This window comes from Zalophus californianus, chromosome 6 (assembly GCF_009762305.2).
Source record: "Zalophus californianus isolate mZalCal1 chromosome 6, mZalCal1.pri.v2, whole genome shotgun sequence".
NCBI classification, from domain to species: Eukaryota; Metazoa; Chordata; class Mammalia; order Carnivora; family Otariidae; genus Zalophus; species Zalophus californianus.
This window is the reverse complement of record NC_045600.1, coordinates 136,347,074-136,635,431: the sequence shown is the minus strand read 5'-3', so window position 1 is coordinate 136,635,431 and position 288,358 is coordinate 136,347,074. Positions and strand designations below refer to the sequence as shown.

Sequence of the window (288,358 nt, the reverse complement as noted above, 5' to 3'; positions counted from 1 at the left end):
GAGAATTCAGGGAGGTATCTGACTTTAGATTTGGATAGCTTCCCTGAGGGGTAGTATTAGTTTCCCAGGGTCAATGCAAAAAGTGACCACACATTGTCGTGGAGGCCAGAAGTTTAAAACCCATTACCCTGGGCTGAAATCAAGGTGTTGGCAGGGCCACACTCCCTCTGGAGGCTCTAGGGGAGACTTGCTCTTTGTCCCTTCCAGCATCTGGTGGCGGCTCTGTGACATATAACCATTGGTGTTTTTGCACCATTGGTAAGCATCACATGCTTTCCTTGACTTGCGACAACATCGTTCCAATCTCTGCTTCCATCTTGGCATTGTCCACCAGGACAATCAAGATCTTTCGTTTAATCACATCTGCACCAACTTTTCCCGGTAAGGTAACATTCACACTTTCCAGGAATTAGGGCCTGATATCTTTGGGGCCGCCCTTCAGCCCCCTCTACAGGCAGAGTGGGGGGGGTCACTGTGGTATGCATCTGAAGAAGTCACACGATGACTTTTTATTCCGTTTCTTACTGAAATTGCATGTCAAGAGGAAAGATTTTTTTAAAATTTGATCCATCATATTTTGTGGGCCATGATGTCGACTCAATGAGGGTTTTTGGAAAAAATATCGATGGGGACCCAGCGGATTTACAGCGAGAAAGAGCTTTGTCAACTGAACAAAAGAGGTGGCTCTTGAGTGTCAAACCACAAAATGCTTTCTCACAATGATTGGCACTTAACTGTATGCCTCCTAATCTTCACTTAGCATTGAAGGAAATACTGACAATTGTGAATAAGAACAAATCATGACCTCTAGTGCACATCTTCTCATGCCGGCCAGAGAAACACTGCTTTCCCCCCCGTGCATATGCTGTTTTGGGTGGGGGAATGATACATTTTTGTCTTTGAAATAAGGGAAGATGTTAAAACAGTTTTCATAATGCTGTTTATGTCCGAATTCATAAACCTCGGTATCTTGAATAGCATAAATTAGAGGTCCACACTATCCTATTAGAGGCAAAATACCTCTATGATGAATACTCAGGACAAGATGGCAGGATTTCTTCAGGAGGCTGAACTGGTGCAGAGTTGGCTTTCGAGAGTTTGACTGTTTACCAATAGTTAATGGTTTTCTTCTCTTGTTAGATGAAGAAACGAAGAAAAGCAAGATAGTGTGTTTGATATGAAAAAAAATCCATATCCACGTTCAAGTACTGAAATGGGACATGAAAGAATACTTTCTAGAGCCATAGTCCATGAAAGGGTGAAAGCGGTCTGTCTTCAGCGCCATCTCCCCCAGAAGCAATTACCCTCTGAATTTCAGATGTGATTGATGGTCCGTGTAGTGTCCAATGGGGCAGGGAGAATATCGTGAGAAACCGCTTCATGTTGTTTTAAAAATGGAATTTGATTTGCTATTAAAAAAACCATTTTATTGAGGTCTGACTAACATGTAAAAAGCTGTGTATGTTTAGTGTATATAGCTTGGTGAGTTTGGGGATAAGTACACACCTGTGAAACCATCAATACCATTAAAGCCATAAACATATCTGTCACCTCCTAAAGTGGAAACCACTTCCTTTCCTATTTGACTTCCAAGATTTATATAAAAGAGGCATCAAACATCTACTAAACATCAAACATTTACTAAAGCCAATGGTCCACATTTGTGCTGAGCAAGCTTTAAGGTCTCTGCCCCTGGACACACTTGAGAAACATTCCCCCAGCTAAGCCTATTCCAAGTGAGGCGCTGGGGAAAAAAGATGAACAAAACATTCTATTTATCAAGGATTTGAAATCTGACTGTGAGATGAACATATGTACAGAGTCCTGGAATAATAAGGCAGTGTATGGTTTGCAATTATACAAAGGAATTGGTATTTGCCTAGCAGCACTCAGGTTAAGTAGCAGAACTAAAGCCAAGAGAGGGTTTTTAGACTGTATCACTGTATCAGTAGTTTTTAAAAATTTTAAAGTTTAGCATGGAAAATGTTAAAGATATACAGAAAAGAAGAGTATTGTATGTTGAGCCATCATTTACCCATTTCACAAATTCAATAATGATAAAGAATGACCATTCTAACTTCAGCCAACTGCTTCCTCCTGCCCTACTCCCTGGATTATTTTTGAAGCAAATCTCAGACATGTTATTTCATTTGGAAATATTATTAATCTGTCTTTAAAAAATATGTGATTTGAAAAAAAACCCCTGCAATATCATTCAATGACATGAATTTACTACTTTCCAATCTTGCATATTTGATCAGTGTCCCAAATTTTTCTGATTGTCTTGTAACAAGGTACATGTGCACAAGTACATGTGTATATGTGTATATCTGCACCCATGCACATGTGTATGCATGTGTGTACGTATGTGTACGTGCATGGGTGTATATGTGCACCCATGTACATGTGTATGCATGTGCATGTGTATGTGTGTATGTGTGTGTGCGTGTGTATGTGTGTGTATATGTGCACCCGTGTACATGTGTCTGCATGTGTATGTATGTGTGCGTGCATGTGTATGTGTGTATATGTGTACGTGTGTGCGTGTATGCGTATGTGTATGTATGTGTGTATGTGTGCGTGCATGTGTATGAGCGTGTATATGTGCTGCCATGTACATGTGTATGCGTGTGTGTATGTGCATGTGTATGTATGTGTGTATGTGTGCGTGTATGTGTATCTGTGTGTATATGTGCACCCATGTACATGTGTATGCATGTGCGTGTATGCGTGCATGTGCATGTGTGTATATGTGCACCCGTGCACATGTGTATGCGTGTGCATGCACGTGCATGTGTATGTATGCGTGTATGTGTGCATGTATGTGTATGTGTGTATGTGAACCCGTATACATGTGTAAGCATGTGCATGCATGTGCATGTGTATGTATGTGTGCATGTGCGTGTGCATGTGTATGTGTGTATATGTGCACCGTGTACATGTGTATGCATGTGCATGCATATGCATGTGTATATATGTGTGTATATGTGCATCTCTGTGTATGTGCGTGCGTGTACACATACATCTGTGTGCATGCACATATGTATGTGTGCATGTGCATGCGTGCATGTATGTATGTATGCATGTATGTGCAACGTGTGTGTGCATGTGCATGTGTGTATGTGTGTATGCACGTGTTTATACTTGGTTTATTGGGATCAGGAGGCAAACAAGGACCATTTATTGTATTTTTTTTAGTATTCATGCATTTTATTCATAATTTAGATACTAATACACTCTACTTTACATTTTTTAAAATTTTATTATGCTAATCCCATACATTACATCATTAGTTTTTGATGTAGTGTTCCATTTTCATTGTACATAACACCCAGTGCTCCATTCAGTACGTGACCTCTTTAATACCCATCACCAGGCCAACCCATCCCCCCACCCACCCTCCCCTCTAGAACCCTCAGTTTGTTTCTCAGAGTCCATAGTCTCTCATGGTTCGTGTCCCCCTCTGACATCTCCCCCTTCATTTTTCCCTTCCTACTATCTTCTTTTATTTTTTTTTAACATATAATGTATTATTTGTTTCAGAGTTACAGGGCTGTGATTCAACAGTCTTATACAATTCACAGTGCTCACCATAGCACATACTCTCCCCAATGTCTATCACCCAGCCACCCCATCCCTCCAACCCCCCACCACTCCAGCAACCCTCAGTTTGTTTCTGAGATTAAGAATTCCTCATATCAGTGAGGTCGTATGATACATGTATTTCTCTGATTGACTTATTTCACTCAGCATAATACCCACCAGTTCCATCCATGTCATTGCAAATGGCAAGATCTCATTCCTTTTGATGGCTGCATAATATTCCATTGTATATATATACCACTTCTTCTTTATCCATTATCTGTCGATGGACCATCTTGCTCTTTCCACAGTTTGGCTATTGTGGACATTGCTGCTATAAACATCGGGGTGCATGTACCCCTTCAGATCCCTACATTTGTATCTTTGGGGTAAATACACAGTAGTGCAATTGCTGGATCATATGGTAGCTCTATTTTCAACTTTTTGAGGAACCTCCATACTGTTTTCCAGAGGGGTTGCACCAGCTTGCATTCCCACCAACAGTGTAGGAGGGTTCCCCTTTCTCCGCATCCCCTCCAACATCTGTACTTTCCTGACTTGTTAATTTTAGCCATTCTGACTGGTGTGAGGTGGTATCTCATTGAGGTTTTTGATTTGGATTTCCCTGATGCCGAGCGATGTTGAGCACTTTTTTATGTGTCTGTGGCCATTTGGATGTCTTCTTTGGAAAAATGTCTGTTCATGTCTTCTGCCCATTTCTTGATTGGATCATTTGTTCTTTGGGTGTTGAGTTGGATAAGTTCTTTATAGATTTTGGAAACAAGCCCTTTATCTGATATGTCATTTGCAAATAATTCTCCCATTCTGTTGGTTTTCTTTGGTTTTGTGGACTGTTTCCTTTGCTGTGCAAAAGCTTTTTATCTTGATGAAGTTCCAATAGTTCATTTTTTCCCTTTCTTCCCTTGCCTTTGACGATGTTCCTAGGAAGAAGTTGCTGCGGCTGAGGTTGAAGAGGTTGCTGCCTGAGTTCTCCTTTAGGATTTTGATGGACTCCTGTCTCACATTTAGGTCTTTCAACTATTTGGAGTCTATTTTTATGTGTGGTGTAAGGAAATGGTCCAGTTTCATTCTTCTGCATGTGGCTGTCCAATTTTCCCAACACCATTTGTTGAAGAGACTGTCTTTTCCATTGGACATTCTTTCCTGCTTTGTCAAAGATGAGTTGACCATAGAGTTGAGGGTCCATTTCTGGCCTTTCTGTTCAGTTACACTGTTCTATGTGTCTGTTTTTGTGCCAGTATCATACTGTCTTGATGATGACAGCTTTGTAATAGAGATTGAAGTGCGGAATTGTGATGCTGCCAGCTTTGTTTTTCTTTTTCAACATTCCTCTGGCTATTCGGGGTCTTTTCTTATTCCATACAAATTTTAGGATTATTTGTTCCATTTCTTTGAAAAAAGTGGACGGTATTTTGATGGGGATTGCATTGAGTGTGTATATTGCTCTAGGTAGTATTGACATCTTCACAATATTTTTTCTTCCAATGCATGAGCATGGAACGTTTTTCCATTTCTTTGTGTCTTCCTCAATTTCTTTCATGAGTATTTTATAGTTTTCTGAGTACAGATCCTTTGCCTCTTTGGTTAGATTTATTCCTAGGTATCTTATGGTTTTGGGTACAATTGTAAATGGGATCGACTCCTTAGTTTCTCTTTCTTCTGTCTTGTTGTTGGTGTATAGGAATGCCACTGATTTCTGTGCATTGATTTTATATCCAGCTACTTGACTGAATTCCTGTATGAGTTCTAGCAGTTTTGGGGTGGAGTCTTTTGGGTTTTCCACATACAGTATCATATCATCTGCAAAGAGGGAGAGTTTGACTTCTTCTTTGCTGATTCGGATGCCTTTTCTTTCTTTTTCTTGTCTGATTGCTGTGGCTAGGACTTCTAGTATTATGTTGAATAGCAGTGGTGATAGTCGACATCCCTGCCGCGTTCCTGACCTTAGGGGGAAAGCTCTCAGTTTTTCCCCATTGAGAATATTTGCTGTGGATTTTTCATAGATGGCTTTTATGATATTGAGGTATGTACCCTCTATCCCTATACTCTGAAGAGTTTTGATCAAGAAAGGATGCTGTACTTTGTCAAATGCTTTTTCTGCATCTATTGAGAGGATCATATGATTCTTGTTCTTTCTTTTATTAATGTTTTTTTACTACATTGGTTGATTTGTGGATGTTGAACCAACCTTGCAGCCCAGGGATAAATCCCACTTGGTCGTGGTGAATGAACCTTTTAATGTACTGTTGGATCCTATTGGCTAGTATTTTGGTGAGAATGTTTGCATCCATGTTCATCAAGGATATTGGTCTGTAATTCTCCTTTTTGATGGGGTCTTTGTCTGGTTTTGGGATCAAGGTAATGGTGGCTTCATAAAACGAGTTTGGAAGTTTTCCTTCCATTTCTATTTTTTGGAATAGTTTCAGGAGAATAGGTATTAATTCTTTAAGTGTTTGGTAGAATTCCCCTGGGAAGCCATCTGGCCCTGGGCTCTTGTTTGTTGGGAGATTTTTGATGACTGCTTCAATTTCTTTAGTTGTTACAGGTCTGTTCAGGTTTTCTATTTCTTCCTGGTTCTGTTTTGGTAGTTGATACATCTCTAGGAATGCATCCATTTCTTCCAGATTATCTAATTTGCTGGCATAGAGTTGCTCATAATATGTTCTTATAATTGTTTGTATTTCTTTGGTGTTGGTTGTGATATCTCCTCTTTATTGATTTTATTTATTTGGGTCATTTCTCTTTTCTTTTTGATAAGTCTGGCCAGGGGTTTATCAATCTTAATTCTTTCAAAGAACCAGCTCCTAGTTTCGTTGATCTGTTCTACTGATCTTTTGGTTTCTATTTCATTGATTTCTGCTCTGATCTTTATTATTTCTCTTCTCCTGCTGGGTTTAGGCTTTATATGCTGTTCTTTTTCCAGCTCCTTTAAGTGTAGGGTTGGGTTGTGTATTTGAGACCGTTCTTGTTTCTTGAGAAAGGCTTGTATGCTATATACTTTCCTCTTAGACTACCTTTGCTGCATCTGAAAGATTTTGAACGGTTTTGTGTTTTCATTTTCTTTTGTTTCCATGAATTTTTTTAATTCTTCTTTAATTTCCTGATTGACCCGTTCATTCTTTATCAGGATGTTCTTTGTCCTCCGTGTATTTGAGTTCTTTCCAACTCTTCTCTTGTGATTGAGTTCTAGTTTCGAAGCATTGTGGTCTGAAAATATGCAGGGAATGATCCCAATCTTTTGGTACCGGTTGAGACCTGATTTGTGACCTAGGATGTGATCTATTCTGGAGAAGTGTTCCATGGGCAGTAGAGAGGAACGTGTATTCTGTTGCTTTGGGATGGAATATTCTGAATATGTCTGTGAAGTCCATTTGGTCCAGTGTTTCATTTAAAGCCTTTATTTCCTTGTTGATCTTTTGCTTAGATGATCTGTCCATTTCAGTCGGGGGGGGGTGTTAAAGTCCCCTACTATTATTGTATTGTTGTCAATGTGTTTCTTTGCTTTTGTTATTAATTGGCTTATATAATTGCTGTTCCCATGTTAGGGGCATAGATATTTGCAACTGTTAGATCTTCTTGTTGGTTAGACCCTTTAAGTAGGATATAGTGTCCTTCCTCATCTCTTATTATAGTCTTTGGTTTAACATCTAATTTGTCTGATATAAAGATTGCCACCCCAGCTTTCTTTTGGTGTCCATTAGCATGGTAAATGGTTTTCCACCCCCTCACTTTCAATCTGGGGGTGTCTTTGGGTCTAAAATGAGTCTCTTGCAGACAGCATATTGATGGGTCTTGTTTTTTTGTGCAATCTGATAGCCTGTGTCTTTTGATTGGGGCATTTAGCCTATTTACATTCAGGGTATCTATTGAAAGATATGAATTTAGTGCCACTGTATTGCCTGTAAGATGACTGTTACTGTATATTGTCTGTGTTCCTTTCTGGTCTATGTTACTTTTAGGATCTCTCTTTGCTTAGAGGACCCCTTTCAATATTTCTTTTTTTTTAAGATTTTATTTATTTATTCATGAGAGAGAGAGAGAAAGAGAGACAGATAGAGAGAGAGAGAGAGGCAGAGGAAGAAGCAGGCCCCCCACTGAGCAGGGAGCCCAATGCAGGACTCAATCCCAGGACTCTGGGATCATGACCTGAGCTGAAGGCAGACGCTTAACCATCTGAGCCACCCAGCCACCCTCCTTTCAATATTTCTTGTAGGACTGGTTTTGTGTTTGCAAATTCCTTTAGCTTTTATTTGTCCTGGAAGCTTTTTATCTCTCCTTCTATTTTCAATGACAGCCTAGCTGGAGATAGTATTCTTGGCTGCATATTTTTCTCATTTAGTGCTCTGAATATATCATGCCAGTCCTTTCTGGCCTGCCAGGTCTCTGTGCATAGGTCTCTTGCCAATCTAATGTTTCTACCATTGTAGTTTACAGATCTCTGGTCCCGAGCTGCTTTCAGGATTTTCTCTTTGTCTCTGAGACTCATAAGTTTTTACTAATCGATGTCGGGGTTTTGAGTATTTTTATTGATTTTGAGGGGGGTTCTCTGTGTTTTCTGTATTTTAATGCCTGTTTCCTTGCCTACATTAGGGAAGTTCTCTGCTATGATTTGCTCCAAAATACCTTCTGCCCCTCTCTCTTTCTTCTTCTTCTGGGATCCCAATTATTCTAATATTGTTTCATCTTATGGTATCACTTATCTTTGAATTCTGCCCTCGTGATCCTGTAGTTGTTTATGTCTCTTTTTCTCAGCTTCTTTATTTTCCATCATTTGGTCTTCTATATCACTAATTCTCTCTTCTGCCTCATTTATCCTAGCAGTTAGAGCCTCCATTTTTGATTGCACCTCATTAATAGCCTTTTTGATTTCGACTTGGTTAGATTTTAGTTCTTTTATTTCTCCAGAAAGGGTTTCTCTAATATCGTCCATGCTTTTTTCAAGCCCAGTTAGTATCTTTATAATCGTCATTCTGAACTCTAGTTCTGACATCTTAGTAATATCCATATTGATTAGGTCCCTGGCAGTCAGTATTGCCTCTTGTTCTTTTTTTGAGGTGATTTTTTCCATCTTGCCATTTTGTCCAGAGGAGAATAGATGAATGAGAGAATAAAATGCTAAGAGGGTAACAACGACCCCAGCAAAATATACACTAAACAAATCAGAAGAGACCTGAAACCGGCGGAAAAGAAAGGGAAAGAAAGAAAAAAGAAAAAAAAAGGAGAAAGAAAAAGATTAAAAAAAATATGATCAAATATGATCAGGCTGGTGCATAGATCAGTGCCACACACTGGATTTTGGGCGTATTTTGGTCTGTTAGAAGAAAGTGCTCCCAATATTTTAAAAAAGAAAAACTTATATATGTATAACAATAAGGGTAAATATGATGAAGGGATGGAAGATGACTGTAAAGATGAAAATTATAAAAGATTTTATAAAAGGAATTGATAAGAAGTTGGTTGAAAAAAGAAAGAAGAGAAATTAAAAAAAAATGTGAGAGAATGTGATCAGGCAGGAGACTAGAACAAAACCATACACTAGAGATTTAGGGTATATTTTGGTCTGTCAGAAGAAACTGAATCCCTACATTTTAAAAAGAGAACAACATATATATATATATATATATATATATATATATATATATATATATATATATATATACCAAAAAAGATTAACTACTATGAAGGTATAGAATATGACTCTAAAAATGAAAATAAAAAAGATTTTTTAAAAAGGGATTGATAAGATGTTGGTTGAAAAAGCGAAAAAGAAAAATTAAAAAAAAAAAGAAAATTAAAAAAATTAACTTTGAAAGACCTAAGAATCAGGGGGGAAAAAAGCCATGAAATCTACATGCAGTATTTCCCTAGCGCTGGAGTTCTGCCATTCTCATTGATTGGTAAACTTGGTCTTGGCTGGCTGTTCTTGCTGATCTTCTGGGGGAGGGGTGGGTTACCGTGGTTTCCAAATGTCTTTGCTGAGGGGGAATTGCCCCGCCCTTGCCGGTCTGGCAAGTAATCTGCTCCGGTTTGCTCTCGGGAGCTTTTGTTCCCTGCAAGTTCTCGGTACAGCTTTGGAGGACCAGGGTGAAAATGGTGGCCTCCCAATCTCCGACCCGGAGGAGCCGAGAACTCGGGGCCCTGATCCTCAGTGCGCTCCCAGAGATAAGCAATTACTGCCATCTCCCCGGTCTCCGGCTGCACTTCGTGCTCACTTGGCCTGTGACCAAGCATTTCTATCTCTGGCACCCAACTTGGTGTGGTCTCCAAACCCAGCAGATTCCTGAAGGAAGGAAGGAAGGGGAGTCTCCCCGATCTGCCGCTTGTTGGGTCCCTCCTGGAGGAGCAGTGGCCCGACTGGGCCGCGGATCACAGTTTATGACCACCCAGAGCTGAGAGCCCGCGCCTCGGCTCCGTCTCTGCAGCCGGCTTCCCCGCTCCGATACCTGGGAGCTCTGCTGTGCTCAGGCACCCCCGGTCTTTCTGTGACCCCAAGGGTCCTGAGACCACACTGTCCCACGAGGGTTCCACCCCCCGCTTAGCCACTGCAGCGACGTCCCTCCGCGGAGCCGGCTTCTAAAAGTTCCGATTTGTGCTCCGCGGCTCTATCACTTGCCAGAAGCGGCCAGCGGAGGCCCCCTCCCCCGCCGTCTATCGTCCGGAATGTCGCCCCAGATTCACTTCTCCGCACGTCCTACCTTCCAGAAAGTGGTCACTTTTCCATTCAGAGAGTTGTTGCTATTCTTTTCTTTTTTTTTTTTTTAAAGATTTTATTTATTTATTTGAGAGAGAGAGTGCACACGAAAGTGGGGAGGGTCAGAGGGAGAAGCAGACTCCCCGTTGAGCAGGGAGCCCGACGCGGGACTAGATCTCGGGACTCCAGGATCATGACCTGAGCCGAAGGCAGTCGCTCAACCAACTGAGCCACCCAGGCGCCCCTTTGCTATTCTTTTCTTTGATCTCCTGTTCAGTTCGTAGGTGTTCAGAATGGTTTGATCCGTATCCAGCTGAATTCCTGGGACCAGATGAAATTTAGGTCTCCTACTCCTCTGCCATCTTGCTCCTCCCCCCCATTTATTGTATTTTGTCAATTTATCTCTTTAGTGCCTTTTTAATGTATAAGGCTCCCCTTCCCTGTTTTCTTCCTTTATGGCCTGACGTTAGGAAAAAAAAATTATGTGGTCAAATTGGTCCATTTTTGTCTTACTGCTCCTGGATTCTCTGTCATGATTAGGGATTTCCCCACTCCCAGGTTAGATCCATTCACCCCTGTTTTCTTCTGTCTTGATTTAATATTTTACTTTTAAATCTCTGATCTGTTTGAAATTTATTCTAATGTATGGTATGACGAATCGATCTCATTTTCTATTTTCCCAAATGACTCTCCAAATTTGCTAGTGTCATTTATAAATGTTCATCCCCACAATGATTTTTTTTAAATTTCTTTACCCTGTTCTTCAAGGGAGAACCTTAGTGTGAGGGAGATGAAACAATATTATTCAAACATTATAACAAATAAGGCAATCCATATGTACTGACATAGATAAATGTCCCTCATATATTGAAGTAAAAAAAAAAGATATAGAAGAGGATGCATTATAAATCAACTTTTGTTTAAAACTACTTGTTTATATATAAGTATATGTAAGTAATATATTTATGTTACATATAAAATACAAAAATAGTGCATATTTATATAATATATATTTATATCATGGATATAATTTATACATATAAAATAATATATTTTATATATATATGAAATATCTGGAAGGATATTCTTCAAACTGTTTTTTTATTTTATTTTATTTATTTATTTGACAGAGAGAGACACAGCGTGAGAGGGAACACAAGCAGGGGGAGTGGGAGAGGGAGAAGCAGGCTTCCCGCTGAGCAGGGAGCCTGATGCGGGGCTGGATCCCAGGACCCTGGGACCATGACCTGAGCTGAAGGCAGATGCTTAACGACTGAGCCACCCAGGCGCCCTTAAACTGTTAATAATGGCTGATAATGGTTTGCTCTAGTGGTGGGATGGGGGGTAGAATTTTAATTTTTTTCTCTGTAATATTTCAGTATTTAGTTTTTCTATGAGCATGTGTTTGCTTGAAAAATTCAAATCTGAGAAAAATAGGCCATTAGCATATGCTGGACTTCATTTAACAAATGTTTCTTTTTTTAAAAAGATTTATTTATTTGTTTTAGAGGGAGAAAGTGCACGGATGAGAGTTGGGGGAGGGGTAGAGGAAGACTCTTCAAGCGGACTCCCCACTGAGAACTGAGCAGGACATGGGGCTCGATCTCACAACCCGTGAGACCATGACCTGAGCTGAAACTGAGTCAGATGCAGATGCTTAACCGACTGAGCCACCCAGGCGCCGCTGACAGATGTTTCTTGAGTTCTGTGTACTAGGTTTGCTTGTATGCTCTTTGTCTATAGTTCTCCCACCCCATATTTTAAAATTATCTACCTGTTCTGTTTCTCAGTTTCCTCCTCTCTGAAAAAGAAAGAAAGAAAGAAAGAAAGAAAGAAAGAAAGAAAGAAAGAAAGAAAGAAAGAAAGAAAGAAAGAAAGAAAGGAAGGAAGGAAGGAAGAAAGAAAGAAAAAAGAAAGAAAGAAAAAGAAAGAAAGCAAGCTTCAGAATATACTCAGGAGGGATAATTAGGAGACCTGAGGTCTTATCTCCACTTTTCCAGGCTAGCTGGTGAACTTGGGCTGGTGCACAACTTCTCTGACCCTCTGGGTCTGTACCTATTAAATGGGGGCTTGGGTCCAGATCCTCTCTGTATTGTGGCACCCTTCTCTTGAATTCCATGCCCTGAAAATATCTACATGCACTCTGTACGTGTCATCTGACCAGTCCATTCCAGCTGGCTGGACAGTCCCCGTACGTTCCTGTCCATCCAGCCTGGCTGGGATACAATATGAAAGAACTTTTACTCTGTTGGTTTATGTCCATTCTGCAGACCAGGATAGTAATTTATTTAATTTATATTTAGTAAGTATCATAGTTGGAAAATGCAGGGCAATTTTTTGGAAGGGAATTAAAAAGGGATTATATAAGCTCCTTGAGTCATAAGTTCGTATTTATTTTTAGGATTTTGAAGTTATTCTATTTCCTTCAATAACTTTTTTTGAGTAATAAGTTTTTAATACAGCCTTTTTTGATTGTCTGAGGACAGTGTGATCGCACTATAAATGCATTAACTTAAGCAAATTCGCTATATGTATGTGATTCTAGTGCTTATTTTTCATACAGTATGGAGCTTACATGCAAGCTGACTTCCTCATCTGTGCTTAGCTGAAAAAATAGCTTTGTTCCAATGCCACAGAGATTATTGGTTGGATTGATCAATGTATGTCTGAGTACTGTGTTTAGCAGACAATTAAAGAATCAATTTTGACTATGATTTTTTCACATACAAGCTGCCATTGGAAGCTAATACTAACATAAAGTACATTTCTCTTATAATATATGTTTATTGCAGGGGTGCCTGGGTGGCTCAGTCGTTAAGCGTCTGCCTTCGGCTCAGGTCATGATCCCGGGGTCCTGGGATTGAGCCCTCCATCAGGCTCCCTGCTCCATGGGAGGCCTGCTTCTCCCTCTCCCACTCCCCCTGCTTGTGTTCCCTCTCTCGCTGTGTCTCTCTCTGTCAAATAAATAGAATCTTTAAAAAAATAATATATGTTCATTGCAGAAAATTTGAAAAAAATATAACAGCAGGAAAAGCTGAAAGTCATCTCTCAGCCTTCTACATGGAGGTAACAATTGTGATGGTTGTTAAGGGTGTATTAATCTCCAATATTTATTCTATGCATATATTTGTGTGATAGGATATAAATTTGAGATATTAGTCTAGGGATCTTCCCCCACTGCATTCCCTTGTACTCCACCCTGGGGTCATCCTTCACTCCTCCCTCTATTCCATCACTTCCTTAAAGCTTGTCAATTGCTTTGTGAAACTCATGCCAGAATTAAAAGCCTTGAATCTTTAGCTCTGGGATGTGAATATTTTGAAGGTTCACGTCCTGATGAGTTCAATGCATACAAGTGACTGGGGTAAACAGCTAGAAGAGAAGGAATGCCAGGCTCCTTCCATCTCACAGGAGATGAGGAATCCCCAGCCTGGGGGAAGGCCTTGTAGGGACACAGAATCCTTGCCAAGATCGATGTGGGTGGGGCTGGCCCTCAGGGAGACCCAGCACTGAGCTGCTGCCCCAGCCTCGGCCTGAGCAAACACCATCTGTTGCTGGCCATGGGGGGCCCTGAGGGAGCTGTCAGGGCCTGTTGGCCGTGGTGTCCCATATGAGTAAGTATTTGTATTACCAGCATCAAGGAACTAAGTTGGTGCTCCCTCCCTGCCATTGGGCTAGAAACGCCCACAGAGATCAGCCAGTGGGTTTTTGGCATACGATCAGTTGCATGAGTGTTGTCCATCTGTTCCCTGAGACACTGCTAGTGTGCCTCCGAATTGCCTCGTGTGGCCAGTGCCTGCTTCCTGGGTCAGCAACACTTTTGAGCCCAGCTGGAGCCTGTACCCTGGACACCTGGAGGGGCAGCAGTGAGGCCATATGGAGAGACGCAGCCATGGTCTCTTCGTGGAACTGTGTTAAATCCGCTCTCTGGAGGCACCTACCCCATCTCTTAAATACCCCAAATCAGATCCCTACCGTATGGCCTCTTTGGAGACCCTGCCTTTCCACTTTATAATCTGATCAAACACTTTCCTCCTGCAATGCAAGATCCCCAGAATGTGATTTTAATGGTTTCAGAGCATGGACAGTCACCATGATTGGCTTTGAAAATCCCCTCTCGTTGGACACTAAGGTGATTTCCAGTGCTTTGCTGGCTGCAAATAACATAACAGTGACTTTCCTTGTGAAATCTTTGTGAACGTCTCTGAATTGAAAACAGACTCTTAACAAATGGCAAGCAATCATGAGATAAATACTGCGAACATTATTGTCTGGGTTTTGGCCTAACTTTCAGGATTATTAGTGGCCCATAAAGCAGCTGAGGCCCCAGCTGCCTTGCAGATGGGCAGTGCTCGCCAAGACTCCATACAGGCTTAACACACCAGTGGGGGAAGAAAGGCAGACACAGGAATATAAGATTGCCATGGAAACATGCATCCTGGCTAAATATACATCTTGGTATCTCAGAGTCTGGGATGACCTGTGTGTGTGAAATGAGTCCCACTTGGGGCTCAACAGTTTCTGATGAGACTCTAGGCTTCAGCAGCCCTTGCCTTCCTCCTTATGACTCAGAAGTCCAGTTGGAGTTGTCCCCACACATGAACGGAAAAGCCGTGAAATATTAACGATCTGTTACTGACTCTGCGGCACTTAGAGAATCAGTCCCTTCCGAATCAATGTGCTTTGCATTATGCATAAGAGCGCCACAGTCACACTTCTCATTGTCCTTTGGGTTTACTGGGTGCGAGGACTCGGAGCACAGATGCAGGGAAGGTGCCGTCCAGGAGGGTTGAAATCCTTTTCTCGACGTTTTTCCTACAGAACAATCTCAATCAGGGTCAGAGAACAGAAGTGTGTTTCTCATCAAATAACTCAAGACTTGGAAGCATGAGGTTTGATGAAACCCAATGCATCAGTTTGATTTTTTCCTCTCTTCGATAGTAAGGAAAGGAGAATGACAGAATTTTAACATATTTTATCTCTGTTTATCTGTAAGGAACATATACTCCTTATGGGAATCAGGAGAATACAGAAAGAAATAAAATCTTAAAAATTTTTTTTCCATTTACATAGACTATTTTTAAAACAGTTTTAAGTTCACAGCAAAATTCAGTGGAAAGTTCACAGTATTCCAATATACCCTCTGCCTCCACCCGTGCATAGTGTCCCCTATCATCAACATCCCCACCCCCCAGAGTGGTGTGCTTGTTACAGTCAATGAACCGACATTGACTCATCATCCCACAGAGTCCAGAGTTGACATTAGAGTTCACTCTTGGTGTTGGACATTCTATGGGTTTAGACAAGTGCATAATGACATGCATTTACCACATCTTACCACGCAGATTAGTTTAACTAAAAATCCTTTGTGCTTTGCCTATTCATCCTTTTACTTTTTTAAAGAGTGTGGGTCTTTACATTTCAAGTAGGTTTCTTTCTTGCTAACAATGTATAGTTGAGTCTTGTTTTTTGATCCACTCTATCAAACTTTATCTTTTAATTGGTGTACTTAACCGTTGAATTTTTTTAAAATAATTTTTTACTGTTATGTTAATCACCATACATTACATCTTTAGTTTTGATGTAGTGTTTCCATGACTCACTGTTTGTGCATAACACCCAGTGCTCCAGGCAGAACGTGCCCTCTTTAATACCCATCACCAGGCTAACCCATCCCCCCAACCCCTCCCCTCTAGAAACCTCAGTTTGTTTCTCAGAGTCCATCCTCTCTAATGGTTCGTCTCCCCCTCTGACTTACTCCCCTTCATTCTTCCCCTCCTGCTATCTTCTTCTTCTTTTTTTTTTCTTAACATATATTGCATTATTTGTTTCAGAAGTACAGATCTGTGATTCATCAGTCTTGTACAATTCAGAGCGCTCACCATAGCACATACCCTCCCCCATGTCTATCACCCAGCCACCCCATCCCTCCCCACCCCCCCACCACTCCAGCAACCCTCAGTTTGTTTCCTGAGATGAAGAATTCCTCATATCAGTGAGGTCATATGATACATGTCTTTCTCTGAGTGACTTATTACACTCAGCATAACACCATCCAGTTCCATCCACGTCGTTGCAAATGACAAGATCTCATTTCTTTTGATGGCTGCATAATATTCCATGTGTATATATACCACTTCTTCTTTATCCATTCATCTGTCGACGGACATCTTGGCTCTTTCCACAGTTTGGCTATTGTGGACATTGCTGCTATAAACATTGGGGTACACGTACCCCTTCGGATCCCTACATTTGTATCTTTGGGGTAAATACCCAGTAGAGCAATTGCTGGATCATAAGGTAGCTTTATTTTCAACTGTTTAAGGAACCTCCATACTGTTTTCCAGAGGGGTTGCACCAGCTTGCATTCCCACCAACAGTGTAGGAGAGTTCCTCTTTCTCCACATCCCCGCCAACATCTGTCGTTTCCTGACTGGTTAATTTTCGCCATTCTGACTGGTGTGAGGTGGTATCTCATTGAGGTTTTGATTTGGATTTCCCTGATGCCGAGCGATGTTGAGCACTTTTTCATGTGTCTGTTGGCCATTTGGATGTCTTCTTTGGAAAAATGTCTGTTCATGTCTTCTGCCCATTTCATGATTGGATTATCTGTTCTTTGGGTGTTGAGTTGGATAAGTTCTTTATAGATTTTTGGATACTACCCCTTTATCTGATATATCATTTGCAAATATCTTCTCCCATTCTGTCAGTTGTCTTTTGCTTTTGTGGACTGTTTCTTTTGCTGTGCAAAAACTTTTTATCTTGATGAGATCCCAACAGTTCATTTCTGCCCTTGCTTCCCTTGCATTTGGCGATGTTTCTAGGAAGAAGTTGCTGCGGCTGAGGTCGAAGAGGTTGCTGCTTGTGTTCTCCTTTAGGATTTTGATGGACTCCTGTCTCACGTTTAGGTCTTTCAACCATTTGGAGTCTATTTTTGTGTGTGGTGTAAGGAAGTGGTCCAGTTTCATTCTTCTGCATGTGACTGTCCAATTTTCCCAACACCATTTGTTGAAGAGACTATCTTTTTTCCATTGGACAGTCTTTCCTGCTTTGTCAAAGATGAGTTGACCATAGAGTTGAGGGTCCATTTCTGGGCTCTCGATTCTGTTCCATTGATCTATGTGTCTGTTTTTGTGCCAGTACCATACTGTCTTGATGATGACAGCTTTGTAATAGAGCTGGAAGTCCGGAATTGTGATGCCACAAGCTTTGATGTTCTTTTTCAAGATTTCTCTGGCTATTTGGGATCTCTTCTGGTTCCATACAAATTTTAGGATTATTTGTTCCATTTCTGTGAAAAAAGTGGATGGTATTTTGATGGGGGTTGCATTGAATGTGTAGATTGCTCTAGGCAGCATTGACATCTTCACAAGGTTTGTTCTTCCAATGCATGAGCATGGAAAGTTTTTCCATTACTTTGTGTCTTCTTCAATTTCTTTCATGAGTATTTTATATTTTTCTGAGTACAGATCCTTTGCCTCTTTGGTTGAATTTATTGCTAGGTATCTTATGGTTTTGGGTGCAATTGTAAATGGGATCGACTCCTTGATTTGTCTCTCTTCTGTCTTGTTGTTGGTGTATAGGAATGCCACTGATTTCTGTGCATTGATTTTATATCCTGCTACTTGACTGAATTCCTGTATGAGTTCTAGCAGTTTTGGGGTGGAATCTTTTGGGTTTTCCACATACAGTATCATATCATCTGCAAAGAGGGAGAGTTTGACTTCCTCTTTGCTGATTTGGATGCCATTGATTTCCTTTTGTTGTCTGATTGCTGTGGCTAGGACTTCTAATACTATGTTGAATAGCAGTGGTGAGAGTGGACATCCCTGCCGTGTTCCTGACCTTAGGGGAAAAGCTCTCAGCTTTTCTCCATTGAGAATGATATTCACTGTAGGCTTTTCATAGATGGCTTTTATGTTATTGAGGTATGTACCCTCTATCCCTATACTCTGAAGAGTTTTGATCAAGAAAGGATGCTGTACTTTGTCAAATACTTTTTCTGCATCTATTGAGAGGATCATATGATTCTTGTTCTTTCTTTTGTTAATGTATTGTATCACGTTGATTGATTTGCGGATGTTGAACCAACCTTGTAGCCCAGGGATAAATCCCACTAGGTCATGGTGAATAATCCTTTGAATGTACTGTTGGATCCTATTGGCTAGAATTTTGGTGAGAATTTTTGCATCCATATTCATCAAGGATATTGGTCTGTAATTCTCCTTTTTGATGGGGTCTTTGTCTGGTTTTGGGATCAAGGTATGGTGGCCTCCTAAAATGAGTTTAGAAGTTTTCTTTCCATTTCTATTTTTTGGAACAGTTTCAGGAAAATAGGTATTAATTCTTTTTTTTTTAATTTTTTATTGTTATGTTAATCACCATATATTACATCATTAGTTTTTGGTGCAGTGTTCCATGATTCATTGTTTGTTCATAACACCCAGTGCTCCATGCAGAACGTGCCCTCCTCAATACCCATCACCAGGCTAACCCATCCCACCACCCCCCTCCCCTCTAGAACCCTCAGTTTGTTTTTCAGAGTCCATCATCTCTCATGGTTCATCTCCCCCTCTGACATACTCCCCTTTTCTTCCTCTCCTGTTATCTTCTTTTTCTTTTTTTCTTAAAATATGTTGCGTTATTTGTTTCAGAAGTACAGATCTGTGATTCAACAGTCTTGCACAATTCACAGCGCTCACCGTAGCACATACCCTCCCCAATGTCTATCACCCAGCCACCCCAACCCACCCACCCCCACCACACCAGTAACACTCAGTTCTATTTCCTGAGATTAAGATTCCTCATATCAGTGAGGTCATGTGATACATGTCTTTCTCTGATTGACTTATTTCACTCAGCATAACACCCTCCAGTTCCATCCACGTCGTTGCAAATGGCAAGATCTCATTCCTTTTGATGGCTGCATAATATTCCATTGTGTATATATACCACTTCTTCTTTATCCATTCATCTGTCGATGGGCATCTTGGCCTCTTTCCACAGTTTGGTTATGGTGGACATTGCTGCTATAAACATTGGGGTACACGTACCCCTTCGGGGTCCCTACATTTGTATCTTTTGTGGTAAATACCCAGTAGTGCAATTGCTGGATCGAACGGTAGCTCTAATTTCAACTGTTTGAGGAACCTCATACTGTTTTCCAGAGGGGTTGCACCAGCTTGCATTCCCACCAACAGTGTAGGAGGGTTCCCCTTTCTCCACATCCCCGCCAACATCTGTCGTTCCCTGACTTGTTAATTTTAGCCATTCTGACGGGTGTGAGGTGGTATCTCATGGAGGTTTTGATTTGGATTTCCCTGATGCCAAGCGATGTTGAGCACTTTTTCATGTGCCTGTTGGCCATTTGGATGTCTTCTTTGGAGAAATGTCTGTTCATGTCTTCTGCCCATTTCTTGATTGGATTATTTGTTCTTTGGGTGTTGAGTTTGATAAGTTCTTTATAGATTTTGGATATTAGCCCTTTATCTGATATGTCATTTGCAAATATTTTCTCCCATTCTGTCGGTTGTCTTTTGGTTTTGTGGACTGTTTCTTTTGCTGTGCAGAAGCTTTTTATCTTGATGAAATCCCAATAGTTCATTTTTGCCCTGGCTTCCCGTGCCTTTGGCGATGTTTCTAGGAAGAAGTTGCTGCAGCTAAGGTCGAAAAGGTTGCTACCTGTGTTCTCCTTTAGGATTTGGATGGACTCCTGTCTCACGTTTAGGTCTTTCAACCATTTTGAGTCTATTTTTGTGTGTGGTGTAAGGAAATGGTCCAGTTTCATTCTTCTGCATGTGGCTGTCCAATTTTCCCAACACCATTTGTTGAAGAGACTGTCTTTTTGCCATTGGACATTCTTTCCTGCTTTGTCAAAAATAAGTTGACCATAGAGTTGAGGGTCCATTTCTGGGCTCTCGATTCTGTTCCATTGATCTATGTGTCTGTTTTTGTGCCAGTACCATACTGTCTTGATGATGACAGCTTTGTAATAGAGCTGGAAGTCCGGAATTGTGATGCCGCCAGCTTTGCTTTTCTTTTTCAGTATTCCTCTGGCTATTCTGGGTCTCTTCTGGTTCCATACAAATTTTAGGATTATTTGTTCCATTTCTTTGAAAAAAGTGGATGGTATTTTGATGGGGATTGCATTGAATGTGTAGATTGCTCTAGGTAGCATTGACATCTTCACAATGTTGATTCTCCCAATCCATGAGCATGGAACGTTTTTCCATTTCTTTGTGTCTTCTTCAATTGCTTTCCTGAGTATTTTATAGTTTTCTGAGTACAGATCCTTTGCCTCTTTGGTTAGATTTATTCCTAGGTATCTAATGGTTTTGAGTGCAATTGTAAATGGGATCGACTCCTTGATTTGTCTCTCTTCTGTCTTGTTGTTGGTGTATAGGAATGCCACTGATTTCTGTGCATTGATTTTATATCCTGCTACTTTACTGAATTCCTGTATGAGTTCGAGCAGTTTTGGGGTGGAGTCTTTTGGGTTTTCCACATACAGTATCATATCATCTGCAAAGAGTGAGAGTTTGACTTCCTCTTTGCCGATTTGGATGCCTTTGATTTCTTTTTGTTGTCTGATTGCTGTGGCTAGGACTTCTAATACTATGTTGAATAGCAGTGGTGAGAGTGGACATCCCCTGCCGCGTTCCTGACCTTAGGGGAAAAGCTCTCAGCCTTTCCCCATTGAGAATGATATTCGCTGTAGGTTTTTCATAGATGGCTTTTATGATATTGAGGTATGTACCCTCTATCCCTATACTCTGAAGAGTTTTGATCAAGAAAGGATGTTGTACTTTGTCAAATGCTTTTTCTGCATCTATTGAGAGGATCATATGATTCTTGTTCTTTCTTTTGTTAATGTATTGTATCACGTTGATTGATTTGCGGATATTGAACCAGCCTTGCAGCCCAGGAATAAATCCCACTTGGTCGTGGTGAATAATCCTTTTAATGTACTGTTGGATCCTATTGGCTAGTATTTTGGTGAGAATTTTTGCATCCATGTTCATCAAGGATATTGGTCTGTAATTCTCTTTTTTGATGGGGTCTTTGTCTGGTTTTGGGATCAAGGTAATGCTGGCCTCATAAAATGAGTTTGGAAGTTTCCCTTCCATTTCCATTTTTTGGAACAGTTTCAGGAGAATAGGTATTAATTCTTCTTTAAATGTTTGGTAGAATTCCCCTGGGAAGCCATCTGGCCTGGGCTTTTGTTTCTTGGGAGATTTTGATGACTGTTTCAATTTCCTTAGTGGTTATAGGTCTGTTCAGGTTTTTCTATTTCTTCCTGGTTCAATTTTGGTAGTTGATACATCTCTAGGAATGCATCCATTTCTTCCAGGTTATCTAATTTGCTGGCATAGAGTTGCTCATAATATGTTCTTATAATTGTTTGTATTTCTTTGGTGTTGCTTGTGATCTCTCCTCTTTCATTCATGATTTTGTTGATTTGGGTCATTTCTCTTTTCTTTTTGATCAGTCTGGCCAGGGGTTTATCAATCTTGTTAATCTTTCAAAGAACCAGCTCCTAGTTTCGTTGATCTGTTCTACTGTTCTTTTGGTTTCTAGTTCATTGATTTCTGCTCTGATCTTTATGATTTCTCTTCTCCTGCTGGGTTTAGGCTTTCTTTGCTGTTCTTTCTCCAGCTCCTTTAGGTGTAGGGTTAGGTTGTGTATTTGAGACCTTTCTTGTTTCTTGAGAAAGGCTTGTATTGCTATATACTTTCCTCTCAGGACTGCCTTTGCTGTATCCCAAAGATTTTGAACAGTTGTGTTTTCATTTTCATTGGTTTCCATGAATTTTTTTAATTCTTCTTTAATTTCTTGGTTGACCCATTCATTCTTTAGTAGGATGCTCTTTAGCCTCCATGTATTTGAGTTCTTTCCGACTTTCCTCTTGTGGTTGAGTTCTAGTTTCAAAGCATTGTGGTCTGAAAATATGCAGGGAATGATCCCAATCTTTTGGTACCGATTGAGACTGATTTGTGACCTAGGATGTGATCAATTCTGGAGAATGTTCCATGGGCACTAGAGAAGAATGTGTATTCCGTTGCTTTGGGATGGAATGTTCTGAATATGTCTGTGAAGTCCATTTGGTTCAGTGTGTCATTTAAAGTCTTTATTTCCTTGTTGATCTTTTGCTTAGATGATCTGTCCATTTCAGTCAGGGGGGTGTTAAAGTCCCCCACTATTATTGTATTGTTGTCAATGTGTTTCTTTGCTTTTGTTATTAATTGCCTTATATAATTGGCTGCTCCCATGTTCGGGGCATAGATATTTACAATGTTAGATCTTCTTGTTGGATAGACCCTTTAAGTAGGATATAGTGTCCTTCCTCATCTCTTATTACAGTCTTTGTTTTAAAATCTAGTTTGTCTGATATAAGGATTGCCACCCCAGCTTTCTTTTGGTGTCCATTAGCATGGTAAATGGTCTTCCACCCCCCTCACTTTCAATCTGGGGGTGTCTTTGGGTGAAAAATGAGTCTCTTGCAGACAGCATATTGATGGGTCTTGTTTTTTAATCCAATCTGATAGCCTGTGTCTTTTGATTGGGGCATTTAGCCCATTTACATTCAGGGTAACTATTGAAAGGTATGAATTTAGTGCCATTGTATTGCCTGTAAGGTGACTGTTAACTGTCTGTTGTCTGTGTTCGTTTCTGCTCTTTGCTGCTTTTAGGTTCTCTCTTTGCTTAGAGGACCCCTCTCAATATTTCTTGGAGGGCTCGTTTCGTGTTTGCAAATTCCTTTAGTTTTTGTTTGTTCTGGAAGCTTTTTATCTCTCCTTCTATTTTCAATGATAGCCTAGCTGGATATAGTATTCTTGGCTGCATATTTTTCTCGTTTAGTGCTCTGAAGATATCTTGCCAGTCCTTTCTGGCCTGCCAGGTCTCTGTGGAAAGGTCTGTTGCCAATCTAATGTTTCTACCATTGTAGGTTACATATCTCTTCTCCCGAGCTGCTTTCAGGATTTTCTCTTTGTCTCTGAGACCTCGTAAGTTTTACTATTAGATGTCGGGGTGTTGACCTATTTTTATTGATTTTGAGAGGGGTTCTCTGTGCCTCCTGGATTTTAATGCCTGTTTCCTTCCTCACATTAGGGAAGTTCTCTGCTATAATTTGCTCCAATATACCTTCTGCCCCTCTCTCTCTCTCTTCTTCTTCTGGGATCCCAATTATTCTAATGTTGTTTCGTCTTATCGTATCACTTATCTCTCGAATTCTGCCCTCGTGATCCTGTAGTTGTTTCTCTCTCTTTTTCTCAGCCTCTTTATTTTCCATCATTTGGTCTTCTATATCGCTGATTCTCTCTTCTGCCTCATGTATCCTAGCATTTAGTGCCCCCATTTTTGATTGCACCTCATCAATAGCCTTTTTGATTTCGATTTGGTTAGATTTTAGTTCTTTTATTTCTCCAGAAAGGGTTTCTCTAATAACTCCCACGCTTTTTTCAAGCCCAGCTAGTATCTTTAAAGTCATGATTCTGAACTCTAGGTCCGACATCGTACTAATGTCCGTATTGAGTAGGTCCCTGGCTGACGGTACTACCTCTTGTTCTTTTTGCTGAGGTGATTTCTTTCGTCTTGTCATTTTGTCCAGAGGAGAATAGATGAATGAGAGAACAAAAGGCTAACAGGTTTACAACGTCCCCCAGCAAATATACTGTATAGAAATCAGAAAAGACCTGAAACCAGGGGAAAAGAAAGGGAAAGAAAGAAAAAAGAAAGAGAAAAAGAAAAAAAAAAGAAAAAAAAGATAAAAACAAAAACAAAACAATTCAAAAAAGGCAGAATATGATCAAATATGATCAGGCTAGTGCATAGATCAGTGCCACACACTAGATTTTGGGCGTATTTTGGTCTGTTAGAAAAAGTGCCTCCTAAAATTTTAATAGGTATTAATTCTTCTTTAAATGTCTGATAGAATTCCCCTGGGAAGCCATCTGGCCCTGGGCTTTTGTTTGTTGGGAGATTTTAATGATTGCTTCAATTTCCTTAGTGGTTATCACTCTGTCAGGTTTTCTATTTCTTCCTGGTTCAATTTTGGTAGTTGATACATCCCTAGGAAAGCACCCATTTCTTCCAGGTTATCTAATTTGCTGGCATAGAGTTGCTCATAATATGTTCTTATAATTGTTTGTATTTCTTTGGTGTTGCTTGTGATCTCTCCTCTTCCATTCATGATTTTGTTGATTTGGGTGATTTCTCTTTTCTTTTGGATAAGTCTGGCCAGGGGTTTATCAATCTTGTTAATTCTTTCAAAGAACCAGCTCCTAGTTTCCTTGATTTGTTCTACTGTTCCGTTGGTTTCTATTTCATTGATTTCTGCTCTGATCTTTATTATTTCTCTTCTCCTGCTGGGTTTAGGCTTTATTTGCTGTTTTTTCTCCAGTTCCTTTAGGTGTAGGGTTAGGTTGTGTATTTGAGACCTTTTTTGTTTCTTGAGAAAGGCTTGTATTGCTATGTACTTTCCTCTCAGGACTGCCTTTGCTGTATCCCAAAGATTTTGAACAGTTGTGTTTTCATTTTCATTGGTTTCCATGAATTTTTTTAATTCTTCTTTAATTTCCTGGTTGACCCATTCATTCTTTAGTAGGATGCTCTTTAGCCTACATGTATTTGAGTTCTTTCTGACTTTCCTCTTATGATTGAGTTCTAGTTTCAAAGCATTGTAGTCTGAAAATATGCAGGGAATGATCCCAATATTTGGTAGCGGTTGAGACCTGATTTGTGACCTAGGATGTGATCAATTCTGGAGAGTGTTCCATGGGCACTAGAGAAGAATGTGTATTCCGTTGCTTTGGGATGGAATGTTCTGAATATGTCTGTACAGTCCATTTGGTCCAGTGTTTCATTCAAAGCCTTTATTTCCTTGTTGATCTTTTGCTTAGATGATCTGTCCATTTCAGTCAGTGGGGTGTTAAAGTCCCCCACTATTATTGTATTGTTGTCAATGTGTTTCTTTGCTTTTGTTATTAATTGCCTTATATAATTGGCTGCTCTCATGTTAGGGGCGTACATGTTTACAATGTTAGATCTTTTGTTTGATAGACCCTTTAAGTAGGATATAGTGTCCTTCTTCATCTCTTATTACAGTCTTAGTGTTAAAATCTAATTTGTCTGATATAAGGATTGCTACCCCAGCTTTCTGTTGGTGTCCATTAGCATCATAAATGGTTTTCCACCCCCTCACTTTCAATCTGGGGGTGTCTTTGGGTCTAAAATGTGTCTCTTGCAGACAGCATATGGATGGGTCTTGTTTTTTAATCCAATCTGATAGCCTGTATCTTGTGATTGGGGCATTTAGCCCATTTACATTCAGGGTAACTATTGAAAGGTATGAATTTAGTGCCATTGTATTGCCTGTAAGGTGACTGTGACTGTATATTGTCTGTGTTCCTTTCTGATCTATGTTGCTTTTAGGCTCTCTCTTTGCTTAGAGGACCTCTTTCAATATTTCTTGTAGGGCTGGTTTCTTGTTTGCAAATTCTTTTAGTTTCTGTTTGTCCTGGAAGCTTTTATCTCTCCTTCTATTTTCAAGGACAGCCTAGCTGGATATATTATTCTTCGCTGCATAATTTTCTCATTTAGTGCTCTGAAGATATCATGCCAGTCCTTTCTGGCCTGCCAGGTCTCTGTGGATAGGTTTGTTGCCAATCTAATGTTTCTACCATTGTAGGTTACATATCTCTTCTCCCAAGCTGCTTTCAGGATTTTCTCTTTGTCTCTGAGACTTGTAAGTTTTACTATTAGATGTTGGGGTGTTGACCTATTTTTATTGATTTTGAGAGGGGTTCTCTGTGCCTCCTGGATTTTGATGCCCATTTCCTTCCCCACATTAGGGAAGTTTTCTGCTATGATTTGCTCCAATATACCTTCTGCCCCTCTCTCTTTCTTTTTCTTCTGGGATCCCAATTATTCTAATGTTGTTTCATCTTATCGTATCGCTTATCTCTCGAATTCTGCCCTCGTGATCCAGTAGTTGTTTATCTCTCTTTTTCTCAGCCTCGTTATTTTCCATCATTTGGTCTTCTATATCACTGATTTTCTCTTCTGCCTCATTTATCCTAGCAGTTAATGCCCCCATTTTTGATTGCACCTCATTAATAGCCTTTTGGATTTCAACTTGGTTAGATTTTAGTTCTTTTATTTCTCCTGAAAGGATAACTTCCACACTTTTTTCAAGCCCAGCTAGTATCTATAAAGTCATGATTCTGAACTCTAGGTCCGACATCATACTAATGTCAGTATTGAGTAGGTCCCTGGCAGACGGTACTAGAGGATCTCTTGTTCTTTTTGCTGAGGTGATTTTTTTCGTCTTGTCATTTTGTCCAGAGGAGAATAGAGGAATGAGAGAACAGAATGCTAACAGGTTAACAATGTCTCCAGCAAATATACTCTATACAAATCAGAAAACACCTGAAACCAGGGGACAAGAAAGGGACAGAAAGAAGGAAGGAAAAAAAAGGAAAAAGAAAAAGATAAAAACAAACAAAAACAGAACAAATCAAAATAAAAAAACAGAATATTATCAAATATGATCAGGCTAGTGCATAAATCAGTGCCACACACTAGCTTTTGGGCATATTTTGGTCTGTTAGAAGAAAGTGCCTGCTAAAATTTTAAAGACAGAAAGACTTATATACGTACAAAATAAGGGTTGATACAATGAAGGAATGGAAGATGACTGTAAAGATGAAAATTATAAAAGATTTTATAAAAGGAATTGATAAGATAAGAAGTTGTTTTTAAAAAGAAAGAAGATTTAAAAAAATGAAAAAAGAGAAAAAGGGAGAGAATGTGATCAGGCAGGAGACTAGAACAAAGCCATACACTAGTGATTTAGGGTATATTTTGATCTGTTAGAAGAAACTGAATCTCAAAATTTTAAAGAGAGAACAACTTATATATATATGCCAAAAATATGGGTAACTACTATGAAGGGATAAAAATATGAGTCTAAAAATGAAAAATATAAAATGTTTGTTTAAAAAAGGGATTGATAAGATGTTGGTTGAAAGAGGGAAAAAGAAAAATTCAGAAAAACATTTAAAAAATTAACTTTGAAAAACTAATGAATTATGGTAAAAAAGCCATGAATTCTATATGCAGTATTCCCCTAGCGCTGGAGATCTCCCGTTCTCCTTGATCGGTAAACTTGGTCTTGGGTTGCTGGCTGTTCGTGCTGATCTTCTGGGGGAGGGGCCTGTTGCCGTGGTTCCCGAATGTCTTTGCCAGAGGCAGAATTGCCCTGCCCTTGTCGGTCCAGGCTAAGCAAGCTGCTCGGGTTTGCTCTCAGGAGCTTTTGTTTCCTGCAAGCTCTTGGTACAGCTTTGGAGGACAACAGTGAAAATGGTGGCCTCCCAATCTCCGCCCGGAGGAGCTGAGAACTTGGGGCCCCGCTCCTCAGTGTGCTCCCAGAGAAAAACAGTCACTCCCGTCTTCCCGGTCTCCGGCCGCACTCGGTTGCTCATCCGGCCTGTGACCGAGTGTTTGTATCTCTGGCACCCGACCCCGTGTGGAGTCTCCAAACCCAGCAGATCCCTGTGGTGCGCTCCCGCTCTGCTCCTCCCGGGGGAGGAAGGGGAGTCTCCCTGTATCTGCCGCTTGTTGGGTCCCTGCTGGAGGAGCAGTGGCCCGAGTGGGCCGCGGATCACAGTTTATGGCAACCCCGAGCCGAGAGCCCACGCCTCGGCTCCGTCTCTGCAGCCGGCTTCCCTGCTCTGCTACCTGGGAGCTCTGCCGCACTCAGGCACCCCGGTCTTTCTGTGACCCCGAGGGTCCTGAGACCACACTGTCCCACGAGGGTTCCACCCCCCACTTAGCCACTGGACTGATGTCCCTCAGCGGAGCTGACTTCTAAAAGTTCCGATTTTGTGCTCTGCGGCTCTAGCACTTGCCAGAAGTGGCCGACGGAGGCCCCCTTCCCCGCCATCTATCCTCCTGAATATCGCATCGGATTCACTTCTCTGCACGTCCTACCTTCCAGAAAGTGGTCGCTTCTCTGTTCAGAGAGTTGTTGCTACTCTCCTCTTCGATCTCCTGTTGAGTTCGTAGGTGTTCAGAATGGTCTGATCCCTATTCAGCTGAATTCCTGAGACCAGATGAAATCCAGGTCACCTACTCCTCCGCCATCTTGCTCCACCCCAACTGTTGACTTTTAAAGTGATTATTGATATAGTTGCATTAATATCTCACATATTTGTTTTGTTTCTATTCATGGTCCTTGTTCTTTGTTCCTATTTTTGTCTTCCACCCTTTTTCCATCATTTGTGGTTTTAACTGAGCATTTTATATTGCTCCATTTTCTCTCCTTCCTTAGCATATCAATTAGACTTTTCTTAAACTTTTTTATGTGGTTGCCCTAGATAAAGTTTGTAATATACATTTATAGAGGATCCAAGTCCACTTTCAAATAACACTATATTTCTTCGTAAGTTGTGCAAATACCTCATAATAACAAGATATTCCTAATTCCTTCCTCCTGGCCCTTGCTCCTCATATCATTGCTGTCATTCATCTCACTGATACAAAGACATACAGAGATGTATGTATATATACACACACACTTATATTTCCATATGGAATTGCATATACTTGTGTATTTACATATAATCATAAACATACATAATCAAGCACATTGTTGCCACTTGTTATTTTTTAACACAGTTTATCTGTCAGAGCAGTTAAGAGTAAGAAAAAAAGGGGGGGCGGAGCAAGATGGTGGAGGAGTAGGGGACCTAAATTTCATCTGGTCTCAGGAATTCAGCTGAATAGGGATCAAACTATTCTGAACACCTGCAAACTCAACAGGAGATCGAAGAAAAGAATAGCAGCAACTCTGAACAGAAAAGCGACCACGTTCTGGAAGGTAGGACGTGCGGAGAAGTGAATCCGAGGCGATATTCGGGAGGATAGACGGTGGGGGAGGGGGCCTCTGTCGGCCGCTTCTGGCAAGTGCTAGAGCCGCGGAGCGCAAAATTGGAAATTTAGAAGTCGGTTCCGCGGAGGGACGTCGCTCCAGTGGCTAAGTGGGGGGTGGAACCCTCGCGGGACAGTGTGGTCTCAGGACTCTCGGGGTCACAGAAAGACCGGGGGTGCCTGAGTGCGGCAGAGCTCCCAGGTATCGGAGCAGGGAAGCCGGCTGCAGAGACGGAGCTGAGGCGCAGGCTCTCAGCTCGGGGTGGCCATAAACTGTGATCCGCGGCCCACTCGGGCCACTGCTCCTCCAGGAGGGACCCAACAAGCGGCAGATCCGGGGAGACTCCCCTTTCTCCCCTGGGAGGAGCGGTGTGGAAGTGCACCGTAGGGATCTGCTGGGTTTGGAGACTCCACACGGGGTCGGGTGCCAGAGATAGAAACGCACGGTCACAGGCTGGGTGAGCACGGAGTGCCGCTGGAGACTGGGGGAGACGGGAGTGACTGCTTTTCTCTGGGGGCGCACTGAGGAGCGGGGCCCTGAGTTCTCAGCTCCTCTGGATGGAGATTGAGAGGCCACCATTTTCACCCTGGTCCTCCAAAGCTGTACCGAGAGCTCATAGGAAACAAAAGCTCCTGAGAGCAAACCGGAGCAGCTTGCTTAGCCCGGACTCACAAGGGCGGGGCAATTCCGCCTCTGGCAAAGACATTCGGGAACCACGGCAACAGGCCCCTCCCCCAGAAGATCAGGACGAACAGCCAGCAAGCCAAGACCAAGTTTACCGATCAAGGAGAACGGGAGATCTCCAGCGCTAGGGGAATACTGCACATAGAATTCATGGCTTTTTTACCATAATTCATTAGTTTTTCAAAGGTAATTTTTTTAACTTTTTTTTTTGAATTTTTCTTTTTCCCTTTTTCAACCAACATCTTATCAATCCCTTTTTTTAAAAAAACATTTTTTATTTTTCATTTTTAGAGTCATATTTTTATCCATTCATAGTACTTACCCTTATTTTTGGCATATATGCATATAAGTTGTTCTCTCTTTAAAATTTTGAGATACAATTTCTTCTAACAGATCAAAATATACCCTAAATCACTAGTGTATGGCTTTGTTCTATTCTCCTGCCTTATCACATTCTCTACCTTTTTTTCTTTTTTTCTTTTTTCTTTTTCTTTTTAAATCTTCTTTCTTTTTGAAAAACAACTTCTTATCTTATCAATTCCTTTTATAAAATCTTTTATAATTTTCATCTTTACAGTCATCTTCCATCCCTTCATTGTATCAGCCCTTATTTTGTACATATATAAGTCTTCCTTTAAAATGTTAGCAGGCATTTTCTTCTAACAGACCAAAATATGTCCAAATGCTAGTGTGTGACACTGATCTATGCACTCGCCTGATCATATTTGATCATATTCTGTTTTTTTTTGTTTTGTTATGTTTTTGTTTGTTTTTATCTTTTTCTTTCTTTTTTTCTCTCTCTTCTTTCTTTCCCTTTCTTGTCCCCTGGTTTCAGGTGTTTTCTGATTTGTATAGAGTATATTTCCTGGAGACATTGTTAACCTGTTAGCATTCTGATCTCTCATTCTTCTATTCTCCTCTGGACAAAATGAGAAGACAAAAAAATCACCTCAGCAAAAAGAAAAAGAGGTAGTACCGTCTGCCAGGGACCTACTCAATATTGACATTAGTACGATGTCGGACCTAGAGTTCAGAATCATGACTTTAAAGATACTAGCTGGCTTGAAAAAAGTGTGGAAGTTATTAGAGAAACCCTTTCTGGAGAAATAAAAGAACTAAAATCTAACCAAGTCGAAATCCAAAAGGCTATTAATGAGATGCAATCAAAAATGGGGGCACTAACTGCTAGGATAAATGTGGCAGAAGAAAGAATCAGCGATAAAGAAGACCAAATGATGGAAAATAAAGAGGCTGAGTAAAAGAGAGAGAAAGAACTACTGGATCACGAGGGCAGAATTCGAGAGATAAGCGTTACGATAAGATGAAACAACATTAGAATAATTGGGATCCCAGAAGAAGAAGAAAGAGAGAGAGGGGCAGAAGGTATATTGGAGCAAATAATAGCAGAAAACTTCCCTACTGCGGGGAAGGAAACAGGCATCAAAATCCAGGAGGCACAGAGAACCCCTCTCAAAATCAATAAAAATAGGTCAACACCCTGACATCTGATAGTAAAACTTACGAGTCTCAGAGACAAAGAGAAAATCCTGAAAGCAGCTCGGGAGAAGAGATATGTAACCTACAATGGTAGAAACATTAGACTGGCAACAGACTTATCCACAGAGACCTGAGAGGCCAGAAAGGACTAGCAAGATATCTTCAGAGCACTAAACGAGAAAAATATGCAGCCAAGAATACTACATCCAGCTAGGCTATCATTGAAAATAGAAGGAGAGATAAAAGCTTCCAGGACAAACAGAAACTAAAAGAATTTGCAAACAAGAAACCAGCCCTACAAGAAATATTGAAAGAGGTCCTCTAAGCAAAGAGAGAGCCTAAAAGCAACATAGATCAGAAAGGAACACAGACAATATACAGTCACAGTCACCTTACAGGCAATACAATGGCACTACATTCATACCTTTCAATAGTTACCCTGAATGTAAATGGGCTAAATGCCCCAATACAAGATACAGGCTATCAGATTGGATTAAAAAACAAGACCCATCCATATGCTGTCTGCAAGAGACTCATTTTAGACCCAAAGACACCCCCAGATTGAAAGTGAGGGGGTGGAAAACCATTTACCATGCTAATGGACACCAACAGAAAGCTGGGGTAGCAATCCTTATATCAGACAAATTAGATTTTAACACTAAGACTGTAATAAGAGATGAAGAAGGAGATTATATCCTACTTAAAGGGTCTATCCAACAAGAAGATCTAACAATTGTAAATATCAATGCCCCTAATGTGGGAGCAGCCAATTATATAAGGCAATTAATAACAAAAGCAAAGAAACACATTGACAGCAACACAATAATAGTGGGGGACTTTAACACCCCTCTGACTGAAATGGACAGATCATCTAAGCAAAAGATCATCAAGGAAATAAAGACTTTAAATGAACCCTGGACCAAATGGACTTTATAGACATATTCAGAACATTCCATCCCAAAGCAACAGAATACACATTCTTCTCTAGTGCCCATGGAACATTCTCCAGAACTGATCACATCCTAGGTCACAAATCAGGTCTCAACCGGTACCAAAACACTGGGATTATTCCCTGCATATTTTTAGAGCAGAATGCTTTGAAACTGGAACTCAATCACAAGAGGAAAGTCAGAAAGAACTCAAATACATGTAGGCTAAAGAGCATCCTACTAAAGAATGAATGGGTCAACCAGGAAATTAAAGAAGAATTAAAAAAATTCATGGAAACCAATGAAAATGAAAACACAACTGTTCAAAATCTTTGGGATACAGCAAAGGCAGTCCTAACAGGAAAGTACATAGCAATACAAGCCTTTCTCAAGAAATAAGAAAGGTCTCAAATACACAACCTAACCCTACACCTAAAGGAGCTGGAGAAAGAACAGCAAATAAAGCCTAAACCCAGTAGGAGAAGAGAAATGATAAAGATCAGAGCAGAAATCAATGAACTAGAAACCAAAAGAACAGTAGAACAGATCAAGGAAACTAGGAGCTGGTTCTTTGAAAGAATTAACAAGATTGATAAATCCCTGGCCAGACTTATCCAAAAGAAAAGAGAAATCACCCAAATCAACAAAATCATGAATGAAAGAGGAGAGATCACAAGCAACACCAAAGAAATACAAACAATTATAAGAACATATTATGAGCAACTCTATGCCAGCAAATTAGATAACCTGGAAGAAATGGGTGCTTTCCTAGGGATGTATCAACTACCAAAATTGAACCAGGAAGAAATAGAAAACCTGAACAGACCTATACCCGCTAAGGAAATTGAAGCAGTCATCAAAAATCTCCCAACAAACAAAAGCCCAGGGCCAGATGGCTTCCCAGGGGAATTCTATCAGACATTTAAAGAAGAATTAATACCTATTTTCCTGAAACTGTTCCAAAAAATAGAAATGGAAAGAAAACTTCCAAACTCGTTTCAGGAGGCCACCATTACCTTGATCCCAAAACCAGACAAAGACCCCATCAAAAAGGAGAATTACAGACCAATATCCTTGATGAACATGGATGCAAAATTCTCACCAAAATTCTAGCCAATAGGATCTAACAGTACATTCAACGGATTATTCCCTGGGCTGCAAGGCTGGTTCAACATCTGCAAATCAATCAACGTGATACAATATATTAACAAAAGAAAGAACAAGAATCATATGATCATCTCAATAGATGCAGAAAAAGTATTTGACAAAGTACAGCATCCTTTCTTGTTCAAAACTCTTCAGAGTATAGGGACAGAGGGTACATACCTCAATATCTTAAAAGCCATCTATGAAAAACCTACAGCAAATATCATTCTCAATGGAGAAAAGCTGAGAGCTTTTCCCCTAAGGTCAGGAACGTGTCAGGGATGTCCATTCTCACCACTGCTATTCAACATATTATTAGAAGTCCTAGCCACAGCAATCAGACAACAAAAATAAATCAAAGGCATCCAAATCGGCAAAGAGGAAGTCAAACTCTCCCTCTTTGCAGATGATATGATACTGTATGTGGAAAACCCGAAAGACTCTACCCCAAAACTGCTAGAACTCATACAGGAATTTAGTCAAGTAGCTGGATATAAAATCAATGCACTGAAATCAGTGGCATTCCTATACACCAACAACAAGACAGAAGAGAGACAAATCAAGGAGTCAATCCCATTTACAATTGCACCCAAAACCATAAGATACCTAGGAATAAATTTAACCAAAGAGGCAAAGGATCTGTACTCAGAAAACCATAAAATACTCATGAAAGAAATTGAAGAAGACACAAAGTAATGGAAAAACGTTCCATGCTCATGCATTGGAAGAACAAACATTGTGAAGATGTCAGTGCTACCTAGAGCAATCTACACATTCAATGTAATCCCTATCAAAATACCATCCACTTTTTTCAAAGAAATGGAACAAATAATCCTAAAATTTGTATGGAACCAGAAGAGACCCCAAATAGCCAGAGGAATATTGAAAAAGAAGCAAAGCTGACGGCATCACAATTCCGGACTTCCAGCTGTATTACAAAGCTGTCATCATCAAGACAGTATGGTACTGGCACAAAAACAGACACATAGATCAATGGAACAGAATCGAGAGCCCAGAAATGGACCCTCAACTCTATGGTCAACTCATCTTTGACAAAGCAGGAAAGAATGTCCAGTGGAAAAAAGACAGTCTCTTCAACAAATGGTGTTGGGGAAAAGCCACATGCAGAAGGATGAAACTGGACCATTTCCTTACGCCACAGAGAAAGTAGACTCCAAATGGTTGAAAGACCTAAACGTGAGACAGGAGTCCATCAAAATCCTAAAGGAGAACACAGGCAGCAACCTCTTCGACCTCAGCCGCAGCAACTTCTTCCTAGAAACATCGCCAAAGGCAAGGGAAGCCAGGGCAAAAATGAACTGTTGGGATTTCATCAAGATAAAAAGTTTTTGCACAGCAAAGGAAACAGTCCACAAAACCAAAAGACAACCGACAGAATGGGAGAAAATATTTGCAAATGACATATCAGATAAAGGGCTAGTATCAAAATCCATAAAGAATTTCTCAAACTCAACACCCAAAGAACAAATAATCCAATCAAGAAATGGGCAGAAGACATGAACAGACATTTTTCCAAAGAAGACATCCAAATGGCCAACAGACACATGAAAAACTGCTCAACATAGCTCGGCATCAGGGAAATCCAAATCGAAACCTCAATGAGATACCACCTCACACCAGTGAGAATGGCGAAAATTAACAAGTCAGGAAACGACAGATGTTGGCAGGGATGTCAAGAAAGGGGAACCCTCCTACACTGTTGGTGGGAATGCAATCTGGTGCAACCCCTCTGGAAAACAGTATGGAGGTTCCTCAAACAGTTGAAAATAGAGCTACCCTATGACCCAGCAATTGCACTACTGGTTATTTACCATACAGATACAAATGTAGGGATCTGAAGGGGTACATGCACCCTAATGTTTATAGTAGCAATGTCCACAATAGCCAAAGTGTGGAAAGAGCCAAGATGTCCATCGACAGATGAATGGATAAAGAAGAGGTGGTATATATACACAATGGAATATTATGCAGCCATCAAAAGGAATGAGATCTTGCCATTTGCAACGACGTGGATGTAACTGGAGGGTGTTAAGCTGAGTGAAATAAGTCAGAGAAAGACATGTGTCATATGACCTCACTGATATGAGGAATTCTTCATCTCAGGAAACAAACTGAGGGTTGCTGGAGTGGTGGGGGGTGGGAGGGATGGGGTGGCTGGGTGATAGATATTGGGGAGGGTATGTGCTATGGTGAGCACTGCGAATTGTACAAGACTGATGAGTCACGGATCTGTACCTCTGAAACAAATAATGCAATATATGTTAAAAAAAAAAAAAGAAGAAGAAAGTAGCAGGACGGGAAGAATGAAGTGGAGTAAGTCGGAGGGTGAGAGGAACCATTAGAGACGATGGACTCTGAAAAGGAAACTGAGGGTTCTAGAGGGGAGGGGGGTGGGGGGATGGGTTAGCCTGGTGATGGGTATTAAGGAGGGCACGTTCTGCGTGGAGCCTTGGGTGTTATGCACAAACAATGAATCATGGAACACTACATCAAAAACTAATGATGTAATGTATGGTTATTTTTTTTTTTTTAATTTTTATTGTTATGTTAATCACCATATATTACATCATTAGTTTTTGGTGCAGTGTTCCATGATTCATTGTTTGTTCATAACACCCAGTGCTCCATGCAGAACGTGCCCTCCTCAATACCCATCACCAGGCTAACCCATCCCCCTACCCCCCTCCCCTCTAGAACCCTCAGTTTCTTTTTCAGAGTCCATCATCTCTCATGGTTCGTCTCCCCCTCTGACATACTCCCCTTTTCTTCCTCTTCTGTTATCTTCTTCTTTTTCTTTTTTCTTAAAATATGTTGCGTTATTTGTTTCAGAAGTACAGAACTGTGATTCAACAGTCTTGCACAATTCACAGCGCTCACCGTAGCACATACCCTCCCCAATATCTATCACCCAGCCACCCCATCCCTCCCACCCCCGACCACTCCAGTAACACTCAGTTTGTTTCCTGAGATTAAGAATTCCTCATATCAGTGAGGTCATGTGATACATGTCTTTCTCTGATTGACTTATTTCACTCAGCATAACACCCTCCAGTTCCATCCACGTCGTTGCAAATGGCAAGATCTCATTCCTTTTGATGGCTGCATAATATTCCATTGTGTATATATACCACTTCTTCTTTATCCATTCATCTGTCGATGGGCATCTTGGCTCTTTCCACAGTTTGGCTATGGTGGACATTGCTGCTATAAACATTGGGGTACACGTACCCCTTCGGGTCCCTACATTTGTATCTTTGTGGTAAATACCCAGTAGTGCTATTGCTGGATCGAACGGTAGCTCTAATTTCAACTGTTTGAGGAACCTCCATACTGTTTTCCAGAGGGGTTGCACCAGCTTGCATTCCCACCAACAGTGTAGGAGGGTTCCCCTTTCTCCACATCCCCGCCAACATCTGTCGTTCCCTGACTTGTTAATTTTAGCCATTCTGACGGGTGTGAGGTGTATCTCATGGAGGTTTTGATTTGGATTTCCCTGATGCCAAGCGATGTTGAGCACTTTTTCATGTGCCTGTTGGCCATTTGGATGTCTTCTTTGGAGAAATGTCTGTTCATGTCTTCTGCCCATTTCTTGATTGGATTATTTGTTCTTTGGGTGTTGAGTTTGATAAGTTCTTTATAGATTTTGGATACTAGCCCTTTATCTGATATGTCATTTGCAAATATTTTCTTCCCATTCTGTCGGTTGTCTTTTGGTTTTGTGGACTGTTTTCTTTTGCTGTGCAGAAGCTTTTTATCTTGATGAAATCCCAATAGTTCATTTTTGCCCTGGCTTCCCGTGCCTTTGGCGATGTTTCTAGGAAGAAGTTGCTGCGGCTAAGGTCGAAAAGGTTGCTACCTGTGTTCTCCTTTAGGATTTGATGGACTCCTGTCTCACGTTTAGGTCTTTCAACCATTTTGAGTCTATTTTTGTGTGTGGTGTAAGGAAATGGTCCAGTTTCATTCTTCTGCATGTGGCTGTCCAATTTTCCCAACACCATTTGTTGAAGAGACTGTCTTTTTGCCATTGGACATTCTTTCCTGCTTTGTCAAAAATAAGTTGACCATAGAGTTGAGGGTCCATTTCTGGGCTCTCGATTCTGTTCCATTGATCTATGTGTCTGTTTTTGTGCCAGTACCATACTGTCTTGATGATGACAGCTTTGTAATAGAGCTGGAAGTCCGGAATTGTGATGCCGCCAGCTTTGCTTTTCTTTTTCAGTATTCCTCTGGCTATTCTGGGTCTCTTCTGGTTCCATACAAATTTTAGGATTATTTGTTCCATTTCTTTGAAAAAAGTGGATGGTATTTTGATGGGGATTGCATTGAATGTGTAGATTGCTCTAGGTAGCATTGACATCTTCACAATGTTGATTCTCCCAATCCATGAGCATGGAACGTTTTTCCATTTCTTTGTGTCTTCTTCAATTTCTTTCCTGAGTATTTTATAGTTTTCTGAGTACAGATCCTTTGCCTCTTTGGTTAGATTTATTCCTAGGTATCTAATGGTTTTGGGTGCAATTGTAAATGGGATCGACTCCTTGATTTGTCTCTCTTCTGTCTTGTTGTTGGTGTATAGGAATGCCACTGATTTCTGTGCATTGATTTTATATCCTGCTACTTTACTGAATTCCTGTATGAGTTCTAGCAGTTTTGGGGTGGAGTCTTTTGGGTTTTCCACATACAGTATCATATCATCTGCAAAGAGTGAGAGTTTGACTTCCTCTTTGCCGATTTGGATGCCTTTGATTTCTTTTTGTTGTCTGATTGCTGTGGCTAGGACTTCTAATACTATGTTGAATAGCAGTGGTGAGAGTGGACATCCCTGCCGCGTTCCTGACCTTAGGGGAAAAGCTCTCAGCCTTTCCCCATTGAGAATGATATTCGCTGTAGGTTTTTCGTAGATGGCTTTTATGATATTGAGGTATGTACCCTCTATCCCTATACTCTGAAGAGTTTTGATCAAGAAAGGATGTTGTACTTTGTCAAATGCTTTTTCTGCATCTATTGAGAGGATCATATGATTCTTGTTCTTTCTTTTGTTAATGTATTGTATCACGTTGATTGATTTGCGGATGTTGAACCAGCCTTGCAGCCCAGGGATAAATCCCACTTGGTCGTGGTGAATAATCCTTTTAATGTACTGTTGGATCCTATTGGCTAGTATTTTGGTGAGAATTTTTGCATCCATGTTTATCAAGGATATTGGTCTGTAATTCTCTTTTTTGATGGGGTCTTTGTCTGGTTTTGGGATCAAGGTAATGCTGGCCTCATAAAATGAGTTTGGAAGTTTCCCTTCCATTTCTATTTTTTGGAACAGTTTCAGGAGAATAGGTATTAATTCTTCTTGAAATGTCTGATAGAATTCCCCTGGGAAGCCATCTGGCCCTGGGCTTTTGTTTCTTGGGAGATTTTTTATGACTGTTTCAATTTCCTTAGTGGTTATAGGTCTGTTCAGGTTTTCTATTTCTTCCTGGTTCAATTTTGGTAGTTGATACTTCTCTAGGAATGCACCCATTTCTTCCAGGTTATCTAATTTGCTGGCATAGAGTTGCTCATAATATGTTCTTATAATTGTTTGTATTTCTTTGGTGTTGCTTGTGATCTCTCCTCTTTCATTCATGATTTTGTTGATTTGGGTCATTTCTCTTTTCTTTTTGATCAGTCTGGCCAGGGGTTTATCAATCTTGTTAATTCTTTCAAAGAACCAGCTCCTAGTTTCGTTGATCTGTTCTACTGTTCTTTTGGTTTCTAGTTCATTGATTTCTGCTCTGATCTTTATGATTTCTCTTCTCCTGCTGGGTTTAGGCTTTCTTTGTTGTTCTTTCTCCAGCTCCTTTAGGTGTAGGGTTAGGTTGTGTATTTGAGACCTTTCTTGTTTCTTGAGAAAGGCTTGTATTGCTACATACTTTCCTCTCAGGACTGCCTTTGCTGTATCCCAAAGATTTTGAACAGTTGTGTTTTCATTTTCATTGGTTTCCATGAATTTTTTTAATTCTTCTTTAATTTCTTGGTTGACCCATTCATTCTTTAGTAGGATGCTCTTTAGCCTCCATGTATTTGAGTTCTTTCCGACTTTCCTCTTGTGGTTGAGTTCTAGTTTCAAAGTATTGTGGTCTGAAAATATGCAGGGAATGATCCCAATCTTTTGGTACCGATTGAGACCTGATTTGTGACCTAGGATGTGATCAATTCTGGAGAATGTTCCATGGGCACTAGAGAAGAATGTGTATTCCGTTGCTTTGGGATGGAATGTTCTGAATATGTCTGTGAAGTCCATTTGGTCCAGTGTGTCATTTAAAGTCTTTATTTCCTTGTTGATCTTTTGCTTAGATGATCTGTCCATTTCAGTCAGTGGGGTGTTAAAGTCCCCCACTATTATTGTATTGTTGTCAATGTGTTTCTTTGCTTTTGTTATTAATTGCCTTATATAATTGGCTGCTCCCATGTTAGGGGCATAGATATTTACAATTGTTAGATCTTCTTGTTGGATAGACCCTTTAAGTAGGATATAGTGTCCTTCCTCATCTCTTATTACAGTCTTTGTTTTAAAATCTAGTTTGTCTGATATAAGGATTGCCACCCCAGCTTTCTTTTGGTGTCCATTAGCATGGTAAATGGTTTTCCACCCCCTCACTTTCAATCTGGGGGTGTCTTTGGGTCTAAAATGAGTCTCTTGCAGACAGCATATGGATGGGTCTTGTTTTTTAATCCAATCTGATAGCCTGTGTCTTTTGATTGGGGCATTGAGCCCATTTACATTCAGGGTAACTATTGAAAGGTATGAATTTAGTGCCATTGTATTACCTGTAAGGTGACTGTTAACTGTCTGTTGTCTGTGTTCGTTTCTGCTCTTTGCTGCTTTTAGGCTCTCTCTTTGCTTAGAGGACCCCTCTCAGTATTTCTTGGAGGGCTGGTTTCGTGTTTGCAAATTCCTTTAGTTTTTGTTTGTTCTGGAAGCTTTTTATCTCTCCTTCTATTTTCAATGATAGCCTAGCTGGATATAGTATTCTTGGCTGCATATTTTTCTCGTTTAGTGCTCTGAAGATATCTTGCCAGTCCTTTCTGGCCTGCCAGGTCTCTGTGGATAGGTCTGTTGCCAATCTAATGTTTCTACCATTGTAGGTTACATATCTCTTCTCCCGAGCTGCTTTCAGGATTTTCTCTTTGTCTCTGAGACTCGTAAGTTTTACTATTAGATGTCGGGGTGTTGACCTATTTTTATTGATTTTGAGAGGGGTTCTCTGTGCCTCCTGGATTTTAATGCCTGTTTCCTTCCTCACATTAGGGAAGTTCTCTGCTATAATTTGCTCCAATATACCTTCTGCCCCTCTCTCTCTCTCTTCTTCTTCTGGGATCCCAATTATTCTAATGTTGTTTCGTCTTATCGTATCACTTATCTCTCGAATTCTGCCCTCGTGATCCTGTAGTTGTTTCTCTCTCTTTTTCTCAGCCTCTTTATTTTCCATCATTTGGTCTTCTATATCGCTGATTCTCTCTTCTGCCTCATTTATCCTAGCATTCAGTGCCCCCATTTTTGATTGCACCTCATCAATAGCCTTTTTGATTTCGATTTGGTTAGATTTTAGTTCTTTTATTTCTCCAGAAAGGGTTTCTCTAATAACTTCCACGCTTTTTTCAAGCCCAGCTAGTATCTTTAAAGTCATGATTCTGAACTCTAGGTCTGACATCGTACTAATGTCCGTATTGAGTAGGTCCCTGGCAGACGGTACTACCTCTTGTTCTTTTTGCTGAGGTGATTTCTTTCGTCTTGTCATTTTGTCCAGAGGAGAATAGATGAATGAGAGAACAAAAGGCTAACAGGTTTACAACGTCCCCAGCAAATATACTGTATACAAATCAGAAAAGACCTGAAACCAGGGGAAAGGAAAGGGAAAGAAAGAAAAAAGAAAGAGAAAAAGAAAAAAAAAAGAAAAAAAGATAAAAACAAAAACAAAACAATTCAAAAAAGGCAGAATATGATCAAATATGATCAGGCTAGTGCATAGATCAGTGCCACACACTAGATTTTGGGCGTATTTTGGTCTGTTAGAAAAAAGTGCCTCCTAAAATTTTAAAGGAAGAAAGACATATATGTACAAAATAAGGGTTGATACAATGAAGGGATGGAAGATGACTGTAAAGATGAAAATTATAAAAGATTTTATAAAAGGACTTGGTAAGATAAGTTGTTTGAAAAAAGAAAGAAGATTTAAGGAAAAAAAAAAAAAAAGGAAAAAGGGAGAGAATGTGATCAGGCAGGAGACTAGAACAAAGCCATACACTAGTGGTTTAGGGTATATTTTGATCTGTTAGAAGAAACTGTACCTCAAAATTTTAAAGAGAGAACAACTTATATATATATGCCAAAAACAAGGATAACTACTATGAAGGGATAAAATATGACTCTAAAAATGAAAAAAAAATAAAAAATGTTTTTTTTTTTAAAAGAAAGGGATTTATAAGATGTTGGTTGAAAAAGGGAAAAAGAAAAATAAAAAAAGTCAACAAAAATTAACTTTGATGAAATAATGAATCATGGTAAAAAAAAAAAAAAAAAAGAAGCCATGAATCTATGTGCAGTATTCCCCTAGCGCTGGAGTTCTCCTATTCTCCTTGATCGATCAACTTGGTCTTGGCTTGCTGGCTGTTTGTGCTGATCTTCTGGGGGAGGGGCCTGTTGCTGTGGTTTCCAAATGTCTTTGCCAGAGGCGGAATTGCCCCGCCCTTGTCGGTCCGGGCTAAGGAAGCTGCTCCAGTTTGCTCTCCGGAGCTTTTGTTCCCTGCAAGCTCTCGGTACAGCTTTGGAGGACCAGGGCGAAAATGGCGGCCTCCCAGTCTCCGCCCGGAGGAGCCGAGAACTCGGGGCCCCACTCCTCAGTGCGCCCCCAGAGAAAAGCAGTCACTCCCGTGTCCCCGGTCTCTGGCCGCACTCCGTGCTCACCCGGCCTGTGATCAAGCGTTGCTATCTCTGGCACCCGACCCCGCTCGGAGTCTCCAAACCCAGCAGATCCCTGCAGTGCGTTCCCGCACCGCTCCTCCCCAGGAAGGAAGGGGAGTCTCCCCGGATCTGCTGCTTGTTGGGTCCCTGCTGGGGGAGCCGTGCCCCGACTGGGCCGCAGATCACAGTTTGTGGCAACCCAGAGCTGAGAGCCCGCGACTCTGCTCCGTCTCTGCAGCCGGCTTCCCTGCTCTGATACCTGGGAGCTCTGCCGCACTCAGGCACCCCCGGTCTCTCTGTGACCCCAAGGGTCCTGAGACCACACTGTCCCGGGAGGATTCCACCCCCCGCTTAGCCACTGCAGCGACGTCCCTCCGCCGAGCCAACTTTTAAAAGGTCCGATTTTGTGCTCCGCGGCTCTAGCACTTGCCAGAAGCGGCCGGTGGAGGCCCCTCCCCCGCCGTCTATCTTCCCGAATATCGCCTCGGATTCACTTCTCCGCACGCCCTACCTTCCAGTAAGTGGTCGCTTCTCTGTTCAGAGAGTTGTTGCTACTCTCCTGTTCGATCTCCTGTTGAGTTCGTAGATGTTCAGAATGGTTTGATCCCTATTCAGCTGAATTCCTGAGACCAGACAAAATCTAGGTCTCCTACTCCTCCGCCATCTTGCTCCGCCCCCCGTAATGTATGGTTATTAACATAACAATAAAAATTATTAAGAAAAAGAGTAAGAAAAAAGAGTTACTTACTTTCATGTACACCTTCTCTACTGGTCTTTCTTTATGTAGACCTGAGTTTCTGACCCATATCAATTTCCTTCTGTTGGAGGAGGTCACCAAGAGGACGTGAGTGCTGGTTGACCCTTGAGCCACCCTGGGCAATCAGAGGCTCCTCACCCTCTCCCTGTCCTTGGAATGTCTGCCCTGCCCACCATTCCACCACGGGAGCCATTTTCAAGGATGCAGCCTTGAGAGAGTAAGGTGCTGTTGAGATCAACTGGATGGTGTACTACTGAATGCAGGACCAGAAATTTGATCACACCCACGGCGGGGCGTGGAGATCCACTGGTCTTGTTGCTAGCCAAGACGAACCTCATAGGTAAGTGCCCTTGCTCATTAAACTTTCCACCGTCCAACCTGGAGTGCTTACTTATTTCTCAGGTCTCTCCTTCCACTGTGTGCAGGGGGGCAGTTTTGCATTTCCCCTGGGATGCTTCCAAGGTTTCCATCCAACACTTTCTCTGATTTTATTTATTTATTTGAGAGACAGAGAGAGTCTGAGCAGGGGGTAGGGAGAGGCAAAGGGAGAAGCAGACTCCCAATGAGCAGGAAGCCCACCTTGGGCTCAAACCCAGGACTCTGGGATCATGACCTGAGTGGAAGGCGGAGGCTTAACCCTCAACTGACTGAGCTGCCCAGGTGCTTCTGAAAAGCTTCTCTTAATCTGTATCTTGTAAAGCAAGTATACTGGTGACAAATTCCCTCAATTTTTGTTTGTGAAAGTATTTATTCTTCACTTTTGAAGGCTAATGTCTCAGAATACAGAATTCCTGGTTGGTGGTTTTTTTTTTTTTTTCTTTTTTCTCTCAACACTCTCTCTAAGTATTTCACCTCTTGCTTGCATGATTCCCAAAGAGAAACTGGATGCTGTTGTTACTTTTGGGCCCTGATACGTGAGGGTTTTTTTCCCCTCCAACTTCTCTCAAGGTTTTTTCCTTCATCTTTGATTTTCTGCAGTTTGAATGTGATATGACTAGATATAGTTTTTTCCTTCATTTATCCTGACTGTTCTCTGGATCTGTGGTTTGGTGTCTGACATTAATTTGGGGGGAATTCTCAGTCATATTGCTTCAAATATTTTTTCTGTTCCTTTCTTTCTTCTCCTCTTGATATCCCCATTACTTATATGTTATACGGTTTGTTTTTTTTTTAATTCTTGTTTCAATTGCATGGTAAATTTTTTTTTTTAAGGATTTTCTTTATTTGACAGAGAGACGCAGCAAGAGAGGGAACACAAGCAGGGGGAGTGGGAGAGGGAGAAGCAGGCTTCCCGCTGAGCAGGGAGCCCGATGTGGGGCTCGATCCCAGGACCCTGGGACCATGACCTGAGCCGAAGGCAGATGCTTAACGACTGAGCCACCCAGGAGCCCTGAGAAATTTTTTTTAATTGAAGTATAGTTGACACACAGTGTTAACATTAGTTTCAGGTTGTATATTATACCTTTTGTGGTTGTCCCACAGTTCTTGGATATTTTGTTCCACTTTTTTCAGTTTCATTTTTTGTTTTTCAGTTTCTATTGACGTATCTTCAAGCTTGGAGATTCTTTGCTCGGCCATGTCCAGTCTGCAAATGAGCCCATCAAAGGTACTCTTCATTTCTATGACAGTGTTTATGATTTCCAGCATTTTTTTGATTCTTTCTTAGAATTTCCATCTCTCTACTAACATTATCCTCCTGTTCTCGCATGTTGTGTGATTTTTCTTTTAGAGCCCTTAGCATAGGAATCATAGTTGTTTTAAAATTCACGTTCTGATAATTCCAACATCTCTGCCATATATGAGTGTGGTTTTGATGTTTGCTATCTCTTCAAACTACTTTTTGTTTTTTGGTATGCCTTATGGTTTTTTTTTTTTGTTGAAAGCTGGACATGATGTGTTGGGTAAAGGAACTGCAGCAAAGAGGTTTTTTCGTAATATGATGGTAAGAAACGGGGTGGGGAAGCATTCTGCAGTCCTATGATTGGGTCTCAGTCTATTGTCAAGCCTGTACCCATTGGCTGTGAACTTCACAGATGACTCTCAGTCTCCCTCTTCCTGGCTTAGGTGGGATAGGATGATTGAAGTTGAGTATTTCCCTTCCCCAAGGTCAGTTAGGCTCTGACAAAACCCCAGTAAGTTAGGCTGTAGTGAAACAGTTTCTCTTGAGGGTAGGTCTTGTGAAGAACAGAATGCTCTGGCATATTTCAAAATGGCCACATTTCTCCCTCCCCTTACCAGAAGCATGAGGGGATGTCTCCTCCCATCTTCACTGTGAGAACGTGGTCCAACCCCTGGAGGTAAAACTCACAAAAGTGAGGGGTTCCCCCCATGACTGGGTCCCCCCTGGCGTTTTTATCTCATAGACTTTCCCATGCTGAACCTGCAGGAAATCATCAGTTACAGTTTAGGGTTTCTTACCTGGGTGCTTGTTTCCTTCCTTCCTTCCTTCCTTCCTTCTTTTCTTTTAAAGATTTTATTTATTTGAGAGAGAGAGAGTGTGTGTGTGTACAAGCAAGGGGAGGGGCAGAGAGAGAGAGAGGGGGAAAGGGAGAAACAGACTCCCCACTGAGCACAGAGCCTGATGTGGGACTCAATCCCAAGACCCTGAGATAATGACCTGAGCTGATGTCAGACGCTTAACTGACTGAGCCACCCAGGTGCCCCTGGGTGCTGGTTTCTGCAGAGGTTTCTACTTGGGGGTGTCTGCTCCTATAAGTTGTGAGTCTCTGTATCTGCCTGCTGCCTGATGGTCTCTCCAGTTTTGGGAGCAGTGGTTTGCTCTGTGACCTCACTTCTCGTACAGATCTAAGAAGGGTTGTTGATTTTTTCAGTTTGCTTAGCTTTTCACTTGGTGTTAGGACAGAGTGGTGATTTCTGAGCTCCTTATATTTCATACTGAAAACTGAAAGTCTCAGAAATGTATTTTGTAAAATGTCTATAGATATCCCCATGAAATATGAACACTTTTAACTCTCTTGATGCATTTTCATATATAAGAGCATATATATAGTGTGTATGCATGTGATTTGTTCCTATACATTCCTATATAATATGTGTAACTGCTTGCACAAAATGTTGATTGAAGTTTGCACATCTTTGTATTTAGACTTTTAATTTACATTTGTATTTTTCTATATCACTAATCTTTTTTTAAAATTCACATATAGTGTATTATTAGTTTCAGAGGTAGTGTTTAGTGATTCACCAGTTGCATATAACACCCAGTGCTCATCACATCATGTGCCCTCCTTAATGCCCATCACCCAGTTACCCCATCCCCCCGCCCCCTCCCCTCCAGCAACCCTCAGTTTGTTTCCCATGATCAAGAGTCTCTTAATGGTTTGTCTCTCTTTCTGATTTTGTCTTGTTTTATTTTTTCCTCTCCTCCCCATGATCCTCCGTCTTGTTTCTTAAATTCCACATGTGAGTGAGATCATGTGATAATTGTCCTTCTCTGACTGACTTATTTCACTTAGCATAATACCCGCTAGTTCCATTCCCGTCATTGCAAATGGCAGGATTTCATTTTTTTTTTTTGATGGCTGAATAATATTCCATTGTATATATACACCACATCTTTGTCCGTTCATCTTATGATGGACATCTGGGCTCTTTCTATAGTTCGGCTATTGTATATCACTAAATAATCTTGTTAATAGGAGTTAAAGTTTAATTATCATGTAACTAAAAGATGAAGCATGGTAGAAAATGCACCCATGAATCAAGGAAAGTTGGCTAGAAAACAAAGGTCAATTATATGTGAATCTTGACATAAAATTATTTTAGCTCAGTTAAAAGATGCATATTAAGTACTCTGCACTGAGGATACAGATAAACAGAACATAGACTTTGGCTTGAGGAGTGTCTATCTAACTAAGGAGAAGATGAACAGTCAATGAAAGTAAAACACGGTAAGTGCCATGGGGTACATGTGCACATACGATGTAAATATATGACAATGTTTGGGGTTGAGAGGAGAAGCACTTTACCCAGTTTGGGTGGCTTCTTTAAGCGGTAGCAAATGAGCTGAGTTTTTAACAATGAAAAGAATTCACCTGGATGAATAGTAGGCTGAGGAAACCAGGTAAGTGAATTTTTTAAATGAGTGAAATTTACCTCCTTCAAGTCACAAAACTTTTGTTTTACATTCCAACTATGTTTGATAAAAGTCCTATAAAAGCTAACTTTTGTCCCATTCCTCGTAAAATAGGATTCTTTGACCATAGTCGTATTGGGAAGGTGTGGTTTCCATAATGATTGACATATGGTGGGCTCTGCTCTACTTAGAATTATACCCGTGAGTTTCTGTTCTCTTTTCAAGAAAAATACAAGACTTTGAGACCAAAATGAAAATAATAATTAAGGAGGAACTTGGTACCTCCTACTAACCAGTTCTTATTTTTTTATTTGCCCTCCAGTACCGTGCCTGGTTCCACACCTTCGCTGGTCTGGGGCTTCTCTTTCAGACACATAGCTGGCTTCCTGAGAAATACAGCTTTCAATTTTTTTTTTAGATTTTATTTATTTATTTGAGAGAGAGAATGAAAGAGAGAGAGCACAAGAAGGGGGAGGGTCAGAGGGAGAAGCAGACCCCCTGCTGAGCAGGAAGCCCGATGTGGGACTCGATCCAGGGACTCCAGGATCATGACCTGAGCCGAAGGCAGTCGTTTAACCAATTGAGCCATCCAGGCGCCCTACAGCTTTCAGTTTTTTTAAATTAGGAGAGTATTTTTAAAAAATAAATATTGAACATAACTACAGTATTTAAAAAGTGAGCATTTCTGCTTGAAGCAAGGTGTGTGTGTGCGCGCGTGTGCATGTGTGCACATTTATGCATTGAAGCAGCCAGAGCACAAACCACTTTACATGCCCTTCCCCTGGAGGACCTGAATACAATTTACACACTACTGACTCAGAACAGAGAGCTATGAGAGATGAAGGGACTTGCAGGTGATTGAACTAAATGTATAAACCCCTCATTTTAGAAATGAACTCTAAGAGTTGTCAAGGTAATGGAATGATCTTGGGCTTTCACTCAAGAAAATGTAGTGAGATAATAACAGGAATGCAGTTTATTATGATTGGAGTACTTTCTGTGTATTCCACACTGTGAAAGCATTTTTTTAAACTGAAGTTTTCATTTTATTTTTTTGTGAATAAAAGAGCAGCCATGGTTTTATCCAGTTTACTAAAGGTATCACCTTCAGAAGAAGTTACCTGCCCAATCTGCAAAACAAGAATAGTTATCTTCTGTTGAAAAGCTGGAAGCTTTTCAAACTTAGTTCTCTTCCATTTGTGTCATAATTTCCAAATAAATCAATGGCTCCAGCTAATGTGGGCCAGTCAAGTTCCCTACATGATCATCTCTTCCATGCAATCATCAAATAGCCACCTACAAGATTCTTTGGAACACTCTATAGTTTCAAAAAGCTGTTTAAAGTCTTGAAGGTATAGATCTGTTATTTTCATGTCTCCATGTTTCTCTATTTGCTTCAGTATAGCCATTGCATTAACTGGACTCAATAACTGTAAATGGTCCATTAGCTTGAAATTATGCTTCATAAAACACTGCTTTAACATGTGAAAAAATACATCACAGTTAACAGATGTTAAATTTTCTGTAGATAAATTCCGAAGAGGAGTCAGTTGAATTAAACACATGTTTTGTCCTACTTGTTTATTTATTTGTCCTAATGGTTTCTTATTCTTCAGCTTTCTGTCTCCCACTTTGGCCATATGGGCCAAATGAGGACCAAGGCTCCACATGCAGAAGTTTATCTTACAAGCTACTTGCCAGAGCACACAATGCTTGATATAAGCGTGGATTTGGGGGACTTGCCACCAGTTTCTTGTATTCCCTTTCAGTAATAAACATATTTAGTTCTACTTGTCCATAACTATATACAGACGTAGAAGAATATAGGTCATATAAAAGCTTCCAAAGTATCTTTTTCTCATTTTTTGCTGGGAAGAGTCCTACTTTTAATAGGGTATCTTCTGACCAAGGAACCGCTTCTATTCCCAAATGCTGAAAAAGCGTTTCTGAAATCATAACGGGAGGTTTCACTAATCCAAAATTTCTAGGATCCATTTTAAAGAAGTCACAGTAGACCACTTCTAGTTTTCCATTCACCTTTTTGCGCAGGGACTCCAAATGTGGAAGAAAAGTTCTGTTACTTTCAAGGGCTATCACTTTGGCCTTGCTTTCAAGTAATGCTTGAGTCAGGATTCCAGGACCTGGATTGCACTCCAGGATGAGCTGGTCAGGGTTTTTCCCTTCTTTCTTCAGGATCTGCACCAAGGTTGTGACCAGTTTCGGACTGGTTATGCAACTCTTGGGCTCTGAGCGGTACTTGGGCAACCACGAGGGCGAGTCTCTGAAACCCTGACTAGGCACCAGCTGCGGGTGGAGGTCAGACAAGCCCGTGGCGGTACCCGGCGCGGACGCCCCTCCACCTCGCTGCTTCTGACCCCAACACGCAAAAGCGACCAGCGCCGGCAAAGGCTGAGAGCGCTAGCCACGGCAGGGAGCCCCGCCCCTGGGACGGGACCGACATCTTCAGCCTCCGTGAAAGCATTTTCTATTCATTAACTTAGAAAAGTTTTTAAAAGATTTATTTATTTATTTGAGAGAGAGAGAACACATGGAAGTGAGGGGAAGAGAGAGAGAGAATCCCCAAGCAGGCATCCCGCTGGGTATAGAGCGGGTCCTGGGCTGGATCTCACGACCCTGAGATCACAACCTTAGCTGAAATCAGGAGTTGGACACTTAACTGACTGTGCCACCCAGACACCTCCATCTTAGAATTTTTTTTTAATTGTGGTAAAATACATGTAACAAAATTGGCCATTTTAACTATTTTTAAGTGTACAGTTCAGTGCCGTTAAGTACATTTCTATTGTTGTGCAACCATCATCACCATCCATCTCCAGAACTCTCTTATCTCGCTAAACTGAAATTCTACTCATTAAGCAATAACCCCCATTCCCCTCCCCTAGCCCCTGGCAACTGCCATCCTATTTCTATCTCTACAAATTTAACTACTTTAGGTATCCCCTAGAAGTGGAATCATACAGCATTTGTCTTTTTGGGACTGGCTTATTTCACTTAATGTAATGTCCACAGGTTCATCCATGAGTCAGAAGTTCCTTCTTTTCTTTTTTAAGATTTTATTTATTTATTAGAGAGAGAGAGAGAGCACACAGGCAGGGGGTGGTGGGGCAGAGGGAGAGGGAGAAGCAGACTCCCCGCTCAGCAGGGAGCCCAATGCAGGGCTCCATCCTAGGACCCTGGGATCATGACCTGGGCTGAAGGCAGATGCTTAACCGACTAAGCCACTGAGGTGCCCCAGAATTTCCTTCTTTTTTAAGGGTGAATGATATTCCATTGTATGAATATACTGCCTTTTGTCTATCCACTCATCTGTTGATGGACACTTGGGCTGCTTTCACCCCTTGGCTATTATAAACAATGCTGTTATAATCTTGGGTCTAAAAATCCATCTTCAAGTCCCTCCTTCCATTTCTTGTTGGGTATATGCTCATAAGTCAAATTGCTGGATCAGATCTTAATTCTCTATTTTTTATTTTTTGAGGAACAACCAGACGGTTTTCTATAGCAGCGCCATTTTACATTCCCACCAACAGTGTACAAGGGATCCGATTTCTCCACATTATTGTCAAAACTTGCTCTTTTCCTTCCTTCCTTCCTTCCTTCCTTCCTTCCTTCCTTCCTTCCTTCCTTCCTTCCTTCCTTCCTTCCTGTAATAGCCATCCTAATGGATGTGAGGTGGATATCTCATTGTGGTTTTGATTTGCATTTCTCTAGTGATGAGTGATGTTGAGCATCTTTTTATGTGCTTTCTGGCATTTGTATATTTTCTTTGGGGAAGTATCTATTCAAATTTTTTGTCCATTTTTATTTTTTTAAAGACTTTTATTTATTATTTTTTTGAGAAAGCGAGAGACAGTGTGAAGGGGGGAGGGGCAGAAGGAGAGAATCTCAAGCAGATTCCATGTTGAGCAAGGAGCCACATGTGGGGCTCGATCTCATGACTCATGAGATCATGACCTGAGCCAAAACCAAGAATTATAGGCTTAACCATTGAGCCACCAAGGGGCCCTAAGTTCTTTGTTCCTTTTTAAATTAAGTTGTTTGTTTTTTGTTGAGTTGTAGGAGTTCTATATATATATTCTTGATATTAACCCCTTATAACATATGACTTGCAAATATTTTCTCCCATTCTGTGGGTTGCCTTTTCATTCTGTTGATTGTTTCTTTTGATGCACCAAAGCTTGTAATGGAGTCCAATTTATCTAATTTTGCTTTTGTTGCCTGTCTTATTGGTGTCATATATAAGAAAACAATGCCAAATCCAATGTCAAGGAGATTTCCTCCTATGTTTTCTTCTAAGAGTTTTATATTTCAGCACTAATATTTAGGTCATTTGTCCATTTTGAATTAATTTTTTAATGTAGTGTAAGGGAAGAGTTGAACTTCATTCTTTTTCATGGGGATATCCAGTTTTCCCAATGTCTGTTGAAGCAATGTAACTTTCGTTAAGCCATAGAGCTAGATAGTAGCAGAGATGGGCCCGAACTTCAGTTCCCTGATTTCCTTCATTTTTAGGATTTCCCCTGATATTCTTTGTCAGTGCCCCATTGCCCACCATCTTCAATAACTAGGTCATTGCTATAATTGCACAGAGGCATTATGGAGCATACACTCTAAGAGTATACTTGCATTTTAAAGGAAGAATTTGTTGTCCCCATTTTTTTTTTTTAATAAAGAGGTCATACAGTGCTCCCTGCCCAACTGGTCATCCAGCTACTCCCCACCCAACTGGTCATCCAGCTACTCCTCTACTTTACTGTTCCATTGAGTCTGGAAAGGAGACCAAGTCACAAAGATTTGGCTTCATGGTAACCTGTCATTCATGCTTTATTTCACATACTTGTTTTTACTAAACCATGGGGCTCCTTAAGAACCAAGCATCTTCTCCCAGGGAAAGAATATGGGCTTGTTTAATAAAGTGTAAATATTTGGAAATATGAATTATGAAATGATTAATATAAGAAGTCCAGACTTAGTTAACGTAATTTCTGAACTACATTCTATCTACTGAGATTCTCTTTGATCATGATTCTAGTTTGATTCACATCTAAACTGCCTTCTCTCTCATTTTCTTTGCAAGAGTTGGTATTTAATGTATTCCAGAGGGAAAGATTTAATAAATTAAGGAGTAAAACTATTTGAAAATCACTTTCAGAATGTGTTAAACAGGACAAGTATCATTCAATGTAAGCCTGTGCAACCCGGTATATATTGGGTCCCACATGGTCTAGCTTTGGCAAGGTGTTATATTTAAAGAAATATAACCCAGTGACTGGAAGTAATTAAAAGCAATTCCAATATTATCAATCATATGGTTATTGATTAACATTAAAGTGGATTCTTGGAGCACCTGGGTGGCTCAGCCTGTTAAGCATCCAACTCTTGGTTTTGGCTCAGGTTGTGATCTCATGAGTTGTGAGATCCAGCCCTGTGTTGGACATTGTGCTCAGTGGGAGTCTGCTTGAAGATTCTTTCCCTTTGCCCCTCCTCCCACTCCTGCATGCTCTCTCTCTCTCAAATAAATAAATAAATCTTAAAAAAACATTAAAGTGGATTCAATTCAAAACCCACATTTCTTTCAATCTCTGCCTCTTTCACATACTTGCCCCACCCTACACACCTGCAGTCAAATGTCCTCCCTAACACCTATCCAGTGGCCTCTTCTTATTTATTCTCGTCTCTCTTTCCTTCTGGAGTTCTTTTTTCCTCCTCAGCCATTTGCCTCCTCAAAGATTTTACTGCATGCCAAAGGGAAGGGAAGGAGCACCTCTCATCACTTTTGTCCAAGCCACTGTCATTTCTAGCCCAAAATTACTATATTAGCATCTAAACTGGTTTCCGTGCTTCTGCTCCCGTCCCTTACTTTTGGTCCCTAATATAGAAGCCAGATGATCCTTTAAAACTATGTCAGTCTTACCTTTCCCCCCTCCTGAGTATTTATTTGTTTACTGTCTGTTTCTCTTACTGGACCCTAAGCCCCTCCATAGTGGGGAATTTTGTCTGTGTGTTTCCCTGTTGTATCCTCAGTGACCACAACAATGGCTGGTATACGAGGGGCACCCCAAATTTGTGGAATGAAAAACTGAGCTGATTAATGAATTTTTTTGCTTCTTTTGTCTGTACTATTTCTTCTGTATAGAATGCCTTCTGCAAGAGTTGGCATGATTTCAGCTTCAGATTACAGAAAAGACAGCATGCTTTTATAGAAGCAAATACAAACAAATTTTCAACATGGACAATACAGTACCATTAAGACTTCACAACCAATGAGGAAAACAAATCTTCTGTCTCAAGGAAAACAAATTCTGTATTTCTGGCTGCCTTTCTGCTACTTGCCATGCCAAAATTCACAAATATATCTATATCTATATATCCCCCCCAAGTAGTCTCCTTTTAATAAAGGGGGGATTAAAAGGAAAGAAGTGGCTTAAACACTAAGGAAGTTAGTGTGCTCACATAACTGGAGCTACAGAGATAGACAAATTCTAGCAGCTGGATAATGACCTTGAGCTTGCAGGTGCTTTCGATTTCTCTCTCTGACACCTGGTACTGCTGTGTGGACACCTTATATCCTCATTCCATCTTCCAGCCAGCCATTGGTGCAGGAATAAACTCTGCACAGTAGTATCAGCACCTGGCTTCAGCTGCATAGGGTGTTTTTCACTCTCTGACCCAGGGATTTTCTGATATCAGTTTTGGGACTCTTGTGGGAACCAACTGGGGGGCCAGCTGGACACTTGTGCATAATCAAACCTGCAAGTATGAAGAAGTTAACATTCCATGGGCAACATTTGACCAATGGGAGATGAAAACTGGCAGAAAAATGATTTGCTCTTCCAAATGTCCAATGGTGACATTTCTGAGTTCTAGTCTATATAATTCCTCAGAGTTCCTCAGCAGGACCAGTGTTTGGTTGTCAGCAGTAGTGACTAGTTTGCTAATGTGCCCTTGTATTTACTTTCCTTTTCTCCTTGTTTTGTTCTTCAGAATCTTCTCAGTCTTGTTCCCTGGGGTCATCTTAAATAAACTACCTGTATACAAATCCCTTCCTCAGGCTCTGCTTTCAGGAGAAAATTAAGTTAAGACAGCTCTTACCTGAAAGGACCCAGGTAACTAGTCACTCAGGATGGGTTCTGTGACTGGATCCCTCACTGGCCTGATGGTGGTAAGGACCCTGTGGTTGGTGGAAAGTAAGGTGGTGTGAAACCTTGTCCTGTGGTACCATTACAACTAAGACTTTCTATGATGGAGAATTGGATGAAGAGCAGGTAAAACCCTGGCTTAGGAGTAGGTAACTTAGGTTAAGACCTAGCCATGGGGTTAATGCTCTTCCTCTCCATGGTTGTAAAATGGCTGCCAGTAGGAAGCAGGGCGATTTGTTTCCTCTTTCAGGTCCAGGAAAGAGAAAGAGTAGATTTCTCTTTAGTGTGATCTCGTGGACCAACTTGAACCAATTCCTGTCACAAAGAAATGCTATTAGGCTTGAGTTTCTGAGTGAATCAAGGACCACAGCACTGGAATTACCTACTGGAATTATTGGCCTGGTGAACTTAGGTCAGTCATGGGACCCACATGGGGTTCACATCTTCTCCAAACTTTTCTAAACTTCACAGTTGCTTAGGGAGACCAGATTGGATGCTAAGGAACCAACTACAGTGTCCACTACCCCCTTCTTTTCCTGGTCCCCATGATGAACTCGACCTTCTTCAAGACACTGTTAGAACATCACCTCTTTTGTGAAGTCTTGTGTGGGGCAGGCTTTTCTCCTCTGCAGTATATCTGGACATAAATATGGTAGTGGTCTTGAAAGCACAGGCTTTGAAGCCAGTTCACCCAACTTCCTGGTTGCTTGACCTTGGGAAACTTTTTTAAACTCTCTGTATTCTCACAAGTAAAAAGGTACTTACCTCACAGGGTTGCTATAAAGATTAAATAAGTTAGAACATGTAAGTGGCCTAGAATGGTGCCTGGTAAATAGTAAGTACTCAGTAATGTTAGCTATTATTAATATGGTTGTACATATAGGTATACATATTAATATATTTTATTTTTTAAAAAACGATTTATTTATTTATTTATTTATTTATTTATTTATTTATTTATTTATTTATTTATTTATTTATAGAGTGAGTGAGCTGGGGGAGAGGCAGAGGGAGAGGGAGAGAAGAGAAACTTCAAGCAGATTTCCTGATGAGCAGAGGGCCCAATACAAGGGTCAATCCCAGGACCCATGAGATCATGACCGGAGCCAAAGTCAAGAGTCCAACCCTTTAATCAACTGAGCCATCCAGGCACCCCTAATATATTTTAAAATATATTTCATCCTTATGTATCTGTTATAGGATTTCACTTCCTGTCATCTCTGTGTCTCCATTGTTTGAAGTGAATACATTTCTGTTGAATGAACAGATAGTACAGAGTACATGTTATAGGGGCAATTGGTGGCTTAGTCAGTTGAGTGTCTGCCTTCTGCTCAGGTCATAATCCCAGGGTCCTGGGATCAAGCCATGCACCAGGCTCCCTGCTCAGTGGGGAGTCTGCTTCTCCCTCTGCCTCTCTCTCTCGCCAACCTGTGCTCTCTCTCTCTCTCAAATAAAGAAATAAGATTTAAAAAAAGACTTAAAAAAAAAGAATACATGTTATAGAAATATCTGGAAGGGAGAGATTGCTATGGAGAGCTGGGAGAGGTAATGGGGTGGTTTGGTCAGGTTTATTGGAGGAGGTAGAATCTCAGCAGGAACTTAAAAGATAAATTGGCTTTTTATAGAGTTGTGGACTGGAAATAGTATGAGGAATTATGTGTGTAAAGATACAGAAGAGAAAATAGGTACAAAATATTTGAGGGAATGGATACCTTTGGGTAAAATGGAAGTGGTGGGAAGGGATGAGAGGGGGGATAAAACAGGACAGCTAGGATGGAACCAAAGTGAGGATGAGCCAAGACTTTTAGTGGAAGAAGGGTGATTTTGTGCAAAGAGCCCAGGCTTTGGAACTATATCATGATTTAACTCTAACCCCACCACTTACTCAAATCACCTGACCATTCTAAGTTTTTTTTCTTATCTATAAAATAAAATATGCATAACTTGCAGTGTTTTTAGGAAGATTAGCAAAAATACACATATAATGCCTTTCAAGTGGTATGCACATGGTAAAGGCAGCTGTAAAGTTGATGGTTATAGTGATAGGTAGGATTAAAGGCTTTTTTTAAATACAAGGAGAGTGGCATTTTAACATTATTTGATGGTAGCATAATTGAACCATCAAAATTTATAGAGTGGTAAAATCCAGGAAATGAACCAACACATCTGCCAGACATCTCCAATGTATGGAAATTGTGGTATTCTTTGGTTGATTGGCAAGCAGCAAAGGGTAATGGGAATATTTAAAATCCTGTCATGAGGTTATGTGGATTTCTTTCTTTCCTCTTTAAGATTTGGGTTTATAGTTCTGTTTTCAAGAGACCATTGCTTTCCTTATAGAATTGTTTGTTTTTTTTCTGCACTATCATGTGATATCTTCCTTTCTAAAACCAACAACCCAAATGAAATTTTCTTGGTAAGTTCATGTCCTGGATTTTACTATGGTCAAACCTGAAGTTCCTCCCTGCCAGGACAGGGAGTGAAAGAGATTCTGATTCTTGGCATCTTAAACCTTTCTCTGGTTAAAACTGTAGCTAGAAGGACTTTATCACTATCACATTACTCTTAGGCAAAGGCCCACAAAGAGTGAACACTGGTGCTTTCAGAATGTGCTGGTTTCCATGTTGTAACATATGTTGTGACTTATCCTTTGTGCCCATGAACCAATAGCTGCCTGATGGCCTCTAGGCTCTCATCTGGTATTCTTTGGTTCTTTTCAAAATATAAATTGATTGTTTTTTATTCTATTCTATTGATTGATTTTTTATTCTATTCTATTCAATTGATTGATTTTTATTCTAATTATCTTAGTCTTTGCTGTTTTAATCAAACAGTTTAGGAGGTCACTGTGCTCACATTCCAAAAATGAAAAACTTTTATGTTTTTTTTCATTTTATTGAAAATGTTCTCTACAATGCATTTTTATTATTGAAGGGAATTGTCACAATTCACAATAGTATTCTGTGGGAAGAGGATGTGGAAAATTTGACAGTTGTCCCTTATGTTTCCTGAAGAAAATGGGCAAAAAGGTCTTTTGATTAAGTGAAATTTATCTCTTAGGGCTTGAGGAATAGAAAAAGGTAATTTAGTTTCTACAGAAAATTTTTGGTAAGAGATGTGCCTTGAATTTAAAGTGACTTATTTACATATCTGACTCAAAACAAATCTGAAAAGAAGGCTTAAAAAATGATCTTCTCTTCAGATTTTCAGTTAGAAGTTAGAATTAGCATTTCTTTACCTATTAGAAAAGGGTAATCCCATTCATTGGAGGCAATGTACCATCATGGCTAGTATCAGCCCTGGTTTTGGAATGAGATAACTTAGGTCCATCTCCTGGTTTCATTATTTGCTATTATGTGAGCTTTGGCAAGTTACACAACTTGTCTGAAAATGGTACCTTGTCATAAAAATGTTGGGAGGGTTAAAGAGTTAACAAATCAATTTCTACTTTCCATAAGATTAAAAAAAATATTTATTTGTTTGAGAGAGAGAGAAAGAGCAAGCACAAGCAGGGGAGGGAGGGCCAGAGGGAGAGAAAGAAGTGGACTCCTCGCTGAGCAGGGAGCCTGAGGTGGGGCTTGATACCAGGACCACAAAATCATGACCTGAGCTGAAGGAAGATGCTTAACTGACTGAAGTACCTAGGCATCCCTCAGTAGGATTTAATAAGTAATGGTAAGCCATTAATCTTGTGCATCAACTAGAAAAAATTTAGAAATCATATTTTAAAAGATATCTGAGGGGGGTGGAAATAAAAAGGACTAAGTGAACTTCCAAAGCTAGAGGTGATCTTTGTAGGGGAGCTGAGTTTACTTTTTTTTCCTTATACAGATTTGCTGAGTCTGATCATGGGTTGAGGAACAGGCAGAGGGACTATACTAGGGGAGGAGAAACCAGTAGAGATTTAGACTTCCATGTGGCTTGATATGCTGATTTGAAATTTAGAGAACCCCCAAATGTCAGACAGTTTACCTGATAGGATATTTGTTGAATGCTGAGTTGGGGGATTTATGAAGCTAGGTGCTGGACTGGAGAGGTAGATGAAATGCTTTTGCATCTCACAGTGCTTATGAGAAAAATTTCCCCTGGAGTCAATGTCCTACAACAAATGTATGACAGATCTCATCTTTGAAACATACAAAAACAGGAGTGAAGCTAATCTAAGTAAAGCTAACCCCTAACTCCTTGGAAACAATTCCTGAATGGATCAAGGTGATCAACACCTCATCCTATCTACCTAACAGGGGGCAAGATGAACCATTTCTGGAGCAAAATAAAAAGTTCAGTTTTCAGTGGTTTCTTCACATACAATAAAAAATAAAGATATATGCAAAGAGGCAAGAAAATTTTTACATAATCAATAGAAAAGGAAAGACAGGTAAACTAAATTATCCAAATGCTGAAGCTAGTAGATTTTATTATAAATATATTAAATAAAATAGAGGAAAAGATGAACAAAATGGACAAAAAAAAACTTCAAAAAAGCCTATGCAAAGTAATCAAGTGGACATTTAAAAAATGTAATGTTTAGACTTAAAAACTCATTGGATGGGTTTAACAGCAAATTGGTCACAGCAGAAAACAAATTAAGTGAACTCAAAGAAAATTTAATGGAAAATAGTCAAGCTAAAGCACAAAGAGGGTAAAAAAGGAGTAGAAAAATATAATGTAATAGAAATGTAGGACAATACCTAAATGGTTTAATGATGTGTAACATATATGCTCTTTTTTTCTTTTTAAAATAATTAAAAAATTTTTTTATTATTATTTTTAAAAAGATTTATTTATTTATTTATTTGAAAGAGAGAGAGAGCAGGGGGAGGGACAGAAGGAGAGGGAGTGAGAGAGAATCTCAAGCAGACTCTGAGCTGAGCACAGAACCCAAACTGGGGCTTGATCCCATGGCTTGATCCCTGAGATCATGACCTGAGCTGAAACCAAGAGTCAGACACTCAACTGACTGAGCCACCAAGGTGCTCCTATAATTTTTTTAAAATTTATCTATTTATCTAGAGGAGTAGGAGCAGGGGGAGGGGCAGAGGAAGAGGTAGAGAGAGATCCCAAGCAGACTCCATGCTGAGTGTGGAGCCTGATGGTCCCACTACCTGAAGATCATGACCTGAGCCGAAATCAAGTCAGCCGCCTAACTGGCTGAGCCACCCAGGTGGGTCCATATGTGCTCTCTCTTGATCTAAGAACATAGGAAAAAGATAATAGGTCAGAAACAACATTTGAAAAATAGAAGCTGAGAATTTTCTAAAAATGATAAAAGACATTAACTCACAAATTCAAGATGCTCAGAGAACCACAATCAGGATAAATATAAAGAAAAAAAAATACATGGGAACATCATAATTAAACTTCTGGAAGAAAATATAAAGAGAAAATATTAAAGGCAATGAAAAGAAACGTTACTTTTGAAGTAGTGATAACAAGACTAATAGCAGACTTTTCAACTGAAAGTATGGCAGCAGGAAGACAATGAATGACATCTTTAAAATCATAAAGAAAAAGAGAATTTCATCTTCAGATTCAATACATAGTGAAAAATAACCTTTAAAAATAAAGGTAAAATAAAGACATTTTATGTCAAGAAAAGCTGAGAGGATTGTTAGTCTCTAGCAGAACTTCACTACAAGAAATACTAAAACGAGTGGCTCAGATTGAAGTTAAACAATCTTCAATAGAGCACAGAATTCCAGGAAGGAATGAAAACCAAACTAGAAAATATGTGGTTATAGACATATAAAAATATTGATGTTTTAAAAGAACAGTAATAACAATATCTTGTGGGTTTTCATATACAGTTGGTTTTGAACAACACAGGTTTGAACTGTATGGGTTCACTTATAAGCAGTTTTTTTTTGATAAATACAAAACAGTATTGTACAATACATGTACAATACAAAACAGTATTGTAAATGTATTTTCTCTTCCTTATGATTTTCCCCTCCAGCTTATGTTATTGTAGGAATACAGTATATAATATGTAGAACATACAAAATATGTATCAATCAACTGTTTATGTTATTGGTAAGGCTTCTTGTCAGCATTAGGTTATTGCTAGTTAAGTTTTGGGGGAGTCAAAAGTGATATATGGATTTTCGACTCTCTAGGGGTCAATGGCCTTAACTCCCATATTGTTCAAGGGCCAGCTGAATATACTACATATACAGTATAATCTATAAAATATATAGTACTTTGCTACATAAAAAGTTGTTCTATCAAAACTCTATAGCTTGACCAATGCTTGGGACAGCTTTATTTTTGTGAGAACTCTCTTCAGTCCACATCAGTCACCCCATGATAGGAATGTTATGCTAAGGCTAGTCAACCTTGGGGCACCTGGGTGGCTCAGTTAGTTAAGCATCTGGCTTTGGCTCAGTTCATGATCCCAGGGTCCTGGGATTGAGCCCCGCATCGGGCTCCCTACTCAGTGAGGAGTTTGCTTTTCCCTCTCCCTCTACTCCTCCCCCTCTGCTCATGCTCTGTCTCTCACTTTCTCTCTCTCAAATAAATAAAATCTTTTTTTAAAAAAGGCAGTCAACCGTATTTTATAGCAAGGTTTAAAATATGGTGCCAGGCTGATATCTAAAGGTCAGGTGATAAAATGAAATTCAGTAGTCTGAAAGGATTTATTTGAAATGTATAAGGGGAGAGAGATTATTGGATCAATTTTCTGTTTCTGCATGGGAGAAGAATATCTCAGAAAATTTACTTGGACAAAGCAGCTGGTCTAACTACTTAAAAGGATTTAAGTCTGTTTACTAATCCTTACACTTAAAATTCAGTCATTGTAAAAAAAATATGAAAACAGAGGTGCCTGGGTGGCTTAAACAGTTGAGTGACTCTTGATTTCAGCTCAGATCATGATCTCAGGGTCTTGGGATCGAGCCCTGTGTCAGGCTCTGTGCTGACCATGGAGCCTGCTTGAGATTCTCTTTCTCCCTCTACTTCTGCCTCCCCCCATCATTTGTGTGTTGTCTTTAAAAATAATAATAAAAAAATATGAAAACAGCACAAAGATCAGGAGGAATGAAATGGAATTAAACTTTTGTAAGATTTGTGCATTGTTTGGGAAGTGACAAGTGAAAAGTTAAAGTGCAATTAGTTAGAGTTGCACTATAAAATCTCTAGAGTACCTAAGTAAAGTAAAAATACTGTAAGGGGAAACAGAAAAGCAAATTGAGTATATGTACTGATTTAATTGAAAACCTTGATCATAGAGAAAGAAGGTAGAAAAAAGATAAAGAAACAATGAAAGATGGGACAAATAGAAAACAGAAACCCCTAATTGCTTGGAAATTATGCCACATACCTCTAATAATTCCAGGGTCAGTGCAATCACAATAATCATTAGATAATAGTTTGAGCAAAAATGTATATGAAACATATCAAAACTTAACCAGAGCAGTGTTTAGAGGGAAATTTATAGTTTTAAAGGATACTAAAATTAATAATGTAAGTTTCAATTTGAAGAAGAAAAAGTCAGAAAATTAAATCAAATGAAAGAAGGATGAAAGAAATGAAAAAAATCAGAATTTAATGAAATAAAATGCAATGGAATAAAATTTACAAAATTTGTTTTTAATTGGTAAGATAATAAAATTGATAAATCGCAGGCAAGGAATAATAATAATAAAATTACCAAAATCAGAAATGAAATGTGAATCATCACTACAGCTAATAAATTTGAAAACTTAAATGGATAAAGTCCTTGAAAAGAAATAATTTGGCAAAGCTGGTATAAAAAGAGAGAGAAAATATGAATAGTTCTATAGCTAATAAAATAATTGAATTTATAATAAAAATCTTCTCACAATGAAAACTTTAGGCTCTAATAATTTCACTGGTGAACTTTTTCAAAATTTAAGAAAGAAAGAATACCAATTCATACAAATTATTCCAGAAAATAGAAGTGAGGAAAACTTTTCAGCTCATTTTATGAGGCCAGCACAACTTTGATATAAAAAGTTGATAGAGACATTACAAGAAAGCAAAATTATAAGTTGACATCTCTCATAAACACAGAATATATTTTTAAAAGATGTATTTATTTATTTGAGAGGGAGAGCATGAGTGGGAGGGGCAGAGGAAGAGGGAGAGAGAATCTCAAGCAGATTCCATACCTAGTGTGGGGCATGGGGCTTGATCTCATGATCCAGAGATCACGGCCTGAACCAAAACCAATAGTCGGACTCTCAACCAACTGTGCCACCCAGGTGCCCCAAACACGAATATTTTTAATATAAAAATATTAAACAAAGTATTATCAAATTAAATAATATATAGAAAAGATACTATATCGTTGCCAATTGGGGTTTGTTTGGGGAATATGAGATTGGTTTAGCATTCAAAAGTCAATCAATGTAGGCACACCTGGCTGGATCAGTGGATACAGCACGTGACATGATCTGAAGGTTGTGAGTTTGAGTCCCATGTTGGGCATAAAGATTACTTAAAAAACAACAACAAAAGTTAATCAATGTAATTACCATTATTAATTGAATAAAAGAATAAAACTATATGGTCATCTCAATAGATGGAAAAAAATTTGACAAATTATTTATTATGTACTTTTAAGCAAACTAAAAGAAGAAAGGAAGTTCTTTAATCTGATAAAGGTTAAAAAAATAAGCACCTATGACTAATATCATACTTAATGGTAAGAAAGCTTTCCTTATGAAATTAGGAGTAGGATATTGCTGTTCATTGTCACCACTTTTTTTTAAATTTTATTATTTTATGTTAATCACCATACATTATATCATTAGTTTTTGATGTAGTGTTCCATGATTCACTGTTTGTGCATAACACACAGTGCTCCACTCAGAATGTGCCCTCTTTAATACCCATCACCAGGCTAACCCATCCCCCCGCCCCCCTCCCCTCTAGAACCCTCAGTTTGTTTTTCAGAGTCCATTTCTCTCATGGTTCGTCTCCCCCTCCGACTTACTCCCCTTCATTCTTCCCCTCCTGCTATCTTCTTCTTCTTTTTCTTTTTTCTTAACATATGTTGCATTATTTGTTTCAGAGGTACAGGGCTGTGATTCAACAGTCTTGCACAATTCACAGCGCTCACCATAGCACATACCCTCCCCAGTGTCTATCACCCAGCCACCCCATCCCTCCAAATCCCCACCAATCCAGCAACCCTCAGTTTGTTTCCTGAGATTAAGAATTCCGCATATCAGTGAGGTCATATGATATGTGTCTTTCTATGATTGACTGATTTCACTCAGCATAACACCCTCCAGTTCCATCCACGTCATTGCAAATGGCAAGATCTCATTCCTTTTGATGGCTGCATAATATTCCATTGTATATATATACCACTTCTTCTTTATCCATTCATCTGTCGATGGACATCTTGGCTCCTTCCACAGTTTGGCTATTGTGGACATTGCTGCTATAAACATTGGGGTGCACGTACCCCTTCGGATCCCTACATTTATATCTTTGGGGTAAATACCCGGTAGTGCAATTGCTGGGTTGTAGGGTAGCTCTATTTTCAACTGTTCGAGGAACCTCCATACTGTTTTCCAGAGTGGCTGCACCAGCTTGCATTCCCACCAACAGTGTAGGAGAGTTCCCCTTTCTCCACATCCCCGCCAACATCTGTCGTTTCCTGACTTGTTAATTTTCGCCATTCTGATGGGTGTGAGGTGGTATCTCATTGAGGTTTTTGATTTGGATTTCCCTGATGCCGAGCGATGTTGAGCACTTTTTCATGTGTCTGTTGGCCATTTGGATGTCTTCTTTGGAAAAATGTCTGTTCATGTCTTCTGCCCATTTCTTGATTGGATCATTTGTTCTTTGGGTGTTGAGTTGGATAAGTTCTTTATAGATTTTGGATACTAGCCCTTTATCTGATATGTCATTTGCAAATATCTTCTCCCATTCTGTCGGTTGTCTTTTGGTTTTGTGGACTGTTTCTTTTGCTGTGCAAAAGCTTTTTATCCTGATGAAATCCTAAGAGTTCATTTTTGCCCTTGCTTCCCTTGCCTTTGGCGATGTTTCTAGGAAGAAGTTGCTGCGGCTGAGGTCGAAGAGGTTGCTGCCTGTGTTCTCCTTTAGGATTTTGATGGACTTCTGTCTCACATTTAGGTCTTTCAACCATTTGGAGTCTATTTTTGTGTGTGGTGTAAGGAAATGGTCCAGTTTCATTCTTCTGCATGTGGCTGTCCAATTTCCCCAACACCATTTGTTGAAGAGACTGTCTTTTTTCCATTGGACATTCTTTCCTGCTTTGTCAAAGATGAGTTGACCATAGAGTTGAGGGTCCATTTCTGGGCTCTCTATTCTTCCATTGATCTATGTGTCTGTTTTTGTGCCAGTATCATACTGTCTTGATGATGACAGCTTTGTAATAGAGCTTGAAGTCTGGAATTGTGGTGCTGCCAGCTTTGCTTGTCTTTTTCAAGATTCCTCTGGCTATTCAGGGTCTCTTCTGGTTCCATACAAATTTTAGGATTATTTGTTCCATTTCTTTGAAAAAAGTGGATGGTATTTTGATGGTGATTGCATTGAATGTGTAGATTGCTCTAGGTAGCATTTACATCTTCACAGTGTTTGTTCTTCCAATGCATGAACATGGAACGTTTTTCCATTTCTTTGTGTCTTCTTCAATTTCTTTCATGAGTAATTTATAGTTTTCTGAGTACAGATCCTTTGCCTCTTTGGTTAAATTTATTCCTAGGTATCTTATGGTTTTGGTTGCAATTGTAAATGGGATCGACTCCTTGATTTGCCTCTCTTCTGTCTTGTTGTTGGTGTATAGGAATGCCACTGATTTCTGTGCATTGATTTTATATCCTGCTACTTGACTGAATTCCTGTATGAGTTCTAGCAGTTTTGGGGTAGAGTCTTTCGGGTTTTCCACATACAGTATCATATCATCTGCAAAGAGGGAGAGTTTGACTTCCTCTTTGCCGATTTGGATGCCTTTGATTTCTTTTTGTTGTCTGATTGCTGTGGCTAGGACTTCTAATACTATGTTGAATAGCAGTGGTGATAGTGGACATCCCTGCCATGTTCCTGACCTTAGGGGAAAAGCTCTCAGCTTTTCTCCATTGAGAATGATATTCGCTGTAGGTTTTTCATAGATGGCTTTTATGATATTGAGGTATGTACTCTCTATCCCTATACTCTGAAGAGTTTGGATCAAGAATGGATGCTGTACTTTGTCAAATGCTTTTTCTATATCTATTCAGAGGATCATATGCTTCTTGTTCTTTCTTTTGTTAACGTATTGTATCACGTTGATTGATTTGTGGATGTTGAACCAGCCTTGCAGCCCAGGGATAAATCCCACTTGGTCATGGTGAATAATCCTTTGAATGTACTGTTGGATCCTATTGGCTAGAATTTTGGTAAGAATGTTTGCATCCATGTTCATCAAGGATATTGGTCTGTAATTCTCCTTTTTGATGGGGTCTTTGTCTGGTTTTGGGATCAAGGTAATGGTGGCCTCATAAAACGAGTTTGGAAGTTCTCCTTCCATTTCTATTTTTTGGAACAATTTCAGGAGAATAGGTATTAATTCTTCTTTAAATGTTTGGTAGAATTCCCCTGGGAAACCATCTGGCCCTGGGCTTTTGTTTGTTGGGAGATTTTTGATGACTGCTTCAATTTCCTTAGTGGTTATAGGTCTGTTCAGGTTTTCTATTTCTTCCTGGTTCAGTTTTGGTAGTTGATACATCTCTAGGAATGCAACCATTTCTTCCAGGTTATCTAATTTGCTGGCATAGAGTTGCTCATAATATGTTCTTATAATTGTTTGTATTTCTTTGGTGTTGGTTGTGATCTCTCCTCTTTCATTCATGATTTTGTTGATTTGGGTCATTTCTCTTTTCTTTTGGATAAGTCTGGCCAGGGGTTTATCAATCTTGTTAATTCTTTCAAAGAACCAGCTCCTAGTTTCGTTGATTTGTTTTACTGTTCTTTTGGTTTCTAGTTCATTGATTTCTGCTCTGATCTTTATGATTTCTCTTCTCCTGCTGGGTTTAGGCTTTATTTGCTGTTCTTTCTCCAGCTCCTTTAGGTGTAGGGTTAGGTTGTGTATTTGAGACGTTTCTTGTTTCTGGAGAAAGGCTTGTATTGCTATGTACTTTCTTCTCAGGACTGCCTTTGTTGTATCCCAAAGATTTTGAACAGTTGTGTTTTCATTTTCATTGGTTTCCATGAATTTTTTTAATTTTTCTTTAATTTCCTGGTTGACCCATTCATTCTTTAGTAGGATGCTCTTTAGTCTCCACGTATTTGAGTTCTTTCCGACTTTCCTCTTGTGATCGAGTTCTAGTTTCAAAGCACTGTGGTCTGAAAATATGCAAGGAATAATCCCAATCTTTTGGTACTGGTTGAGACCTGATTTGTGACCTAGGATGTGATCAATTCTGGAGAATGTTCCATGGGCACTAGAGAAGAATGTGTATTCCGTGGCTTTGGGATGGAATGTTCTGAATATGTCTGTGAAGTCCATTTGGTCCTTGTGTCATTTAAAGTCTTTATTTCCTTGTTGATCTTTTGCTTAGATGATCTGTCCATTTCAGTCAGAGGGGTGTTAAAGTCCCCCACTATTATTGTATTGTTGTCAATGTGTTTCTTTGCTTTTGTTATTAATTGCGTTATATAATTGGCTGCTCCCATGTTAGGGGCATAGATATTTACAATTGTTAGATCTTCTTGTTGGATAGACCCTTTAAGTAGGATATAGTGTCCTTCTTTAACTCTTATTACAGTCTTTGTTTTAAAATCTAATTTGTCTGATATAAGGATTGATACCCCAGCTTTCTGTTGGTGTCCATTAGCGTGGTAAATGGTTTTCGACCCCCTCACTTTCAATGTGGGGGTGTCTTTGGGTCTAAAATGAGTCTCTTGCAGACAGCATATGGATGGGTCTTGTTTTTTAATCCAATCTGATAGCCTGTGTTTTGTGATTGGGGCATTTAGCCCATTTACATTCAGGGTAACTATTGAAAGGTATGAATTTAGTGCCATTGTATTGCCTGTAAGGTGACTGTGACTGTATATTGTCTGTGTTCCTTTCTGATCTATGCTGCTTTTAGGCTCTCTCTTTGCTTAGAGGACCTCTTTCAATATTTCTTGTAGGGCTGGTTCCGTGTTTGCAAATTCCTTTAGTTTCTGTTTGTTCTGGAAGCTTTTTATCTCTCCTTCTATTTTCAAGGACAGCTTAGCTGGATATAGTATTCTTGGCTGCATATTTTTCTCGTTTAGTGCTCTGAAGATATCATGCCAGTCCTTTCTGGTCTGCCAGGTCTCTGTGGATAGGTCTGTTGCCAGTCTAATGTTTCTACCATTGTAGGTTACATATCTCTTCTCCCAAGCTGCTTTCAGGATTTTCTCTTTGTCTCTGAGACTCGTAAGTTTTACTATTAGATGTCAGGGTGTTGACCTATTTTTATTGATTTTGAGAGGGGTTCTCTGTGCCTCCTGGATTTTGATGCCTGTTTCCTTCCCCACATTAGGGAAGTTCTCTGCTATGATTTGCTCCAATATACCTTCTGCCCCCCTCTCTCTTTCTTCTTCTGGGATCCCAATTATTCTAATGTTGTTTTGTTTTATCGTATTGCTTATCTCTTGAATTCTGCCCTCGTGATCCAGTAGTTGTTTATCTCTCTTTTTCTCAGCCTCTTTACTTTCCATCATTTGGTCTTCTATATCGCTGATTCTTTCTTCTGCCTCATTTATCCTAGCAGTTAGTGCCCCCATTTTTGATTGCACGTCATTAATAGCCTTTTTATTTCGACTTGGTTAGATTTTAGTTCTTTTATTTCTCCAGGAAGCGTTTCTCTAATAACTTCCACACTTTTTTCAAGCCCAGCTAGTATCTTTAAAGTCATGATTCTGAACTCTAGGTCCGATATCGTACTAATGTCTATATTGAGTAGGTCCCTGGCAGACGGTACTACCTCTTGGTCGTTTTGCTGAGGTGATTTTTTTCGTCTTGTCATTTTGTCCAGAGGAGAATAGATGAATGAGGAAGAAAATGCTAACAGGTTATCAATGTCCCCAGCAAATATACTCCATAGAAATCAGAAAAGACCTGAAACCATGGGAAAAAAAAGGGAAAGAAAGAAAAAAGAAAGAAAAAAACACAAAAAGAAAAAGATAAAACAAAAACAGAACAAAACAAAAAAAACAGAATATGATCAAATATGATCAGGCTAGTTCATAGAGCAGTGTCACACACTAGCTTTTGGGCATATTTTGGTCTGTTAGAAGAAAGTGCCTGCTAAAATTTTAAAGGAAGAAAGGCTTATATATGTACAAAATAAGGGTTGATACAATGAAGGGATGGAAGATGACTGTAAAGATGAAAATTATAAAAGATTTTATAAAAGGAATTGATAAGATAAGAAGTTGTTTTTAAGAAGAAAGAAGATTTAAAAAAAAGAAAAAAGAAAAAAAAGAAAAAAAAAAGGGAGAGAATGTGATCAGGCAGGAGACTAGAACAAAGCCATACACTAGTGATTTAGGGTATATTTTGATCTGTTAGAAGAAATTGTATCTCAAAATTTTAAAGAGAGAACAACTTATATATATATATATGCCAAAAATAAGGGTAACTACTATGAAGGGTAAAAGTATGACTCTAAAAATGAAAAATATAAAATGTTTTTTTAAAAAAGGGATTGATAAGATGTTGGTTGAAAAAGGGAAAAAGAAAAATAAAAAAAAAACAGTTAAAAAATTAACTTTGAAAAACGAATGAATCATGGTAAAAAAGCCATGAATTCTATGTGCAGTGTTCCCCTAGCACTGGAGTTCTCCCATTCTCCTTGATCGGTAAACTTGGTCTTGGCTTGCTGGCTTTCCTGCTGATCTTCTGGGGGAGGCGCCTGTTGCCATGGTTCCCAAATGTCTTTGCCGGAGGCGGAATTGCCCCGCCCTTGTCCGTCCAGGCTAGGCAAGCTGCTCGGGTTTGCTCTCAGGAGTTTTGTTCCCTGCAAGCTCTCGGTACAGCTTTGGAGGATCAGGGTGAAAATGGTGGCCTCCCAATCTCCACCTGGAGGAGCTGAGAACTCGGGGCCCCACTCCTCAGTGTACCCCCAGAGAAAAGCAGTCAATCACTCCCGTCTCCCTGGTCTCTGGCCGCACTCCACGCTCACCCGGCCTGTGACTGAGCGTTTCTATCTCTGGCACCCGACCCCTTGTGGAGTCTCCAAACCCAGCAGATCCCTGCGGTGCGCTCCTGCACTGCTCCTCTCTGGGGAGGAAGTGGAGTCTCCCCAGATCTACCGCGTGTTGTGTCCCTCCTGGATGAGCAGTGGCCCGACTGGGCCACGGATCACAGTTTATGGCAACCCCGAGCTGAGAGCCTGCGCCTCGGCTCCGTCTCTGCAGCCGGCTTCCCCACTCCTATACCTGGGAGCTCTGCTGCACTCAGGCACCCCCTGTCTTTTTGTGACCCCGAGGGTCCTGAGACCACACTGTCCCGCAAGGGTTCCACCCCCCGCTTAGCCACTGGAGCGACGTCCCTCCGCGGAGCCGACTTCTAAAAGGTCCGATTTTGTGCTCCGTGGCTCTAGCACTTGCCAGAAGCGGCCGACGGAGGCCCCCTCCCCCACCGTCTATCCTCCCGAATATCGCCTCGGATTCACTTCTCTGCACGTCCTATCTTCCAGAAAGTGGTCACTTCTCTGTTCAGAGAGTTGTTGCTACACTGTTCTTTGATCTCCTGTTGAGTTCGTAGGTGTTCAGAATGGTTTGATCCCTATTCAGCTGAATTCCTGAGACTAGACGAAATCCAGGTCTCCTACTCTTCCGCCATCTTGCTCCGAAGCTCATTGTCACCACTTTTATAATAAACATCATACATAACAGTATGAAGACTTTTTCTCCTGAATTTAAGAATAAGACAAGGATGTCCAGTATTACCACTTTAATTCAACATTGTATGAGAGGTCTTCACAGGAGCAATAAGGCAAGAAAAAGTTTAAATAAGAAATAGAATGTTGGAAACAAAAAGTAAAATTTGTCTTAATCATATATATTATATACCTTCAAAATCTGAAATAACATACAAACTGTTAATATTAATAAATGAATTTAGCAATGATACAAGGATATAAGATATGAGGACAATATATTAAATATTTAATAAATACATTAAAATCAATGTACTTTGACACTGGATATAAAGCCAACAGAACAATTTTTATTTTGGTATACTATCAACAAATAATGGGAAAATGAAGTTAAAGTACCAGTTACAATAGAATCAAGAGTGTGAAATACTTAAACACAACACTAACAAAATATGTGCTACATCACTTCAGTGTAATCTATAAAGTAATACTGAGAGAAAGGAAGATCTGAATAAATGGAGAGATATACAATGTAAAAGGAGTAGAGGAAAGTATTGTTAAGGTGTCAATTCTCACCAAATTCATCTATAGATTTAGGGCAATTCTAATCAAAATCCCATCAGGGTGTGTGTTTGTGTGCATGTGCATATATGGGTAAATCAATAAGTTGATTCTAAAATGCATGTGGAACCTCTGAAAGAAATAATATATTATATGTTAAAAAAATAGTAGGAAGGGAAAAATGAAGGGGGTGGAAATCGGAAGGGGAGACAAACCATGAGAGACTGTGGACTCTGAGAAACAAATTGAGGGTTTTAGAGGAGAGGGGGGTGGGGGGATGGGTTAGCCCGGTGATGGGTATTAAGGAGGGCACATATTGAATGGAGCACTGGGTGTTTTATGCAGAAAATGAATCATGGAACACTACATTAAAAACTGATGATGTAATGTATGGTGACTAACATAAAAAAAAACAAAAACAAAAAAACTAAAATGCACATGGAAAAGCTGGAGACCTAAAGGGGCCAAGACAATTTGGATGAAGAAGAACAAAGTTGGTAAGCAAACATTATCAGATTTCCAGACTTAAAATATAGGTAAACTAATTAAGACAGTGTTGTGTTGTTACAAGGATATGCACATAGACCAATGGAATAGAATGGGGAGTTTAGAAATAGATCCACTCTAGGTGGTCCTTTGATTTACAACACAGGTGTTATTGCGAGCCAATGGGTAAAAGTGGTCTTTTCCATAATGTTTCTGGAACATCTGGATATCTATGGAGAAAAAATAAACTTGGACCTACTACATCCCATACATGAATAGAGGATAGAACAAAATATGAAGGGTAAAACAGAAAGGCATTCCAGAAGAAAACATGAGGATAAGTGATGCCTGACCTTTAGGTAGATTGGATTTCTTAAATAGGATCCCCTAAATTATATGATTAATATTTTAATCATAAAAGAAAAAAACTGATAAATTGTATTTCATCAAAATTTAGAGAATAAAAACATAAGCCCCAAACCGGGAAAAGATATTCAAACTACATCTATCCAATCAAAAACCCATATTAAACAAATAGAATGCCTTACAGTTCAGTAAGAAAAAGACAAGGAAATCAATGAATTGGTCAAAGGACTTGAAATGGCACTTCACCAAAGGATATTCAAATGGCCAAAAAGCCATTTGAAGATGTCAACATCATTAGTCAACAAGAAAATGCAAATAATTAAAACCACACTGAAATATCACTACACACCCATGAGAATGGCTAAAATTAAAAACACAATGCCCAGTTATGGCAAAGAAGTAGAATATCTGGAATTCTCCTACTACAGGTGGGTCTGTAGTGGCAAAACCACTTTGGAAAGCTGTGAGGTAATATCTACTAAAGCAAAGCATGTACTTACCTTATACCTAGCAGTTCTACTCCTGGTTACATACCCAAGAGAAAAGTGCATTTGTCTGTCATACAACTTACTTGACACCAACTTTATTCATAACAGCCCCAAACTGGAAGCAACTCAAATGTTCACCCTCAGGAGAAGGAATAAATAACTTGTGTTATATTCAGACATCGCAGTATTATACAGTAAGAAAAAAGATTGTCCTATGAATATATATAACAGTATGGATGAATCTCAGATATTATTTTGAGTAAAAGAAGGCATACCCAAAAATACCCACTGAATGATTCTATTCCTATGTAGTTCAAGAACAGGCAATATTAACTGATGTTGAAAGAGGTGAGAATAGCAGTTACATCTGGGGGATGAGTGGTTATTGCTTGGGACTGCACACAAAGAAACCTCTGGACGCCAGAACTGTTCTATATCTTCATCTGGTTGGGGGCTGCACTAATCTACATTGAGCAGATGCTATATGCCTGTGCCCTTTGCAGTAGCAGCCAACAAGAGACCATGATTTCCAATAGCTTACATTCTAGTGAGAAGGACAGACGTTAGGCAACTAACTTTAGTAACATGTGTTGGGTGCTGTGGTCGAGGACTTGGTGGTGGCTCTAGGCACAGATCAGGGAGAACTCAGTTATTCTAGGCATGAGGGGAGAATTGCTCAAGGAACAGATGGCTCAGCTGAGAACCATTAGGCATTAGGGAAAGGAGAGCGAAAGGAAGAGAACATTCCAGGCAAGCTGGAACACTATGTGCAAAGTCCTGGAGGGGAGAGTGAGACACGTGCAAGCAGCTGACAATTTGGTATTGTCCAGTACAGGGGAAAGGGGGGGGGCGGTGGGAAGGCAGGGCGGCTGGGCAGTGAGCAGCCTGTCCTTTAGCGACTAAATGAGCTACGTTAGAAGAGTTTCAGCTTTTTAAGGCCACTGGGAAGCCAATGCATGGCTGTAGGTAGGAAAGAGTCAAGATCACTTTTACATCTTAAGAAAGAAGTCCAGGAGGCTGAGCGGTGGGAGCTCCTGGGATGGTCCCGGTGAGAGAGAATGGGCGGCCTGGAGTGGGGCCAGGACATAGGAGCTGTCCAGCCACTCACTGTAGAGACAGTGACGGGGCGGGGACCGAAGATTTCCTCACAGTGGCTTGTGCTGGGTGGGGAAGAGGAAGTCTTTCAGGACTTGTGAGCATTTCAGCACTACTCGGGAAGGAAAGCAGTTCCAGACCTTACAGGAGGCCCAGCACCCGGGGTGATAGTTGATTTCACCTCTGAATTTCCAGTGTCATTAGGTTTCCTCTCCCTTCCTCCTAGAAGGAACTTTGCTCCTGAAAAGAGCCTTTCACTGCAGGGTGAACTCTTCTCTGGGTGGATGGGGCGGGGTGTGTGTGTGGGGGGTATTGGAAGGAGGGAGACAGGTGAAAGGGTTTGTTTAATGCAGCAAGCCCCGTTGTATCTTCCTCCTTCTTCCCACTCGCCAAATAGATTCTTCTCACTCAGTTTCCTGATGAGGTAACAAGGACAGAGCGATTTAATTGCATCCATTATCTGAGATACTTTGGCGATGCAATTAGCAGAGAATTCCCCTTGCCAGGAATTTTGAGTCCTGTCCTCTGATGCGTCCTAGTTTGGAGTTGGTAAGAGGGGATGTGGAGTCCACAGCGCCCCCTCGCCCAAGGCGGGGTAGAGAGAGCGAAGCGAGATGAGGACCAGAATCATTCTGGTGCCAAACTCGAAACTCGAGGAATAAGAAGTTTAACATCTATTGGTCTACAAATCCAGACAGCCTGGGGCCCCGCCGGTCCCCTGCCCAGCGAGCTTTCGCATTCACTCCGCCTTGAATCAGAAGGGATTTAGAAGCACAGAGCTGCGGGCAGCGGATACCGCTAATGCCTAGGCCGGGGTGGGGGGCGGGGGGAAGGAGAAAGCGGGTTAGGATCTGATCCCGCTGCGCAGAGGACCCAGGAGCCGCCCGCCCTCGGTGCTCGGAGTGGCGGGGGCGCGCTGCGTGCTGCGCGGGCGGCGTGGTTGCAGTGATGCAGGTGTGACAGTCGCGGACTCCTGCCTCCGCCGGGATCGCCCCAGCGCCGCGGTGGCCGGAGCTGCGGACCGGGCCGCCAGCGCGGACGCTGCTCCGCCCGCACCCGCACCTGAAACCCGCCCCCGCCGCCGCCCCCGCCCGCGGATTTCCCACCCAGGTAGGCGACGCGGTGGCTAGCTCCGGAGCGTGCAGAGCTGGCCGGCCGCGGACTCCGCGCTCGCCTGCGGGGCCGAAACGGACACGCTGCTACCTCTGAATGTTGTTTATAGTAAATGGCACCAAAGACAGGGGAGAGTCTTGGAAAGCCGGCGCAGAGAAGCAAGGACTTGCCGGCCGCCTGCGGCTGCGCGCCTCTTGGAAGGTGGCATCCCCAAGGGCTGGTTTTAAATCCGGTCTGAACTGTTAGCGCCGTACAGTTCTGCAACTTAGGCTACTGACATTTAAGTCCGTTTCCCTAAGCTTCCTAGCCACGGCTTTTAGTTTCAATTTTATTCCTAGGAGACGGGTTTTGCTGGTGGCGGTTTGTTCCTAAAGAACAGATGAAAAACATGCTTACACCTGGTGGCTCTGGGTTGGGTTCGTGAGTGTGTATTTCTGTATGTGGAGGGCGCCCTCCGCGGGCGTGGGAGCCGTTTCTTAGGGACACAGAGAGGATTTGTTTAGAGATGGATTTTAGCGCAAGGAAAAGAACATGATTTGTTCTGCAGGGATGTGTGAGCCAACGCGTTTGGCCAGGGAGGAGTGAGGCACAGTCGTTTCTTCCGCAGACGGGTGTTAGGTATCTCTGCTGTCTGGGGTTTGGTAGGGCTGGGGGAACGCGACCCTTGAACAGCAATCGCAGATGCAAACTAGCTCCGTTTCAAGGTAACTTAACGTCCTTGTCTTAGGCTCTGCTAAGAGCAGCTGGGTGGGGTGGGGTGCTGGGGGGTGGGTGGTGGTGGGGGGAATCCCTGTTTGTTTTCTTAAAGCTTGTTTGGGAGGTAAAAGTGGGTGGCTTTGAGGTTCTAGGAGTAGCAGGTGAGGGGCGAGAGGTGAGCATTGTGGCTAGCTCAGCAGCTGTTCTGCTACACTGAACTGCTTCTATGTTTCTGCTTCCTGCCCTTTCCAGAAGAGGTGGCTTGCCCTGCTTGCTCCAGTCAATGCAGCAGATCCAGTACAGGCTCATTCTGCATCTTTCTTGAGTCAGCAAATACTCACCCAGCACCTAGTATGTGTCAGAGGCTGGATTAGTCCTTGGGTGGGGGGGAATGCAGAGATGAGGGAAACAAGGTCTAGGTTCACCAGAAGCTCACACCTGGTCGGGGAGAAACACGTGTAATAATCAAGTGTGATGAGTTCAGTCATGCAGGTGTGAGGAACGAGTGGTGGGAGTCGTGAGGAGGAAGGAATTAATTGTGCCAGGAGATTATTTTTTAAACGAAGCCCTCACAGATGAGGTATGACATGGATTTCAGTAGGAACTGGGTCCCTCTCTTGGTCCCTTTGGTCTGTGAGTGACCCCCATTGCTCTCTGACCCCATCAGCATCCCGGCCATTGGATGGACAGAGCTCTACCGGTCAGGATAGGGCTGGCATTTGCAGTGCATGACCAGACCCCAGTAGACACATACACAGGAGTGTACCCAATGCAGGTCAGACTTTTTTTCTCTTTTTAAAAAAATTGATTGTTTTCCTAAATTCCAGGACGAAGAAGGTTTTGAAGTAGTACTTCACAAAGGCAGGGATTCTGGAAAATTCCGAGGGATTTTCAGAGCAGATGAACTTCTGCCTTCTTCCTCCTTGGGTCCCTGACCTGTCTATACTTCTCCCAGCTCAGTTTAAAGGGAAAGCTCTGACCTTGATTATGTCTTAATGGGTGGGAAGGAAAACTGAAGCCGTTACTACCAATCTGCTGTCTCAGAGATGAAAATCCAACCTAATGGATGTTTCTCCCTGCACAAAAACTGCGGTGGGGGATGAAATATGATAGAGCTCTTATGTGATGCATGTTTGCCAGAGCTGCATATCACATGCATTTGGTAATCTAAACCATCATTAAGGTGTTTGAAAAGCAGGCTGATAGCCTTCGAGGAGCCCAGGCTTTGATGGGCAAACAAACCAAGGTGAGTATCTTGGGCAAGTTACAGAGCCTCTCTTTGAGCTTTGCTCTCCTGATCTGTAACAAGGGGCTAACAATAGAGTTGTTATAAGAATTACATAGTAGGTGCTTACAAAATATTTGTTCTTTGTTGAATGATTTTTGGACACAAATTGTGTGACATGAAGTCGGTGCTCGAGAAACTACAGTTCCTTTATTGAGTACCTACTATGTGTCAGCGACTGCTTTATGTGTGGGGAATGCAGAGTTGAACTAAACGAAACCCCTGTCCTCAAGGAGCTTAGTGTGTGTGTGTGTGTGTGTGTGTGTGTGTGTGTGTGTGCCTCTTTGTGTGTAAAACAACAAATAACTAAGTAACTAGACAGTGAATCAGCCAGTGATACATTCTAATGGAGAGAAATAAAGCGGGGTGAGAGGAATGAGGAGTGCTACTAGAGGGTGCAGTGAGGATTGTTATTTTTTTTATGCAGTCTGCTCAAGGAAGGCTTTGCTGATAAGTGACATTTGATCAGACCCCTTGGAGAAGTGAGGGAGTGAGCCAGCCAGATGCCGAGAATGAACATTCTGGGCAGAGCAACAGCACCTGCAAAAGCCCTGAAACAGGGGAGAGGTGTGTTCCTAAGAAAATCAGAAAGGAGGCCAAGGAGGCTGCAGTTGAGTGAGGGAGGGGGACAGCAGTAGGACTTGAGGGTGATGTGGCAAGGTCACTGGGGTATTGCCTCTTATGATTTATATATGTCACTAAGATTTATGTCCTGAGCTCTTGGTTAAGGAATTGGCTGAAATGCTACACTCTATGTTTAGAAGAAGGTTGGTCGGTAGATGTAGGTTTCTGTGGTCACTCAGAGCATAAGTCAATGCAGCAAGCAGAGGCATAAATCTTTGCAAGGAGATGAGAGGCACAGGAATTAGGAAGGTAGTGCAAAACAGTGTGCAGATATCTCTCATCCAGATCAAGTATTTGTGTTCCTTTTGAGCCTGAACGTTATGTTTGTTTCCTTTCTCCCACCATGAAGGAAAGCACCACCTTTAGTGAAAAGTCCTGCAGACATTGTTCTTACTAGTTATTATCTGTTTTCTCTGCAAAGAGTTTCTATGGTTGTGGAAAGGTGTTGGAGTTAATTGGAAATATCCTGACCTCTGGTGTCTCATGGAATGCATTTACCTGTTGTCATATGATGAATCTATTTGAGGCTTCCATCTTGCATAGTTAGGATGAAGACCACAGTTTGCTCCTCTGCTCTTTTGAGATTTTGTTCCCCTACAGATTTGAGAGCTCCATCGCACAACCATTCCTGGGGCAGCAGACATCCTGCAGCGTGTTCTGTGGACAGCAATGGGGCTGGTTGTCTGAGAACCTTGTCAAAGTTTCTATGAAATAGGATGTCATCTGGCTGGGTCACCATCAGGGTGGCTGGCGGGATTTCCCTTAAGATGTCTCAGAAAGTGACATTTACCTTAATGAATTTCTCCCATCCAAGGTCTGACTTTTAGTTTTGCTGCCTTGCAAACCTGATCTGTCTCTCTGGGCCACATCCCCATGAACTTGCTCCCCTGCATGTCACTCTACTGATTCGTAATGGCTGAGACACTGTGTGACATGGCTAGTAGGTCTTCCTGCAGACTCCCCTTCATGAAGTCTAAATCATAAGGAGGACATTTCCCAGTGAGCATGTACTCAGAGCTGAGCAGCTTAGATGGCTACCCTACCGACTGATCACACACATTAGGGTTGATATTGGCAATGGGACTCCAGGAGAAACCTCCCCGAAAGCAACCATTTATTATTGTCTCACATGTCTGTGGGTTGGCCTGGCAGTTTGCAGATCTGGGTTATGCTTGGTTGATTTCAGCTGGGTTTACTCATGTGATTTTGGTCTGCTGATGGAATGGCCAAGGACTGGCTGCTTTAGGATGGCCTCAGCTGAGATGACTCAGCTCTGTTCCATGTGGTCTCTCATCCCCCAACAGGTGAGTCTAGCATGTTCACGTGGTAGTGGCAGTAGTCCGGAGAGAGTGGAAACCTGCATGACTTCGTGTAGCCTAAGCTTATAGCTGGCACACTATCATTTCATACTTATCTATTGACAGGATGTCACAAGGCCAGTGCAGAGCAAGGGAGCAGGGAATAGACTCCACTTCTTTTCTTTTTATTAAGGATTTTATTCATTTATTTGACAGAGAGAGAGAGTTAGCGAGAGCAGGAACACAAGCAGGGGGAGTGGGAGAGGAAGAAGCAGGCTCCCCGCAGAGCAGGGAGCCCGATGCAGGGCTCGATCCCAGGACCCCGGGATCATGACTGAGCCGAAGGCAGACACTTAATGGCTGAGCCACCCAGGCACCCCTAGGCTCCACTTCTTGATGAGAGGAGCTACATAGTCACATTGCAAAGAGTGTGGATTTAAGGAAGGGAAGAATTAGGGGTATTTTTGTGATCAATCTACTATAGGGACCTTAATATTTAAAGTCCCTTGGCTAAGGCTCCTTTTATGCTGAACTTTGTTTGAATGGGCAATGCCTGCAACTGACCCTTTTTCTCTTTCTTTTCTTTTGTGTTTCCATGGCTGAACTTTGGGCATATATACCTTTAGATAGTCATTCATTCACCAGTTGAGTGTTCTCTGTGTATCAGGCATGTTATAGGCAGGGGATACCACAATAAAATACAATGTCCATCCTTGTGAAACATTAATTCTAGTTGGGGGGGGGATAAATAATGTGGAAGTAAATAAATAAATAAATGTGTAAAAACAGAACATCAAGTGGGGAAGGGGGGTTGGGGAGTGCCTGGTTGAGTGGGGGTGGGAGACAGGGTTGAGTAGGTGGTGGGCATTTTATAGAAAGTGGTCAGGATGACATGAAGGAAATAAAGGAGTGAGCCAGATGGATATCTGGGGAAAGATTCTTTTAGGCAGGGGAAGCAACAAGTGCAAAGGCCCTGAGGTGACAGAATACTGTCATGTTCTGGGAACAGCAAGGAGACTCATGGAGAAGGAACTGGGAGAGAGTCAACATGGTAGAAGTTGAGATCAGGGAAATAGCAGGCAGTTAGGCAATACATAGTCTTGTAGGGCTTTGTATGGACTTGGGCTTTTACTCTAAGCAAGATGAGAAATCATTGGAAAATTCTGAACACTGGTTGCCATGATCTGATTTATGTATTACAATGATCACTTGAGACTTAGACCTTGTAATCGACTTAGAGGGTCAAGAATGAAGAAAAAGAGGCCACTGCAGTTCTTCAGGCAAGAGGTGATGGTGGTTTGGACTAGGTGGCTAGTGATGATGGTGAGAAGTGGTCAAATTTTGGATATAGTTGATGATGGAGAAGACAGGACTTGCTGATTGGTAGATTAGGGTATGAGAGAAAGAAAAGAGTCAAGGATGACTCCACATATTTTGATTTGAGCAACTGGAAGAAGAAGCCCTTTACTGAGATGGAGAAGGAACAGTCATGGCGTTCAATTGGATGTCCATTGGGAGATGTTAAGTAGATAGTTATATATGTGAGTCTAGAGTTGAAGGAAGGGTTTTGAGAGGGAGACACAAATTTGAGGGTCATTAGCATGTTATTTATTTGTCCCTTCAGCAAGCCAATTCACTGCTGTATCACCAGTACTCGGAATGTTGCCTGGCACATAGTACGTGCTCAATGAATATTTATTGAATGAATGAATGAATGAATGAATGGAACTGTTTATTCACTGGTGGTGACTGTACATTGTTACTTCAGTGGATCTTGAAGTGTAACTCCCTGCAGTTATTCCCTTTCTTTCCAAGGTCTTGTGGGAGCCTTATTGTGGATCTCATGGACTAAAAACAGACTTTAAATACAAAGGCTCCAATTGCTTATTTCTTACAGAAAGCAATGTGTGGTGACAAGTAAGAAAGAGAAACAAGTGGAAGCCAAAAAATAGCTCATACTTTTGAAAAAAAGGAGACAAGATCTTCGAGAGAGAGGTGGCTGAAATTCAGGGGTGTGATGTTCTTTGGTTATTATTATACTGCTCTTAATTTAAGATTAAGCAGGATCAGGGAAGAATCTTGAAAAAGGGAGAGATTTATTTAAATCAATTTTGTGCCAAGTGAGAGTGTCACCAGCTCGCTTGAAAAATCCCACATCTACAGCATCTTGCATAATGTGTTCCTGTTTTTAAAAGGAGAGAAATAGGCAATAGTTTTATTGGAAAGGGGGAGGGTTAGAATGACTTCAATTTCAAATTCTAGGTGCTATCCATTTCCTCCCCATGGCGTGGCTGGATATGTGTGAGGGTGAGTTTTGTTGGCGATGATATTGAGAGGGAGGGAATGAGAAAATTAGGTACTGTAGTCGAAAGTGGTTTCCTCTGTGTGTGTGTTCGTGTGTCTATGAGAGAGAGGGAGAGAAAGAGAGTGTCAATAGTAGGGGGAAAAAGAATTGAAAACCAGAAGGAAGTAAGAGAAAGATAGCAAGTTGGCCTCCATTTTTATGTGTGGGTAATAAGACTGATTACATGGGGCATGGGATGTTGCAGTGGGATTTGGAATCAGACAGAACTTGGTTTGAACTCAAGACTCATTACTTTCTATCTGTGTAAACTTGAGCAAGTTATTTAATTTCTCTGAGCCTTGGCTTCCTCAGGTGTAAGATGATGATGATGATGATGATGATGGTGGTGATGGTGATGGTGGTGGTGGTGATGGTGGTGATGGTGGTGGTGATGGTGATGGTGGTGATGGTGATGGTGGTGGTGGTGATGGTGGTGATGATAGTGGTGGTGATGGTGGTGATGAAGATGGTGATGTTGATGATGGTGTTGGCAGTGATGGTGGTGATGGTGGTGATGGTGATGGTGGTGATGGTAGTGGTGGTGGTGGTGATGGTGGTGGTGATGGTGGTGATGGTGATGGTAGTGATGAAAATGATAGTAATAACATCCAAGTGCTCTGCAGTTCCTTTCATGCTCCTGGGCTTGGAAATATGTTGGTCAAAATGTTGATTAAGTGATCACCATATCTTTCTGTTCCTAAAGGACTTAAAGATTCTGTGTGAAGAGAGAATTGAGAACCTGTCATTTAATGTTGCTAGTGCTATTGAGAAGATGATTTGCATGGGGCTCATGATATTCAAAATAAGACAAGTGGATAACAATCAGCCTTATGGGCTGGAGATTTTCAGCTGTCTCAGAGGGAAGCCAACCTTCTATTCTCTGCAGTAAGCCAACCCCATTAGCTCAGCTCAGTAATATCCCATTGTTTGTTGGAAATCAGTGATGAAAATTTCTGAGTCCCTTGGATTATATAAATGCAGAAACTTTCCTCTCAGATGCCTTTGGGCATTGCTCCCACAAAATCTGCCCCATGGTGTCTTCTACTGGAAAAATCTGCTGTTATCTCTGTTCCAGGCATAGTAGGCATGCAGTAGATATTTATTAGATATGTAAATGAGTAAATACTATTGTAGTTGTTCTCCTGGCTGAACTTCTTTCTGGCGATTCTTCACTGGCCTGGCCAAGAAATGAGAGCATAAGTGATAGTGATGAGCTAAGTCTTCAGCACCTAGTAGGTACTCAGCAGCTAATGGTGTCTCTTCCCCCAACTTCTCTGCCTTTGCTGCCATTCTGGCTCCTTCTAGATCAAAGACCATGCACTCAACTTTCCTTTTGAGAAGTTAGATCCTATGGGCTGCATCCTTTCTCCCACTTCCATTTTACAGATGGGAAACCTGAGGCCTAGCAAAAAGAAATCACAGAGCAAAGTACCGTTGGAGGCATGGAGGAACAACCTCATTTCCTTCTTGTCCAGCTCTGCATTAGATGCAAGAGAAGGTAATTTTGCCAGACCTCCGGAGCCTTCTTGAATCTCAGATGTCGGAGTCTGGAAGCTGGCTGTTTCAGCTGCGGGTGCAGTGCCATGCCCTGTTTCTGTGCCAACCACAGATGCCACATGAATTGGCAGGAACTCTGGGCCCCTAAAACTCACCTAAGCAGGGATAGGTGTGTTTTCAAAGTCTTCCCATGACAGAAACCAGCAAATGAATCCCTGTGATTCAAGAAGTCTCCAGAGGTCTGGCAAAATTACCATCATTACTCCCAAGTGTGCATGTTTTGTTGTAATGAATATTTCACGGGCATTTCCTTTTCAGGTCCAGAGCAAGTTCAAGTCAGTGGAAGGACTTCCTTCAACTACAGGGTCTTAGCGTTTCTGAGCTGAAGGGACCTCAGAACGCAGGAATCTCAACTCCTTGGGATGCATTCTTTGCTCATCGTAGGGGTAGGAGTAGGAGTCCTCCTTCTGCACCAAGGCGGGGAGCTGAGTCTAGAGAAGAAAAAGACTTATTTAGCTAAGGTCCTGCAGTAAGTTAATGATGTAAGCCCAGTCAGGCTTGCAGCAACCGAAGTTCATCTGAGGGTAGGGACCTGGGGAGAACAGAACAATGCGGCCTGGGTTCCCTTCATGATTATGCTTAGAAGTCCTCTGAAACAGCACAACTAGTTTGCCCAGGCAGGCAGGAGCCTGGTTAGATCACTCCATGGTTGCCTCTGAAAAATCCCCAGGGATTTCCCCTGCCAGCCTCCAAAGCCCAGGCCCAGTGAGGGCTGTTCTTGCTCTGCCTGTAGCCCTGCTCTCTTGCCATGCCCAGAATCTGACCATGGCCTCGGATCTGATCTGGGGTGCAGCAGATGGCACAGAGAGAGGAGTGGAGCTCAGCTGGTGCGTGGGCCATGCTGAGGGAGAGGAAATGGCCTTGTGGGGGCAGCCTGCTCCAGGCAGAGTACTGGACCCAGGGACGGGGCTGGAGAGCTCATGGCAAAGGCAGGAGCTCTTGACCTTGGCCCCGGAGGGCTCAAGGGACTCAGTTCCACACCTACCTCTATGATGAGTGATGAACACATTCCACCCATGCTCACTTGAATGTCCATGGGGTAAATGCAGCCACTTGAAACTTCTTCTTTTTCAAGCAAAGCATAAAAATGAATCTTTAAGGAAAGGGAAGCTATTAGAAAGTAACGTAAAAGAGTAGCTTAAAAGTCAAAGTGATAGAAGATGGACTCCTGGGGAATTGTCATAATCAATATGGAAGCAGGGTGTGGTGCTGAGCCAAGTCCTCTCATTTCCCACAATGAATGACTTTTTTTTTCTCCTTTTAGTGATACTGACCAATCTCTGGTGCAGAAGCTGTGCCAGGCTCCTGCCCTTACATCACGAGATTGGTGGCCTCTTGTTTCCACAATGGCCCAGTGTGTGGGATTTGGAGGCACCACACAGGGCTGTCAGAGGTCGGGTTAGTCCTATCAGGTTTTGCAGTCTCATCCGTGTCATTCCCAGATCACTGTCCTGTTGCTTTCGGCCCATTTCCTGTAGACAAGGAAAACCTCTTCTGGCTGACTCGATTTTCTGGTCGGCTCTTGGTTTCTTGAGCTTCTTGGAGATGGTGGAAGGCAAAGAGCCCCAGAGCCAGTCTGCCTAGGTCCCCAGCCTGGCTCTGCTTCTTATGAATGTGAGACCTTGGGCAGGTCATTTAACAGTTCTGTGCCTCAGTTTCCCAATCAGTAAAATGGGAATGATGACAGTATTACCTACTCTGTAGAGTTATAGGGAAGAAGACATAAGTTAACTTGCACAAAGGACTTAGAATAGTGACTGCCTCCTAGGGACGTGTTCACTGGGGGAAGATAGTATAAATCTCACATCCTGAATCCAAGGCCTGGCTGAATTCCGTTAATGGTAGCTGCCCTCCAGTCTTAGTCTGTCACTGCGGATTCCCTGGAGCATGCTCAGGGCTCTGCCCCTCTGCTCTCACCTTGGAGAGACAAGGGACTGCTTCGGGCTTGCTGATAAATCTGTTTTATTCTCACTTTATAGATAAAGAAATGGAGACAACAGAGAAGGGTAATTTTATAGCAAACAATTTTGGCTAGATGCACTAGATGCTGTTTCTCTGGGAGCTTCCTCTAGCCATCTGATCATGTGACAATAAGGATTATTATTATTATGCATACCTGATTTCATTGAATTTTCACAATCTCTATGAAGTGGGGACTTATTGTCTCCATTTTATGGTGGAGTAAACTGAGGTTCAGAGAAATTAAATAACTTGCCCAGAGTTTAGCAGCCACTAAAGGGCAGAGTGGATTCAAATGCAAAGCTGCCTTCTTGCTCTAGAACATGTTCTTTGCTCTGTACTGTGGTTTCTCCTCACCCAGTCCATGAAGGCTTTTAGGTGTGGCCCTGGGCTTCAGCCCACCACCCTGACTTAGCCTCTACCACTTTTGATGTTACAACCCACTCTCTTGTAAAGGGAATTTGCAAATATCTGGCTAGTGCTCCGTGGGCTTAAACCAGGCACTGGATCCAATCTGCTTTCAGCCTCCGGAGCTGGTTTCCTACACTCAACATGTCCCTTTGCCCTACATGTAGGCTTATTTTCAAGGTCAGTACTTACCTGTAGGTGGAGATGTTTAACTTCAAAAAGCGTCAAACTTCAAGTGTCTTTGAGGGTTAATGGGCCCTAACTCAGGGCTCTGGAGGCTCATAACTGAGATTCTTCTATTACTTTAAGACCAATGTCCTATCTTCTCCAATGATGAGTTGAGAGAAATCTGCTTATGTTCCTCTGCATAATCTGACTTCATTTATTCGGGATGCTCACGTTGGGTTTGGACCCACACCCAAACCATGCTCTTTTGCAGATATCTATTTAGCCACTGCTATGTTGTAGGCTTTGTCTCTTACACTTTTCTCTTATTGGAAGGGTATCTGTTTTCTCCCTCTAGAACTTTCCTCCTCTGGAAGCAGGGTCTTTGAGGTTGCCCCAGGTGCATCATGTGCTTATGCAAACAGGGCCTCGCTACTGAAAGTCTGGGCCCTGAACCAGTAGCACCAGCATCACTTGGGAGCTTGTTAGAAATGTAGAATTTCAGCCCCCACCCCAGACCTGCTGTATCAGAACCTGTATTTTACTGAGATCCCCAGGTGATTTGTCTGCACAGGTCACAACATCTCCATATCACTTTTTCCCTGTTTCAGACCTCACATGGTCACATACTCTTGGCCCCACACCTCTGGCTCATCAGGGAAGCAGGAACATAACTCAAATAGGACCTGAGCTTCCTCTTTTGGCCTGGTCCTACAAGGGCTGCCGTTCTTGAGCTCTGCCATTGGGGAGCTCATTAATTAATAACTAGAGCACAAGGTGAGAAGGTGATATCACAGAAATATATACCGAGCGAATGTTTGTGGGAACACAAACTCTAAGCAGTTGCTGTTGCTATATGAGGAAAGAAGACTGGGGACCAGGAAAGCTATTGGAGTAGGTGAAGGGGTATGGCCTCATTGGGTCCTGAAGGATGCGATAGTTTTCCAGGTGGGTGGTGGGCAGGAGAAGGGAATTCCTGATAGCAAAGATAGTTTGCAGAGTAGCAAACAGACGTGCAAGTACTTGCTTGATTTGGAAACAATAGGAAGCAATAGACAGGTGTGGCCAGAACATAGAGTGTGAAGTGGTTTGGGTCAGGGGTTGGAAGACAGGGAGAGGGGGTTGGGAAAAGACATTTGTTGGGAAGTGGTGTGAACACCCACGGGAATCTCTTGGGGGTCTAAAAGTTCTCACGTGTGCCAAGGTGGAAAAAGCTCAGGAACCACTGAGATACATAGGGGAGCTGATTGTCTTGGCTATTTGAAATGGTCCTCTAAGTAATGAGATAACCGCTCACCGTTCTGTGCTGTGGCCACAGGCTCAGCTGTGTGTGAATTGAGTGGATCAGAAGTCTGTTATGGCCTCGATCACAGACATCTGTCCAATTAGAGAAATAGCAGCCTTGGAAACTGTGATTGATGTCTTGGAGAAGCTTTAAGGTACAGAAAGACACAAGAGAGTATGGGCAGCATTTAAGAAATATAAAAAAGCCCTTAGACCACATTTGCCCAGAACAAATGGAGCAGAAAGTTCTTTCTTGTATCTGAAAGAGGCTGAGCCACTATTTCTCAGACAGTTGCTTGGATTACATGATTCCAACCCATAACTGCTCCAACAGTTACTAATTAGGACTCCCCCCTGCTTTCCTTTTCTTGCCACCATTTTGGGTATATTAGAACTACATTACTGATAATCCAGAAAATTGGTAAAAGAAAAGGGAAACCCACCTATAATCCCATCATCTATGTAAGCATTTTGAGTCATTTTCTTTATTTAAAAGTAACTATGTTAAATATGCAGTTTTTGCCCCACCCCGGGCAGAGACTGACAAGCTCTTCATCAAACAAGCCAGGTTCCTTGTCTTCACGTGCAAGCAAACTACGTCTCCCAGCCTCCTTTGCAAGTGGGTGTGGCCACATGACAGGTCCCTGGCCAGCCAACCTCCACGTGTTCCTCCAGACTCCTTTCCCATTCTGCTTGGGGCTGTGTCATGTGCAAGAAATAAACTCTGCCTATATTAAAACACCGACTGACATCATAGAGTTCATTTGTTACAGTGATTGGCCTACCTTCACCAATACAGAGCCTGAAATTGTAATTTTCCCTTTTTTCCCTCAGAAGTTTATGGGAACACATTGTAAAAAATCAAGAAGAGTGTTTCTTGACAACATGAAGATTAAAAAGTTGCCCCCTGGGCTGACCGTTGGGTTGCCTGTTTTCTAGGCCCTCCTTCAGTGCAGAGAAGGGTACAGGGTTAAACATCAGTCTTTCCTCTGGTGACTATTATAGGAGCGTATACACTCTGAAAAGTCTAAAGTTCAATATTTTCCCTTTCCCTCCATCGTTGTTTCTGACTTGTGCAAAATGATGGGGCTATCTTGTAGAATCCATTTTTTAAAAAGATTTTATTTTTTATAGAGCAGTTTTAGGTTCACAGCAGAGGGGAGTGGAATTTCAGAGGACTTCCATATGGGCCTGCCCCCAATGTTAGCAGCCTCCCCCACCAGAGTGGTGCCCGAGTTACAACTAGTGAACCTACATTCACACATCATAATCCCCTGCAGTCCATAGTGTACCTTAATATTCACTCTTGGTGTGGTACATTCCATGTCCCATATAATTTTTTTTAAGGATTTTATTTATTTATTTGAGAGAGAGAGAGAGAGTGAGCATGAGTAGGGGCAGGGGCAGAAGGAGAAGCAGACTCCCAGCTGAGCAGGGAGCCCCATGGGGTTGGATCCTAGGACTCTGAGATCATTACATGAGCCGAAGTCAGACCCTTAACTGACTGAGCCACCCAGGGGCCCCATATGTCCCATATAATTTTTAAGCCAAAAGGCCTGCTCTGATACTTAAAGATTGTGTAACTTTGGGCAAGGTGTTTAACTTCAGACTCTCAGTTTCTTTATCTGTGAAATGGTCATAGTGCAATCCACTTCGTGCGGTTATTAAGGAGCATTTATCAAGGAGATAATGGTTGTTCTGTGGTGCTTAGCAGGATACACAGGTGCTTAGCACTCAGTAGTGCTCCCCACTAGACTGGAAACTCCCTGAGAGCTGGGACCATGTCATCTTGTCTACCACCACAGCTCTGGTGTTTAACGTTTTCCCTGGCACACAGGAGGGGCTCAAACTTACTTATCAAACTTGGAGCACCTTAAAGAAACCTGCGTATTTCAGAGGGGAAGTGCTGTGACCCTGGATTACAGAACCAAGAAAGGTGTGAGGGGAAATGTGGGGAAGGTGTAACACCTTGACCTTGCGGTGCTGGAGGGTTAATCTATCAGCTTACCAAAAGGGTTAGAGAACAAGAATTTGCAAGAGAAGATGGGGGTGCCTCCCACTTCTGGTGCGTGTGCTTAGGATTGCTCTATATTTGGATGATGACTGTCTCATTTGAGGGTTAATCCTCTTTGAGTCATCCAGCCCGGGGATTAACTGCTTTAAACTCCAAGCCTCACTGGCCCTGACAATGTGAGCTTTATGTTGCCAAGAACCAGGGCTTGCAGGGGTCAATTTCTGTGGATGCAGCACACACGGCTCCTTTGTGCTTATTTAATTCCAGCCCCTTAATGCTATGGAGGGAGAGACTGAGGCCCTGACAGGGGAAGTAACTTGTTATTTCCTGTAGCGGATCTGTGATCAGAATCCCTGTTTCCAGCTTGGAGATCGCTTCTCTGCTCTGTGCTCGTCTCCAGTGAAGAGTTCAGGAAAAGGAGCTTAGCTGAAAGAGTCAAACAGTGGATCAGTGGGAGAACCCCAGTGTTGATGTAAATTCTGTCTTGTTCTAGAGAAGTCTCCAGTCTGTCTATGAAAAGTCCAGCCTGCTTCCTTGCTCACAGGTGGGCTACTTAGAAACCTCTGTGGGGCTGAGTCCCCCAACCCTTTTCTGGCTTTGTGTGTTCTGCTCAAGATTCCCATTCTGGAATGAAGGACATCTGCCTGGCCCACATCCGAGGGGACCCTTGCTCTAAGTCGAACATGGAATGTGAGGGAAGGGGAGTTCTCAGAGGAAAACTGAGGACTGTCATAGGAGGACCCTTGGTTGTTGGACAGGCAGTCCTCTGACCATCACACACCCTAGGCTGGCTTCTCTTGCTGACAAGGATTCCTAAGTATTAGCTTTGTTGGTGAGTATCAAAGACTTTGAAAATCTGGCTGTATTTCCATCTTTCCTTCCTTTTCAAAGGGCTTCCAGTTTTCATAACCATGTCCTTGCTTGCCCGAATCTTGCATTTTAAGAATTAAAATATGCACAATTCCAAGTTGGATTCCCCCCTCATTAAATCCTTTTTTTACATTGATTTATTCAGCGTTCATTTCTTGACTGCCCGCTGAGCTAGGCACTGGGGTTAGTGGTAGGCAAGGAAGACCTGAGCCTTGCCCTCTGAACTGCTAGCTTGTCTATAATTGGAAGACGTGTAGGCACCCTTGCTGCGCATCAGGGGTATGAAGTTTGATTAGAGAAAGTGCATTGTTGAGTCCTATCGATGAAGAGCTGTTCTACCAAAGAATGTGACTCTGCCTTCTTTCTGTGCATAGGGAATCTTGGAAGGTGATGAGTAGAAAATCCATCTTGGGACCAAACTGCCTGCTGCCTGAGGCTGGAAGAGAGTGGGTGGCCTGGGTTTGTGCTGCTTCTGTTTGCAGGGTGAATGCTAAGCAGCACCCCAGGGCTGCTCTGTTGTTGGGTGGTGGTGTTTGACCACCGGACAGCAAATCGCTTTGCTATTTTCAGGTTATTTGTATAAGCCCAGCAGCTGGCTGCTGTGTAATAATTTTCAAAAGCAAAAGCCTGAAGATATTTGCTTAGAGAGAGAACAAAAATAGGCAGAGAAGGAGGTGTGTTCCACAGTCCCGTGCAGAACGTGGGATTGCTGTGCCTCACAAAGGCGGGATTGTTCCTTGGTTAGAATTCCCCGTGGGACTTCCCCTCCTCAAAGTTCAGGAAAGGGTCATGCATTCTGGAAGGGAAGCCTGTCTCATTCTCTTTGCACGCACTGACAGAGCTAGAAAAACTGCCTTGGCCCCGGGGATCTGGTCGGACTTGTGCTGATAGGTGATAGGGAGCTCACAAGCAGCCATTCTGGCTTTGAGCCCAAGGTCAGCAACCAGGGTACAGACTCGGAAATGCACAGAGCTACACTTTTCTCTTTCTGTTTTATGTCCCATGGTGGCTAGGCTCTGGAGTCAGATTACTGTGTTTGAAGCTCATCTTCTTTGCTTACGAAATGTGCTTTCCTGCTCTATTGCCTCCCTTTCCTTACCTGTAAAACAAGGGCAATATTAATAGTGCTCTATCTTACACAGTTGTTAAGAGAAATAAGTTAAATGAGATAATACAGTGTTCAGCATAATGTTGGGTGTAGAGCAAGTGGTATTAGTCAGCTGTTACTGCATAACGATAATGCTGCATAACAGACAGCCCCAGGTAGCTCAGTGATTCACACAACAAACATTATTTACCTCACTCATGAGTTGGCTTGTCAACTGGGGTGGCTTGCCTTTATGCTGCAGGTCAGGTTCAATCCAGCTATCAGGATGCTACTAGCATCTACTAGGGACATGTTCTTCTTGTGGCAATGATAAAAGAACATGAGGGAAGCCAAACTGTACAAGCACATTTAAAGCCTCTGTGCACATCATGTTTGCTAACATTTCATTGCCCAGAGCAAATCACATGGACAAAAGTCCAGCATCAGTGAGGTGGGAAATATATTCCTCCTTCCGCAGTGGAAGATACTGTAGTGTTACATGGCTAAGAATGTGGGTTATGATTACATGGGGGAGAAGAATTGGCAATAATGATTTGATGTACCAGAGTAAGTTATCTTTGTAACAGGATGTTGAGTGGGACTTTTCTATCATCCCTGAATGGTCACTCAGAGTGCAAGTCTGAAAATAAGAAGGCTTAGGCACTCTGTTTTTTAAACTGAGCCATGGGACCACCTGGCTGGCTCAGTCGTTGGAACATGAGACTCTTGATCTTGGGGTTGTGAGTTTGAGCCCCGTGTTGGGTGTAGAGATTAAATAAATAAATAAATCTTTAAAAAAATAAAGTTGGCCACAGATAACTGGGGTCCCTCATGACTTTCTGGGAGGTATCAAAACTGGCCCTGGAGCCCTCAACCCTAAGCCCGGGGTCTATGTAAGTATAGAGATGGAAGAGGAAGGTAGAATCTTCAGAATCTTGGCCTATAGGAAGTTCTTGCTTGAAAGTGAAAGACTTTTAGGGGTCCCTGGGTGACGAAGTCGGTTAAGTGTCTGACTCTTGGGTTCGGCTCAGGTCGTGATCTCAGGGTCATGGGATTGAGCACTGCATCAGGCTCTGTGCTCAGTGTGGAGTCTGTTTGGGGCTCTCTCCCTCTCCCTTTCCCTCTGCCCCTCCCACTCATGCACTCTCTTTCTCTCCCTAAGATAAATAAGTCTTAAAAAAAAAAAGAAAGTGAAAGACTTTTCACTCTCCACAAAATCAAGTGAAGGGAGTTTGAAAGACTCCCTTGTGGATATAAGATTTTGCCAGGAGGGTAGACAGGTACTCTGCAACCTGGCTGAGTGTGTGCTAACCTACGAGCCAGCCACATTCCAACCCCTGGGAATGTTAACAGACTGGAGCAGGCTGTGCAGAAGACTTCCTTTGAGGGCTTGATGTGTCAGCTGGTGCCTAGTTCTAGTCTGGAAATTTTGACAAGCAGTAGGCTTCATGGAGTAGCCCATTCTAGAAGGGAAAGATGGATGGTAGCATAGTGCCAAGGAAGAAAAAACATTTTTCCAGTACTTTCATTAAGGGCTCAGGAAGGTGCTGAAGTCTCCACGGGAGGGAGCATAAAGCTCAGGGGAGGAGCAGAAGCCCCAGAGCTGTCCAAGTAGTAGCCGAATCATGATGCTGAATCCTGCACCAGTGGCAAATCTACCTGAAGAAGTGGCCAGATGCAAGGACAACAGGCGGCTTTGAGGTGGGACCTGGCTGCCCCTCTCTGGGAGGCTTCTCAGTGCTGGTGGGGACTGAGGTGAGGCTGAACAATTTGCCCCCAAAAAACTGCACACACAGGAGCCATTGGCATCAGAGGGGCCAGTGCAAACCAGAGTAATGCCAGGGAGGGGCATCTCCCTACCATCATCATCATCATCATCATCATCATCACCATCACCTTTGCTGCTGTTTTTATGCTTCACTCCCATTCTAGTTTGAATGAACAAAATTAGTTTACTTCCTTTCTCCACTTCTGGCTTCTCCTTATAGCTCCTTCAGCTCAGTTTGGAGTCTTACAAATTTTATGCACTGGCTAATGAGCTCTCTCTGCATGGAGGCAGGGTCTGGGGGGTGTGGGCACACTGGCTGATCCGCTTGGGGTTCCTGGCTTTTACTTCTAATCTCTAGCTTCTCTCTGGCTGACAGCAGATGGAATTCTCTGCAGGAGGCTCTGCCAAGTTGCTCCACTTTTGAGAATAAGGGAGGGTCCAAAATACATAAACAAAATCCTGGTAGAAAACCTATCTTTGCAAGGAGCAAAGGGTTGGCATGTTTGGGGGAACACGCTTTTCCCAACGGTAAGAGCTATCTTTTTAAAGATAAATCTTTTCCTCATTTGATCATCCTTTAGCATTCAGGGAGAGATTAGTGGCTAACGGGGATGAGGAAAGGTAATCTGTGTTGAAGGTTCTCTGTCATTTGAGGTGCAAGTACAAAGCTATGGCTAGCAATTCATTTGTTCTCATGCTTAGGTTTGGGCTGCCTGATGACCTGCCTGAATTAAGCAAGTGACAAATCCTACTTCTGGGTCTGGTTTTTGTAAACTAATGTAATATATGAAGTGTGACTTGTTTCAAGCCTGTGTTTGCAAGGAAATTTGAGAGTATCCGAATCTATTGGTGAAATTAGTGACTATTCAGCTTTGCCGTCCAATAAGTATATTATTTCCTTACACTTACTATTCTTTTTTTTTTCTGATCAGAGAACTGGTACTTGCTATTGAATAAGATTTGGAAAATAATAAGACTTAGACACTGTAAGGCTCTTTATTTGTGCTTCTAGTCGGCTAGCCGCAAAGTTTGTTCTAATTTACCCTACAACGGGCAATGTATGAGGACGCCCCCCATGCATCCTTGCTTGAAGTATTATATTTAAGAGAAAAAAATCAAACATTGTCAATTTGTTAATTGAGAAAATATCTTATTTTGCTTTTCATTTATTTGATTGCTAATGTGATTCAGCACTTTTACTAACTGACTAATTGTATTTCCTCTTCTAAGCACTGTCTTTCCATGCCCTATGCCATTTCAGATTGAGTGTTGGTGTTTTCTGTATTTGTCAGTAAGAGCTCTGTGTATATTAAATCAGTGACTTATAATTACTGTAAATGTTTCCCCAGTCTATTTGCCTTTAACTTTGTATTTATGTCATCTTTTTGCCATGTAGAAATCTAGTTTTATATGCTCATATTACCAGTATTTTCAGTTAAGATCTCTTTCATTTTATGCTTAGGAAGTCCTTTTTTACCCTGAAATCAAGAAAGTATTCATCTGTAAATTTTAACTATTTTTATTATTTTGATTTTCTATGTGATGTAGTATCAATCGTTTGGACTTTATTATGACTTACGGTGTGAGGTAGGGATCTATCTTTATTTTAGTCCACTTACCTGTTGTTAATCAGTTCTTTCATACATACTTAGTGAATACTCCTTTCCCCGGTGACTTGAAAAGCCACCTTATATTTTGTTCCACTTGATCTCTCTGCTTCTGGTGCCCAAACTAATGTAATTATTTTAGCTTTATGTTATGTTTTAATACCTAGCAGTACAAGTCCCTTTTCATTCTTTTAAAATGTTTCTTGGCTATTTTCACCCATTTATTCTTCCAGATGAATTGCTGAATCATGTTGCCAAGTTAAAAAACAATCCTGTTGGAATTTGGATGAAAATCCAATTTAATTTCATTACAAATTACATTTATATTTATGTAGTTACATTACAAACTAATTTGGTGAGAATTGGAGGTCCAGACATGGCAAGATTATTTACACTATGTTTATTTTCAGTCTCCTTATAAAGCTTTTCATTTTAAAACCATGATAATAAAGTAATAGAAACTAACCCTTTTGAGAATCTAATATGTGTGAGGTTTTGGGTTCTTTAAATTCAATAACTCATTTAATCCTCCCAACTCACGCAAGATGATTCAGAGGGCAAACAGTAGAGCCATGGCACCTGCTCAGAGCTTTCTGATCCTGAAACCTGAGCTGTTAACCTCTACAATAGAATCTTTTACTTAAGATTTCTGCAAATTGAAGTGGCAGAGAACTAGTCTATGAACAAACTAATTTTTGTTTTGTCACCTTAGGCAAGTTTTCATCTAGTGCTATGGTTTTCAATCCTGACTGTACATCAGAATCAGCTGAGGAGTTTATTAAAAAAAAAAATCAATTTCCTAACTGTTCTAACTGCCCTGAGACAGTTAGGAAAGCCCAAAACTGTAGGAATGGGGCTGGGAACTCGACTTTTTAAAGTAAAGTGACCCCGATGTGCAGCCAAAGGTTGTTACCCGGTGATAAAGTACGTCTTCAATTATTGTTTTGGGTTCTACCATTTTTATTTTCCTGCTGGTGTCACCCATAAGTATTGGTTAGAGTTTTGTTTCTTTGTCTTTCATGCCTATTATATTATCTCATAATTTGTACCTTTTTATATGTTTTCTTTTCCTTCTGAAGATGCACCCTAAGATCATGACCCGAGCTGAAACTAAGAGTCAGACACTTAACTGACTGCACCACCCAGGCGCCCTAATATCAATAATACTTTTAATACAATCTTGCCCGTTGACTCCAGGAGTCTTACTACAAAGACTGTATTCCCAATATGTGCTAAACAGTCCCCGTTTGGTAAACTTCCACTACGTCAAGTCTTATGAACCTATTATCTCATTGACATATGTCCCATTAGGCCAAGGATGCTGTGGATGCTAGTAAGATGTGCGTAGAGCCTGATTCAGAGTGGGTGTTTATCATCGGTGCCCACCCTCTCCTCTATCAAGACTTAGGTGGTGATGCTCACAAATGGGGTCCCCGGACATTCTCTCTGGGGACTCAGGAAAGCTGGCATGCCTGGGGCTGTGTTTTCTGTCTGAATCATCTTTAATCACTAAGCTTTCTCCTGCTGGGCTGACTCTGCCCCATCCTTATGCATCATGAGCCATTTGGACACCAGTTCCCGGCTTGTTCTCTGCCAGTACACTTGCTGCAGAGCAGGCACTCCCCAGTTCTGGCTCCTTCTCTAGCCTTTCTGCTGCTTCTAGCTGCTTGTTTTCTCTTTCCGTGATTTAACAAAACTCGATGTCCCAGTTAAGATATTTTACATCTGGGGCTTGTCTTCCCCAACCTTTCATCTGTTTTCAGTCCTACACTTTCCAAGACACCCATTTAAATAAGAGCTTGAGGACGAGACAGTGTGGGTGGGCCATAAAACCATAGAGCCTGCATTTGCTTCTCGAGGAATAACCTCAAAAGTCAAGATCCATGCAGGGAACACTCATGGGCCCCTGTGTCTGCTGTGTTATTTGTGGGACAGAAATGGTGGTGGAAGGGATTTGCATTTGTTGAATGCCAGCTATTTGCCCACTATCGTCTGAAGAGTAGACCTCATTTACTCTGTGCAACAGATTCCTGCAAGGTAGGAAGTCTTCTTGCCACTTTACAGGGAAGCTAAGTTACACACCCCACGTCCCGTGGTTGGTGTGTGATAGAGCTGTGATCCAGGCCTTTGGACTCCTTGTGCAGTGCTCTTTTCTCTCTACTGGGCCTGTCTTCATGAAGGTCTCCAGAGACGAGCAGGGAGAGGTGATTTGGGAACAGACTGGATGTGTAGATAAGCTATCAGCGGGGGGGACAAACCCGAGCTCTGAGCACACTTGGTCTGTGTCCCCTGCATGTCTATAAGTTCCCCCTCCCCCTTTACCTGGAAATCACCTGGGACTGCGTGGAGGACTGTGGCCGTGAGATGTGCCCTGAAGAGGTGTATAGGGAAAGAGGAGGTGCCTTGTGTTGCCCCAAATGTCTCTCTACTGTGAGAGACGTTTAGCTCTGGCAGTTTCAGAGAGGATGCTTAATATCCTTTAGGAAACGATTCGTCCATGGAACCTTGTGCCCCTCATTCTGGGCACATCATCTTGGGGTAACGCCAAGGTGAGCAAACTGTTTTGTTTCACTGGCACTGGTTTGCTTTTCTTTTCTCACCACATTCATTAAATTATCAAAATGTTATTAAGATTTAAATGAAATCTCCCTGCCTCATCTCTCCATCTGTTCTCCCTATTTATTCCCTCAGGGACGTCATGAATCTGTCATGTGTGATTTTACAGCTTCTCGTATCCGCAGCGCCTGTGGTGTATCCTCCGCAGGCTACGAGGCATGACTCTCTAAGCAGGACTCTGAGGTGGGGGGGCGCTGGGAAGCTAACGGCACCTCCTTCCTCAGGGACTGAGAACCGTCTCATGGGTGCCAAGCCTGGCAGCCGGGTGCAGGTGGGAGCACATGTGCTCTTCCTGTGTGAAACAGAGCTTTTCAGGCCCGCAGAGAGATCAGGGTCTTCTGTGAAGTCATCCCCCAACTTTCTGCTGTCCAGAGATGCGGAAGTGTTGGTTCTCGAGAGGGGAGCAGGTTGGTGGGCTCGGGGCTGCCCTGACCAAGGACCACAGACTGGGCGGCTTGAGCAGCAGACATTCACTTTCTCACATGGCTCTGGAGGCTGGAGACCCGACCCCAAGGTACCAGCAGGTTGGTGTCCTCTGAAACTTCTCTCCTTGGCTTGTAGATGCTGCCCCAATGACGCCTCTTTACACGGGCGTCCCTCTGCAGGGGCACATGGCTGGGGGCTCTGTGTGTGTCCTCATCTCTTCTTCTTATGAGAACACCAGTCAGACTGGGTCAGAGGCCACCCTTGGGGCCTCATGGTAACTCAACACCTCTTTAAAGGCCTTATCTTATCTTTTTTTTTTAAGATTTTATTTATTTATTTGAGAGAGAGAGGGAGAGAGAGCATGAGCAGGGGGAGCTGTGGGAGCTGCAGAAGGAGAGGGAGGAGCAGGCTCCCCGCTGAGCAGGGAGCCTGTTGTGGGACTCGATCCCATGACCCTGAGATCATGACCTGAGCCAAAGGCAGATGCTTACTTGACTTTGAGCCACCCAGGCATCTCTAAGGCCCTATCTTGACACAGAGTCACATTCTGAGGTGCTGGGGGTTGGGACTTCAGCATATGCATTCGGAGGGGACAGTTGAGCCCCTTGCAGAGAGTGAATGAGTACGGATGTAAACACCTGAGTTCCTGCTCTATGCCAGGCACTGGACTCACAGCTTCCCCTCCTTTTCCTCATTTATTGAAAAGGGTTCTGCAGCTCACCTGACAGTGATCCCAGTTGGCCTTGTATAATCACCACTGTGCCGTCAGTACGAGCGATGAGGGTCCCCTCGAGAACTCGGAAATTTAGCACCCGGGCGTGAAGAGCAGAGTGGGAAAATGAAGTCCCCTTGAGAAAACGGCCCCCAGCGCCACTGTACTTGACACAGCTGGATTGAATATAGTAATAATGATAATAACATATACTTGTTGAGTGCTTCCAGTATTCTAAGTGCTTTAAATGTATTACCGATTTAATTGTCATAGTACTAAAGAAAACACACACTTTTAAGAGGTGTTGGTAAGCCAAGTATGTGGAGAAAGAGGAGTTTCTCAGAAGGTGGTGTGGACAGGTGCCTTCCAATTACTGCCCAAAATAGAGGGCACTGCAGCCGAGAGACTCCGGTGGGAGAGTTCCCATGGCAAGGCTGCTTCTGTTGTGGGCACGAGTGCAACAGGCTCTGAGCTGGAGCTGGGAGCATGGTGACTCATCTGCCTTGCTCGCTCTGGTTCTGTGTTCTTCAGCGTCCTTCCAGATAGCCTTCCTGTGCCGGTCTGCCTATTGGAAGGGGTTATGTTAGTCATGCCAAGCTGAGGAGCCTGGCTTACAGGTAGATCTCTCCTTGCAGATAAATACTGTGGCATCCTGGTTGATATCTCAGTCTGGAATGCTTGGGTAATTCAAAGGGACTCATGTTGTAGGGTCGATGCAACCTGATTTAGAGTGGGAGCCAGATCTCGGGCCGGGATCATTTGTTTTCCATGGCCGATGTAGCAAATGACCACACACTCAGTGACTTAAAACAACACACATTTATGGTCTTACAGTTCTGGAGATCGGAGGTTGAAATGGGTCTCACTGGGCTAACATGAAGGGGTCGGTGGGGCTGCATTCTTTCAGAGGCTGTAGGGGAGAGTCTGTCCCCTTGCCTTTTCCAGTTTCTTGGGGCCAAGCACATTCCTGGGCTTGTGGCCTCTTTTTCCATGTTCAAAACCAGCGGCTTAGCATTTTCAAGTTTCTCTCTGACTCTGACACCCCTGCCTTCCTCTGTTAGTTATGAGGATCCTTGGGATCCCACAGTGGGTCCACTCAGACAACCCAGGATCCATCTCAAGATCCTTAACTGAGTCTCATCTGCAAGTCCCTTTTGCCACATAGAATAACGTCTGCCCGGGTTCTAGGGATTAGGCCGTGGAGAGCTTTGGAGGGGCGTTACTCGGCCTACCACCATTATCCTTACTGAGGTAATGCATACCCTTTGGGAAAACTCTTGGATGATGGTCAGCTGGTCACCCTAGTTTCCCTGCACACTCTCATTGTTGAAGTTGTCATCCCTTCCTGGTGAGGCACAGAGGAGGGCATTTGTACCCCACGTGAACATCAAGGAAACTGAGGTTCATGCAAGCTGCGTAGTTCTGTGGGATTGGAACCTATTCTGGTGAGCAGCACTATCCTTTTCATTACACCACGCTCCCTTTCCAATCCAGATTTAGCAGATAGGGATGCTGAGATTTATTTCCATGGAGACAAAGAGGCGGAGAACCACGAGAAGGAATACAGTTTCCCAACCAGGTGGTGGGAATGTAGAAGTAAGGCGTACAGGTGTAGATCTTCCTGCGGTGTGCCAGAGATTGTTCTGTTGACTTCAAAAGCCAACATTCCTCAGTGGCTGGTGCCACTCTGCATTTGGCTTTCTCATAAAACTAAATCGACAAATCAGGTTACAATTCACCTCAAAAAGGAAGCATGGAAGTCTCTTATTTCAAATTCATCCATCCATCCATCCATCCATCCATCCATCCATCCATCCATCCATCCCTTCATAAATTCATCTATCCATCCATCCATCCAGTCATAAATTCATTCATTCGTAAATTCATTCATTCATTCATTCATTATTTTATCACCCATAGAGGGCATTTCCTGTGCTGAGTGCTGTGGGGAATACAGAGACGTCTAAGGTATGGCTTTTGTTCTAAAGGAGTTTACAGTTGAATAGTTCAGCCTGGTCATCTGTCTTGTACACCACACAGCACAGGTGTTGGAATTGCAAGACTTGGACCCAAATCCTAGCTCCATCCATCCCTAGTGTGTGATGCTGGGCCAGTTGCTTAACCTCTGTGAGTTTGCCTCATGTTTTCCTTCTATATGATGGGATAATGACTGTAGCTACCTTGGGGGTGGCGGTCCTTTCGAGGACTGAATGAACGTCAAGTGTTCAGCTCTGAGCTGGGCTTGGGCAGATGCTCGTGAGACGATGTCTACCCTTCTTTTCCCTTGGTGCTTAGCTTTACCTTCAGAGAAAAGAGCAAAGTGTGGATGAGCATGGTGGGGAGTGTGAGAGATGGATTTAAGCATTCTGGGATATAATTAATTAATGGGCAGAGGCCAGCCTGGAAAGAGATCCTTTTTGTGGCCATTCTAGAATGAGCTCATTACGCCGTGCCCCCTGTTTGAGGCTCAGGAAGGCATTCTGTTCTCCAAACCCACACTCAAAGCACTGTCCAGCCAGCTTTTCTTGCATCCTCTGGCAGAAAGGCTCAGTAGGGGCTTAGAAAGGGGATTGTCCACACCTGTCCTAATTTGGGGAAAGAAAAGCTCTTTCTATGGAACAAATAGCCTCTTGGATGAGAAAGAAAAATACTCCAGAGGCATAACAGACACAGAATGGGCCCAGGGACAGCCCAGAGGGTGTTGGGGTGCATAGGGAGCTGAGGTGCTGGTGAGGAGGTGGGGTGGGTGGAGAGGAAGGAGGAGCTGTATGTTCTGCTGGGCTCTGGCATGATGCCTTTATGGGTGGAGTTCAAGTTTAAACCGCTGCGTATTGGGGGTGTAGAAATAGTCCCAGGGGTTCACCAGGATTTCCGTGTTAGCTCTGCCAAGCTAAGCAGATTCAGGAGTAGTTCTTTGAGCTTTTCTTTCCTTTTTCTCATTATAAGCCTTACTGTGGCATGTGTTTTGTGGACTCTAAAGAGACTTGGGAAGAGTTTGTGAATAATGACATTTGGGGCTCTGCACAGAAAAACATCCCCCAGGCATTTGTGTGGAGGACGGGAAAGGAGTACACCCATGAGCACTCTTCTCTTTCTCAGGTTCATCCCAAGGGCTCAAACCAAACTTGAGATAGTGCAGGAACTGCAGCTCCACTCTCCGGGGATACATCCTATGTCCCGCGTGGTGTCTCACAGAGGTTGTCAGTCCCTCCCGGGAGCCGTGTTCACCCCACCCACGGCCAGCCAGCCTCAGAGGCTGTTCTCCGAGAAAGTGGGATGGGAGAGCAGGAGGAGGTGTCAGAATGCAAAAGTTGTTCTGCTCTTTCCTTGAAAATGAACTTCACAGCTTATAAGCAATGATCTTTCTGCATGTATCAGAAGAAGTGAGTGGACCAGATAGCGACTCAGGGTCCGGAAGCCCCCAACCCCACACCACCTGGTTGAATATGAGATCCCTGTGTCGTCATGTGCAAGTCTGTAGACGGGGGTTAAATCATCACAGTGGCAGTGGGCCACGTCACAAATATCAAACATGTCCTGGGTTAGATACAGAACACGTATAGAAATGAGTCTGTTGTGGGGGGGCTGCCCTCAAAGTAATTAGAGTGTCCTTGGCAAAATGAATATGCAACTGACCATCACATCAAGTAGAATAAAATGAAGGCTGCAGCAAAGGGATAAGCAAAGTGCTGGGTGTGCTAAAGAAGAAGTCAGTGGCCCGGGGTTGAATCTGGGGAGGCACTGTGGCATCGTGGCTGAGCCAAGCAAGAAGGCAAAGCCAGCAAAGGTGTCATATGTTTGGGAAAAGCCCAGAGCTGGAACGTGGTCTGGGTGCACAGATGTGTCTACAAAGGTGGCTGGAACCCAAATGGAAAGGTGCGTCTAGCATGATGAGCCTTGTGTGGGGACTCACACAAGGACTGTGCCAGGAATTTGCTAGGCAGCAGGGAGCCCTGCCTTCTTTGGAGGGCATTTTTTTTTCCCTAGTCCGATCCGGTCTGTGGTTGGAGGCAGTATGACTTTGTGGGTTTTGGTCTCTTCCCTGGTTAGACTCTGAGCCCTGCTGCTTACTAACTGTGTGCCCACCAATATGATTTTCCTCAGCCTCTGCTACATCTTCTGCCAAATGGAGGCAGGAATAGTACCCACGGAGGGGGCTTGAGAAAGTTCAGTGTGCCAAACTGTTAGAGCACGTTGCTCAGTGACCGGTACTTGGCATGGCTCAGCAGGGGGGAAGTGCATGTTAATAGGAGATGACTTTCCACAGTGGGATGTCGATGGCTCGGGGAGGATGGGGGGCTGCCATCCTGGGGCTGTGTGGGCAATTGTCTTGCATGCAGGTTGGGGATGCCCCTGCCTACACCGGGACAGTGGTAGAGAAGGGAAAGGAGATACTGAAGATGACTCACGACGTTGAGATTGGATGGCTGGGACTTGGCAGGTGTGGGAAGTGGGGCTGAGGTTCCCAGGTTTTGGCAGCTCAGAGGGAGGGTGGAAGAGTGTTGGATTGCCACTTCAGGTGCTGGGGGACCTCTGCGTGGGCAGGTGCATGAGCTAATTGCAAATTCAGGGATGAGGCCAAGGTCGTGTTATGTGGTGACAGGGTGGAAGTGGCAGCAGTCTTCCAGGGAGACAGAGGCAGAAGAGAGATGTGTGGTGCATAGAACCGTAGGAAACATTTCCTATGTTTAAGCTGGAGGTGGAGGATGAGGAACAGAGAGTGGGAGAGAGAAGCATTCAAGGAGGAAGGAGAGCCATGGGAGAGCAGGGTGCCTGGATCCCAGTGCAAGAGAGGGCTGACCAGGAAGGGGGCACAGGAGGAGGGGGACCTGGAGGAGGTGCCTGCATGGTCATCAGGGCATCCAGGTGAGCCCGGAGGATGTGCTTCTGGAGCATGGGTGAGAACAAGACCAGGAGTGAAGACAGGAGGGTGGGGGGCAGGACACAGGCCAGTGAATCAGGATAGAAATCAAACATGAGCTGGAGAAAGTGCAAATGGAATTTATTGAATAGTGTGAGTGACAGAGAATAGCAGACAAAGTGTCTGGGGGACTCGGAAAGGAGAGAAGAATGACTTTCAGTGTTGCTTGGGGTAGGGGCTTTTGTTAGCAAAGGGTCTAGGGTACGCTTTGTTCCAGGAATCCAGGGTAGGGTCCAATCAAGCACAAGTGTCAGGTGAACAAGGGGTGTTATTCCGTAAGTTACTAAAAGTTCTGGTGTGGATGCCTGTGTCAGCTGAGGGTTATTCGAAGTAATGTCCTAGAACATGTTTGGGATCTGGCTCTTCTTAGGTATTATCAGGGGTTTGGGGCCTCAGACAAAACTTTGCGAATGATTAATTTTCTGGCTTTCCCCTTGAGATGGGAACCTCAAGCTTCTTTGGCTTATTCAGAAATGGAGCCTGGCAGAAACACAGCAGACACGGAGCCTTCCTAAAATGGAGCCCCTTCAGCTCCCCTGTCTCAAAAGGAAGGACGACAGGATGCAGATTGGGGTGGTGGGAAAGGGAGCTGAGAGAAATGTTTTCAGATGGTGTGATATTTGAGCATTTTTACAGGGTGAAAAAGGGAGAGTGTGAGGAAGTGGAGCTTAGAGATGCAGAGGGAGGAGGTGGGGGATGGAGCCGAGTCTAGGAACAAATGGGGGAGGCCGGGCTGAGCCCAGGGTGGAGGTGAGCTTTATAAATGGGCAGCGGTGCTGAGGAGGAGGCATGGCGAGGGGGAGAATGGGATGGATGGAGGCAGGAGGCACTGTGAGTGAAGGCGACAGTGTTCACTGACCTGCGGGTACGTTCAGGAAGTAAGAGTGGTGGTTTGGGTTTAGGGAGTGGGGTGGGATTCTTGAGGAAGGTTTGGAACAGCCCCCAAGGGAATAAGACAAGGCACTTCCTAGGGGCTCTCCAGGAGCTCAGGTGATTTGAGCATCTGCCTTAGAGGTTGAGCAGATGAGTACATGTATGTGTGTGTGTACATATAGATGTATTATGTGTGTGTGGCTATATATACGTGTATTTTGTTTGTTTTTTGTTTTGCTCTTGTTGGTGTTCTTTTACACTGTTTGGCAGGATAAACAATGGGAAAAAGAGAATGGGTTTCGGCTGGAAACTGTGCCTGTCTGTGGTGCCCCCTGGAACCAGCAGCATTTCACATACAGTCAGTGGACTGGGACATTAAAGACCACTAGGATCTGTTATGTGCCACAGCCTGAGAGACCTCTCCCATAAACCCCTATTGGCTCAGTTAACACTATAAAAACCCCATGAGGGTGGTGCCGGGGTGGCTAGGTTGGTTGAGCGTTGACACTTGGTTTTGGCTCAGGTCATGATCTCAGGGTCGTGGGATCAAGCCCCGCATTGGGCTCCACGCTCAGCATGGAGTCTGCTTGAGATTCTCTCTCTCTCTCTGCCCCTTTTCCTGCACACACACACACACACACACTCTCTCTCTCTCTCTCTCTCAAGTGAATAAATCTTTAAAAAAAAAACCCCAAACTCCGTGAGGAAGGCTATGCTTTTATTCACATTTTGCAGTGGGAGAAACTGAGGGCTGGAAAAATTAAGGGACTTGAGTACAGTCATATACAGAGTACGTGGTGAAGGTGGAAACGGACATCTGAGACCACATAAAAAGCAGGCATTTTCTCTGACGTCCTGCGCCTGTGGTGCAGACTTGGTTTTAGAGCTACCTAGACGTGAAGGAGCAGCATTTGTTGTTGGGCCAGATGCACCCGTGAGCACAGGGCTCTGACTGTAGAGGAGAAACCAACCCCATTGACCCAGTGAGAACTACCGCCCTCCCATTGCATGGCTCTCAGGCAATGTGCGTAGGAACTTTTCCTTCCCTTTCTCTCTCTCTCTTTCTCTTTCTTTCTTTCTTTCTTTCTTTCTTTCTTTCTTTCTTTCTTTCTTTCTTTCTTTCTTTCTTTCTTTCTTTTCTTTTCTTTTTTGGAGACTGCTCAAATGCACAGGAATTGACAAATTCTAATAATAGTCTATTTTGGGGTGAGTGTTAAATTATTCAGATGCAGGCACAAATAGAACGTCTCTAGCAGCCTCGACTTCCCGCTTGAACCTGCAGATGTCAGTTAGGGGAGCGGGGCGAGGGTCTGCAGATGACACCCCAGGTGGGTAGGCAGGAGGTAGGGCTTGTGTCCACTGTCCAGGAGCCTACAACTCCAAACTCTCCCTGTTTCCAGTCCCAGACTGTGGTGTCCCTGGGCCGGACTGGTGCTGCGGTGACCAGACCCTGGCTGGAGCTTCTTTGGGTGCATGTAGGTGTGACTCCCAGGTATGCCATCCACCAAATGTTGGCACAGCTGCAGCATGCTTTTGTGGCGGCCACAAAATGTGGTTTTGCTTTCCTCTGAGCTCCCAAAGGTCCACATCCATGCAACAGGGCTTTGTGCAGGATCTTTCCAAAAGGGAGGCGGGCTGTGATTTCAGAATATGGGAGTCCTCTCATAACTCTCCACTTTTCTTGCTACCGCTCAGCCTCCTTTCCTCCAGGAACTTCTTTGCATCCTCTGATGAGGGTGTTGCTGCACAAGACTATTCAGGGTTGCTCTGATCCCAGCCCTCTTTATGGAAATACCTGGAGGGATGGGCAGTCCAACAGTGTAGCTGTGATGTAGGCTGATTACTTATTATCCAAACCAGGACACTTACCAGAGTGAAAAGGGGATGCTCTTTCATATGGCTCCAGAACACCAGGCACCATCAGGCAACTGTCTGGAGCCATTTGGCAAGATGGCCACTCTGGAAGGAACAGGCTTCAAATGAACCGTATGCTTAACTTCAAGGAACTTCAGTTTTCTCATCTGTTAAACTGAAGCCTACTTCTCATGATCACATGGGAGTAATACAGTTCATACACCGGGCACAATTCCTAGCACATAAGTGTTCAATATATATTAGCACTTTCTTCTTTGTAATTTAAAAAACACAGAGATTCAGGGTACCTGGGTGGCTCAGTTGATTAAGCATCTGATTTTTGGTTTCGGTTCAGGTCATGATCACAGGGTCGTGAGATTGAGCCCAGGGTAGGGCTCTGTGCTCAGCATGGAGTGTGTTTCAGATTCTTTCTCTCTCCCTCTCCCTCTGCCCCTCTCCTTGCTTGCACGCACGTGCTCTCTTTCTCTCTTAAATCAATCAATCAATCTATATTAAAAAAGAACACAGACCCAATAAAAAAAAAAAAAGCAGCAGCAACAAAAACCGTCCACACCAAGATCATATGTAGGTTTCCGGCCGGTGGGATTGAACTCCACCTGCTTTCAGCCCCTCTCCCACACACTCTTGCTGACCCAGATGGGGTGTTGCTCTTTCCATCAGCCCTTTCCTCTTCTCCCCAGATGTCTCTGGTTTCTATATAGTGGTATTTTTCAACTTGTTTTTTTTTTCATTATTAGCCCCCAGGAAGCTTTTTAGACATCCATCCCAATTGCCAACACTTCCCTCCCCACCATGAAATTTTAATACCACAGATGCACCATGTATCTGTTTATATATCCTGGCCCTTTGAGGAGCCACCAACCATTGTGATACCTAAGGTCCCCCTCCCCTTGCAGAACCAAGTTTTGCTCCCTCCAAGAAGTGATTTTCACACCCTTGGGACTGAGGTCACCCCCTTTGAGAATTCCTGGCATACAACATGGTCAACGTCTATCTTCTCACTCCATGTTAGATCCTCCTGTGCTGGGGTGTGGTGCTCCTGGGTCAGAGCCCACATGGTGGGGATGGGGGAGAGCCATGAAAACCAGGAAGAACTAGCTTCTGTTGAGCAAATGCCTCAAGGCACTTTATCACTAACCCTCACAGCAATCCTGCAAGGCAGTTTTTTTTTTTCATGGATGAGAAAGCTCAAGCTCAGAGAGGGAAAGTCACCCATAGCTGAAGTGACAAGTGACAGGGAGTTTAAGACTGTGTCTGTCAGATAGGAAAATTGAAACCATTTGGCCACACTGCCTCTTCCTGAAGGCCAAGGAGAAGGTGATGGTAGAAGAAACCAGCCTTAGCTGAGCTTCTACTATGTGTCTGGGGCTCTCTTAGCTGCTTATCTCTGTGAGTGGGTGTTCCAGTTTTAGAGATGAAGAATGGGTTCACAGGGATTAGTTTGTTAAAGCTCACATGGCCAGCATTCATGAAGGCTGGGTTATAGCCTAGGTCTGCTTGCTCCTAGAACCCCTTTCTCTGACCATTATGAGAGAGGAAGTGCTCTGAGCCTCTACCTTGTAGGAGGGTGAGAGAACCCCCATAGTTGCAGCTTCCTCCCACAGCCAGCATTTTATGTGTTTTAACTCCCCTTTCCCAACACGTACACTCAATTTTTGGGGGGCACAGATAGGAAGAGAAATATACACTATCCTGTTTTGAAAACTTTGTAAATATCACTACCATCCACAAACTATGAGGCTCTGAGAATCCCAGATTAAATCACTGGTCTCTGATATGACAGAGTGACCTGTGCTCTTGGGAAGTAATATAGCAGGATGGCATTCGGGCAGTCATAGGCGGATGGTGTGGCTTAGGTACAAATGTCAGATCTGGAGGAAGAGAGTGGCCCTACCTGAGCAGGGTGCTGGGAGGTTCAATGCAGGGTGAATGCAGCTGACAACTCCAGAACATAAGGAGTCAGTTTCTTGGGGGGGGGGGTCCTCTCTAGGGCCCTTTGGAATGTCTTTGGGGGAGAGAACCTTAATCTATATGTGCTGTTTCCAGCCAGTGGAACAGCTGTGAGAAGGCCCAGTCCTCTTGGGTGTTTTGCCCCAGGCAGAGAACCATGCAGTAGAATAAGAGATCATGGAGGCAGCATCCCCAAGCCCCTTACGTCTTTCATTTCATCATTGGCCTGATTTGCTGAGCCCCGACCTGACAGCCAGGCAGGATCCACCCAGGCTTCCATACCCCGGAGCAAGAGCTTGGGCTCCGTTAGGCAGGCTGATTTTTTAGTCATCATGTCTGTCTCTCCAGGAGCAGCAGTGGCTGCCTCCTTCCCCAGGGAAGGCAGGGGCGGAGATAGCCAGGGTTGGCTGGCTCTCCTGCTGTGCTGACAGGCATCTGGAGGCTGGCTCCTGGGGATCCAGAGCTGATGGTGATGAAACACAGGGCAGCAGCTTTGGCTGGAGAAGCAAGATGGATCTGAGGGGGCTGCTCATTCCTGCCCTCCTGGACACAGGCTATTTCACCTGACTAGTGTTACGGCAGATTAAGAAAGAAATATCTGGTCCTAAATGAAAAATTAGATCCTGTGCAGAAGACAGTCTGCAGGCAAATCAAAAGTGCCTGCGTCTAATCTGCAGGGAATGGAAGTCCCAACTCATAAACCAGCTGTTGGGATGACTTGGGGGAAATCAGGCCACTGGCAAGCCTCCATTCTCCAGCTATAAGATGAGAGGGGTGGGTTGGATAACCTCCACGCACCATTTACTTTTTTTTCCTGGTTCTGTACATTTTTTTTAAAGATTTTATTTATTTATTTGACACACAAGGCGCCCGGCTAGCTCAGTCGGTAGAGCATGAGACTCTTATTTATTTGACACACAGAGAAAGAGAAAGAGAGAGAGAGAAAGCACAAGCAGGGGGAGGGGCAGAGGGAGAAGCAGGCTCCCTGCTGAGCAAGGAGCCTGATGTGGGACTTGATCCCAGGACTCTGGGATCATGACCTGAGTGGAAGGCAGGTACTTAACTGACTGAGCCACTGAAGTGTCCTGGTTCTATACATTTTTAAAATGGTTTTATTAAAAACTTGAATATGCTACTGGGACACCCCTCTAGACTCTAATTATTAGGCACCCCAACTAATGAGTGGTTAAGCCATGCTCATATCAGAATCCAGCAACTAAAGACAAGAGTGGTACCACAGCATTTATTTAAAGCTCTTACTTGTTTTCTAACTTATTATTAGGTTTACTATGGATAAAGAGGCAGCAAATAACTAGTGAGTAGCTATATGCCAGGCATGAGATGGTGAACACATTACATGTGCATTTACCTTGAGACTCAGAAATCTTACTTCTAAGATTTAATTACAAAAGTACAGCATTGGAAATACAAAAAATATATACCCAATGTTATTAATTGTAGCTAAGAACATCAGTTGACCTAAACACATCAAATAGGTTTTATTCTGAGTTCCATAGGTTCATAAGGGTGCTCAGAATAAAACATCTCGTTGGTCACTTTGGAGGATGCTAGGGTACCAGCTTATTATTTTGAAAACTGATAGATAAGGAGAAAGAATCAGATGTCTATTTTGCTTTTCCTTTACAAACTGTATCTCAGGACAAGCAAAGAGTGGATATGGGGGAAGTTTCTCTTTATATAAGCATTCCAGCTAATAATTGAAGAAATAACTTTATAATTAGGATTTTGGAATCCTGAGTTGCGGGGTCTAGGCAATGATCACTGGTGTCTATGAGCATCATGGGAAGAAAGACAGCAAGATTTTATGTGCCCTTGATAGAAGTACGGCAACACTGCCCTTGAAGTACCCTTGACACACTCCCACTCCCCCCAAAGCTAACCTGAATATAAATAAGAATAGCTGTCCAACAGAAGTTTCTGTGATGATGGAAAAATTCTGTCTGCACAGTCCAACATAGTAGCTACTAGCCATATGTGGGTATTGAGAACTTGAAATAAGACTAGTGTGACTGAGGTACTGAATTATTAAAATTTATTGAATTTTAATTAATTTAAATTTACATAGCTATGTGTGGCTAAACACTGCTACATTGGGCAGCCTGGCTCTAGACTTACCCAAGAACTATGGGAGACACAGGGGACAGAAGAACATGTCAAATGACACCATAGGAATGCAAACAGCAGAACACTATAGGAAATTTTATAGGACAAACTATCTGGTCTCATCAACAGATAAGATAAGAGATAGTGGGGGGAATGTATGAATTAATAAAGACAAGTGATATCAACCAATTATAAAGGTATGGGGCTTATCTGAATTATTATTTGAACAAATACTCCAGAAATATTATGAGATGATATTACAAAGGTATTATTGTTTTAGGTGTTATAATGCTATACTGATTATTTTTAAAAGGAGTCCTATTTTTTTAAAGGAGTCTTATTTTTAAAGAGACACTACTGATATATTTATGGATGAAATCATGTGATATTTGGGGCTTAATTTAAAATAATCTGGTGTGTGTAAAACTGTGTGGGGTGTAGATGAAACAAGATTGGAATGAGTTGGTAATTGTTGAAGTTGATTGGTGGGTATATAAGAGTTCATCATATCACTCTCTTTAGGTTGGAAGGTATTTTAAAATTTTCACAATAAAATATAAAAAAACAAAAAGAAGTAAAGGAAACTTCCCAGGATCCTCTCTCCAATGTGAAATAAGACCAGCCATAACAGTAACAAGAGCCTCACCCTTGAGCTGAAATCAGAGCTGGAAGCCAGGGGCAGAGGATGTATGAAGGGTGGTAACCCAAGGGGAAGGCAGGGTCCCCTGAGGGAAAACACCACTACCAACATTGCAATAAGGAGAGTAAGTCTAGGGCCAGGGCCAGCATTGTGGGACAGGAACTGAGACTTCTCCAGCAAGCTGCAACCCCAGCTAAAGGGATCCCGGATCTATAGCATCCTTGGCTCTCAGAAAAAGCAAAAGCAAATTTTCTTTGTAGGACGGCATCCTCCATTTTGGCATGTGGGATTCCCATGGACTAAGATCAAGCAAATATGAACAAAGACTAGGGTGTATATAGCCCCTGTCATCTAAACCAGGGCACTTTTGAAGATGAGGGGGTGTGACAAAAGAGCTAGCACGTATAAATTACTGCAAAAGACATAAACCCAGATTGTTCTGGAGAAATGGAGGCTTATGGCCCCCTGGCAAACAGGAGGGAGTGGGACAAAGTCTCTTCTGTTCCTGGAGTTTGGTGGCAGTGAGAACTTGCATCTCACCCCAGATCATGTGGAAGTTGAGCTCATACTCTGGGTCGGTGGTTCTCACTCAGTGTGTGGTCCCAGGGCCAGTAGCATTAGCATCACCTGGGAACTTGTTAGAAATGCAAATTCTTGGGCCCTGCCTTAGACCTAATAAATCAGGTGGTGGGGCCCCACCAGCTGTTTTGGAACAACTCCACGTGATTCTGATGCACCAAGTTTGAAAACCACTGGTCTAGGTAAATATCTTAAAACTGATGTCCATCAGCTATTAGGAAACATTCCATGAACGTCACCACGCCAAAGATATTTTTCTTAAAAGTAATAGCATATAGGAAAAAAGTTAACATTTTCTCAACAATAAACATTTTAATGGCACTAGGTAATTCTATAAATAATGTGTAATAAAAGTCACATGGCAATTATCCATTAAGAAGGATTTAAAAATAATAAAAATGCCTTTTAGCATTTTATGCAAATATTTTCTATCCCAAAGGCATGGTGATTATCCCAGAGAAGGACAAAATATCACCTTCTCAAAGGAAGTTTAATTAGATATATGCCTAGTTGTTGAGCGTCTGCCTTCGGCTCAGGTCATGATCCCAGGGTCCTGGGATCGAGCCCCGCATCGGACTCCCTGCTCTGCGGGGAGCCTGCTTCCTCCTCTCCCACTCCCCCTGCTTGTGTTCCCTCTCTCGCTGTCTTTCTCTCTCTGTCAGGTAAATAAAATCTTTAAAAAAAAATTAGATATATGTCTCTCCTGTGTGCCATTTCGTGGATCCTTCCTCCAAGGAGTTCCAGCTTTTGGCTGGAACTATCTTTTTTTTTTTTTTTTTTAAGATTTTATTTATTTATTTGACAGAGAGAGAAGGAACACAAGCAGGGGGAGTGGGAGAGGGAGAAGTAGGCTTCCCGCAGAGCGGGAAGCCCGATGCGAGGCTCAGTCCCATGACCCTGAGATCATGACCTGAGCCAAAGGCAGACGCTTAACGACTGAGCCACCCAGGCGCCCCTTGGCTAGAGCTATCTTTAATGAACACTAGCTCATTTAGGTCTGGTTTCACTTAACCTGGGATCTGGACAGCAACTATTCCTATCTCTTCTGTTTGATCTACTCCAACAAAAATTGGAGAATATGGCTGATGTTTAGTTTCTCTTTCCCCACTGGGCTTCCAGAACTAACCAGACTGGGTTTGGGGCATGTACCAGGTATTTTTGCGGCTTAAACCACCCTCTTCTGCTAAGGGCGTGCTTGTGCTTGTCTTGAACAAGGTTTTGGCATGCCTCAGTGGCTGTTTATCACCTCTGTATTAAGCGTAATAGATGGGCCCCTCATTAATTACAGTCTTGCTGGGAGTTAATAAACAGATGGAGAGATAGAAATCTCCCTGCTTTCTTATGGCCACAGGCACCAAACAGAAACCCATAGAGCCTCAGATGAACATATGTAAATGCTACAATTCCCCACATTTCCCCCAACTTCTCTTAAAAATAGAGCAGTTATTGTGATGGAAGCTAGCAGCACTACCAGCACCAGAGGGGTAAGGATTGTACCCAAAGACTGGAATCACAGCATTTCTTAAACCCCACTTCTGGAACTGGCCACATTTTTTGGGGACCTTTCAAAATATACAGTCTCTTTTGCACCCCATCTCAAAAGAATTTCTGTTAGCAGGTCTGCTAATTTGAGACCTGAGAAACTCCGCTTTTGGAAGGTTAGGGGATTCCGACGTACAGCTTGAGTTTGGAACTGCTGATGTGGAGTCAGAGCTGGTCTGGCGAGGGCTGGAAGTTTTCCCAGATCCTTTGCTGGTGTCGTCTATGGTCTTTTGCAGAGTAGGGACATGCTCTTCTCCAGGAAGGCTTGATGTTTTCAGGAGCATCTCTGCAGTTTGCTACTCTAACCTAGTCCCAATCTAGTGAAGGGTGAGTCCATCAGGGTGGCCTGGTCAGGAGAACAGACAGGCCCCAGCACAGACAAGCTAACCCTGGCTCTGCTACTCACCACTTGGGGCGAATTAGCACATTTCTGTGAGCCTCACTTTGCTTACCTGAACAACGGTAAGAATATTTACTTGGAGGGCTCTTGTGGGGATTAAATGAGAGAATATAAATAAAATACTTAGCCAACAGCCTGGCACATCGTGGAAACTCAATAAATGGTTGTTTGTTTGTTTGTTTGTTTGTTCCCCCTTGAAGGTTCAAGCCTATAGAGCTTCCACAGAGTGTTTTGTTTGTTTGTTTTTCTGGACAGAGCTCACATTTTGGTAACGCTTTTCTGCTAAGGGAGATGATAGAAAGTTTCATTCTGAGAGTGAATGCTGTACCTGGAGGAACATGGGTTTAAAAGACTGACACTTTCTGATGGAAATTGGCAGTAAAGAGCATAGGGTCCCCCCAGTGTCGGTGCCAGGCTCCCGAGCAGCTGGTGGAGTAGCACCGAAGGAGTAGAGATATAAGAGAGCAGGTGGCTTTTTCAGGAATCTTAACTCAGCCCAAGTTTTAGCACGAAGCTCCCTGACTCTTCAGAGTATGGTTGGGTATGGTTGGCTTACACTGTGTATGGTTGGGTATGGTTGGCTTACACTGTGTATGGTTGGGTATGGTTGGCTAACACTGTGTATGGTTGGCTTACACTGTGTATGGTTGGGTTGGGTATGGTTGGCTTACACTGTGTATGGTTGGGTATGGTTGGCTTACACTGTGTATGGTTGGGTATGGTTGGCTAACACTGTGTATGGTTGGCTTACACTGTGTATGGTTGGGTTGGGTATGGTTGGCTTACACTGTGTATGGTTGGGTATGGTTGGCTTACACTGTGTATGGTTGGGTATGGTTGGCTTACACTGTGTATGGTTGGGTATGGTTGGCTAACACTGTGTATGGTTGGCTTACACTGTGTATGGTTGGGTTGGGTATGGTTGGCTTACACTGTGTATGGTTGGGTATGGTTGGCTTACACTGTGTATGGTTGGGTATGGTTGGCTTACAGTGTGTATGGTTGGCTTACACTGTGGAAAAGCCCCAAATTTCTTGCGGGTCTTGGGAGCTCTCATGCAGAGGTCAACTTTGACTTCTTTTCTCTGCTGACTTCTGTCCTTTCCTCTGGCTCATGCATCAACTTTCCTTGGTTGCCACAAAAACTCTTTGCACGTGTAGCACGTTTTCCTTAAATTTGGAAACATGGGCGTGAGTTTATATCATAGCAGGGCACCAACTTAAATAGTAAGCCTCCCTGTTATAAGACCCCTCTTCCTTGTTGTCCCCCAGTCTCACTGTTCTGCCAAACCCCTCCTTCTCTTCTCTGTTCAGCTCATCCAGGTCATTTCAAAAGCAGAATAATTTCACTACCTCTTTCGCTACATTTTCTCTTGCAAACCCATGCTCCCAGGGTTTCTGCTGCCCCAACAGGCACTGCAAGCTATTTTCCTGAGCAAAGAGAATAATTCCCTGGAAGGAATTGTGAAGCTGGCTCTGAAAATGATAATTTCTTTCTTATCCCCCATCCAAACCTAAATATTTAAGCGAGAAGATGCTGAACAAATATAGGCATGATCCTGTGGGTGGTGGAGGTGGTATTAGTAATGGAAAGAGAGACTGGATCCAAGAGATACTTGGAAATAAGATCGCACAACAAATCGACCATAAGAAGAAAAACAAAAGGAAGGGGAAGGAAGGAACCAATATTTACTGAATGTCAGTATCTATCCCATGTCATCCCCAAACACCCCTAATTTGATTGATTACACACCTAGGTTTGGGGGACTGTTGGAACAGGTTGTCACGAAAGTCTCCTGTATCTTCAGATTCTAAGAGTCCTGTCCTTTGTTAAGAGAGGGAGAGTCACTGTCTTCCCTCTCTTGGATTCTTTAAAGCACAATCTTCTGTTCATGTGGGCAGTGACAACTGGTCAAACATTTTTTCTGTTTCTTTTGTGGGGAAGATATGATACTGAGCTGCCTTTAAAATATCTGGGCTGCACATTCTCTTTGTAATGGAAAATGTTGTTTTCTCTGGTGGTACTTGCCGGTGATGCCAGCAGACCACACACACTTCACTTTGAAGATGCTGGATCCTGTTTATACATCTGCAGGAATTAGCTAGAGAGATCAAAATGAGGTTCTTAGTTGGTACCACGTTTATTTTAAAGAACAGAAGGGTAAGCACAGGACTGATGTGGTTTGAGCAATGTAGCATGCTTACATACACTTTTCCTTGGCATGCTTGGAGCAGAAAAAGAAAAGGTCTCAGTGGTAAATGTATATTTTCTGGGTCTTGGAGAAGACACTGCTCTATATCTATCCACTTCTTGAGTTGAAGCTTTCATGGATTTTTAAAAAGCATTGGCTCATTCTTCCCCAAATAGATGGATGCTAGTAATAAATAATGAAAAAATATTGAATGCTAGGCAAATGACATGCAATTTTCCCTTCCTCTTTGATATAAGCCCTTCTGAATAATTGACGCACACATCTTTTCTGGTGGCAAAGGGCCTTTCCTTAAAGGGAGGTATTACATGGATGAAGCTGAGAGAGACTTTCTGAGTGTGTAGCCAGCTCCAAGGGCTTGGAGGCGTTGGCCATGAAACCTTTCATTTCTCAACGGAGGGTTATCTCTCAGATGAAGACAGTGTAGAGAGGTGATGCCTTCCTCCACTTTCCTCACTTTATTCTGTGATGCTGAGTCTTCTTTGGCAGCTGGCCTGTTCCTCATTTTTCTTTTAAACTAAGAAGGCTCTATAATTAACTGGAGCCTATTTCTGCTGTGTTAATTAATGTGTACATACAGGAGGTTGCTGTTTTCCCTTAAGGTGTGATGAATATAACTGGTTTTCATGGAAGTCACCTCGAGCCTTAGCAGATGTAGCAGTTGCCTTTGGGAAACATTCACATTGGACAGCAAGACACAACCAGTTCTGCTTGATAAAGTCTACTAGGGTCTAGGGTATAAAGGGTGGTCCTCAGACTCCTCTAGGCTCCTCTGTAGGCATTTGAGGATGATGCGCAGAGTGGAAGAAACCTGTCCACTGAAATCAGACAGACCTGAATCCGAGTCTTAACGCCATGCCACAGTGACTGTGTGGTCTTTGGTAAGTCACTTAACCAACTGGAGTCCTGTTTGATCATTCTACTGGTGGGGCACCGAACATCACCTTTTTCAGGCAGTTAATTCAGGCAGTATTTGGAAAACTTCTAAGACATGTAACTCAACTCATGAGTCAAAAGCCGGTCATGACTGTTTGTCTTATCACACTGCCGGCTCTTTGGGAACACACTCTGTGTCCCATTGGATTTTTGTCTCCACTGCTTACTAAGGGCAGGAACTCATTTTCGAAAGCATGAAAGATGACTTGGCCTCACTTGGTTAGTAACGTTCACAACAGTGCAGTGGCTAGTGCTGGCATGGACAAACTTTTGAGCCATAAACTCTTAACATGTCTCTGTCCATAAAGGAATTTGGACCCATCACTCAACCTCAGAGTATTGGGCTTGCTAGTCCACAAAGGCTGCACTGAGTATTGACCTGTCCTTCCTGCACAGTCCTTCTGGTCTAGGAATATTCTGTAGCTCCCTAAAACTTCACAGATGCCAGAGTTCCAGACCAGGCAGCCCAGGTACACTATGCAACCCTCCTTTCTTGCGTCTTACTTTTGGCCAGTGACAGTGCTGTAGTCAAGCAGAGTGTGACACTGAGCAGGACATAGGTCTCCTCTGCCTCAGAGACCTCTCTGCCATCTCTGCTCCTGCTCTTCTTCCTCCACCCCAGGGAATCTCTTTTTTGCCCATGTGAGATCAACTCTCTCTTTTTAAGACACTCAATCCCATGTCCGGAGTCCTCTTTCCTAAAGGCCTTAGGTCTTGGAACACATGAGCCAGAAATACTTCTGGGTGATTTATTTTCTGCTTTGCCATTAACCTCTCCTGGGTGCCAATGTGCAAAACCCACTCCTTGCTTGAATGGGGGAAGGGAGAGTCAATATCTTAAAATACTATATACACAGTGCCCAGGAGGAAATAATTAGATTCTGGGGCTTTGTCTTATGAGAGATGGCATATCCAGGGTCTATGGATTCACTGTGGTTGTAAGATGGTGATAAAACTCCAGGTACCATCTCAGGATTTAAGTCAGGGAGAAGAACAGAAGAGGTAAGTTTTCTTTCTATACATTTCTATTTTAACAAGAAGTAAAATAGCATTTCAGAAGCCCCCAGAGATTAGCTTTTATATCTCACTGGCCAGGATTGGGTCACCCAGCTGCCTGTAACTACACAGGAAGCTAGGAAAGCAACCACTGGGTTTCCAGCCTCAGTGGGAGGGAGACAGCAAGGGAGAGGGGGTCAGGAATGCTGTTGGCTTAGTCTGTCTTAGTCTGAATTCCCTCAGAAGCAGATTCTGATACAAGGATTTGAACGGTGGTAGTTTGGTTGGTTGGTGGAGTAACTCCGAATAGGGAAGTGGGGAAGCGAGGCAAAGAAGAGAAGCCTCATGCATTAGTTAGAGCTCTCCAGAGAGACAGAGCCAATAAATCACATATATATTTATACACACACATCATATGTATATATATGTATGATTATACCATGCACATACCACCACCACCACACACACACACACACACACACACATTTATCATAAGGAATTGGCTCCCGCGGATTCTGGAGACTGGGAACTCCAAGATTGGCAGTCAGCTAGCTGGAGCCCCAGAAGAGCTGACAGCATAAATTCCAGTCTGAGTCTGAAGGCAGAAGATGTCCCAACTCAAAGACAGTCAAGCAGAGAGGAAGAATTCTTTCTAGTCAGACTTTTGTTCTATTCAGGCCTTCAGTGGATTAGACGAAGCCCACCACACTGAGAAGGGCAGTCTGCTGTACTCAGTCTACCAATTCCAGTGCTAATTTCATTTAGAAATACCCTCATGGGGACACCTGGGTGGCTCAGTCAGTTGAGTGTTGGCCTTTAGCTCAGGTCATGATCCCAGGGTTCTGGAATCGAGCCCCATTTTGGGCTCTCTGCTCAGTGGGGAGCCTGCTTCTCCCTCTTCCTCTGCCTGCTGGTCCCCCTGCTTGTGCTTACTCTCTGTCTCTCTTTCCCTTTGTCTCTGACAAATAAATAAATAAAATCTAAAAAAAAAAACCACAAAGAAATACCCTCATGGACATGTCCAGAATAATGTTTGACTGAAGGTTTGGGCATCCTGTGGCCCAGCCAAGCTGATACGTCAAGTTAACCATCACCCCAAGAAAGAGGGCATTGTCAAGCTGGCTACCACCAAGGCAGCTGGAGTCCAGTCCTGTTGGAGTGACCCTGGGAGCCAGAGTAAAATATGCCCTTGGGAGTTATCAGACTTCCACCAGCCACTAGTTGAGGGCTGCTGGGGTGGGGGGGGGGGTTAGTCCCTGACACTTCTTCTTCTTTTTTTTAATTTAAATTCAGTTAGCCCACATGTAGTTTTAGCCCACATCATTCGTTTTTGGTGTAGTGTTCAATGATTCATTAGTTGCATATAACACCCGGTGCTCATCACATCACATGCCCTCCTTAAGGTGGGTGTGGGGATGGGGTAACTGGATGATGGGCATTAAGGCATTAAGGAGTCCCTGACGTTTCTGTCCTGCCCATGGGCTGGCAAACAGGCTTTGGCCAGAGAATGCCTTCAGGCAAAGCGATGCAGGTGCTGGTCATTGGAAGCCTGGAGGGTGCTCTAAAGTAGTAAGATGAGGGGATGCGGATGGGCACTGAGTGTCAGCTATGTCAACCAACTGTCTGCCATGTAGGGTGAGCTGAAGCACATGGAAATTCAGCAAGTGCTTTTTTATCTCTAAAAGATTTTAGATTTTTTATTATTAATTTTTATTTGTTTATTTGAGAGAGAGTAAGGGAGAGCACAGGCGGCGGGGGAGAGAGGGGGAGAGGGAATGGGAGAAGCTCAGCAGGGAGCCTGATATGGGGCTCAATCCCAGGACCCTGGGATCATGACCTGAGCTGAAGGCAGACGCTTAACCTACTGAGCCACCCACGTGTCCCTAAAATTTTTTAGATTTTTAGATTGATTCTAAGTTTCAGATGTTTTGACCTCTAGGACTTTATCTCAGAAAAGAAACTTGTGCTCTTAAGACATGTTCTCTGGGTACAAACTACTGAAGACAGAATGGGGATCCTGTAAACAGAAGCTTAAGGGATGGGACTGTTGATGATGTTGGTTACAACCTGAACCCCTGGGAGCCGAGGTCTTAGTCATTCCATCTAGGCTTTGGTTTGGAGTCCAAAGGGAGGGTGAATCACATGACCTTGTGTAACCTTCAAATTCAACCTCGGGCAAGATGGTGCAATCTGTTGTTCCCAAGAGAGAAGACTGAGGTCAGGGAAGGGGGAGGGGTTTGCCCAAGTCACACAGTGGAGTCCTGAGCCACCTGACAATAAAACGGGTGCCCTTTCCATGATACTCAGCTGTTCCTCCAGGAAAATGACCTTTCGACGTCTCAGCATGAATTAATAATACTATAATTATACACTTCTACACTTCTTGAGCTGACTCACATCCAGGCTAGTGGCAGAAAGTTGTTTTTCTAGGGGGGAAATAAGTCGCAGTGACCCTCTGACCTCCTGTCTCTTCTCTTCTTTCCTGTCCCCTCTTACCCTCCTCCCCTCTCCTCCCACTCTCTTCTCTTTCCACTCTCTTTCTCTCTTTCACTGGGTGCATACAGCTGTTCGTAGCATATGGTGTCACGTTCCTGAGCCAATCAGGGTAGCTCGTGCTGGGCTAACCAGACCCTTGACCTATTGATACTTCCTCCTGAGGTATCAGTAGTCAGAGAGTTGCATTATCTGAGTTAGACGAATGTCTGTTGCAAAAGAAATTTGGCTTTCTTCCACCCTTCTGTTATTAAGGTTAATACAGAATGGATGTATGAAGCCCCCTCCTTCTCCCTGACGCAACCCCCCCCCCCACCACCAAGGGAGAACCAGGTGTCCGTGGTTGTGTCTGCTTTCATGAGACCAGGGCAGACCCAGTGCTGGAGAGGGGGACCAATGAGATCATATTTTCTGTCCTGGGGATTGAGTACTGAGGCTGGGAGAGACCAAAATAGTCATGTTGTGGCGAACCATACAGCAAAATCAAGTGTTAGCCTCAGCAATGGGGCGGCAGAGGAGCTCGGAGTGAGCAGAGAGCAGGCAGATGCTTGCCAGGAAGCAGAGACGAGAGAACAGATGGCTCTGTGTGGAAGGAGTTTGGACCCTGCACCCCATCCTCCCCCAGGCTAGACTTTCCTCCCCTGTCTAAAAGAGCCACATGATTTTGCCTAAAGAACCCCACATGTAGCTGGGAGGGGGCGTGGGCTTCTTTTCATTCAGATGATCCCCAGTCAACATGATTTGTGTAAGAGCCTGTGGGCTTTGACCACAGATGCCGCCTCATGATGGGCATGGAACTTTGCCTGTGCAGACGTCAAGCATGGACAGCTAAGCAGGCTTGTGCAAGTTCAAGCCTGTGTGTTTACTCAAAACATTGATCAAGGCCAGAACTCCTGATTGAAACAAAACAAAACCACAACCATCAAAAAAACATACCATAACATTAATGGGTTGCCCAGAGAGGTTGAGTCAAATTATCAGGTGGTTTCTGTAAAAGAGTTAAATTGCAGTTTTATAATTTTGCTCTGTTATCCCTAAGGGGCAAATTGTGATTTATTTGTTTGGTTATCTAAAAAGGTAAACAGAAAGAAAAAGAGGTGGGAATGTACAAGATCAGCCTAAGACCATCATCTGTGGCCTGATGAAGAGGTATTGGCTTATCGCAATGTGTGTGTGTGTGGGGGGGGGGTCTTCCCCGTGGAAGAACCATGGGGCATCTCCCCCAACACAGGAAAAGGTAGAATGGTTATAGGATTTTAAGGAAGTATAAAGTTTAGTAAAATGGAAATAAAGGACCATCTCTGCTAAAACAAAGCAGAGATGGATATCAGGGTGTCAATGTCAGTTCTGGACTGTAAATTGGTCCAGGCTCCTGTTTCCTTGGAAACAACATAGTTAAGATAAATGTGAATGTCTTCCAAACCCCCTTCTCGAAGCCCTGCTCCTGGGCTGGAAATTGGGCTGTATCTCTGTGTCAGAGTGACTTAGATCCTCCACCAAGAGAGAGTGAAATGTTTTATTCTTACCAGTATAATTTCCACAGCCGAGTTTCTGGTCGCCTCTGATTTTAGACTTCAAAGATTTTCAGGATCTGAGAAAGCCATGGTTAACTCGAAGAAGGTTAAAATGGGCAGTGTGTCCTTGGGAGAAATATCGTTTTCTATTCCTTTGCTGCTGGCTTCATCTGTGTGTGTTATCCCAGCCTGATGAAGGGCCAGGCAGATTTTTACTTCTTCGGAGGAGCTAATCTTTACTTTCTCCAAACTCTGGGGCTTTTTGGGGGAGAATGTGGGGGTAATGGGTCAGTGCTCTTTAATGTTTCCAGAACTTGTGAAAACGTGTAGGTATTCTAAGTGACTACAAACTGTTTGAAGAGCAGAGAGGTGGGAGCTGCCGGCTGGGCTGGGACCCCCTGAGTCCCAGGAGGTGGTAACACACAGGGCGCTCACTGTTCCTCTCTGGAGTCTCTTGTGCTCCATCTTCTGAGTGGTCCATATTGGGTGTATCACATACACTGTTAATTTTTAAGAAGTGGAGTCACATGCGCTTAGACCTTTCATCGCTACCATGGAAGGAAAAATGGTATCACCTGCACGAATTCAAAGTAACCATGAAAAAGAAATAAGATGACGACCACTATCATTTTTTTCCCCCTTGATGGTTGCCTGTCAAATTGCCTGAGTTGGAGGCTTGCCTTTTAAAAAAAAAAAAAAACCAGGGTGGGTGGTGGTGGAGGGAGGGGTGGTGGGGAAGATAATAGCAAATATCAGAAATGAGATGCCACTCAGCACCAAACCAAGACCTTCTCCATGATATGACCAGAGAGATGGGAGAGGGTTAAAAGGGGAATCTCATGCCAGGAGTCAATATGAGGACCTCCCCAAATCATGGTGGTGCCAACAGGACTGTGTGTCCCACACTCAGGGAAACAGGCATTAATGCTCTGGGACCACGGGCTGCACAGTTGGAGGCCCAGGGAGGTGTGTGACCTTGGAGGCAGGTATCCAACCTTTCCAAGGCCCCGTTTCCTTATCTGAACAGTGGGGATAGGAAGTGCTCTTCCCTCTTGGGATTGCTCTGAGGATCTAATGAGCTGATCCATGGAAAACCATTAGCACCGTGTCTGGCATAGACTAAGTTTTGCACACACGGGACCTAGGATGCTGGGACCAGCTTGTGTCGTGTATCTGCCAAACAACCAGTCCCAGGGTGGGTCCTTTCTGGTCAGATCTGGGTCACATGGGATGTCCATCCAAACTGACGGGGAGGGGAGAGGGGAAGGGCAAGTTGAGTGCTGAGAGTCAGTTCCTATTGTATCAAGGTCATGAGAGCAGGGCTAGGGACAAAGGTCAAAACAAAATACATAAGAACCCCATGGAAGGGAGCAATCATCAAACATCTGTCAAGATCATGGTAGGAGCAAGATAGAAGGTCCCCAGAACCAGGCAGGCGGTGTTGAGACCCCCCATGTATGGGTGGGCAGTCCTGATTAAGGGAAACACAGCTTCTTCATCCTCAGTTCCCCTGAGACAGTTATGTCTAGGGTCCTTCGTGTTGTCCCCAGAACAAGACCAGTTGGATGTCATGCATTCATCATCTTTTGTATGCCTGCCACATGTGGGGTACAGTGCTAGGTACCAGGCAGGGTGGTGCAGAAACATGGTCGGCCAGGAAGGCTCAGCGTGTGGGGTCCTGAACATACCAGGACCAGACGACGGGAGCTGAGTGTTAGAGAGGGACGCTGTGCTGGACGGAGCAGGTGGGATGCGGGACAGAGGCCCAGCCCCACTTGGCTTGTTGAGTCAGGTGAATGGTTTCAGTTTCTGTCCTCACTCTCCTGTTGTGGGTTGAATTTTGTCCTGAAGAGATATGTTCACATCTTCAGCCCCAATACCTGGGAAGGAGACCTTACTTGGAAATAGGGTCTTTGTAATCAAGTTTCAGATGAGGTCAAACTGGATCCAAGAGACTTGAGCATTGCAGGTGCAGGCCATGGGCCACGAAGAAATGCCAGCTACCACCAGAAGCCAGAAGAAGCAAGGAGAAGGACTCCCTTACTGGGTTCAGAGGGAGCAAGCCCCTGCAGACAACCTTGAATTTGGACTTCTAGCCTCCAGAGCTGTGAGAGAATACATTTCTGTGGTGTTAAGCCACCCAGTTTTGTGGTTGTGACGGTAGCCCTAGGATGCTGCTCCCTCCACTGCTTGTCTGGGGTGGGGGGAGTCCTTCCCCCTCGCAGTGGTCTTTATGAAAAGAAAGACTTGTTAGTTGAATTGCATTTCACCTAAAGAAGAGGTTTAAAATAATCTGTGCCATTTGACAAAACTAGAAAGATGGGTAACAGGTTTGTTTTCTGTTTTGTTTTTATTATTTTTTGTTTGGTTGTTTTCATTTTTTGATATTGCGTGGCAGTCATTGTTCTAGACAGTTAAAACTGTCGCCTGGGTTAGTGGAATCTTGTGCATTTTAAGCAGTCCCCTAAACCCACGTGGCCACTCCAGATTCACATTACCTCAACTCTGAATGCTCTCTTCCCTCTTTCTAAGAACTGGTAGGTCCAGATACTGTTTTTCTGCTGAGCTCAGATAGACACTAATTTCAAACATGGGAGTTTGGTTAGAGAGGAGTGGGAAGATCAGGTGGAAGACAAGGAATGGAGAAATGCTTGATGTTCATGCCTGGGTCCTTCAGGTCACTCCAGGCTGGAGCTCAGGGAAAAATATCTCAGGGGGACTTGGGGGCAATGCACAAGGGACTTAGGAAGGGAGAGGTCCAAGTAAGCTTGCATTCTCTCTGACAGATTTCAGGGAAAGGAGACAGATGGCCATCCTTCCTTCCCTGGAGTGGAATGGGAGGCCCAGTGTGACCACTGGGACTTCTTGGAGATGGGTTCTCTGGTGGGAGGTCACTCGATGAATGTGTGCACCTAGGAAAGCATTGAGAGACTCGTGACTTCCAGTGTCAGAGACGTGTGCCTCAGTTGGCCACCAGGGCCACAAGCATAGCCTTCCTTTTCCTGATGATCCTCCTTAGGAGCCAATATGGGGCCTGCTTTACTTTTAATTCCCTGTGATGCAACTATGGCAGGAGAAAGTACACAAGACACCAGAGCAGGAGCCCTGGCTTTGGAGATGCGTAGGAGTATCTAAGCTTCAAACAAATGAAAGCTCAGAAAAATAAAGCCACAGGCCTAAAAAAAAAAAAAAAAAAAAAAAAAAAAAAAAGGCTGGATTAGAGTGGGAACTGGTAGCTGAAGCTGAAGGCAAGGTGCTGGGAGAAATCACAGTAGAATGGGAGCAGGTTAGTGATGAGAAGATGTACAGGGGGGACTGGTGCTAATGGTTCTGGACTGTCTACCCTCGATGGCCATTAGCTCGGCTTAAACATACAGGGGCAGGTGCTCATTTCTTGGGAATCTCTAGTTGAAGGCAAAGTCAGATAGATGGAGAGTGAAAACCAAAATCCCCCAAGGAGCACAATATCCCCTGCCTCTTAACACTGCCTGGAAAACCTCCAGGTGTTCCTACTTTAGCTCATTGTTCTTGGGCATGAGCAACCCCCTGGTGTATGAGCCACAGGGATGCAGAACTCCCTGCCTCCTTTATGTGGGCTGTCAACTGCCATTTCTGTGTTTACATAAAGCACTGGGACAGATGTTTTATTTGGAAGCTAAAACCTCAGGTAAACAGGTGTGGGCACGAGCCCATTGCTTGGTGCCCAGGGCTCTCTGTCGCTGTGTTTGGCCCCAGCTGCAGGATCGGTCAGCCTATGGTAAGGGTGTGGTTAATGCCCTGTGCGTATTAAACACTGAAGTCAGGAGGGCAGGTCAGGGATGGGGGACCTTGGAGAGGTTAGGGACAGGGGAGCAAGATTCAGGCAGGATTTTCTCCCATCCCCCATTTCCATCCCCATCCTGAAGGAACTGGGTGTGAAATCACTGTACGCACAGAGAATAAATGGTTTCTGTGTTTTTCGTCTCCCGGAAGCAATAAGAAAGAGGCAGGAAATCAGAAGAGGTGTTCTAGATTGACCGTGGGAGACGCAGCCATGCTGTTTCCTTTTTTCCTCCCCTCCCTTCCCATCCCACACAAGAGGTGATGTTAACGCTTCTCTCATCTCTCCCTGGCTCCAGGATAATTTTGGCCAAAGTAACCATCTGAAAACATGGTTTTCTTCATGACTCTCTCTTGATCAAAAATAGTAATGAAGCAGACACTTTCTGATGCTCACAACATGCTGGGGGGTGTTCTGTGCGCTTTGCACATTGCAGCTCATTTATTTCTCACAACAACACCGTGATGTCGATGCTATCATCATCCCCTATTTTCAAGAGGAGAGAACTAAGATGTGCAGGGCTTATTTCACTTGTGCCAGATCAGAGCTGGTAAGTGGCAGAGGCAGGGGATCTGGATCAAGAGTCCAAGCTATTATCTGCTCTGCCTGTAGTATGCATTACAGGTTCACTGGCCTGGCATTCAGTGTCCTCCACCACCCGGGCTCCATCTGCTATGTGCCTGAAAGTACTCTGTATGCTTTCTTCTATCCACCTGGAGTGTCCTCTCTGATCTTCTAGGTGTGTTCAGTTCTGGGAGGGCAGATGGAAGCATTGATGGCCTTGGATTCTGAGGATTTTGTCTAAGCTCATTCTGCGACCGACCTCTGTGTGCCCTGGGGTGAGCCACCGTTCCTCTTTGGCCTCTTGTTTCTTCACCCATGAAAGGTGTATGTTGGACTTCATAGTTTCTCTGGTCTCTCCAGTTCAGACATGCTGGGATTCCATGATGCTCTTGCATCACAGTATGGTTTTGATGGATGTGGATGAATGACTCTTTTATTCTGGGCACAGTTTGGGTCTTCCATCCTGCTCCAGTTTCTGTGCGTGCATCCCTCTTGGTGTTTCCCAAGAAAGGCTCTGATTTGGTGCATTTGTGTTCCTCCCCTGTGGAACACCCCATTGCACAGAGTTCTATACCAAACTTCCTCAGAGGCAGTTGACCTATCATGTGCATCTGAGCCGTGCTGGCCTGTGTGGTACAGGCACTGTTGGTCTCTGGTCCAGATGGCTGTGGTCAGTGGAACATGTTGGCTTTTCCTAACACATGTGTTGGGAGCCTTAACTTGGACCACTTTCCTTAAGAAGTCCTTTGAGGTTCCATGGACATTTCCTGTTGCCTGTCCAGTGTGGCTTAAAAATATTAAAAGAACATGACCATGTACCTTTGGAGTAGATACGATTACCTTGTGGTTAAAAACACGGACTTGCAGTCAAAGATGGGGGTGTGCGAACCTGCTCTTCCCTTTCCTTGCTGTTTGACCTTGGGTGAGTTACTTAACTCTCTTAATGGAAACTTAACTCTTGGATCCTACCTCATGGAATTGCAAGAGCTTACCAACTCTCTGGGCTCCCCCAAAAAGTAGAAGGAGACAGGATAGCAGGAAATGGTGGGGTTTTTAGGAACATGGAATGGGGAGACACAGCCCGACCTGGGAGCTTCAGAGAAAGTATCCTGGGGAAATGACACTTGAGTTGAGGCCCAAAGAATAAAGAAGGGTTATCCAGCTGAGACAAAGCATGTTGGAAGAGAGCCGGGCGGTGGGGGTGGTCCGGGGACAGCAGGTAAGGCCTTGTCTATCATGCTTGGGAGACTGAGTCTTACACTGCAGGGGATGGGAAGCCTCTGACTGATCTGAGTGGGGTAGCATGTGGTCAGAGTTCCTCTCTGGAGAGATCACATGTGGGGCAGCAGAAAAGGATTAGAGGGGAATAAGCCCAGAAGGCGGGAGTCCAGGTAGTATGCTGTTGTAGATAGGGTGCATACTGCAGGTGTGTTTGTGACTCTCACAGGGTGCCTGGCCATGTGGGTGAATGGGGGGGCAATTAAGGCCTGGAGAAGGGTGGCCTGTTTTCTCTTCTTTTAAAAATTGTATTTCACCTCCCCCTCCCTTCTTCTCACCCTCCTTCCCTCCTTTCTTCTCTTCTTCCTTCCTCCTTCTTTCACAAAGTCACCCCCTGTCCCTAAGCCACGAAAGTCTGAGTCAGCGTAGAGGGGCACCTTTTCTAACTACTTGGCCCTTCTGCAGATTTCACCCAAGGTACCCTCTAGGCTCAAGGCAGCCCTAGTTGTGGCGATGCAGGAGGGAAATGAAGTGAGGCCAGGCTGAGGCCAGCTGGATTGGGGGGCATGGAAAGGTTTGGTTATTAGAGATACAGCTGAGACCCTCAGTGGTTGGATGCAAGGTGAGAATTGTGGGAGCAGGAGGAGAACTGGGGACACTGGGTTTGGGCGACGGGGTTGCTAGGCATGAGGAGGCTGAGTAAGTGGACTTGAGCTCTCTTAGTCAAGAGCGCCAGCAATCAGTCATCAGGAGCTCTGTGAAACCATAGTCACCTCGCTTCTTGGCTGTTCCGGAGAGCTCAGCTGCTTTATCACTTTGACTCACTGCTGCTTGGCCAGCCTACCCACTGCCTCAGTTTCTCACCCTTGCTGCTCAGCTTCCCTGGGTCCGGACTTGGCAGCAGGACTGAGCTCAGCTCTTGGATGTAACGTTCAGCTTTTTCCCTTCATGATCTGGACAGACGATCTTGTGACTGGGAGACCCTCAGCCTCTATCCTGGCTGGCAGACTCAGTCCATGTGAGAATTTTCTTTTTGGGGCTTGTGCATGTTGAACAGTTAGCAGTGAAAAAATACAGTTCTTTAAAAAAAATTATTTTTAACATTATAGTTAGAAAAGATGGAAAATTCACAAAGAATTTCTTGGAATTACATGAATTAACTTCTTTTTAGATAGATTTTAAAGACATTATTGGTTCAATAGATATTTTTTGAGTGCCTACATAGCAGCCCAGGAGCTACAGTGATGAGTAAAATGGATGAGATGTCTGCCCATAGGAGCCTGTGGTCTATGGGACGTTCTAAGTTAATCGACAATCACACAAACATGCATTTATACCCTTTGCAAAGCGTCCTCTGAAAATTTGTTGTTTTTGACTTTTGTTTGAGAAGGAAAGCAGGCAACAACTTTGAGTTTATTTAAAAGATTTATACTGTTTTATCCTACAGACCTATTAATATTTTCTCAGAAGAGAAGCATAGCTTCCATTTGTCTGGACCAAAGTTAAAGAGGCAGAAAATGCAATCAGTGAAGTTATCTTTGGAACAAAATGATTTCCTTCAAGTGTACCTCTAGTTTTAGATTGGGAAGGTCTAGCTGCACAAAGAAATCCAAATGATTCACTGGGTAGTCAGAGGTAGGGTTGAAAATAAAATTTCTAGATATTCAGATGATTAGCCTACACAGTGAAGTTTTGCTCTACTGAAAGGGGGTTATTTTAAGCCTGTCACAGTGATTTAACATTGGGAAATCACCTAGCCAAATAATTGCATTAACAAATTAGAGGGACAAAATAGGGTCAAGTCAATAGATAACAGAAGAGCATTTGCTAATATTCAGCAACCATTTCTGACAAAATATTGGGAAGTAAGAGTAGAAGAAAACTTCATAAAAGGAATAAAGAAATGTATTAAAAATCAACAGCAAGCATTATAGCAAATAGCATAAAACATTCCCATTCAAGTGTTGTATAAAAAGTGGGGATACTTGTTAACACTGCTATCATTCAGTGAAAAATTTAAGGTTCTAATTGATGGAATGCAACAATAAAGATACATGATTTAAATTCTGAAAGAGAATGATAAAATTATTACTACATGCTTCTGATATCACTTTATATCTACAAAAGCTATGAGCCCGAATGAAAAACTATTATAAGTAATAAAGGAATTTAGCTAGAAATAAGATGTATATGCAAAAATAAGTTTTCAATTTTCCCCGGTCAAAAATGATTTAGAAAATAAGATGGAATAGAAATGAGTGGCAAAAACTATCAGATACCTAAGGATAAATTAAATAAGGAGTATAATAGCAATGTGAAGAAAATTTTAAGCTTTTATAGAAGAACATAAATTCTACCAAAGGAATGATGAAAGGATGTGCCATGTTCTTGGATAGAAGATTGACATCCTAAAGATAAAAATCCTTCTAAAACCAACATAAATATTTAATGCCATATTGATAAGAATAATAACATTATCTTTCTGGAGAGGTAGGGAACTGAAAAATGTATTCTAAGTTTCATATCGAATACTAAGTGTATGGAAATGGCTAAGGAATCTTTGAAAAAGAGTAACTACCCTACTAGATATTAAAATATAACATAAAGCTACTGTCAAAACAGACAAGCGGTGGAATGAAAGAGGAAGTCTAGAAATAGATCCAAAGATAAATGGGAAGTTAGTGTGTGATAAATGTAGTAATTCGAATCAGTGGGGTTCATATTACTCATTAAATAGCGGTGGAAGAATTGTTACCCATTTAGAAAAAAATAGATCCCTACATAAAAACCTTATAATAAAAATAAATTTCATATGGAGTAATCATCCAAGAGTAGCTCCAAACTGGAAACAGTCCATGTGGTACCAAGTGGTGATTGGATAAACAAAATGAAACTTATCGGTACAGTGGAATACTAACTACTCAGCCGCAAAAAGGACTGAACTGGTATACACAACAACCTGGATTAAGCTCAAAAACATCATGCTAAATAAAAGAAGCCAAACACAAAATACTATGTCTTATGTGATTCCATTATATGCAATTTCTAGAGAAGGCAAAATCTATGACATCAGTGGTTTCCTGGAGGCTGGAAGGGGAGCGAGGATTGAAGACAAGCACAAGGGACATTTTTAGGGTGTTTGATATGTTCTAACACTGGATTGTGGGGATGGTAGCCCAACTGCATAAATTTACTACATGTTACCGAGTTGCAGAATTGAAATGGGTGGTTTTTTTTTTTTTTTTTTTTTGGCAAATTGTCCTCAGTAAAGCTATTAAAATATTATGGGTAAAAAAGAAAAAGTATAAAATATTGGAGGAGCAGATTGGAAAATATGGTTTATAACCTTATGGTAGAGAAGGCTTTCTTAAACAGGCATAAAAAACAAAAGCCATAAGAAAAATGTACATTTGATAACAGAAAAATTAACAAAAATCATGGTGAAAGACATTTAAAATTTAAATTTGCAAATAATAGATTTGGAGATAGTATTTGCCCTCATTTGTAGAAAACAAAGAATGACTGCTTCTATTATACAAAACCTCATAAAATTTAGAAGAGCCAAACAATCTAATCTCAAATTAGCAAAATATATTCACAGATGACAATCAAATGGACAATAAAATGAGTAAATTTGCTTAGGTAGCCATGGGCATGAAAACTTAAAACTTACTGACTGGCAAAATTTATAAAATTTAATAATACTTGGTATTTTTTATAATGGTGTGAGGAAATGCACAGTCTGTTTTTGGGAGTATAAATCAATTCAACAACTTTGCAGATTAACTGGATAATAGCTATTAAAATAAAAAGTGTGCGTGCCTTTGGTAAAATAATTGCTCTTTTTGTAATTTGTCTTCCAGAAAAAAAATAGGATAGGTATTTCAAGACAAATGCATTAGGATGTTTGTTGGTAGGTTATTTGAAAATAACAAGAAATAGGAACAGGTGCATTTCTATAAATAGGGATATGTTTGACCATGTTTTGCTATATCAGTATAATACCAAAACAGTATATTATACAGCCTTGAAAATAAGTAGAAATATTTATCTATATTGACTTGGAGAGCTATATATTGTTATTAGTTTTTTATTGCTGTGTTACAAATTACCACAAATTTAGGAGCTTAAAATAACACCTACTCAAAAGTCTGGTATGGCTGGGTTCTGTGCTCAGAGTATCTCAAGGCTGAAATTGAGGTATCAGCTGAAATGAATTCTCATTTGGAAGCTCTGGGAAAAATCAATCTTCCAACTTGATTCTCTTTGTTGGCTGAATTCAGTTCCTGTGGTTGTAGGACTGAAGTTCCCATTTTCTTGCTGGTTGTCAACTAGGGACTGCTCTCAGCTCCTGGAGACCCCTTGTGGTCCTTGTCATGTGTCCCCTTCCATCTTTAAGCCAGAGTAGCACATCAAATCCTCAAGATTTCAATCTCTGACTTCCTCTGTCTCTGACTTCTTGACCCAGATTCAAAGTGTTCATGTGATGACATCAGGTGCACCTGGATAATCTCCCTATCTTAAGGTGAATTGATTTGGGGCCTTAATTACATCTGCAAAATCCCTTTACAGGAATGCTTAGATCCATGTTTGGTTGAATAGTGGGAGAAGGTGTGTGTCACTGGGGTCCAGGAATAGTGGGTGCCATCTTAGAATTCTGTCAACACAATGAAAAAGCTACTCCTAGATCAAAAGATTGAGCATGAAGCTATTAAAAATGTTTATGTTTATATGTGGCCAGACATACAGATGGATATGTTTACATATGTGCCCAGACACAGTTTTATATGGAGCTGGACAGTGGAGAGCCATTCCAGAACATTCAAGGGCACACTGTTCACAGTGATTATTTATGGGAGTGGGGCTAGATGGCACAGAGGAGACTTTTACTTTTTTTTATGTTTTTACATGTTTTAAATTATGAAATTATGGATGTTTATATAAGGGTTTTTAGTATTTTTTTAAAAGAGTGCACATCCCAAGAACTCATTTGAACACATAAGGTCCCAGACGTCACCTTAGTAGACACATCTGCGGGAGGAAAATTGTCACACTGTCTCTAACTTTTTTCTGCTCATAGCCCAAGACATGGTGCTTCTCCCTTCAAAGGTAAAATTAGACAAATCTGGGGAATGGGGAAGCCTCCTAAGGGAAAGGATTCTGTCCCACGGCTGTGGACAGAATGTACACGTTTAGTGAGCACACAATTAGCAATGGACTTAAATTATGCAAATGAAGGAATGATGAAACAGGAGGGAGTCATACAAACAAGTAGGTTGTGAAAGATGCAACACCCAGAATAGACCCAGGAGGCAAAGCTTTTCCCTATAGAGGAAGTGTGTGGAAAGATAGTGACAGATCACATTTCCTTTTAATGGTTAATGAGGAACGCAGAATGAGGGATGCTTTAAAAGTAGCACCAGTGGTATAGGTTCTGCTTTGAACAAAGATTCTATGATAAAGAAAATTATAAGAAAAGGACTAGAACACATGGAAGCCTTGACAAATGGTTCTAGGTAAGATTTGGTTAAGGAAATAAGTGACCTTGAGAAAATGAGACACTGAAATTGGTAGAGGTTGGAGCTGACATGGAGTGCCACACAAGAGCATTTGAACACAGGATGAACATGCAAGAGTGTCTCAAAAGTTCTAGTAACCCAAGTGTTTCTTTGTCATGTAGCACTGACCACTCAGCAAGCAAAGCAGCATATAGTTGAGTCTTTTTTAAACCCAATTTACAATGTCTTTTCATTGATTGATTTACACCAGTAATGTAATTATTGATATGGTTGAATTCAGATCTGTCATTTCACTATCATTGTTTTCTGTTTGTTCTCTGGTTTTCTTTGCTCTGTCTCTCCTTTCCTGCCTTCTTTTTGGATTTGAACTATTTTTAAATATTTTATTTATTTATTTGTCAGAGAGAGAGAGACAGAAAGTGAGTACAAGCAAGGGGAGCAGCAGGTAGAGGGAGAGGGCAGCAGGGAGCCAATGTGGGGCTCCACCCCAAGACCCTGGGATCATGACCTGAGCTGAAGGAAGACACTTAACTGACTGAGCCTCCCAGGTGCCCCTTAAATATTTTATTTGTTGGCTTTAAAAATTATATTTCTTTGAAGAGTCTCTCCCTCTCTCTTTTCTTTGAAGATTTCATTTTTTTATTTGACAGAAACAGACACAGCGAGAGAGGGAGCCCAAGCAGGGGGAGTGGGAGAGGGAGAAGCAGGCTTCCGGCTGAGCAGGGAGCCCGATCTGGTGCGTGATCCCAGGACCCTGTGATCATGACCTGAGCCAAAGGTAGACGCTTAACCATCTGAGCCACCCAAGCACCCCTTTCTCTCTCTTTTTTATACAAAGAATTACAGTGTAAATATTGTAATGAATTACAATGTTCGTAATACTTATATTGTGGTTTTGGTTCCAGATTGCCACAAGAAAGTGAATATCACAGTAAAGTGAGTCAAATAAATTTTTTGGTTTCCTAGCGCATATAAAAGTATGTCTACATGGGGGGAAATGTGGCAATTTGGAAGAACCAAAACCACAATATCTCTGAATTACCCTGTAGTCTATTAAGTATGCAATAATACTATGTCTAAAAAACCAGTACCTTAATTAAAAAATACTTTGTTGCTAAAAAATGCTAATCACCATTTGAGCTTTTGGCAAGTAGTAAACTGATCACGGATCACCATAGCAAATATAATAATAATGAAAAATTTTGAAATATTGTAAGAATTACCAAAATGTGATAGAGAGACACAAAGCAAATAAATGCTGTTGGAAAAATAGCTGTTAGACTTACTAGATGCAGGGTTACCACAAACCTTCAATTTGTAAAAAATGCAGTATCTGTGAAGTGCGATAAAGCAAAGCACAGTAAAATGAGGTATGCCTGTATTTAACTTCTTAAATAATTTTTTACCATTGAAGAGAAATTTAGAACCTTTACTTACAAGCATATGGGTTGCAGTTTTCCTGTATATTACATCTTCATACGTTGAAAATCTCATCAGACAATGTTATAGTTTTTGTTTCCAACAGTCATACATATTTTAAAGAATTGAAGAGGAGAAAAATAGTCTATTATATTTACCTGGATATTTACCAATTTCTGATTTCTTTCTAGTATTATTTCCTTTCCACCTGGTAAGTTTCCTGCAGTGTTTCTTTCACATTGAATCTGCTGGCAACAAATTCTTTTTTGTTTCTCTTCATCTGAAAATGTCTTTATTGTACCTTCATCCCTGAAGGATTTTTTTGCTGGATAAGAATTTTAGGTGGACAACTCTTTTGGCACTTTAACAATGTTGTTTCATTGTTTTCTGACCATTGTGCTTTCTGATGAGAAATCTCTAGTAATTTGAATTGTTCTCTTATTTCAGCGTTCTGGATTTCAACACTATTGACATTTTGGGCTGAATGATTCTTGTGGTGGGGCTGTCCTTGGTACTGCAGGATGTTTAGCAGCATCCTCCCTACTAGATGGAGTAACATCCTACTTCTGGCCTACTAGATGACGGTCACAAACAAAAATATCTCCAGACATTGCCAAACGTCTCTTGGGAGGCAAAGCCACCTCAGTTGAGAACCACTGTCATGCCCTATATGTAATGTGAAAGAAAATTCCTTCCTTCTTCCCTGTCTCTCTTCCCTCCTTCCCCCTTCCTCCCTCCCTCCCTCCCTTCCTTCCTCCTTTCCTTTCCTTTCCTTTCCTTTCCCTTCCCTTCCCTTCCTTTCCCTTTTCTTTTCTTTTCTTTTCTTTTTTCTTTCTTTCTTTTCTTTCTTTCTTTCTTTCTTTCTTTCTTTCTTTCTTTCTTTCTTTCTTTCTTTCTTTCTTTCTTTCTTTCTTCTTTCTTTCTTTCTTTCTTTCTTTCTTTCTTTCTTTCTTTCTTTCTTTCTTTCTTCTTTCTTTCTTTCTTTCTTTCTTTCTTTCTTTCTTTCTTTCTTTCTTTCTTTCTTTCTTTCTTTCTTTCTTCCTTCCCTTCCTTTCCTTTCCCCCCTTTTTCCCCTCCTTTCCCTTCCCTTCCCTTCCCTTCCCTTCCTTTCCTTTCCTTTCTTTCTCCCTTTCTCTTTTCCTTTTTGCTCTTTCTTTCTTTCTTTCTTTCTTTCTTTCTTTCTTCTTTCTTCTTTCTTTCTTTCTTTCTTTCTTTCTTTCTTTCTTTCTTTCTTTCTTTCTTTCTTTCTTTCTTTCTTTCTTTCTTTCTTTCTTTCTTTCTTTCTTTCTTTCTTTCTTCTTTCTTCTTTTTCCATCTGTCCATCCATCCGTCCATCTATCTATCCATCTGTCCATCCATCCATCCATCTGTATGTCCATCTGTCTGTCTGTATATCCATCCATCCATCCATCCATCTGGTTTCGGTTTTCAGCAGTCTGATTATAATGTATCTGGTCATGGTTTTCTTTGAACTTATCTTAATTGAGTTTCACTGAACGTCTCTAATCTGCAAATTTATGTCCTACATATTTGGGATATATTCAGCCATTATTTGTTCAAATATTTTTTTCCTGCTTTAGTCTCTTCTTTCTTTTTGAGACTCCAGTGACATGGATTTTAGACCTTTGGATTTTGTTCCCCAGGTCCCTGAAACCCTGTTAATTTTTTTCAATTTTTGTTCTGCTTTTGTTCGCATTAGAAAATTTCTGTTGATCAGTCTTCGAGTTCATTGATCTTTCTTGAGTCATCATTCTTCTGTTAAACTCATCTAGGAAATTTTTAATTTCAGTTATTATATTTTTCAGTTCTAAAATTTATACTATTTTTTGTAGTTTCTACATCTTTGCTGAAAATCTCTCTCTTTCCATTTATTTAAAGAGAGTTTGCCTTAACTTCACAGAACATGGCTACAGTGGCTGTTTTAAAGTCTTTGTGTGATAATGTCAACATCTGGGTCACCTCTGGCTTGGCATCTGTTGACTTTTCCTTGAGAGTAGATACGATTTTCCAAGTGTTTTGTGGAGTAATTTTATTTTATTTTTCCCCTCCTCTTCCCCTATGTTGAGTAATTTTAAATGGTGTATCAGTTTCCTATTGCTGATATAACAAATTACCACACATTTAATGGTTTTAAAAAACCACAAATTTATTCTCTTATAGTCCTGGAGATCAGAAGCCTAAAATTAAGGACTTGTCAGGGCTGCATTCCTTCTGGAGGCTTCAAAGAAGACATTTCTTATGGTCTCTGTATTCCTTTGCTTATGGTTCCTTTGTTCATCTTCAAAATATGTCACTTTGACTTCTGGTTTTATCATCATATCTGTTTTGTTTGGTCCTAATCTTCCTGCTCCTTTGATATAAGGACCCTTGTAACTACATTGAACCCAACCAGACAATCCAGGATAATCTCCCCCATTTTAAGATCCTTAACTTCCTCACGTTGGTTAAATCCCTTTTAACATATTCATAGATTCTGGAGATTAGGACATGGACATCTTCTGGGGTGACATTATTCAACCTATTACAAATTGCATCCTGTGCATAGTAAATAGTGTGTTTATGAGACCCTGGGTTCTACTAAAATCTTCTGGAGAATGTGGGATTTTTGCTGTTGTTGTTATTATTATTATTTTTAAAGCAGGTAACCAATTCAGTAAGGCTCACATTGCAAGTCCTGCATTCTGTAGGCTCTGGCTCCAATGCCAATTTTATTTTCAAAGTGTTTGTATTGCTCTTTGGGGCTGCCCACTCAGGGGCCAGTCTGGGCTCTGTGGGATGGTCCATGCTATAGCTCAGTGATCAAGTTTTGCCTTCCTGCTTTGGAAAATTCTATATATGGGCGGCTTGAGAGTGAGCCTAGGAATTTCATCCTTAAATTTAGAGGATAGCTTTTGCCAGCCTATTCCAATTGGTGATTGCTTCCATACTCTTTTGATTCTCTGGCTAAAAGTCTGGGGTTTCATTCTTTCTGCCTAGTTCCACAATTCATGTGAACAGGTCCACCTTAGGGTGAAACAGGGGGACAAAAAGAGAGAGAAAAAACAGTGGGGTGTCTCCCACACTCTGCACCAGAGAGATTCTTTCCTTCAGTGGAAGAACAGGATTTTTTCCTCAGAGTTTTTGGTGCCTCTGTGGCCGAAGCTGTTGCCACTACTATAGGAGTGCGAGTTCATGACTGGGGCTTGCTTGGGTCAATGCCAGGAGAAGGAAACAGAAGAAAAAATATGGGGATACTGCCCCATCCTCTGTCTTATTGGGCCCCCCTTTCTGGTTTTCTGGCCAAAAAAGGGAAAGTTTCTCCTGGGGAATTTTTTTTTCCCCCCGTCTGTGCCTGCTGCGTAGTTCTGGGATTCGGGCCGCCCTGGAGTCCAGGCTGGAGAACTGAGTTAAAAAATTAAACCAGGAAACTTATGGCTGTATTGGTTGTTCTTTGACTTTTGATTTTCCTCCCCAGCATGCTTGCTATTATTTGCTTTTTACAATTCTTATAGAGTTGTTTTATCTAGCTTGTCCAGAGATTTAAGCTGCAACCAGTGGGAGAGATAGAGCAGAGTGTACTCATTCCATCTTCCCCAGAACTGGAAGTCCCAGCTAGATTATTAATAATATAAATGACGACATGGCTATGGCTTTAGATAAGAAAGTGAAATACATCATCAGTCTTGGCCGTGGTGATTCATCTTATCTGCAGGAAGAACTTATACTGAATTCTCCTAGTTATTCCAGGGGCAGATTATTGGTACTTTTTAAATAACCCCAGTAAATATTTGTGGCTCATTTGATGTCTGTAGGTTACTCTGTTTTTTTGTATATAAACTACTCATCATCATCATCCTGAATATTTTCTTCTTTCTCATCGGTTCCTGAGTACTTACTATGTTCCAGGGCCCATGCAAGGGCTTTGCATATATCGTATACTGTACATCTTTGAAATAGCCCCATCAGTGTATATTTTGCAGATGTTCCAGGCTTGGGTTTGTGCAATAATGGCCTCTTTAGGAACCTGGACTACATCTGTTTTATTCTCCTGCATGTACTCAGAACTTAGCCCAGGACCTGGCCCACAGTAGTTAAAGTATCTAGCCCACAGTATCTAGCCCACAAGCTAGATAAAACAACTCTACTAAAAGTACCAATAATCAGTAATTATCTGTCCAGTGAATGGATGGATGCAGGACCACCCTTGACCCAAACACTGCTTTAGAGGCTATTTAAGGAGAATTTAGGACATGCCTCTTTTTCCTTGCTGCAGCTGAGGGGAAAAACCCTTTCAAAGAAATATATGTTTTGCTCTTCACCTGTTAACTCAATGAATATGTGCATCAGGCAGCAAGCATTCTGGCTGCTGTGGATACAGTAGGGAAAGGCAGGTGGGACCCCAGCCCTGTGGAACTTACATTTCAGTGTGTGAGATAGACAAGAAACAAAATAACTGATACATAAATGAGATCATTTCAGGTGGTAGGAAGTGACGTGAAGAAATATGATAGGGTAATGGATAGACCCTGGGGATGTGGGGCTACTTTAGTTAGGGCGGTCGGGGTGGGGGGGGATGCTCTGAGAGGTCACATGTGAACTGAATTGTGAGAAAGGAAGGTCAGACATTCATTCATCTGCCAGTCACACACCAGCCTGGGGTTTTCCTCTTGCTTAAAATGCCATTGTTCTCACTGGGAAAATTAGTAGTGTACATAAGACTGAAGTAGAATAGAGAGCCCAGAAATGGACCCTCAACTCTGTGGTCAACTTATCTTCGACAAAGCAGGAAAGAATGTCCAATGGAAAAAAAGACAGTCTCTTAAATGGTGTTGGGAAACTTGGACAGCCTCATGCAGAAGAATGAAACTGGACCATTTCCTTACACCACACACAAAAATAGACTCCAAATGGTTGAAAGACCTAAATGTGAGACAGGAGTCCATCAAAATCCTAAAGGGGAACACAGGCAGCGACCTCTTTGACCTCAGCCGCAGCAACTTCTTCCTAGAAACATCGCCAAAGGCAAAGGAAGCAAGGGCAAAAATGAACTATTGGGACCTCATCAAGATAAAAAGCTTTTGCACAGCAAAAGAAACAGTCCACAAAACCAAAAGACAACCGACAGAATGGGAGAAGATATTTGCAAATGACATATCAGATAAAGGGCTTTTATCCAAAATCTATAAAGAACTTATCAAACTCAACACCCAAAGAACAAATGATCCAATCAAGAAATGGGCAGAAGATATGAACAGACATTTTTCCAAAGAAGACATCCAAATGGCCAACAGGCACATGAAAAAGTGCTCAGCATCGCTCGGCATCAGGGAAATCCAAATCAAAACCTCAATGAGATACCACCTCACACCAGTCAGAATGGCTAAAATTAACAAGTCAGGAAAGGACAGTTGGCGGGGATGCGGAGAAAAGGGAACCCTCCTACACTGTTGGTGGGAATGCAAGCTGGTGCAGCCACTCTGGAAAACAGTATGGAGGTTCCTCAAACAGTTGAAAATAAAGCTACCCTATGATCCAGCAATTGCTCTACTGGGTATTTACCCCAAAGATACAAATGTAGGGATCCGAAGGGGTACGTGCACCCCGATGTTTATAGCAGCAATGTCCACAATAGCCAAACTGTGGAAAGAGCCAAGATGTCCATCAACAGATGAATGGATAAAGAAGATGTGGTATATATATATACAATGGAATATTATGCAGCCATCAAAAGGAATGAAGTCTTGCCATTTGCAATGACGTGGATGGAACTAGATGGTATTATGCTGAGCAAAATAAGTCAATCAGAGAAAGACATGTATCATATGACCTCATTGATATGAGGAATTCTTAATCTCAAGAAACAAACTGAGGGTTGCTGGAGTGGTGGGGGGGTGGGAGGGATGGGGTGGCTGGGTGATAGACATTGGGGAGGGTATGTGCTATGATGAGCACTGTGAATTATGTAAGATTGATGAATCACAGACCTGTACCTCTGAAACAAATAATATATTATATGTTAAAAAAAAGAAGAAGATAGCAGGAGGGGAAGAATGAGGGGGGGAATCGGAGGGGGAGACAAACCATGAGAGACTATGGACTCTGAAAAACAAACTGAGAGTTCTAGAGGGGAGGGGGTGGGGGATGAGTTGGCCTGGTGATGGGTATTAAGGAGGGCACGTTCTGCATGGAGTACTGGGTGTTATGCACAAACAATGAATCATGGAACACTACACCAAAAACTAATGATGTAATGTATGGTGATTAACATAAAATAATAAAAAAATTAACAAGGCCAACTGAATGGCCTAGGAGATATGCAAAAAAAAAAAAAAAAAAGACTGAAGGAGAAATAGTTAAATTCAATGGAAGAGAATCAGTTGCTGTCATATTGTTGAAGGTGTCTTGGAGACCACCCAATGACTTGTGTTAGTTCAGTGGGATTTTTTTTTCCTGATCATCAAATTTAATTTAAAAAATTACTGATTTAATTTCTCTCCCTAAGTCTATATTTTCAGTTTCACCACCAAAAATCAAAACAAACAACAACAACAAAAAACCTCAAAACCTTAATTAGTTAAGTAGATTTCTCATGGGGTTGCAGTTCCAGTCAGTTTATAAATAAATACACCCAACATGGGGCTCAAACTCATGACCCCAAGATCAAGAGTCGCATGCAGTTCCAATCAAAAGACAGACATTTGACTATTTTTTTAACATTATTTGTATTGCCTTATAAGTAAACATGTCAGCTTGTTAGAACTTTATTTATTTTTAATGAAAAAAAATTTTTTTGAACTCATGACCATGAGATGATCAAGACCTGAGCTGAGATCAAGAGTAGTACACTTAACTCAGTGAAACACCCAGGCGCCCAGTATGTTAGAGCTCTTTAAAATTAAAAAGAACCTTATACCAGCTTGAGTAAAAATACATTAATCTAACTGTCCTTGCCCATAAGGTCAAAGATTTTCCTCTTAGGTTTATCATTGTATTTTCTGAAACCAAAATAGTGCTTGGCACTGAGTAAGTACTTGATACTTGTCAAATGAATACATGCTTTCCAGTCTAACAGAATAATATAGCTTTTATTAAAACCAACAAAAGGGGGCACCTGGGTGACTCAGTCCATTAAGCCTCTGACTCCTGACTCTTGGTTTCAGCTCAGGTCCTGATCTCAGGGTTGTGAGATAGAGCTCTGAGTCAGGGTCTGCGTTCAGCGGGGAGTCTGCTTGAATAGTCTCTCTCCCTCTCCCTCTCCCCTTCCCCCTACTCACACTCCCTCTCTGTCTCAAAATAAATAAATAAATCTTTTTTAAAAAATGTTTTTTTAAAAATAAAACCAACAAAAGTATATTAGTACTCAGGTTTTTTTGGTGGCTGTTTGACAGTGAAGTTTGAATACTACACACCTTGTAATTAAGAAGTTTGTGAGCTCCCAAATAAATACTGTCCCCTCCCCTGGTCATTGTGGACTCACTCTGTGCCAGGCAGTTTTACACATTTAAATCCTCACAACTCTGCCATTTTGCAGATGAGAAAGCTGTGGCTAAGAGAGGTCAAGTTTAAGGTCATGCAGCTGGTTGGTGGCAGAACCAGAATTTGGGTCTCAGTAAGTTTGGATCTGAAACCCGTGCTCTGAACTGTTGTTCTGTGCAAGGGCAAGAAAGCGTGGGGATCATGGTCTCGAGGTCTCAAGGTCTCTGGAGCTGGGCTGCCTGGCATTTAAGTCAGGGCTCTGCTGTGTGACCTTGGGCAAGGGGCTAGACCTCTCTGTGCCTCAGTTTCATCCCTTCTAAAATGGAGGTAAGACTCGTACCCACATAATAGGGTTGTTAAGATAACGAAATAAGTTTCTATGTAAAACAAATAGTAAGTTTGCAAGTCTCACTTCTTATCATTATTTCTGAGCACGGGGAGTTTAGGTATGTGGTCTTTTGAGCTGGTGCAAAGCGCCAGGCTGGTGGTTTACATGGTCTTGATCATATGGGCTAGGTTGCCTTTCTGCCGCTGCTTCTGCAGTCTGGCAACAGCCCTACGAATCGACTGCAGTTGTTATCAGACACTTTACACTTGCCTGGTCTGCTGGTTTGGGTCGTGTGTCAAGTTGGCAGCTCATTTTCCCAGAGCAGTTGGTTGGAATGGGACTCCGAGGCTGTGCCTATAGTCATAAAACACACAGACCCGGCTAAAATGGTCATCATCTTTCCTCGTGATGCATATGGATTGCTGCAGCTTTATTGATCAGGCAGCAATCTCTTGTTTTCACGAAAAGCCCTGTGCTTATCCCACAGAGACCGGTTCCACTGTTTTGTGCTTTCTTTTCTTTTGGCATTTTGACAAAGTCTGCGAATTAACAATGTTCCAGGGAGTGTTTTGAAGTAGTTGGCTGTTTACGAATCTATCTTCCTCTATGGATCAAAAACTGAGATGACTGAAGATTATTATTGCCTCCTTGATCCACTCCCTCCCTGTGCCAGTTGCAGAATCATCTTTCTGGAACACCAATCTGATTGTGTCACTATTTTGCTTAAAAATCTTCAGTGGTGAAGGAGACCTTGGGGATGATAGAAATATTGATGGTCATGATTGTGGTGGTGATTATATATAAAAATTCATCAAACGAAATTAACATCACATCATTAAAATTTGTGCAGTGTACCATATGTAAATTATATCTCAATAAAATAAAAGTAACCAGGAACAGATAAAAACCCAAACTCCTTTGGTGCTCATTCGGGGCACTCTTCTGCCTGGCCACAGTGTCTTTCCAGACTCCTTTCTTGCCGCTCTGCTTCCCTGTCCCCAGCGCTGTAGCCACGCACTTTCCTTGCCTGTCAAACCCTCACACAGGCCCAGACATTTGCATGTGCTGTTTCTTCTTCTAGGAAAACTCTTCTCTTCCTCCCCTCCCTTCCTTTCAAGATCTCCTATGTGCTAGACTCTCTGGATCCCCCTGAACAAGTCTATTACCTCCCCTCATGAGGCATTTCTGTCCCCACTGGGACTTTTCTTTTTCTTCTTCTGGAACATGGGATCTTTAGAACAGAAGGGAAGGAGGGAGACAGGGGCAGATGGGAGAGCCTGGATACAGGCAGGCTGATGTAAATAAGATCCCCAAAGCTTCTGCTTTGTGGCTTCTTCTAAGAAGCCTCCTGTTCTCCCTCCAACAACAGAAGCAGGAGAGCAGAGTGGTTAAGAGTTTGGACTCTGAAGACAGTCTGTGGAGGTTCCCAGCTCTTGTCCTTACTAGCTGTGTGACTTTGGGCAAGTTACTTAACCTCTCTGTACATCAGTTTTATATCTATAAGATAATGAGGACAATGATAGTTTTCTACCCCAGAGGATCAAATGGATTAATACATGTCAAGTACTAAACACAATATCTGGCTTGTAATAAAGGCTGTATAAGTATTGATATTATTATTCTTGCCCACCAAAGATACTGAAATGAATAAGAGCCCACCTTATGTTCCTTCAAGGAACATTTTTTCCTGGTGAAGTTCAGACAATCAAATGAGCAAGTCAATACCAAGGTGATACCACATTGTAATAGTTGCTATGAAAGGAACAAAGAAGGTAAGGTCCTAGGGAGTAATTGTTTTTGTGGGCAAGAAGAACTTTTTGGCTGGCATGGTGGGGCCTCTATGAAGGGAGTATATTTAGCCTAAGTGCTGAGAAGGAGCCTGGCATGCAAAGACTACAGGAGAGGTATTCCAGGAAGACAGAATAGCAAGTGAAAAAGCCCCGTGGTGGCATGAGTGTGATGTGTTTGAAGAACAGAAAGGAGCACCTGGGGCTGGAGCACAGGAGGGCTGGGAGATAGGGCCATAGGACTGGCAGAAGCTTTGTTCATGCAGGCATATACCAGCTGTGCAAGAAGTTTGAATTTGATTTTAACTATGTGGGAAGCCACCGGAGAGTCTTAAGCAGGTCCGATCCTACCAGAACATTGAATACTTTCCGGTTCCAGTGGAAGCCAGATCAGGAACACTGTCTTCTGGGTTATTCCCTGCAAAGGTTCTCCCATGCTGGTATGATGATACTGTTTCCTCCGATAGACTGGACCTCTCAGGCCTGCCCTGTTCTCAGTGCTCTCTCAGCCTACCTCTTTGTCCCCCAACCCATCGAAACTGACCCAGCCTGTGCCCACACCCTCATGAACTTCCTAAACAACTGTCCAGCTCCAGCCTGGGTGAAATGTTCCCAATCTCTTCCAAATGACTGAAAGTTCTTTATCAGGAAGCCCCACAGAGGAAGTGCAGGTATGCATAGGGGAGTATTTCCAACAATGGAATTAGTCATCATGCAAGCCAGCTGTGGGGAAATATTGAGCAAAAGGACCATTCTTTGTGGCTCTCTCAGATCTGGCCATGCCTCTGATGTGCGAGCTTCTTCCTCGGGACACCCTCTCAGTATTTTGATGTGGATTTGCCTTGATCTTACCTGTCTGAGGATTTCCACCTCATCCCTGGGATCTTGGTCTCAGTGTATGTTGAGAGGCACTGCAAAAAGTCCTCAAACCAAGCCAGCTACTGCCTATCTGAGAAAATACACTCAATTGTCATCTCCCCTGATTCTTTAGCCATTTAGTATCCTGACAGCATAGGTCTTCTGATCACTTGTTTGACGGGGCTGACACTAAACAGATTCTGGAGGAGCCAGTGGATCAATGTAGAGACATAGCCTTCAGCAACTCCAATTCTGATTCGAGCAAATTGCAAATAAAGTGTGCTAGAGCCTGAACAATAGAAGGGTCCATGGTTAAGAAAGTTTGGCTTAAGAGACAGAGAAACTTGGCTTTGAATCTCAGCTTCACTGGATATTTTTGTGGTTTTAGGCAAGTGACTTACATTTTTTTGTGCTTCAGTGGAGTTGATAATTAAACTTTGCAATTACCAATGTGGTAGTTCTGTGTGTGATAATTATGTAAACTGTCAGATAGTGCATAGTAGGTATTCTATACTTTCACTCTATTTCTGGCTGGAAATTGAAAGTTGAAGGCTGTGTTATCATTTAGTTTAGTGGGCTTTGACTTAAAGCTAAAGGCCATATTCTCCCAATAGTTTAAGCCCCTGCACTACCCCATCCTACCTTCCTTTACCTTCCCATTCAATAATCTATCACGTAGAAAGTTTAAGCCATTTGCCCAGGGTCATGTGGCTAAGAAATAGAGGCCAGGATCACCAATTTCCACTTTCCTACTGCCAATGGGCACTCTGGCAAGTTGTTTTCATGCTCAAGGATTTTGGGGGGCTTTATTCAATGGGACTTTGTGACAGGTCTGTGCTAGGTACCATGCCACAGGGATAAGTGAGACATATTCTTCAGGTCCCTCTCATGCTTTATGAGTTTACAATGTTGTGAATGTTAAGTGGTCCAAATGCTTCATAAGAGATAAAGGTGGATATGGTTTCTTCTTAACAAGACCAGAAATGAAGTTATTTTTTTTTTTGGCCTCAGGCAGTTATTTAGGGTGTTAAGCTACTTGTGAAAATAAGACATGTAGAAATGATGAGCAGATGAAAATGTCAACATTTTCAAAGGCCAGGAGGAAAATTCAGTTTGTGTTCCATCCTGTCCTTGGCAAATAGTCAGTTTCCTCCCCCTCTGTTTTCTTATTAATCACAAGTGAATGTGGATCTGGCTTATTTACTTCTTTGATCTGTTTGCTCATTGACATTCACACAGCTTTGGGACTGGGGTTTTCATTTCCTTTGTCATCTTGATGAATGCCTGGGCAGTCACACAGCAAAATGATGGTGCGGGTCAAGAAAAATGGATTCAACAGTAGAATTTAGTCTATAGGGAAGGATCAATGACACCTTATAAGCAAGGAAATAACCTAGGATGGAATCTACCATCATAGGTATGAAGAGTTTTCAGGAGATGTGTCTCAGAGTTTTGACCTGGTTCAAGCCCTAAATCTTAAACAGGATACAAGTGTCCCAAGTGAGGTGGAGAACCCAAGCAGCTGTCTCTATAGTTCCTATCTAATCACTTTTCATGAGGGATCAATATGATTATGGCAAACATATTTTCTCGTCCATTACTTTGGCTCTCTACTTGGTATTTGTAGTTTACAACAGAAAATCAAATTGCAGGATCTGGGTCATTCAAGTGAAGACCAACTTACCCCATATTTATCTAGGTAATTTAATCCTAATTTGTATGTAATCAGAATCACATGGTGACTGTGGCTTTTTTTTTTTTTTAGCTGATTTTCATCCTCAGGCCACCTTCCTTCTTGAACCTTGACTCAGTAAAGTCCTGGTGTTAGTTACTGTAAATGGTGCCTTCTCCTTTGTTTTTACAGAATTATATACTTGTAATGTCTATCTCTTCCTTAGAATATGTACTCCATGAGGGCAGGTCTCTCCAGCCTTGTGACAGGAGGTGCCTGGCACATAGTAGGTACTTAATAGAGGCTGTTGAATAAGTAAAGATGAACAGGTAAAGCAAACTTTAGAGTCGCTCGATATATAGATAAATGGCAATTCTCTGTAACAGTTTCCAAACTTGAAAGTTTTATGTGTTTTTGAGCCTGGTTTGTGATTAACTAATATCCAGTGGAATTGTGGACTTTTCCCATTCACAAGTGGCATTTTTAAAGGTGGTAGGGATAGGAAAATTAGGAGTAGGTCCTTAAAATGAAAGACCCAAAGAGGTGCCCCTGACCTCCACCATGAGAACAGGCACTTGGAATTGTTCCATCCAGCTGTGACTCAATGCTGATTCATCTGAGATGCCCCTGTGGTCAGCAGCATGCATTTGAGAGATGGCCAACTGGGCGCCTGGCTTAGAATCACCAAATCTGGCTGGCTCCCAGGGAATCAAGTTCATGAACGTAGCTTGAAGGGTATCATCAGTACTATCATCATTGGGACTACATTCAGGTTCATAATATTTCAGACTCTTGAAATAGGAACTTCTGGATTTTGAGCTTTTTGAGATAGCTTTTATTGGGTTATTAATATGTATGCATGCATCCAACAAATATTAATTGAGCACTAGCTATGTGTCAGAGTGCAAGGCACTAGACTGCATGCAGGGCTTGAAGCAAAGCAGGTGCTCAATCACAATGACGGTTGGATGGATGGTCACACACTCACCTTGAGAGGTTTCTAAAAAGGAAAGCGCTCTTTGCTTGAACTGATCCTTTCTTTAAATTAATCATAGGAAAAACATTCCTCTTCTGTTTAATACAAGCCATGTTTCCCCTACCTAAATTTATTTTGAAGTGTTACTATGTTTTTTATTTGAATGAATTTTTTTTTTTTTTTACCAGAAGTCCAGCAATAATGAGGTTCTAGACAATCTTATTTGAGATGTGTATTTCAAAATGAAAGAAGAAAGTGCAAAATCCCTCAGGTCTATTCTCGCTCCTTGTCTTTTAGACTCAAACTCTTTTAAAAATGCCTGTCATGTACATACACATATACACATCTTCTATCATCTATCTCTAGATATCAACCACAGAGACATACAATCCAGCTTGAACTAAAATTTTTCTCATTCTAAGAGTCCACATGCCATGAAGTTTCTTTCTTTCTTTCTTTTTCTTTCTTTCTTTCTTTCTTTCTTTCTTTCTTTCTTTCTTTCTTTCTTTCTTTCTTTCTTTCTTTCTTTCTTTCTTTCTTTCTTTCTCTCTATTAAAGATATATTTAGTTATTTGAGAGAGAAAGAGTGCACTGTGGAGAGGGACAGAGGGAGAAGAGAATCTTAAGCAGACTCCCCACTGAGCCCGACGTGGGGCTCGGAGCCTAATGCCAGACTCAATCTCACAACCCTGAGATCATGACGTGAGCTGAAACCAAGAGTCAGATGCTTAACTGACTGAACCACTCAGGCACCCCATTTCTTAAATTATTTTACAAATAACCCAATTCAGTTTCAAGCATGACTCCCACATGAGAGAAGTGACATGTGACAGCCCCTTTACTCAGAGAAATGACAGCCTCATTTTGGCTGCCAAACTGATTATGCCACTTATTTATCTAATTAGTTAATTGGGTGAGTCATTATTTGAAGACAATGAATTGAAATAATATTTTTAAAGGAAGATTTAGGGCAGTAAGAAGTAGTGGGGTTTTTGTATGCATAAAAGGCAAGGGAGAAAATACTACCTAGCTTAAGAAAGTCTCTGATGCTATGGAATGTTATCCCCATGGTTCTGGACTCTCCCATACTCTCAGTTTTAACTAGGATATGGCTGGGTGAGAATATGAATAGATATCAAATGAGATTTTACTACTGAAAAAGAGGGGCTGCATGGAATTCTCCCTTCTTCGTATCATTGGGTTGAGCTCTATTAATTTTTTTTAACTTTTAAACAATTTATCCCATTATGTATATAAAAGTGCAATTATGTAGTTAAGAGCATGGGCTCTGTGTCACATTTCCTGGTTCATAACTGGGCACGACCATGGGTTTGCTCACATCCTTAGGCAAGTCATTTAATTTCTCAGAGTTTTAGTTTTTTCCTCTGAAAAATCGGGATGATAATGGCTCCGACCTGGAAAGGTTAGAGAATGTTCATAAAATGCTTCAAAAAATGCCTGGCACATAGTAACTTTTCAATAAATGCTACCTACTAATATCTTCCTTGGGCATCATGAGCAAATGGTGGATGTTGTGAGACTTGATGCCAAGGGGCCAGTTATTTCTTAGGGCAACATTTTGGCCTTGGTAATGCTCTCTAAAATGTCCCTGGAATCTTTCCTAAGGTCCCACTATTGGAACCTATACTGCCTTCTGATTCATCACCCCAGAACTTTCTATTCCCCCATTTCTTTTTTTTCTTTAGCTTGTTTTTTTCCATTGCTAGTCAGCTGCTTCTTCCTTCGTGAGCTTGGAAAGTGCTTACTCACGACTTACCTACTACTTCAAAGCCATATGTTTCATTTTATCATTGACATCCAACTTATCTATCTGACCTTCACTATTTTATTCAGAATTCGAGTAGTCAGAAGCAATTGCCCTTCATCTCCTCAAATGTTTGCTTGGAAACTCTAAGTCAAAATGTCACCATGGTGTCTTAGGCTTTCTCAGACTATTTTGCATAGATGTAGATAAAATATGCATATATACTTGGTGTACAGCCATAATAATAATAATAATAATAATAAAATTATTATGCATTTTCTTCAATTAAGATAAATATAAAAATTTATTTCATTTTTAAATGAGGTATGATATTAGAAATTATTCCATCTTGTCATGGAAACTTCTTCTTCTTTTTTTTTTAGAGAGGGGAAGTGGGGAGGGTCAGAGGGAGAGGGAGAGAGAGAATCCCAAGCAGGTTCCACGCCCAGCGTGGAGCCCGATGCTGGGCTCGATCTCATGACCCTGAGATCATGACCTGAGCCAAAATCAAGAGCCAGATGCTTGACGGACTAAGCCCCCCTCAGGCACCCCTGTCATGGAAACTTCTGAACCAGAGGTTCTCTCTATCCAGTTGAATACCAACTTAAAGACATTCAAGAAAAAAAATCTCTAAGAATCAAATTTATTTTGATTTTGCATTCACAAAGATCTGCAGCACATTTCTGGTTTGTTTTGTTGTTTTTTCTGTTTGCATCTATTTGGCTTTTTGCATGTCATTCTTTTGACATGATACAGATGGCATTTTCCTTCCTTCAATTTAAATAGTCAATGGGCACTGCTTGACCTGTAAGATATGCAGCTGTCTCCCACATACTGATAAATGCCCTGGTCTTGTGAGTCCAGAGCTCACAGCTCTATTAGAAGATATTTTGTTTTTCCCCAGCAAAGCATATGAGAATGAATGAAATGGAATGGAGATGATTCTGCCCTTTATACCCAAGGTCAGTGTCCTTTGAGGCTTCCTGGGAAAAATAGTACATTTACAAAGGTCAAATTGCTGAACTGGAAAAGTGGTATAATGGTGATTAGGGTGATGATCATGGCTTAAATTTGTTCAGCCTTTACGCTGCACTCAGTAAGTCACTGAACTCTTTAATTACCCTGTAGGGTAGATCTTATTATCTCCTTTTCCCAGCTGAAGGAACTTAAAACTCAGGAGAGTAAAGTAACTTGCCCAAGGTCATGTTGCTGTGGCCCGACGCCAGAACCCACACACATCATCCCCTTATAAGGCTGACCAGTGTTTTGTCATCAGCATGCCCTGATGATCCAATGGGGTCTGGCCAGACCCCTCTGAAGATAGGCTCCTGCCTATCTGATGCTCTCTGGACCCCTGCTTCTTTTCTCTCCTATCTTAATCATTTATAAATAAGGGATTATTACCCTATGATATTTTTCTTCTTTGAACAAATGTGGATGTTGGCCCCAAATTTCCTGCTTACTTTCTCCTAACACAATATGCCCTGGCCAATCTGGATATTTGTCAGTGAGATGTGGAATGAAAGGCTGACACTGGTTTCCTTTACATCCAAAGCTGGTACCTACAAATCTTTCGGAGACTCATTTGACAGCTCACTGTCATAAACATGTTTTCTTTTATGTAAATAGAACTAATGATACAATTTAAATTTCTTTATGCTTTGCTGGAAATGAGATAAAGTGCTGAGCAAAAATTATTTGTAAAGCATATTAAAGGGGAGCAGCATCATGATAAATATAAACATCATTATGTATGGAATTGTCCAAAGCTAGTTTCAAAGCTCAGCTCCACTACTTGCTGTGTGCCCTTTAGCAAGCCACCTGACCTCTCTGAGACTTGGTTTTCTAATTTTTAAGAGGAAGTAAACTCATCTACCAGCAGAGTTATTGAACAAGCTGCAGAAATGTGAAAAGATTTATGTGCTTAATGAACTTAAAAAAATAAGTCTCATCTTTCCTAAGCAGTTAACTTGGAAGCATGATGTATCCACCAAATGCACAAAAGAAATTTATTTGGAGGACTTGTTTACCTTTTTAAAGCACACGTTGTTTTGGCACACATGTTTGAGCATGCTCTATTCTTATAATGAGTGCAGGAGAAGTCCTGAATCACACACAAAGCATACTTTTAAGAAAAACTGACAGGCATTAACATTTCACAGGCATCCATCCCTGGATGCGTGAATATTGCATTAAAAAAATCTACTGGCATTACACTTTGTGGCATATTGTTGGAAGTGAATAATTTATCTGGTGCGACTGCTTGAGGAAATATTTCTCCATATCTGCACGTGGATTCTTCTTTCTCATTTCTCAATAGATATATTGCATAGGTAAAATGAATTTTATAATGCTCTTAAATGTTTTTCAGTAAGAGATGAATTTCAGAGTCTCACATTTAATCAATAATTTTCTAGTTGACAGCAGAATAAGAGAGCATTCCAACCAGTTTGCTCAACAGCCTCAGAAAACAGCAGGTAAAGGTCACTGTCCAATGTGCTGAAAACTACTAGGGCTTTTGAAATAAGTGGCCCTGCTTTGTTTTCTAATATAAAATCCAAATTTAAAAATACTTTGCAGTATTTAAAGTAATTTTTGTGGCTTGTAGGATAACATCTGTCAAATACTGGTTTGATACCTGAAAGAATAGTAATAATCCTGAAATTATTTGATTTTATGTTCTTTATTACGACAATAAATAAGAATTTCTCCTGCTGCAAAGATAAGTGGATTTGTATAATTTTATTAAGTGTAAATTATGACTAATTTAATAATTTTCTATATTCATTTATTAGGAAGCAGCACTTGGGATTTGTGGGTTTTCATCTGCACAAAACTCTGACTATATTTCTTTTAAGGCTGGTATTTGGATGCTTAAAGCTTTTAAAGAAAAACTGAACCACATAATTGAAGGTTAAACTAACTTTGATTTACTATATTGGATTTTATTTAAAACTACAAAATCATAATAATGAAGTTAATTTATACTCATAAGATACCAAAATATGAATTACTAAGAAATTTGGGGTTGAAATTTAACATCTTGTATTAAGACTATATATTAGCTTTTATTTAGTTATTTTGTTTTATCCATAAGTTTTCCTATGCTCATATTACTTTAAAAGGAGTAATTACAGAATCATAAATACAGAGAGCAAACCAGTGGTTGCCAGAGAGGAGGACAGTGGGGGGATGGGTGAAATAGGTGAAGGGGATTAAGAGGAACAGACTCCTAGTTATAAAATAAATAAGTCATGGGGGTAAAAAGTACAGTATAGGGCATATAGTCAATAACATTGTAATTATTTTCTATGGTGATAGATGGTAGCTACCCTTACCATGATAAGCATAGGGTAATGTATAGAATTACTAACACTATGTTGTACCTCTGAAACTAATATAGCCTTGAATGTCAATTATATTTCAATTTTTAAAAAAGGAATAAGTATAGGGAGATCAAGTGAGATAGACAGAGCTCCAGCACCTGCTTTCTACAGAGGCCAGGACAGGTCCCAGGAAGATGTCAGTTGGTTGAGTATGTCCTCTAACTTCTTGAGTCTGGAGAATTTGGAAGCCAAAAGAATGCCTTTTACTTTGAACATGAATGCATGGTTTGAGTGGTAAAGTTATCTACAGGCTTTTTTTGAAAAATTATTTGGAAGCTCTCATTGTTATAACCCATCAACTATTATTATAGGTTGCTCTTCTTATTGTTCTCATGACCTAGCTTTTAATACGAAGCCTTAGCTTATCTGCATTCTCCTTCTTACCTTAGTTTTTTTTTTCTCCAAATTTTGCCCCCTCCCCTATTCCTTTTGTGGATCACATTTAGTTCATGGCACACTGTCATAATTGGTCCTTGGAAAGATGTCCTGTGTTTTGTGATCTAGTTATTGTCATTCTTTCCTCACCTCCATCCCATTTACCTCCACTCAGAGGCATCCACTCCAACATGTTTGAGGAGTGCACCTACATATATTCTTAAAATATAGTTGTAATTGTTTTAAAAAAGATTTTATTCGTTTTTTTAGAGAGCACTAATGGGAGAGGCAGAGGGAGAGAGAGAATCTCAAGCAGACTCCCTGCTGAGTACAGAGCCTGACACAAGGCTTGATCTCACAACCCTGAGATTCATGACCTGAGCCAAAACCAAGAGTCAGCCACTTAACCAACTGAGCCATCCAGACGCCCCTCATTATTTTATTTTTTATGTATTTTATACACATAGATGGCACTGCATCATAGTTTTGTTCTGTTTCTTCCTTTATTGTTTGATGCTATTTTTAAAGATCTACCCATGCTAATAATGTGTATGTGCTAATGTGTATATACATATATGTTTATATGTATTTCAGTGTTTCTGACTTTATAAAGAAGTCAATTTTCTCCAAATTAACTTCCCAATACAATCTAATTGTAAGAAAATCCTCCCTTTATATATAATGTTGCAATCTCATATATGAATATGGTAAATCTCTCTGTATATAATATATAATATAAAAGTATTATTTGGCAGAGTTTTAGATTTTCTCCATAATGGTCTAATACACTTACTTTTACAATAACTCCTTGATACTTGTTAGATTTTATTGCTATTGTGTACGTTGTCTTATTTCATATTATGTTTTCTTGTTAGTTACTGCTGATAAGGAGAAATGTTATTTATTTTAGTATGTTGATCTTTTATTACCTAGCAACCTTGGATTATTAAATCTCTATGAATAATCTACATGAGAGATCACATCATTCATCAGTAATGCTCATTATGTCTTGTTACTTCCAATGTTTTCTGTTTTTCTCTTGCTTCATTCTTTGCCTAATTCCTTTGGTGAGGACCTAATACTATGTTGTACAGTTGTGGTAAAAGTGTGCATTATTTTCTTGATCTTAAAGTGAATGCATATAAAATTTTCTCATTAAACATGTTGTTTCCTTTAGGTTTTTGGTAATGTATTTCTCTATAGCCATAAAAACTTATTTAGAGTGCTTTCTTTTTCACTAAATTCTGAGAATCTTCAATTTCCATTTTTATGTTTTTAAAGATTGTATTTATTTATTAAAGAGAGAGAGAGGGAGAGTGGGAGGAGGAGCAGAGGGAGAGGGACAAGCAGACTCCACACTGAACACAGAGCTTGATATGGGGCTCGGTCCTACTACCCTGAGATCGTGACATGAGCTGAAACCAAGAGTCAGATGCTTAACTGACTGAGCCACCAAGGTGGCCCTCCATTTTTATTTTATCTTTATCCCAGACACAGAGTATTTCTTATTTTTCAGACATATGATGTTGATTTCTAATTTTATTGCTTTGAGGTCAGAGACCAATATGTACGAAGCTTCTGTTGTGGCCTGGTACATTGTAAATTTTTGCAGACATTTCATATGTATCAACACACTTCTACATAGAAACTTCGTTAGTTCTTCTGTGAAATGACTTTGTGTTTGCCTGTCTTTTTCTGAGAAGAAAGTATTAAAATCTCTAGCTTCTCTCCATAGTTTTAGCAATGTTGCTTCATATATTTTGATATGGAATTATTTAGAGCATTGCGTTCATGACTATTATAATTTCTTGATCTGGTGCTTCTTCTACCAGTATATGTCATGTCTTTATCCTTATGATAATTTTTACCTTAAATTTTATCTAGTCTGATATTGAGGTGTTCCTGTGAATTTCTTTTGATTCACATTGTTTCATTCCTTTATTTTCAACTGATAAAGCTTCCCTCCTTGACCAAACTTCTGCCAGCCTCCTTTTAACCCTCAAAAGTACACCTTGACCTTGGCCTGCTAGTCTTTGTAAATATGACCTCTTGGGGCCCCTGGGTGGCTCAGTCGTTAAGCGTCAGCCTTCGGCTCAGGTCATGATCTCAGGGTCCTGGGATCGAGCCCCGCATCGGGCTCCCTGCTCTGCGGGAAGCCTGCTTCTCCCTCTCACACTCCACCTGCTTGTGTTCCCTCTCTCGCTGTGTCTCTTTCTGTCAAATAAATAAATAAAATCTTTTAAAAAAATAAGTAAATATGACCTCTTGAATTGAGTATTTCTGTTACAAGATCTGAGGGCAGTCTTGGAAGTGACATTTCGCCTCACTGAACTTGAAGCTCCTCATTTGCAAAATGAGATAATATGAGTATGTATTTTATAGTGGATGTGAAAAGAAACTAATGAAATAGTGTGTCAGACGTGATATTCTTGATGTGCTCATGGACAAGAGAGTCGTCACTGAGCTGCCCCCACTATGGCTCTAAAATTTTTGATAAAATTCTTTTACAAAAGGACCGGAAGGAAAGGGGAGAACAGGTGATGTTTTCTTCTGTTTCACAAGGTCAGGGAATTTGCTGTGATTTTTAAAAACCATAGGGGCACCTGGCTGGCTCAGTCAGTGGAGCACATGACTCTCGATCTCAGGGTTGTGAGTTCAAGCCTATGTGGAGCCTACTTAAAAAAAAAAAAAAAAAAACAACCATACATAGTTTTTTATGCTGTGGACAGTTAATGACTTCTATCTAGCAGCTTCTTTTTATGAAGTGGGCCTTAAGGATTGGCATGTGATTCCTAGCTTGAAATCAAGCTTGTGCTCTTTGCCAAGCACCTGCTATGCAGGCTCCCAAGGCTAGATAGGATGGATGTTGTTTGCTGCAAGTTCACACCTGTCATTTTCAGGCATGTGGCTGCTTTCATACCACACATTACTTTTTGCCCATTTTTTTCCTTCCTAAAGTGAAAAAAATGCAAATCTGGTCACTAATTTGTTTTCTGTTAATACATAGTGGTCACTTTGACTCAGTGAGGCATCTGTTTCTTGGGCATCTGTGTTGGCTCAACAGCATGCCCTATTCAGCTCTTGGAGGTGAGCAAGTTGGGGAGAAGGCAGCAAGCTGGAAGGGTGCTCCTGCAAGTGTTGTGGGAGGGGAACCCCTACAAGGAGTTTTGGCCATGCCATCCTGATGCCCCACCATAGAGTAGTACCTCAACAAATATTTGTTGTACCCTGTTGACTTGACGTGTATGGTTAGCCTCTCATTTCCAATGAAGTAGGGCTAACTTTGCTCTGCCTTGACATTTTCCAAACTGAATATTAAAAAGAACAAGAACAAAAGCAACATCAGAGCCAGGGAACCCCCTGAGGAAGACCCAGACCACCTATAGTTCTTCCTCTCCCTTGGAGCAGAGCAGATAGTGGCTCCACTTGCCAGGTTTAGGCTAGAAGAGGCAGATCTGAGAGTGGACCCACACTGTGCATTTTTAAAATGTTAAGGCCTTTGAAGACATCCATATATATGAGAAAAACACAAAGACACTTTGCTGGCACAGAATGAAAACAGCGATCATCTCAAGTTGCTTCACATCTTACTTCTGGAAAGCACTCAGCTTTTGTAGCTGTCCATTTATATTAACATGAGGACTAATTCTCAAGCGAAATGCTTGTACAATGACCCCAAAAGAGATCACTGGAATAGATTTAAGTGGGATGAATATGCTTATCAGCTCAGAAACAGCAGGCCAGAAAAAATATTTTATTTGTTTTCCTCCACATTATAGCATGTTTAAATATATCAAACCTAGATTATGACCTTGAGGACCCACCCAGTTTTCCCCTCCTTTTGTAGTGGAAATGTGGGAATTGCAAACCTGTGTTTGTGTTAGCTAACTAATCATCAGGGGGGAGATGAGTCAGAGAGCTTTCTTTCCCATAGGAACCTGGCCAGGGCACTGGGATGCTGGAATGGATATCTGCTGCAGGACAGGATCGTATTTAGGCTGAGTCAGCTGAGATTAGTGGAGGGCAGTTTCGATTAGTGTCCTTACTAGGGGAACTCTAGAGAGAAGATGATGTTCCAGTTAAGCAGAAATGGCAGGATAGAGAAGCAGTGAGCTCTGGTTCTGTCACTTGAAGGACAATGAACAGTGCCATGCGCATGGCACAAGAAGGCTTGGCTTCCCCCTTTTTGCTCTGCCTTGTAAAAGTGTGACCCTGGGCCAGCCCACACATGTCTCTAGACCTCATGAGCTTCAGCTCCTGTTTTGATAGAGTTGGGGTAATGCCTTTGGGCAGCTGAGTTGCTTCCAGTTTGGGGCAATTGAGAGTAATCTCATTTGGAAACACCCTCATGGACACACCCAGAAATAATATTTAATCTGGGCACCCCATGGTCTGCTCCAGTTAATGCATAAAATGAACTTTCCCTACCTTCTAGGGTGCTGGGCTGGTTAAATGCAAGGGAGGGATGTTGTAAAGTCATATGCATTTGGCACATATGCCTTGGAGAAACACCAGAGACAGAGAGGAAGGAAAATTGGCAGATAAAGAATAACAGAGTGCCTGACACTTGATGGTTACCTGCTCTAGCTGCCTTCACCAGGTTATGGATGTGGATATTGTTACCTAGGTACATTTTCTGTCAGCATTGGGATCGGATGGCACAGGGGAGGGCTCGCGTTCTGCAGTTGTATTCTATTATAGCTGGAACAAAATATGTCTCTCTCTTTAAAAAAAAATCTGCAGGCACCAAAAACATCCATATAAGGGAAACTGTTTAAGTGCTTTAGGCTTTTGCTCATAATAATTTATTAAAGATCTGCTACTAAAAGTGTCTTCTTTCAAAAATAAATCAATAGTTCACACATAGGCCAAGATACTAAAATTCTCTTCTTGCTAGAAATTAGTCATAGAGAGAAAAATCACATTTGATGTATTTGTGAGACATTTATTCACTCTCCTATGTCCCGGGTGTGGCACAAGCATAAAATGATGCAGAAAGCATTGGTCTAGAGGATGTATATAATTCTATATAAAGAATTAAAGTATGAAAATAAGATGCTCTAAGTGCTGTTGTATCACAGAATTACATGGAAAAGCTGGGAGGGACATGTTATGTCTAGGTGGGTCTTGGCCAATGCCTTGATGAGGAAGAGACATTTGAATTGGGTTTTATAGGCTAATTGGACACCCCTTGGATATGTGGAACCCTGTGGGGTAGAAGGAGGCTTGGACTGGGAGACGGGCTATGGAATGTGGCTACAGATGAGGCAAGTAGCTGAGGTTAGTTGTAAGGTCCTCCATGCCAAGTTAGGGAATTTGGATTTGATTCTGCAGCCAAGGGAGGGATGTTGTAAAGTCATATGCATTTGGCACATATGCCTTGGAGAAACACCAGAGACAGAGAGGAAGGAAAATTGGCAAAGTTATGAACTATCCTCTATTTATATATCAAGCAAAGCTTTTTTTTTTTTTTTCTGGCTTAACAAGGTGTGTCTACTGGGGTTTGTTCAGATGACATTGCACTAGAATAAGGGCTATGCCATTTGGGACTGTTAATGAGTAGAAATGTCTCCATGGGGTAAATATAAAGGAAAGGGGAGATGTAGGACGGGAGCCCTGCGATTCTAGCCAAGCACAGGGTCAGGCAGGTAATAAGAAAAATGACTATTTTTCACATAGCACCAGTGACATGTCCGGCTGTGACACTCAGCCCTACCACACCAGGCAGTTGAGATCTAATCCCAGGGCTATGGGATCTTGCCTTTCTTCTGCTTAGCCTGTCAGCCCATAGATGCTGGTCTTAGATGGTAGCAAATGAGGAAAGCCTGTATACCCTGCTTCTGATAGATACAGGAGTGAGGCTGGCCTTATCAAAATATCAACCTTCTTCCCAGAGAGTCAGTATCAGTGAAGGTAAAAGAATGTTCTCATCTTAGTTTTTAATAGCAAAAAACCTTGCCATAAAGAAGAGAACAGATCATTAAAGAGAAGTGTACAGGGGAATACGTTATGGCAGTTAAAATAAATTAATTAGAACTACATATATGCTAAATAAATGTAATATAAATCTCTAAAATATAATGTTGGGCTGAAAACCAAGGATATTTACAAACAGGATACAATTTATAGAAAACTTAAAACCCATCCAAAACATACTGGACACAGACATTAATATGTAGGAAGATATAAAAACAGTTGAATCTCTGGAAGGAAGAGAGAGGGACAAGTTGGGAAGGGTCTACACAGGGGGCTTCAGTTTTATCTGTAGTGCTTCCTTTGTTTTGAAAACAAAGCCAGTGAGGTAAATGTTAAGTTATATAAAGCCAGCAGTAGGTTCATTATATTATTTTCTCTTCCTGTTCCTGAAGAGAAAGAGACATTTCAAAATACAAGAAAATTTTAAAAGGACACTCTTTAACCAGGGCACCAAGGCCTACTCAAACAAAGATGTTACTTTTGACACTGAAGGAAAATTTGAATTGCTTTTTCTTCCCAGTGGCAGCTTTTGGTTTTTATCCATGGTGCACAAGTGTGAGTGTTTGGGGGTCTGTTAAGTGGAAGTGGACACATTTATCCAAATGGAGTATTATGTTCATACCAGAAACCTGAAAGCATATTTTCTTTAAAAGAAAGGCAGGATATGTTACCTTAATGAGAGAAGGGCTTGTGCTCTTGGTAAGGGCCTAGGCCACAAAAGATGCGGGGCATCAAAGGGGTAAGTGTGAGCTAGGGTGGAAAGCCAGAACCTGGCTGTGGTGATCTTGCCCCAGGGGAGTGGCTGGAGATCTTAATGCTAATTTTCAAACCTGGAGCCTGACCCAGGCTAGTGTGCATGTGGCCTGAGCTGGTGGAGGGAGCAACAGGAGCAAGGATTCTAACTATGTGGAGATTTCTCTCTAGGACTGTCACCATCTCCATGTGTATTTAAAGTTGGAAACAGCGCGTTATAAGATATACTTTCTATTTTGAACATAATACTCTTTTTGTCATGTAAACTACAGAAAGTAAAACTCAACAGATCTTGGGGGAAGAATTTTAAGGAAATCATCTGACTCTTAACCGCCCCCATCAGTCCTTGGGAGGAAGAATGAGGATTTGGGAATGAATGGCCATGAGATTTGTTGGAAGAGTGGGGAGCATGCTCAGGGGACCAGAATCTTGGTGGTGATGATGAGAGGGCAGGGGCAGGAGAGGAGGTGGGTAGAGAGCGGTTGACAAAAAAAGTGTGCTCTCAGTGAGAGCTCCCCACCTGGAATTGGGGTGAGTGGGTGGGTCATGATTCTGTTTGTCAAATGCTGCTGTCACAAACCAGGGTGCCTCTGGGGAAATGTTAGGCCCTTAGGTGTTTTGGGGCAGAGCAAATGCTTTGAGAATCCCAATTGTAGGTAGTGGTTTTCCTTGTCTGTTTCCAAGCCTGTTCTTATTGAATTGGCACCACAGGCAGTATGGGCTGAGAGGAATCCATCAAGGGATGCAGGTTTCAGTGCCCAGGTAGGGTGACGGGTAAGCCAGGTAATGGAGCAGAGGCCCAATGGAAGTTTCTGGACATGCACAGTGGAGATGAGGGCTTGGGGGGTTATTCTGGGTAAAGGCTATTAATTTCAGGCCCACTTGCTGATGAAGAAGTGGCTTTGAACTACTGAGGAGGAAAATTATTATTTTCCTCTATCCATCTTAGGTTCATTGGCCAGGGCCCTGTCAATTAAACTGACCAAAGACAGGTGAGCAAGAGAAATAAACTGAAGCTCTGGAACAAGTGCAGTGCATACAGGTGTGTTCAGCAATGAGGAACTCAAAGGGATGGTTAGAACTTGGGCTTATATAGCATCTTAAGCAAGAGAACAATACATTTTGAGAGAAGTGACAAGACGAAATAGAAACACTTTGAGCTTCTAGGGTGGCATACTGTGGGAAGGCAAATATGGGGGAAACTAATGGAAAGGAAGGGCTTGTTAGTAATATTAGTTATGTAGACTCCTCCTGGGCCGCCCTAGGCCAATAAGTGTCTAGAATTGTCTCTGGTGATGAAATTCTGTTCTTTCTGGTAGAGAGGAAAGAGGGGACACCTTTGCAAATTCAAGTCCTGCTTTCAGGCAAATGAGAGAGGACAGAGACCTCTTCTTGTATACGCTTCTCAATTGTCTTCAGCTCAAAACAGTTAATATGCCTAAGTGGTATATTTGTGGGTGGCACATTCTGCTGCCCTTCAGAATGTATTGTGGCAGTTGGATGATTAGGTGTGCTTCTCACTGACTAGGGACCAGATGGAGCTGGGCCTGAGTGCCGAGGGGCTTCAGATGTGTGGGCCAGCTAGGGAGGCAAGCTCTTGGTTTTCTTCTGAACTGTTACCAGAGTCTGACTTTCTTCTGAACTGTTACCACTGGTTAGGACTTCCCATATTTCTATATCTGAGGTGCATTCAAAAGTCCAGGAACTGCCTTGATCCTACACAGGTTCAGGCCTTCCCTATTGCTTATGTTCTGATATTTGATAATTTATGAAGAAGTAAGGTTTCTGCTGAGGGAATCAGATGCTTTATTTTTGTGTCTGGTCTTTGTGGCCCATTTCACTGAGATCCAGGTGGAATTGCTCTGTCAGAATCAAGCTTTTGATCTTTGAAATGCTATTTCTAGAACTGACGAGAATGATGAGATACAGAGAGTTTAGGGATAATTATTGAACCGTATGTCTTGAAACCTATTCAAATATACAGGTTCTCCCCACTATTTAAAAGTAGAGCATTCCCATGAAATCCTTCATGGACCAAAATGATGTAAAACAAAGAAACAATTACCATTAATTTATACAGAAAATTTTTTGAGCATTCCCGGACCCCCCAGATAACTTCTCTTAGGCTTTTCTGATACCTTAGGACACATCTTGCTAACAGATGCACAAAATAAATCAAGATAAAGCACAGCTGCTCACAGACAGTTCAAAACTCTGGCGCTTGGTGCCTAGGTACTGAGTGTAGTTCTGGGGAAGGATGTTGGTGGAGGGGGGCACTCTTCCTGCTTGGGGTGCATGCTGCCTCTATAACGGTTTGCCACAAAACAATCCCAGAATGCTATTTTCACTTTTTTCACAAAAGCAAGACTCTTCTCCAGATTTCTTTTGGTTAGCAAAAACAAGTAGGTCTTTCTTAAAAGCAAGTGGTGTAAGGTAAGGTGAACTTTCAAAAAGTGGGGGATACCTGCAGTTAGAAGAAAGACACATGTCAGCTGCTGTTGATGACTTTTTGAACACATTTGTCTGGGGGATAAGGGAATAAACATCAGAGGTGCTGGCAGGGACCATTAGTGGCTGTTGGGCACTCCGGTGTGTCAATGGGGGCTTTCACATGGTCAGTGATGGCAGACCTGGCCCAACTCATTAAAGGCAGATGCATGAGAAGGTCCGATGGACTGGGCCAGAGTTAATTTATTTTCCATAAATAAATTGAAAGCCATTATTTTTCTTCTTAGACGTACTGCCAATTCTGAGATCAAGGAGAAGGATTCAACAAATCATAACTATTTCATGTTGGCTATAGTTTTAGGGAAATAGACATGCTGGCCCCTCTGTTTTAAATGCTCCCCCACACCCCACACCCTGTGTCCATCTGACTACCCCCTATTCATCTTTCAAAGTCAAGATCAGGTTTCATCCCTGGGAAGCTAGTCTTCAGATACAGCAAATCTCCCTTCCTGGGCACCATCTTGTACTGGATTGGGTTCAGGGCATGCTACCCCAAAAATAACACCTTGACACATGGAATATTTTAAGCTGAAGGAGTTTGAGAAAATGGCAAAAACAGGAAGGTCATTCTGACCTGCCTTTCTTTGTCCTTCTTCCCTTAAACAGGTCATAAATCCCGCATGTGAGAAGTATCCTCCCTATACCCAGAAGAAAGGAGCATCTTTATCTTTGAAGCCAAAGGAACTCTGAGAAGAATCCCAACAAATAGGCTTTACTAAGTTTCCCCCAGTTTACTAACTTATCTCATGTTCTATAACCTATCATATGTCTATCTGACTGCCCATCCTCATCAAAGCTAGCATAAATATACTCAGCTATAAGTGTTTCTTTGGGTCTTCATTTCCTTACAAAGGATCCCATGTCATGTGAAATGTATATTAAATAAATGTGTAGGCTTTTCTGTTGTTAATCTGTCAGTTTAATTTTCAGACCCAGCCAGGGACCCTAAGAGGGTTAAGGAAAGCTGTTTCCTCCCCTACATACTGCATATGAATCCTCTAGTTTGACATCTATTGGGGGATAATTTTTATTATTAAATATTGTGCTTATTGAATAGAACCCCTGTTCTAAGCACTTCTCTATATATTTATTCATTTAAGTCTCATAGTGAGCACAAGAGGTAAGTACAAATATTCTCCCTGTTTTACAGATGAGAATAATGAAGCCCAGAGAGGTGTAGTATCTTGCCAAAGATCACACAGCTCATAGTAGTAGAGCTGAGAGTCACCTCTGCCTATGGAATCTGTGTTCATAACCAGTGTGCCATGCCGCCTCTCCCTAAATGCTACAGTCTAATAACAGCTACCTTGCATCCATCTGGATCTCCCGATCCTGTCTCACCTTCAGCCAAATCTGGTCCTCCCTCGGGTTTTTCTTTTCATCTCTGTTCATGGCTACTCTATCCTTGGAATTGCTCAGACCCACAAATCCTTGATTCCCTGACTCTTTCCTTGCTGTCACACCCGCATCTGATTCATCTGCAAATCCGGAAGGATTTACCTTCAGCATCGAGCCAGATCTGGCAGTTCCTAACACTTCCACTGTAGCTGTGCTGGGCTAAAGCCCCTGCTATTGCTGGCCTGGATGATGGCAGGACACTCTTCCTGTTAGCTTCCCTGTTTCCTTCCTTGTTTCCCCCACCCCTGGCCTATTCCCAACACAGCAGCAGCCAGAGTGATCCTTTTGAAATCTGTCAGATCGTGTCACACCTCTGTTCAATATCTTTCATTGTTCGTGACTTTACACTTGCACCCTTTACTTGAAATACTCTTTAAATATCTACATGGCTCACTCCCTTCCTTACTTCCTGGTTCTACTCAAATATCAACTCACTGGAGAAGTCTTCCCTCACCTTCCTACATAAAACAACTCCATCATTACTGCTGTAGGTTCTGTCCCCCTTAACCTGATTTCTTTTTATGCACATCACCTATTTTACATTTACTTGTTTATTTGTATACCTCTTGCTGCTCTGGCTAGAATGTCAGCTCTATGAGGGCAGAGACTTTGACTCTTGTGCCCCATGGTGTGTCTGCAGTGCTGAGAATAGCACTTAGCATACAGAAGATGCTTAATAAATATTTACAGGGAGAACAAAGAACATTAATGAATGAGGTGACTACTTACTCTGTGCTAGTCACTATTAAAAGCGTGTTTATAGACATCATCTCTTTTACTCTTTCACAAGCCCTCTGAGTTCCCCCTAGGTGGCTCTGGAAAAATTATTTACCTCCGTTTAGCTCAGTTTCTTTGTCTCTGAAATGAGCATAATAATATTACTTGCTTCTAAGAGTTAAGCATGTATAAATCCTGAGAACAGTGCTTGGCACACAGTTCCTGTCCCAGGTTGGTTCCCTGAGAAACAGACGGGGTGGGGGTTAGCATGCAGGATTTGTCCTTTGGGGAGCAACACTGGAGGGAGTAGAGAAAAACACAGGAGTAGCCAGAGGGAGGAGGTTGTCGCAGTCTCATTACTCCTGGGAGTGCAGGAACCAGAAGGACCCAGGAGAATTGGCTTGCACTGGGGCAAGTGTGCCTGGCCTTTGTCTCTCCCATTACTAAGTCATTGGCTTCAGGCTTCTCTGGAAGGGGGCATGGCCTTGGGCAAGGCCATTCTCTAGGGTAGGCTGACAGCCACCCACACTCCCAGCAGCTGGGGAATGAGGGTTGCAGCCTTAGATGTGTGTGAGGATCTGGGTGCAGCATGCCAATACCCCCTTCAGTAAACTTCAGTAAATGCTCGAGATCACACCTTCTTACTGCATTGCCTTAGCCTAGCAATCACTTGCCTGCTAAGAACCTCCAGTTATTCTAGGGCCCATCAAGCACAGGGCAAATGTCACCCTTTGAGAGTCTTGGCTTGCCTGCAGAGATTTAGGATTGGATTTGATTTATAAGCCTTTCTCCCTGTAGACTTCCTCAAGTGGGGGCCTTGCCCAGATGCCCCATGACTTAAGACAGGGCTGAGATATCGGCAGGTTCTACCTCATCCCCTGTGCTCAAATGATTTAGAACAAAACAGAGTGAGCCCTTTGAGTGGTCTAGGGTCAGCAGTCTTGTGTGTGGTACCATTTATTTTTTTTTTAATTTTTTATTGTTATGTTAATCACCATACATTACATCATTAGTTTTTGATGTAGTGTTCCATGATTCATTGTTTGTGTGTGGTACCATTTAAAGGAAATCCCCCTGCCACCTGGAGTTCTACCATTAGACTTCCATGATGTATTGAAGCATTTAAAAAAGCATCAAGAGTGTCCTGTTGAAATGCAAATAACTGTGAAAGTTAAAGACTTGAACCTTCATGATGAAATACCTTTATATCTTTATTCAAAAACACTGTTAAATATTCCATTTTAAATTATTCCAAATGCAGTAATCTTGTTCTGGTTTAGCTTGAACCAGAACAAGATTATGCTTTTAGTGAAAACAGTCTGGATTTCTTCATTTGGACATTTTCTTTGAGGGGAGTTGGGGTCCAGTAGAACCAGGGCTTTAGGCTAGAGAAGTGGAGTCTAGTGTGAGATGTGTTCTGGCACGTGATGAACTTCTGCCAAGTTCCTTACTGTCTCTGAAGCTCCTTGCCCCCTTTGTGGAATGGGTTCTATCTAGATCTGCATTGTCCAACACTAGCCCTGTGTGGCTATTTGAATTTAAATTTAAATTTAATTCAGGGCCTCCGTCCCACTAATATTTCAAGTTCTCAATGGCCAGTCATGGCTAGTGGCTGCTATAATGGGTGATACAGAAATGTTGGGGTTCAGAGCCAACAGCCAAGGAAGAATTCTTGAGATATCTTCAGTGCAAAAAGGTGGTTTTATTAAAGCACAGTGACAGGACCCATGGGTAGAAAGAACGGCATTGGGGTTGTGACAGATGACTGATTATATACTTTCAAGTTGGGAGGGTTTAGGGATAGCACAAGCCTCCAAGGCATTTTGGAAAGAAGGTTTCCAGGATCCTGAGGGGGCTAGCTATTGTTAGGAAAAGGTCCTTTATTACTGTTTAGTAAAAACTCAGTCATGAGACCCTTCAGATGTATATCAGTGGGCCATATGCTTGGAAGATGATTGCTAACATATATCTTGGAGGAACCAAGGGAGTTTCCAAAGGAATTTTTATATATTAAAGTAGACTTACAGGATCCTGGGGGAGGTGGGGGGCAGATAATGTTAAGCTAAGATTGCCTTTTGCCCTTAGCCAAGTGTCCACATTGAGGGACCTGAGCTCTCAAGCAGACTCCCTGCTCAGCCTGATGCAGGGCTCTATCCCATGACCCTGAGATCATGACCTGAGCCGAAATCAAGAGTCAGACGCTCACCTGACTGAACCACCCAGGTGCCCCAAACCTGTTTTTAACAGAGGGGCAAACCAACATTGAGGGGGTCAAGTAACTTGCAGATCTGAACTTGGATTCAAACCCATGTTAATGTAATGCTGAAATAGGGGCCCCAGTTTTGTTTGTGAATAAGTATTTGCTAAAAGCTCCCCAACTCAAATTGCTTTAGAAAGAAGTTCAATGATTCTTTATTGTTGCATTTTCTCTTCTCCCTCTTTTGTATCTTCTTCCTCTTCTTCTAGAAGGCTTTATTATCTTGGTACAATGCACACGAGTCTCCTTTCTCAGAGGTAACTACTGCTAATATGTTGTTCCAAAAGTTCAGCCTTCCAGCAGGTTCTCCGTGCATATAGACATATGTATGTTATTTCTACATATGGATGATTCACTGATCCATAGGGGGCTGCTCTTCAGAGGCCTGGTTATGGCTACTGTTTCGAATTTCAGTTCAGAAAAGTCAGAAACCCCTTCAGGAATTTCTTTGGATTATAATCAGATTGAAAACTTTCAGTTTGCCAGGGACTTCAGAAGGGGACATAGTGCACAACTCCCGCTGGGAAGCTGATAGTCACACAACTGGGAAGCTAACAGTCGCACAATTGCTCTGAGTGAATGGGAGTGGGGGGGAGAGGATCCACCACTTCTTAGGAGGATAATGGGGTTGTCTTCTGGTTTGTCAACTGATGTGTTCATGAAGTTGTAAATGTTAGACCAGCTTAGTACCTGTTATCTTTCCTCTGGACCTGAGTGTACTTGAAAGAGAGCAAGTTTAAAGTCAGGGGTGTCCAGAGGAGGGAAAAATGGGTCCTCAGATCAATCGAGAAGTTTGAAAGGCTGATGCTCTGATGTTAAGATCGCTTGTTTTGCTGCATCACCCCAAGTAGGAAAGAAGATTGTGACCCAGCTCTGGGGATGTGTGTCTTCCAGAGAGGCCTGGGAGAGCGAGAAGGGGGCACTTTGGTTGAACAGTTGTCTTGAAAGCATTCATCTGCTGCAAATTTTAAAAGGTGGGGCTGAAGAATACCTTTGTGGAAAGCATCCTGTCGAGAGCCAATAGTTGCCCCAATGGGGCATCTTTCTAATCTCTGTATCTGAAAGTGGCCTGTGTGATGCCCACCAGGGAAGTGATTTGTTCAGTTCATGCAAACAAAGGGCCAGGTTTTTAGGAGCATGTCTATCAAGTCCGTGTGGTCAGCTTGAGATCAACAGCGGAACTGAGGTCTCTGAGCCCAGAGGAAGCAGCCATCGCTTTTCTGATTTGGTAGAAACTGACCAATTGCTGGTTTCCAATTCTCCTAGCAGAGACCACTCCCATTTTGCAAAAAGTTGTGTGCCTGTCCTTCTATTTATATGCACAACAGCTTGCAGATTACCTCTCTTTCCTTAGAACTCTAGGGGGAATCATTCCTGTGTGGTTTACGATGAAGAAAAAAGTGTTATTTTCCCCTTTGAAAGGAAAAAAGCACTGGGTGAGATGGTTTCAGGGGCGAAAGTTCCCGAAGATCATTTTGCTAATGACACTCACATATTCACGGAACACAGAAAAACATCATATATTTGGTTTCAAGGCTCCTGATGAAAACAGCATGCTGCTCTGGAGGTGGACCCAGGATGAGGCCCGAGGAGGAGCTGTCCTTCATGTGATATGATGCGGTGATGTGCCATCTGTCTCTAGGATGATTCTAGTAGCTGTGGAGGAGCCCATGAAAATATCCCTGCCAGGTCTTCTCAAAATTCATCTTTTTCCCTCCTTGTCTATGACAGCCCTCTATATAATAAGGCAATTTAGAAATAAGAGGGTAGTAAAGACCCATCTTTTAAAAAAAATGATGGTCGTGTTACCCAGATTCTCTCCTACCTGCCCCTCCCTTTGATTCTCACTCAGGATGCCAGGACATCGCTCTCTCAGAGTGCATTTTCATCTCAAGGGCAGTTTAAAGGATGTGGTGATGGGTTCCATGGGTCTCCATGGCCCTGAGCTTCATTTGGGCAGGTGTCCAATCTCCTCTTTATTTTTCTTTTGTAATATTATATTTATTGAGGGCCTATCAGTGCAAAGTCCTGCCATCTACTACCTAGGAGACAAAGATGAATACGAGATGGACCCTGCCCTCAAGGTGCTTATAGTCTAGGTGGTCAGCTGCAAGAGTACGCGATGTGGGCAATACTACTTTTGGTGGCATGAGCAGAGTTCTTGAAAATGTTGACATCATTTGAATATTGCCCTTGCCAAATTTGTAGGCGTAATTTCAACAGTAAAGCCAAACAGTGGAAAAGGGTGTGTCAAAGAATTACATCACCCGATTAGCCAGAGACGCCAGAGAGATAACTATGTGATATTCTGTGATAATGTGGGGAAGCCCACACACCTCTGCAGAGGCCATGAGGTATAGCGCTGCCTCTTTCCAGGTTTGTGACCTTGGGCAATGCTCTTGGCCTCTCTGAGCTCCTGTTTCCCAAACCCACCTCCCAGGTCTTTGTGAGGATCATGTGAGATTGAGTGAGAAAACTCCCGACATATACTATAAGCTCATTAAAGGGTTTCTTCCTCTCCCCTGTCCTTTCCCTGTTACTCTAGGATTTGGAGCAGAGCCCAGAACTGTACAAAATGCTAGGCTCCAGCACTAAATATGTTTGCAATCCTGGCAACATTTTAGCCCTTTCTAATTACAAAGTTTATACTTTGCCAAAACTGAATTAGGGGCGAGGACACAGAGAAGTGGGTGGGGGGCTAATTATAGAGACTAAATACACTGGAGTGGGGGGAGGGGAGGGGAGGAGAACCACAGGGCCAATCACACCCAGAGACTGAGTAATTCCAGGATAATGAGAAGTTGCAGACAGGAATTCGGACATGCCAAGATAATTAAAAAAATATATTATTTCAGGGAAATACATGAGACTGATAAGCACAAGATGAGCTAGCTATGAGCCTCTACTCACGGTTTCCCCAAAGTGAGAAGTGTGGGGAGGTTTCTGGGGCTGAGAGAGCTGCAGGCTGATGGGGACCAGGGTGGAGTTGTAACTGGGCAGCAGGGAGCAGGTGACCCTACCCAAGCAGTGTGGGTTAAGTCCAGGGGCCCCAGCCATAGAAGGTGGGAACTACAGGTAGTCCTAGAGGAGGGAGCATTTCCGAACCGGGTAATTGTAAGGCTAGAAAGTAGCAAAAAGCTGGTTAGTTTCAAGAAAAAAAAAAAACATGCAGGAGTGGTAAGAGGGGAGTACAGGTGAATCAGGACGCCAGGACACCAGGAAGCGCTCCCCCAGCCTGCCATGGCTCTCTGACTTGCCTTTGGGGCAAGTTGGGAAGGTCGTGGATCCTCCTTGGTATCATTTACATCAGTTTGTCCATCTGCCAGTCTTTATGTTACTCCCAGATCTAAATCTACAAAGTTTTTAAAGATCCAGACTTTCAACCAGTGTCCCCTCCTGGACTAACACATTTGTTTTATGCCAGTTCTGTATGTTTACTTTTGGGGGCATACTTCCAAAGGATCTAACAAACAGCAAGATGGGGAATATCTTATGGGTGAAGAGAGGACCCTATCCTTACAGAAAGCCTGTTGTTTGTAGATTTAGTAAAAATGTCTATCAACTAGGATATGATCTTGTTAATATTTTCCTTGGGGTTCAGGGCGCCTCCCATGTACTAGGAGCCCCCCAAAGTATTCATGAAATAGTGAACAACTGTCATGATGACAATTTAGTAAGGCTCGCGGATGCAGAAAGAGAGGAAATGAAGCTGGGGAGGTGGAGTAGGTGTTTCATGAGGGTCTTTCAAGGCCAAATTAAGGACAGTGTTTTGAAGGTCTCGAGAAGCCACGTAGGAGATGATAGTCAGGCTGCATGGAGGTGGGCTGACGGCATTGAGGGAATCCGGTTGAGCGATGCGCTAAGGCAGTGCCAGTGGGATGGAGTGCAGGGCGTGTCTCCAGACCTTGTTTGTTCGGCATAGTGTCAAAAGTTAAAAGCGAATAGGGTCAGCTGGCAAAATCTGCAGGCCACACAAGACGGGGATCTCTGGCTTTCTTTGATGATGGCCATGGTAGTCTTCAAAGACACATTCAATTCTTTTATTGGACTAGTGGTCTAAACTATTTGTTCCTTCTCTTCAAGTCAGTCTTTCAACCGGGAGAATTGTTTTGGAGTCACATCTATTTGGGGAAGGACAAAAATGTGTCTGAAAGGCCCAGCAGGTTCTAATAGCTCTTCTTGCTCTGGGATATTGAAGTCCACCAGCAACGTGACCTACCTAGAAATGTTCCCTTAGATAACCCCGTGTTGTGTTCTCTGAGCCCCTCGGTGGATCTGCATAGCACAGGGGTTCCATTTAATGCCTCTTTTCTTTCCAAAGGAAGTATTTCTTCAGGATCTCTAGAGAAGGGAGCTGGCATGGGGTGGTGGGGAGAGGTGGTCAAGACCCTGGCGTGGGGGTGAGGGGTGGGGGTGGGGATTCAGGGTAAGCCAACACAACAAAACAAACAAAACCCCAAAAACTTCCCTCCATTCCTTTCCCTTTTTCTAGCCTAACCTAAAATGTGTCTGTGCCAGTTTTTCTCCTCAAGCTTCAAGGCATCAATTAGTTCAACACCCTCTGTTGTCACTCAAAGGCCTTCCCAGTCTGGCCCTAACTTCTTTTCCACATTGATCTCCAGTCATCCTCCCCAGGTCCCCCTAAGCTCGCTCTTGACTCATCAGCTTCCCTGGAGTTACATCATTAGGTAATTTGGCATCACCGAAGGAGAGCAGAATATGCCACCCCAAAAGATGTCACCTTGGCCAATTGATTATTTTGAATTGAGCTTACTTAAGAAATAGTTGGTGCAAGAAGGATCCTTGGAGCCTCCTTTGTTCCTCTGAAAGCTGGAAATAAATCCCCCTTGTGAAAAGTATGCTCCTGGGGCGCCTGGGTGGCTCAGTCGTTAAGCGTCTGCCTTCGGCTCAGGTCATGATACCAGGGTCCAGGGATGGAGCCCACATCGGGCTCCCTGCTCCGCGGGAAGCCTGCTTCTCCCTCTCCCACTCCCCCTGCTTGTGTTCCCTCTCTGGCTGTGTCTCTCTCTGTCAAATAAATAAATAAAATCTTTAAAAAAAAGAGAGAGAGAGAGAAAAAAGAAAAGTATGCTCCTTCTACCAGCAGGGTAGGAGGCATCCTCATCACCAGACATAGGAAACTTAGGGCTAAGACGGCTGTATAAAGAACACTTGTCACTTCTAAACTAATTTACTACCCCAAGCCCAAACCCCTTCATCTGGTCAATTCTTTACAAATTTATTGTTTCTTTGTCTAAAAGGCTGCCTGCTCTGGTCACTTGAGTATAATACTCTTTTTTTCTTTTTGGTACTCCTGTACATACAAAATTAAAATTTTTTCCCTGTTAATCTGTCTTATGTCGATTATTAGGCCAGCCAAAGAACCTAGAAGGCAAGAATGGAAAAATTTTCAACCCCTGCATTACCAAATTTGCAAGATTCACTGTATAATTTTGTCACTCTGAGCATTTACTCGGGCACATATGTTCCTAAGTGAACACACAGGGATGTGCTCAGTTGTTGGTGTTCAGTGTATACTCTGTTGAATGCACTTGATTGTAAGGTAAAGTGGAATTGTAGAGGAATGTTCTGGTATAGAATAGAGGAAGCCAGATCCCAAGGACCTGGGTTGGGGACTCCGAGTTGTCTGGCAGGCAGGCCCTCCCAGCTGTAGCCAATAGATTTCTGTGCACATTTAAGGTTTCTTCGAGCTAGCACTGGTTTCCAGGAGAGGAGGTAAGTGTATGGGGGAGGAAGCTTAGTATAGGTGGAGAGTTTGAATCTGGACTCTCGAACTTACTGGCTGTGTGACCTTGGCAAGTGCCTTGACCTCTCTGAGCCTCTCTTCTATGAAATAGAGAAATAAGGATATCTATCTTGTACTGTTGTGAAGTTCGGTGAGATGATACATTTTTTGTACTCAAGGGAGAAAGTGTTGCTTTTTTTCTACTTGGAAGGCAGCGTTTTCTGTCTGGGTGGTATTTGCCAGTTTTCCAACAATCATGCACAATTCTCGAGACTTTTACCATATCACTGGCAAAGATCAAACATCACCTGTACTCCCGTTTAATTGAAAAAAATAAACTCATTCTTACTAAGAGAATACATTTATTTAGGAAGGAGACTATATCAATCCTATAACCATAGGATAACTATAAAAACAAACACAATGAAAACAACACAGTGTTATGTTACTGATGTTCAGCCAGATACTGTTCTCTGCTACAGGCTGTGACTCTAAGGCTTGTTTTCACTTTGTTGCGAAAGGGCAATTCGTGAGTTAGCAGGTAGGTGGTAGAGCTGTGCTGGTCCCCCAAAGAAGATTTTGATGTCCTTGACCATCAAAAGGGATTGAAAGAACAGTGAAAAAATACACTCACACTTTCTCTATGTGATTCAGTGTTATTTAATGCTATGCTTGAACACCTTTTGAAATCATGTCAATTCCCACAAAAGATAGCATCTTCCACTTTGGGAAATGCTGGCATTGATCATCAGTCATTTGAGAGCACAATATTAGCCCATGACTGCAGGGATGTGGGTCATGGTCAGGATCTCTAGAAGGATGCTGGCACTGGGTGGGGAGAGGTGGTCAAGAACCTGGCCTGGGGGTGAGGGGTGGGGATGGTGATTCAGGGCAGGCCTGCAGCAGAGTGGAGTGCTAAAAACCCAGAGGGTCTCACCTCAAAGGCTGCAGATTTGCTGCTCAAGTGGGGTGAGGGTAAGGCTCTTATTGTGCTTTTGCTGCAGAGGTGAGGGAATATGGAGAAATGCAGATCTGGGTGCTGGGCATTTATATAATTATAGCTATTTTTATGGAGCTCTTACCAAGGTTTCTGAACATATTAACTCATTTAATTCTCATAACAACCCAGTGAATAAAAATCTGTATTCTCTTCATTTCACACCTGAAGAAATTGCAGCCTAAAGGTTAAATAACTTGCTCTGATTTTCTGAGCCTGTAAGTGGAAGAGCTGGTATCTGTAAATGTATGCGGTGGCCAAGAATTTGCTTTACAACATCACCCAAGGCAAGAAAGAGCATTCAAAGTGTTTTTCTTAATCAAATCTCAGTAGTGTTGGTAGATGGCCATTATCAGTCTTTGTTAGGTTTCCCTTCCCCACTCCCGTGGGTGGACCACTTAAGTGGTCCCCCAAACAGTGGGGGTGCCTGGCTCTTAGCCCATGGCTGTGGCCACCATGGTTTTCCTTGTTCTTCCTGCTACTCAGGGCTGCCTACAAGAGCAAGCTTTGTGCTCTCTGCTAGGCAATTCCCATCTGGATAATACAGTGACACCACTCAACAATTCCTGATTCTGTTTACAGATTGTACGGCCGGGTAGGACCCCATTGCTGATCCCAGGGCTGCAGGATTAATACTCTCCATAGCTGCCCCCCAGCTCTCCTCCATCCAGAGTGCTGCCTGTAAGAGAGACTGGGGTCCACCTCTTCTCGGGGAACTCACTTCCTACTTCTCAGAGTTCCCCTCTCCCAGAGCTTGGGCACCTCATCCGTAAGTCAAAACACCAGCCCCTCTGCCTCTTCCCTTCTAGCTTAGCTCCTGGGAGAGTCTAATTGTCTGGAGGGTTGGTTGAAGGCTTCTTTGGACTTGCCCTTGAATCAACACACACGCACACACACACACACACACGTTACCTGTTTCCTGCAGAAAGAGCATAGGGCAGAGGTTCTTGACCTTGAGTTAGCACAAAATTACCTGGAGAACCTGCTAATAAAACAGGTTTTTGTCCCCTTTTTGTTTCAAAAGATTTGGAATGGGGCCCAGGAATCTGTATTTAACTGGCGGGAAATGGTTCTGCTGCAGGTGATTTGAGGACCACACCGTGGAAAACGTTGGCCTGCCTTTCGGACACAGAAGAACCAAGAGGGAGAAAATTAGCATTTCAGGGAGTACTAGGCAAACATTAACATCTTAACAAATCAACCTGCATAATATAAATACATATTTGCAATATGTAATATTATGGAAATTATTTGTATAATGATATGAATATATGATTTGCTTAGCATTTTCAACTACTATTATAGTGTGATCATTTTCTCTTTCTTGATAAGTCCTTCAAAAACACAATTTTTATAACGCCATAATATTTAACTCTATAAGTATGCTAACATTTATTTACCTATTTCCTGTTTTTTAATACATGCTTGTTTTCCAGGTTTGTTGTTCTAAGTAACGTTTTGATCAACATACATCTCCATACATTATTCTCTTGCCTTTGTATTTTAGAAAATGAAGAACTGTTCTGAACATCCCTAGTACTTTCAAGGATTTAGTATTGCTTTGAAATACTTGTTTTTTTCTTCCCACTGAAAGATCAGGTGGTTTGGTTTGTGTTTAATAATCAATTGTGTCTCACACCTTGGAAACTAGCTTTCTGTTTTAATACAATGGAAATAGCTGGGTGATTCAGCTAAGAAGGGAGAGAAATATATTTTCCATGTCATACTAATGAGCAAATGCTGTTGTAAGTAGGACAGGGGCAGTGATTGTGGGGAGACTCAGAGAACGCTGTCTCCCAATACCAGCCAGAGAAGTCTTGGTATTTTCAGCCCATGGATTGATGTAACCTACCCCAGAATCATCAAGCAGTGTGTTTCAAGTAGCACTGCAAGTGGCTAAAATACATGTTATGGCCAGGAAGTTCTTAACAAATAACTCAAGCCTTCCTGAGAACCCCTGCACCGCAGTCATCTCAGCGGGGAACTTGGTGGTAGTAGAAGGCCAGTTAGGGAAGCAAAGGAGTGAACGGGTCCTTGTGAAAGGTGGCATCTTCGGGATGTCAGCTGACCCGACTTTTTTTTTTTTTTTTTAACAGAGGTAAACCAGTTCGTCTATTTACAACAAATACAAGGGCACTCTGGCCCATGGGCCGTTTTAGAATTGTTTTCAGCCTGACACTGAATAACTATTAACCTTTAATGAGCAAACATTTTCAAAGACTTTCTATGGTTAAAGGCTCTGTGTTTGTTGTTGGAGATGCAAAAATAAGTAAAAACCCAGTGCATTATCTATCCTAGAATTGCTTACAATCTCTTGGCAGAGAGACACATAAAGAGTTACAATAAAATACGATAATAGAGATATGGGACCTCTTGGAGTAATTCTAAATGTTTAAGAATAAAGAGCCATCAAATTTCCCAAAAATGGCTTATCAGTTTGTAAATGTTGCTCTTATTATTATTTTTTAATTTTTTATTGTTATGTTAATCACCACACATCATTAGTTTTTGATGTAGTGTTCCATGATTCATTGTTTGTGCATAACACCCAGTGCTCCACACAGAACGTGCCCTCTTTAATACCCATCACCAGGCTAATCCATCCCTCCAACCCCCTCCCCTCTAGAAACCTCAGTTTGTTTTTCAGAGTCCATCATCTCTTATGGTTCGTCTCCCCATCCGACTTACTCCCCTTCATTCTTCCCCTCCTGCTATCGTCTTCTTCTTTTTTTTCTTAACATATATTGCATTATTTGTTTCAGAAGTACTAATCTGTGATTCACAGGTCATGCAAAATTCACAGCATTCACCATAGCACATACCCTCCCCAATGTCTGTCACCCAGCCACCCCATCCCTCCCACCCCCCACCACTCCAGCAACCCTCAGTTTGTTTTCTGAGGTTAAAAATTCCTCATATCAGCGAGGTCATATGATACATGTCTTTCTCTGATTGACTTATTTCACTCAGCATAACACCCTCCAGTTCGATCCATGTCGTTGCAAATGGCAAGATCTCATTCCTTTTGATGGCTGCATAATATTCCATTGTGTATATATACCACTTCTTCTTTATCCATTCATTTGTTGAAGGACATCTTGACTCTTTCCACAGTTTGGCTATTGTGGACATTGCTGCTATAAACATTAGGGTGCATGTACCCCTTCGGATCCCTACATTTGTATCTTTGGGGCAAATACCCAGTAGTGCAATTGCTGGATCGTAGGGTAGCTCTATTTTCAACTGTTTGAGGAACCTCCATACTGTTTTCCAGAGTAGTTGCACCAGCTTGCATTCCCACCAACAGTGTAGGAGGGTTCCCCTTTCTCCACATCCCCACCAACATCTGTCGTTTCCTGGCTTGTTAATTCTAGCCATTCTGATTGGTGTGAGGTGGTATCTCATTGAGGTTTTGATTTGGATTTACCTGGTGCCGAGCGATGTTGAGCACTTTTTCATGTGTCTGTTGGCCATTTGGATGTCTTCTTTGGAAAAATGTCTGTTCATGTCTTCTGCCCATTTCTTGATTGGATTATTTGTTCTTTGGGTGTTGAGTTTGAGAAGTTCTTTATAGATTTTGGATACTAGCCCTTTATCTGATATGTCATTTGCAAATATTTTCTCCCATTCTGTTGGTTGTCTTTTGGTTTTGTGGACTGTTTCTTTTGCTGTGCAAAAGCTTTTTATCTTGATGAGGTCCCATAGTTCATTTTTGCCCTTGCTTCCCTTGCCTTTGGTGATGTTTCTAGGAAGAAGTTGCTGTGGCTGAGATCGAAGAGGTTGCTACCTGTGTTCTCCTTTAGGATTTTGATGGACTCCTGTCTCACGTTTAGGTCTTTCAACCATTTGGAGTCTATTTTTGTGTGTGGTGTAAGGAAATGATCCAGTTTCATTCTTCTGCATGTGGCTGTCCAATTTTCCCAACACCATTTGTTGAAGAGACTGTCTTTACCATTGGACATTCTTTCCTGCTTTGTCAGAGATGAATTGACCACAGAGTTGAGGGTCCATTTCTGCGCTCTCTATTCTGTTCCATTGATCTATGTGTCTGTTTCTGTGCCAGTACCATACTGTCTTGATGATGACAGCTTTGTAATAGAGCTGGAAGTCCGGAATTGTGATGCCGCCAGCTTTGCTTTTCTTTTTCAACATTCCTCTGGCTATTCGGGGTCTCTTCTGGTTCCATACAAATTTTAGGATTGTTTGCTCCATTTATTTGAAAAAAATGGTTGGTATTTTGATGGGCATTGCGTTGAATGTGTAGATTGCTCTAGGTAGCATTGACATCTTCACAATATTTGTTCTTCCAATGCATGAGCATGGAACGTTTTTCCATTTCTTTGTGTCTTCTTCAATTTCTTTCCTGAGTATTTTATAGTTTTCTGAATACAAATCCTTTGCCTCTTTGGTTAAATTTATTCCTAGGTATCTTATGGTTTTGGGTGCAATTGTAAATGGGATCGACTCCTTGATTTGTCTCTCTTCTGTCTTGTTGTTGGTGTATAGGAATGCCACTGATTTCTGTGCATTGATTTTATATCCTGCTACTTTACTGAATTCCTGTATGAGTTCTAGCAGTTTTGGCGTGGAGTCTTTTGGGTTTTCCACATACAGTATCATATCATCTGCAAAGAGGGAGAGTTTGACTTCCTCTTTGCCGAGTTGGATGCCTTTGATTTCTTTTTGTTGTCTGATAGCTGTGGCTACGACTACTAATACTATGTTGAATAGCAGTGGTGATAGTGGACATCCCTGCCACATTCCTGACCTTAGGGGAAAAGCTCTCAGGCTTTCCCATTGAGAATGATATTCGCTGTAGGTTTTTCATACATGGCTTTTATGATGTTGAGGTATATACCCTCTATCCCTATACTCTGAAGAGTTTTGATCCAGAAAGGATGCTGTACTTTGTCAAATGCTTTTTCTGCATCTATTGAGAGGATCATATGATTCTTGTTCTTTCTTTTGTTAATATATTGTATCACGTTGATTGATTTGCGGATGTTGAACCGACCTTGCAGCCCAGGGATAAATCCCACTTGGTCATGGTGAATAATCCTTTTGATATACTGTTGGATCCTATGGCTAGGATTTTGGTGAGAATTTTTGCATCCATGTTCATCAAGGATATTGGTCTGTAATTCTCCTTTTTGATGGGGTCTTTATCTGGTTTTGGGATCAAGGTAATGGTGGCCTCATAAAATGAGTTTGGAAGTTTTCCTTCCATTTCTATTTTTTGGAACAATTTCAGGAGAATAGGTGTTAATTCTTCTTTAAATGTTTGGTAGAATTCCCCTGGAAAACCATCTGGCCCTGGGCTTTTGTTTGTTGGGAGATTTTTTGATGGCTGCTTCAATTTCCTTTGTGGTTATAGGTCTGTTCAGGTTTTCTATTTCTTCCTGGTTCAGTTTTGGTAGTCGATACATCTCTAGGAATGCACCCATTTCTTCCAGGTTATCTAATTTGGTGGCATAGAGTTGCTCATAATATCTTCTTATAATTGTTTGTATTTCTTTGGTGTTGCTTGTGATCTCTCCTCCTTCATTCATGATTTTGTTGATATGGGTCAATTCTCTTTTCTTTTTGATAAGTCTGGCCAGGGGTTTATCAATCTTGTTAATTCTTTCAAAGAACCAGCTCCTAGTTTCCTTGATCTGTTCTATTGTTCTTTTGGTTTCTATTTCATTGATTTCTGCTCTGATCTTTATCATTTCTCTTCTCCTGCTGGGTTTAGGCTTTATTTGCTGTTCTTTCTCCAGCTCCTTTAGGTGTAGGGTTAGGTTGTGTATTTGAGACCTTTCTTGTTTCTTCAGAAGGGCTTGTATTGCTATATACTTTCCTCTCAGGACTGCCTTTGCTGTATCCCAAGGATTTTGAACAGTTGTGTTTTCATTTTCATTGGTTTTCATGAATTTTTTTAATTCTTCTTTAATTTCCTGGTTGACCCATTCATTCTTTAGTAGGATGCTCTTTAGCCTCCATGTATTTGAGTTCTTTCCGACTTTCCTCTTGTGATTGAGTTCTAGTTTCAAACACTTTGGTCTGAAAATATGCAAGGAATAATCCTAATCTTTTGGTATCAGTTGAGACCTGATTTGTGACCTAGGATGTGATCAATTCTGGAGAATGTTCCATGGGCACTAGAGAAGAATGTGTATTCCATTGCTTTGGGATGGAATGTTCTGAATATGTCTGTGAAGTCCATTTGGTCCAGTGTGTCTTTTAAAGTCTTTATTTCCTTGTTGATCTTTTGCTTAGTTGATCTGTCCATTTCAGTGAGGGGGCTGTTAAAGTCCCCCACTATTATTGTATTGTTGTCAATGTGTCTCTTTGCTTTTGTTATTAATTGCCTTATAAGAGTGGCTGCTCCCATGTTAGGGGCATAGATATGTACAATTGTTAGATCTTCTTGTTGGATAAACCCTTTAAGTAGGATATGGTGTCCTTCTTCATCTCTTATTACAGTCTTTGTTTTAAAATCTAATTTGTCTGATAGAAGGATTGCCACCCCAGCTTTCTGTTGGTGTCCATTAGCATGGTAAATGGTTCTCCACCCCCTCACTTTCATCTGGGGGTGTCTTTGGGTCTAAAATGAGTCTCTTGCAGACAGCATATGGATGGGTCTTTTTTTTAATCCAATCTGATAGCCTGTGTCTTTTGATTGGGGCATTTAGCCCATTTACATTCAGGGTAACTATTGAAAGATATGAATTTAGTGCCATTGTATTGCCTGTAAGGTGACTGTGACTGTATATTGTCTGTGTTCCTTTCTGATCTATGCTGCTTTTAGGCTCTCTCTTTGCTTAGAGGACTCCTTTCAATATTTCTTGTAGGGCTGGTTTTGTGTTTGCAAATTCCTTTAGTTTTTGTTTGTCCTGGAAGCTTTTTATCTCTCCTTCTATTTTCAATGACAGCCTAGCTGGATATAGTATTCTTGGCTGCATATTTTTCTCGTTTAGTGCTCTGAAGATATCATGCCAGTCCTTTCTGGCCTGCCAGGTCTCTGTGGATAGGTCTGTTGCCAGTCTAATATTTCTACCATTGTAGGTTACATATCTCTTCTCCTGAGCTACTTTCAGGATTTTCTCTTTGTCTCTGAGACTCGTAAGTTTTACTATTACATGTCGGGGTGTTGACCTATTTGTATTAATTTTGAGAGGGGTTCTCTGTACCTCCTGGATTTTGATGCCTGTTTCCTTCCCCACATTAGGGAAGTTCTCTGCTATATTTTGCTCCAATATTCCTTCTGCCCCTCCCTCTCTTTCTTTTTCTTCTGGGATCCCAATTATTCTAATGTTGTTTCGTCTTATCGTATCATTTCTCTCTCGAAATCTGCCCTCGTGATCCTGTAGTTGTTTATCTCTCTTTTTCTCAGCCTCTTTATTTTCCATCATTTGGTCTTCTATATCACTGATTCTGTCTTCTGCCTCATTTATCCTAGCAGTTAGTGCCCCCTTTTTTGATTGCACCTCATTAATAGCCTTTTTGATTTCGACTTGGTTAGATTTTACTTCTTTTATTTCTTCAGGAAAGGTTTCTCTAATAACGTCCACACTTTTTTCAAGCCCAGCTAGTATCTTTAAAGTCATGATTCTGAACTCTAGGTCTGACATCATACTAATGTCAGTATTGAGTAGGTCCCTGGCAGACAGTACTATCTCTTGTTCTTTTTGCTGAGGTGATTTTTTTCGTCTTGTCATTTTGTCCAGAGGAGAACAGAGGAATGAGAGAACAAAATGCTAACAGGTTAACAACGTCCCCAGCAAATATACTCTATACACATCAGAAAAGACCTGAAACCAGGGGAAAAGAAAGGGAAAGAAAGAAAAAAGAAAGAGAAAAAAAAGAAAAAGAAAAAGAAAAAGATAAAAACAAACAAAACAGAACAAACAAACAAAACCAGAATATGATCAAATATGATCAGGCTAGTGCATAGATCAGTGCCACACACTAGATTTTGGGTGTATTTTAGTCTGTTAGAAGAAAGTGCCTCCTAAAATTTTAAAGGAAGAAAGACTTGTATATGTACAAAATAAGGGTTGATACAATGAAGGGATGGAAGATGACTGTAAAGATAAAACTTATAAAAGGTTTTATAAACGGAATTGATAAGAAGTTGTTTGACAGAAGAAAGAAGAAGATTTAAGAAAATGAAAAAAGAAAAGAAAAAAAAATGGGAGAGACTGTGATCAGGCAGGAGACCTGAACAAAGCCATACACTTGTGATTTAGGGTATATTTTGATCTGTTAGAAGAAACTGTATATCAAAATTTTAAAGAGAGAAGAACTTATATATATATGCCAAAAATAAGGGTAACTACTATGAAGGGATAAAATATGACTCTAAAAATGAAAAATAAAAAATGTTTTTTTATAAAAGGGATTGATAAGATGTTGGTTGAAAAAGGGAAAAAGAAAAATTAAAAAAAAAAAACAAAAAATAGTTTAAAAAGTTAACTTTGAAAAACTAATGAATCATGGTAAAAAAAACCATGAATTCTATGTGCAGTATTCCCCTAGCGCTGGAGTTCTCCCGTTCTCCTTGATAGGTAAACTTGGTCTTGGGTTGCTGGCTGTTCGTGCTGACCTTCTGGGGGAGGGGCCTGTTGCCATGGTTCCCAAATGTCTTTGCTGGAGGCCGAATTGCCCTGCCCTTGTCGGTCCGGGCTAAGCAAGCTGCTTGGGTTTGCTCTCAGGAGCTTTTGTTCCCTGCAAGCTCTCGGCACAGCTTTGGAGGACCAGGGTGAAAATGGCAGCTTCCCAATCTCCGCCACAGAGGAGCTGAGAACTCGGGCCCCGCTCCTCAGTGCGCCCCCAGAGAAAAGCAGTCAATCACTCCCGTCTCCCCGGTCTCCGGCCGCACTCCAAGCTCACCCTGCCTGTGACCAAGCGTTTCTATCTCTGGCACTCGACCCCGTGTGGAGTCTCCACACCCAGCAGATCCCTGCAGTGTGCTCCCGTGCCGCTCCTCCTGGGGGAGGGAGGGGAGTCTCCCCCGCTCTGCTGCTTGTTGGGTCCCTGCTGGAGGCGCAGTGGCCCGAGTGGGCTGGGGATCACAGTTTATGGCAACCCCGAGCTGAGAGCCCGCATCTCGGCTCCATCTCTGCAGCCGGCTTCCCCGCTCCGATACCTGGGAGCTCTGCTGCACTAAGGCATCCCCGGTCTTTCTGTGACCCCGAGGGTCCTGAGTCCACACTATACCGCGAGGTTTCCACCTCCTGCTTAGCCACTGGAGTGACGTCCCGCAGCGGAGCTGACTTCTAAAAGTTCCGATTTTGTGCTCCGCGGCTCTATCACTTGCCAGTAGTGGCCGTCGGAGGCCCCCTCCCCCACCATCTATCCTCCCGAATATCGCCTCGGATTCACTTCTCCGCACGTCCTACCTTCTAGTAAGTGGTCGCTTCTCTGTTCAGAGAGTTGTTGCTACTCTCTTCTTCGATCTCCTGTTGAGTTCGTAGGTGTTCAGAATTGTAAATGTTGCTCTTAATTTAAAACAAATACTATTCCTAGGTAATAAACTAATAACAATTATGTTTTAAATGTTACTTTGATGGTTCAAAGCATTGTGACAGATACAGAAGAAGATGTTGAGTCTGATACAGGAAAGGACTTTAAGAAGTCACCTAGTACAGCCCCTCCTTTTAGGGACCTCAGAAAGTGAGTGACTCATTCAAGGTCCCCCAATGACTTGATGGTAGAGATAAGACTATAATTCAGGTCCTCTTTCCAGTGGTCCAGTGGTCTTTCTCTTCCACAGCGTACAATATTATATACTGAGTCCCCCTGCCCTCTCTTAGTACTCATTTTTGGTATGACCTACACAATTTGTATGAGAACTTAAGGAAGAGATGTCTGCAAAGCTAACTGACACATTGGACATCTCATTAGCACCCATCAGAGTTTGTTGACTTCACTATCTCTTGTTCATGTAAAATAGAATTCACTATCTTGTTCATATAAAATAGCATTTACTCAAGTTATACCTTTACATGCCTCAGTTCCCACTAAACTCCTGCCAAATAGTTTCAGGCATACCCAAGTCTAGCTCATGTATTGGGGTAGTAGTCCTTCCGGTCCAGGTTATCCACCATTTTCTTCTGCCTTGATTCACTGGGGTGAATCTCCCTTCAAGGCCAATTGCAGCTGAGGGTACAGCTGCTGCTGAGGGGGACAACCAGTGGACCCAGCTTTCCAGGGGTGGGTGCTGAGGACACTAGTATCTTTGCTAAGGGGACCATCTTCTATTACTGCTTGTGCTAAAGTTGCTACATTCCAGGCTCTTGATACATCATGAAGATTTGACCAACTCTGGTGAAAAATCTGAGTTATCCCTTCCTCCAGTTGTGACCCACTGGGCTGTGACCAGGCTGTGCTCCCCAATTCTCTCTTACAATAGGAAGCTCTTGGCTCCACATGCAAATAGACTTTGGGATGCTCACCAACTGGGCTCCCAAGACATGAGAAAATCCTAGGATTAAGAGACCTTTGACTCGAAGCATAAAATCAGTACCTAACTGGAAAAGCCTGGATTTCATGGATGTTAACAGAGGTTCCAAGGAAAAAGAGGCTGTGGTCATGGGAAACACTGATTTCAACAAGTGAAATAGATTTATTTTGGTGGGGGAAAGAACAGCAGCTTTTTTTTGAGGTATAATGTATGTAACGTTAAATCCACTCATGAGTGTACAACTCAATGACTTTTTAGCAAATTTATGAAGCTGTGCAACCATCACTACAATCCAATTTTAAAACATTCCTGTCATTCCCCCAACCCGAATTTCCTTAAGTTTACTTACAGTCAATCCCCACTCCCACCCCTGGCCCTGGGCAAGTGCTAATCTACTTTCTGTCTCTGTGGATTGCATGTTCTGGACATTTTATATAAGTGGATTCATGCGATATGTGGCCTTTGGCATTTGGCTTCTTTGACTTGGTACGTTTTTGAGGTTCATCCGTGTTGTAGTATGTATCAGTACTTTGTGCCTTTTTATTGCTAATGATCATCCCACTGCCTGTATATACCACATTTTGTGATAGACGTTTGTATTGTTCCCAGTTTGGGGCTGTTATAAATTGTATTGTTATCAGCATTCTTAGATTAGTCTTTGTGTGGGCATTTTTTTTCTTTAATTTCTCTCAGGTAGATACTTAGGATGGAATTCCTGGCTTATTTTGTAAGTTCATGCTTAACATTTTAAGAAATGTTAAAACTTAACATTTTAAGAAACTGAAGGAGCCGAACCATTCTTCATTCCCAGCACCGATGGATGAGGGTTCCAGTTCAGCACATCCCTGCCCACCCTTGCTATTGTCTGTCTGTGGATTGGAGCTGTTCCGGATGTATATGGGGTGCAGCTCATTGTGGTGTTAAATAGGTATCTATTCAGGTCTTTCACAGACTTGAACCTAGCAATGTGCAGTTTGAATCTCCAGAAGAGAATAGTGAATAGGGTATGCCATGTTTCCTAAACTCAAATAAGCTCTTGGAATTCTCTCTCTCTTTTTTTTCCCCTGAAATGAGCTTATGAAAGGCTTAATGTTCTAGAGCACACATTTTGGGAAGCATTACATCATTCTATTCTAGTATTATTTTTAGCTTTGTTCTTGGTGATATTTAATTACACACAAGAGTTTACCACCCAGTGATGCTGAGTCGAATAGCACAGACTCAGAGGTTCAGAGAACTTGAGAGGTGAGGAGAGAGGCTGACGAGGTTAGGTCTGGCTTGCATCTGAGAGGCAGTGGTTTTCATGAGGAACGAAATGTCAGTTTGTTTTTCTCTGTACTTGGTTCCCCAGCACGGCCCAGATGGACCCCTACATCTCAAGTGGAGCTGGGCTGGGCTCAAGCTGAGATGCTGGCTACACTTTAATTGTCAACGCTCAGTCAGATAATGATCATAATGACAGCAACAACAATGATAATCAGATCAAATTTACATCAATCACATCTGTGCCCGGCACCATGCTAAGTGCTCTTTGCGGATTATCTCACGTGCGTGCTTTTATTACAACGATTTTATAGATAAGAAAATTGAGGCCGGGAGTGGTGAAGAGCTTGAGCTCAGGTCATAGGGCGTGGCAGAGTCAGGACTTGAACTGGGACCCCTCTGGGGCCCCTCTGATGCCAGAGTTTGTGCTCTGTGTCCCACCACCCCACCAAAAAGGCAATCTGAAAGAAGTCTGGAAAAAGATTTTTGTTTGTTTTAATTATACAGCAACTGGAGGATTCCGGAAATAGAGTTTGCTTGTATATTCCAGTGAGATTCCAGTATAGAGTTTGCTTCCCGAACATCACCACCTTCCCGGTTGCCTCACCTTCTCCTCGTCCACTGACAGGAAGTGCATCATCTGTTCTCCTGTGGGAGTCTCCTCATGTCCATCCTTCTCATCCAGTCCCACGGCCACCACCTTTGTCCTGGCCTCACCACACCTCTGGATTATTATCCTCCCCGCCATGAAAACTTCTACCTAGTTTCATTGTTCCCAGGTTTTCTCTTAAAAACCAGGTCACCTATCCCCACCAGGGAGATCTTTCTAGATCCCTGCTCTGTGTGACACACTGCTCTGCTCACTTCAACAACTGTCATGGCTCCCTTTGGTCAAAGGAGGATTCCCAGTCCCCGAGCAGGGCATTCGGACTGACTGCTCCTCACTTCCCCACTGTATCGCTGTAAGTCTCCCTCCTTGGATCGACTGCTGGAGGCAGGTGCTTCACTGCTGCCCAAACAAGCTAAGTCATGTTCTCCTCCATGACTTTGCTGATCTTGGTCTCCAGCGTGCAGTGGCCTCCTCTGTTCTGGCTTCTCTAAGCCCTTTTCTGCCCTAAACAGTCCCCAGCCTCTGGGATGCTGTTCCAGCACATCCCAGCCCATAACAACCTGTCTCTTTTCTGAACCCCCTGGGAGAGCCTACGATTGTGACATCTTCAGCATCAATCTCGTTTACTGTGAAATGAATTCGTAATAATAGTCCTTGCCTCATAGGGTTGCTGTCCTGGTTAAAAGACCAGGATACACATGATACACTCAGCCTAGTACCTGGCACAAAGCCACAAGGCAAGTTTTATAAAAGATACTATTATTAATAATTAAGATTGTCATTTTTATTATTGCATGATGCTTTGCATTGTTTCCTCTGACTCTTCCATGAGGGGCAGATGTCTTGAGAATGGGGTTCAGGTCATGTTGTATCTATCACATTGCCTGAAGCACCAGAGATTCTGGGGGATGTTCGTGGAGGATGGGTGCACAAAGCCGAACCTGGGGGTCAGAGGCTTGATGCTACTCTTGGCTGTGTAGACAACTCGCATGTGACCTTGACTTGTCTCTTTGGAGTCCAGTCTCTTCCCGTTGTACCCCTCCCTAAGGTTCTTTGTGAACCTGCTTCAAATCCAATCCCTGATGGTCAGTTCTCTGTGTTAACTTGGACACCTTTTTTAATCCTCCCTAGCCCTCAGTTTTCTGCATCCATGAAACGGAGAGAATGGTTTTGCTTCACGATTGGCTGTGAGGTTAAACAATTATTGCTTTTCAGTTAATAGGTGCTCTCATGCTTATTCTGTTATTGCTGGTTAGGTGATAAATACTCGGCTTGTTAATGTTGTTGAGTGAATTTGTTTCCTGGGGCTGCCTTAACCAAGTACAACAAAGTGTGTGGCTTAAAGGAAGAAATTCACCGTCTCATGGTTCTGAAGACTAGAAATCTGAAATCAGGGTTGGTTCCTTCGGAGGGCAGTGAGAGAGACTTCTCTTCTAGCTTCAGGTGGCCTCAGGCATTCCTTGGTTTGTAGATGACACTGTCCCCGTGTCATGTCATCTTCACTCTATTTAGATCGGTGTCTGAGTCCAAATTTCCCCTTTTTATAAGGTCACCAGTCATCCTGGATTAGAGACCACCCTAATGATCTCATCTTAACTCAATTACTTCTAGAAAGACCATATTTCCAAATAAGGTCACATTCTGAGGTCCTGGGGTTAGCAGTTCAATATACCTTCTTGGGAATTCACATTTCAACCCATAACATTGAAAGTGATTAATGGTTGTATTCTCTGGAAAATGCTTTGCTGGAAAAATAACTTGGCCTTTCCCAATGGAAGAGAAAATGACCCCACAACACCCAACAGTGACTCCTCCCTACTCGAATGCACTTGCCCTTCGCAGAAGCTCATTTCACTGGATCAGATGAGTGGAATTGGATTCGACAAAGATCTACTTCTTTTCACAAAGCAAGTCCCAGGACCTCTGCCCCTTGTGACATTTCCCACATATACTTTTAGAATTGCAAATCTATCATTTCTGGTTCATGACATTTTTTTGCAGAGCCCCCAGGATGGAAATAACACACCAGATCTCAGGCAGTTGGCATTCTTTCTGTTTTTTTTTTTTTTAATAGCACTCTGCAAAACTCTCATGCTGTTTACATGTGATTTATATTCCCTGTGGTTCCTAAATGGATATAATAAAAGCAGATTTAGAATATTAATCTGACATGGTTCAGGCCAGCATGGTCCAATACAAATTTATTTACTGGGGATGGTGAAAAATCTGAAAAGATAAAGTGAGAATCAGTCCTTAGTAAATCTTTCTTGCTGTCTCTTATGACACTGTTCCTGAGAAGGCCGTCCACTGGGGTTCTTGGAATATTTGTGGAAAATGTAGGTTTCCAGGTCCCACCCACCACTCTGCAAGTTCTGAGTCTTTGGAGGAGGGGTCCTGGGATTTGCATTTCTAATAAGTTCCTCAAGCCCCTGTGGTTCTGGCCCACCCTTCGTTTGAGAACCACTCGTCTCTGGCATCACCCAGAAGAAATATGTGTTGTTGTTTTTTTTTTAAGATTTTATTTATTTATTTGAGAGAGAGAGAGAGAGCACATTGGGGGGAGGGTCAGAGGGAGAAGCAGACTCCCTGCTGAGCAGGGAGCCCGATGTGGGACGCGATTCTGGGACTCCAGGATCATGACCTGAGCCGAAGGCAGTCGCTTAACCAACTGAGCCACTCAGGTGCCCCTGTGTTTTGTTTTTGAGTCACTGAGTTCCAGAGCTGGAGTCTGTCCAGGGCTGAAGGTGAAGAGAGCCAGGCAGGTAGGCGTGGGGCAGGGGGATGAGTGTGTCCAGTCCATTGTGGGATGGCATCTGCTGAGCATGGCAAAAGGTCTGTGTGGATTTCAGATGGGACAGGGAGGCCTGTAAAAGTTGACAGCACATACACACAACAGTAGGTGGGTTGAGCTGGGGAGTGAGTTTCTGGCAGCCCCAGGGAAGGGGTCCAGCAGCCAGGGAGAGCTGAAGTGGGGTCAGGTGTCTGGGAGGGGCCCTGCCTCCACCCCTGAGGGTTGCTCAGGGAGCACCTGGGCCTCCGTGTCCCTCTGGGGAGCTGTGTGAAAACTCAGACCCCTGAGCTTGAACCAGCCCCTCTGCATGCTCGGGAATCTGCATTCTAAAGCCCTCCAGGTAATCTATGTGACAGTCCCTCTGGATAGCGTTTGGGAAGCACAGGGACCATGGAAAGAACTGACTTTGGGAATCAGTGGGTCTGGCGTTGAGTTTTAGTTGTTTGATCTTGACCTAACTCCAGCTGAGCCACAGTTTCTTTGTAAAATGAAAGTACAAATACTTTCTTCTTGTTGTTTTGATCATTGTGACAGTTAGGGAGAAGGGACGTGACACATTTGGCACAATTTCTGGCACACAGTAGGCTTCATGAAGTGGTGGCTCCAAACCTTGCGAGAACTGAGATTCTAAGGGTGTGATTGGAACAGGGTGTGCCAGTCGCTGGGCGTGAGAATCAGCAGGCGGCGTCGGGGATTGGCCTTGGCTCTGACAATACTGGGTCCTGGTTTCTACATTTGGGACTAGGAATAAAAAAAGAGTGACAATCATGTCAAGGCTAAAATAATATTTCCCACACAGGTCCCAAGCATTTTATGAACAACCTTGTGAGGTAGCTAGTATTATTATCCCCATTTTACAGATGAGAAAACAGAGCCTCAGAGGGGCATGAGAATGGTCATGCAGCCCTGATGTGGCAGCATCAAGCTTTCCGGCTCTGGGTCTTCAGCAGCGTTTCCTCCCCAGTTTTGCCAAGTACAAGGTCAGGGGGGCCCTCAAACCATCAAAGTGCTGAGTCTCCAAGTGAGCCAGGCCTTCGGAGAAATGGTCCTGGAGGTTTGCCACAGTATTCTAGATATAAAAATCGTGTAGCAACCTCATAACAAAGTTAGAAAAGCTGGCATTTTTCTAACAGAAGCTGAGCTGTAATAAATCTGTCCTGTTGCCAAAGACTTGATAAATTCTAACAGAAAATCCTGTAACACAATATCGTCTTGTATTGAGAATCCCTTGCCCACTTTCTGCTTCCTTCTTGCATAAGAGTTGACCCTTTTCGTAGGTTAATCAGCACCTCCAAAGACCTCCCTGACCACTGTTGTTTCTTCCCTTCCCCTTTGTTTCACTGATTCAGTCCTTATTCATTTGATACAAATCCAAATGTCTAATCAAGATTTCCTCCACCTAGCACCTGAAGCGCTGGCATGTGTAAACATATTTGTTTAATTCTGAGAGTATTTTAAGAATTTCTTCATTTTATAACACTCTTCTTTCCCTTTTCTCTACTCCCAGGGCATAACCTTCAGTGGCAGAACAAATCAGGCCAGCTAGCAAGCTGCCAAATCCTGTGGGCTTCTTGTCAAGGAAAACAGCTGACCCCATTTCTAATCAACCTCTCCCCACAAAACTCTGCTGGGTCACTGAAGGAGACCAGACCAGAATTTGAAACTTTCCAAAAACTTCTAATATACACTGAACGCAAAAGGATACTTACACTGTCTTTGCATAAATCTGCTCTGTTTGGGAGATAAGGGGGAGAATCGCCCAAGAAGTCACACGAACAGATTCTACCTTTGACGCCTCTGCACATATAATGGATGATGGTTATCGAAACAGCCCAAACCTCTACCACAGTGCAAGAGATATAGCTCGAGAGGCAACCCGGCAGTCCCGGAACCAAGGAATGGATGACTACAAGTATCAGGACAACTATGAGGGGTATGCCCCCAATGATGGCTATTACCGTGGCAATGAGTCCCACCCAGAGGAGGACGCACAGAGCGATGTTACAGAAGGCCACGATGAGGAGGATGAGATCTATGAAGGCGAGTACCAGGGCATCCCTCACCCAGATGATGTCAAGGCCAAGCAGGCCAAGATGGCACCCTCCAGGGCAGATGGCCTTCGGGGCCAGACTGACCTGATGGCCGAGAGGATGGAAGATGAGGAGCAGTTGGCCCACCAGTACGAGACCATCATTGATGAGTGTGGCCACGGGCGTTTCCAGTGGATCCTCTTTTTTGTCTTGGGTTTGGCTCTGATGGCTGATGGAGTGGAGGTGTTCGTGGTGAGTTTTGTCCTGCCCAGTGCAGAGAAGGACATGTGTCTGTCCAGTTCCAAAAAAGGAATGCTTGGTAAGTAGAAATTTCCAAAGATCATTCTCTTTGTGGCATTAAATTATGAAGGGGAAAGAGCAGTTAAATTTATATAGTACCTGTCACTATTGGGCACCTTAAATCTATCACGATGCCCTTGCAATGTTCTCATTTTACCTCCGTTTGCCTTTAAGGCATTTTTATCTCAGAGAAAATTAATTGGCTCAAGTTTACCCAGTTAATAAGTATTAGAGCTTGGATCCCTGCTCAAGTCTGTCTGACTCTCAAGTTCTTAGTTCTTTTTCCAAATCTTACTGCCTTTTTGAGAGTCAGACCTCTCTCATCTTCATATTAAACCACCTTCCATATTGAAATGGCAAATACATTTTGTGAGTGGTAGGCCAGAAGGCCTCTTCCACTCAGTCCTCTCTGAGTCCTAGAATCGGATGGCGTCTGCTTCCGGTTTCTCTTGTATGTAAGTGTCAGTGGGCTGACTGCCCATGCACCTTGGGGATGCATGCTGGGCTGAGCTTACCCCTAGATCCCCTGCAGGCCATTGGGAATCACACTGTGAAGCACAGATGGATTCCACAGGATGGAGGACCAGCCTTGCAAATCAGTAATGAGACGGGTACCGTGAGAGCCAAGCCTCAGATATCAGGGCCTGAGACAAAGAGGATTTTGTGAAGTTAGAGAGAGGATGGGTACCAATGGTGTGGTGTAGAAGAGATTCATCATAATACAGACAAGGATTTGTCTTGATCATTAAATGTCTTGGAAACATATCCATTCTCTAAATGTAAAGTCCATGCAATTGATTATTTAGCAAACATATAGTTATCGAGAACTTACTATGAGTCATGTTCTTAAGAACTCTCAAGAACTCAAAACCTGTCTAGCAACTTAATTCATTCACCCAACAAATATTTATTATGTGTATACTGTGTGCCAGTCTCTGTGCTCAGGCCTCGGGAAGAAAATATTGAACCGGATAGACATGGTCCTTGTCTCTCGAGGGACTCACACACAGCAAGACAAACAGGCATTAACAGACACAGAGAGTTATTTAATTACTGTAGAGATAATTGCTATGAAATATCTTGTACGACTCTCTTCTCTAGTACTTGCTTTAAAGAAAGCATTGACAGGGGCACCTGGGTGGTGCAGTCAGTTAAGCAACTGACTCTTGGTTTCGGATCAGGTCCTGATCTCAGGGTCCTGATCTCAGGGTCGTGAGATTGAGCCCCTCATTAGGCTCTGTGCTCAGTGTGGAGTTCGCTTCAGATTCTCCCTCCCTCTCCCTTGGCCCCTCCCACTCATGCTAAAATTTCCCACTAAAATAAATAAATCTTAAAAAAAAAAAGCAACTGTTGGCAAACATTTTCTATAAAGACCCAGATAGTAAATATTTTAGGCTTTGCAGGTGCAGATAGTCTCTGTTACCACTACTCAACTCTGCCTTGGTAGCACAAAAGCAGTTATAGACAACACACATGGGCATAACTGTGTTCTAATAAAACTTTATTTATGAAAAAAGACAAAGGGCCAGATCTAGCCTATGGCCTGTAGTTTGCCAGCCCTGATTTAAAGCCCCTCTAAATAAGATTGGGATAGAAAATAAAGAAAACACCTGCAATAAAGAGTTGTTCCTGGAAGCTTTTAAAGTTTGTTTAATCCATTTATGCTTAACTAAGGGACCATTTAAAACGATTAAACTGTGTTATATATGACTAGTAGGGAACCGAAAGAGACTGAGTATGTACAAACAGAAGGAATGACTTAAGGAGCAAGGCTATCAGCCAAAATTTTTAAATACCATTAGAATTTTAGTTGCTTTTTAAAATTGTATTTTTATTGAAAAAATTCTGCTATGTGATTTTAAGTTCGAATCCTTTTTTTTTTTTTTTTTGGTAAGGGCAAAAAACAAAACAAACCCCAAGCCCCAAACAAAACCATACAGTCCCCAATTGATCTAAACATTTGCAAGGCCTTAATTTGCTTTGTGTTATTCTCAGCTGAAACCCTGGGTTCCTGTTAGGCCAAACTGGCAATGTCAGTAATGATTTCATGCCCTCTTGGTCTCTCCACCACGTCGGTTTCTGGCAACCTCATTAACAGAGCTGCGGCATGGTTGGAGCTTCTGATGGCTCCCAGGGCAAATGCTTGGAGTCAAGGGAATGTGGTCCTAATCTAGAGAACTCATATTTGTGCAATTTTGCTTTTGGTGTTTGCCAAGAAGACATTATGACTCAGCCCAAGAAGGGCAGGCAGACTACCTGAGCAGAGATGGACTTCCTATGCATTTATGGGCCCCCCCTGTGTGGTCAAGGGAATGGCTCTGGGGTGGTAGATGATGGGAAAGTCTCCAGGGACTAGCATTTCCACATGCTGTTTCATATGACCTTCATGGTCACCATGGTGATTAGAGGAGTTTCACCCCATTTGTACATGTCAGGGAACATGGAGAGCTATATCCTAGGTTACATAATAATTGCTGGAGCTGAGATTTCAACCCAGGTTTGTCTGATTTCAAAGTCTCCTTTCATTCTGTTCCACCATCCTGCCTTTCTTTCCTACATGGTCTTTGGAAAAGAGGTCATGCCATGGGGCAGGCCTTCTTTCCATGTCATCAAGCACCCCGTAGATTGCTTAGAGGACCATAGATTGCTTCCAACGGAGAGGTGGCATGGTGTGAGAAATGATGCTGTGGGTGCTAGAGTCTGGCCACTGGCTACGCCATTTACCAGTTAGTGACCTTCATAAATTCTCTTTGTTTCCCATATGTGGAATAGGGTAATAATACATTTCTTTTTTTTTTTTTTTTTTTGGTGAGGACTAAATGAGATAAAGCTGATAAAGCAAACAGCCCTGCATAAGGCCTACACAACTGTTAGTTCTTGCTATTTTGTATCTTGACATTCTCTTTCCCTGCATTTGGGACAAATTATAGTTGCAATGACATAATGGAGTGGCATGCACCCTGGAGCCAGGCAGCCTGAATTTGAGTCCTTGCCCTGCCAATTCTTAGTAGGGTGATTTGGGGAAAATGGCTTAGCTTCTCTGTGCCTTGGTTTCCTTGTCTGCAAAATGGAGATGACAATGGGATTTACTTTATAGGGTTTTGTGAGGATTCTATGAGTTCTGTGCTTTTAACTTGCCTAAAACGGTGCTTGTACATAATTGGTGCTCAAGATATCTTAGCTGTTTTGTTATTATTATTATTGTTTGTTATATATAGTTGTTGTTACTAAACTGATGACTTGGTAATGATGAGCCACCCAAATTCAGGGCTAGATCTTCTCAGGTGATGACATTGCCCATTTTTTCAGGCCAAATTATTTTTTACAGACTTTTAAGCCGCCCTACGTGGGCTGGTGACAAGGCCCCCTCTTTTCTGTGCTAACCCAGTTCTTTCTCTCTTTCCTTTCCCTGTGTGTGTGTGTGTGTGTGTGTGTGTGTGTGTGTGTGTGTGTGTGTGCATGCTTGTGTGTGTTTAAGACTTAATTTTTTAGGGCAGTTTTAGGTTCACAGCCAAATTGAGAGGAAGGTACAGAGATGTTCTGCATGGCTCTGTCCTTATAGACATGCCTAGTCTCCCCCATTACCAATACTCCCCCCCACCAAAGTGAAACATTTGTTATAATTGTTTAACCTATGTGGACACATAATTGTGACCCAAAACTTGTACTTGACTTTCAATTTAGGGCTCACTCTTGGTGTTATACGGTCAATGCATTTGGATGAATGTATAAGGACATGTATCTATTATTACAGTATCATACAAGGTACTTTCACTACCCTAAAAAATCTACTGTGCTCTGCCCATTCAGCCCTTCCCTGACTCCAATCCCTGGAAACATCTGTTTTTTTTTTTATTGTTTCCATAAGGTTGTGCCTTTTCCAGAATATTCTATAGTTGGATCATACAGTACGTAGCCTTTTCACATTGGTTTCTTTCAATTAGTAATGTGCATTTAAATTTCTTTCATGTTTTTTCATGGATTGATAGCTCATGTCTTTTTAGTGCTGAATACAATCCCATTGTCTGGATGTACCACAGTTTATTTATCCATTCACCTGCTGAAGGACATCTTGGTTGCTTCCAAGTTTTGGCAACTAGAATAAAGCTGCTATAAACATCTGCATGCAGATTTTTGTGTGGACATGGATATTCACCTCCTCTGGGTAAATACCAAGGAGTGTGATTGCTGGATCATATGATAAGAATACATTTGGTTTTGTAAGAAATGGCCAAACTGTCTTCCAAAGTGGCTGTGCCATTTTGCATTCCTGCCAACAATGAATGAGACTTTCTGTTGCTCCACATCCTGGCCAGCCTTTAGCATCCTTGGTGTTCTGGTTTTTGGCCATTCTTATAAGTGTCTTTCCTTGTTGTTTTAACTTGCCTTTCCCTGAGGACATACCACGTGGAGCATCTTTTCATATACTTATTTACCAAATATGTATCTTCTTCTGTGAGTGTCTGTTAAGGTGATAGCCCATTTTTAAATTAGGTTGTTTCCATATTGTTTTAGGAGTTCTTTGTATGTTTCAGGTAAGAGTCGTTTAACAAGAATTGTCTTTTGCAGACATTTTCTTCCAGTCTGTGACTTTGTCTTCTCATTCTCTTCTTGACTCCTGAACTTTTAGAAAGATGAGAGTTGAGCTCCTTCAAGTGCTGCATTTTAGTGGGTCACTCATCTAGAATTGTCTCACTTGGGGAAGAAAAATTCTGTGAAAATATTGTTAGCACTGAAGGCCCTGCCCTGCTTACTGTCAAGTGGTTGGTCTCCTTCAAGACAAGGAGAATGCATTCATTTGTTAATTAAAATCTTCCTTCATTATTATTTTTAAAACTACTGAATATTATCACGTGCCTGGGATTCCCTCTGGCTGATGGCCACACAAAGTCAGCAACTCATAGCACTCAGTGAGTTTTATTCTTTTATATATGTGTGCTAACTTATTAACATTATTACTTGAAGGGCGTCTTAGTAGCTTATTATAAAACAAGAAGAAAAACTCTGCATACTACTTTTCTGGGCTAAGAAGTATTTTTCATGGAATAAAACTACTTTGTTTTCAAAATCACGACTTCCTTACAAACAGTATATCAAAGAAAATCAATGCAAGCCCAGTGCTTTCAGTAACTGTTTTCAGAGTGCGGTTCAGAACATTTCAAGAATAGATGGCTCTAGCAAGGCCTGTCTGCACACTGCAGGACAGAGAAAAATGCTTTTATTATTTAAAGTCCATTTTAAAAAGTTAAAAATTGGGGTGGGAGGATATGCAATACTTAATGTCCAACTGTACCATGTATTTAATTAAATTTATTTTTTTTGCAGTTTTACATTCTGCTTTTTTAAAATTTAAATTCAATTAATGAACATAGAGTACATCCTTGGTTTTTGGTGTAGTGTTCAATGATTTCATTAGTTGTGTGTAACACCCTGTGCTCTGCTTTTTTTTTTTTTAACGCAAATGTAGTTGACACAGATCAATGAGTTTTATTCTGAAGGCAGAACTAGAGCCCACACAAAAGATATAAAATATAAAACAGCATGGGGCACTTGCAGTGTCACATCCAATATTATCCTTTTGGCCCAAAGATGAAGAAAACAAAGGCCGTGTAAGGGATGGAGCCTGAGATCAGGCTGCTCTGAAGTCTTTTCTCTGAGATTCCATGATCTTAGGTGGTGGACGAATGAATTCACATTTCTTTTTAATGCCCTTTCAGGTCCCATTGATGTATATTCCAGTTATATGTAAAAAAGTCATTCAAAGAATTGACGTTAAAGGTAGGTAGTTCAGGATTGTGTTTGGTGTTTTCAAATGACACCTTCTTGTTGGCATCTCAGTGCCTTGTTCCCTTGCATTTAATGCTGGGGATGTGTAGGGCAAACTGTTAGCATCCTCCTTTGCCTGCCTTGGGTCCACTGACGCCAAAGTTTCTCCACAATTGCAAAAACACTCCTTAAGCAGCTGGATTTTAAGGCGGACTCTTCCCACCTTCCTGCTGCCCAAAAGAAAGAGAGTCCCATTTTCAGGCAAAAGTTTCATTTTTGCCTTCAGGATTTTGATTTCCTGGAAGGGTCTAGTTGCTTGGCGTGTATTTTATTGGCTCTTAGTTTTTCTTGCCATCTGCAGTGTGACAGCTCAGGGAGTCCTATTCTTCAGACAGTAATTTAGAACCTCACAAGGGACCCCTGGGGCTTGGTGTCTGCATGAACTATAGGGCAGACGCGGAGCAATGTCACACAGGATGGACTCATTAGAATAAATTTTGAGCTCAATTTCCACAGCAGCTCAGAGGTGCCCTTACTACTCTGCTGTCACGGAAAATTATCCTTTAATTGTTTTATGTGTGAATTCGAGGTGAACATCAGGGCAGAACATGTGATTTATGAACTACTTTTTCTTTAGCCCTGAATTCAGAGTATCAGTTCCTGAAAGGAGGGCCACTCTGGGCCCTGGGTCCTGGCACAAAATATGTGCCCAGTAAATACTTACCTACCACCGTGAAAATAAATACTAATGATGGTGAAATCCACTGCTAGGAATATATGTGTGTGTGTGTTTTATTTATATCAGTTGTTCTTATTTAGATTTTTTAGATGATGGGATTCTTTAGAAGAAAAGCTAAGGGATCCCTTCACAGAGTCCACCCTCACTGCCATATTTAGGCTTGATTCCACAGGCAATGGGGGGCTGTTTAATGAGGAGCTATCAAATGCCTTTGAGGAAGAGGTTGACGAGTTGGGACCTGTGTTTTAGGAGGGTCACTCTGCTCCAGGGGTTTTGGTACTGGGAATGGTTCTAGAGGATGAGAGTCTGAATTGATTCTGGAGCTTCTGGAATTGACTCTCTAATCAGATTCGATATAGACACGATTGACTATTCCAGTAGTAAAGACATCACTGATCGCCCTGGGTGTGATGTGGCAACAGAGATACTCCAACTATCATCCTTGGATACTGCTAATGAAACACTTCGAAGAGGCAAGGTGACCACGTACAGAATCCCTTGGACCTTTTTGTCCAACTAATGAGAAAAATGAGCTTGGTGGAGTCAGGGCAGCAATTAGAACAGTCTGACTCATGGACACTGTGGTGATTTCAGAAGTGAAACAGGTCGGAAGCATACTAAATTCTCACTCGTTCTGTATAAGCAGAAAAATTCTAGGTAAAGTGAACAAAACTCCACCTTGTATCATAAGAACAGTGTCTTGTGCATTTCCAGACTTGAGCCAGTTTACAGACCCAGAACCCCTGAACGAGGAAGAGGCTGAGTCTCCTTGAGGAAGGATCCTGGTACACTGAAAACATGCTTTCTCCCAGTCTTTCCAACTGTGCGCTGGGGAAAGGGAAATAATCAGAACTTTTGAAGATGACGGGACATTGGCTCTGAACTGGCTCTAATTCCAGGGGATCCAGACATCTCTGTGGTCCACCAGGCAGAGTGGGGGCTCATGGAGGTAGGTGATCAATGGAGATTTAGCTCAGGTCCCTCTCACAGTGGGCTCAGTGGGTCCCGAAACCCTCCTGTGGTTATGCCCCCAGTTCTGGAATGTGTCATTGGGGTAGACCTACTGAGCAACTGGCAAACCCCCACATTGATGAAGAATGGATTGTCAGGGAAACTAGAGGTAGGAGAGATGACAAGATTACTAGAATAGTCCAGGGGAGAAATATGCAGTCCCTGGACTGGTATGTAGAGGAAGTAGTAGATGCCATGTGAGTGTTTTGAAAAATTAAGATTTTTATATAGAGCTTTAAAATATTTCTGCTGTAAGTACCATTTTTCTTGTTTAATTTATGCAAGGAAGGAAGCAGAGGACCTAGGCAAAGAAGATAGCCCCTCTCTAAGAGATTTACACTTTTCCACGGCTGGTTGTATTTATTATAAGATCAATGCATTCATAGCAAAGGGTTGACTATTACAAAGCTGATGAGTAAATCCAGTATTTTTGTAGCCAACATACAATGAATAAAAACAACTTTCTGTACAACCAACCAACCCACCAGCCAACCATCCATCCAAAGAACCAGCATCGTGTTCTCAAGATGAAGAGGGTTTTTTTTTTTTTTTCCCACAATTAACCAAGGGGGTTTGAAAAAAAAAAATCTTACAAGGAGAACTTCTTACAAAGAAAACCCTCACTTTCATGATGTGAGATACAGATTAAGTATGGATTTAGCTTTGAGTGAGGCACTTTCCCACTTGTCTACAGGTGCTTCGGTTTCTGTGCCTTTCCACTTCTGCATCAAAGGATAGTACCTACCTCTGTCTCAAAGCACTTGTGTCAACCACTTCAAATTATTAACTGCTGGTGCAAATTTGTAGATCCTGGGTTTTACTCTGATTTTAACCTAGATTGAATCAAAGATATTTGGAGCTTATGTATGTGTAGTTTTTAGTTTTACTTGGAGTAAATATAGCATTGTCTGGAGAGAGAGAGGGAGGAGAGACAGAGAGAGAGACACAGAGAGGTAGAGACACACACAGAGAGAGGAGAACGCAGCAGAGGATGGTATTTAGCTCCCAGGGTTGCTGGGAGAATTAAATGGAATAGCTCAGGCTAACTGTGCAGCTCAGGATGTGCACATAGTAGGTGCTCAGTCCGTATTCATCCTGCTCCTCTGGTCTATCTGCAAAACCTGATGTTTCAGCTTCTCACTTGTTTTAACCTTGGTTAGGGTAAGGATAGCTCAGCAGATTCTTTCTATTCTGCTTACAGAGCATCTCCTTTGGCAATAAGACCTTCAAAGACTTGAAGGATTTTTTTTTTCCCCCTCCATGGTTATATGCACATTCCTTGAGACCTTGTAAATAAAGATGTTTGGTAACTATCGACTTACTAATTATCAACATAAAAATGTTGTAGTTATTTATTTATATTGACCTCCCTATATTTATATTGTCCCTACCATGGAAAACTTCAGCAGATTTAAAAAAAGCTCAAAAGGCTCTTAATCCACATATTTGAAAATATAATTCCCAGACCATGGAAAATACAACTGGAATGAATGAGGGGGAATTCTTAAGTAAACTGGTGTATTTATTGCAAATGGAGGGGAAGTTGCAGGGTTGGGCATGGGCTCAATATATAAGTAACCCAATCCCTGTAAAAGTATATAAAGCCTTTGATGTTAGTGGTCCAATCAAGGGGAGCCTGGCACGGATCTTTCACCAAATCATAATGGGCTTCGTTTTGGCTCTGTATTTCTGTGTAACAAACAAACAAACAAACAAACAAACAAACAAACAAACATATATTCCTTGTAGAACCAAAACCTTCACACCATCTTCTTTGCTAATGAACCTGGTCTGGGCAGACATCTGGCCTCTGCTCTACTTGGCATTACCTGGGGCAACCAGAAGGTGGAGCTAGAATCATCTGAAGGCTCACACACTCAGTGGGCGCCAAGGCTGGGAAGACACAAACAGCTGGGGGCTGTTTATGTTATAGGGTCTCTCTACGTCAACATGGCAGCTTCAAGAGAGCTAGATTTCATACTTGTTGGCTCAGGGTGGCCAAGGTGCCTATCCTGAGAGAGAAAGACAAGCAAAAACCATATATTTAAGTTTTTTGTTTAAATCCTTGTTAGTTAACATACAGTGTAATATTAGTTTCAGGTATATAATATAGTGATTCAACACTTCCATACCACACCCGGTGCTCATCACAAGTGCCCTCCTTCGACCCCATCCCATATTTCACCCATTCCCCCCCCCCACCTCCATTCTGGTCACCAGCAGTTTGTTCTCTATAATTAAGAGTCTGATTCTTGGTTTGCCTCTCTCTCCTCTTTTTTTCTCTTTCCTCATTTGTTTTTTTCTTAAATTCCACATATGAGTGAAATCATATGGTATTTGTCTTTCTCTGACTGACTCATTTCGCTTAGCATAATACTCTCTAGATCCATCCATGTCGTTGCAAATGACAAGATTTCATTCTTTTTGTGGCTGAGTAATATTCCATTGTGTACATATACCACTGATTCAAAGGGAAACATGCACCCCAATATATATATAGCAGCATTATCTACAAATGCCAAATTATGGAAGCAGCCCAATTGTCCATTGATTGATGAATGGATAAAGAAGATATGATATATATATTTCAAGAGGGAGGGGAAATAGACCCCATCTCCTGATTGGTTCTGGAGAGCAGGGAGGAGGAGGGACCAGAAATATTGCTGACCCATTTTGTGTGGTACAGTCAGCGACTGACTGTTTTTTTCTTTTTGTTTTTTAAGATTTATGTATTTATTTGAGATCGAGAGAATGAGAGAGAGAGCATGAGAGGGGGGCGGGTCACCTGGAGAAGTAGACTCCCTGCTGAGCAGGGAGCCTGATGCAGGGCTTGTTCCTGGGACTCCTGGATCATGACCAGAGCCGAAGGCAGATGCTTATCTGACTGAGCCACCCAGGTGTCCCAGCGACTGACTGTTTTGAACCAGTTCTCTGGGTGGCCCCTCTCAACAGCGCCTCTCAACTAGCACACCATTGCCATTTGGGGGCTAGGTCATTCTTTGCTCTGGGGCCCTGTCCTGGGCATTCAAGGCTATTAACAGGATCCCGGGCCTTTACCCCACCAGATGCCTGAAGCACCCAGCTCCCACTTATGACAACAAAACTATATCCAGATGTTGCCAAATGTCCCCCCGGGGAGGGGTGTGGGGGTGGGGATGGGGGTGAGGGAATCAGCTGCAGCGGAGAACCACTTCTAGATGAGTATTCTCAGCCCTGGCTGCCCATTAGGTCACCTGAGGAGCTGTTAAAAAGAAACAGGCCCCGCTCTAGAATAATTAGTAGTGATACATCTAGAATAATTAAGTCAGAATCTCTACGGGTGAGGTGTGAGCATAGGCATTTGCTAACAGCTCCCTGGTGATTCCAGGGTGCAGCCAGGTACGAGAACTAGGTATTTTACAGAATCTCAGAGGTAGCGGGAGCTGCTGAGAGGTCAGGGTTTTTCTTATTGTGCTCTGTAGGAACTGTCCCCGAAAGGCTTCCTTCCTGTGTTTGTGATGATGGTTGGGATGTTTGCATGCACCTTGACCAGCCTGAAAAAAATGGGGTTGCATCCAAAAACCACATTTCCTTTTGCATGGTGCTTTACAGATCTTCAGTGGTGTTCATGGATATTCTGAATTTTAAATGACCCCATGAGATGGTCAGAGTGATAATCCCCCGTTTACATGATGAGGGAAATGATGTCGGAGATCTTAGAGGATGCCTGCTGGCCGGCCATTCAGTTCCTAAAGCTGTTTTCCTGTCCCGTTTGTCACTCACTGCCACTCATCTTCACCGGGGGCTACTTTCTAGTAATGAGGCTGGGCAGTTCTTTTCTCTTGCACAGATGCATTCATAGAAAACCAAAGGAGAACCAATGCTAAAAAGTCAGTTACTTCCCAGTGCCTGGTACAACCTCTGTGAACTTTCTTCTAATTTGAAAGCCAATTATAATAATTATACTGCCACCACCAAGGGCTATAATCTGATAATATATCTTCCCTTTGCAACCGTTCTGTACTATGCATTTTATATATGACATTTCTCATCCTTTTAGCAACCTGCAAGGAAAGCATTGTTTTCAGCATTTTACAGATGGGAAAAGTTAGGCTCCAAGAGGTTGAAGTAACTTGTCAAAAGTAGTGATACATCTAGGATTTGAGACCAGTGATTAGGTCTGATTTCAAAGTCTATTGCTTCCCCTTTCCCTTGCTGTCCCATCCATGGAAGTTGTTTATAGGTGCCTGTTAACCTTAAACAACCTTTTATGTGAAATGCATCACTCCAGTATGATGCAAGCATGGGGCCCCCTTGGGAGTGCTGGAATGGTGTACAGCCCATCTCTGTAGGTGAGAGCAGGATGTAGTCCATGTTCCAACTAGCTGCACCAGAAAGGCAGGTGCTGATTTTATTGGGGATTCACAGCAGTCCCTGAGGCATAGACCATCAGCCCAAGTAGGCTATCCAGGGAATGAAGAGCAACACTGCCCTCCTGTATCAGGCCATGGAAGGGCTCCTAAGGAATGATCCATCACCCTGTAGAGACCAGAGCAGTAAAGGTGAAAAGAACTCCCCCGTGCCCCCACTGCCAAGAATTATGTCAGATGTGGAGTTCACAACTGCTCAGCTAAAATGGTCCTTTGTAGACCGGTGGGTGTAAAAATCCCTCTTTATTTATAAACTATGGGCAGCACAAGCCCAGATGAGCTGGTTTTCACATTGCAAAGGACTGTTTTAGTTTCCAGAAAAAGTCTCAGATAGTATCAGGGCAGGGAAGAGGTAAAGGAGAGTCAGATAGATGGTCCCGGGATTGTAATCACCTTTGACATGCCGCATGGGGTCCACTGAACAGACTGAACACCTTCCACTCCATGGGGGCTACCTGGCCTGCTCAGACATGCAGACTGAGCATTTTCTGTTTCACTGCTGGAATTTTTGCTGACTCAGAGGCATGCATCAGTCTCTGCTGGGGATGTGTAGGAAATGTCCCCGAGAAGTTTCACCCTCTCCTTGGCCCCTCTGCCTCACCTTTCTTGAGTCCCAGAAAGGGAAGTGTTATCCTTGAAAGGAGATGTGATGACAAATTATAAGGCATAAGCCATTAATTATAACATTATGGAGTCATCTAATACTAGAAGTGAAAGGGATGAAGGAAAACTCCTAGTATCCCCTTCATTTCTAATTGGAGGAAACTGAGCGCCAAGAGCAAGTGAGTTGGTCAAGGTCAGATACTCTGAGACTGAAGCCTGGGACCCCTGAGGCCTGGCACAGAGCTCTTTAGCAAGCTCTATAGCAAGTTGTCTTTTGCTCTTAAGGAAGACTATACAAATCAATCAGATGATCTTTTATCTATGATTTGCTTTTTAAGAGGCGGTATGTGTCTCGGATGCATTCAGTTACTGATAACAGTGGCTTTGAATCGTAGAAGTGTTTATTATTTACTTATCAAGAATTCCCAAATTAGGTGGTTCCAGGGGTGGGTAAGTGGTTCACCGATGTCAGGGCATAAGGCCTGGCATCTCTGTCATTCTCCTTCCTTTTTCCTCATGGTCACAAGATGATCACTGTAGCTCTAAACTCTCCCATCCTCCCATACTGGCTTTCCAAGCACAAAGTAAGAGATGGTGGCAAGAAAGTGCTATTTCTGCTTTTATTAGGCACAAAATTATTGCCCAGAAGCCTCTGACAAATATCCCCATATGTCTTACTGCTCTCCTGAATAAATCACTGGCGAGAGGAATTGGATAAAGATGGCCATCTTAAATGAACTATGATCCACCCCCTAAGGTTGAGTATATACATAAGGGGGCAATTTCTCTGAGCATATTTTAATACCCTTCTTCTGTCTCCAGCTCACTGTGTATAGTTTTCCAGCCCCTACCGATGTTCAGCCTTGAGGACACCTTCTAGTTTTCTTGGTGCCTGCCCCCCACGTCCCCCCGCTGGTCCTTCCCAGTCTCTGCTGCTGGCTTCTCTTCATCTTTCTGACCCTTAAACACTGGAACATTTCAGCACTCGGTCCTGGGATCTCTTCTCTATTGCCCTTTCTTTGGGGGCTCTGGTCATCTCTGCTTTAAATACCATCCATTCTCTTGACTCTACCTTTATTCATTTATTTATTTTTACGTTCTTGATATGTTTGGAGTAAAATATGTTTTTTAAAAAATTTTATTTTATTATGTTAGTCACCATACATTACATCATTAGTTTTTGATGTAGGTTCCATGATTCGTTGTTTGTGTATAACACCCAGTGCTCCATGCAGTACATGCCCTCCATGATACCCATCACCGGGCTAACCCATCCCCCCACCCCCCTCCCCTCTAGAATCCTCAGTTTGTTTCTCAGAGTCCATAGTCTCTCATGGTTCATCTCCCCCTCCGATTTCCCCCCCTTCATTTTTCCCTTCCTATTATCTTCTTCTTTTTTTCTTAACATATAATGTATTATTTGTTTCAGAGGTACAGGTCTGTGATTTATCAGTCTTACATAATTCACAGCGTTCACCATAGCACATACCCTTCCAATGTCCATCACCCAGCCACCCCATCCCTCCCACCCCCCACCACTCCAGCAACACTCAGTTTGTTTCCTGAGATTAAGAGTCTTTTATGGTTTGTCTCCCTCTCTGGTTTCATCTTGTTTCATTTTTTCCTCCCCTCCCCTATGATCCTCTGTCTTGTTTCTCAAATTCTTCATATCAGTGAGATCATATGATACTTGTCTTTCTCTGATTGACTTATTTCGCTTAGCATAATACCCTCTAGTTCCATCCACGTCATTGCAAATGGCAAGATTTCAGGGTTTTTTTTGATGGCTGCATAATATTCCATCGTATATATACCACATCTTCTTTATCCATTCATATGTCGATGGACATCTTGGCTCTTTCCATAGTTTGGTTATTGTGGACATTGCTGCTATAAACATCGGGGTGCATATACCCCTTCGGATCACTACATTTGTATCTTTGGGGTAAATACTCAGTAGTGCAATTGCTGGGTTGTAGGGTAGCTCTATTTTCAACTGTTTGAGGAACCTCCATACTGTTTTCCAGAGGGGTTGCACCAGCTTGCATTCCCACCAACAGTGTAGGAGGGTTCCCCTTTCTCCACATCCCCGCCAACATCTGTCGTTTCCTGACTTGTTAATTTTAGCCATTCTGACCGGTGTGAGGTGGTATCTCATTGAGGTTTTGATTTGGATTTCCCTGATGCCGAGTGATGCTGAGCACTTTTTCATCTGTCTGTTGGCCATTTGGATGTCTTCTTTGCAGAAATTGACTCTACCTTTAAAACATACCCAGAATCCAACGACTTCTTACCCCTCTCACTGCTACCTACCACCCCGGCCCATGCTGTCAGCATTACTCACTTGGAATATATGTCATGGCTTTCTCACTGGCATGTCTGATTCCACCTTTGGAAGGAGGATCACTGTGAATGGGTGATCAGAGAAGGCCTCTCGGTGTCTGGGGCTGGAGTATGAGAAGAAGCCCCCCAAGCAAAGATATGAATAAAGAACGTACTGAATGGAACAAAAAAACAGTGTGAAGACTCTGAGGTGAGAAAGAGCATAGAAAATCACCACCTGGGGGTAATTGATACCTGATAAGACAAGTTGTCGTAGGAATACAAAAATGAAGAGACCTGAACCATGAGAAACATTTTATTTTAAAAATATATATTTTTTAAAGATTTTATTTGTGAGAGAGAGAATGAGAGACAGAGAGCATGAGAGGGAGGAGGGTCAGAGGGAGAAGCAGACTCCCTGCTGAGCAGGGATCCCGATGCAGGACTCGATCCCGGGACTCCAGGATCATGACCTGAGCCGAAGGCAGTTACTTAACCAACTGAGCCACCCAGGCACCCGAGAAACATTTTATTTTAATGAAAATGTGAATGTTCACGTTCCTAACATTCTACTAAAGCCTGTGCTACTTTCTGTCACACAGGCTTTTCAAACGGTGGAAGAAAATAATTGCTTTGTCGCTAAAGTGTTTTTAAAAAGCAAAGAATTTTATTTAGAAATCCAGATTTCTGATGCTTTTTGAAATTCTAGAAACAGCGTCTGTATTCCATAACACAGCAGTTGGCAAATGTTGGGTATGGCTGCGCCTTTTATTTACTTATTTTTTATTATTTATTTATTTTTTGTTCCTTTTAGATGGGTGTGTTTTCCTTACTAGGTGTGCCTGCCCGGCTTCACTCACTTCCCGGCCTGGCCCCTGGAGGCATCTGATTTTGCAACCTTTGGGGCAGGCAATGAAAAGATTTCATCATTTCAGATATTTGCAAGGATTCATGAGTCTGCATTGAGTATAGTCACCTAAGGCTTTTATTTAAAGGCAAAGGATGTTGGGGGGGCATAGGAAGATCATATAGGCAAGCACTGGGGATTCAAGAGACATTCAGGCACTCTCTCCAGGGTCCTCCTTAGTCCCATACAGACCTGTCTCCAGATTGAACCACCAAGATCTGTGCAAGAAATCTTCACTCTGTGAGAACTCAAAGGCCGAAGTTCCCCCAGGGGCTGTTGTGTTCCTTTGGTCTTGCCATCAAGCCAGGCTGACCAACTGGTTATACCACTGAAGACCATCAGTAAACAAACGGGCCCAAGGGGTTGCCAGGGGAGTTTCAGACTTAAAAGTGCTTGTCACAAATAGGATTGCCCCTATCTTGCCCAAAAGTCAGAGCCAGATATCCAGGTGTCTCCAGAGATGAAGATAGATCTCTTCCAGGCTGGCTGCATGCAAACAACTCTATCCCAACATAGAAGAGAATGTCCTTTGAAGACAAGGTGGACCACTTTGGTGCAGAGTGATTGTACCAAGAAAGGCAACTAAGTTCTGGAAGATTGTGGGTTGACTTCGGCCAATAACCAGCTCAATAGCTTTCTGCTCCCTTGGTATGATGCTCAGCCCCGCCCCTGCCCCACTAGACATCCGCCTCTTCGAAGACAGCCAGCCACCCTCTTTCCATATATCAGCTTGCCAGAGTTCTTGCTGCTTCCCTTCTCTAGCCCTTGCCATGATCCACTAATTCCCCTTTTCCTACCTCTTTATTTCTGCTAGATTATGAGTTTTTTGAAAGCAGAGGGCTAGGATTTATTTATCTTTATGCCCCTATCCTGGGTTCACTGACATGTAGAGAATGGGGCTTAGGAAGTTTCCTTGCAAAGACTTGGGTTTCCTCTCCTGATCTTTTATTATCCACTCCTTTCTCAGCTTCTGGCTCTGGGGTATTCTCCATGACTGGCTTTGTTGTGATTCCCCTGGGCTGGTTCACCCTCTAGAAATGACCACAGTGGCAGCCCCAACTTGGTCTTTAGTGGAATGGCCAAGAGACCCTTGAGTCTCCCTGGGTCATGATTACATCTGAGATGTGCACAGTACCAGGACAGCTATCAGAGATGTCATACCTCCACTGGCTTTATTTAGCCCAGGTGACACCCTCTGTCACCTGCCTCACCTTTCTCACCTGCTGTGGGAGGTACCTGAAGGGAAGCTTTGCTTTTCTAAGACATCTCTAGTGTGGTAGTATGTGAACAAGGCAATTTCAAGATTCTCACAGTATTCTCAGGGAATGCTTCTTGATGCCTCTTGTTTCCAGTGTGAGAGAAGATTGAGGGAAGTGCCAGGTACCACTTTGTCCCATGGCTAGTGGACAGAAACCTTACTAGTGACCTGAATCCTTTCTGTTGGCTTTGCTCCCACTATGGCTGTGGGCTTGTCTTCCACTCATCAAAGACATGGCCGGGGATCTGAGGTCTAGTCTCCTCACAGGCTCATGGCTTGGCCCAGAATGTTGCCTCATGGCTTAAGCTTGGTCACACACACAGCTGGGAGGGTGAAGTCTCCAGGCTGCCTCGCAGGGTCTGTATTTCCCATAAGTATGGTTGGAGAGAGAACCCCTTCCTGACTTAAGGTCTTACCCTTACACGATGTTGCTAAAGTAAGGGGCTTCTGTCCCTCAGACTCCCCAGTCTGTCTGCAAACTTCCATCTTTGGACCTGTTGGTCACACACAGAATCTAGAACTTCCAGAAGGGGTAATTCTACTCTTCCATACAGCTGTGGCTTCTCCTGAGCTGAAGGGCCAGATGTGAGTGAGTGTGATGCATCCTCAGCCAGAGTGACAAATGCTTTATCCAACCCAGGTATCCCTGAATAGTCCTGGTGTATCTTCTCTTGGGGGTTACTCTATAATCTGGGTCATTGATGAGTCACACAACTGCAAGCCTGGATTTCTTCCATCAGACATCAGAAAACTGTGGTCAGAGAGGAAAACTCTTAATCTCAATTTCTTCATCTGTTAAATCAAGATATTAATACTTCCCTCACACTGTTGGAATGGCAAATTGAAATTATTATCTATGTCACCTACTATAGCACTTAGCACGTGGCAGGAGCTAAACAGATACTAACTAGTTCCTTTGTTCCTTCCTTTCTCCTCTGCCCATTTGTTTCTAAATAAATATGTTATATGAGATTTGGGGAAGAGTTCCAACTTTTAATAGATTAGGAAAGTTAACCTACTTCCAAAGATTCATTCACTTGAGCTTATTGGACACATAAAGTACTAGAAAAGTCCAACATCGTGATTGCCAGATTGGTTTTCACTTGACAAATTGTTCGAGTCAAACCTTTTCTGTGCCAAGTACCTGGATCCAAAAGAAAGTGTTTATTCATCCCAGAAGTTTCCAAGCATCCACATGTCATATACACGCAGAACTTGGCTCACTTCATCTAATGCATCTGATCTCATGGAGGTGTGCAGATGGATAGCCTGATGTTCTTCCATGACTTAATACCGAAGTGAGACTTCACTAGGGGATTCCCGTATACATTAAATCTTTAGCACATTAACCTCCCAGGTCCTGGTCCAAGAAAATATTGCCCTTTTAAAAGGTATATTTGGTTGAATAATAAAGAAATAGAATGGAGATAGTTCATTTGGGAAGTGCTGATTTTGATCCCTGAAAAGCACAGTCCAATAAATGAGTGGTTGCAGAGAAAGGGAGCTTAGAATCCTCCCAGGATAATTAATGCATTTAATTTCTATGTATTCAAGCAAAAAAAAAATTAGAAATGGCTTCTTTTCCTTGGTTAATTGTGTACTTCATCCTATTACCTCTGATCCTCAGAGGGTATATTCTGTTTACATGAAAAGCATCTCTAGAGATCTCAAGAGGTTTGTGATATGTATGAGCTCTCGGGAAGGAAATTTGGCTTTGTGTCTCAAGAGCCACAAACTCATTGAGCCCCTTTGACCTCATGATTTCATTTCTTGGAATCAATTCTGAACAAATGACCAGTCAGGCAGACAAGGACATATGCACAAAGATGTTCTTTGTGGAATTATTTATCAAATGGAAAATAGGTCCTGAAACTTCCAATACAGAATGGTCTCAACCATGTAAATAGAGTATGTCATTGTATGTGGACAAGTAGAAATACAAAGACTAAAACAAGCTGTAACAACAGCTTGGGGTGGACAGTTTTTGCTTTCACTTTTCTACTTTTTTATATTTCAGATTTTTCTATAGTGATTATGAATTATTTTATTTATTTCTAGAATGAATTTTAATGGAGTGCTTACCAAGTGCCAGCCTCTGAGCTGGATGCTAGAGACACAGAGAGAATTTCACTTGAACCAAACCAACACAGTCTCTTCTTCCAGGAGTCTGTGGTCTGAGGGATTGGACCTATGTTGAAGAAATAAATGTATAATAGCAAACAGACATATGTGGTAGGAAGGAAGGAACAGTATGTTGCTGGAGTACCAGCAGGGAGGACAGAACTTCCTTTGGAACAGGGGTTCTGGAAACTATGGCCTGTTTTTCTTTGTACATTTTTAAAGGATTGTTAAGAAGAAGAAGAAGAAGAAGAAGAAGAAGAAGAAGAAGAAGACGAAGAAGAAGAAGAAGAAGAAGAAGAAGAAGAAGTCACAGAGACCATAGGACATCTGCAAAGTCAACTATTGACAAGTGAACTATGTTTCTCTGGCCCTTTAACAGAAAAAGTTTGTTGAGTCCTAGTTTGGAAGGAACATCAGGGATGCCTCTCGAAGGAGATGACCATCAACCTGGCAGTTTAAGTATGAGTTAGCAAAAAGAAAAAAACAATTCCCAGCGAAGTTTTATCAGAGGAAACTTGAAAAATGTTTTAGTTAAAAAAAGCTTTTTATTGGAACCTGGCTTCTGCTTCAGGTATGGAGAGAGGGAGGTGCGTTTAAAGGGCATGCTACTATAAATAAGTTTCTTCTGCTAATCTCTGTCCTCTTGCCTCCAATTCCTTTAACATATGGTTGGTTTGATTTTAAAATACCACCAACTTTTCATTTTTCTAATCCCGTGGCTTTCTTAGGTCACAGCCGGTTCTCCGCTACCCTGCTCATAACCACGGTAGCAACTTTTATTAATTGTGCATTTACTTTTGTGCCAGGCATCCTGCTAGGTACTTTCAATCCGCTGTGCCATGTCATCCTAACAACTCCGCAAGATGAGCACTATCATCTGACTTTTATAAAGAAGGAGCAATGATCAGGGAAGCTGCATGGGTTGCCTGCGGTCGCGCTGCGGGTAATTCACGGAGCCAGGATTAGGAGCCGGATCATCTCGCTTTCAAGACTGGGCTCTTCCTCAGAGTGGACTCCTCCTTCTTCCACGGAGGCATATTTCACTTCCTCTGTGGTGTTATCACTGATTAAAAGCCTTTCTCACCCTCCCACATCCACCTCCTTTCGCCCCCCTCCGCCCTACTCTGCAAGTAACAGTTTTGGTTTTTAATTTCCTTAAAAAGCTCATGTATTGAGGGGCATTTCCTTAATATGCCAGCGAGCTCGCGGAGTGGAACTGAAGGATGATAGAGTTTCCAGCTTTCTAGCTAGTCCCTTCTCTGCTTCGTGCTAGTTATTTTTGATAACACCATTGCATTTCAATTTTCAAAATTTATTGTCTTAATTTCCTCTTTTAAAGACAGATTTTAAATGAGTTAAATAGCACAGCCATTTCAGAGGCATTGTTAATTCTATATTTCTCTTCTCTGTGGATCGGCCCTTCTTCCCTCCATTCTTCCTTGTCAGAGCCTGCTAACAAGTGCGGAGGAGGAAAAACTTCTTCCCTCAGCCCTCCCCAGCAGCAGGCCCTGTGAATTAAACTGACAAAAGACAGATTAGCAAGAGGAAAACAGTTTATTAGCACGTGCAATGCACAGACACAGGTGCCATTCCAACGGATGGTTAGGACTTTGGTCTTAGATAGCAACTTCACAAAGAACAATACGTTTGTAGAGAAGGAACAAGGACAAAGGAAAAGGGTTGTAGGCTTAGGCTTCCCTGGGTGGCAAAGGGGGCAAACTAACCGAAGACGAGGTTGTTTTAGGAAGGATTGTTCTGTCGATCCCTCGTGGTGCTGTCTCAGGCTGCACCTGCAGTGATTAAAAGCCACATCAAAAACTAATGATGTATTGTATGGTGACTAACATAACATAATAAAATTAAAAAAAAGAATAAATAAAAGCCTAAGCCTGCTTTTAGGCAAATATGCGGGAGGGCAGAGAGCTTTCTCTTGGAGTCTGCGGTTTCTCAACCGTCTTCAGCTCAAAATAATCCTTAGGCCAAAACGGCACATTTTGGGGGCAGCATATTCTGATCCCCTGCAACGGCATTTTGAAAAGCTCCCCTTACTCTTCCTAGTTCCTCCTCTGCCTTGGACAGTGAGTAGCAAAAGCACCAGGCTCAGAGCCAGGAGACCAGAAGCCCAGCGCCAGCAGGGAACTTCCAGGAGAGTCTCTGACCTGATCTGGGGCTCAGCATCCTCAGCTAGTGAAGCGAAGGAGTCGGATTCAATATCGAATCTCCATACTACATCGGTTTGCCGACGTGTCCGCATCGGTCAGGGCGTAGTCAGGAGATACAACTCCTACCAGTTATTGGAACAGAGAGAACTGAATATAAAAAATGATGAGTGGGGTGAGTGAAACGTGTTGATAAAGGATACTGAGATAGTGGATGCAGGCAGCAGCTCCCTCCCTGGGCCTGGGGGAATAAAGGGAAGAGAATGGAATTATTATACCTCAAAAGCTCAGAGAAGGGAGCTCAGGGAGCTATAACTCAGATCTCTAGAGAGGGGACCCTCGCTGGCTGGTGTTGGTGTGGGAGTGGAGGGGAGAGCAGGATGTGGCTGTTTCTGCTAATTGGACCCAGCAGCTCCCGTGCGGTACGGCATTGCTCCTGCCTGGCGAACAAAGCTGGGGCGGAATTCATAGGAACAGAAAGCACAGGTCCCCTCTTCCTGCTCCAGCCTTTCAGCGCCCCCGCCCTCTAGTGCCCCCTAGTGGCAGGGCCTAGTAACTCCTGGCCGGCAATGCGCAGGTGTTTGTGGACAAAATAGGAAGGGTGATTCCGGGCTGAGCGACAATAGTTTTAATAACTGATACAATGTTCATGGCTGAGATTGCACACCGGTGGTCTAGGAGCTACTTTTGGCCACTGGCCACGTATGGTCCATAGACGTGTCTCTTGTGGCATTCATGATAGTTTAATCAAACGTGTGTCTCGGTTAATTTTTAAAATCTGAACATGTGCTTCCTGGGAAATCCACACAACTTTATCGTTCATGATTTACATTTTTAAAAGGCAAATGAATAGAAAGGCAGCTTGGAAATTATCTAGTAATCAGTTTACACATCTGGTGGTAAGGCCCTCAGAGGGTGCAAGAATTTCCTCCCAAATCTCACAACCAGCGAAGGAGATTTTGGGGTGTTAAGTCCAGGATTCTCATCACTACCCCTCACTGTGCTTCCAGGAAGATGGGTGTGCCCTGGCCTCCCATTGCTCAGAGTGTGGTCCATGGATCAGCAGCACCAGTCTTGTTAGAAATACAGAATCTTGGGGCAACTGGGTGGCTCAGTCAGTTAGCCGTCTGCCTTCGGCTCAGGTCATGATCCTGGGGTCTTGGGATTGAGCACCACGTTGGGTTCTCTGCTCAGCCAGGAGACTGCTTGTCCCTCTCCCTCTGCCCCTCCCCCTGGCTCATGCTCTCTCTTGCTCACACTCTCTGTCTCTCAAATAAATAAATAAAATCTTTTAAAAAAAAAAAGAAATGCAGAATCTCAAGGGTGCCTGGGTGGCTCAGTTGGTTGAACGTCTGACTCTCTTTTTTTTTTAAAGATTTTATTTATTTATTTGACAGAGAGAGACAGAGCAAGAGAGGGAACACAAGCAGGGGGAGTGGTAGAGGGAGAAGCAGGCTTCCCGTGGAGCAGGGAGCCCGATGCGGGGCTCGATCCCAGGACTCTGGGACCATGACCTGAGCCGAAGGCAGACGCTTAACTGACTGAGCCACCCAGGCGCTCCGAACATCTGACTCTTGATTTTGGCTCAGGTCATGATCTCAGGGTCGTGAGATCCAGCCGCACATCAGGCTCCATGCTGGGCATGGAACCTGCTTAAGATTCTCTTTCTCCCTCTCCCTCTGCACTGCCCCCTACCCTGGCTGGCACACGCTCTCTCTCTCTCTCAATTAAAAACAAATATAGACTCTTAGGCCCCACACCAGACTTACTGAATCAAAATCTGATTTTAATGAGATCTTCCCATGATTTGTGTGTGCACAGTAACATTTGAGAAGTGCTGAAGATAGCTTTTTTCAGAAAAGGAAAATAAACTTTAATTGGCTGCTGGTGTTTTTCTCCAGGATGGAACCAGGGTAAGGAGTATGCAGACTGGTTCTCAGCAAATCGCCTGGCCACTCCTCTGATTTCTCCTCTCCCTTCCTTCTAATTTATAGGCCCACACACATGATGCAAACAGCCACGTGCACACACATAACTACATGAGCATGCATCCGAAAATGCATATGTATTCTCTCCCTCATACACAGACACGCACACACACACCCATACACCCACACACCCATTAGCCATTTATGACATGGTCTCTGCCCTACCCCCTCTCCCCAGTCCCTCACCAGGTTCCCCCACGTGCACTCAGCCCTACTCACACTGAACCACTTGGGCACCATTGCCCAAACATATCAGGTGTTCTTTTTGCCTCCCTATCTTTTGCACCTGCTGCCTACCACTGCCTGTGATGCACTTCCCCCACCACCAAGATGGAAACCTGACTAGCTTCTCTTTGTCGTTCACCCACAGCTCAATGACTTCCTTTTGGAAGCCTTCCCACATTGAGTGAGGTGCATCCACGCTGTGCTCCTTCTCTGTGTTTGTATAATACCCAGCATATGCCTTTATTGGAACATTCTTTCTCACCAGGAGATAATCATATAATGTATTGCTTATCTCCTTGAAAGGAAGGAACCATGCCCCCACTTAGCAAGCAGTTCTGGGGATGAGCAAACAAGGGAAGAATAAACTAATACAGAGCTAACAGATCTGTCGGATGCTTATCTATAAAGAACAGTAAAGCATAGTAGTTAAAGCATCAACTCTGAGGTTGGAATTCCCAGATCAAAATCTTGGTACTTCCACTAGTTATGGGACCTTGGGGAACTACTTTGCCTTTCTGTGAATCAGTTTCCTCCTTTACAAAACAAGGACACTAGTGGTATCTACTGGGTTGCTGCGAGCATTAAATGGGACCAAAAATGCTCTGTGAAATGCTTCACATGGAGCCAGGCTAGTGGTGAGTGCTCACTTTGCATTTGCTACCTTGGTGCTATGATGTGATATATTAGGCTCTCATGATCTATTGTTGTATTACTTACTGGCTTAAAGCACCCATAGCATTTACTTTGCAATTTGGGCAGGACTCTCTCCCTCCCTTCCTCCCTTCCTTTCTTCCTTTCAGTATCTGTGTCTTTATTCCAAACGTGATTGACCACGTATCATGAAAGAACCACAGGGTATTTGTCAGCTGAATGGAGTATTGGAAATTTTTGACAAGGAGTTGAGCTGAGGCCAACAAAGTTTGGAAGCTGAACAGGCCTAATGTGGAGAAAGATGTTCCCTCTCTGCTCTGGTCCAAAACTCTAAATTACCAAGTACAAGGGCCTACGTTGTGTTGGGCTGGTGGTGACAGACACGTGTTGGGCTGGTGGGGAAGAAGGACAGAGCGTCTCAGATATGGGATTCCTGATTATGGCCATCATGTTAAGTGGGTTACCTAAGTCAGAGGAAGTAGAATCCAATTCTTTCCTGGGAAGGACCTGGTTAGGCATGGACAGAGTTTGGGTCTTTTCCAATTGGTTGGCGTATCAGATGCTAATCGGAAACTAGCATGGGGATCAGGAACTCAGGACCAGGCACAAAGGCAGTCATGTGGACTGGAACCACAAGTAAAAGTAACAGGGAAGCTGCAGCCTGACCCTCACTCAGGCTTATGTGGTGGGGTTGGGTCATGGCAGCAGAAGATGGTTTTAAGCCCCCATCAGTGAGTAAGGCAGTCCCGCTGGAAATGACTCACAATGGCTAAGAACTGAGCATGATTAAGTCTGCAGGGAACTAGATGTTGGAGACCCTTGGTTGGTCAGGGTGGGATAGCAGATAAACTATTAGTCTAGCAGAGCACACTGACCCACACATTATTATGACACAGCATGACACATACTCTGAATTGTGTTTGCAAGTCTTGACTCATTTTCTGAAACACAAGTGTTGGTGACCTAATATTAGTGGGAAATCACAAACTAGATTTTCTGAGCTTTGGACTGGGAAACTGGTGAAATAGGGAGGAGCGGGTATCCTCACTCTATTACTTCTCTGTGGGTCCTCTGAGGATGCAGAGAAATGGCAGAACCAGGAGCACGGGCTCAGCAATTTCCCCCAGACATTCCCATGGTTGGAACATTCTTCAGGTCTTTGCCCGAATGTCCCATCTCAGTAAGGGCTTCCTGAACCATCTTCTTTAAAATTGCCACCTCCCACCCTGGCTCTCCCTATTTCCCTCCTTCTTATTATATTTCTCTAGAACTCTTATCAGTCACCCACTAACTGTATATTTTACGCATTTATTTATTATCTCTTTTCCCCAACTAGAATGTAAGCTCTGTGAAGGCAGGGATTTTCATGTGTTTGGACCCTGCTGTATCTCCAGTAACTACAAGAGTATTTACCTAGTAACAGACATTTAATAGATACTTTGTAGACTCATAGACATATTCCATGAAGTAACAGCATATACCAAAATGTAAAAGAAAATAGCATCTTTCATACTTAAAGGCTAAGAGTTACAACCCAGGTGAGTGAAGAAAATCTTTGTGAAAACCGTTGACAACACCAAAGTTATCATTTCTTTTCATCTTGTAGAATAAGATGACAAAAGAAGGAACTCTGTCATGGGGAAGATAAAACAGACTGTGGTCAAATCTTTCCTTTTGGGGACCAATCTTCAAGTTGATTAACCAGCTAACTGAAGCTTTTTGCTTTATGTCGGCCCTTCCTGGTGCACATTTGCATAAATAAAGCATCTGTAGGTCCAGAGGCTTCCTTTCTGTGAAAGACAATTTGTGTTTATTGTTTGACTTACAGTTAAGGCTGGGTGAAAGGATCCTTCCATAATTTGCATTCAGTTATTTTGTCCTCGTGAAGGATGGTCTGCAAAGTGATGGTCTGCAAAGTTTCCTTCACAGGTATCATAAATCACGTATGGACTCAGGACCGTCGTTAATAATTAGTAAGAGCTCAATATTTAGCAGGAAGGAGTTATCCATGTGCTTCTGGAGATGGCCCATGTCTGTGAGGACGCTGACTTTCACTGGAACACCATAAACATGTCAACAACCATATATTTATATGATATCTTCAATTAACTGATCTTATTATTAGAAGGCAAGTACAAGTTACATGTGTTAAAGAAAGGACGGCTCATTGCTGGTCTCTTCTGCATTCCCCTAAGGAAGCTGAACATCGGGTGTAGCATGGAGAAGATCTTTTTGGGAGTAATAAAATAGCCAGGCTTATTGGTAATTGCTGTTTTACACTTGTACCTTTTCCTTCCTTCCCATGATCCTTATACCATTTTGGCCTTTTTTCCTGGAAATTCTCTTTAAACCTATCCCTGCAGGTAAGAAATTTTATAACACAAACACTCTTTTTGCTTAAAAATAAAATGACAGTGCTACCTTGTGCAGATTATGTCACTAAAAGAGCCATCTTCAAGAAAGGTACACCAGAGTGAGCTATGGTTCATCTATTTTAGTATGTGCACATATGTATCAATCTGTGAGGCTATTTTTTTGAATAGCATTCTTAAGAGTTTGAATTTGTACAGCACTTCTAATTTGCCAGGAACATCTGTTAGAGTCCACCTTTTATGTCTGTGACACAGAATTTCTAGAGTGCATAAAAACAGGCATCAGATTTTCTAGCACATTGCATGGTTTCTAATGTCTTGTCTCTTTTTTCCACCCTCTCTTCTCTTTTCTCCCCCAACCCTTGCAGGGCTGATAGTCTACCTAGGAATGATGGCTGGGGCCTTCGTCCTAGGGGGCCTGGCTGATAAGCTGGGGAGGAAGAAAGTCCTCAGCATGTCTCTGGCCCTCAACGCCTCCTTCGCCTCTCTCTCCTCCTTCGTCCAGGGATATGGAGCCTTCCTCTTCTGCCGACTCCTCTCAGGCATAGGGTACATAAATGCAGGGCTTTGCTGGACCCTTGTAGACCAGTGTTCCATCCATCCTGCTACTCGAGCTCTGAGTTGTTCCTCCAGAAAACAGACTATGTTTTGTGTTTGACTTCAAAGATATTATATTAAAGTTGAACCTTAGAAAAGGTTGTAAAGTCAGTGTATAAGGTCAAATAACCTGACACTACGTTGACCAGTCTTTCAAATTCACAAGGGTGGGGTATAAGGTAACTAGGCTTCTGCTATGACCATTTTTAGTGTATGACTTGATTGTTTCTTTTTGGCATTTTCTTTATGCAGGATAGGGGGTGCTCTGCCCATTGTTTTTGCCTATTTTTCGGAATTCTTATCTCGGGAGAAGCGAGGAGAACACCTTAGTTGGCTGGGCATCTTCTGGATGACGGGGGGCATCTATGCATCTGCCATGGCCTGGAGCATCATTCCACACTATGGTGAGTGCACTGCCTTCAAATCGCCCAGGGGCCCTTCTTACTCTGGCACCTACCTCCAACAGTGTTTCTGTCCTTAACCTTATTCCCTGTACTCACACACGGTTCCCTTATATGACTTTTATCTTTCTATAGAACTTCCAATACTGGAGACACTTTGCTAATTTCTTTTTTTTTTTAAGATTTTATTTATTTATTTGACACAGAGAGAGACAACAAGAGAAGGAACATAAGCAGGGGGAATGGGAGAGGGAGAAGCAGACTTCCTGCTGAACAGGAAGCCTGATGTGGGGCTTGATCCCAGGACCCTTCAGGTGAAGGCAGACGCTTAACTGACTGAGCCACCCAGGCGCCCTGACACCTCGCTAATTTCCATACACCTGTCTTTCTGGAAATAACACAGTCTGTTCTTCTTGCCTCCCTCCCTCTCCATTCTCTTCTTTTCTTCCTTTTATTTGAAAGAATGTCAGTCTTTATCTCCCCAGCCCTCCTCCCCCAAGCAAGTTAGGCAGTTAGGCTTCAGTGACCCCATTTAATAGAAGATGTAACAGAAGCCAAGAGAAGTTGATGACTTGGCCAAGGTCACGTCCCTGGCATGACCTTGAAGCTTGATGCTCTGTCTGCCCCTTGTCCCCATGCAGAACTCTTGTGCACTTTCCAGTCTAGTGCCTGCTGTCACTCTTGTTTGGCTGCAGAAGTGGAGAGCCCTTACAGACAAAGTCTTGGATTCAGCCGGGACAATTTTATTATCCTGGGTAATTGCAAAAACCGGATTCTCTGGACAGAGACCTGGCAACGTTTACTTTCACAATTGGTTTTGTTAAGAGTAAAGTAGGGAGAAGGCAGCAGTTTTGAATTTGATTATGTCTTTTGAGCATCCTGGGCAATAAATGCTATCAGCATCCTTCAAATTTTTTTTCAGTAAACCAGTGATTATGGGTGTAGGCTTTGTCATCATTTAGAATTCTGCCGATCTCTAAGGTAGCAGAAAACTGCCCTGAAGCTAACCAACACTTCTCTACCCACTGAACTCCTTGGTGTCCTTGTTTGAAATCTCATCTTCTTTGTGTATTCTGAGGTGATGGAGGCTCCATGTACGTCTCTTTAAGAAGAAGCGTTGGTGTAGACAATGCCTATACTATTGGTTAATGTGATGCTGGGTGTATTATCCTGGTAATTTGATAAACTCTGAAATCTCAGGGGTTTAACACAATAAAAGTTTCCCCACTTGTAAAGTATGGTGACTGTTTCTGATCTGCATGTGGCTTTGCTCCATCAGTAATATTGGGGCTGAGACTCTTTCCTCCCTGTGATTCTACCATCTTTAACATGTGGCGTGAAGTCTCTGCTTGGGGAAAGAGCATAGGCAGTTGTACACGGGAGGTTTTGAAGGACAGGTTGGGAAGTGGACCATGTCCTCTCTACTTACAACCTACTGGCCCCAAATCTGTAATATGATCACCCCTATCTTGCTGTGTGCCAAGAAAGTAGAGAAAATGGATTTGGGAACAAGTAATCTTTGCCCTGTCTAGTCTTTGAGAACCCACTGGGTTTTGTATAAGTAACAGAGAGGAAATATGAACAGGAATAATGAAATAAACAGCTGAAGAGTTTTCCAGATAATTCTGTCACCCAAAGCAGTTCTCCATCATTTTAGATACAAAATCATATTACTCCTAACATCATTTCTGCACTCTGCCCTTCACCCCAAGGCACACTTTACACACACAGTACACTCCACATTGGTTATATGGGTCAGAGGAATCGCTTACCCTCCCCCCAATTCTTGCTGTATTATTTACAACTCTTAACTGGTCCAAATGTGTGAGTGCTAAGAAATCATTTCCACATTTAAATTAAGTGAGTAAAAAATCTTTTGGGGGGTGTGGGGGACAAATAAAATCTTAATAAAAGCTGAGCCAAAACAGTGGTGCTCTCTGTGGTTGGGGACAAGTCGCTCCATCGTGTCTGGCGTGATTCCGTCACCTATAAAGTGGAGAGGGATGGAAACAAGAAGAGCAGACTGTAGAAATCATGCCAGCCCTCGGATTCAGTAAAAAGGGGAGTGCTGAGAATACGTTTAAAACAATTCTCGTACTCTAGCGAGCTCCCTTCCCGGCAGCAACGACAACGTCAGCGTCCTATTTGCAGACTGCTTTTCCCCCAAGGGCAGCTTGCCCTCACACGTGACCAGGGAGCCTCCCATGGGCTCAGCTTAGGTCATGTGCCCACCTCAGTCAATCACTACACCCCAGAGGATGCCGGGTCCTGATTGGTTCGGTTTCTGGGGAATACGTCCACAAATCCAGCACGGGGCGGGGCGGCCGGGGTGGGGGCGGGGAGGCGGGGCAGGGTCAGTCCCACGCAGACCACGTGTCTGCCGTACAGTGGAGCCCGTAGGGTGCGGGGTGTTACGACAGGAGCCACCACAATAGTCAGTACGTGCTGCATCACTTTTTCCACTTTGCTTTACACACCTACTTCCGGGGGTATGGTTGCTAAGGAAGCAATACAAAGATTCAGATGGGAACGTGTTGACCAAGACTGAATGGGATGCCCATGGCAGGGGGGCCGCGCCACTGCTGGCTGACATCAGGGCTTGTGATTCAATATTTTACCCCACACAGACAGGATGTTTTTCGTTTGCTTGCTTGTATGAAATCTGTGACTTTAATGTCCATTTTTAAGATCCAAGACTCTTGGGTGATTAGGCTTCATTGAAACAAGGATTAGCTGGGCGGGGAGGCGGGGGGGGGGGGCACCCAAGAAACATGGGGTAGACTAGAATCACAGTATAACAGGAGTGATTATTTACTTTAAGCCTCATTTTACCAGGACCAGATGTTTTGTCCAGAGTGAACCAGACATTTGATGCTGTTTCTCAAAGTGCCCAAGACACTAATCTTCTAACACCCCTCCACTCAGCAGGGACAAATGCCAGGGTAACTACAGAAAGGGGACTGATGTTTGTGTACTGCTTGTGAAACCCATTTAATTGCTTTTTCAGGAATGAAGTGATGGGAGGTCTTGGCACCAGGAATTCGGGTAACTGAGTCATTGAGAAAGAAAATTACAAATCTCAGAATGTTTTCCTGGGAACTCACGGTCACAGCCCAGAAAAAATTGGATATATTATGGAAGATTAATTCCCATTGTAATCAGCACCACCAGCTGTTTGTGAAAGCCTGATGGTGAAAAGTAGGGCAAGCTAAAAGATCAGTGAACAGAACCATCCCTGTCTCCAAATTAATAGTTGTTCCATATATTTGGAAGCAGTTCACTATTTAATTTTATTTAATTTAAGATCCCAAAGATCTGCCTAATGAATGTGATAAATGGAGATTACCAAAATCACCATAAAAACTACAGAGGCATGAGGGAATAACGTATTTGGGATAATTTACACATATTATCATAAAGAAAAAAATTTGTTTTGGGCAGAATACTTTATAAATGTACCCACTTCTGCTCTCCTTTCCTCATTATCCACCTGAGTTTGACTGCTATGTAGTTTTGATCAACTTGACTTCTAATTATTCCAGAGTAGCTTTTGGACATGAGCTGTAAAATGTGTCAATATTACTATGGTTTTATCTTCCTCTTTCTAGAGTTGTTGTCAGGAGAAAGGAAAGGTTTTTTTAATTAAAATGAAAACCTACAAACCCCAGAGAGAGTATGCTGTGCATAGAGATTTGATTCTCGTTGAGAAAGTTGGATGATGTGTGTATTGTGTGGCCAAATGTGTCACAGCGGCTTCAGTCCCATGTTTCCCCACCTGGCGTTCCCTCTGGCATGTCCTTTAGTTGCACAGACTAGGAAATATCAGCAGAAAGAGCAGTGCAGGTAGAGTGAGTAGAAGCGCAATGGGTTAAGAGTCAAGGGCAAGTAGAAGGAGTCAAAACACAAGGGGAGTAATAGAGTGTTCAAGATGTTCACTGCCCACCACTGCAGCTGGTGACATGGTATATGTTTACATATAGACTTACCTCATTTTATGGCACTTCACTTTATTGTGCTTCGCAGATAGTAAATGGAATGGAGATTTTATGTTCCAATAATGATTATCCTCTGAACTTTAGAAATCAATATATTCATTTATACAGTTTGTCTTTTTTAAAAAAAAATGCTGTTGGAATTGTCTTCAGAGTTACTTGGAGTGGCATGAGAAAACCAAGCTATTTTATAACCTTGGATTATCTGATTATTTATTTTCAAAAGATTTTATTTTTGTTTATTTGTTTAACTTATTTAGAGCGAGCACGGGCAGGAGGAGGGGCAAAGGAGACGGAGAGAGAATCTCAAGCAGACTGCCCACTGAGTGCAGAGCCTGATGTGGGGCTCAATCTCACGACCCTGAGATCATGACCTGAGCCAAAATCAAGAGTCGGATGTTTATCATACTGAGCCACCCAGGCACCCCATAACCTTGGATTTTTTTTCCTTTTTATTGTTATGTTAATCACCATACATTACATCATTAGTTTTTAATGTAGTGTTCCATGATTCATTGTTTGTGCATAACACCCAGTGCTCCACGCAGAACGTGCCCTCTTTAATACCCATCACCAGGCTAACCCATCCCCCCACCCCCTCCCCTCTAGAACCCTCAGTTTGTTTTTCGGAGTCCATTGTCTCTCATGGTTCGTCTCCCCCTCTGACTTACTCCCCTTCATTCTTCCCCTCCTGCTATCTTCTTTTTTCTTAACATATGTTACATTATTTCTTTCAGAAGTATAGATCTGTGGTTCAACAGTCTTGCACAATTCACAGCGCTCACCATAGCACATGCCCTCCCCAATGTCTATCATCCAGGTACCCCATCTCTCCCACCCCCCACCACTCCAGCAACCCTCAGTTTCTTTCCTGAGATTAAGAATTCTTCATATCCGTGAGGTCATATGATACATGTCTTTCTCTGATTGACTTATTTTGCTCAGCATAACACCCTCCAGTTCCATCCACATCGTTGCAAATGGCAAGATCTCATTCCTTTTGATGGCTGCATATTCCATTGTGTATATATACCACTTCTTCTTTATCCATTCATCTGTCAACGGACATCTTGGCTCTTTCCACAGTTTGGCTATTGTGAACATTGCTGCTATAAACATCGGGGTGCACGTACCCCTTCGGATCCCTACATTTGTATCTTTGGGGTAAATATTTAGTAGTGCAATTGCTTGATCTTATGGTAGCTCTATTTTCAACTGTTTGAGGAACCTCCATACTGTTTTCCAGAGTGGTTGCACCAGCTTGCATTCCCACCAAGAGTGTAAGAGGGTACCCTTTCTCTGCATCCCTTCCAACATCTGTCGTTTCCTGACTTGTTAATTTTCGCCACTCTGACTGCTGTGAGGTGGTATCTCATTGAGGTTTTGATTTGGATTTCCCTGATGCCGAGCGATGTTGAGCACTTTTTCATGTGTCTGTTGGCCATTTGGATGTCTTCTTTGGAAAAATGTCTGTTCATGTCTTCTGCCCATTTCTTGATTGGATCATTTGTTCTTTGGGTGTTGACTTTGAGAAATTCTTTATAGATTTTGGATACTAGCCCTTTATCTGATATGTCATTTGCAAATATTTTCTCCCATTCTGTCGGTTGTCTTTTGGTTTTGTGGACTGTTTCTTTTGCTGTGCAAAAGCTTTTGATCTTGATGAAATCCCAAGAATTCATTTATGCCCTTGCTTCCCTTGCCTTTGGCGATGTTTCTAGGAAGAAGTTTTTGTGGCTGAGGTTGAAGAGGTTGCTGCCTGTGTTCTCCTTTAGGATTTTGATGGACTCCTGTCTCACGTTTAGGTCTTTCAACCATTTGGAGTCTATTTTTGTGTGTGGTGTAAGGAAATGATCCAGTTTCATTCTTCTGCATGTGGCTGTCCAATTTTCCCAACACCATTTGTTGAAGAGACTGTCTTTTTTCCATTGGACATTCTTTCCTGCTTTGTCAAAGATGAGTTGACCATAGAGTTGAGGGTCCATTTCTGCGCTCTCTATTCTGTTCCACTGATCTATGTGTCTGTTTTTGTGTCAGTACCATACTGTCTTGATGATGGCAGCTTTGTAATAGAGCTGGAAGTCCGGAATTGTGATGCCGCCAGCTTTGCTTTTCTCTTTCAACATTCCTCTGGCTATTCGGGGTCTCTTCTGGTTCCATACAAATTTTAGGATTATTTGTTCCATTTCTTTGAAAAAAGTGGATGGTATTTTGATGGGGATTGCACTGAATGTATAGATTGCTCTAGGTAGCACTGACATCTTCACAATGTTTGTTCTTCCAATGCATGAGCATGGAACGTTTTTCCATTTCTTTGTGTCTTCTTCAATTTCTTTCATGAGTATTTTATAGTTTTCTGAGTACAGATCCTTTGCCTCTTTGGTTAAATTTATTCCTAGGTATCTTATGGTTTTAGGTACAATTGTAAATGGGATCGACTCCTTGATTTGTCTCTCTTCTGTCTTGTTGTTGGTGTACAGGAATGCCACTGATTTCTGTGCATTGATTTTATATCCTGCCACTTGACTGAATTCCTGTATGAGTTCTAGCAGTTTTGGGGTGGAGTCTTTTCGGTTTTCCACATACAGTATCATATCATCTGCAAAGAGGGAGAGTTTGACTTCCTCTTTGCCGATTTGGATGCCTTTGATTTCTTTTTGTTGTCTGATGGCTGTGGCTAGGACTTCTAATACTATGTTGAATAGCAGTGGTGAGAGTGGACATCCCTGCCACGTTCCTGACCTTAGGAGAAAAGCTCTCAGCCTTTCCCCATTGAGAATGATATTCGCTGTAGGTTTTTCATAGATGGCTTTTATGATATTGAGATATGTACCCTCTATCCCTATACTCTGAAGAGTTTTGATCAAGAAAGGATGCTGTACTTTGTCAAATGCTTTTTCTGCATCTATTGAGAGGATCATATGATTCTTGTTCTTTCCTTTGTTAATATATTGTATCACGTTGATTGATTTGTGGATGTTGAACCAACCTTGCAGCCCAGGGATAAATCCCACTTGGTCATGGTGAATAATCCTTTTAATGAATTGTTGGATCCTATTGGCTAGTATTTTGGTGAGAATTTTTGCATCCATGTTCATCAAGGATATTGGTCTGTAATTCTCCTTTTTGATGAGGTCTTTGGTTAAGGGATCAAGGTAATGGTGGCCTCCTAAAATGAGTTTGGAAGTTTTCCTTGCATTTCTATTTTTTGGAACAGTTTCAGGAAAATAGGTATTAATTCTTCTTGAAATGTCTGATAGAATTCCCCTGGGAAGCCATCTGGCCCTGGGCTTTTGTTTGTTGGGAGATTTTTGATGACTGCTTCAATTTCCTTAGTGGTTATAGGTCTGTTCAGGTTTTCTATTTCTTCCTGGTTCAATTTTGGTAGTTGATACATCTCTAGGAATGCACCCATTTCTTCCAGGTTATCTAATTTGCTGGCATAGAGTTGCTCATAATATGTTCTTATAATTGTTTGTATTTCTTTGGTGTTGCTTGTGATCTCTCCTCTTTCATTCATGATTTTATTTGTTTGTGTCATTTCTCTTTTCTTTTTGATAAGTCTGGCCAGGGGTTTATCAATCTTGTTAATTCTTTCAAAGAACCAGCTCCTAGTTTCATTGATCTGTTCTACTGTTCTTTTGGTTTCTAGTTCATTGACTTCTGCTCTGATCTTTATTATTTCTCTTCTGCTGCTGGGTTTAGGCTTTATTTGCTGTTTTTTCTCTAGCTCCTTTAGGTGTAGGGTTGGGTTGTGTATTTGTGACCTTTCTTGTTTCTTGAGAAAGGCTTGTATTGCTATGTACTTTCCTCTTAGGACTGCCTTTGCTGTATCCCAAAGATTTTGAACAGTTGTGTTTTCATTTTCATTGGTTTCCATGAATTTTTTAAATTCTTCTTTAATTTCCTGGTTTACCCATTCATTCTTTAGTAGGATGCTCTTTAGCCTCCATGTATTTTAGTTCTTTCTGACTTTCCTCTTGTGATTGAGTTCTAGTTTCAAAGCATTGTGGTCTGAAAATATGCGGGAGTAATCCCAATCTTTTGGTACCGCTTGAGACCTGATTTGTGATCTAGGATGTGATCAATTCTGGATAATGTTCCATGGGCACTAGAGAAGAATGTTTATTCCTTGGCTTTGGGATGGAATGTTCTGAATATGTCTGTGAAGTCCATTTGGTCCAGTGTTTCATTTAAAGTCTTTATTTCCTTGTTCATTTTTTGCTTAGATGATCTGTCCATTTCAGTGAGGGGGGTGTTAAAGTCCCCCACTATTATTGTATTGTTGTCAATGTGTTTCTTTGCTTTTGTTATTAATTGCCTTATATAATTGGCTGCTCCCATGTTAGGGGCATAGATATGTACAATTGTTAGATCTTCTTGTTGGATAGACCCTTTAAGTAGGATATAGTGTCCTTCCTCATCTCTTATTACAGTCTTTGTTTTAAAATCTAATTTGTCTGATAGAAGGATTGCCACCCCAGCTTTCTTTTGGTGTCCTTTAGCATGGTAAATGGTTTTCCACCCCCTCACTTTCAATCTGGGGGTGTCTTTGGGTCTAAAATGAGTCTCTTGCAGACAGCATATGGATGGGTCTTGTTTTTAATCCAATCTGATAGCCTGTGTCTTTTGATTGGATCATTGAGCCCATTTACATTCAGGGTAACTATTGAAAGGTATGAATTTAGTGCCACTGTATTGCCTGTAAGGTGACTGTGACTGTATATTGTCTGTGTTTCTTTCTGATCTATGCTGCTTTTAGGCTCTCTCTTTGCTTAGAGGACCCCTTTCAAGATTTCTTGTAGGGCTGGTTTCGTGTTTGCAAATTCCTTTAGTTTTTGTTTGTCCTGGAAGCTTTTTATCTCTCCTTCAATTTTCAATGAGAACCTACCTGGATATAGTATTCTTGGCTGCATATTTTTCTCGTTTAGTGCTCTGAAGATATCATGCCAGTCCTTTCTGGCCCGCCAGGTCTGTGGATATGTCTGTTGCCAATCAAATGTTTCTACTATTGTAGGTTACATATCTCTTCTCCCGAGCTGCTTTCAGGATTTTCTCTTTGTCTCTGAGACTCGTAAGTTTTACTATTACCTGTCGGGGTGTTGACCTATTTTTATTGATTTTGGGAGGGGTTCTCTGTACCTCCTGGATTTTGATGTCTGTTTCCTTCCCCACATTAGGGAAGTTCTCTGCTATTCTTTGCTCCAATATACCTTCTGCCCCTCTCTCTCTTTCTTCTTCTTCTGGGATCCCAATTATTCTAATGTTGTTTTGTTTTATCATATCATTTATCTCTCGAATTCTGCCCTCGTGATCCTGTAGTTGTTTCTCTCTCTTTTTCTCAGCCTCTTTATTTTCCATCATTTGGTCTTGTATATCGCTGATTCTCTCTTCTGCCTCATTTATCCTAGCAGTTAGTGCCCCCATTTTTTATTTCACCTCATTAATAGCCTTTTTGATTTCGACTTGGTTAGCTTTTAGTTCTTTTATTTCTCCAGAAAGGGTGTCTCTAATAACTTCCATGCTTCTTTCAAGCCCAGCTAGTATCTTTAAAGTCATGATTCTGAACTCTAGGTCTGACATCATACTAATGTCCGTATTGAGTAGGTCCCTGGCAGTTGGTACTATCTCTTGTTCTTTTTCTGAGGTGATTTTTTTTGTCTTGTCATTTTGTCCAGAGGAGAATAGATGAATGAGAGAACAGAATGCTAACAGGTTAACAACGTCCCCAGCAAATATACTCTATACACATCAGAAAAGACCTGAAACCAGGGGAAAAGAAAAGGAAAGAAAGAAAAAAGGAAGAGGAAAAAAGAAAAAGAAAAAGAAAAAGATAAAAACAAACAAGAACAGAACAAAACAAAAAAAAACAGAATATGATCAAATATGATCAGACTAGTGTATAGATCAGTGCCACACACTAGATTTTGGGCGTATTTTGGTCTGTTAGAAGAAAGTGCCTCCTAATATTTTAAGGGAAGAAAGACTTATATATGTACAAAATAAGGGTTGATACAATGAAGGAATGGAAGATGACTGTAAAGATGAAAATTATAAAAGATTTTATAAAAGGAATTGATAAGATAAGAAGTTGTTTGAAAAAAGAAAGAAGAAGATTAAAAAACAAAAAAGAAAAAAAAGAACAGGGAGAGAATGTGATCAGGCAGGAGACTAGAACAAAGCCATACACTAGTGATTTAGCTATATTTTGATCTGTTAGAAGAAACTGTTTCTTAAAATTTTAAAGAGAGAACCACTTATATATATATATGCCAAAAATAAGGGTAACTACTATGAAGGGATAAAATATGACTCCAAAAAATGAAAAATAAAAAAAAAAATTTTTTAAAAAGGGATTGGTAAGATGTTGGCTGAAAAAGGGAAAAAGAAAAATTCAAAAAAAGAAAAAAAACAGTTAAAAAAATCAACTTTGAAAAACTAATGAATCATGGTAAAAAAGCCATGAATTCTATGTGCAGTATTCCCCTAGCGCTGGAGTTCTCCCGTTCTCCTTGATCGGTAAACTTGGTCTTGGCTTGCTGGTTGTTCGTGCAGATCTTCTGGGGGAGGGGCCTGTTGCTGTGGTTCCCAAATGTCTTTGCTGGAGGCAGAATTGCCCCACCCTTGCCGGCCCGGGCTAAGCAATCTGCTCGGGTTTGCTCTCTGGTGCTTTTGTTCCCTCCAAGCTCTCGGTACAGCTTTGGAGGACCAGAGTGAAAATGGTGGCCTCCCAATCTCCGCCCAGAGGAGTGGAGAACTCGGGGCCCCGCTCCTCAGTGCGCCCCCAGAGAAAAGCAGTCACTCCCATCTCCCCAGTCTCCGGCCGCACTCCGTGCTCACCCAGCTTGTGACCGAGCGTTGCTATCTCTGGCACCGACCCCGTGTGGAGTCTCCAAACCCAGCAGATCCACGCGATGCGCTCCTGCACCGCTCCTCCTGGGGAAGGAAGGGGAGTCTCCCTGGCTCTGCCGCTTGTTGGGTCCCTGCTGGAGGAGCAGTGGCCCGACTGTCACCCATCACAGTTTATGGCAACCCCGAGCTGAGAGCCCGTGCCTCGGCTCCGTCTCTGCAGCCGGCTTCCCTGCTCCGATACCTGGGAGCTCTGCGGCACTCAGGCACCCCCGGTCTTTCTGTGACCCTGAGGGTCCTGAGACCACACTGTCCTGCGAGGGTTCCACACCCCGCTTAGCCACTGGAGCGACATCCCTCAGCGGAGCCGACTTCTAAAAGGTCCGATTTTGTGCTCCGCGGTTCTATCTCTTGCCAGAAGCGGCCGACGGAAGCCCCCTCCCCCTCCGTCTATCCTCCCGAATATCGCCTCGGATTCACTTCTCCACACGTCCTACCTTCCAGAAAGTGGTCGCTTCTCTGTTCAGAGAGTTGTTGCTATTCTTCTCTTCGATCTCCTGTTGAGTTCATAGGTGTTCAGAATGGTTTGATCCCTATTCAGCTGAATTCCTGAGACCAAACGAAACCCAGGTCTCCTACTCCTCCGCCATCTTGCTCCATAACCTTGAATTTTTTTAAAAAGCAATTATTTTGCTGATTTTTGCTTATATTCATCTATTTTAGTCAACAACTTTGGCAATAAATGTCGTGTAGCTATTTCTTAGCAAATCAAATCTACCCTCAAAGCCGATGAATTGGTTGTCAGGAGCTTTTGCACTTAGCCAATCTGTGGTGGTATTGGCATTCTGTGAAAACCCACCAACACCGCAATGATGTGGGAAAGCCAGGATTTGTACTCTGATCTACATGACTATGAAAATCTAGGCTCTTTCCACTGTGCTACCCATTCCTTAAAAGAGAGACTTTTGAGACCCATGAGGATGTTTGAAATAATGTTTTGTAGATCCAGAAGCAATTTCTTAGAAATGCTTTCAAGAGGCACCTAGGTGGCTTAGTTGGTTAAGCGTCTGCCTTCAGCTCAGGTCATGATCCCAGGGTCCTGGGATCGAGTCCCACATTGGGCTCCCTGCTCAGTGGGAAGCCTGCTTCTCTCTCTCCCTGTACCCTTCCACCCCCTCCCCACTTGTGCTCGCTTTCTCTCTCGCACTCTCTGTCTCTCTCAAATAAATAAAATCTTAAAAAAAATGAAATGCTTTCAATAATGAATGCTGAGTAGGAGCTAGTCATCTCTCCATTTCAGTAATGATAGAATTCATTTGAATTTAGAAGCCCTGTCTCTTTAAAATTAAAAAAACAATAATATAGGCATACCTTGGAGATATGATGGGTTTGGTTTCAGACTACTGCAATAAAGCAACTATCAAATGAATTATTCGGTTTCCCAGTGCATCTAATAGTTATGTTTACACCAAACTGTAGTCTAGTAAGTGTGCAATAGCATTATGTCTAAAAAAGGTGTACATACCTTAATTAAAAAATATTGCTAAAAAATGCTAACCATCATCTGAGCTTTTGGCCAGTGGGAATCACTGATCACAGATCACCATAACAAATGTAATAATGCAAAATTTGAAATACTTTGAGAATTACCAAAATGTGACAAAGAGACACAAAGTGAGCGAATGCTGATGGAAAAATGATGCCAATGGACTTACTTGACCCAGGGTTGCCACAAACCTTCAATTTGTAAAAACTGCACCATCTGCAAAGCACAATAAATTGAGGTATGCCTGTATTATGACTGATAGTGCTTTTCAGAGTGTGGTCCTGAAACCTTGGCATTAGAATCACCTGGAGCTGGTATTGCACTTTGGCCTGGGAAGCGGGAACCCCAAGGTCCTAAGGTCCTGATCTGGTATTCTTTCCTAGAAGACAAGGGGTCCCTGAGGTGTGTGATCACTCTCCCTTCCATCCAGATCATGCTCTGGGTACTCAGAACCCAGGAATTCCCACGAAACTCAAGGAATCGTGACAAAGATGCCCATTCTCATTGTGGTAGAGTATTCACATATATCAGCACGAGGCCCCTCACTCTGTGAAAGGGGCCAGGAGAAGAAATGAAAGGAGTCTCGCAAGGGTAGGTCATGGCCTGGCCTTCCAGGTCCTTATTTTTCAAGGCAAGGGGATAGAACATCTGTATTAATAGTTGGTTCACTTCAGTTTTAATGACTATAGAGAAATATAGGATGCAGCCCAAGGCCCGGTAAATGTCAGGCCTGGCCAACTCGGGTGTTCTGGAGATGCATGTTGCCCGTGCCTGTTCCAGACTTCTGCCTCAGAAGGTTTGGGGACAGTTGGGGGTTTGCATTTTAACCTGCTTCCCAGGCGATGGTCTTGTGCCCTCATTTGAGAGCGAGTGATTTAAGGTCACTCTACGATCATGTCAGAAATCCTCTGACTGCTTCTTCACAGGCTGGGGCTTCAGCATGGGCACCAACTACCACTTCCATAGCTGGAGAGTGTTTGTCATCATCTGCGCGCTGCCCTGCACCGTGTCCATGGTGGCTCTGAGGTTCATGCCAGAGAGCCCGAGGTTCCTGCTGGAGGTGAGTCAGCCCTGCCCCCGCCCCCACCCAATTTGAGAACGATAGCCCTTTGGCCCCCCTCCTCTCCTGCTTGCATTTGCACACCACCCCCACGTCAGCCCGCCTGGCCCATCATCATGTCTGGCTTTATCGCTGTCTGATGGCTGCACGCCCTGGATTCAGGGACTGTCAGAGGCTGCTTCCAGCTCCCATTCTCTCCAGAGGCTCTTCAAAACTGTGGGATGATTTTTCAAGTTGCTACAGTGAGATCTGTGGGAAAACTCATGTCTCCCGCAAGCCCATCAGGACCCCTCCCCACAGGAAAGCTGCTCCTGGTGTCTTGAGAAAAGAGTCCTTCCAACTTGGGGGTGCCTCTTGTGCTTGCAGGGGTCAGACTGGGTGGGACTGGCAGAGGAGTGATAGGAACTTGAAGCCTCCTACATGCCCAATTTTGAGTCCATTTCTGTGTCTCCTTCTAGATCTTCCTACAGAGTGATCGTCCTTGTCAAATTCCCTTGTGTCCCATTATCAGGGGCAGACACCGCAGGGAGTTTTTTTTTTTTTTTTAACCAGGGATCTCTCAAAATTTACCCTTTGTGGTGCATTAGTTTTCTAGGGCTGCTGTGATAAAGGGTTTTGTCACAAACTGAGTGGCTTCAAGTAACAGAAACGGTGTCACAGTTCTGGCGGCTGGATGTCCAAAATCAGGGTGTCAGTAGGGCCACGTTCCCTCTGAAGTCTGTAGGGGAGTCCTCCTTTGCCTCTTGCAGCTTCCGGTGCTTTGTTGGCCATCACTTGGCTCGCGGCTGCACCACGCTTCCTGCCTGTGTCATCTCACGCGCTCCCCTCCTGTGTCTCCGTATTCACGTGCTGCCTTCTTATAAGGATACCAGTTGAACTAGATGAGGGGCCCATCCTACTCCAGTAGGACCTCATCTTAATGACATCTACAGCAATCCTATTTCTAAATAGGGTCCTATTCCAGGGTACCCAGGGCTGCAGGGACACAATTCAATCTGTAACATGTTGCTTCGTTGCTTGCTCTGGTCAGGGAGGAACGTGGCTCCCCCTCCAGCAGTCCCTCAACCTTACAACTAGGCTTGTTGTACTGTGTAATGGGAATAGTGTGTAATGTTTACACGTTACACCCCGGAGGCATTACCTTAGCATCCTTCCAAGATGGGCTGGGGACAAAGACTTGTCCCCATCCTTCCCAAGACGAGTGGCAGTGCATCCATGTCTAACCACTTCACACTAAGGGTTGGATGCCCCCGTAGGGTTTCCACCCCTCGTCAGGAAAGGATTTCTTACACCTCTTTCCTTGCTTTCACCAGATGGGCAAACACGACGAAGCCTGGATGATTCTCAAGCAAGTCCACGACACCAACATGAGGGCAAAGGGGGCCCCGGAGAAGGTGTTCACAGTGAGTGTGCGGCACCTATACCAACAAGAGGGGACCTCCCCTCTTTACTGTTTTGGCTTGCTGAAAATTTTATTATATCATGATATTTATTAATTTGATAAAGGAAATGTATCAGAGGGAGAATAAAAGCCTGACATTCCTATTATTGTGTCATAATTATTTGTTCATTTTGATGGATATCCTTGTTACTGATAATTGTTAAAAAAATGCTGAAGGAAAAAACTAGCTGTGTTCATATGGGCATAAGCATATGTGCATATATTTACATCTACATTTTTTTTTAAGAGAGAGAGAGTGTGAGTGAGCAGGGTGGGAGGGGCAGAGGGAGAGTGAGAGAGAGAGAATCTTAAGCAGGCTCCATGCTCAGCACATGGGCTCCATTCCACAACCCTGAGATCACGACCTGAGCTGAAATCAAGAGTCGGATGCTTAACCAACTGAGCCAGCCAGGCACCCCTCCATCTATATATTTTTAAAGAGTACCCATAAGCATTCCGTATGTTGCCTTTTGGCATTCATAATTATCCTTTTAACCAACATTAATGTTGGGAACGTTAACACAGTCTTCCTAAACATGCCCCAAATGCTAGAAAGTTTTTTTTACCCCATTTTATTACCTTGTTCCTGTAAATATTGTCACAGTGAACCTTCTCACACACATAGTTCCTTCCCATTCATGTTCTCGGTTTGTTTTCCAAGATAGACTCCTAGAAATAAAATGACTGGCTGAAAAAGCACTAGTATTTTTATAGCTCTTGAGTTATATTGCCAGATTACATTTCAATAGGGTTGTGCCAATCTACAGTGCCACAGGCAACAGGATAGCCATTTCTCTCCTCCACCCTTATCAGCATTGGCGCTTAGCCTGAATTTTGTTTTTTGCTTGAAAAACTAGTGAGTGGTGATTTCCATGAACATGTCCTGTTAGTTACCAGGGTCTGTGTTCCCCCAACCATGCTCTGCGGCCAAGGAGGGATGCCTGCCCTGGGTCCCTGTTTTGCATAACTTCCCTTCAGGCTGACTTCAAATCCATTTCCACAAGGAAGCCCTCCTGGGTTAACCCCTTCCTTATCTGATTCACTGCTTTTGCAGCTTTGGCCTCTGCCATTGATTCTGGACAACACAGTTGTCCTTGTTAACTGTTGCTTAGAAGCCCTGATTCTCAGGCTGGGCCATGTGGCAGGATCATGTGGCTAAGAATCCATAACCTGGAGCCTGACAGTCTGGGTCCAAATCCCAGTTCTGATACTTTCTAGCTGTGTGGTCTTAGGCAGGGTACTCCCTCTGCCTCAGTTTCTCTACTGGGAATAGAAGGATAATAATATCTCTATTAGTAAGGATTAAATAAAGTACCTAAACCAGTACCTGCCTTGGAGTAGGGGCTACATAGATGTTAACTATTATTCAAAAATGTTATGACATAGGGGCGACTGGGTGGCTCAGTCAGTTAAGTGTCTGCCTTTGGCTCGGGTAGTGACCTGAGGGTCCTGGGATCCAGTCTAGCATCAGGCTCTCTGCTCAGCGGGGAGCATGCTTCTCCCTCTCCCTCTGCTGCTCCCCCTACTTGTGCCCTTTCTCTCTGTGTGTGTGTGTGTGTGTGTGTCAAATAAATAAATAAAATCTTTAAAAAAGATCTTATTTATTTATTTGACAGAGAGAGAGAGAGACAGCGAGAAAGGGAACACAGCAGGGGGAGTGGGAGAGGGAGAAACAGGCTTCCCGCTGAGCAGGGAGCCCGATGCGGGGCTCGATCCCAGGACCCTGGGACCATGACCTGAGCCGAAGGCAGACACTTAACGACTGAGCCACCCAGGCGTCCCAAGAAATAAAATCTTTAAAAAAAATGATATGACACATTTTTTCTTAAATTAACTCCAGCAATGAGTTTTATTGCTGTTCAGTCACCTATTTCCCTCAATTCCAATGCTCCTAAAAATATCTAAAATACAGGACTGGTGCTTTTATCACAAACATTTATTAAGAAGCACAACTAACAGTAATAGTCCAGATGAAAGATGTTAAGGGTATAGATGGTTCTCCCAAGTCCCCTATCCCCATCACTGTCTGTGGCGGATTATAACGCTGCAGCTGGACTGCAGGTGTGGACACCAGATGTTAGTGGAGAGCCCCCGCTCCAGGACCTAGGTGTGCTTGGCTTGGTCCTGCCCCCACCCCCACCCGTTCCACAGACTGCTCTCCAAGCTCCTGCTTATTCCTGAGAGACATCTTCATGGGCTGTCTCTGACTCAAGCCTCTGAATCCACATCAGCTGGATTGGATTGTGGGCCACATCAACCCGGTGTGAAACACACACGAAGATGCATGAACACACACACGTCCACAGACACACATCATACATGCAGACACACAGACACACCTCACTCATACCAAGCATTTGCGAGTTTAATAACCTTCGTGACAATTTGAGGAACTTCCTCCCTGCCCCATCTCCCACTCTTTCCCCCTCCTTTTTCACCTTCCCTCTCTTTCCCCTATTCCCCCTCTGGAATATGGCGAATTCTCCTTGGCTCGTGCACGGCTCACGCACTGGTCCTCTCTGACATTCCCTGACCTGTCAAGCAGTCTGTTAGCATATTTATTCCAAGCAAACCCACAGCTCTCCTGAGAGGAGTCCTGAGGGATGATTGCTCTCCACCTCATTTGTATACCTGTCCCTAACAGCCCCAGGAGACTGGAAATGCTTCCAGGCCTTTGTCTTACCTGGGTGGCCCCTGCAGCCTCTCCCACCCAGTGGCTTCCCTGACTGTTGCTTCCAGAAGGACCACTTCTAAATCAACCGCGTGGGCTTGCCAGACCAGGAGTCCTCTTTAGAGACGTGATCCCGCATTCTCTCTTCACAATGGGTTTATCCTTAAGCAGACTAATTTTGAAGAATGAGGTCTTAGCTTGGAAATCAATAAAGCCTCCAGTTTCCAAAGGCACAATCTCAGTCTTTCACTTGAGCATCAGAACCCCTCCCCCCCGGGATGGCCGTGCAACCCAAGGAAGTCAGAGATCCCGGAGCAGAGCAGGAATAGGAACCATGGGTGGGCTCCCCTCAGTAAATAATGCACCCTTGATTGTACTCAGAGAGCCACGGATGCTAGGGTCCTCACCTTCACCTTTGAGCCGCTGGGGTTCAGGACACCTACCCTAAAATATGGCACCTTGGCATATTGAATATCTTTAGCTGAAGGAGTTTGAGAAAGTGGCAGAAGCAGGAAGATCACTCTGACCTCTCCCCACTCGCCCATCTTCTGGAACAGGTCATAGATCCCCGGTGTGAAGTGACTGTCCCTGTACCAGGAGGAAAGAAGACATTCTTATCATCAGAGATGGGGGGAGGGGTCAAGAAGCCTGCATCGACAAACCTTGTTAAATCAACTCTTTCTTCCTAGTTACTGCTTCACCAATGACTACCCTTAGCCCCACACCCCTTTGTCTTGTCAATTCTTCACAAATCCATTGTTTCATGGCCTCAAAGGTGTAAAAGCTTTCTGCTCCAGTCACTTCTTCAGGCCTTCATTCTCTTTGGAAGCCTCCCTTGTCTGTGTTAAAATTTGATAGAATGTGTAGGCTTTTCTCCTGTTAATCTGTGTTTGTCAGTTTAATTTTCAGACCCAGCCTGGGACACTAAGAGGGGCGAGAAAAAAAAAATCTCTTCCTCCCCTACAAAGCCCCAGGTTTCAGCCATCCCATTGGCTGGCTGCCTCACAGCTTCTGATCTGCCACCTGGCAGGTGTCCCCAGTAAAATGTTCTGCAGGGCTAGGGTGAACACAGGCCATATTCTGATTTAGACCCAATTAAAGACAAGTATCCTAGTTAATTGTAAATTAGAGTAATTTTGCTTGAGGTTGTCCACACACCCACTCCCAAATCCCTAGGGAATAGAATGTTATTTTCCCTAGGCGCACCAAAAAGAAAAACATTGCATTTGAGTGGATATCTTAATGCTTTGGAGTATGATTTTCGACATGCTTCCTGATTTGATGTCAACCTTGCCCTCTGGCCTCTTTTGGCTACAGCAAGGGCTCATGGCTCCCTGGGGGTATTGATACCATGGAGCTCCAGCCAAGAGTTCTGTTGCAGGGCCTGTGCGTTCACTCCCCCATGTCCTTGTCAGAGCCCAGACGGAGAGATCTGCAAAGGAGGAACACCTGCAGATGGTAGGACACGCCAGGAGTTTAAGAACTACTATTTTTAGGGTTTAGAAAAGCAAAGCCATGCTGTCCTAGACCTCATGCTCAGAGTTAATGAGTCTGTTGTCCACACCCAAGGGCTGTTTTTTTTCCCTATGGATTACCAGCCTTATCTCCTTCTCTCTTCCCGTCTCCTCACATTCTCAGATGGCTGAAGAAAGCAATGGAGATGCTTGTAGGACTAAAACCTTTTCCCTTAGACAAAGCTCATTGGGGGGGCTGAATATTTTTGAGTGTGCTCCTCCATTTTCCTCTGAATAAGTCTGCAAGCATGGACCTTGCTAACTTGGCTAACCATCTCCTTAACATGATGGTTAGTTATAGAATTCAGTGGTTGCTTTAAACACTAGGTAACTTGACAATCACTCTCTTGGTGGGTCAGGATTGCACATTGGGGCTACCTGCTGACATTGGACAAATCAATATTTTCTGGGGCCCTTTAGGGAGAGAGCTGAGATATATAACCTTATCCCCACTCCCCATTTCTTTGATTTCCACTAGGAAAGCCAGAGACAGCAAGGAGGACATGATTTCTCATATTCTGCTGTGTTTTAAAAATATCTTAAGTAGTAGGGCACTTGGGTGGCTCAGTGTGTGAAGTGGCCAACTATTGATTTCAGCTCAGGTCACAATCTCAGGGTCTTGGGATTGAGTCCTGTGTTGGGCTCGATGCTCAGTGGGGAGTCTGCTTGAGGATTCTGTCTCTGCCCTCTCCTTCTGCCCCTCCCCCTGCTTGTGCATGCACGCTCTCTCTCCCTCACTTTCTCTCTAAAATATATAAATCTTTAAAAAAAAATCTTAAGTAACAACCCTCTCCCGCAACACACACACACACCATTTCTTACATGGGTTCTAGACTTCTGTGATGTTAATTGTTAATACCTTTTAAGGTATTAAGGATAGACTTGTGAATTTTAAGGTGGAGTCAACTCTACTGTGGGCAAATCAGATGTACATGGGAATTCAGCATATTATGACTGACGAATATAAATTTCTCAAAAGCATAATCTAGTGAAAAGATGGATTCATCTTGTCTGCAGGGGGACCTATCTCCCTGAGAAAGATTTCCTAAGACAGGCCATGTACATCTCTGGTTAAGAATCACTGAACTAGAGGGTCATCCAATGCTCCTGTAGCCTTCAATACATGACATAAATTCAGTTACATTAATTAAAGATTGAAAAGTCTGACACAGAGTGGGGTTATGATTCTCTAGACCATCTTTGTTTTGCAGGTTTCCCACATCAAAACTCCCAAGCAAATGGATGAATTCATTGAGATCCAGAGTTCAACAGGAACTTGGTACCAACGCTGGCTGGTCAGGTTCAAGACCACTTTCAAGCAGGTATGATTGGGAACATGTGGGAGATGAGAGGGGAGAATGTCTGGAATTCTGTAACTTTGGTGGATGAAGGATAAAGACCAAACAACCCAAGGCAGTGTGATGGGGAGGGAGTGTCCTGGATGGAATCTTTGGGACACATTTGTGCCTGCTTCTCACTCACCATGTGACTTGAGCCACAGACTCTCTAAACCTTAGTTTCTTTTCTTTGCTCTTACTTCCCAAGGAGAGATTTTGAACACAGGCAGAACATCTATCTACTCTTAGTAAATATCCTTCTCTCTATCACCTTCTCCTTACATAATCTGTAGGAAGAAAGGAATGAGTGAAGTAGATAGCCCTTTGAGGTGTGTTGGTGGTTTCTGAGGAAGTCTCCAAGAAGGGCAAGGCCATTTCTCCGGAGAAGTGACTCCTGTAGGCAACTCAGCTGTCAAGCACTGAGGCAGCCAATGAATGGTTGAATGGTTGTTAAATGTTGGGAATGTCACCCACTCCCATAGGCAAGGAGCAGAGCTCACTACTCAAGGTTATCTAGTGTCTTGAAATCCCAACTCAGTGTGCTTTTGATGATGTATTACTGTATTCCCAGGGAAGATGCTCCAGAACTGTTATGTTGGAGGCTGAGGCCAGGCAGTAAGAAGAGAAGACTCTTTGTTATTTGAACAGAATTGCTGCTTCTGGGAGATCATGGTTTTCCATTCTCTCATGGGGTCCTAGGAAATTTATCAGAAAATCCTAGAAATGAGCTCTTTCAAGTCACAAGTCTCTTGCTTTAATAACCCTTCTGTGTGTGGGTTACAGGTCTGGGATAATGCTCTGTACTGTATGATGGGGCCCTACAGGATGAACACGCTGATTCTGGCTGTGGTCTGGTTCACCATGGCTTTAAGGTAAATTCTATCTTACTTAACTTCATTAACTTCCCTATGCCTCCAGCACCTCATCTATAAACCAAAGATTTCAATTAGTTCTAACTCCTAGAGTCTGGATGCTTTTGGCTGCAAGTAACAGGCAGCCCACTCTCGTGGCTTCTACAAGGACACGTCTTGTCCTTTGTAACAAGAATTCCATAGAGAGGCTGGCTCCAGGCAGGGTTTCAGCCCCAGGCTCAATCTCTTGATGGTTGCCAGATGCTTGTGCTCTTCTTGGCATCCCATCAGTGTGGGAAAATGTCCCAAGGAGGAAAAGGCTGCCTCTCTCTGAGCTTCTCTTTGTAACAGCAAGGAAAGCTTTCTCAGGAGCCCCCCACCGAAAACCCCTACATCCTTTTTCTCTATTAACCAGATGTGTGTCACATACTTAGTGCCAAACTAACTGGCGAAGGGGATGGGATTTTCCAGTGACTTCAGACTAATCAGGATTTGTGTCTGAGCCAACGATACTGTAAGCTTCCCTGAGGGTTGATACCCAAACAAAATCTAGTTTCCGAGGAATGAGCAGGGAACGAGTGCTGAGTAGGCAGCTGCCACTTGCACTGTGGCCATGGGATAAAGCAGTGAGACTGTAGTACTGTGCCCTACAATAAGGAAGATCGAGTTCAATAGGAATGGTGATTAGCTGGCTCCTCTCTTAATTGGTAGGTCATTTCACACACCTTCAAATATCATGACCCTCTTTATGCCACTTAAGCCACTTAAAGCATCTTGAGGCTATTTACTGTATAAAGAAAGTGCTTGCAATAATTTCTGGCACTTAGTAGTGCTCAATTAGTTGCTATTATCAGAGAGGAACTGTCAATGAGATTTAAAACTTCCATCTGTGAAATTGCTTGGTTCACCATCATCTGTGCCCAAAGGAAATGAAATGGGGTCTAATGACCTCTTTGATTCATGGAGGAACATGGGGAGACCTGATTTCTTTCAATACCTATTCATGGAGACCCAAATGGGTAAAAGTAAAGAGGAAGCCAGACCCTACTCCCCTCCACTTATTCTGTCTAAGTGAGGAGGGAACATTTCAGAAGCCAAAGATGGTAGACACTAGGATTCAATTCACTGAGAGTTCTAAAATGTCTTGTTTATATTTACTTATAGCTGATTTCATTTTGTTGAATAGGTAATGCATTTCAAATGTTGAAACAACAGAGAAATACATGTGCATAGTTTTCCATTATGTAGCACTACACAGTCTTCAAACAGGGCCTTATTGCTAGACTCTTGGGAAGTCTTCAGACTTCTGCTATTATGAAACACACAACGAATAATTGTGTTTGTAGGCAAATTTGTACTTGAGCGAGCTGATCAATGGAATAGGTTTCTAGAAATGGGATTATGGAGTCAAAGGGGTAAATCCATCAGTAATTTTTTTTGGACATTGACCTCTCCTCCATATGGTATTGTACAAATTTTTCCTGTGGTGTATGAGAGCATCTGTTTACCTATAACCTAATAGTTGAGAATGATAATGGTGTGGCTTTAATTTGCATTTTTCCTATTGTGAGTGGGACTGAGCATCTTTTTTAAATGTTTAGCGGCCAGTTTTTTGAGTTGAAGATCTTGAGATCGGCAGGTATAAAGTTATATCATCTGCAGATGGAGGTAGTTTTGCCTCTTGCTTTGCAATTTTGTATTCCTGCAATTTTTTATTTCTTTCTCCTGTCTAACTGAGTTGATTAAGCCCTACAATGTGATGGTAAAGAGTAGTGGTGAGATTGGGTGTCTGGGTCTTGTCCCTGACATTAGTGGAAATGCCTCTACTGTTTCCACATGAAGTAAGATTCTACCTTTGAGCTGAGGTATGTATTTTCTTACATGTAAAGGAAGTGCCCACCAATTCCCAATCTATTTTTTTTAATCAGGAATGAATTTTTTTTAATCAAATGCCTTTTCAGAATCTATGAAGATGGTCATGATTTTTTTCCTTAGATCTGTTCATATGATGAGTGATAATGTGGCACTTAGTGTCTTAATTTCTAATAATGAACCATATTCGTACATTTAAAATGAGCTTGATTTATATCAGGTTAGGGATACAGACTCTGTTCACGAAAGAATAAATCCTGTTGCTGCTTGAATATTCTGTCTTCTCTATTACAGCTACTATGGACTGACAGTTTGGTTCCCTGATATGATCCGGTATTTTCAAGATGAAGCATACAAGTCCAAAATGAAGGTGTTTTTCGGTGAGCACGTGTATGGCGCCACCATCAACTTCACGATGGAGAATCAGATTCATCAACGTGGGAAACTTGTGAATGACAAGTAAGTGAGAGAGACCACGGGCTTTCCCCAGATCGGGGTGATGGTCTGTGGGGACTGTTCTTGGGAGAGGGGCCATTGGAAAGAGAATTCAGTATGGCAGGTGAATGAGCTCCAAGGCTTTTGTGGTACCTCAGAGACACAACGAGGCCTGATGGCCTCTAGTCATCCCTAATCACCTGGCTAGAACTTATTCATCCAAGGATAGAGACATTTGTCTGAGGAGAGGCAATCAGACCATTTTTCCTGTGACCTCACACCTTTAATGGAGATGTGCACAGGGCTGTGGCCTCCTATTGATGCCTACCTATAAAGAGGGCCTAGAGGGTTGAGAACCCTATACCAGCCTGGTTTTTGAGCTTTTTCTTTGATTTTGGAAGCTTCTCTAGAAGCAAATCCAGAGGCTAATATGACACTATCTTATGTTATTCTTTCACCTAATATTACCTCCAAGGATTGGTCAGCATGGCCCGTTGCCATCAAGAGTGTTGTCCCTTAGGGGTAAAATCAGTGGTGTATTGAAAGAGTCCTGCCCACATCTTTGTGGGGCTGCCTCCTCATTCCCTTTTACTTCTCTTCCTATTCCTGGGACCAATGAGATGAGCAGTCGCCCACTGGACTTTAAGGATGCTTCTTTGAGGCTGCCCTCTGGAGGCCCCCCGATGGGTCAGGACAGCACATTAAAGTTGACCCCAGGCCACATTATTCACTAAGGAGGACATTTACTCCTGTTTCCCTTCTTGAATTGTACTTAGCAAGCTCATCAAGTTAGCTGCACGGTGACATCAGAAATACCACGGCCCAGATAGTTCAGTGTCAATGGTATAAACTACCCCATAATTACCACCTCTCTACAAGAATTAACACCAAGAATTCTCCCCTGCAGTGCATGGTCTCGCATGGCCCCTGTACCCACTTATGTGTTTGGGTGAAGTGGACTGGCCTGTGGCTGTCAGTCACATTAGGAGAGAAGCCTATGTCTGGGTGAAGTCCAAGGGGTGGGGGGAGATATCTCTTGCAGGCTAGTCCATATCACTCTCACTGGCCACACCTGAGCAAACACTCACTGTTATTTAGGATGAGTAAGTGTGAGAGGAAAGGGGGACTATTATTTCTAGAAATAAGAGACCACTGGGGAGGAAGGTTAGGACCAAACATGAGTGGACAAGGAATTCAGACTTTCCGATGATTTTTTTTTAACACAAAACCCAGTCACAAACATCTACACATTCATGTGCCCACGCATGCACACAGCCTCTGTGTAGACACTTCAGTCATCAAAATCTGCTGAGATTGGCCACTCCAGGGATGGCAGCTCAAGCTAGTGGGGGTGGGCGGTAGTCACCCTGGGATTTCTCACTCTCAGGGGTCTTTGGTATAAGTTGGGAGATCTTGTGCTGACATTGCCCATGAAGAAATGTTGCCCAAAGAACACTTTGGAAATGTTGAAAACGAAGGGACATTATGGATGGCCAGATGTCACCCATGACATGACACCATTCTCTGCAGAGACAAATTCAATAAAAGAGACCTCATTTATGACGTTTCCAATGTTCATTGATACTCTCATGTGATATTAGTAATAAATAATGATAGTATGACATTGATCATGAGGCTCATAATCATAACCACGGCAGCCAACATCATCAAGCATTTCTAGGTGTCAGCAGCTGCCTTAAGCACGCTCATAGACTGTTATTTAATCCTCACAAAAATAAAGGAAGCCTCCAGGAAGCAAGACATATGCTTTTCATTGTACAGGTGGGGAAATAGAAGCTCAGAGAGCCTGAGTAGCTTGCCCAAATCACATAGCTAATATAAATAGAAATGTCTCTCCCAATCTTGGTATTCGGACTCCAATCCCATACCCTAAACAACTAGATATTGTCTCACCGGGAAACTCTCCATTCCCACAGAGGTCTTGTGTTATATGGTGTCTTCTGCATTTAAAAGTTCATCGTGGGATGCCTGGGTGGCTCAGTCGGTTAAGCATTTGTCTTCAGCTCAGGCTATGATCCCAGGGTCCTGAGATCGAGCCCCGGGTCGGGCTCCTTGCTCAGTGGGGAGTCTGTTTCTCCCTCTCCCTCTACCCCTCCCCCCTGCTCATGCTCTCTCTCTCAGATAAATAAATAAAATCTTTAAAACAATTTTTTTAAAGTTCATTGCAATGCCAGCACCCTCATGGTTTGCAACAGGCTGGTTTTGTAGTTCTTAGACTTAGCTACATAAAAAACAAGAACGTCTGATCCACTCTGTTCTTTTAATCTTTCTCAGCCTCTGGAAGCTTTCATCAGGCTTTTGGGTGGGAGTGAGGGGGAAACAAGGGTTCTTTAAAGCAGTGGTCTCCTGTGGACCCAGGACCTCCCCTGACACCATACAGTTATTGCCAAGGGTCATGCTAAGAATTATCTGAGAGTAGATGTGAATATTCTGCATGCACAGATATGTGGCCATGTTTCTATGGTTCAAGAGAATGTGGTTGTTTTGTGTAATTATTCAAATATAAATTCCTTCATAAGTTGCAGTGAGTTAATTTTAACTTGTCATTTATATGGTTGTTTTGTTTTGCTTTATTTTGGAGGAAGCAGGGAGAGGGGCAGAGAGAGAATCCTAAGCGGACTCCATGCCCAGCGCGGAGCCTGACTGGGGGCTTGATCTCACAATCCTGAGGTCATAAGCTGAGCCAAAATCAAGAGTCAGATGCTTAACTGACTGAGCCAGCCAGGCGCCCCTCATTTATGTTTTTTAACCAATGGATCCTAAAAGCACAACCATTATCACGTGAAACCCATCATTTTTACCCCCAGCAAACTGAATAAAAGGGGTGTTTGTCTCCTTGGAAGATTAGGAACCTTGAAACTTAGCTAAGAAATGAAGGAACCTGGTTTCTTTTCTTGAGTTATGCTGCCACCTGCTGATCATGGGCTAGAAAGCACCTCATCTTTGAAAACCCTAACCCTCCTTGGAGAAATGCGGCCGCTGGGGTGCCGCATTTCTCCAAATGTACCCTGTATTCCTCCTTTGACTTTATCCACACTTTGCTAATTTAAAATTTAAATAGAAATTATTTACCTTATTGACTGTCGCACACCGGGGAAAATGACTTTGGTGCAAGTAGGGCTTCAGACTTCACCCTCAGACTTTGTCAGTAAAGGAGAACCTCTTGAAGCCTGATCTTCATCCTGCTGTAAGACAATCCCTTTGGCCCCAAGAAGAAATGAAAGTACACAGATTAGTTTGGGCCTGTTCCCCAAGCACTATCTGCAGCCCTCCTGGTGCATCTAATGGGACCAGGTGGCTCTGAGTTCTTATCCTACTTTTGCTCTAGAACTCGTAAGTTTTTGGAAAATGCAAGAAAGGCAAGAGAAAAAGTTCATATTTTAAACCCTGAGCCAAAATGTCAGGCCAGGCTTCTCGTACTGTTAACTGAAAGCAGTATAGTTTTATTTATTTTTTTCCTGAGAGCATGTAGAAACTAATTACCCTCTCTGCTTGGGGAGACATTTCTGCTTGGCAGGGCTAATTTCTGTGACGGTTAGGATGGGGAAGAGTATGATACAAGAAAATCAGCCAGGGGAAAAATAGGAGAAAAGCTCTCATGAGTTTTCATGGAAGGTCAGGGAGTTGAACTCTGAAATGAGGGTGGCTTAGCAGAAAAGAGAAGAAGGTTGGTTTCATGCATCACACTGAGGCATTCCCCACACTGTTCAAAGCTCCTTTGAGTGAGGCAGAAATAAGAATTTTTTTAGCTGCAGTGGGTCTGTTTCAGGGCAGTGAAGTCCTGTGAAGCTGCCATGGGTGGGAAATGTGTAAATTCACCTTCTGGCTTCCAGGTCTGGGGAAGTAGCTTGAGGGACTGGGTTTCAAGCCTTGATGAGTCAGAGACTAGCTGACCCATCTCTGACCTGCATAAGCCTCCAATTCCACATCTGAAAGTCATAATATCAATAGATAACATACTTCATGCTTCAGAGTTGATCAAATCTCTCAATTTAATATTGGTCCTGCAAAGATCTTTGTGGAGACTTTTCCAGGATATTTTATAATCTCACTGGCTACTGAAAATTGGCTTGCTTCCTCCCCATCGAATATTTACACAGGTTATTGCAAATAAATAGAAATCCTATTGATTTGGAGATGTTTATTTGATATCTAAGCTCTTTCATTAGTCCTAACAGTTCCCCTTTGTTATTATTGTATGATCCCATCATCTGCAAATAGCCATTGTTTTGTCTCCTTTCTTCTCTTTTTTATCCCATTGTGAAGTATATCAAATATGAAAAGAATAGAGAATAATGCAAACAACCCAGTTCAGAGCAGCTGGCTTTATAAAATCATCAACTGTGCTATATTTACTTCAGATTTTAAAATAGATTAAGCATTACTCACTCTGTGAGCCTCGTTGTGATTCCTCTCCCTCCCAAAGCATAATGATCACCATTGTTAATAAACCTGGTGTTTCACTGGACCAAATGGACTTCACAGATATATTCAGAACATTCCATCCCAAAGCAACAGAATACACATTCTTCTCTAGTGCCCATGGAACATTCTCCAGAATAGATCACATCCTAGGTCACAAATCAGGTCTCAACTGGTACCAAAAGATTGGGATCATTCCCTGCATATTTTCAGACCATAATGCTCTGAAACTAGAACTCAATCACAAGAGGAAAGTCGGAAAGAACTCAGATACATGGAGGTTAAAGAGCATCCTACTAACGAATGAATGGGTCAACCAGGAAATTAAAGAAGAATTAAAAAAATTCATGGAAACCAATGAAAAGAAAACACAACTGTTCAAAATCTTTGGGATACAGCAAAGGCAGTCCTAAGAGGAAAGTACATAGCAATACAAGCCTTTCTCAAGAAACAAGAAAGGTCTCAAATACACAACCTAACCCTACACCTAAAGGATCTGGGGAAAGAACAGCAAATAAAGCCTAAACCCAGCAGGAGAAGAGAAATAATAAAGATCAGAGCAGAAATCAATGAACTAGAAACCAAAAGAACAGTAGAACAGATCAACGAAACTAGGAGCTGGTTCTTTGAAAGAATTAACAAGATTGATAAACCCCTGGCCAGACTTATCAAAAAAAAAAAAAAAAAAGAGAGAAATGACCCAAACAAATAAAATCATGAATGAAAGCGGAGAGATCACAACCAATACCAAAGAAATACAAACAATTATAAGAACATATTATGAGCAACTCTATGCCAACAAATTAGATAACCTGGAAGAAATGGATGCATTCCTAGAGATATATCAACTACCAAAACTGAAGCAGGAAGAAATAGAAAATCTGAACGGCCCTATAACCACTAAGGAAATTGAAGCAGTCATCAAAAATCTCCCAACAAACAAAAGCCCAGGGCCAGAATGGCTTCCAGGGGAATTCTACCAAACATTTCAAGAAGAATTAATACCTATTCTTCTGAAACTGTTCCAAAAAATAGAAATGCAAGGAAAACTTCCAAACTCGTTTTAGGAGGCCACCATTACCTTGATCCCAAAACCAGACAAAGACCCCATCAAAAAGGAGAATTACAGACCAATATCCTTGATGAACATGGATGCAAAAATTCTCACCAAAATACGAGCCAATAGGATCCAACAGTACATTAAAAGGATTATTCACCATGACCAAGTGGGATTTATCCCTGGGCTGCAAGGTTGGTTCAACATCTGCAAATCAATCAATGTGATACAATACATTGATAAAAGAAAGAACAAGAACCATATGATCCTCTCAATAGATGCAGAAAAAGCATTTGACAAAGTACAGCATCCTTTCTTGATCAAAACTCTTCAGAATATAGGGATAGAGGGTACATACCAATATCATAAAAGCCATCTATGAAAAACCCACAGTGAATATCATTTTCAATGGGGAAAAACTGAGAGATTTCCCCCTAAGGTCAGGAACATGGCAGGGATGTCCACTATCACCACTGCTATTCAACATAGTATTAGAAGTCCTAGCCACAGCAATCAGACAACAAAAAGAAATCAAAGGCATCCAAATCAGCAAAGAAGAAGTCAAACTCTCACTCTTTGCAGATGATATGATACTTTATGTGGAAAACCCAAAAGACTCCACCCCAAAACTGCTAGAACCCATACAGGAATTCAGTCAAGTGGCAGGATATAAAATCAGTGCACAGAAATCAGTGGCATTCCTATACACCAACAACAAGACAGAAGAGAGACAAATCAAGGAGTCAATCCCATTCACAATTGCACCCAAAACCATAAGATACCTAGGAATAAATCTAACCAAAGAGGCAAAGGATCTGTACTCGGAAAACTATAAAATACTCATGAAAGAAATTGAGGAAGACACAAAGAAATGGAAAAACGTTCCATGCTCATGGATTGGAAGAACAAATATTGTGAAGATGTCGATGCTACCTAGAGCAATCTACACATTCAATGCAATCCCGATCAAAATACCATCCACTTTTTTCAAAGAAATGGAACAAATAATCCTAAAATTTGTATGGAACCAGAAAAGACCCCGGATAGCCAGAGGAATTTTGAAAGAGAAAAGCAAAGCTGGCAGCATCACAATCACTTCCAGCTCTATTACAAAGCTGACATCATCAAGACAATATGGTACTGACACAAAAACAGACACATAGATCAGTGGAACAGAACAGAGAGGCCAGAAATGGACCCTCAGCTCTATGGTCATCTAATCTTCGACAAAGCAGGAAAGAATGTCCAATGGAAAAGACAGTCTTTTCAACAAATGGTGTTGGGAAAATTGGACAGCCACATGCAGAAGAATGAAACTGGACCATTTCCTTACATCACACACAAAAATAGAGTCAAAATGGTTGAAAGAATCTAAACTTGAGACAGGAGTCCATCAAAAATCCTAAAGGAGAACACAGGCAGCAACCTCTTCGACCTCAGCCACAGCAACTTCTTCCTAGAAACATCGCCAAAGGCAAGGGAAGCAAGGGCAAAAATGAACTATTAGGACCTCATCAAGATAAAAAGCTTTTGCACAGCAAAAGAAACAGTCCACAAAACCAAAAGACAACCGACAGAATGGGAGAAGATATTTGCAAATGACATATCAGATAAAGGGCTAGTATCCAAAAATCTATAAAGAATTTATCAAACTCAACACCCAAAGAACAAATGATCCAATCAAGAAATGGGCAGAAGATATGAACAGACATTTTTCCAAAGAAGACATCCAAATGGCCAACAGACACATGGAAAAGTCCTCAGCATCGCTCGGCATCAGGGAAATCCAAATCAAAACCTCAATGAGATACCACCTCACACTAGTCAGAATGCCTAAAATTAACAAGTCAGGAAGTGACAGATGTTGGCGGGAATGCAGAGAAAGGGGAACCCTCCTACACTGTTGGTGGGAATGCAAGCTGGTGCAGCCACTCTGGAAAACAGGATGGAGTTTCTTCAAAAAGTTGAAAATAGAGCTACCCTACGACCCAGCAATTGTGCTACTGGGTATTTACCCCAAAGATACAAATGTAGTGATCTGAAGGGGTACGTGCACCCCGATGTTTATAGCAGCAATGTCCACAATAGCCAAACTATGGAAAGAGCCAAGATGTCCATCGACAGATGAATGGATAAAGAAGAAGTCATATATATATATACAATGGAATATTGTGCAGCCATCAAAAAGAATGAGATCTTACCATTTGCAACGACGCGGATAGAACTGGAGGGTGTTATGCTGAGCGAAATAAGTCAATCAGAGAAAGACATGTATCATATGACCTCACTGATATGAGGAATTCTTAATCTCAAGAAACAAACTGAGGGTTGCTGGAGCGGTGGGGGTGGGAGGGATGGGGTGGCTGGGTGATAGACATTGGGGAGGGTATGTGCTATGGTGAGCGCTGTGAATTGTACAAGACTGATGAATCACAGATCTGTACCTCTGAAATGAGTAATACATTATATGTTAAAAAAAAAAGAAGATAGCAGGAGGGGAAGAATGAAGGGGGGAGTCAGAGGGGGAGATGAACAAAAAAAAATAAATAAAAATAAACCTAGCATTTTATACTGAAGGGTGTTTTTATAGTTTTCCCATGTTTCTATATCTGTAAACGTTGTACAGTATTCTTTTGTATGGTTTAAAATTTAGATAAATATCATACTATGTTGTATATGTAAATGTATAATTATATTATAAATTTTGCAATTTTTTTGGTATAAAATTGGGTTTTTAAAAAAATTATTTATTTATTTGATAGAGAGAGAGAGAGAGAGAACATGAGCAGGGGGGAGCTTCAGAGGGAGAGGAAGAAGCAGCCTCCCCACCAGGCAGGGAGTCTGATGAGGGCCTCCATCCCAGGACCCTGAGATCATGACCTGAGCTGAAGGCAGATCCTTAACTGACTGAGCCACCCAGGCGCCCACACTCAGTTTTCCTTTTACCCACTATTCTTTCTCTGTCGCAGCATCACACCCAGGCCACCACATCACATTTTAGTAGTCATGCCTCCTCAGGTTCCTCTTGGCTCTGATAGTCTGTGGCTTGCTTTTTTACTTTGCTTCAGGAGCCTTTTCTTGGGGAGATACTCTATATTCTAATGCTGGGTTTGTCACCTTTCCCTTTAAGGTGTGTGCCTTTTGACTCTTATTTAAGAAGTCTTCCATGTTTGAAGTCAGAAAAGTCATTTTCAGTTTGTTTCTCTTTTTTTAAAGCTTCTTTTCACATTCAAGACCTTAATTTACTTGAATGGGGTCTCTGTCTATGAGAGAGGAATACTTTGATATTCCCCCCATGTGAATAGCCAATTGTTTCTGCATTTGTAAAATTGCCCATCTTTTCCCTCTTGGTATATAGTCATACTTCTAGGGTAAGTCAGAGTTCCTCGTATGTATCACCGTGTTTCTGGGCTCTCTGGTTCTATGGTTTTATTTGTCTCTCCCTTTACCATACTGACTTCATTGCCATTAACTTTATTGTTTTGTTGTGTTTCCAGGAGGATTAGTGTCTTCCACCTCGTTCTTAACATTTTTCTTGGCTGGTTTTGCCCCTGTGCTTTTTCAGATGAATTTTAGGATCAAGTTCTAAAATCCCATTAAAAACAGCTGGTTGGGATTTTGATTGGAATGACATAGAATGTCTAGATTCATTGGGGGACATCTTTAGAGTATAGGGTCTCCCAGTCATTGCGTATTGTATTTCTCTCTGTTGACTTAGTCATTCTTTGATGTCCTTCCATAATGGTTTATAAAATCCTCTATAAAGCTTCCATATGGGGGCATCTGGGTACCTCAGTTGGTTAAGTGTCCGACTCTTGATTTCAGCTCAGGTTTCCTTCTCAGGCTCGTGGGTTCAAGTCCTGCACTGGGCTGCACACTGGGTGTGGAGTCTACTTAAAAAAAAAAATCGATGTTGTATGTATTTTGTGAAGCTTATTGCTGATGCTTTATTGCTCCTGGTGCTGTTGTGAGTGGGGCTTTTACCCTCTCTTTCTCCTCCTCCTCACTTTCTTCCTCCTCCTCCTTTTTACTTTATACATGATTTTTTGGGATCTAAAACATTGGCCCAACTCTTTATTCATTTTGATAGCTTCTTGGTAGATATGCTTGGCTCTTGTATGTGGCAAACACAATGACAAAAATTAATGACAGTCTTATCTCCTCCTTTCTTATCCCTATAATTGTGTTCTCATTGTGTTGCGTTGATTAGAACCTCCAGTTTGGTGATGGATAGGAAGAGTGCCAACGGGTATCTTGACCTCTGTGGGTGTTTTGGTGTCTCCCTCTTAAATATAACATCTTCTGTGTGTTTTTGAATCATAGTCTTTAGAAAGTTAAGGAAATTCTCTTCTCTTTTGAGTATACTGAGTTTTTTTTTTTATCATGATAGTATATTGAGTCTGTCAAATGTTTTTCTGCGTCTATTATGATAACTATGTGTTTTTCTCCTTGGACCTACTAATGTGACATATTGAAATAATAGTTTTTCTAGTTTTCAACCATATGTGATTCCTGAGATATATCTTACTAATTCATTGTTATTTTTTTTCAAGGCAATACATTGACAAATTTGATTTGCTAGTGTACTATGTAGGAGTAAGTGAAATTGGTGTATATTTTCCTTATACTGTTCTCATTCAACTTTGGTATCAAGTTTATAGTCCCCCCCTTTGTTGCTAAAACAAACTGTAGGGGTTGTTGATTCCTTGAAGGTTTGGTAAAGCTAGTCACTATAACTATATCAGCTTGCCATTAACTGAGGCAGCAGATTTTGATTACCAATTTATTTTTTAATGGCATTAATATATTCGAGTATGCTCATTTTTCTTTTGGAAAATTATTTCTTTTAAGCTTTAAATATATTGTCACAAAGTTCTTCATAACATTGTTTTATGAAGTTTTTATTAGATTTGCGATAATAAATCCTCCCTTTTTATTGCTAATACTGCTCATTTGTGGTTTTGGTCTTATTTTAAAATCAGTCTTACTGGAGTTTTGTGTATTTTATATTTAAGTAATCATATTCCTTTCTTTAATGTTTCTTTCTTAGGATTTACTTTTTTATATCTCTTTAGTTTCCTTACTGTGTTTCTTGATTTTTTTAAAAAAAGTGAATGAATTGAATTAAGTACATTTCCCTCCAATTTTGCTTTAGCTCCTTCAAACAACTTTGCTTACCAATATATATTTTATATTTTCTGGTGATATTTACTCTTCATCTCACAAATTATTTAGAAGTGTATGTTAAGTGTCAAAATGCTATTTTTAAAAAAGATTTACTTATTTGAGAGAGAGCTCAAGTGGGAGGATCAGAGGCAGAGGGATTGAAAATCTCAAGCAGGCTCCATGCTCAGCTGAGCGCAGAGCCCAATGTGGGGGTCAATTCCATGATCCTGAGATCACAACATGAGCCTAAACCAAGAATCAGATGCTTAACTGACTGCACCGCCCAGGTGTCCTGCAAAATGCTGTAATTATTGATCATTTATATATATTTCTGTTATGGACAGATAATGCAGTCTGTATGATATAGGACTTCCATTTTTAAAGCTCTGTTGTTAGGTGCATACACACTTATATTTGTTGTGTCTTATTGGTGAATTGATGCCTTTATCATTATGCAAGTCACCCCTTATTCCCTGATAATATTCCTTGTTTACTAAGTTTACTTTATCTTATGTTATCAGATAAATACTGAATCGCCAGTATTCTTTTGATTGGTGTTTACTATTTCCGTTTTTTTTCTTTAATTTATTACGTTTTTAGAGTTAAGTAGGTTTCTTGTAGAGAGCATATATAAATGGGATCCAATTTATCTATCATCTTGCTAGCTATTTTCTGTATCTTCTGCTCTATTCTTTAAAAAAATTTTTTTCTGCTCTATTTTAGATTATTTTCATTATTCCATTTTACCTTCACTATTGGCTTATTATTTACTCATCTTTTAAAAAAATGTAGTGTTTGCCTTGAGCTTACAATATACATCTTTAATAAATCAGTCTATCTTCAAATAATATATTAACTTCACGTGTAATGTGTGAGTTTTACAGTAGAACACTCTCATTTTCTCTCATGTTTTATGCTATTGTCATGTATTTTACTTTTACATATGCTATAAGAACACAATATATTGCTACTATTTTTGCTTCAGACACTCAATTCTCTTTTAGAGTGATTTAAAAAAGAAAAAATGTCTTTTAGATATACCTTTAATTTAACCATCTTCATTTCTCTATGAAGATCCAAGTTTCAAATGTAACTTGATATTATATTCCTTATGCTTGAGGAACTTTACTATTTCTTATAGTATAATTATGGTGGGAATAAATTTTCTCAATGCTTGTCTTAGAAGTATTTCTTCTTCATTTTTTTGTAGGATATGTTTGCTGGCTATAGAATTCTGGGTTGACAGTTTTTTCTTTCAGAAATGTGAAGATTTCACCGAAGTGTCTTTGGCTTTCATAATTTCTTATGAGAAGTCTGCTAAATTCTTAAAATTTGGTTTTCTCAATGTAATGTGACTTTTCCCTCTTGTTCCCTTCCAAATTTTCCATTTATATTTGGTATTCAGTTGTTTGAATATAATGTACTTAGATGTACCTTCTTCCTCTTCCTTCTTCTCTTCTTATTCTGTATTTACTCTGCTTGAGGTTCTATGAGTTGTGGTTTGATCTGCTTCATTAATTTAGAAAATTTTGGGCCATTATCTCTTCAAATATGTATTTTTTAAAAAAGATTTATTTATTCATTTAAGAGAGAGAGAGAGAGAGAGAGTGCACACGTGAGCAGGGGAAAAGGAAGAGGGAGAGGGAGAGAGCGAATCTCAAGCAGACTCCCAACTGAGCACAGAGCCTGATGCAGGGCTTGACCTCGTGACGCTGAGATCAAAAATCAAAGATCAAAATCAAGGGTTGGCCGCTTAACCAACAGAGCTACCCAGGCACCCCTTCAAATATGTCTTATGCCAAGTTTTCTTTCTCTTTTCTTAAATTCCCGTCACACTAAAGTTTGTTTGATAGCTTCCCAAAGTCTTTGGAGCCTCTTTTCTGGAGTTTCCCCTTTATGTTGTAGTTTCGGTAACTTCTCTTGATTTATATACAAGGTAAGTAATTCCTTTCTTAAATATGATGAGTCTACTGATGAGTCCATCAAAGGTATTCTTAATCTGTTTTACTGCTTTAAGAAATTTCTAGTATTTCTATTTGACTGTTTCTAATAGTTTGCATCTGTGTGCTGGAATTCTTCATCATGCATGCATATTATCCACTTTTGCCGTTAAGGCTTTAATATGCTAATGATAGTTATATTAAATTACATAATAGTTCCAGCAATGATGTTATATCTACTTCTGGTTTTTTAATATTACTTTGTTTGACATAATATTGTTTTACTCTTGCTTCTTTGTGTGTCTTGTAATTTTTGGTTGAAAGTCAGATATGTAGGACAGTAGAGATCTTTGTAGGAATGGGTACATCTCTTTTGCTAAGCACTTATAGGGTGTGGGAGTGTTGAGTCAATCTAGTCAGTAATTTGAACTTGTTTTGGGTTTTTTGGGGGGTAGATATTATTACTTTAGAAATTTGTTAGGACTTCCTTTTTATTGGAGTATAACTTATAATTTATATACAGTAAAATTCACCCTTTTTATAGTATAGTTCTGTGAGTTTGCCAAGTGCATATAGTCATGTAACCACCACGAATCCAGATACCATTACTCCCCAGATTTCCTCATGCCACTTTGTAGTCAATCCTTACTCCATCTCCAGTCCCTGGCAACCAATGCTTTTCTCTCTGTCACATAAATGGAATCCTATAATATGAAGCCTTTTAATCCTATTTTTTTTTCACTTAGCATTATGCACTTAGATCTATCCATGTTTTTGCACATTTAACAGTTTATTTTATGGCAGAGTACTATTCCATGGTATGAATGTACTAATACATTTTTATCGATTTACCAGTTGAAGAAATTTTGTGTTCTCTTCAGATTTTAGCATGTTTAAAGTAATGTTTATTTAGGATGTTTGCAACCATACTTATATATGAATTTATTCTTTTCCTCTTGCAAATTAATAATTGCTTTTATCCTTATTATTTCTCTTTTCCCCCTGTATTCCATTTTTATAATTCTGCTTAAGATTTTATTCCCAAAGGCTGTACCTGTGCTAGGATCTTTGTAAAAGGGACAGGATACGATTTTGTGACTTCAGCACTTGGGTAGCCTTGAGTGTAAAAGAAAAGGAAGAGAGGAAGTTGGGTTTACTGGCAGATTCACTGAGGCTCAAGAACATAGGTTTTTAGAGAGTCTATTTGATTGACATTGGCCCCAGCATTTCCATGAATACTTCTTATTTTCCACGAAATAATATTTTCATCATTTGGAGAAGAAAGATGGCCATATCCTAGGTCCATTCTTTTATTTCTTTTCAGGCAACACACAGTTAAGACACTCCTCATTTATAGAACCATATAGAGCTGGAAAAAACCACCTCCTCAATACCCCTACTTTAAAGATTCTTATATGCCTGCCTGGAGAGGAGAAAAAACTTGCCTGAGATCTCTTGGTGATTAAACTCTGAAAGTTGGCCTCCACTCGTCAGTTTTCGGAGAGTGGTATCAGAGGTGGGGGACAGGCCTGATGATGACACTAGAGAATTTAACAAGTTACGTGGAGCATTTAGGCAAGACTTCCACCTTCTTCCTCTCTTTAAAGAAACTAGGTCCACGCATATATTTTCTGAAGCAAATGATCCTCTTTATGCTCTGCTTAAAGGTTAGGTTGGGATCTGACAGGAGATAATATGTGAGAGACTAGAATTCCAGTTCTTTTCCAAACAATTCTATTTCATTTTACTGTAGCTGGAAGGTATATGATAGTAGGTTACATGTATGGAATCTTTGGAGAACTGTACCCTTTGTTTAATTTCTCCCCAAAAGGTGATTTAATTTATCTGGGAGAGAACTCTCTACTTTTCAAAAAAAGGCAGTTAAAGGGTGTATGTAATATGCCTCCATGTCTTTGCACATGCTGTTCCCTCTGCCTGGACTGCACTTACTCCATGTTCACTTGGATAGCTTTACTTGTCCTTCAGGATACATCATCTCGTGCTTTTCCCAATCGGATCATAAGTGTCCCCTTTGAAGTGATCCTAGAATATACCCCTATCTTGATAATTATCACACTAAATTTTAATGATCAATTTTCTTATTTATTAGAATAATAATTAGACAGAGCTTCTTGAGGTTGCCGTCAGGTAAAATACAGTGACAAAACAGATAAAATTTTTGGCATAGTTTAGACCGTTTGGTGGACTAGCCATTGGGCCTGAGGGTAACTGAGATAAAGTGTTTGTATTAATAATCCTGCCATGGATTCTGGATTGCCAATGGCTTGTGTTTTCTTACAGGACAAGTTCCATAAGATACTTATGCTAACTTTTCTTTCAGCCTTTGAACTCTCATGAATGAAGAATCTCGGGTCAGTTCAGTATATAAATTAGAGATAGGGGATGATTTATATAAAGACTCATAAAATATGCCTTGGTCCTTTCTCCTTTTTTCTCCTTCTTTATAACTTTGGCTTTTTATAACTCACTTGGAGATACATTTTAAGGTCTGCTTACGTCAGGCCCATTATGATTTATGGCTCTGCTCCCTCACCCACCCCTGGCAGAACATTAAAATATATCTGAGGGTCACATCAGCAGCCTATTACTATATTAAAGAGAACGATATATTAAGAAAGGCAAAGACCTGAGACAGTGTCCAGGAATAGCTTTCCTGAGTAAACATATCCAGCATACAAATTACATTAATTTTGAAATCAAAGGCATCTTCCTGTAACACAAGGCTTACGAATTTCCATGGAAATCTGGAGTTCAGTGAAAGCCTTTGGAGGCCCCTGTTTAAAAGTCTGTAGCAAATTTGACCCTGTGAAAAATTCTATAAAATAATTTGGCTTTCCTAGACCAATGGCTGTCACATTTTAAAAATAATCTGGCGTCTGCCTGGGTGATTCTGGTTCAAGAGGTCTAGGAATATAGGAAACTGCATCTTTCATAACAACCTTTGGTTTTATTCTGATGCAAGTGTTCTGGGGACTTCTCTTTGAGAAACACTTACTTAGGCCTTCTTACTCGGGGCAGGGGTAGGGGGAGGTCTTTTTGCAGAAGCTCATGACAGGTGACTCTAGAGTAGGGTTGTTAGCAGAATACAATATAGCATGAAGGGAAAGGAGAACTGGTCATCATCTGTGGTCATGGACTGAATTATGTGGTGGCCCTGAAAGAAACAATGACCCTCAGCAGCCTGTGCCACTTCTGTCACGGTGACTTCCATGTATTATTGTCTGTTTGCTTGTTTTTTTTCCCCCAATTAGACTTGAGAGCAGGGACCCTGTCTTTCCTCTCTGTGTGCATAGCACCTAATACCATGTACCTAAATTTTGCTGAAGACTGAGTATATAAATAAATGAATAGACAAATGAATGAGTTGTAATTTTTCATAAATGAAAACAGATCCAGCCCTTCAACAGACAAATGGATAAAGAAGATGTGGCCCATATATACAATGGAATATTACTCAGCCATCAGAAAGGATGAATACCCAACTTTCTCATCAATATGGATGGGACTGGAGGAGATTATGCTAAGTGAAATAAGTCTAGCAGAGAAAGCCAACTATCATATGGTTTCACTTATTTGTGGAACATAAAGAATAGCATGGAGGACGTTAGGAGAAGGAAGGGAAAAATGAAGCGGGGGAAAATTGGAGGGGGAGAAGAACCATGAAAGACTATGGACTCTGAGAAACAAACTGAGGGTTTTATAGGGGAGGGGTTTGGGGACATGAGTTATCCCGGTGATGGGTATTAAGGAGGGCACATACTGCATGGAGCACTGGGTGTTATATGAAAACAGTGAATCGTGGATCACTACATCAGAAACTAATGATGTAATGTATGGTGACTAACAACATAAAAAAAAAAACCACAAAAAACAAAAAACAACCAGATCCAAGGCTTCTAGCCTAAAAGTTTGACCAAGCTTGGAAAAGGTCCAGCAGAGGATGATGTTAATATATGTCAGTATATGGTTTTGAATGTAATATTGTTTTTTCCTATTAAGTTCATGTAGGAGTTGGAGTACAGCAGTGGTTCCCAAATGTGGCTGCACCTCCTAGTCACCTAGGTGCTTCCACCTTTGTTTCATTTTTCAGTGAAGAAATAATATGTATGCTTGATATAAGGGAAAAATTAAGCTCATCCCAATGCACCTCCCCAGGGCCACACATCTACCAGTTTCTTGTGTAACTCTTGGGGCATATTCTATGCATTTGGAGGCATATAATTTCTTACATGAATGGTCACAGCTTGCATTTGATTTTTTTTTCAGTTAACAGTATACCTTGAAGATTGATCCATATTAAGGCATATGGGTCTACCTAAAAACTGTAACAGCCACATGGTATTCCACTGCGTGGTATCTGTCTGTCTGTCTACCTACCCACCCATCATCTGTCTAGTAATCAATCCTTACCATATGAAATGTTGCATCGAGCATCAGTGAATGTATCTCTTTTGAATGCATGAGCAAGTATAAATAGGGTCAATTCTTAGAGGTGGTATTCTAGGTCAATGCAATTGTGCACTTAAAATTTTGCAGAATTGCTTCTCAAAGAGGCTGCACCAATTATATTCTACCAACTGTGTGAATGAAAGTGCCTATTGCTCTAGATATTTGTTGGGGAAATTTTTAAAATGAAGATTCTCAGTCCCTCACAAATCTATTGCTTCCAAACCTACTAAGACCAGCTGAGGGACCTGTCATTTTTTTAAAGATTTTGTTTACTTGAGAGAGAGAGAGGGCAGGAGCAGGTGGTGCGGGCAGGAGGCAGAGGGGCAGAAGGAGAGGGACCCTGATGTGGGGCTCGATCCCAGGACCCCAAGATCATGACCTGAGCCAAAGACAGACACTTAATGGACTGAGCCACCCAGGCGCCCTGGATCTGCATGTTTTTAAAGCTCCTCATAAAGTGCCATGTGATCAGTACTTTCATTTCACGCTAGTCCATATCTCAGTGAGTCTGATGCAGAAGGTCCATGACTGCATTTTGGAATTATCTGGCTGCTGCATAGTAGCCCCGTATCTCGGGCCAGATACCAGCTTCCGCACTCCTGCTGTCCTCCCTCCTTTATAAACACCAGCTAAAGAATAGAGAACTAACCTTGGAAAATAACGTTTCAGCACCCTTTGGTTTGAAATTCTCCTTTTTCTGCCTTTCTGTGCTTTCCATTTTGGTCTCAAGTCTTCTTTCTTCCTGGTTGAATCACTCGGGGACTAATGTCTTTCCCACAGGTTCACAAAGATGTACTTTAAACATGTACTTTTTGAGGACACATTCTTTGACGAGTGCTATTTTGAAGACGTTACATCTACTGATACCTATTTCAAAAATTGCACCATTGAATCGACCATCTTCTACAACACAGGTGAGAACATGGGTGGTGTAGGTGCATGGTATCAAGGGTTGGACTGGTCTTATTTAAGAAGCAAAGTGCTCAGTCATAAGCTTTAGGAGTAGGAAGGTATACACAGACATGGTTACTGAGAGTCAGGTTGGAGAAATGGGTTCTAGCCCCAGGTATGGCATGGATTAGTTGCACCATCTTTACCAATGCATTGAATTTGTCTGCATGTTTTATTACATGTGAAGTGGAAACGAAATTTCTGGGTGAGTGCTCTGGTCTCAAGGAGACTGATGCTTGTATGCTGCAGGTCTTCAGTAGGAACACACTATGGCACATATGAAAAGACTGAAAAGTATTTCAGGAAGGCCGCATTTTATGCGTGGAGTGCATTCTTGAAGACCTCACGTAATCTGAATCTTGCAAACTTCAAGGCTCATGTTCTCACAATAATAAAGGAAAAGGGAAAGTTGTATCTTTTCAAGCCTGTGCATAAAGTGAGATGAGAAGCATATTTTAAAATCACACCATTTTGGACTTCCATGATTAAAAAACATTCACAAAATCCCACCACTCTATCCCTCCTCATTACTTTTACTCTCATCATACGTTAATAACATACCAGGGGGAATTGAGATGTAAGGAAACTACCTGAGCTTTACCAGGGGCTTCACCTACATTGTCTCCAGTGAGAAATGTACATTTACTCCTATTTTATAGCTCAGGAAACCCAGGCTTAAGCGCTTGTCCAAGGCCACAGCTAGCAAGCTTAGGGAGCTTGGATTCATTCCTGAGTTGTTTGGTTCCAAAGTCTGTGATCTTTCCACTGAACTCTGCACATTGTGTCAATATTAGTGCTTTCTCCTGGGCCTCAGCACTGTGGTTGATGCAAGGATATCTTCTTCTTCCATGAGGTCAGCCCCAAAATGTTCAATATGTGGCCTCCAAATATCCCTCTGTCTCTAAGTGATCCATTATAAGATGTACCTTCATAATTGTTTTTTAGCCTGAACTTAAAAAGGCTTATACATTTCCTGTTTGTCATTAAAACCTGATGCATCTTTTAATTTTTTCTTTCAAGTTTTAAGTTACCTCTTTGTTTGCATACTGTCACATGGGAATTTCTGCAAACACCTGTACTCATGAAATGTCAGTGCTGGGAAGTGATGGAGAGAATTAGGTGTACTTTTCTAATTTTGTAGGAGGAGTTTCAGAGCCAGCTGCAGAGCCAGTTCCCGAAATCCAGATTTTCGGAGAGCTTGCTTAGGCACTCTTTCTGCTTAAACAGTTGGTGTTAGAAGGTGTTGGAAGACTTGGGAACGAGGTCCAAAGTAAATGGTTTATATTTTTTTAAGACTTGATTTTTTTGGAGATGTTTTAGGTTTACAATGAAATTAGAAAGAAGGTACAGAGATTTCCATAGAACTCCTGCCCCCTGCCCCTATCTCCCCTATTACCAATATCCCCCCACTAGAGTGGTGTATTTGTTACCATTGATGAACCTACACTGACACCTCAGAATCATCCCAAGTCCAGAGTTTACAGGAGGGTTCACTCTTGGTGTTGGATATTCTCTTTGGGCTTGGACAAGTGTGTAATGGCATATATTCACGATTATCATGCCATATAAAGTATTTTCACTGCCCTAAAAATCCTCTGTGCTTTCCACATTCGTCTCCCCAGCTCCCCACCCTGGAAACCACTGAGCAAATGGTTTTTAATTTTATTTTTAATTTAATTTAATTTTTATTTTTTAAAGATTTTATTTATTTATTTTAGAGAGAGATAAAGAGGGAGCACAAGCAGGGGGAGGGAGAGAGAATCCCAAGCAGACAATCCCTGAGCACAGAGATTGATGTAGGGCTCGATCCCAGGATTCCAAGATCATGACCTGAGCTGAAATCAAGAGTTGGACACTCAACCGACTGAACAACCCAGGCACCCTGCAAATGGTTTTTATTTTGAAGAATGTTTAGGTTTCTGCACAGGCTTTGGAGTGGTCACCTCAATCCAGATCCAATTCTCTTGTCTTCTGCTTCCTATAAGCTGGGTAGCCTCGGAGGAGTGGCCCAGCCTTGGTGTGGACCCTGGTGCCATCTCATTGATAGAAACAGGACCATTTCCTACTTGAGAGATGATGTATTCAGACATGCCTCTCCAGGAGTGATTGTTTCATTTCCCTTTGCTTATGGGAAGTTGAAGCAGTTATTACATTGTTAGTTTTTTCTCTTCATCCATACCTGGCCACACATCACCTTGACTTTGAGATTATCTGATTGCCGGAGGCTTGGAGCATCCTGCCCAGGGAAGGTGCAGGACTCCATCCCTGCCTCCGCCCCATCTCTCCCCAGCCCCTGCTCACTCTAATGAACCCAGGGTGTCCTTCTCTCCCCAGACCTCTATGAGCATAAATTCATCAACTGCCGGTTTATCAACACTTCCTTTCTGGAGCAGAAGGAGGGCTGCCACATGGACTTTGAGCAGGATAATGACTTCCTGATTTACCTCGTCAGCTTCCTCGGCAGTCTGTCTGTGCTGCCTGGGAACATCATTTCTGCCCTGCTCATGGATAGAGTTGGAAGGCTCAAGATGATTGGTGAGTAGCTAGGGATGCCGCATCTCCTCCAGTAGGTAAGGATCGTGGCTTTCAAAGTGTATTAAAGAAGAGGATTTTTTAATTTTTCTTAAAGAAATCCTGCACTGGAAACCAAACAGGCAAAACGGGATCTGCTGGTGTGGAGCCTCGGAGGCACACATGTTTTCAAAACCCCAGGACTCCACAGGCATAGTTTGAGACCGATGGTCCAGGTCAGGGACTCATCTTCATTTCCCGACTGAGCAATTCTGTGATAGTCACTTATGCTATTAGCACTTCAGTAAGGATATTAAACATGCCCATTCTACCTGCTTTGTAAGATTTTTGTCAAAAAAAATACAAAATGCTCTTCAATGAACATTGGTTCGTCTGATGGGTTTAAAATGGATTGCATTTCTTATTACGATTTCATAGTAATCACACTTAGGCTTTGGAGGTGGACAGACTCATGTCTGAGTCCTATCACCTCAAAGCTGTTTGACTTTGGACATGTTCCTTTACTTCTCCAGGCTTCAGTTTCCATATCTGTACCTATAACTAGCTGGTAGGGTTTTGTGAGGCTTGAGCATAATGTAGCCAGAGCATCTTACAGTGCTTGGTGCCCTGTAGGTTCTTGAAACGGTAGAAGTTTTCACGCATGCCTTGCTTCACTGCACCAGGATCCGCAGGAGTTTGCTGCAGAAACACATGCTGTGCATAGAAAATAAGAAACAAAACATATATACCCAGGGCCAGGGAAAACATATCAGAATGTATATATTGTAAGGCCGGGGTGGGGATGAGAACAACACATTGATACATATGACATGAAGGGTCTGTTCTAGGGATGTAGTTGATCAGGAAAATTAATACCAACTCCCTACCAGTGAAGCTCAAAGGGAAACAAAATAAATCACATAGTCATTTTGTCGGAGAAGAGCACTTTGGTCAGAGCTTGGCAAGGGAAACTTTTGCCGGTGTGGGGCTCATTGAATATTATTACTGTAAAAGTAGCGTGAATGCTGTTTGTGGTGAGGATGGAGTCATGTATAGGCATGGCAGATGGTTAGACCTGAAGCCCCTGAGGGAAGGGCAGCGTTGACTAACTCCTTAACTCCTGAGCTTTTCGGCAGAAGGTAGCTTACACCCTGTGCAAGACCAGCAACTGGGAGTCAGGTGGCCATCTCCGCCAACATTTGCTTTATGAGTCTACACACCTTCCTTTCCTTCTCTGAGCTTCTGTTTCACAATTGTGAAAGTAATACCTCCATTTGCTCCAATGAGATAAGGTGTGTGAGAGTAGACAGGTGACATTACTGCCATTCTGTCCCTGGCCTTTCCAGCCCCAGGTTGAACAGCGAATGCTGTGGTTGAACCCTGGGGGTAGCCCAAGACATCCTTGGTAAGGCAGGGTCTAGGAGGGGTGGGGTGGTGTGCAGGGGCGTGGCCCGCTGCCTGGAGCAACCACAAGCCTCCCCACCCCCCCACCAAGGAGGCAGAGGGAAGGCTGGGCGTGGGAAGGAGGCAGGGCACCCGGAGAGCAGACATCTGCTTTGTGGCCACTGCAGTCCTTCTTGGCATCAACCAGATATTCCAGATCAGAACTGATTCCTGTCATGTTCCCCAAACTGGACAGCTGGAATGAATATCTCTCATTCTTTGTATCCTACTCTTTTATTAATGTCTGTATTTTGGTTCTGAGCTGCACTGTTAAGAGCTCAGGCAGTTCTTTCTTCGATCTTTAGTAGAAGGTCTGGCGCGAGACGGGTCACCTGTGATATTCTCAGTGATGCTCAGCACATACTAGATAATCAATAAATATCTCGGTGGGATGTGGGTGACCTGTTTTGAAATAGTCTTTCCATGAACGGAAAGAGCTATTTCCTCAGCAAAATTCCCTCTTGAATCTGCCGGGGCATAGAATTTGTCCTGCTTACTCTGCCACGCTCCCTCCTGGGTAGAAGTAGTGTCTTGTTAACAACAGAGTAGAAGTTTTCCTGATGAGGCTGTTAGTCCTCATTTATTCATTCAATAAGTGATAATTTATACGGCACTTATTCTCTGCCAGGCTGTGTGGCAACAATGGGAAGGCAACAGTAATTGAGACAGACAGCATCCTCATGCTCATAGAGCAAATGATCTATTGGGAGAGACAGACATAAACTAGAAATTGCATTGAACAAACACTTATAAAGCACATATTTATAGGTCAGGCTTCATGCCAAGCATTTCGTAAATGTTAACATATTTAACACTCAATAACCTGGTGAGGTAGGTAATATTTTTTTTTTTTTGCCAACATTTTACAGATAGAGGAAGTGAGGCAGCACAGAGAGGTTAGGAGACTTGCTCAAGGTCACACAGGGAGGAGAAGCTGGGACTTGAACTCAGGCCTTTCCATCACAAGGGAAATGAGAATTAACCGAATGGAAGTACAGTGGGCCACAGGGATCTATAGTAGGATTATCTGACATAGTTGAGAGGTCAGTTCCCTGAATATCACTTGATTTATTTGATGGTAATATTTTGTATCCAATTAAACATTTGTCAACATTTATTGTAAGCTAGGCGCCATGGCTGGCCACTTTGAGGGAGGCATGCGTTTAGGTGATATGGTTCCCAAGGCACTTATGGTCTCGTAGCTGTTTATCTCCTTCCTAGCTGTTTGGAAAGACATTACCAGGTGACCTGCTCACAGCCCTGCCCCTTCCCAGAATCAGCAGAATCGAGGCGACAGTTACCATGTCCCAGCTCATCAGCAGGGTTTGGTATCAGTATTGGCAGCTCGAGCTCTGAGGGCGATATTCCAGGCAGCGGCCCCCCAACCGGGGAGGCCCTTGTGGGTCAGGCCAGGCCACCAACATGGCTCCTTGGCAACAGGTCCCCCAGGGTCCTGATGCCTGGAGGGGGAGCCCTTGGCCTGTTTCCCAGCTGGTTGTTTTGAAGCTGTTTTCTTTCTTTCTGCTATCGGTTCCCACTGCGTTTCCAGCCATACTTCTGGTCCAGCCTTGCATCCACTCCACACTCCACACTCCCCAAGCTCTTCTGGGCTGGATGGAATGGATTTGGGTAGCATTTGACACAGCTTCTTTCAGTGGGACCTCTTATCATGAGCTGTATCAGCCAGAGTGTTGGTGGGAAAAAAAATCCACCCCAGAGAGTTCTAGTGAAGAGACTTTAGGGATGGGATGTGGCTTTGGGGGGGTAATCCTACTATAGATCCCTGTGGCCCACTGTACTTCCATTCGGTTAATTCTCATTTCCCTTGTGATAGAGAGGCCTGAGTTCAAGTCCCACCTTTCCCTCCCTGTGTGACCTTGAGCAAGTCTTTTAACCTCTCTGTGCTGCCTCACTTTCCCTATTTATAAAATGTTGGCCAAAAAAAAAAAAAAAATAGTACCTACCTCACCAGCTATTTGGGGACAGGGTTATGGGAACAAATAAGGCAGATGAGGCTCTCAGATGCTAGCAAAATTGGCAGCAGGTACTGCCTCGACGATTGCAGGGAGAAGAGCACTCACCGAGCCCAGGGAGAGCAGGAACCGTGGAGGTAGAGGCTCCTGGAAGGAACTATAGTCCTGGGGGGGATGCAGCCATGACCAAAAAAGGGCTTTATAGATAGAACGGGAATCGGAAAGAAATACTCCAACCCCTATCTGCTCCCAGCTGATAAGGGAGCAGCAGGTATGCAGTCCCTGGGGGCTAGCTTCTCAGGAAACAGGCAGGGCTGAGAAGGGCAGATCAGATGTCTGGGGTGGATTTAGGATAAATGGAGACTAAAGAGCAAGGCCCTTCACGTTTTCTTCTGCAGCCCATTTACAGTTCTGTTCTCAATAGCACGTAAGCTCCAAGAGGATTTTTTGGTACTGATGTATCTCAGGCACCCAGAACAATGTCTGGGATATAACAGATTCTCAAGAAATGTCCCCTTGGCCTCCTCCCCAATTATTCTGGGCTGGGCAGCACCACAGAGTGAGGGTTTCCCAAAATCCTTCCCGGAGGCTAATTCTGGTGACATGACCCACGCAAAAGGCTCTAATCCCGTGACGGGAGTACCATGTGGGGGGTTCAAGCTATGATTTCTCTGTGTAGAGATGGACCTGTGACTTGAGGTGACCTGTTACTACAGGCGCACCTGTGAGGATAGGAGAGGGGAAAGACCTATGGGTGACAGTCTTGTCTAAGATATGGGCTTCGTGTTTTGTTTTTTTTTTCTGCCCTTCATCTCCGCCTCTAGGTGGCTCCATGCTAATCTCGGCGGTCTGCTGCTTCTTCCTGTTTTTTGGCAACAGCGAGTCTGCGATGATTGGCTGGCAGTGCCTGTTCTGTGGGACCAGCATTGCCGCCTGGAATGCTCTGGATGTGATCACGGTGGAGCTGTATCCCACCAACCAGAGGTCAGTTCTTCCCTGGGCTTTTCTCTGGGATTTGTTCGGACTTCTTTGGCCAGAAGTCTACCCATTCCAACACCCTCCCCCACAGCCATCTTGGTCTTCTGGTGTTTGACGGACCAAGGAAGCATCTCTTCGGTTTTTGAGTTTCTCCTGTATGGGGGCTGGTATAGGCACAGAGGTGAGCAGGCTAAAGCCTGATGGGGTGGGGTGAGGGGTCAGATACAAAGGAAAAGTGCAAACCATGTTCAGGAGAAAGAAATGAGGGTGACACCATAGGTATCATGCGCTCCAAAGAGAGGTGAAAACAGGCCTCTAATGGGAGACGGGGGGGGGGGGGGGGGGGGGGGGGGGGGGGGGGGGGGGGGGGGGGGGGGGGGGGGGGAAGTGAAGAACTAGATAAACAAAGGGTGGAGGAGAGGCAAGGGCAGATAAAGGTGGGGGTGAGTCCTGATGGTCTAGGGCATTTGCAGAGAGTGTGATAGGAATGCCCAGTGCTTACTTTTATTTTTGTGCAAGCCATGTGGGAGGAGGCCTGGTTGAAAGGCATGGGGTCAAAGCCATTATGTAGCAGTTGTCTCTCCTTATGGAGAGGGAGTTGTGAATTTTAAGGATGGCAGGTAAGTGGCCCTATGGTCAAAAAGGAGTGCGAAGTGATGTGGAAGGCAGGTAAATGAAATTCTGCAAAAAAATCTTAATGATATTCCCCAAATTGGTGACAGAGGTATTAGAATATGGCTAGCTATGGCAAAGCACAGCATACCATATTTGGAGCCCCTCTCCCCTGAACCAAAGAGCTTCTAAATTTTACAAAAAATAAGAGGAGGAAAAACCATCATTATTTCAATGGTATATGGTTTTATATCTAGGAAACCCAAGACAATTAACTAAAGAGACTGCTCAAAACAGAAAAATAATTTGATAAGGTGGTCAATAACAAAACTAACTTAATAACATATGGGATTTAAAAATGTATCCAAAAATTTTAAAGTAAAATTGAATTCCATTTAATAATAGCAGAAATCATAAAATAGGAATATAAGAATATAAGAGATAATAAGAAAGATGAAACACTTATGTGAAGACAACCATAAAGCTTTACTGAGAGATAAAACAGAAGACTTACATATACGTCAAGATATACCTTATGAAATTCTAAGAAGATTTATTCTTACACGAACTTCAAATCTTCTTTTGTTTCCTTCTAACTTCGGAGTCCATTCATAATTCAATGAGATTTCTCCCCCCCTCCTCTGGAAACTTGGGACAACTTTGGAAATTTCATTTGGAAAAATACACATGTGAAAATACCCAAGAAAATTCTGAAAACAAAAAGATTGGGATTGGGGGCTAGTTATATATAAAGTGATTAAAAATGTAAAAAAATTAATGTACAAAAATGTAGACACATTCTTAGTAAACCTGTGATAGGAAAAAAATATTTTGCTTCAGTTGAAGAGAGCTGGTGTTAGGAATATAGTCTCTGTATACAGATGGAGTCAAGAAAGGACAGATGATTAGTAGCTGTTATCATTAAGGGGACACATGGCTGGCTTAGTAGAATATGTGACTCTTGATCACTGGGGTAGTGAGTTGGAGCCCCACATTGGATGTAGAGATTACTAAAAAAATAAATGAATTTAAAAAAAATAATAGTTGCCCCTCAGAAGTGTGATTGAGGGATAATAATTAGGATTAGGTTTTGCCATGGATAACAGAAATCTCAAATAACTTCAGCCTTAAGAAGGTTGGCATTTCCTTTTTCTCTCCTGTAGAAGTCCACACCAGGCATTGCAGGCTTTTTTTATCTTGTTGTTCACCCTTTCATGAGCTCAGCCATGGGTCAAGATGAGACCATCTACATTTTTGGAAGTGGGATGGAAGGAAGAAAAACGGAAGAGAAGAGAGCAAAAAGTACCACTCATGACATCTCTCAAGGAAATTTCTCAGGAGCTGCTATTTGCACTTATATCTCATTGGCTAAAAACATAGTCACATGGCCAGACTCCTCAGCAAGGGAGTCTGGAAAATGTAGTTACATTTGGAGAAATGCTAGTTAGGGACACCCAGCAGTGTCTGTCACAAGAGGGTCAGGGTGTTATTGAGGAGGAATAGTGACACTTTCTGCTTCATTCTCTCTGTTTTTTTCAGTGTTTCACAATATGCATGTCCTATCTGTGACAATTTCAAAGAGATAACGTTTGAAAAGAGAAAGAAACAAGTGTGAAGGAAATACTCTAGACTGGTAATAGTGGTGATTGCCTTTCAGTGGTGGGGTTATATACCTTTACATCTTTATGTTCTGTATTTCCAAATTTGATTAAAATGAGAATGTTTGACTTTTATGTTTAGGAACAAATTTCCCTCCCACACCTTCACTATACCTTCCCTCACAACAGGGAAAGAAAGGACCCAGTCCTGCTCATCCCAAGGAGGTCTGGTTCATCTTTTAGAATGACTGACTTTCTTCTTTAACAGGGCGACAGCCTTTGGCATCCTTAATGGATTATGCAAATTTGGCGCCATCCTGGGAAACACCATCTTTGCTTCTTTTGTTGGGATAACCAAAGTGGTTCCCATTCTTCTGGCCGCTGCATCTCTCGTTGGGGGTGGCCTGATTGCTCTTCGGCTGCCAGAGACCCGAGAACAGGTCCTGATGTGAACAACCTCTGGGGAAAGAAGATGTTGGAAGAACCTTATCCAAGAACCTTAAATGCACCCATGCTTCCTGTCTGTCACTGTCCAGAGGACACTGTCCAGAGGACACGGGAGAAGAAGTTGATTTTGTGACTCCTAGTTTAGGACCCCTTTCAGCTGTCAATATGTTTGTAACTCAGGTGACTGATTTGGGGGTGTCCTGAATCACCTTTAGAATCCCAGAGCTGTGTTCTTGGCTTTGGGTCTCCCCAGCCCAAAGCAGGGGAAGAAGGATCACACCTTCCAATGGGTGCACATGCTGAGCAAGGACTGTGTATTCCGCCTAGTGAGGTGCGAGGACTTATTTGCATTTCAGAATGAATTTGAGGGTGAGAAACATTTAAGGTCCTCTTCCATAAAGTTTCTCAGAGCCCAATGACCTAACACACTGACTTGCCAGGAAGTTAGAGTCATCATATAAATATTGGGTTTGAAATACAAGATACTTTTTGCATTTAGAGTATCACCAAGCCTATGTTCTATTTGAAATTTGGCACAATTGCATTGAAGATACTCTAATATAGAAAACCAAATATTTGATCAATATCTATAGAAATCTGCTCCCCCCTCAACCAAGTGTCCTAAGTGTTCCATGACGATTAGGTGGTAAATTTAAGGATGCTATTTATTCCTGTTTTGATCTATTTAAAGAAACTTAATGCGATAGGTATTCTGTAAACTAACTTTGTACATAACTATATCTGGGTTTAATTTGCAGGAATGGTACCTGCAAATATTTGCCAGCCTTTTAGCCATATTTTGGGAGGAGTTGGTGTTTGGAGTCCCAGGAAATTAGGTCTGATTGAATGAAATGCAACCACAATATCTTATAGCCATTTAACTTGCTGTCAGGAGGATGCACTTCGTAAACTCGTGTTGTACAGTTCATTTAGTCCAGGCACCTTTCTTTGTGTAGGTGGAGTAGTTACCTTTCTCTCTTACACAGATCACTTGTGAAACAAGCTCACCATCGTGGGTACCGGCATTAGATGCTGCTGCACCCCCAGAAACAACAGGAGAAGGGTTCGGGGGCCTCTGGCATTCTCTTTATGGGCAAGAATAAAACACAGTGGACAACATGAGTGATTGAGGGAGGGATGGGGAAGAGTAACCACAGTTCTCCAAAGCGAAAATTCTTTGTTTCTTTTAGCTGTAAAACATGATCCATATTTGTTATCATGGTCAGGTCCCATGCGAAATCTATGCTATGTGTCTCGGTTCAGGACCTTTGAAAACAGATGTCATTGGCGTGGAAATTAGGGCATGCAGTGGATGTCAAGTATGTTTCCCTTCAGTGCTCCAAGTGAATTCTTTTCTGAGACCTGCTTGGAACATGAATGGGGGTAGGGTGGGGATGGGGGTGGGGAACCCAGGAAAACTGCTTTGGCAAGGGTCAGCAATAGACTGAAGTCTTGACAGCACAGAAAAGGAAGGTTTCATACACCGGAACTATCTAGCCTGGAAGGACAGCGAGCTATGAGCTTTCGTCCCTGGAGGTGGACTGGCCGAGGCCCGGTGAGCATCAGCTTGCAAGAACTCATGCTTCAAGTTGATATGCAGTGTTCTGAGTGCTGTCAAGTGCTACACACTCCCTACCAGGCATCTCCAAAAACTGAAGCAGGGTACTGATGACCACATGGAGTGTTTTCTCAGCTTTGGGGAGACACTTGGGTCCCAGGACAGCTTCAGGCCCTCTTTCTGTTGTTTTCTGGAGTAACAAGTAGACAGGAGGAAAGAGTAAATATTACGACACCTTTCCACCTTGGATCTGAGATCAGTTTTAATGGTTAAAATGTTGACTCTGCTTCTCCTGTCTCCTACCTCTTTATTCACTCTTTTTTTCTTTACAGGGAAAGAAGACATGTCAGCTCTGATTTGACACCCTGATCCCCCCAAATATATAAATATACTATTGTGTATTAACATTTCTCTCAGTGTTTTATAGGAATTGCCTAACATAAAGGCTACATCAGTAATGAGAGGCCCAATGTAACATAGCTGTAATATACTTTCTGTATTCTGACTATGAAATACAGTGGCTAGGTCCGTTCAAGAGAATTGTGTAACCTGGAGATGGCCACATCCCTTGTAACATTATTCTTCAATGGGATGATACAATTTAATGAGCAGCTACCACTTAAGAAATTTATAAAGCAGTTAGAATCTGCATTTGTAGTTAAGATGGATCTTGTAAATCTCACATCCAATTAATTTTTGAGTGTTGAGATGGCTGCCATAATTTGGGGGTCAATTCCATTTGGGTTTTCAAGCTCTAATATGTGCATTAACTGTATGGCTCCTTAAACCAACCACCTAACCAAACAAGAGCAGTTCCTATGTCATCCATCACCTAGGCCTTTGTAAAGGGTGCAGCCAGGCTCTGCAGCCTTCCCCGTCCATGAAGAATTGCCTGGCGCTGGTACCTGGCCTCTTCTTAAATGCTGTCATTCCTGCTGAGATAAATGCTTCTTTAAAAATAGTCTCTGTGGCAGGTCATTGGGGGATAATGTACAGCATTTCTGGCCAGGCCCTTCTTTTTCATTTCGTGTTCTATCTTGAGAAACTCCCAATGGCATCCTTGCGGTGTGGAAGGATGAGGTTCTCCTTCGTTGAGCAAAGCTGTTCACGGTTCATGATATATTTTATGATGCCCGTTTTGGTACTTTTAACAGCCTCAACTGTGTTGTGTCATCTCTTGATGCTGAGTTTTGACCTTCTGTTTTATTGGAAATAATTAGTGAAATCGGCGTGCCTATTTGTGAAGTTTATAGCACATGCACCTGAGGTCATGTGATAAATAACCACATTCCCGGGGTCCCCTGCTACCTTGTATTAGCTCATTAAAAATAATAATAAAAATAATTATAAACAAATTTTTAAGAACTGAGGCTAGAGGTTATTTCCAGACACTAAGGTTTCTTCTGGATTCCTAAGTTGATTGAATCAGTTGGGGTTGGCATGTTGAGAATCATTTCTTTCACCTTATTTTGCATATGGTGACCTTGAGAGATCAAATGATGTGACCAAGGAGACATGTAGCACTGGGAGTGGGTTACAAGGCCTACAGTGATGCTCTCTCTATAATTCTGGAGTAATCTCTCAGTCCGTAATCCCCTACTGCAGGGCCTCCCATTGAGTGTCTGAGGAATGGGATGGCGAGACAAACATTTAACCTCCATTCCCGGAGGCCATAGACAACTCACTTGATTGTCTCACCTGGAATAAATGGAAGGATCATCATACATATGAAAAGAATGGTATTTATTAATCCATCTAGTCACTGATTCATTCACTTATTCAATAAATCCTTACTGAGCCCATACCATGTGCTGGGCTCTGTGCTAAGTCCTGGGATCCATTGGTAAAAACCCTCATCATGGTCCCTGCCTCCTTCTACTTACGGCAAGTGGGCAAGATGGTTATTAAGTTGGCAATAAAAACAACATACGATGATTTTATCATAAGTAAAATGCACCTTCTGCTTGAAAGAGGATTCTCATTTCCCTACCAGTCAATTGTGGATTTCTGAATCTCAATGGTTTTCTTTCCCGTTTCTCTTTCTTCAAGGCATGTGTTAATTTCTTATCTTCATAAACCAGGTAAGGGAAAAGGCACCCCAGCTCATTTTCTCCAGAAAATACTCCGTTTTTACTTCATTGACTTTGCAGAAGGTTGTATATGGAAGAAGGGATGGGGGCCCAGAATGCAAGCAGGACGTTGGGTAGTGGGCAAGGCTCCCAGTAGTCTCAGGAAAGTGGTTTTCACTTTCACAGTTGGCTCTTCTAGGGGGCATCTGAGCTAACACTGACCAACCTTTGGGGTTTGGTTAGGATTAGGTTGGATAACATACAACTGAAAACCCCAACCAGCACGTTTAGAGTATATTCATAATAAGTTAAAAGTTTATTTCTCTCTTGTATTAAGGAAATCTGGAGGAAAGAAAGCCATAGCTGGTATGGTTACTTTGTGATCTGATTATTGGGAACAGACTCCTGCTTTTAGGCTCCTCAATTTTTAGTGCACTTTTTCCATGAGGTTGCCTCAGAGACGGGGATGGCAATTTTCCAGCTGGTCCTTGCATCCACAGTTCAGGCAGGAAGCAGAAAGGAGGGCAAGGGGCAAAGGGGCAGCACCTCCCACCTAAGCCCACCTCCCTTGAAACTATTCTCTTAGATGCTCCTTCCGGTTGCTTCCATATGTATATCATTGACCTGAAATGGCTGGGAAATATGCCGTTTCCCTGGGAACATTGCCATCCTTCCTCCAAATTGAGGATCCTGGTGCCAAGGGAAGAGGGGCGAAGGGATAGGGTGGCTCATGATTCTTGAACTTTAGTGTGTATCAGAATCACCTGGAGGGGCATTCAAACTCACACTGCTGGGCCCCACCCCCAGCTGAAACAGAGAATACACATTTCTTTTTTTTTTAAAGATTTTATTTATTCATTCATGAAAGAGAGAGAGGCAGAGGGAGAAGCAGCCTCCCAAGGAGCAGGGACCCCAACGCGGGACTCGATTCCAGGACCCTGGGATCATGACCAGAGCCGAAGGCAGACGCTTAACCATCTGAGACACCCAGATGCCCGAGAATACACATTTCTAACAACCCCCAAGTGATGTGGTGTCAGTCCTTGGGCCATATTTTGAGCAGCACTGACAGCCTGCCAATCTGATTTGTTGGGGAAGCTCTAGTACCCTGATCATTTAAATCCAGCCCAACCAGAAACTCACAAAAGCTAGGCACTCATGAAAAATGCTCACTATCTTCCATAAGTTTGGAGATGCTCTGCGAGTAGCAGCACATCAGTAACTGAAGAGCATCAATAAAAATACTTCCTTCCCTAGAAACTGCTTGGTTTCACTCAAGCCTTTAGCTTATGAGCCTATGTCTATTTGTAGGCCTCTAATTATTTCCTAGGCTCAGCAGAGGGTGGACACCCTTTCACCTGGGGTCGATGAGCTCTGTTTTGCCTGTTTCCACGTGTTAATGATTTTTACAGACACAAATATATTTGTGGCACATTGTAATCCACTAGGCCTTATATTGGTTCTCTTTGCTACTAGAAGTTTTCGCCTGTCTAGGGGTGCCCAGGAGGTAATAAAGACCTACCTAGGTGTGACTCTGACCTGCTGACAATCAACCTGAACTTGGTTTGGAAATGTTTCTTGAAAAAGAAAAGATTTCTCCTTTAGGTAAGAGAAAGTCAGAGTGGGATAAATTCCTTTACTTAGACCTCATTCAACACATATTTATAGAATGGATCCCGTGTGTCCCATGGTCACAGGTCCCTACCTTTAAGTGGTCCCCACCCCCCTGGCCCCATCCAAAGCTTTGTGCTTTTGTGGGGAGCTGTGTTGTGTTCAGGTACAGCCCTAGGAACAGTTTGGAAATAAGTCCCTTTGCATTTGGGCAAGCTTAAAGCCCATTTCATTTAATTTGCTTAAGTATGGGGAGGAAATTTATATGCATGGTTTTGGTGACAGCAATGAAGTTTCTAAAAAGATTAATGATGAAATGAAACAGAGACTAGAGCTATCCACAAAGGTTAACTGGAGGAATAAAAGTTATGTCATTGCTAATTACAGAATGAAGAGGGGCTCTGCTTAGCAGGACTGTAATACACCTTCTGGAAATTTTGAGCGATGAGCCAAGTCCCTGTCCCCTCACCTGAAACACATACCTAGCTGTCCATGAACCTCTGGTCCTGCTGGGCCTCGGGGAGAAGCAGGCTTGATCCCAAGACCCTGGGATCATGACCTGAGCCAAAGGCAGACGCTTAACTGACTGAGCCACCCAGGTGCCCTATCATCTCTGAAATGTTGGAGTCAAGAAAACCGAAGTTTAACAAATGTTTGGAGTGGATCACTGATAGCTGATTTGCTGGTCTTTGTACTAATGATTTTAATAAGGACAATTTACAGAAACCTGCCAAGTCTATATATTTTACAGTGGAAAAAAAAACTATAAACCGAAGATTTTTTTTAAAGATTTATTTATTTATTTATTTGGGGGGGAGAGAGAGAGAGAGAGAGAGAGAGAATATGAGCAGGAGGGGCAGAGTGAGAGAGAGAGAGAGAGAGAGAGAGAGAGAATACCAAGCAGATTCCATGCTGAGCACAGACCCGGACTTGGGGCTTGATCTCACGACCCTGAGATCATGACCTGAGTGGAAACCAAGAGTCCAACGTTCAACTGTGTTACCCAGGTACCCCAAAGATTCACAATCAGAATATAGGTTGTCTTTGGTGAGATGTGTGTTAGAACTCAGGCTGTCACGACTAAAGCGTAAAAAGCGTATTGATGTGTATCCAGCACATTTAACACATTATTTTGAAAGATAGCTCTCAACATTTTAAAATTACATTTGGGGGAAGATGGAGATATTTATGACATAGCAAAATAAAAAAATACTCCCACAGCATCTAGATATGAAAACTCTTATTGTTTAATATATGTGCCATGGATGAGACAGCTTTGATTTGGGCTATTTTCACATAAGGGATAACATCTAAAAGATATTTTAAAATTTATATGTGTGAAACACTGATCAAGTAGTTAAACACAGATTTGTCAATTCTGCTACATTTCAAATAGGGTCAAACATTAAAATAGCTGATCTGTACATTTCTGGTTTCAGGAATGGAGGAGTATATAAGGTTGTTTTTCTTTTTTTTAAATTTTTTAAAAAGATTTTTATTTATTTGTTTGACAGAGAGAGACACAGTGAGAGAGGAAACACAAGCAGGGGGAGTGGGAGAGGGAGAAACAGGCTTCCTGCAGAGTAGGGAGCCCCATGTGGGGCTCGATCCCAGAACCCTAGGATCATGACCTGAGCAGAAGGCAGACGCTTAATGACTGAGCCACCCAGGCGCCCCTATAAGGTTATTTTTCTGCATGAGATTTGGCCCCAGCTTTTTGGTCCATCTGAATCCTGGAGGTCCCCAAATGTGAGAGTTGAAGGGAGTGGCTGTATCTTTTGTTATCCCTTCTCTGTTCTTGATGTGATGGGTTAGGTAGATATGGCAGGCTGAGGTATTAGGAAGTGTACGGGTGCATCTTTCCATACCAATTTGTGCTTATGAATCTTTTTTCTATTTCAAACTAGTAGGCTATATTTGGAAAGTCTAAACTAAGCCTCCAGGCTCCACAGAGCAATGCTGGGGGGATTAAGAGCTTTTATTCTCTGGTGGGAGGGGGGCTGAGAGACATGCCATTTTGGGGGAGAGGTCAAAATTATTCAGATGTGGGTGACTATTCATGATCTTCCTGAATATTTGGCCAGCAGTTTTGAATCTTTTCTACAGCTACTGCTACAAATGTGCTATCTCAGTCCTTTGGATGGGACACTTCTCCTAACCTGTCAGACATAAAGGTTAAGCAGTGATGTCTGCCATGGCAATTATTTGCTCCTGGAATGGTGGTGTCTGGGAAAAAGTTAAAGGCAGTCTCGCCAGGTATTTTAGTGGCTCCGTGAGTGCTCTAAGATTTGTAAAGAATACTTTGTGGGATAGAAGGCACTAGTAAAACCATCGCTGTTGATGAAATACGCTGACATACAGCCAGGGGAGGAAGGAGGTGTTTCTTTGGAAGCCTGCCATCTTTCTGCCAAGCACCTTCAAGTTGAGATGATGAAAAGTCAGGTATATTTCACAGACCTGTGTCATACTGACCTGTCCATCCCATGACCATGAGGAGGACAGAGCCACATGCTGTGAACCATGAAAAGGAAGTCTGCAGGTGATGGGCAGAGAGACCCATTACCAAGGGTTGCAATGACTTGACGACTGGCTGGATAAACCTCTGCCATACGTCTATCTAGAGCTGTTCAGATACGTCTGTCAACAATGCCATGTGTAGTGAATGCATCCACTGAATGATTAAGTTCACACTGCGAGTATGGAGTGACCAGAGCCATTTTTGTTTTCCTATTTTTCACGCTCTCGTTTCCCTCTATATTTAAGTGTTTTCTATCTGACTATCCCTGGAAAGTGGAATTGCTCTGATGCCCTAAGCGTTTTTGTTCTTTAGTATATTAAAATAGTAGAAACATTTGATTTGGTGATTGGTGATGAAAATTTTAACCTTTAATACTTTGTGATTCACTGGGCCCCTGGGTGGCTCAGATGGTTAAGCGTCTGCCTTCGGCTCAGGTCATGATCCCAGGGTACTGGGATCGAGTCCCACATCGGGCTCCCTGCTAGGCAGGGAGCCTGCTTCTCCCTCTGCCTCTGCCTCTCTCTCTCTCTCTCTCTGACTTTCATGAATAAATAAATAAAACATTTAAAAAATACTTTGTGATTCACATATTAGCAAACCCCTCTTGAGGACTTACTGTATGACAAGGAATGTGATAAGGATTACCTCCTTAATTATCATAATAACCTAATGATGTAAATGTTGGTTTTTTGTTGTTTTTTTTTTTCCCTTGAGAGATGGGAATCTGAAATGTAGAAAGGCAGAATAACTCACCAGAGGCCAAAGAGCTATTAAGAGGTGAGACCAAGGACTGGTCCTTCATCAATGGGCATACAATATAGTATAATCATTCCCCTGAATTCCTCCCAGAGAAGCCTGGGTGTAGATTAGTCATTGGCTGCAGATGTTTTCAGGCCACCAAGACAATATTAACCAAATTAGATGCCATCTTAAGTTCAGAGAATGCCACAGAATGATAATTATTTAATAATCACTCCTTGCTTAATGATGAATGGACAGATAAAGAATCACAATAGTTGGGCGGTGAGAAGCAGTTAAATGTCACATTTAAAATATTTAATCGCTGGATGGATTCAAACACTGGCCTAACACTGCACCCATAGCTCTGGATCAGGGTCTAGGAGGTCCCTTGCTTGACCAAGCATGGTGCACACAACTGTTTCTGTTCTTCTCCAGCCAAAAAGGATTCTGCTGTGCAGACTAATGCCAGGAAGGTCCACTTCATGATATACGCTAGTTATTAGATGGTGGGGAGCTCCAGGAGGGGCGTCCAAGGGAGAGTCCTGGTTCTGGGGTGGTGGTGGGGGTACTGGAGGCATAGGGTGGTGGCTTTTTGCCAACCAGTATAGAAGCATTTCAGTATTTTAACAAGTATGGAAGTACCAGTGTGAATTGACTGCGTAGAAACCTTGGGGGCTGCAACTGGTCAACCCCAGTGTGGCATCTCTTTCTGGTGGTGTTTTCCAAGGACTTCCTAAGGCTGCTGAGACTTGCCATTAATTGAAAAACTGTGAGAGGTTGGATTCAGATTCTACCACGGACACTGTTTGCTTGATTCCTGTAACACTAGAGGGCAGTAACTACCTTGAAGATGTAAAACAGGTTTCTACTCCAGGGTTGGTTAGCTTTTCCTCCCAGTCTCTGTCAAGTGGAATGAGACAGCTTTTGCAAAACTGTGCATATTTCCCCTCTTTTCTTTAACTTGCATCCAAATGTAGAGATGATTCCAGAACACATTTGCTGGAGAGCCCAGGGTATTTTTCCAACCATGTGTAATGTACTCCAGCCTGACATAGAAAGACCTTCCTAATCTTGGTGGAGGACTCATCTAGATCAGGTTTAGCAAACATTTATTAAATGCCCATGTAGAAACACCTAGCATCCATTCTAGCAGATGGCCGGCATTTAATCCATGCTTATTTAACGAGTCCTTCATTTACTGTTGCTGGGTGATTTCATACAGGCAAAACCTCGGGGTGTGCCTGGGAACTTGTGAAGATGAAGTGTTATAAATGAGAATGCAGAAGTGAGTGGTGCTTTGTATACTCATAACATGCCTACTCAAAGATTGAGCTCCTTCCATGTATGGGAGGTGGCCCTGACGTTAACCATATTTAAAACACATGTAGCCACTGCCCTAACTGGGCTTATGGGAGCAAATCTTTCCAGCACAACTGATCCATGGAAAGGTGGTCAGATACACTAGGAGAAAGCTCAGTTTGGAAGGCCCAGAGGTTCTTGGCTCTACTCCTAACTTGCGTGATCAAGGGAAATGCTGTGAGTTCTTGGGCTGGTTGCTTAATCCCAATTTCCTCATCTTTAAGATAGTAGAGGTGGAGAAATGGGTGTAAGGCCCCTCCAAGTTTTGACTTTCTACAGTGAGCACAATGTCCCCTAGGGAATGCTTACAAAGCAAAACACAGAAATAGAATTTTTGAGTGCTATTCTTGGTAGGACACAAGGAAGAAGATGCATGTAATATTAGGTATGTTTCATTTTGAGATTCTTGACAGGATGTACTTTGCTTGCTCCCCACAGTGACTTTTGCTGAAGGAAAAAGCAGCAGGTGACCTATAAGTGTAATGTGGAGGGAAATCTGAAATCTGGGCTCAGGGCTAACTTAAAGAAAAAAAGAAAAATGAAGTTTCTATGGAGAAGATTTATGTTCAGATGTTAACTGAGATATTTACAAAATAGTGACAGGAAACTTCATTTTGCTATAACATGGAGATAATCAGGCAGAAATTGAGAGAGAGAGAAAGAGAGAGATGTGTAGCTAGAAATTCCCAGGGTTCAAATCCTGGTTCTGTCATTTACTAGATGAGTAACCTTGGGCAAGTGAGAGACCTCTCTGAGTCTCCTTTTTCTCATTCGATGTCTGTAAATGTTAGTTGCTTCCTCCTTTTGCCTTCCTTCCCTTGAATTTGTAGTTGTAAGAAAAAAAAAAGTGTTTCCTGTTTCATCTATTTAGTACAAATAATTCTCTGAAGCCAATGGGTAGAAAGAGTACCCAGCAAGTGTGTAGAAAAATCACAGTACACTAAGTCTGGCCTGAAAAAACCATGCCATTTGCAGAATGTTCCACAGCTAAAGATGAGCACACAGAGAAAGGAGACCAGAAAAGACAGATGGGTGAAGGATCTGGAAATGTGTCTGAGTGTGAGTCCTGGTGTATATCATGAAGTGGACCTTCCTGGCATTAGTCTGCACAGCAGAATCCTTTTTGGCTGGAGAAGAACAGAGACAGTTGTGTGCACCATGCCTGGGGGAAAGAAGGGTGGGGAAGACAATGTTGTCTCAGAGGTCGGTCACTGGATACTCCTTGGACTTGCATGGGAGCCTTGGGTGGGGGGATGGGGAGGCTGTGGGGCTGTGAACAGCAACCCGAGCAATGGTGCTAGTGGGGACAGATTTGTGGAGGGCTGTACATCAAAATGGGGAACCAAAGCTGGCAGATGAACTTGAGGAAAGCACTTATATGCAAACGTGTGGCACCTCTTCCGGAAATAACCAGGTGGACTTCCAGAAATAACCAGGTAAAACTCTTAATGGGATTGAAAATCCTAAATTAACAGCCTGGAGGAAATTTTAAGAGACATAGTTGATTACTATAATTGTGACCCACTTTACAGGAAACTTAGAGACCTAGGCCATGCGCCATGTGAAGAATGACAGAGGGAGGTTTGGGTTTCCTAGTAGAAAACAGGTGTAAGAAGACTGAGTGAAGTTTAGCAGAAACTGATGTCTCTTCCAAAACTCTGGTGTTAGGGTCTCATTGAGTCTGAATGCAATGCCCGAGACACCAATAGAATGTTCCAGAATTGCATGTTTTCATGATTTGACCATACGTATTTCATTTTTTTTGGCCTGCCTTATATTAAAGAACTTCAACTTCATGATTTTGTTAAAGGAACTTTGGCAAGCAAGATAATGGACTATCCACAATTTACATAATCTTGCTTAAAAATCAATATCGCATGTGCATGAAGTTCTCCGATGTCATTTTCACCGCATAGAGGATTTCCCCCCCGGGGAAACTAGCCTAAAGGAAAGAGGATCAAAAGGAGAGACAGAATGAATTAGGTGATGGGCACGGAAGAACACAGAAGGTGAAGAGGAGGCCAGGACATGGATGGAGGCCAGGTCAGAAGGGACAGCAGGTGGTGCACACAGAAGCCAAAAAGAGGTCATTGTGAGAAATTCTAGGAAGACAGAAGGAGAGCGGGTTCAGAAATTCTGATTCCTCCAACAGGGGAAACTGAAGAGGTGCAGAATCATAGATTATAGGCTTAGGTCACCAAGGTGCATTCCAACAGATTGGATTCATGTCTGGGGCTGCAGACAGTTTCCGATGGATGTACATCCAGCAGAGTAGAGTATTTGGAGAAGATTCTAAAGATGGAAATGGGGAACTGCACCCTGGATCAGAGATGGACAGTCAGGTCTTTAATACCACATGCCCGAGGGATGACCAAGGGTTCCAGAACAGTGTCTGCCTATCCTCTGCCCTTATTGTGACTCCTCTGATGGGGGGGATTGCCTACCTCTGGGGCACCACTTTGAATTCCTCTTGGCTTTGCCTCATTTCAGATAATGATGCTGTGGGAATCAATCCACACAGGCTTTCCTGCAGTTTCATGCAGGTGTGACCTGACTGCACCTTCCTCAGGTCCCTGCTGTGGACCTACTGCTTGCTGCCTCCAGCATTTCTGACACTGTAGCACGGCACACCCAAAGAACTGCTTAGTACTCACGAATGCTCCTCTCTGAAATAGAGGGGCGTCCATGCCCTGCAGGGGAAGCCCTGGGCCATCAGGGGACAGGAACCTAGGATAAATGCTTTCCCCTTTCTTACCCCAGGAGGATGATTCAGAGACACATTTCATGACTTCTCAGGTGATCGTGTGTGAGTAAGTCATCCAGGAGTGAGGGCCAGTTACAGAACGCAAATACCTCTTTTTTTTTTTTTTAAGATTTTATTTCTTTATCTGAGGGGAAGAGAGAGAGAGAGAAAGAAGGGGGAGGAGCAGAGGAAGAGGGAGAGGGAGAGAGTGAGAATCTCAAGCAGACTCCCTGCTGAGCACGGAGCCCATTGCGGGGCTCGATCCCACAACCCCGAGATCATGACCTGAACTGAAATCAAGAGTCAGACACTTAACCGACTGAGCCACCCAGGCGCCCCTGCAAATGCCTCTCTATGTGGGTTTCCTTAGTCTCCTTTCCCTCCCCTGTCCCTCAGTCCTGCTCGCTGGAATCATTCTCCCAAATAAACAACTCTGACACCAACCTTTGTCTCAGGCTCTACTCCAGGCTAACACAGGCTGGGAAAATAATTGAGTGAGAAGGAGATAAGGATCACCTCCCTGGGAAGGTTTCTTGCACATATGTATCACCGTATCACCGTGGGGAGTAGGAGTAGGAGGGGCATCAGGACAAACAGTGAGGACACTTTCTCCATCCTTTGCTTTGGAGGAGTGGAACATGAGGGAGGCAGGTTTCTCCTTGGTTAAGGACACTCCTTTTTCAGTTTCCCTGCTCTTCAGAGATCATTTCACATAAAACACAGATTTTCAGACTTAAAATCCCATATGCATTTCTCCATACCAAAGACTCTCAGTTTCTCCTGGGCTTAGTTTTAAGACATGGTTTCCAGATCTGCTCATGGACTTTTTCTGTAGCTCATGCATGCGGATCTATTCATCAATGTTCCTCTGGAATCGGTCTCCTGAGCACCAGACATCCAAGGGAATTCTTGCCTCTTGTCTTGGAGATTTAGTTCTTGGTTCAATAGTTGGGACCTGGATTGTTGAATGCAGACCTTGGCTTTCAGAGAATTCAATTACAGTGTTGGAAGCACTAATTACCTGCTTTAAAAACCAACATTATTAGCCAAGAATAATTATTACGGCAAGGAAAGTAAAAACAATCAGGAAGGGGCACATCTTTAAAGCCACCTTCAATTTCAGCTCTCCTCCAAGCAGAGATGGGAACGCACAAATCCCCCATTCTCCTCCTATTAAAAAGGAAATCCTCAACAGCAAGCAATCTGCTACTGAATTCCATTTATATTTTTTACCTTTGGTGTGAATAGTAATTAGACATAGTGACGAAAACACAACATGTGGTGGTTCATACAACTTTTGGTATTTGTTATTTTAAACTCATTTTCAGGATATAAATGAGTTTTGGAGTTTGAGTTGTGGTTGGTGGGTAAAACATGTCAAGTGTGTGCATGTGTTTGTGTGTGTGGGGGGGTGGGTATCATAGTGAGGCTTCATGGTTACCATGACTACACCACGAAACTCCCCTGGCAACTTGAACAGTGTATGGGCAAAAGGAGGGTTTGAAAAATCGTACAAATGAAATCAGAGGGGGTTACAAGTTCCCAAATTGGAAAACTGTATTTCCTTAAATACTGCTACCATCTGGGCACATTCTCTTTTAAGATTCTGTACTCCAGATGCATTTTTGTCAAACAAAGCAGTTATCTTTAGTAGTATAACATGGAAGGAGCAGTGACTGAATGTAATAATTTTAAGGAAATCTGGGAACTGGTTTCACAGTGATGCTGGATTTAACTGGCATTGCTGGGGTCTCTGTGCCACATAAATAAAATATCCCCTCAAGGGGAGCAACCTTGTTGAATGATGGGGGACGATCTGGACAACATGATGATTCTCAGCATCCTCCCCTAGCCTGTACCTGCCCCATCTCTTCTGGGCCTGCCTGGGCTCCCAAGCGTGCCACAACTTTGGGGAAACATAACAAAAGGAAGGAGGATGACGATGAACCACTGCCTTGAGGCCTCAGGTTCTACACCTGCAAATAATCAGGTTTGGGGTAAAAAGTCTTCCAGATCTTTTGCCTGTCATTTTACCTTTTCATTAATTACAAATGTTGTATAATGTCAGTTGATTGAACAGAGACGTCTGGAACGATAGCGTGAGGAGCTCCACTGATCCACTCACCCGTGAAACTGGTGAAAATGTTTTAAAAACCCAACCATTAAGAACCTCTGGGGATGGTCCTATGGGCAAACAGCAAGTGAAAAAAAACATCTATTCGAAAAAAATACCTATGGAAATTTGGTAAGAAAGGGCAGAGTGTGTAGCATTTGAATCAAGACCACTTCCTTTCTTACCACTCCTGCTCAGCAAAGAGGAGACTCCAGTCCAGCAGTCCAGGCCCACACAGCTAAGATCCAGGTGAGTGGGCTGGGCAGAAGAAGGGAGGAGGGACTGGATTTTAGTGAAGTCTATTCCACACACCCCTCTCCACCCCCAACACACACACTCATGTCAAGCCTCTGGGGTTGCTCCAGAAGGACTCCCTTCTTCTGCCCAGCCCCCACTTGTGGGACAATGTTCTACCGTGGGCACTGTGTACTGTCAATACTGGGGTTGCCTTTGCCAGAGCTTATGAGGTGGTGGCTCCATACCGGGAAAGGCAAGCCAAGGAGACTTCAGGCTGTACCTCCTTCTTAACCCCAACCTGGTGCTCAGCACATCCAGCCAAGTGGCATTCTTAGCAAAGCTTGCCCTCCTGCTTATCACCAGCTCCAGGGATGTCACTCAGAGATTTTCCCAGGGGATAAACAGACCATAGGATGGATAGCTCCTAATCTCTTCAGTCCAGTGTGGAGAAGTTCAAACCTAAGGACGCTCTCAAGGACAGAGAAGGTTGTGGTGAAAGGTAATTAACTGGGGGGAGACTCATGAATTTAATGAAGATGCAGCACAAAGGGTAGGCAGGCTAGTTTTCAGGAGAGAACTGGGGAATAAAGACAGCTAGGAGGAGCCCTTTTAGGGTCAGAACGAATATCAGACACAAACAGAAAAGTTTCCTCCAAAGGAGTCACCATTTGATTGGATTAGCGGATAGAGCACTTTATGCCGAGGGGCATTGTTGAAAACAACTGACAAGGAGTAGAGTTTAACAGCTGGGCCAAATCAAGGGAAGAGAGAAAGAGAGCCCAACCAATACCTTCATTATCCCAAAATGGCTGTGCGATTCCCCAAATCTGTACCTCCCTGAGGAGCAACCCCAGAGGCTTGACACTGAGTGTGTGTGTTGGGGGTGGGGAGGGGTGTGTGGAATAGACTTCACTAAATTCCAGACACCAAAAAATATGCAAATAACAACACAAGCGTTGAAGGGGACACCGGTACCCCAAGTTGCAACAATATATAACCTCAAATGTCCAATTACCAACAGAAAGTTACAAGGCCTATAAAGAAACAGGAAAGTAGGACCTACACATGAGGGGGAAAAAAGAAGACAATACAAACTGCTTGTGGGAGTGACCAGATGTTGGATTTAGCAACCAAAGACTTCCTAAAGTAGCCTTTGTCCATATGTTCACAGAATTGAAGGAAACCACGATTAAAGAAGTAAAAGAAGGCATGATGGCAATGTCATATCAAATAGAGAATATTCAAAAAGAAATTGAAATTATAACATACAGCTAAGCGGAAATTCTGGAGTTGAAAAATACATAACTGGAATAAAAATTTACTACAGGGGCTCAACAGTTGATTTGACGTGGCAGAAACAAGAATTACCAAACTTGTAGATTAACAGAGACTGTGCAAGATGAGAAATAGAGAGAAAAAAAGAATGAATGAAAATGAGGAACATCTCAGGGAAACAAGGGGACCGTCAAGCGTACCAGTGTATGTGTAATGGGTGTCCCAGGAGAGGAGAGAGAGAAAGGAGAAAATGTTCAAAGAAATAATGGCTTGGGTAGCTCAGTCAGTTAAGCGTCTGACTCTTGATTTTGGCTCAGGTCATGATCTCAGGGTCATGAGATCAAGCCCTGCATTGGGCTCTGTGCTGAGTGTGGAGTCTGCCTGAGATTCTCTATCTCCCTCTCTCTCTGCATCTCCCTGCCCTGGCTCATGCTCTCTCTCTCTCTCTCAAATAAATAAATAAATAAAATATTTAAAAAATATAATGGCTTAGAAGTTGCATAAGATTGTTGTAGCAAGTGAAGTGATACGATGATGTATAAAGTAAATGCTGCTAATCTTTCACTCACAGCTGTGTTCCCTACCCACCCTCAGGCAACCAATGCCACTGTTTGGTGTGTATCCTTCCATACTTTTCTCTAACTCATGCAAAAATAAGCAAATATAAGGGGCGGAGCAAGATGGCGGAGGAGTAGGAGACCTGGATTTCATCTGGTCTCAGGAATTCAGCTGATAGGGATCAAACCATTCTGAACACCTACGAACTCAACAGGAGATCGAAAAGAAGAATAGCAACAACTCTCTGAACAGAAAAGCGACCACTTACTGGAAGGTAGGACGTGCGGAGAAGTGAATCCGAGGTGATATTCGGGAGGATAGACAGCAGGGGAGGGGGCCTCCGTTGGCCGCTTCTGGCAAGTGCTAGAGCCGCGGAGCACAAAATCGGAACTTTTAGAAGTCGGCTCCACTGAGGGACATCGCTCCAGTGGCTAAGCTGAGGGTGGAAACCTTGCGGGACAGTGTGGTCTCAGGACCCTCAGGGTCACAGAAAGACCGGGGGTGCCTGAGTGCGGCAGAGCTCCCGGGTATCGGAGCGGGGAAGCCGGCTGCAGAGACGGAGCCGAGGGGTGGGCTCTCAGCTCGGGATTGCCATAAACTGTGATCCCCGGCCCAGTCGGGCCACTGCTCCTCCGGCAAGGACCCAACAAGCGGCAGAGCCGGGGAGACTCCCCTTCCTCCCCCAGGAGGAGTGGCACGGGAGCGCACCGCAGGGATCTGCTGGGTTTGGAGACTCCACACGGGATCGGGTGCCAGAGATAGAAACAGTCATAGGCCGGGTGAGCATGGAGTGCGCCCGGAGACCGGGGAGACGGGAGTGATTGACTGCTTTTCTCTGGGGGTGCACTGAGGAGCGAGGCCCCAAGTTCTGAGCTCCTCCGAGCGGAGAATGGGAGGCCACCATTTTCACCCTGGTCCTCCAAAGCTGTACTGAGAGCTTGAAGGGAACAAAAGCTCCTGAGAGCAAACACGAGCAGCTTGCTTAGCCCGGACCGACAAGGGCGGCGCAATTCCGCCTCCGGCAAAGACATTTGGGAACCACGGCAAGAGGCCCCTCCACCAGAAGATCAGCACGAACAGCCAGCAAGCCAAGACCAAGTTTACCGATCAAGAAGAACGGGAGAACTCCAGCGCTAGGGGAATACTGCACATAGAATTTATGGCTTTTTTACCATGATTCATTAGTATTTCAAAGTTAATATTTTTTTAGCTGTTTTTTTTTGAATTTTTCTTTTTCCCTTTTTCAACCAACATCTTATCAATCCCTTTTTTTAAAAAAATATTTTTTATTTTTCATTTTTAGAGTCATACTTTATCCCTTCATAGTAGTTACCCTTATTTTTGACATATATATATAAGTTGTTCTCTCTTTAAAATTTTGAGATACAGTTTCTTATAATGGATCAAAATATACCCTAAATCACTAGTGTATGGCTTTGTTCTAGTCTCCTGCCTGATCACATTCTCTCCCTTTTTTTTTCTTTTCTTTTCTTTTTTTTTTAATCTTCTTTTTTTTTCAAACAACTTCTTATCTTATCAACTCCTTTTATAAAATCTTTTATAAGTTTCATCTTTACAGTCATCTTCCATCCCTTCATTGTATCAACCCTTATTTTGTACATATATAAGTCTTTCTTCCTTTAAAATTTTAGGAGGCACTTTCTTCTAACAGACCAAAATACGCCCACAATCTAGTGTGTGGCACTGATCTATGCACTAGCCTGATCACATTTGATCATATTCTGTTTTTTTTGTTTTGTTCTGTTATTGTTTGTTTTTATCTTTATCTTTTTCTTTTTTTTTCTCTTTCTTTTTTCTTTCTTTCTCTTTCTTTTCTCCTGGTTTCAGGTCTTTACTGATTTGTATAGAATATATTTGCTGGGGACATTGTTAACCTGTTAGCATTTTGTTCTCTCATTCATCTATTCTCCTCTGGACAAAATGACAAGATGAAAAAAAATCAACTCAGCAAAAAGAACAAGAGGTAGTACCATCTGCCAGGCACCTACTCAATACGGACATTAGTACGATGTTGGACCTAGAGTTCAGAATCATGACTTTAAAGATACTAGCTGTGCTTAAAAAAAGCATGGAAGTTATTAGAGAAACCCTTTCTGGAGAAATAAAAGAACTAAAATCTAACCAAGTCGAAATCAAAAAGGCTATTAATGAGGTGCAATAAAAAATGGGGGCACTAACTGCTAGGATAAATGAGGCAGAGGAGAGAATCAGCGATATTGAAGACCAAATGATGGAAAATAAAGAGGCTGAGAAAAAGAGAGATAAACAACTACAGGATCACGAGGGCAGAATTCGAGAGATAAGCGATATGATAAGATGAAACAACATTAGAATAATTGGGATCCCAGAAGAAGAAGAAAGAGAGAGAGGGGCAGAAGGTATATTGGAGCAAATTCCAGCAGAGAACTTCCCTAATGTGGGGAAGGAAACAGGCATCAAAATCCAGGAGGCACAGAGAACCCCTCTCAGAATCAATAAAAATAGGTCAACACCCCGACATGTAATAGTAAAACTTACGAGTCTCAGAGACAAAGAGAAAATCCTGAAAGCAGCTCGGGAGAAGAGATATGTAACCTACAATGGTAGAAACATTAGACTGGCAACAGACCTATTCACAGAGACCTGGCAGGCCAGAAAGGACTGGCATGTTATCTTCAGAGCACTAAACGAGAAAAATAGGCAGCCAAGAATACTATATCCAGCTAGGCTCTCATTGAAAATTAAAGGAGAGATAAAAAGCTTCCAGGACAAACAAAAACTAAAGGAATTTGCAAACACGAAACCAGCCCTCCAAGAAATACTGAGGGGGTCCTCTAAGCAAAGAGAGAGCCTAAAAGCAGCATAGATCAGAAAGGAACACAGACAATATACAGTCACAGTCATCTTACAGGCAATACAATGGCACTAAATTCATACCTTTCAATAGTTACCCTGAATGTAAATGGGCTCAATGCCCCAATCAAAAGACACAGGCTATCAGATTGGACTAAAAAACAAGACCCATCTATATGCTGTCTGCAAGAGACTCATTTTAGACCCAAAGACACCCCCACATTGAAAGTGAGGGGGTGGAAAACCATTTACCATGCTAATGGACACCAAAAGAAAGCTGGGGTGGCAATCCTTATATCAGACAAATTAGATTTTAAAACAAAGATTGTAATAAGAGATGAAGAAGGACACTATATCCTACTTAAAAGGTCTATCCAACAAGAAGATCTAACAATTGTAAATATCTATGCCCCTAACGTGGGAGCAGCCAATTATATAAGGCAATTAATAACAAAAGCAAAGAAACACATTGACAACAATACAGTAATAGTGGGGGACTTTAACACCCCCCTCACTGAAATGGACAGATCATCTAAGCAAAAGATCAAAAAGGAAATAAAGACTATAAATGACACACTGGACCAAATGGACATCACAGACATATTCAGAACATTCCATCCCAAAGCAACGGAATACACATTCTTCCCTAGTGCCCATGGAACATTATCCAGAATTGATCACATCCTAGGTCACAAATCAGGTCTCAACCGGTACCAAAAGATTGGGATCATTCCCTGCATATTTTCAGACCACAATGCTTTGAAACTAGAACTCAATCACAAGAGGAAAGTCAGAAAGAACTCAAATACATGGAGGCTAAAGAGCATCCTACTAAAGAATGAATGGGTCAACCAGGAAATTAAAGAAGAATTAAAAAAATTCATGGAAACCAATGAAAATGAAAACACAACTGTTCAAAATCTTTGGGATACAGCAAA

General features: G+C 42.4%; 1 protein-coding gene and 1 pseudogene across 8 annotated transcripts; one reads left to right on the top strand and one right to left on the bottom strand.

Annotated features, from left to right (window-relative positions):
* Positions 1-48,549: 48,549 nt before the first annotated feature.
* On the bottom strand, positions 48,550-49,754 carry LOC113910348 (annotated as a pseudogene).
* A 23,454-nt stretch (positions 49,755-73,208) lies between these two features.
* Positions 73,209-270,708, top strand: SV2B (synaptic vesicle glycoprotein 2B). 8 transcript variants are annotated; one of them, XM_027572481.2, is made up of 13 exons: positions 73,209-73,232; positions 188,277-189,118; positions 215,999-216,179; positions 216,480-216,631; positions 229,942-230,075; positions 231,389-231,478; positions 236,913-237,023; positions 237,822-237,910; positions 240,056-240,220; positions 258,053-258,186; positions 260,558-260,758; positions 264,975-265,134; positions 267,607-267,790. In XM_027572481.2, the coding sequence occupies exons 2-13, from the start codon at positions 188,578-188,580 to the stop codon at positions 267,788-267,790; spliced, it is 2,142 nt and encodes a 713-aa protein (XP_027428282.1). In that variant the 5' UTR covers positions 73,209-73,232; positions 188,277-188,577. The 8 variants fall into 8 exon arrangements, with proteins under 8 accessions (XP_027428282.1, XP_027428280.1, XP_027428279.1 ...); XM_027572479.2 differs by lacking the exon at positions 73,209-73,232 and adding an exon at positions 73,795-74,389; XM_027572478.2 differs by lacking the exon at positions 73,209-73,232 and adding an exon at positions 74,912-75,096.
* Positions 270,709-288,358: the final 17,650 nt, after the last annotated feature.

Excerpts from the sequence above, each read along its gene's own strand:
- SV2B (XM_027572485.2), top strand. The coding sequence starts at position 188,578 with ATGGATGATGGTTATCGAAACAGCCCAAACCTCTACCACAGTGCAAGA. Across the intron at positions 189,119-215,998 it reads TTCCAAAAAAGGAATGCTTG|GGCTGATAGTCTACCTAGGA; the intron begins GTAAGTAGAAAT and ends CAACCCTTGCAG. Across the intron at positions 216,180-216,479 it reads CGACTCCTCTCAGGCATAGG|GATAGGGGGTGCTCTGCCCA; the intron begins GTACATAAATGC and ends TTCTTTATGCAG.